This window comes from Sorex fumeus, unplaced genomic scaffold, assembly GCF_029834395.1.
Source record: "Sorex fumeus unplaced genomic scaffold, SorFum_2.1 ptg000125l, whole genome shotgun sequence".
Taxonomy (NCBI): domain Eukaryota; kingdom Metazoa; phylum Chordata; class Mammalia; order Eulipotyphla; family Soricidae; genus Sorex; species Sorex fumeus.
Genome location: NW_026606182.1, coordinates 5291251 through 5535043, shown reverse-complemented (window position 1 = coordinate 5535043; position 243793 = coordinate 5291251). Strand labels below are relative to the sequence as shown.

Sequence of the window (243793 nt, the reverse complement as noted above, 5' to 3'; positions counted from 1 at the left end):
CCGGGCCAGGGAGGGCGCAGGGGCAGGGCCAGCGCTCTGTGTCAGGAGGACCCGTGATGCCCACTACGACTGACCAGGGGGCCACACCCATATTCCCCTCAAGCCTCTGAGCACGGTCTGGGATGGACCCCAAACTAAAAAAAGAAAAAAGACACTGCCCCGTGTGAGTCTGTGTGTATGTGCCTGTCTGTGTCTGTGTGTGTGTCTGTGTTGTCTGGTGTGTCTGTATCTGTGTGTGTCTGTGTTGTGTCTGGTCTATCTGTATCTGTGTGTGTTTGTGTGTATCTTTGTATATCTGTGTCTGTGTGTGTGTGTGTCTGGTGTGTCCATATCTGTGTGTGTCTGTGTGTATCTGTGTGTCTGTATTATAACCCTGTGTGTCTGTGTGTGTGTTTGTGTGTGTCTGTGTCTCTGTGTGTGTCTGTGTATGTTTCTGTGTGTGTGTATCTGTGTGTGTCTGTGTGTCTATGTTATGTATCTTGTGTCTGTATGTGTGTCTATGTCTCTGTGTGTCTGTATATGTGTGTGTATCTGTGTGAGTGTCTGTATATGTGTGTGTGTCACTGTGTGTGTCTTTGTGTGTCTGTATATGTGTGTGTGTGTCTGTGTGTTTCTCTGTATGTGTGTATCTGTATCTGTGTGTATGTTGTGGAAAGGAGGGATGCAGGAGCTGGGTGGTTGCTCCCTTTCTTGTTTGGGGTGATCCTGGGTGCCCGGACCCTCTCCCTCTGCTCTGCACCCTAGCCCCACTCCTCACAGTCCTTTGCACATGCTGATTGGACATCTGCTCTGACCCATACGGGCACTTCAGTGCCAGCAACACAGACCACAGACCTCTGGCGCCCGGGATTTCCAGACCAGTGCAGGGACAGATGGTGAACACGTCTGCAGGAGACAGGCCTGGGCAGGGGCGCCCTCTCTGACGGGTGACCGTGAACCAAAGGGATCAATACTTTTGATCATCCTTCGGGTCCTAGCTCCAGTGCCCTCTCCTCCAGGAAGCCTCCCCCGACCTCCCCTCAGAAAGACTACCAGACTGGGGTTCACTGCCTCTATGGACATTTCTGTGTCATTACTCGGTTGGTGTTGATCTCCCCTCAGGAGTTGCAGAGAGGGGCTGGAGAGATAGCACAGCGGGTAGGGCGTTTGCCTCGCACGCGGCTGACCCGGGTTCGATTCCCAGCATCCCATATGGTCTCCTGAGCACCGCCAGGAGTAACTTCTGAGTGCAGAGCCAGGAGTAACCCCTGTGCATCGCCAAGTGTGACCCAAAAAGCAAAAAATTAAATAAATAAATAAATAAATAAATAAAAAGAAGTTGCAGAGGCCATCAGGACTGCACTGGAATCTTTTCTGAGTTGTTGGTGAGAAGTGTCTGGCAGAAGGGGAATGGAGGGTAGATCAGACTTCCCCAGGGAGTGGGGTCGAGTGAGCTAACAGAAGGACTAAGGGGTACATGCTTTGCACGTGGCTGACCCCAGGTTTGATCTGTGAGCACAGAGCCGGGAATCTGCCCTGAGCACCCCCAAATAATTATAAAATAGCACTGTAGCACTGTCCTCCCATTGTTCGTTGATTTACTCCAGCGGGCACTGGTAACGTCTCCATTGTGAGACTTGTTGTTACTGTTTTTGGCATATGGAAAAAAGCCACTAGGAGCTTGCCAGGCCCTGCTGTGTGGGCGGAATACTCTCGGTAGCTTGCCGGGCTCTGCGAGAGGGCCAGAGGAATCGAACCCGGGCCGGCTGCATGCAAGGCAAACACTCTACCCACTATGCTATTTCATAGTGTAGTGGTTATCACGTCGGCTTTACATGCAGAAGATCCTGGGTTCAATCCCTAGTGGAACCAGTAGTGGCAGCAATTATAAAGTAAAAAAAAAAAAAAAATTCCCTCCTGGGGGATATAAAAGAACTTAGCCCTGAACTGAGATCCTCATCAGCTGGGGAGTTTCTTTCTCTTCTACTTTTTTTTTCTTTTTGGGTCACACCCGGCGATGCACAGGGGTTCCTCCTGGCTTTGCCCTCAGGAATCACTCCTGGCAGTGCTCGGGGGACCATATGGGATGCTGGGAATCGAACCCGGGTCGGCCGCGTGCAAGGCAAACGCCCTACCTGCTGTGCTATCACTCCAGCCCTCTCTTCTACTTTTTAATAAACTTGTTTCCTAAATCACACACACACACACACACACACACACACACACACACACACACACACCTGGGTCTGTCCTGAATAGTAGTGGCTGTTGTCACCCTTCTTTGGGGTCCAGGACCCTGCACCCCATTTGTTCAAGGGGATAAAGTGAAAGGTCAGCAGGAGGGCGGGGTAGGACCCCTTACTCAGGCCAGCCTGACCCGCGTTCCCAGGCCGGGTGGCAGGGAGGTGGTGGCCAGCAGAGCTTCCGGGGGCCCTTGGCAGTGGTGTCCTGCCCTCTGGTGCCGGTGACACTCTGCCTGCAGTTGGCGGCGGCCCGGGCGGCCTGGGTCCCCTCACCCTCTGGCGGTTTCTGGGTACCACGAGCAAATCCCTCCCCCGCGTTCTGCCAGGGCTGGGTGCCTGGCACCTTTCCTGGGACAGAGGAGGCTCTGAGCTGCCCCCACGCTCCCGGTTCGGGGGTTCGGGGCCTGGAGCTGAGCCTCCCTGGGCCCCGGCGGGGAGGAACCGAAGGCGGCGTCCCTCCTCCCCCCCCCCCCCCGCCCCCCCCGCCTCCCGACTGCAGCGGCGTGGAAAAATTAATTTGCCGTCATCCCCTCCCTTCTGTTCTTTGGGGATCACCAGCCTTCTCGGATATGTATTTAAATCAGATCTGTGGCTCCCCAGGGGCGCGGCGCCCCCTCCCCACCCGCCGGCCCCCCCTTCCTCCCGGCGGGAGGAGCACTGGATGGAGAGTTAGCCATCCGTGGAGGCGGCTGGGCTCTGCTAATGACGGGGCTGTGTGGCCTTGGGCATAGGAGTTAACTTCTCTGGCCTCCCTGGAAGCAGAGGTTAATGATAATCCTCCCCTCAAGGGGGGCTGTGAGCATTACAGCCGGGGAAGGGGGGGCCCCAAGGAGGCCCCCGTCTCTCCATTCCTCGGTTTCTCGCCACTGGCTGTGGCCTCATTAGCCGGTGACCTTGGGCAGCCCACCCAGCCACTCTCCAGTCTGCCTCCTCCTCTGCCAGGCAGGGGGGCGGGGGAGGGCGGGTGTTCCCAGAGCCCAGACCTGCCAAGCAGCCCCCTCTCGTTATCCAGTGCTCGGAAAGCTCGGGTCTAATTGGCAGTGGCCCCCCTGCCCAGCTGTCTCTCCGCTTCCCGGGGAGTCCCGGGGTTTGGGTCCCAGAGCCGGAGCCTTGGCTCTTGGCTGGTTTTCAGGGCCAATTAGCTGTGATGTCAGAGGCCTCCGCGGGCGCGTGGCCAGGTCACCGGGAGGCCAGGACTCTGCTCCTCTGTGGTCTGAGGGGGGGCTCCCCGAGGCCCCCGGGAAGGGGCTCCCCAGGAGAAACCGTTTTCATGTTTGTCCCCCAGGCCTCCTGGAAGCCCCCAGTCTGAGTGTAAATTAGTCCTACCCGGTGCCTTTGTTGGCAACTGTCTGTTCTTGGAAGCCAGGGGCTTTGTCAGGAAGAACAAAGCTGTTTGGTGTTTTTCTGCTTTGGGGAAGCGTGCTGGGGGCGGGCTGTCGGGGAGGGGGGTGTGGGGGGGGGCGTGCGGAGGGGGGGCTGGGGGGGCTGGGGGGCGGGGCGCTGCTCCCCTCTCTGTCAGCCTCCAGCTCTCCAGCTCAGACTTGCTGGTTTTGTTTGGGGTTTTTAAGTCCTGTGGCTTAGGAGTCACACGTGTGTGTGTGTGTGTGTGTATGTGCGTGTGTGTATGTGTGTGTATATGTGTGTGCGTGTGTGTATGTGTGTATATGTGTGTGCATGTGTGTATATGTGTGTGCATGTGTGTATGTGTGTGTGCATGTGTGTATATGTGTGCATGTGTGTGTATGCGTGTGTGTGTATGCGTGTGTGTATGCATGTGTGTGTGTGTGTGTGTGTGTGTGTGTGTGTGTGTGTGTGTGTGTTGGCTGGGGGATTTTTTTTTTCCCTCCTCCTTTTTGGCTCATACAGTGGATGCCGGGGAAGCTAATTCCAGAGATGAACTTTTCCCAGTGTGGCTTCAGCAGCTTTGGGAAATCTAGACCTTTCTGCCCCTGTCACCGTGGTGTAGAGATCGAGGGGGGCCGGGCGAGAGGGGTGGGGGTGGGGCCTGGCGGCGCGCGCCCCTGGGCCGCTGTTCTTCCGCAGGGACATCTGGAGAGTTGGGGCATCTGGCCGGCGGGGCATCTGGGTGCCGCTGACATTTAAGACCGCACAGCGCACCCCAGCCCAGCCCTGCAGCCCCCTCCCTGCCCGAGAACCACCCGCTCTCTCCAGCCCCCCCCCCGCAGCCCCCCACCCCCACCGGAAACCTGACGGGCTCCTGACATCATGGCTGACTGCTGAGATGAAGGAAGGGGCTGTCACAAAGCAATCCGACAGATCTGATGGATTCCCAAATCAGACGCCCTCGGGCGGCACCGAGCCTGGAGTCAGGAGGATGTGAGCGGGAAAACAATAACAAAAATAATTAAAATAAAATAAAATAAAATGCAACCTTGCCCTGGATGAAATGCCTTTCAAAAAGAAAAGAAATTCGAATCCTTTCGGACACCCTCTGGTTTTCACAGAGATTTTGGCTGCCGGGGATCAGGAACAGCTAATGAAATGGGATTCTCTCTTCCTCTCTCCTCCCTCTCTCCCTCTCTCTCCCCCACTCTCTCTCTTTCCCCTACCCCCCCTCTCTCTCTCCCTCTCTCTCTCCCTCTCTCTCTCCCTCTCTCCTCTCTCTCTCCCCCACTCTCTCTCTCTCCCCCACTCTCTTTCTTTCCCCTACCCCCTCTCTCTCTCTCTCTCCCTCTCTCTCCCTCTCTCTCTCCCCCCACTCTCTCTCTCTTTCCCCTACTCTCTCTCTCTCTCTCTCTCTCTCCCTCCCTCCCCCTTTCTCTTTCAGACAATTTCTGCCATTTTTTCCGCAGGAATCGCTTTTTAGATGTGACCTTGACCTCACTGACTGACAGGCAGTGTCCACTGGCCTTGAGCTCATTCAGGACACACAGGGGCAGCTGAGGCTCTGACCTCTCCTCACCAGGGGTCCAGGAGGTCACTCAGCTGCCGGGGAGGATGGTTCTGGGGCAGAAAGTCTCTCTGATGTGTTTGCTTTTGGTCTTTCAGCCACACCTGCGGTGCTCAGGACTTAACTCCTGGCTCCTTAACTCAGAATCACTCCTGGTGGGCTTGAGGGACCCTCTGGGGTGCCGGGGATCGAACCCAGTCAGCAAGGCAAGTGCCCTCCCCTCGGTACTGTTGCTCTAGCCCCTGAAAGTCTCCTTGAAAGGACAAAGTCTTGAGAGGAGCCCAGGGCCCGGGGCATCCGTGGAACCTGGGGAGTGGGGGGTGAGGGGGTCCTCCATCCTCACATCACCCCAGCACCCGCCAGTGAGCCCCAGGAAGAGCTGCAAGCTGAGGGGTTCTCTGCTGCCACTCCCGCCCCAGTGAGAGGCAGCGCAGAGGTCCACACAGTGGGCCTGCCCACCCCCCTTGTGGACAAGCTGTGGGACCCACCATCTGTGCCTCAGAGACTGAATCATGTCCGTGTGTGGGCCCCCTGTCCCCCCCCCCGCCACGTGCTGGCCGGTCTCACAGCCGGGAGGGTCCTGTGTGCGCCTGAGGGTTCTTATCACGGTTCTGCCCCCCACGATCTATGTGACCACAGTGACCTGTGGGCCTGGCTCTCCCCGCCGCCACCCTGCAGGCCCCGTGGGACCAGCCTGGGCTCAGAAGGAAGGGAGTGAGCCAGTGTCCCCCATGTCACTCTGAGATGTGACTGAGCTTGGCAGGGGCCGGTGGGGGGACCAAGGGGAAGCATCTGGCTGCTGATGGGGTGGGGGTGATAGCCCAGGGCTGCGGGGCCCCCTGCCCCCCACTCTCCAGATGCAATGCCCCGTTGTCCAATAAAGTCCCACCTCAGCAGGCTCCCGGCAAGTCAGGCTGGTGTTGTCCCCCGCCTCAGGCCCCAGAGTACCACCTGCCTGTTCTCTGGGGGGATGGCCGGGATGTTTCCTGAGCACCCGCGGTCGCTTTATTCTGGGGCGTTTTATTTTATGATCATTCGTTTGCTTTCGATTGGGGAGTCACACCCGGCCCGGCCTGCTCCTGGCTCTGTGCTCTGGGATCACTCCTGGCAGGCTCCCGGGGTGCGGTGGGGTGGGAAGGGGGGCCCACACGAGTGCCCGGGACGGAATCCGGTTGGCCGTGTGCCAGGCGAGCGCCCGTCATCGCTCCCCGCCAAAGCTGGAGCCCTCGACTGCCCCGGCTCGCCCCTTCTGCGTCTGCCAAGACTCTTTAATCATCCGACTCGAGGGAGATGAGCTGCCGCCGAGTGTCAGGGAGGCCTGGTCGCCCTGAAGCGGGGCCAGCCCTCCAGTGAGACTTCTCCCTGGCGGTGGGCCCGAGCTTCTCCAAAGAGATGTTTCTGGATGTTTCTGGAAGCTTCTGTTGACACCTTAAAAAGTTGTCGCGTCCACTGCACGGGCCAGGGGCTGGTGCCGAGCTAGTGGGGATGGCGGGGGTTGCCCCAGCGGGTTGCTGAGCGCGAGGTGGGCAATCTAGAGGGTCGGTTTCTCCCTTCAGTGGGCACTGCCCGATGGTGGGTGGGTGTCTTGGTGGAAGTGAGCTCCGCAGTTTCCGGGTGGGCGGAGGAGGCTCATGGCCCGAGGGGGCAGTTGGTTTCCCTGCCTCTCCCAGGCTCGCCCCCCATCTGAACTCCTGTTGTCAAAGGCAGCGGGGCCGAGAGCCCTGCAGGACACCCAGGCCTTCTCAGGCCCCAGCCGTGTCCCGTGCCCCTCCCGGGCACCCAAGCTTCCCTTGAGCGGCGGGGAGAGGCGCCCCTCCACCTGCCTGCAGACGCTCCCCAGATGTCAGCCTCCCGTCGGGGCTGTCCGGGGCAGGGCCGACTGTGTCCCTCGGGTACTCACCGCGGCTTCTTCTTGGGCTCTGCTCGGCTCATGCCTGCTGAGCAGCTGGGACCGATGCCTACCCCTCTCTGTTTTTGCCCCTCTAGGGTGATTATAGCAGCACCCTGCCACACACATGCACATATGCGTGTGTGCGTGTGCACACACACAGGCACGCACACACATATGCATGGACACCATGCAGGCATGCACACACACACATATAGGCGTGCACACCATGCACACACACGCACAAACACCATGCACACCATGCACACATGCACACACGCACATATAGGCATGCACACCGTGCACACACACATACACACGCATGCACAGACACCATGCACACATGCACACACATGCACATATAGGCATGCACATATGCACGGACACCATGCACGCATGCACACACACATAGGCATGCACACCATGCACATACCCATGTGCACACACATATGCATCGGCACCATGCACACATGTACACAGGTGCACACACAGAGACACACATGCACACAAACATGCACACACACATGCACACACATATGCACGGACACCATGCATGCACGCACACACACACACATAGGCATGCACACCATGCACACACGCATATGCACGGACATATGCATCGGCACCATGCACACACGTACACACGTGCACACACACAGACACGCATGCACACAAACATGCACACACACATGCACAGTCACACCCCAGTTCTCTGGCGCACGCAGAGAGGGTGTCCGCAGGAAGTCACAAAGACCGGTGCCCCCAAACCAGCACAGACGCCCCCCACCCTAGAGCTGCAAACACCTTCATCGCTATTTGCGAGTCCCTTTGAGGGCCGGGAGGGCACTCTCTGGAACCTTCTGGAAGGAGTGGACTGAAGTCCTGGAGGAAGGAGCGGTGAGCTGGAGCGTGTGGTCTCGGTCGGGCCCGGTGCCTGCGGTGGGGACGGAGTCTGCCCAGGCCGAGCTGGGGGCTCTGCAGGGAATCGGGGGGGGGGGGTGCGAGAGGTCCGCCCAGGGCCACCTTGAGTGGGACTCGGTCCAGACCCCCCTCTGGCCGCTCTTTTCTTTCTCGCCCCAGCCCCAGCCCGGAACTCTGTGGGATGAGATGTGGGTCTCGTTCCGGGGTTCCCGTGTCCTCTCACATGTGTGTATGTACATGTGTGTCCCACGGCCAGCCGGCCCCTCCTCCCCAAGGGCCCCGGTGAAGCTCCGCCCTGGGACTGGCGGTCTCCCTGTCCCTCAGCTCAGCGCCCTGTGTCCCGGGCCAGGCACCTCTCTGCGCTCCATGAAAGCCTGGGGCTCGGTCGGTCGCCCGCCTCTTGGGGGACCCCAGTGTCCCTGTGTGTCCTGTGACTCACCCCTGTCGCTCTGCCCACTCTGGAGCCTGCCAGGCTGGAGGATCTGAGGGCAATGAGCGTGGAGGGTTAAAGGGGGGGCCGGAAGTGGGGAGGGTCTGACCAGCCCTGACGGCTCCCCCTGAACTCAGCTCAGAGGGGGCAGGCCTGGGGGGCTGAAGTGGCAGCTGGTGGTGAGAGCTGCCACGGGCAGGTAGGACCACCTGGGCGCCAGGCTGGAGGCAGTGGGCTGGGCCCTGAGAAGCTCATTATTTATTCATTCATTCGTTCATTCATTCATTCGTCAGCAGACCTAGTGCCTGCGCTGGGGACCCCACGGGCTGTCCTCACTGTAATGGGGGGGGGGCTTGCCACGGGATTTACTACGGGAGTAAGGGGTGCCAGGCCCCCAGTGAGGAGTGCAGGGAGAGGGAAGGGCGGTCCCCGAGGGGACGGTGGTGCCCTTGAGAAAGTGACCTTTGAGCAAAGTTGGCCAGGCGGGGAGCAACCAGAGAACGAAGGAATAGACTAGGAAGGAGGGACAGGCAGGGAGGAAGAGCAGGAGGGAGGCTGGGGTGGCCCCGGGGAAGGAGGGAGGAGGTGTGTGTGCAGATGAGCTGGGGAAGAAAGGGGGGGCCAGGTGGTGAGGCCTCAGAGGCGCACCCCCAGAATCCCTCGGCTGTGAGTTGAGAATAGACAGGGGGAGGGGCGAGGGCCCAGCCAGGGAGGCAGATCAGAAGCTGCCGTGGAAAATCATCTAACAGGATCTGATGAGGGATTGGCTGCAGAGAGAGAGGGAGAGAGAGGGAGAGGGAGAGAGAGAGAGGAGAGGGGGAGGGAGGGAGGGAGGAGGGGGAGGGGAGGAGGAGCCGGAGAAGGAAGAAGGAAGGAAGGAAGGAGGGGGAGCAGGAGAGAGGGAGAGGAGGGGAGAGGGGGAGTGGGAGGGAGGGAGGGAGGGAGGGGGCAAGAGCGGAGAGAGGGGGTGGGGGAGGGGAGGGAGGGAGGGAGGACGGGAGAGAGGGAGAGGGAAGGATGGAGACAGAGGCGGGAGGGAGGAGCAGAGAGGGAGAGACAGATTGGGAGGAAGGGGAGAGGGAGGAGGGGGCTGGAGGGGAGAGGGGAGGGGAGCCGGGGAGCAGGGCTGAGTCTCTGCCCCCTCTCGGGGGTCTCTAGGGAGCTCTGGCCAGTGTGCAGGAAGGGCCAGTTAGATTCAGGGGGGTTCTGAGCAGGGGTGCCGGTGCCCCAAACAGTCAGACCTCTGGACTGGGCACTGGGCTTAGGGGGCCTGGGGGTGCTGACCGCGCCTCCCACCCCCTCTGCCCCGCCCACCTCCTAAGGGGCCCCACCGTTGGCACCCCACACCCCCCAGCACTCAGGACAGGCCCCTTCCCCAGACCCAATACCAGCAGATCCCCCCAAATCAGGCCACTGAGACCAGGTTGTCCAACCTTTCGAAGCCGGGGTCCCCCGTGATGGATGGTCCAGCCAGTCAGGCACTGCCTTGCAGGGGCCTGGCCCCGGCACCCCAGAGGGTTCCCAAGTCCAGCCAGCAGTGATCCCTGAGGGCAGAGCCAGGAGTACGCCCTGAGCACAGCCGGGCATGGCCCCAGACCCAAAACATTCTCAAGGAGGCTGGAGTGATAGCACAGCGGGTAGCCTTGCACGCGGCCGACCCAGGTTCGATCCCCGGCATCCCATATGGTTCTCCCAAGCACTGCCAGGAGTGATTCCTGAGTGCGGAGCCAGGAGTAAGCCTTGAGCATCACTGAGTGTGACGCAAAAAAAAAAAAATTCTTAAGGGGTTTTATAAAACCATTGTTCTAAAACCATTGTCACATAAGGCTGGGCCCACTCCCCGCTAGGGTTCCGGAAGAGGTCAGCTCTTCCGCAGGTAGACTGAGGCACAGGAACCTGTCCTTCCCCGGCCCCCGAACCCAGCTTTCATGAGACGATTTCCCCAGGCTTGTGAAGTGCTGAGGTATAAATCTTATTGCATTTACAGAGCTGTGCTCCCATTGTGAGGAACTCATTCCAGAACATTCTTACACCTCTCCCAAGAAACCCCGAATCCACGTGTGATCTCTCTCTTCCTCTCCTCTTCCTCCCGGCCCTCCACAACAACCCTTCAATCTACGTTCTGTGATTCTGGAGCTGGCGGCCAGCCCTGGACAGTGCATATAAACGGAATCGGGTGTTTGTGACCTTTCGTGTTGCTTAAAGATCCTTTCACGTTGTTGTAGGAATGAGCACTTTTCTCCGTTTTTATAGCTGAATAGTACTCCACTGTGAGAGCTGACCGGTGGGGCTCCCAGCCCCCCAGTTCTGTGTAGCCATGTTGGTGGGCATCTGGGCACTCTTCAGTCTGAGGCTGTTCTGAAGAAATGCTGCAGCCTGCGCCCAGGCTCCCTGGGGTCTGTCTGGGGGTCTCTCTGCGACTTGCATTTAACCCTTTGATGGCCACAGCGGCCACCCTGTGCCCTTCCCTCCAGCAGGGTTGGGGAGCCCCGAGTCCTCCAGCCTCTTCTCCCCCTTCCTTGTGGGTGTGGGCGTGCAGCCCTTCTGGCTTTGACAATTCCCTGTGACTGTGCACTTTTTCTCCTGAGCGTATTAGGTGTTTGGGAGTCACCTTTGGCAAGGTGACAGAGTCCTCACATTTCCTTCCGTGTCTTCGTTTTGGGATCACCCCCTTAGGGGTAACAACTAGTTCTGTGCTCAGGGAACCCTACGTGCGTGTGCTGGGGATCGAACCCGAGCTCTTGGTCAAGTGGCCACAGCAAGGCAAGTGCCGTTCCCGCTGGATCATCTCTCTGGCCCTTTCACTGCATTTTAAAATCAGGTCAGTGGGCTGGCGTGTGTGTGTGTGTGTGTGTGTGTGTGTGTGTGTGTGTGTGTGTGTGTGTGGAGGGGTAGATTCAAAGGGCTGAGCACATGCTTTGCGGGTGGGAGCACCCAGTTTGAGTCCCCAGCACCCCACGGTCCCTGGACCTCACTGGGAGTGATTCCCCAAGCACTGAGCCAGAAGCCCTGAACACCTGAACACAGCCGCGTGTGGCCCAAACAGCGCTCAAACAGCAGAGCTAAAGGAAACTCAGCTGCTCGTGGCTCAGTGCTCGGGGGCCCTCTGGCAGTGCTCAGGGCTCCCTGTGCAAAGCCTGTCCGTGCACGAGCCTTTCACCTACCCCTGCCGAGGGGATTTTGCTCCCCAGTTCTGGGGTTTTGCTGGTGCTTTGGGTGGTGCTGGGTGGTGCTGTCCTGCCCGGTGGACTGGGGAGAGGCCACGGGCCCGGCACTTCCCTGAGCTCCGTCGCTGGGTCCTGGGGCTCCTGTGCCCCCGGGGCTGGGGGTGTCCATCTTCCACTGGCACCACCTCCTGCCCCCAAGTGCTCCCGCAACCTCTGCTCGGCCCAATGTGTGGCAAATTCTGAACTGGCAGGAGGGTGGGGTCTTCGTGGGGTCCTCACTGCCCCACGCAGGGCCCTGGCCCCAGGCGACTTCAGAGGCACCTGTCCGTGCCTCAGAGCCCCAGAACCACCTGGCTGGGAGGAAACTGGGGTCTGCGGCTCCCACCCCACCCCATGCCCGCTGGGGCCAGCTCCCCTGAGCTCTCACTGACTTAAACGTTCCTGAACTTTCCAGACTTTGTAAGTCGAGCAACTCGAACTCGGGAAATCAAGGAAAATGATTATAAAATAGACAAGATCCCAGTGTGTACAGCAGCGGATGGCTGGGCTGGCGCAGACATCGGCCTGGAAATACCGGCGACTGCTGCCCCCCCTGAAAAGTGGGCCCAGATACAGCTAAGGGGCCCCCCAGGGGTGGGCTCTGGGGAACTGTGATGTCCAAGGATGGAGTTTCACTGTCCTGGGACCAGAAGACCCTGAAGAGGGGGAGATGGGGACTGGGGACAGTGAGGGCTGCTGGGCTGACCGTCCCTGGCCCCAGCCCCCTCCCCATGGCACTCTGCCCCTCCCAGACAGTGCTCTGCCCTCTCCCAGGTCCTTCGGTCTGTCCAGCTGGTCTCCCAGAGGCCCTCCTGGAAGCAGCCTCGTTCTCCCCTGTAGGCTTGCTCCCCGGCGCCCCAGCTGGGCCTGCCACCTGCCCCCCACCCCCCGCAGGGCCCCCGCTGGCATCACGTTGGCAGGCGCCGTGCCCTGAGCCCCTCCGCTCCCTCCCAGAGCACTCAGCAGCCGGTGGGCTCGGGAGCCAGAGCGCGAGATTTATTGTGGTTTTTAGGGGGCGTTTAGGAGCCGATGTGATAATGTCTGTGAAGGCACTTTGTAAACTGTGGCGGGGGAGTGCCGAGGGCACGCGAGGGGCTGGGGCTGGGGGGTGGCAGCTCAGCTCCCCGCAGGACATCCTCCGTTGGGGGGGCAGAGAGACCCTGCCCAGGGAGGTCGGCCCAGCCCGGCCTGAGCATCATCATCAGAGGCTCTGCCGGCAGCTCCGGAGTGAAGGGAGAGCAGGTGAGTGGCGGGTCCCTCGGTGGCGCCCTCCAGGGGCTGTTCTGCTGACACCAGGCGGGTGGGGTGAGACTTCCTGGCTCAGCCTGGGGTGGGGCGGGGTCCTGCCTCAGCACCCAGCTCCCGCCGGAGATAAGGAGACAGCAGCTGGACTGGGCTGTCCGCCAGAGAGGAAGCTGCCCACGTGGGCCCCAGACAGATGTCCCCATCGAGGGGGCTTCTTCGACGCCACGTGCTTATGGGCTTGTAAAGCTCCTACTAAGCGTTGGTCCTGCTCGAGCCGCTGATGGAGGAAGAGGAGACCCCGTCCCCCAGAATCCTCCTGAGGCGGGGACAGATGGGCCACAGGGGGGGAATCAAAGAGGGTTTTTCTTTTTTTTTTTTTTTTGCTTTTTGGGTCACACCCGGTAATGCTCAGGAATCAACTCCAGGCGGCGCTCGGGGGACCCTATGGGATGCTGGGAATCGAACTCGGGTTGGCCGCATGCAAGGCAAAGGCCCTACCCGCTGTGCTATTGCTCCAGTCCCCAAGGCGGGCTTTTCAAGGGGATGATCAGAACTGCCGGTTCTGGGGGTCAGGGAACGGCTCAGCCCATGACCTCAGAGACGCTCTTGGGCCCTGGGGGGACTCAGCTGGTTCCCTCACCGCGTCACCTGCCATTACACCATCCAGGACTGCAGATAAGGCGGCCTTGGGGCTCTGGGCTAGACAACAGCTGGCCCCGATGAGGTCCCTGCACCAGGCTTGTCCCCCACTGAGGCGCCCACACCGGATGGACACTGGCAACTGCTCTCTGCCCCCAAGTTCCGGCTGGGCAAACAAACGGAGGCCTGCCCAGAACCACCAGCACCCGCACCTCAGGGTGCACGAGGAGGTCGGCACTGGCAGCCCGTCTGCCGAATGGAAAACCACAGCCGTAGTCTCGTGAGAACAAGGACCCTCAGGGAGGCCAGGGGGCAGCTCCTCCTTCCCTGCGCGAAGCCCATGGATGGATGGACGTGGCGTCACAGTCTGAGCTCCGATTCCGTCTCCAGCACAAGCCCTCCAGGCCGTGAGCACCGACCCGGACAGGCCTGTTTTGTGGGCAGAGAGATCCCAAGGCCACACAGCCGGCACCCGGGGCCTAGGAGGGCACCCTCGGGCCCCAAGCTTTGAGTGCGGCCCTCTGTCTCCTTCCAAAGGGTCCCCAAGCCTCAAGGCCACGGTGAGGAGGCTGAGCAACCCTGGGTCCAGTTGAGGAAACCGAGGCCTGAGCTGGTCCATCCCAGCAGGGATGTGGAGAAATCCAAGCTCAGGCCCGCTCACCCCAGGACCCTGACACTGGATCTCCTGGCTGGCTCCCCCCACCCTCCTTGCCGGCTTTCCTCCCGGACATCACAGACGGGGTTACTGACCCAGCCCAGCTCTGCACGTCTGCGGGGCCCTGTGATGGGCCGAGCCTGGGACGCCTGTCTGGGCCCGGGGTCCCCATCACTCCGGTTCCCACCACACTCAGGATCAGCTCTGTACCTGGCACCCCAAGAGGTGGGTGTCACTCTCCTGGAGTTGTTTCAGACTCCTGGGTCAGTGCTCCGACAGGATTGCCCTCTCCAACTGGATCCAAAGAACGGGATCCCGGGAGCTGACAACACAGAGCTTTAGTGTCACAGAGATATGTGTGTGTGTGTGTGTGTGTGTGTGTGTATGTATGTGTGTGTTTGTGGGGGGGGGTCCTGATCTGTCCCTCCCCTCCCCTGCTGAGGAAGGCCGACGAGATGGCTGTGCCAGCCGGGGACAGCTCTCAGCAGAGCGCTGTCCTCCGCCAGAGCGAGCCCTGGCCATCTGCAGCCCTCGGACCCCGCGCTTTCCAGGCTCCAGAGCGGCCGGCCAAGCCCTCCCTGTGCCCGCCGGCCACTCCCCCAGGTGCATGGCACCTTCTGGGCAGGATCTGTGCCAGCTGAGGGCAGCGGCAGCAGCCCCGGAGCCTTGGCAGTGGGATTATCGCAGAGAAAAATGAAGCGTGGAGATCATTAGCTGCCTTGGCTGGCAGGAGCTTTCCCGAACAAACATTTGGAGCTTTTAAAATGAACATCAGCTATGGGGACTGGTGCCCTGTGCCCACCATGCTCAGGCGGCCTGGTGGTATCCGGATCCCAGCCACTGCGGGCGCCACCCCGCCAACGCTTGCTGAGCCAGCCAGAAGGCAGAGGGCCCGGGTGCCAGCCAGGAGCCGGGCGGGTGGGTGGAGCCGCCACCTCCGGGGGGCACTGGGAGCGGGAAGGGGCCGAGTGGGCATGAGGGCTCGTGCTGGGGGCGTCACAGAAGTTGAGGCCCCCACTGTGCCGGAGCACAGAATAGCCTTGCACGTGGTGGGCCTTGGTTCAGTCCCTGGCTCCACACAGGGTCCCCTGAGGCGCACCAGAGTGATCCCTGAGCACAGAGCCAGGAGTCAGCCCTGAGCTTCCCCAGGTCTGGCCCCGAACCCAAAAATCGGGGAGAAGGGAGAAGCGCGGCCCAGCCCGGGGGGCCAGGTGGGGGCCGGGGCTGCAGCCGAGCCCACCGCGGGTTCTGCGGGGCCCCGCGACCACCACCCTCTCCCAAACTCAGCCGGCCGCGCCGCGCGCCTTGGCGAGACCAGGCCGGATTCTTCCAAATGATGGGAATTAATTTTAATTAACCAGCCCCCCCCCACCCGCCAAACCCTCCCGGTTCCAACCGGGCCCCCCACCCGGCCCGGGAGCCGCCCCGGGCGCGCGTGCGGCGGGGCGGGGGGCGCGGGGCGGGGCGGGGCTCGCCCCCCGGGGCGCGCAGGGGGGCGCGCGGTGGGCGGGGGCTGGCGCGGCCCCCGCACCCCCAGCCCTGCACGCCGCGGCCGCCCGCCGCCTCCATCCGGGCCTCTCCCCACCGCCCGCGCCCCTCCCCCGCCGGCGCGCACGGCGCCCGCGCCCCTCCTCCGCCCGCCGCCCTCCGCCCGTCCTCCCGCTCCCTCCCGGTCGCTCTTAAGTGCCATCGAGGGGCGCCGGGAATTGCAGCCAGTAAATCGCGCCCGGCGCTCGGCAGCGGGGCCACCGCCGCGGCGCCGCCCGCCGGGAGCCCGCCCGCCCGGCGCCTCTCCGGGGCCCGCCAGGCCCGCCCCCCGCGCCGCGCAGGGCCTGCCCCGGGCCGGCCGGGGCGCGCGGGGCCCGCGCTGGAGGCGAGGACGCGGCGGCCGCGGGGCGCCCGGCCCGGAGCGCGCGGCCCGCGCCCCCGCGCGCCCTGCCCGCGCCCGCGCCCCGCGCTCCGGAGCCCGGCCCCGCTGCCCGGGCTCTCCTGCGGGACCGATGCCGGCCCTCCGGCCGCCAGGGTAAGGGGGCAGCTCGGGCGCGGCGGGCCGCGGCGGGGCGGGGGCGCGCGCGGGTGGGGGCGCCGCCGCACCCGGGCCCGGCTGGCACGTGGGGGCGTCGCAAGTTCCCTCCGGAGGCCGGACAGGTGGCGAGGACGCGGGGGCGCGCCGCGCGAGGCGAGCCTGCCGGGGCCCCATTGTACAGATGAGCAAACAGAGGCCCGGCCCCGGGCAGGGCTGCCCTCCCCGGCCCCCGGCCTCGCCGGCTGGCCAGCGCGTGGCCGAGCCAGCCCGCACCGCCGCCGCGCCCCCCGGGCGCTGGACGCCCAGGCCCGGGAGCACCCCGGTGGGGCGCACACAGCCCCCCCGCCCTCCAGCGGGGCTGTGCCTGTTTCATTGTAGCAAAGGAGGGGCAGAAACCAGCCCAGCTATTGTCCCACACCGCGTTGCAGCCCCTGGAGCTGCTTTTGTCGGCGCGCCTGGGGCGGGCCCGCGCCCCCAGCACCCCCGCCGGCCCGCCTGACTCCCGACCTCGAGGCCCAGACGCTCGGCCCGGGGTCTCCAGCCTGGCCAGCCGCCCGGCTCCCGGCTCCCCCGGGGGATTCTGGGAGCGCCCCGTTGCGGGGCCCTGCAGGACCCGCTGGACGCGGGGAAGGCCAGCACCTGGGGTCAAGATTCGGCCCTCCGCTGGGAGTGGAGCCCTGGGCTGGACCCCCTGTGCTGCCCGGGGAAGGCCCTGCCCAGCGTGGTGGGGGCTCCTCGCACCCCCTCCATCTCTGCCCAAACCTGGCTCCCCCTGAGAGCCTGGAGGGGGGCAGCCCTCAGCTTCCCCTGCTGGCCCCGAGCACCCCAGCGCCTCTCAGGACAGTGCTCCGGTGGCCAGCGTGTGGGTCCTGGCTTTTGCCAAGTGCAGCCCCAGGTGTGGGGCCCGCCTTGAAGGTCCCTTCTCCACTGGTCCAGCTCCTTAGCCGACCACTGGCCATGGCGTCACTTCCCCCAGCGCCCAAACCCCAGGCCCTGTTGCCTGCCCGTCCATCCCATCTGCCCCTGGGCTGCGCTGACCCGCGGGGACACAGTGGCCAGGGGCCCTCCGACCGCCACGCCAGCTTCTCCACTCCCGTCCCAGGCCCAACTGAGGCCCAACTCCTGAGCGGCCACGAGGCTGGCCCTCTGTGTCCCCTGCTGTCCACGCCGGCGGGCACCAGCCTGCACCCCTCCCCACCCGCCAGGGTCCCAGGCCTCCCGTCCCCTTGTGGTTGGCCCTCTGCTCCCTGTCTTCCACGCCCCCAGCCCCTCTGCCCTGCAGCCAACGCTGCTCTTGCCAGGGGCATCCCCAGCTCTCTGCAGATCTGCCCCTTGCAGCCCTGGGCACCACGCCCGCCACATGCCCCCCTCCAACACTGGGCACTCCAGCAGAGTCAGGCCAGCGATGGGGAGCCCAGAGTGGCCAGCCGGGTGACCCTTGCGGAATGCACTCTGCAGGGGTTGGCAGAAGCCGGTGACCCGGTGCTCTGAGAGCCCCCAGGAGAGGCACCGCTTCTTGCCCCCGGGCCTCCTGCTGCTAGACCCGGGTCCCCCCTTGGGCTGGGGATCAGCTGTCCTGAGCATCCTCCCCGAGGAGCTCCGGGTCCCAGGCCCCGCGCGGAGGGGCTGGGGCGGTGCTGGCGGGGCCCCGGGCCCCTCCCTGCCCGGTCCCCCGAGGCCCCCGGTCCCGCGACCCCTCGGTGCTCACCCCTGACGTGCTCCTGGGGAGCAGGGAGAGTTATGTCAGGCCCTCTGGCCGCACGCCAGGGCTCCCCATGGAACTATAAATTGACCTGTCGGAGAGGGAAGAGATTAATGTCGGCCATCTTCATTAGCGCGTCCCCTGGGGTGACAGCGGCTGCCCTGAGCTGGCGGATCCAGGGGTGGGGGGAGGCCGGGAGGGGGTGCGGAGGGAGGGGGGGGTCCGCGCTCCCCCCCCCCCCCGCCAGAGGGGAGGGCCAGGGGCCAGGGCCTGCCGAGAGCCGCGCGTCCTCCTGCTGGCCTGGGCAGCAGGCCTGCGCTTTGATGGAGGACCCATGTGCTAATTGGGAGCAGGGCTGCGGCCCCGGGGCTCTGCGGGGGGCTCCCGGCCGGCCGCCCGGCTCTGTGGGTCTGTGGGGCCTTCATTAGAGGCCTCTCCCCTGACCGGCGAGGAGCAAGCGCCGCTGCAGATGGGGGGGTGGGGGACCGAGCTCTCCCCCCCTCGCCGCCCCTCCCCCCTCCGACTGCGTTGATGGAAGGAAGGAGGGGCAGAGTCTGTGCAGGGAGGCGGGGAGGGCTGGGAGCTTGGCGGGTGGGGGGCTTGCAGACCCGCTGCGTGACTCCCGCGGCTACCCCCCCCGCCGTGACCTTGGGCTAGCCCCCCCCCCCGTGTGCCCTGCACCTCGACACCACCCGCGCCTCTGGAGGGGGTTGGGCTGGGTGGGGGGAGATGTGGGTAGCGTGTTTGGCGGCGTCTCCAGAAAAACGAGGACAAGGTGGCATCCGGGGCCCGGCTGCAGATGGGGTTCATCTGCCTGCGTCCAGATCTAGGGGTTGTCCCCCCCCCACCCCAAGGAGCCTCCCCCCCGCCCCGGACCCTCCGAGCCTCAGTTTCCCTGTCCGTGATGGTCTTGGGGGCTGCAGGAAGCAGGCTTGGTGGCGCTCCCTGGGACCCTTCGTTCGTTCGTTGTCCCCCAGGCCGGGCCCTGCCCTAGTGACCCGCCCCAGGGCTTGGGCATGACCTTGTGCCCGCTGGGCTCCCTGGGGAAGTAGCCCGGGGACAGGTGGGCACTGCAGAAGCTTCTGGGACCTCACAGAAGGCGCCTCCCCCCAAGCCTCAGCGTTCTGGAATGCTCCGGGGGGCCACCGGGGAGCAGAAGCCCTTGCAGATGGCGCCACGCCAGACTCTGCAGTGGGGACCCCCAAGCACAAGTGTCTTCTTCCTGGGGTCCCCCTGACCCATCTCTTGGGAATGGGGGATGCTGAGACCCCCCCTCCGTATCCTTCCCCATGTCTCCACCTTTCCCGGGGTGGGCATGAGGGTCCGGCTGAGCCCCTCAGATTGGGTCCCGTGACCATCTGCTGGGGTGGGCAGCAGCTGAGTTGGGGCCTTCATGGGATGTCTGGGGGTCTGGGGGCGCCGCTGGCTGAGCCCCTTGCCTGGGGCCCTCGGAGAACAGCAGGGTGGCTCCTTGCCAGGGCCTGGCGCACGCCTGGTGCTGAGTAGCTGTGCTGAGTTCCTGCACCCGGGTCATCCCTGCACGTCCCCCCAACTCCTGCTTGCATGGCCCTGAGGCCCCCGGTTAGGGGGGGTGCGGCTTCTCCCCCAGTCCCGACTCTCGCCCCCCGGGCACCCGCTCTGCGCCGGGCATCTCTGAACGGGCGCCTGTGGTTCTGGGGTCAGAGAGGAACAAGTTTGAGTCTCCGCCAAGCCGCTGTGTGGCCCCGGGTCCGATGATGCTCAGAACCTCTGTCTCTGTGTGTGGTGCAGTGAGCCCATCTGCAGTCACACCCGGGGCGTGGGGGTGGGGGGCACGAGCGCCCCCTCACGGGCGGGTGAGCTCCTGCCCCCTGGTGTTGCCAGGAGAATCTGGGTACGTTTATTGAGGGGGGGCTGGGGTGCCTGCCGGCTTCACTGAGCCATCTCTGAGAATAAAGGGCTGTGGGGAGCGGGTGTGTGTGTGTGTGTGGGGGGGGTGCTGCTGGGAGGGGGGCTGTCCTAGGGGCTGGAGGCTTTTCTGGAACCGTCCGTGTGGCCTGGCCAGGTGGCCGATGTCCCGTCCCGTCCGGAAAATGGGATGAGATTCCCCGCTGGCTGGGCCCCGCGCTCAGACCCTGGCAAAGCTGACAGCATCTCCCGGTGGGGGGGGGATCCCGGTGTGTGTGGGGGGTCCCGGTGCGACCCCGGCTGGCTTCCCCACCCCGAGCCCCTCAGGACTCACGTGTGGCGGCGGCTGATGAGGAGGTGCTTTTTGTGCCAGCCCCGTCCCGCCTGGCAGCCTGTCGGGACCTGGCAACATGGCTGTCTGCCTCCGCCCCCAGCAGGCAGGAATCACTAGCGCGTTAGCAGTTTCATTAAGCCTCTCGGCAACCTCCGCCTCCCGCCCCGGCTTCCCCACTAATTATTTTCCCAGCCCTTCCACTCGCAGCCCCTGAGCCGTGCTCGGGGATTGGCCGAGTGGCCCTGCAGGCAGGCGGGCAGCTGGGGCCAGACTCTGCCTGGTGGGGCCACCCCCCCCCCCCCACCCGGGGACACCCCCTGCCTCTGGCTTTCTGCATTTCCTGGATGCTTTGTGTCCCCCTGGGGCCTCCGTGGAGATGCAGACCCGTGGCCCGCCGGGGTGATGGTTAACCTGTTGGTACGTACACGCAGGGTCTGCGCAGCTTCCCGGGCACGCCGCCCCGTGCAGATGGCATGACTGGTCCTGGGCTGGCGCTGGGTGGGCACCTGGCTGGGAGGGCACTAGATTCTGGGTGCTGCAAAGTTGCCACCAACTCTCTCTGGGGTGTGGATAGGAGACCCGCTGGGCACGGAGCTCTGATGGGGTGGAGGGTTGACTTCCTGGGGGTCCCAGGCCCCTGCTTTCCAGGGGGAACCTGAGTTGGGTCTGTGGGCCTGGTACAGGGTTGGGGGGCTCTGATAAGCTCATCCTGTGAAGGGAGGCAGAGCCGGGGGTGGGAGTGAGGCCCAGCCGCGACTGGACCCAACCCTAGGATTTTTAGTTACCTACGTAAAAACGTTCCCATTTGGGTCTCAGGTTCCCCTGAAGGGGGTTTCTTTCTCTGGTGGCCAGCAGAGGGTGGGCCGAGGGGGAGACTGAGGCGGGACCTTCCGAAAGGGGTGACGTGTTTCCGTTGGGTTTTGAAGGATGAGTTGGAGTCCCTGTGTTAGGGGAGCAGACTGAACGGCAGGGGTTAGCTGTCGGGGCAGGACACTGAGGACCAGCTGTGGTGCCTGGTCTTGTCTGTCTAAATGACCGGAGCGGGGGGCAGGTGGCGATGTTGGGGTGAAGAGCGGGGTTGACTGAGGACCCCGGGGAGCCCTCAAGGCGGGGGGCTGGACCCCCTGGGAGTGGGTCTTGGGCTTCTCAAATGTCTGTCTCTGGCTTGGAGGCCGCCCGCGGCAGTGCTCAGAGCTTACTCCTGGCTCTGTGCTCAGGGCTCGCGCTGGGCGGGGCTGGGGGCCCGTGTGGGGTGCCGGGGATGCTCTTCTAGCCCCTGCCTGGCGTTTCTTAGCCCTTCCCCCCACGGTGGCCCCTTCTGGCCTTATTTCCTTCTGTGTCCCCCCCACCCCCCGTCCTACCGGCTGTCCTCGAGTGTCCTGCCCTGGGCTCCTCAGTTACTCCGTTTTCACCTGTGGCCCCCTCGGGTTACGCTGGGGCCCATGTGGCTTCCGTGAGGAAGCGCCTGCCCGGAAGGACCCTGAACCCCCATGGTCAGGCAGGTGCGGTGGCCCCGTGGAGACCAGCGGGGATCACAGAAAGCAACTGCCCCTGGACAGGCCACCGGTGCCAGTGAGTCACAAGGCACCCGAGAACCGGCTCTGTTCCCTGGCGGGGGTGCGGGTCCCCGAAGCCTAAGGGAGGCCTCTCTGGGGGCGACAAGCCCAACCTGAGGGATGCTGGGCCGGGGGCGGGGGCGTCCTGGGTGGAGGGGACACGGGGATGCCTGGAGACGGGGGTGCCATGGGGCTGGAAATCCCCATTTCTGGACCGAGCCCCTGGCCTGAGCTGGGAGGTGGAGATTCGGTTCAGCTCGTGGTGGTTGGAGCGAGGGTATCCACTTGGGGGGCAGCGGGGGGTGCCCACTTGTGTTTCAAGTTCAGGGCCTTCCGACCTGATATCCCTGCGGGTCCTACTGGAGCGTGTCTGTGGCACCCACGTGCCAGCCAGCTGCGGAGGAGGCCACGTGTCCTCTCTGGGCAGGCAGCTGGGCTGGGCTCGTGGCTTCCGGCTGCTGCCCTGGAGGGGGCCGTGGGCAGTGGTCGCTGGTGCAGCCGGTGCAGCCGGGACCGTGTGCGGGGCCCCAGGGCTGACGAGGGTCTGGAAGTGAGGGGCTCGGCCCCACTCACTCACTGCCCCCCAGGGAGGGGGGAGTGAGGCCCCCTGGGGTCTCCTGCGTCCCTGCTGCAGTGCTGAGTGCCAGGTGACCTCCAGCCGCCCCCCCCACACTGCCAGGCGTGTCCCTGTTTTGCAGGTGCAGAGACGGAGACCGGGAAAGCCAGGCTGATGGAGCAGGAGGTCTGGGTGCCTGGGGACACATTTCCAGGGACACGTGTGACCGTGTGGCACCTCCGTGCGGGTCAAACCTATGACAGGCTTGGGCACCGTGGGGGGCTCCCGCACGCCCCTCTTGGCCCCTGCCCACCCAGACCCTGGCCGTGACGGTCGGCGGCTGCCTTTTCCGGCCCGTGCGTGCTCCCTCTTGCAACCTGCGCCCGTCTGTGCTCATTCCAGCCGGAGACCCAGGACTCGAGCCCTCCTGCTGACGGTCCCCGCGTTTCCCAGGGCTGGGTCCTGCTTTCTGCCCTGCAGGACTCCCGAGGCGGGGCTGGTGTCACTGGTCCTCTTGGTCCCCCCTGGGCACTGCTGTGGCCGCCTCACCGAGTGAGTGAGCGAGTGAGCGAGTGTTCGTTGACCCTCCTGCTGGGGTGTCGGGACCTTCAAAGATTTTTGCCTTTCGGTGCTGGGGATTGAAAAGCGAGAACCTCTTTCCACGACACGCCCCGCTCTGTGTGATTCGGACAGACGGGACATCCCTGCGCCTCAGTTTCCCTGCCCAACAGACCCCCTCCATCGGCCTTGTGCTGATTCTTTGCACGTGGGCTGTCTGGAGGAGTCTCAGGGCTGCAGGCCAGACAGCACCGCCTCAGGGCTCGTGTCCCCGAGCCCCCGATGACCCCGCTGGGCCTGGAGGGTTGTGGGCAGGTGGGAGCCAAGGCTGGGGACCCGCGTGTCCCCGAGCGGCTCTGTGGCCCCGGCCGCATCCCTTCTCCCCAGGGAGCTCGCTCTTCCCGGGGCTGGGCTGTTTCGGGGACGGACCGTCCTGTCCAGGCGGTGTTGGGGGCTCTCTCGGGAGGGCCCAGCGGACGGCAGCGGGAGCCGCGCACGCGGCGGCTGGGCGGCTGTGCGGCTCGTCAGCCAGGCGGGCGGGCGTCCCGGGGCTGCGTTTGATTAGTTCAGGTTGACAGTCCTGCTCCGTGGCGCTGCCGGGAGGGAGCCCGTGATTACCCTAATGAAGCTTGAACGCAGTTTGTCATCCAAACAGCTGGTTCGGAGCCGCACCGCCGCCAGCTGCCCGGCTCAGCCGTGCAAATGCTCGCCCGGCGGAGCAGCCGTGCCACCGGGGCCGTCGGGCTGGGGGCCAGCCCGGGGGCACTGCGGGGGGGGGGTGGGTGGGGGCGTCTCACAGGGCCGTGGAGCAGCCCGGCTGGGCAGGGCGGACCTCCCCGCAGACGAGACTGAGACAGTGGAGCAGGGCAGCTTCTGAGGACTGGCCGGGCACCTCCTGGGCCCCGGGACTCAGTTTCCCCCTCTTTGAAGTGGGTGCTGAGGGGGCGCGCTGCTAGTGTCTGGGTTCAGAGGGGCTGTCGGCCTTCTCGGGGAGGGCTCCCCTGGACTCTGGGTCAGGGGCCCTCGCAGGACTTCACAGCTCTTGGCAGTGCTCCTGTCTCCTCTCCCGTGGTCCTGGGCTGTCCCCGAGGGCCAGGAGGGCTGCCGTTGTGTTCCGTGGATCCAGTCAGTGAGTACTTGTGTGCACACCGCACAGGGCATGACTGTCTCGTGTGTTTGTGGGGTTTGCCTCAGGCGTTGGCAACTCCCGGCCTGCGGCCTGCCCCCTTATCTGGGGAGCCAGCCGTAGCACCCACCAGGATGAAGGGAGAGAGTGTGTCTAGGAAGAAAGACTCAGGTGGGGAAGCGCAGCACGTGCAAAGGTCCTGAGGTCTGAGTGCTATGCTGGGGGAGGAAATGAGTCTGCTGGTCATGCCTTGGGTGGGGGTGGGGTGAGGTTGCTGCAGATGGGGAAACTGAGGCCTACAGCACAGGCCGGCGGAGGGGAGGTGCCCTGTGATCCTCTTCAGCCTCCAGTCTACCTGGCAGCCCTGGGTAAGCCTGGAGCAGGTTTCTGGGCCCAAATCCCTGGGGCCCTCTGGAGTGTGCTGAGCTGTGGTCAGTCCAGGGAAGTGGCCTCTTCTGTGCACCCTGGTGGAGGAAGAGAGGGGGCCAGCGCCCCCCTGGGTCTCCCAGACAGAGAGGGACTCTGGTCACTCAGGGTCAGGACCTGCTTTTTCTGTAGCACCCATGGAGACTTCTCTAGGCCTGGCTTGGACAGGAAGGGGCTGGGCAGGGGGACGGGGGGCTCCGGGGGGCTCCGGGGGGGCACTGGCCTGCCACCCCGGGCCTCTTGTCTTCCCTCGCATGCAGCCCCTTGCCTCTCAGCCTCTCAGCTGTTGGGGGGCTCCTCCTGCATCGGCCTGCTGTGCCCACCTGTCCGCCCCTCTGTCGGGGACCACCGAGCCCCCAGGACCCGACTCCCCTCCTCCCCCCCTGCTCTCCTCACTCCAGTCAGTCTCTTCCTTCTGGAGCAGAGCGGGCAGGCTCGGCCTCAGGTGCCCCCCCTCTGCCTGGGCCATCTGCCTGGTCCCCTCCGCCGCCAGGTGTGGGCAGGTGGGCAGGCCAGACGCGCGGGCGGGCGCCCCCCCTCCCCCCACCGCGGAGCTGAGCATCATCCTGTGAGCACGGGAAGAGGTTTATGGCCTCGCGGCGGGAGGGCACTTCCCACCGCTGCCTTATCGCTGCTGCTGCTGCCGCGGCCGCTGCCAGCTCGCGGCCTGGGGTGACCGCCAGCGCCCGCCGCTCTGTGCCGCGTGCTGGGAGGGGGCTGGCTTATCAGCCACCCGCCCGCCTGCCTGGGGACCCCTCGCGCCTCTGCCCTGCTCAGGGGGGCGGGGGTGGGGTTGAGACGCCTCCGGGCCTGTACGCCTGGCCGTGCCCCTTCCCTGGCTGGGGTTGGAGTGGGAGTGAGGGGCTCCCCCCCCCCGCGGCTGGGCTGGGTTAAACGGGTCAGGTGTTGGGGCTGGAGCAATAGCACAGCAGGTTGGCCTTTTGGGGGCCAACCCGGGTTCGATTCCCAGCATCCCATAGGGTCCCCTGAGCACCGCCAGGGGTGATTCCTGAGTGCAGAGCCAGGAGGAACCCCTGAGCATTGCCGGGTGTCACCCAAAAAGCAAAATAAATAAATAATAAACAGTTCAGGTGACTGGACCCCGGGCTCCACAGGGGGCCAGCCGGGTTCAGGGGACGGGGTGCGGACTCCAGTTCTGAGCAGGCGGAAACTCCAAGACCCTCAATGGGGGCACAGAGATGGGGCTGAGCTGCAGGGGGTGGATGTGGGGGAAGGGCGTGGAGAAGGAGCTGAGCCCTGGGCCCGACTGTCTCCTTGTACCTCAGTGGGACCACCAGGTGCCTCCCAGCCTGAAGACCCCTCTGCCTCCAAGAAGCCCGCCAGGATACTCCTCAATGAGCTTACAGCTCCAGGACCCTGGGCGTTTGCTGGAGGAATCGTTTGCAGACTTGGGTACACTGGGGCATCTGGCCCGACCAGAGGGGAGTTGAGGGTAGCTGGTACAGCAGTCCTCTGGTCAAGGGGGGTGCTCCCAGCCCTCCCTTGACCTGGACCTGGGAGTTGAGGGGAGCGTGTCCTCCTCAGAGAACATGGGGCCTGGCTGGCAATGACCGTGGCTGGTTGGATGCTCAAGGAGGGGAAAAGAAGAATATGGCTTAAAGCATGTGCTGTGGAGATTCGGAAATCAGGAAGGCTTCCTGGAGGAGGGGGCCTGATGCTATGATAGAGGGATATGCCAGAGTGAAGGAAGCATGGTGTGCCAGGTGGAGGAGAAGCCTGTGCAAAGGCCCCGGGGTGTGCAGTGGCTCCCATTAGAGGAGCCCATGGCAGCATGAGTGGTTGGACCAAGATTGTGAGCTAAGTGTGAGGTCCCCATGAAGCAGAACTTTGGCGGGGGTGGGGGGTTGCTTTAAGCTGGGCGGTGATCAGATTGGTGACAAGCATGGACCTGGGTGCCCTCCTGCCTCTCCCTCCATGTGCCTTCTTGGGCAGGGCAGCGTGTCCCTGGGCCTCAGTTTCCCTGTCTGTGATCTGGGCTCCCTCTCCCTGGGTGGGAGGCGGTGTGGGGTGTGGGGCTGGAGTGGGACTGTTGAGGAGACCATGTCAGCCCCCCAGGCCCCACGGGAAGCCCCCACTTGGGAAGTGAGTGACCTGTCTCCCTCCTGGGCTCCGTCTTCCCCTGAGACTCTCAGCCCAGTGCTCCTTCATCTACCCCGCCTGGCAGTGCCCGCCCTGATCCGAGTGTGGCTGCAGAGGGAGCGTTGCTGGGAGTGACCACGTGGTGTGCCTCACACAGATGGGCGGGCGGGGGTCTGTGATGCGTCCACATAGGAGCCTCTCGGCCGGTCCCGGGCTGGGGAGGAGACACTTTCCCCTCGGGGGGACCCAGCTGTGAGCCCTCAGCAGCCCCCCTTAGCTGGGGGAACCATACGGGACCCCCCAAAGGGAGCCTGAGGGTGGGTCCCCCATAGGTGTCCTGTAGCAGGCAGAGCCGGATGGGCTCTGGGGACCATCCCAGGACCATCATGTCCTGGTCCCCTGCCCCCGGGACAGGCCTCACCCTACGCTTTCACCCAGGACAGGCCCAGGCCTGGCTGGGAGGGGGCAGAGTTGGACCCGCCACCACCCACCACCCCAGACCTAGGCTAGCCCCGCCCCCCCACAGACCCAGGCTGGCCCCGCCCCCATCTCCGGCCCAGACTGGCCCCGCCCCCAACAGACCCAGCTGGCCCCGCCCTCGTCCCGCCCCCCGCAGACCCAGGCTGGCCCCACCCCCACTGCAGACCCGGCTGGCCCCGCCCCCACCAAACTGACCCCGCCTCCAGCCCCGCCCCCACCAAGACCCAGGCTGGCCCCACCCCCACTGCAGACCCAGGCTGGCCCCGCCCCCACCACAGACCCAGGCTGGCCCCGCCCCCACCGAGACTGGCCCCGCCCCCAGCCCCGCCCCCACCACAGACCCAGGCTGGCCCCACCCCCACTGCGGACCCAGGCTGGCCCCGCCCCACCGAGACTGGCCCCGCCCCCAGCCCCGCCCCCACCACAGACCCAGGCTGGCCCCGCCCCCACCGAGACTGGCCCCGCCTCCACCCCGCCCTCCCACAGACCCAGGCTGGCCCCGCCCCGCCCCCACAGAGGATGGCCCCGCCTTCAGCCCCGCCCCCACCGCAGACCCAGGCTGGCCCCGCGGTGGCCTGCACCCCTGCACCCGCCGGACCTCTGCACTCTTCCAGGGGCCACGTGCTCCGTCCTGCGGCCCGGGCCCCCGCCTGGCGCTTGCGGGAAGGCGTCCGCGGTCCCTCCTGGGTGCCACCCACCTGGGTCCTGGCAGGGTGCCCAGGCTCTGGCGCCCGCAGACGCTGGTGGGATTGGATTAAACCCGCAGGCCCGCCCGCGACGCGCTGGGGAGCAAGCGGGCAGCTTGGACCTGTGCCAGCCCCCCGCCCGGGGCGCAGGCAGCAAACGGGGATGGGGGGGACACGGGGGGCCTGGCCGCCCTGCCCGGGAGTGGGGGCAGGGCTGACGGGTCGGGGCACTCCTGGATGCCTCTCCCAGGGCTGGTCAGTGGCCTCTGCTCCTGGGTCCTGCAGCGACTCTGCCCCCAGCCGAGCCGGGCCACAGCGAGTGACCTCTGGGTGGGAGACCCGTGGACGGACAGCCGCTCGCGTTTGCCTCGTGTTCACGCACGCGCTTGCGCATTCTTGATCCGCATTCATTCATTCACACTCATTCATTCCTGTATTCACCGAGCCACTCATTCATTCACACTCATTCATTCCTGTATTCAAGTCATTCATTCACACTCATTCCTCTATTCACCGAGTCATTCATTCATTCATTCACATTCATTCCTGTATCTAGCGAGTCATTCATTCATTCACACGCTTTCATTCCTATATTCACCGAGCTGCTCATTCATTCATTCATTCATTCAATTCATTCCTTCTTTCATGTATCTGTTCATCTGCGCATTCACCTCCTCCTGTGTTCCCCGCGTCACTCCTTTCTTCATTTACGCCTTCATTCCTTCACGCCCCTGCCTCTCCCTGCAGTTACCAGTCACTCGTTTCTTCCCTTATCCCTGCATCACTGAGTCACTCACTGAGGCTCACTCCTTCTCGCCCCCCTCCGCAGTCACCTCGTCTCTCTCTCTCTCTCTCTCTCTCTCTCTCTCTCTCTCTCGTCACCTCTTCGTGCGGTCACTGCCCTATTCCTTCCTTCCCTCACCGGTCCGCCAGTCACCAGGTGCACTCACTGATTCATCAATTCCTTCACCAGGTCACCCACGCTGTCAGTCACTCGCTCCTCCACCCCTCGCTTCCTCAGGTCACAGCCACTCACATCCCCTCACCCCCGCCCTCCTCCCCTCCCCGAGGAAGCAGTGAGTCTTCAGGGTAGGGCTGGGTGTCGCCTGGCCTTTGCCCCCGATTCAGCCCCGCCACCTCCTCCTTCCACAGTGTGAGGTGTTCTTTCATTGATTGATGAATGAATGAATGAATGAATGACCGTGTGCCCCCGCCAGGCCTTCCCGGGCAGTCACCCGGGACAGACAGACCTTGCTTCACGTGTTGGGGCTCTGCCCTGAAGCGCTCCTGCACCCCTGTGGGTTCCGACTAGCCCTGCAGGGCGCAGAGAGGGGCCTGACGGTTTCTTTCCTGGGCCCCCACGACACCACGTCCTCGCTGTCCCGACCACATCGTGCGCTTGTCCCCGAGCTCACGGGTCGTGACGCAGGAACCTCGGCTGGTGCCTCCTGGTCCGTCCTGGTGCTGGGGCGGCCGCGGCTCTTTACGGGACTTCGGGGGACCATGAATCTGCACCGCCCAACTCCTGGGTACTGGAACTCTCAGCCTTAACATCATAGTCACTTTTTTTTTTTTGCAGCGTCCCAGGAGGCATGTGTCCATTCCTGGGGGTGGGGGGCTGGCTGGCCAGGCATGTGGACAAATGCAGCCATGAGGGCACCCAGTCCACGGGACTAAGTGGGGCCCCCTCTTTCAGCCCCCCTGTGTTTCTTTCTCCTCTCTGCTTCTTTCCCAGACCCTCGTGTTCCCCCGGGGTCTGAGCTGCAGCGTGGCTGCCTGGGGGGCCAAGGGCCCCATGTCATCTTGGTTTTTTTTTTTCTTTTTGGGTCACACCTGGCAATGCTCAAGGGGTTACTCTGGCTCTTACACTCAGGAATTACTCCTGGCGGTGCTCAGGGGACCATATGGGATGCTGGGAATCGAACCTGGGTCAGCAGCCCTCCCTGCTGGACTATATCCAGCCCCTGCCCCCGCGGGTCATCTTGTCTCTGCACCTGGGTGTCCTCTGGGCACCCACTGGGCACCCCGTCTGCAGTCCTGGGGATTCACAGCCAAATGCCTGCGTTTCCCACCCACATCAGCATGATGGACAAGGCAGAGGGCAGTGATGACCTGAGCTCTCAGACGATGTCCAGGCGGGGCCTGGAGGCAGGACACGCTGGACAGAGACCCTCAGGAGTAGGGCGCAGCTCGAGGCTCGGAGTGCTCAAGGGAGCACGGCTGGCTGGGCTCTCCTATGCAGTCCTGCGCCATGCGCCCAGGCACAGACGCTGGCGGGCAGGGTGGGGCCCTGGGGACCGCAGTGGACTCTGGTGCCTGGCTCATGGGTGATGGTGATGAGATGAGGACTTGGGGTTCCCTGCGGCACAGAGGGGGCCATGTCCATGCAGTGGGGCAGGTCCTCGGGGTGCCAAGGGAGTGGGATGAGATTAGCAGGGCCCGACTGGTCCCTGGCCCGACCCGGGTGGCAGCAGGCGGCTCTGCGGGTGACGGGGCTCCCAGTGTGGTCCTGGCACTCTGGTCCCCTGTGCCCTCGGACTCCAGTGCTCATGACCACCAGGGGCCAGGGGGAGGGTCCAGTTTCCTTTTTGATCTCTCACTCTCCTTGGATTCTCGGGGCTCGCGAGTGTCCCCACTTTATGGAGGCAGCTCAGGATCAGCGCCTGGAACTGCTCAGAGTCTCTGGGCCATCTCGTCCATAGGGCTCTCCTGGGCTCCCCCAGCTGCCTGGGCAGGAGCAGGTCCTAGAACCCCTGCCTGGGGGACAGCTGGGCAAGACCAGACATGCACCAGCCTCCCTCCAGGCTGCACCTGCTGCCCGGGACCCCGCCACATCCCCACTCAGAGCAGCACCTCCTTCAGGAAGGCCTCTCAGATTTTCCCTCCCACTGTCACAACCCACATCCCAACGTGGTCTGAGTGAGGAGCTGGGTGCCCCTGATGGGGTCTTCTCTCTCCTGGTGGGGGCACCCCATCTGCAGTGCTGTGTCTGGAGCCTTCTCAAGGGGTGACACAGCGCTGGGAAGCCAGTGACTGCAGGCTCTGACCTCCCTGAGCAGGTGCCGCCCTCTGGCCCTGCTGGTGTGACCCACAGTGGACCCTGTGCTCCCAGGGCCCGAGTGGCCACTGTTGCCTGCTGCACAGCAGACCCTGGTGACATCTAGTGACAGGGCAGGGCCCCCCATGACAGCCCCTGGGCTACCGCAGAAAGAGGCCAGTGACTTAGCCCAGAGCCAGCCCTCAGCGGGGTCATGGGCAGGGGTGTGTGTGTGTGTGGGGCATCCCCGTGGAGCCTGTTTCTCCCCGTCTCCCCCATCCCTGCCCGGCTGTGGCTGCTGTTCCCCGCCTTCCAGGTTCCGCCTTGCCGGGCCCCACCCCACCCAGCCCCCACCTCCAGGGACCCGGGGAAGTGGAGGGTGTTATTGTGTATTTTAGCCGATTGTTCCCCATAAGCCCCAGCCTCTCTCCTCTCTGGGGTGGGGCCGGGGGGGGGGATGGGGGAGTAAATTATATATTGAGCTCCTAACTGGGGCTGAGGCCTTGTGGTTGCCATGGCAACCGGGCTGGAAATAGCTCTACGTGACATCAGCCGGCACAGGTATAGCCGGATCCAGCCCAGCCCCAGCCGAGCCGGGGAGGGAGGGGAGCCGGGGAGGAGAGACTGATTAGCATATGCAAATGAGGCGGTGAGCTGGGCGGGGCCCCGGGGATGCCCCAGGGGGCACCTGTGGCCTTAGCCCTAGGGCTCTGGCAGGTGCGTGGCCCAGCCGCCCTGGCCCCTGCCCCTGAACGGGTGCCTTGGCTGCCCAGGCCTGCCCGCCCCGTGGGCTCTGGGATTGGGGCCAGGGGGCCACCAGGCAGGGCGCCGAGTGGACGGGACTCTCCTGGGGGCTGGCTGGCGGGTGCCGTGGGCGCCAGCACCTAATGCAGCCGACTGGCCCCGTGATGGGTTCCCTTGACCCCCGCACTCCTCCTGCCCCTCCAAACCGCGGGAGAGCCCAGCCCCGCCAAGCCCCCACCCCCTGCTGTGCCTCACACCCCCATTCTGGCCTCCAGCCCCGGCAGGATGGACCTAGAAGAGCCCCTTGGGGCTTGGCGTGCCCCCCTCATCGGCCTCCTGGGTCTCGGGATGGGGGGCCGGGGATGTCGGGGAGGAGGTTTGTGTTCATAGCGCTTGTCGACATGTTACTGCCCCCTCATTGTACGGGTGTGCGTGTGCGCGCCCGCACGCGCGCGCACACACACACACACACACTTACGTACCCACAGAGCTCCGAGACTCGGCTCACACCCACATACAAACACACACACACACACACACACACACACTCTTACATACTTACCCCCCCCACACACACATACACATTTATACCCACAGGACTCCAAGAATCAGCTCACACACACACACACACACACAACTCACTCCACAACTCAGCTCACACTCCCACACACAAGTAACCACACCCACGCGCACATCTGTACACACTCTCGCTCTCCCACCCACACACACACATTCACACCAGAGCCGAGTCCCCACCTGAGGGTTCCCACCAGCCCCCTGGCCGCTTCCTGGCCAGATGAGCGCGTTTATTTGTGGGCGTTGGGGTGGAGGCGGGCAGTGGTGGGAGCCCTGGAGGGTGCTCCAGACCCCCCCCCTTTTTTTTTTTGTTTTCAGAAAGAAAGGGGATCTTGGTGGCTGGGAACATGGTGCCAAGGACGGGACCACATGCTTTGCACGCAGTGGCCCCAAGTTTGACCCCTGGCACCACATGGGCCCTGGGCACCATTGGAACTAATCTCCGAGCACTGCTGGGTGTGACCCCTCCATAAAAGAAAGAAAGGGGGGCTGAGAGGGCCGGGCATGAGCCGGTGCACGGAGACGGGATTGAGTGGGGTTCTGGACAGGAAGGTCCGGGGTCCCTGGCCACCCGTGCCCTGGACTGTTTCCAGGGCACGGGTGGCCAGGTTGATGACCCTGGGGAGTCAGGGGGTGTTGGGGGGGGCGGCAGGAGCCGCGGTTCTCCTGGGCCCCAGGGTTGGTGAAGAATGTGGGGGGGAGGGAGGAGACCCTCCAAATGATCTGGGAGGGGCACGGCCGATGGTGGGTGCTGGTTTCCTGCACGGATGGGTGCTCCTTTGCTTGCTCTGTGCGGGCCCTTGGGGGAAGCTCCCCTCGCTGCCCCTGAGGGCACCCAGCTCCCCTCTCCCCACAGACCTTTCCTTGGGCCTCATGACTGGCCCCAGGACAGCTGGGTGGTCAGGGTGGCGCTGCCCTTGAGGGGGTGGATCTGCTCATGGGAAGTGACTCCACCCCGAGGGTCACTGCTGCAGGTGCGGTAGCCCTGTGGACTGCGGAAGCCTGGAGCAGACCCACAGCTACCCTGGCATCCAGGAAGTCTTCCTGGAGGAAGGGGCGTTTGGGCTGAGTCTTGAAGGGAGCTGGCCTTACAGGCAGAGGGCACAGCACGGTGTGACAGGGACCTTCTGGTGCCTTCTCTGATCCTCTGACTGTGGGCAGGGGGTGGCGTGGAGATCCCGAGACCCCTCTCATGCCCGCCATCCTGGGAAGCCCTCCCTGACCAGCCTTTTCCTAGGGGGCCCTTGTGGCAGCTCCAGCCTTGAGAGAGGCCAGGGCATGGTGTGGAGGGGGCTTGCCTTGGCATGTGGCTGGTTGGGATACCCGGCACCCCATATCATCCCTGAGCACTGCAGAGTGTGGCCCCCCAAATAAAAAAAAAGGATGGGGTCTTCCTTGTGTCAGCCTGGCAGCCAGCTCAGAGGCAGCGTCCGTGGATGTTGAGTCACTAAGCGAGCAGGTGTGTGTGGTTCCTCCTGCCTGTCCCCTGGGCCTTCCATCCACTTCCCCAGGCCCCTCCTCTCCGGGATTCCCCGTGTTGCGTGCCTGCTCTGTGCCGGGCTCAGGGCTCGGGGACGGGTGACTCAAAGGCGGGTCCCCACTCTCACCAGCCCCCGGAGCCTGCCTGGGAAGCAGCTGGGTCCAGCGGGCTCTCCCTCCCCCTCCCCCACCCAAGGCAGCTCCGTGTGGGATTTGGGCCCCCCCCCCGGGGGATGTCGCCGCCTGACAGCAGCCATCAATCCCCGAGAGCAGCTGCGCCGTGTCAGGCCCTCCGCGTCCCTCCGCGTCCCGGTGACAGCAGCGACTTGCATTCAGGGGCGGCCCTGAGCACAGGGCTGGAGAGAAGGTTCCGGCCCTCCGGACCCGCCTGCGTCTCCCTGTCGGTCTCCAGGGCCTGGGATTAGAGGCCCTGTCTCGTCTAGTCCCTGCGTCCGCCAGGTGGCCCAGGGTGGGTGTCCCCGCCGCCCCTTCCACCCGGGCAGGCAACTGAGTGATTGATGCCATGGGGACACCGCAGCCCGCAGAGACCTGCCCTGCCCGGGGCCGTGACCTTCAGCGAAGCCACGGACGGGAGGAGGGGGGTGGCGTGCCCAGGACAAACCCGAATCTGCAGACCTGCTGCCCCGGGGCCCAGGAGAGAGGGAGAAAGGGAGAGGGAGGGAGGGAGAGGGAGAGGGAGAGAGAGAGAGACTCAGAAGAGATAGAGACAGATACACACAGAAAGATAGAGATGGGGAGAGATAGGAAGTCAGAGACAGGAGAGAGACAGAGACAGACACAGTAAGACAGAGAGAGACACAAAGAAAGAGAGACAGACATAGGAGAGAGAGGAAGAGAGACAGGAGAGAGAGAGGGAGAGAAAAGAGAGACAGAGGTGGAGGAGAGAGAGGAGAGAGACAGAGAGGAAGGCAGAGGAGAGACAGAGACAGACAGGAGAGACAGGGCCGCAGCACAGCGGGTCGGGGGCTTGTCCCTCATGCTTGGTCCCCGCGATCCCTGGTGGCTCCGAGTCCCGGCCAGAGTGATCCCCGAGCGATCTCAGCAGTGAGCCCTGATCGCTGCCAGGTGCACCCCCCGACCCCCAAAAAAGGGAGCGGAAGCGGCCACACATCATCTGGGGAAGAACATTCCAGGCCGAGCACGGCTGCTTGTGCTCACAGCAGGATCCGCTGAGTCCAGGGTGCCTCTCGTGTCCAGGGCTGACCGGGTCAGAGTCAGGTTCCTGCCGGCCGGGGTGCCCCTGGTAGGGGGGATTCTGGCTGACGACTGCAGATGCCTGGGGAGGGGGGCGTCTTTCCCAAGCGGGACGGGGGCGCCGTGGAGCGAGGGGCTCGGCAGTGGGCGACGCCGCCCTTGGTCCAGACAGTTGATGCCCAGAGTAGCCGTGTGGTGCTATTCTCTGGTGGGGAAACTGAGGCACAAAGCCGTCAAGAGCCCCACGCATGGCTGTCCGGGAGGGGTTGAGAGCTAGGGGTCCCCGCTGCTTCTCCCTGCTGCCTGCAGAGGGGCCCGCGGTGCACCCCACTCTGACCCCAGCCACCCTGGGCCACCCAGCTGCGCCCGCCGGTCCCCCTCAGGCTGCATTTTCTTGGGTATTGATGAGGGCGACCCCCCAGGATGCGGCCGGAAGTGGTGTTGAGCCCCTGACAGACGGGGCGTCCACCTGTGAGTCAGCCGAGCCCTGCTCTCCATCCCCATGTCCCCCAGGAACTGGCAGGGAGGCCGCGACCTGCCCCTCCCCATCTGCCCCGGAAGCAAAACCCAAACCCTCACCTGGGCCCCTGGGCCTTGCCCTGAGGCCTGTCAAATTGCTGGTTAGTGTCCCATGTCCCGAGCCAGTTAGTGTCCACCCCCGACTCTCCACCCTTGCCACCACACACACGTCTGCTCCGTGCCCCCACGCACCCACGGAGCTGTGTTGGGTCCTCAGCGCACGTGGATAAGTGACTGTCATCTGTCATCTGTTGCCCTGGTTTTTTAAAATTCAGTCCTCCAGGCCCCTAGGGTGACGTCCAACCCGTCTTCATGGCATTGGAGGTCTGCCAGGGTCCAGCGGAAGCAGGGCCTTCTGCCGGTGTGTCTCCTTTTCTGGGCCCTTGGCAAACTCCTATGTATCCTTCAAAGCCTCAGTCGATGTCACCTTTTCTATGAAGCCTTCCTGAGTGCTCCAGGCGGAGTTGGTGGCTCTGCCTTCTGACTCGGTAGCTGCCGGGCCACAGGGAAATGTGCAGGCTGCTGGGGAGACGGGCCCCTGGGGAGATGGGCCCCTGGGGAGACGGCTGGGAGGCCTGAGGCCTGGGGCCAGTGTGGAGTTGTGCAGAAGCAGCGTCAGTGCATTCTGCCATGCCGATGGCGAGAAAGCCTGCACGCTTGCATGGGATTTTCTTGATTTGGGGCTTTTTGGGTCACACCCGGCGATGCTCAGGGGTTCCTCCTGGCTCTGCACTAAGGAATGACTCCTGGTGGTGCTGGGGGACCCATTGGGATGCCGGCGATCAAACCCGGGTCGGCCACACATGCAAGGCAAAAACAAACGCCTTTTCCGCTGGTGTATCGCTCCGGCCCTGGTTTTCTTGTTCATCTCCCAGGCTCCGGGACCCCCCATACTCACAGATGGCTCCCGAGAAGCTGGAATTTGAACTCCGGGCTGTGTTCCTTGTGCTGCGCTGTGGTCTCCCTACGAATGTGGACTGGCCCCTGACTCCGTGTCTGGGAGGGGGCTGGGAGGGACACAGGGACACAGGAGTGACGCGTTTCTCCAGGCAGACCAGCCTGGAGGGGGTCAGCTGCACGCAGCAAAGGGGTGAGTGAGGCAGCGGGGTGGGTGTGCAGGAAGTGAGGGGCTGGGCCCCCCCAGCAGGGAATCTCAGGGGCCCCGGGGGCTGCCAGGGAGGTGGGGAAGTAGGTGACCGTGCCTGGCGGGAGCGGGGCTTTGGTCATGTGGCCTGTGACTCTCTTGGCACGTGGCTGCCGTGGACTCTGGGTTCTAGCAATTTCCACACTCTCGTCTCGGCCTCTCCGTTCATCTCTGCCCTCTCCCTGGAGCAGGGACAACCCCGGACCCTGCAGGAGCTTGAGAACCCAGCTTGGCTGTGACATCCTGGTGTCTCCCAGACCAGCCTCCACACCCCCTGGCAAAGGAGCTCTCTGACTCTGTTTCCCTGTCTGTAAAGTGGACGTGGGAGGGTGCCGTTCCTGGGTGTGAAATGCTGAGTTCCTGGCACACGGCAGGCCACAGAGTACCAGCTCCCAGGTCCAGTGCTCACGGCCCCTCCTCCAGGAAGCACCCCCAGATTCTCCAGCCTGTTGAACATTTCCCTATCTTAAGCACCCACAGGCTGGCTTCCTGTCCCCATGGCAGGTCCCATGGGTGCCTCGGGGGCTGAGCCTGCCCCCCTCACACCCCACCCCTGGGCCCCTCTCCCCCCCTCAGCTTCCAGAGTAGGGCCGTACACATAATAGACACTTAATACATGTTTATGGAATTGAATTAACGATAAAACGAGATAATGGCCTGGAAGGAGCCGGAGTTGTTAGGCGGGAAGGCACGGCGCGAAAAACCAGGCATATTTTTTTAAGCAGATTAATCTGGTCTTAACTCATTCTAATAGCCGGGGCCCCTATTGGCCAAGGCCATTATAATAATATATGGCGAGCCCCGCGCAGCCGGGAGAGCGTAGCGCCTCCGAGCCGGCCCGCCACCTCTCGGCTCTCCCGGCTAAGGCCGGGTCACACCGCAGCCACCGGGGCGGCGAGGCTGGAGGAGGCTCGGGGAGGCCTGGGGAGCACCGCAGAGGGAGGGGCCGGCCCCACCTCCCCTCTCGGATGCTTGCAGGTGGGAGGCTTGGGGCTAGACCTCACCGTCCCCCTCCCAGAGGGCTCCCCGCTCTGCTCCCCCTGAGGTGTTTCCAGCGTCTGTACCCCGGGCGGTGATGTTCTGCCTGTTTTGTAGAGGTGCCGCCTGAGCCATGCCGGGGACCCCTCCTGTGGTGGGGTCATTGGTCTCGTGCTGGGGGCGTCTCTTGGGCTACGTCTGATGATGCTCTGGGGGCTTGTGGTGCTGGGGCTACATCCAGTGATGCTCTCAGGTACCTACATTGTTCTGAAGCTACATCCGGTGATGCTCTGGGGTACCCATGTGGTCCTGAGGCTACATCCGGTGTTGCTCTGGGAGGCCCACGTGGTCCTGAAGCTACATCCGGTGATGTTCTGGGGTACCCATGTGGTCCTGAGGCTACATCCGGTGATGCTCTGGGAGGCCCACGTGGTCCTGAAGCTACATCCGGTGATGTTCTGGGGGCATGTGGTTCTGGGACTACATCCAGTGATACTCTGGGGGGCCCACGTGGAGCTGGGGCCTGCTTGGGCCTGGATCCCTGCTCCCACCGGGCGGCTTTTTGATCTTTTCCAGGATCCTCAGTGGCACCCGTCGGAGGGCTGGTGGTGGGGGCCAGCTGGCCTAGAGGAACTGCTAGGAAGCGAGTCTGGATTCCCCGGGGGACCCTAGTGTGGGGCTGGTGGATGGGAGATGCGAGCTGACGGCTGTGGGTGGGGATTGTGGGACCTGGAACGGGGATCCCCTCCCCCAACCGGCAAGGTGGGGAGCAGGCTAGGGAATTGGGGGGACTGGGCTTGAATATGGGAGTGGAGGTCGGGGGTGGCCCCTCAGGGTTCTGACCTCAGCGCGCAGGAGCAAGGGTGGACAGTGCTGTTTGATGGGACGGACGGCTCAGGCAGGCAGGCGGGGATGTGGCAGACCCCCTAGCGATCTCCTTTCCGGTTCTGGAAAGTTCTGCACTACCCTAGCATAGCCCAGGGACATTCCCTGGGGCCTCCCCCAGCCTCTGAGAACTCCACCCTGGGGAGGGGATGTCTTATGCTCTCTCTCTCTCTCTCTTTTTTTGCCTTTTTTTTTTTTTTGCTTTTTTGGGTCAAACCCCGGCGATGCTCAGGGGTTCCTCCTGACTCTGCACTCAGGAATGACTCCTGGCGATGCCCGGGGGACCCTATGGGATGCTGGGAATCGAACCCGGGTCGGCCGCCTGCAAGGCCAACGTCCTCCCCGCTGTGTTATGGCTTCAGCCCCGTGTCTCATGCTCTTAATCCGTGGTGCCCTGTTGTGCCAGAGGCCTCCGTGCGCAAGACAGACCTAAGGCGAGGCCCAGGAGGATCAGGATTCCCCCGTTCCAGGGCCCCTAGGGGCCCCCCGGAGCCCCCCTCCCCATGACTTCCCACCTGTCTCTTTGCAGGCGGACGAAGTCCTCAGCTGCCGGCCCAGCCTGGCGGGGCGGCTGTGCTTTAATCAGCCGTCGCCCCACTTTCCCTGGAAGGAGAGATTGCAGGTGGCAACTCGTAATTTCCCAGGCTTCTCCCTTTCATTAATTTCTCCCTGCAAAATGGAGGCTTTCTGCTGAGCTGGGGGATTGGCAGCGCCGCCGCCGTGGCTCCGGGCCGCCGCGCTGGGCTCGGGGTGGGGGTGGGGGTGGGGGGGCGGCAGGCGGGGGACTCGCTCCGTCGGCCGTGCACCCTCGCGGGGGGGCCAGAGGTCCAGCCCGTGTCCAGATCGGCTCTCTGAGCCCAGTAGGTCTGGAAAACCGCTGCCCAGGGCCGTGACATCTCCTGTGCACTGGGGAGGGTCAGCGGTGGCAGCCCTGGGGTACCCCGGCGGGTGTTTGATGGCACAAGGGTCTGTCCCCGGGGGTGCTCTGCCTCCCCTCACTGCCCCAGAACAGACTTTCGCCTTCACCCCACTTGGCCCAGTGGGGCAGTGCTGACCACCTCTTGGACCTCGGGGTCGGGGGGCGCACCCGGAAATCCTTGGGGAAAACCCTGGTCTCCAACCCTGGGGTCTGGGAGATCTCAGTCAGGTGGGCAGTTGGGGGCACTCTGGGGGCGGTCATGAGGGGACGGGGGGTGCCCCAGGGAAAGGACAAAGCCATTTACCTTTTTCCTACTTTTTGGGGGGCTTTGGGGGGGTCACGCCGGGGAATGCTCAGGGGCTGCGCCCCACTCTGAGCTTGGGGATCGCTCCTGGAGAGGCTGGGCAGCGGGGCTCAGACCTGGCCACCTGTGCCCAGTGTGCCCTCAGCCTTGGGGCAGGCGGCCCGTTGGGGTCCAGGGCGGGGCAGGGCCCAGGGCCTCACTCGCGTGTAATGGGGGGGATGCACCCCTAGGCCGTGCATCTGCCGAAATGCTCAGGACCTCTCTGAACCCGTTTTCTGCCAACAGAGCATGAGTCCCTGGAAACAAGCAGAGCTGCCCGGGGGAGCCCAGGTGGGCCTGCCCCCCAACCCCAAAGTCGAGGTCAAGGGCTTCAGTCTGGAGGAGTGGCCCCTGGCTGCCCCGAGTCCGTGCTCACCATCCTGGGACAAATCATGTAGCTCCCTTGCCTCAGTTTCTCCAGATCTAAATTGAGACAAATCTGCAGCAGCATTAGGGTGAGACTTTGATGCTGATGAGCTGACAGGCTGCGGGGGGTTTTGGGGGGACACTGAGGGATGGACACTGACAGCCAGAGATTTTCCTCCTAGGGCTCTGTTGACGAGAGGGACCCTCAACGCCCCACGACAGACTTGGGGCTTGGGGAGCCTGGCAGCCGGTGGGGACTGAGGGGCAGATGGGTGCCCAGGTCGCAGGATGAAGCCCCCCACCACAGCTCAGGCTTCTCTGCCCTTCTGACCCTGCCCTGCCGGCGCCCAGCTGGGAGCCTGACCCCACACCCACCTGTGGTCACTGCCATGGGCTCCCTACCTGCCTCTGCACCCGTCTGCCCAGGTCCTGGGGTTTCGGGGCTGGAGTGATAGCACAGCAGGTAGGGTGTTTGCCTTGCAAGTGGCCAACCCGGGTTCGATTCCCAGCATCCCATAGGGTCCCCCGAGCACCGCCAGGAGTGATTCCTGAGTGCATGAGCCAGGAGTAACCCCTGTGCAATGCTAGGTGTGACCCAAAAAGCAAAAAAACAAAAACAAAACAAAACAAAACAACCCAAACCAGGTCCTGGGGTTTCTAGACTGGCCTCCAGCGCGGCCTTTCTCTGCCGGGGAGGCCTGGGCAGCTGGGGCCAGCGGGCGCTGCCTGGATATATTTCCTCCCTTAATGGGGTATTAAGTAGCTGGTCCAGATGGGGCTGGCGGGTGGGGGGGGGGGGTGCGGCCTGCTTTGTATCAGCCTGAAATATGGCCCCGGCGCTACCTTGGGAGCCAGCTTTGATGTCCCCCCTGCAGCTGGGGCCCCCCTTGGCCTGGCTGCACCCCAGTGGGGTCTTCCACCCGGGGGGGGGCGGGGCTCACTCCCCCCGGCTCAGCTCTTTGCCCAAACCCCTCTTTTTTTCCTTTCCTTCCCCTCCCTTTCCCCTTCTCTGTTCCCCCCTCCTCCCCGTGCTCCCCCTTCCCTCCTCCTCCCTTTTTCCTCTTCTCCCTTGGCTTGCTGTGTCCCCTCCCTGCTTACAGACGAGCCCCCCATGCGCCCTGTAAGTGCCCCCCGGGAAGGGCTGCAGAGACTCTGAGGGATGTGAACCCCGCTCTCGCCCACCAGGAACTGCCGGTGGGAATGGGGAGACTCAACCCTGGTTCTGTGCCCCTCAGACACACACAACTGGGATTCCGTGTCCCCAGGGCCTGATCCGGCCTGGGAAGTGGGGGTGCAGGAAGGGCGGCACCTCCCCCAGCTGCCAGTCGCCGCCGCGTGCCCCCGTGGGTGCTTGGCTCGAGTGTTGGGTGGCGTGGCCCCGGAGGAGAGCCCTGGTGTCCTCCCTACATGGAAGGTGGGTGAGGGTCGATTCATGTGCTGGGGCCTGGGGGTTCCCGGGGGAGGGTGGTGCATGCTTGGCTGGTCTCCACGTGACACGGGCCTTGGAGCATCACAGGAGTGACCCCCGAGCACACGGGATCTCCCCCAGGCCCTGCCATCAGCGACGACCCCAGCTCCTGGCCACGGGTCACAGCGCTGAGCACTTAGCACTGAGCACTTGTCCCTTCCCTGAGGGGTTGGCGAGTGTATGCTGAGCCCTGGTGAGGTGAGAAGGGGCGAGATGTCCAGGATAGAGGCACCAGGGGGCCGCATCTCCCGAGGGATGAGTGTGGAGTGGGGGAGGGTCCCGATTCGGGAGACCCTATGGGATGCTGGGAATCGAACCCAGCTCAGCCGCGAGCAAGGCAAATGCCCTTCCCACTGTGCTGTCGCTCCAGCCCCAGTGGGGCCCTTTAAGGAGAGAGATGAGGCCCCCCCCCCAGACTGGTGCACAGGTGAGGTGAAGGGAAGGACACCTGGGTGGTCCCCCTCTGTCCCCCCTGTCTGCAGCTGCTCTGCTGGGCCCATCTGTCCAGTGTTCCTGATGGTGGTCTCTACCTTCTGCGAGCTCTAGTTCCTGACTGCTGTGGGAAGTCCCTCCAGCCTCAGTTTCCCCTTTTAGACAATGAGGCACTTAGCACCTTACAGTGCTATCCCTGGTGGTGTCCAGGCTTCTGCAGGGGGAGGGGGATGCCCCCAGCCCCCCGGGGCCACCTGCCTGACGCTCCAAGGCTCGGGGTCTGCTGCAGATGCAGGTGAGGTGGGACTGGCTCCCTTTGAGACCCCCGACAGCCCACCGTGAGGCGTCTCCTCCTGGGGCCGAGCTCAGGGAAGCTGCCTGTGGGCCCCCGGTGAGAGTGGGTGCCCGGACCCTGTTTTCTGCCCCCCGCGGACATGCTCAGCAGAATGTTCTCCTGCGACCGTCCACGCGTCCAGGTTCTGTAGCTGGAAAGGGCCCCCCATGCCCCCACCAGCATCCCCAGAGCGGAGGTGGGCTGCCCCCCACCCCATGCTCACACTGAACCCCCACCCCTGTCCTGGGGGTCCCAAACTCCGGCCCCCACTCCAGCTGCTTCCTCTCCATGGAGAGACCCCACTTCCTCCCATCTCTGGGCCTGCACCCCCGGGGTCCCCTGTGGAGGGACCGTCAGCCCTGGACACCGGTTTCTGGTGTCCCCCTGGCGCCCCCCATCCACCCCCGCCGTCGGACTCGGGTTCAAGCCTTGCGCGTCCTTGAGCTGGCAGAGAGTGAGTGAATGGAGCTGTCTCCTCCCTGGCCTGAGACCCCCCCGGTCCCCGCTCTGCAGGGACCCCCTGACCCTCCTCTCTCCTCCAGACACCTCCAGGGGTGCCCCGGTGCCCTGGGAAAGCTGTCCCTGGCTTTGCATGGCCTCAATCTTCCCTCTAGCTACTAGGGGCCACACACCCCCGTCTAGCCTCCCCGCAGCATGAGGCTGAAGTGAGCACAGCAGGAAGAGCACTGGCCTTGCACGTGGCTAACCCGGGCTCAATTCCCGGCACCCCATGCAATCCCTGCCAGGCGGGACCCCTGAGCACTGAGCTGGGAGCAAGCCCTGCGACCTGCTCAATAATAAGCTAACCCCGCTGCACAGGGGCCAGGCAGGGACTCAGAAGGCCGAGCACAGGCTCTACCCACGGGAGGCCAGGGTTCGATCCTTGGCATTACAGGGTCCCCTGAGCACTGCTGGGAGCGAGCCCCGAGTTGCAGACCAGGAGTAGCCTGAGAACAGCTGGGTGTGACCCCAAAAGCCAAAGGAAAGAAATGAAGGGGAGGGGCTGGAGCAATAGCACAGCGGGGAGGGCGTTTGCTTGGCACGTGTCCGACCCGGGTTCGATTCCCAGCATCCCATAGGGTCCCCTGAGCACCGCCAGGAGTAATTCCTGAGTGCAGAGCCAGGAGGAACCCCTGAGCATCACCAGGTGGGACCCAAAAAGCAAAAAAAAAAAAAAGAAAAAAAAGAAAAGAAAGGGGAGGGCAGGGGAGGGGGGAGAGAGAGACAGAGACAGAGGGAGAGAGAAAGAGAGGGAGAGACAGGGAGAGAGACAGAGAGAGGGAGAGAGAGACGAGACTGAGAGGAGAGAGAGAGGGAGAGGGGGGAGAGAGAGAGAGAGAGAGAGAGAGAGAGAGAGAGAGAGAGAGAGCGAGACAGACTGCAGAGTGAACACTGCTCTGTTCTCTGAGGCCTCTTCCGCGTCCCAATCCCGGCAGGCATCCCGGAGGGCACATCCAGGGCTGATTCCCGGTGACCCCTGTGTGCAGACCCCAGCCTGGGGGGGCCCCAGCATGACTGCCCGGGAAGGGCCCACCTGGCTTTCCTTTTTCCCTTAAACTTGGTCCAGACTTTCAGAGAAGCATCTTGAGCCTGAGTGTCACCCCGTGGGCGGGAGCGCGTGCCGGGCTGCTGGGATGATCTCGGGCACGGCAGAGTCCCCTGAGCACCGCCGCGAGGGACCCCACCGCCAGGGACCCCACAGCCCTTCACGCCCAGATTCCTTCCCTGCGGCTCCCACCAGCTCTGGGGAGGCCCCGGCGCGCCCTGGCCGGACCCTCTCCTGGGAAGAGGAGGTGAAACCTGCCCGGCCCGCCCATCCCAGCGGTCGGCCTGGCTTCCAGATTCTTCCAGCAGCCCTGGGCCCCCGCGCCTTCTCCCCACTAAGGAGCCGCGCTTGGGCACGTGACCGGCTGCGGCGGCTGCGGGAAGCAGGCTTTGATGTTGCGGGATTTCAGGGGCCCCTCCCCCACCTCCCCGCTCCCCCTCCTCCCTTCTTCCCTCCCTCCTCCACTCCTTCTCTCCCGATTCTCCCTGCTTTATCCCCCTCCTCCTCTCTCCCGGCAGCTCTTCCTCTCTTCCTCCCGCTCAGGGTTCCTGCTAATGGGGGGGGAGGTCCCTGCTTGGGGACCCGGTCACAGGCTGTGCCCTGAGGATGGGCCGAGTGCCTAGGGGAGCTTTCCTGGGGGACCCGCCACCTCCACTTGGGACTAATGAGGGCCCCCGGGGGTCGAGGTCGGCAGCTCCCAGCTTCATCCTTGTGTGTCCTGGGGGAAAATTGAGGCCAGGAGCGTTTGCGACCCCCTGCTACGGGGAGGGAGGGGCGGCTAAGACAGGGTTGGTGGGGGTGGATGGAGAACAGAGGGGGGCTCGGGGAGGGGGAAGCGGAGGGGAGGGGAGAGAGGGAGAGACAGAGAGAGAGAGAGAGGAGAGAGAGAAATAGAGGGAGAGGAAGAGACAAGGAGATAGAATGATGGAGAGAGAGTGACAGGGATAGAGAAAGGAAGAGAAACAGAGGGAGAGAGGGAGAGGGAGAGCGTGCAGGATCCTGCCCTAGGGGTGTTCTCTGGGGGTCTCTGCAGGGGTGAGGCCCTGGCCACCTGCCACCCTCAATCCCTGCCTCCTTACCCCACCCGTTCCGTTCCTGCGTCTCTGTCTCCGGGAACCTATGTGGGGACCCAGGAGGCGGTGCCTGGTGGTACCCAGGGAGCTGCCGAGGGTCTGCAGGGGCCCAGGTGCCACTGGTGGGGCTCAGGTGTCAGGGGGCAGGCCTAGTCTCCTAGTCCGGGGAACACCCCCCTGCCTGTGACCCTGCTCCACTTTCCGCAGTTAAATTTGTCCTGACGGCTGGTGCCTGAAAGGCAAGTGGGGAGACGAAGCAATTAGGGCAAGACGTTAACTGTCCCGCGGGCCGCCGGGCTCCTGTGTGCCCGGCACTGCCCGGGCACTGCAGGGACTGGTGGGGGCTGAGGTGCAGGAAGGGACCCAGCAGGGTCAAGCCTGCATCCTCCACACTGCCCGCCTGCAGCCTGGTGCCTGGGCAGGGGGCCCTTCCTCCTGCCCCGGTCCAGTCCCTGAGGCCTCGGTGGGCCTGGCTGCTCCTGTCTCCATTCAGGCAGCCGGTTCTCTCCAGAAGGGTCCAGCCACAGTGCGGCAGCTCCCGGCCTGTCCCTGGCCTCGGGTTTGGCCGCTCTGGTAGCCTGGCCGGGTCCTCCCGGGGAGCCTGTTTGCACCCTGGTTGGCTGTGTGGCCTCAGGTGAGCCACTGGCCCTCTCTGTGCTGTGGGAACAGGGAGCATGGAGTATTCTCTCACAGGGGCTTGCACCCAGCCGTGCTTTCGGCCACCACCTAGCTCTGTGCTCAGGGCCCCCTCCTGGAGGTGCTCAAGAGCAAGTATGGGGCAGGGGATAAAACTGGGTTCATGGGGGGGCTGGAGTGATAGCACAGCAGGGAGGGCGTTTGCCTTGCACGCGGCCGACCCGGGTTCGATCCCCGGCATCCCATATGGTCCCCGAGCACCGGGGAGGGCGTTTGCCTTGCACATGGCCGATCTGGGTTCGATCCCCGGCATCCCATAGGGTCCCCCGAGCACTGCCAGGAATAATTCCTGAGTGCAGAGCGAGGAGGAACCCCTGAGAATCACCGGGTGTGACCCCCCCAAAAAACTGGGTTCACCCACGTGCAAGGCAGGTGGTCCCCACGGTGTGACCCCCCAAAAAACTGGGTTTGCCTACGTGCAAGGCAGGTGGTCCCCACGCCTCCTCCCCCCTCCCCCCCCCCCGCCCTCGTGTCCCTCTCTGGCCCCGGGTGCTTGTTGCTTCGCAAGAGGAGGAGGAGGATGGTTGGGGGAGGCAGTCGAGTCCTGCCACCTTGCGCCGCTGTGAAGGGCCGGGTGTGTGGTTGTCTTGGCAGTTCCTCCACCCCCACCCACCGTGCCCAGCATGAGCCCCAGCACGTACCCCGAGTCTGCTCTGAACCCCATCCCTGCAGAGGGCCCGGAGATGCCCCTGGAGGTCCAGCTTCTCTGGCCAGTTTGTCCTGAGCTCACCTTGTCTCGGCTGGGGGCGGGGACCTGTGGGGACAGGACCCTGCTCTCCCGGGGACTGTCTTCCCCTTTGCCCAGAGGCGGAGGGACCTTGGCAGAGCCTTTGGTGCTGGGGCCGGAGCCATAATCCAGCGGGTTGGGTGTTTGCCTTGCACACGGCTGACCCGGGTTCGATTCCCAGCATCCCATAGGGTCCCCCAAGCACCACCAGGAGAGATTCCTCAGTGCAGAGCCAGGAGGAACCCCTGAGCATCACCAGGTGTGACCCAAAAAGCCAAAATGAAAAATATAAATGAACAACCAAGAAAAAAAAAAAACAGCCAGAGCCTCTGGCCCAGGGCCCACTGCTCCCTGCCCTGCAGGGAGGGTGTCTGACCCACTGTTGCTGTCGTGGTGGTCCTCGACCCTGCCCGCTTTCCTCCCTGTGGCGAGCCGGCAGAGGGGGGCAGGTCCTGAAGCTGGACTTTGGAGTCTGCCTCTGGACCCCTCTTGCTGTGTGGCTCCGGGTGAGTGGGCGCCCTGTCTGGGCTCAGTGGCTCTGTCTGGGGCGGGGGGATGGGAGGTGGGAGACAGGCAGAAAGGCAGAGACCTCCCACTCTTCTGCCGGAGCCCCTGCAGTGAGCTCTCGCCCCTTGCCGACTGTAGTCGCTGCTGTTTTTATTATGATTTGACTTGGAAATTGCCCCGAGCACGTGCTGCTCCTTGCCGGCTGCGAGAAACGCCGGGCGCCGGCCCGCGGGCCTGCAGGATTCCAGCCCCGAGCCTGGCCCGGAGCTGGCGTCCCCTCGGAGCGGAGGCCTGGCCAGGGGCCCGGTCGGGGCCGGGGGCTTGGCCCTGCCTGGCCTGCCTCCTGCTTGACAGCTCGGGCCCCGGGAGCTGGCTGCCAGCCAAGCTGCCTCCTCTCCGGCTGGCTGGCGTCCCGGGCCCGATGCCAGGGGGCCGGCTGGTGGGCGGCAGCTCGAACGCTGCAGGGCTGTGATCCCTGCCAGGAGGCTCCAGGCAGGGCTGTGTGCTGGGGCCTCCAGCCACCCGACATGGCCCTTGGGAGCTGGGCACAGCTGCATGGGCTCCCGGTGTCACGCCCCTCCCCCCCGACACACACACACACACACACACACACACACACACACACACACCTATCAGAAGGGGCAGAAAGAGGGCACAGCCATGGCAGGGGGTCCCCAAGCCTCCATCCTTGCCCGGAGCACGGGCTAGTCCTGCCCACCTGGCCGCTCTCACGGTAGCATCCACCTGTCCAGGGAGGAGGACCGGCTACTGGTCCTAATGGTGGCGGTGATGATGGTGGGGATGATGGCGTGGATGATGGCAGAGGTCATGGTGATGGTGGTGATGGTTGAGGTGATGGTGATGATGGTGGGGATGATGGCAGAAGTAATGGTGATGGTGGTGATGTTGGGGGTGATGGTGATGATCGCGGGGATGGTGGGGATGATGGCAGAGGTAATGGTGATGGTGGTGATGATAGTGGTGAGGTTAGTGATGATCTCAGGGATGGCGGGATGATGGTGGAGATGATGGCAGAGGTAATGGTGATGGTGGTGATGTTGGTGATGATGGCGGGGATGATGGTGGGATGATGGTGGGGATGATGGCGTGGATGATGGCAGAGGTCATGGTGATGGTGGTGATGGTTGAGGTGATGGTGATGATGGTGGGATGATGGTGGGGATGATGGTGGGGATGATGGCAGAGGTAATGGTGATGGTGGTGATGTTGGTGATGATAGTGGTGAGGTTAGTGATGATCTCAGGGATGGCGGGATGATGGTGGAGATGATGGCAGAGGTAATGGTGATGGTGGTGATGTTGGTGATGATGGCGGGGATGATGGTGGGATGATGGTGGGATGATGGTGGGGATGATGGCGTGGATGATGGCAGAGGTCATGGTGATGGTGGTGATGGTTGAGGTGATGGTGATGATGGTGGGGATGATGGCAGAAGTAATGGTGATGGTGGTGATGTTGGGGGTGATGGTGATGATCGCGGGGATGGTGGGGATGATGGCAGAGGTAATGGTGATGGTGGTGATGATGGTGGGGATGATGGTGGGATGATGGTGGGGATGATGGCAGAGGTAATGGTGATGTTGGTGATGATAGTGGTGAGGTTAATGATGATCTCAGGGATGGCGGGATGGTGGTGGAGATGATGGCAGAGGTAATAGTGATGGTGGTGAGGGTGGGGATGAGGGTGGTGGAGATGATGGTGAAGTTAATGCCACCCACTGCTCTGGCACTCTTCTCCCTCCCCTACAAACAGCGCTGTCACTGTTCCCTTCTGGAAGTGAGTGCGCCAAGGCTCCCAGACAGAGTACGCTGGCCAAAGCCCCGCCCCTGAGTGCAACTGAGCCGGGGTGGGGGGGTGCGTGCTGTGTGGGGAGGCTTCGTCACCCTGTCTGCAGGGGGTGCTGGATGTGGGGGTGCTGCAGACCCCACTGCGTTGCTGCCGGTGTGGGCCAGAGCAGTAGGCGGGAGTGTCCAGGACGGGCTTCTCGGAGGAGGTGCCCTTCGTCTGGGACCAGTGGTGCCAAGCTGGAGGGACAAGCACCCTGGGGAGAGACAGGGACGGGGCTCAGCCGTGGGAAGGAGCGGAGTGAAGCTGCTGTCTGTGGCCACCCGAGTCTGCGGGGACGGGGCAGGAGTTGGGGGTGTCTGGGACAGAGGCGACACCCAGCCCTGTTGTGCGGGGAGGGGGGCCCCGGGGAGAGCTCGGGGCTGGGGTCCAGCTTGTGTCTCTCCTCCACGGCCGTCGTGGGTTATCTGAACTCCCCCCGACTCTGTGATTTGGGGTGTTCCAGGTTGGCAGCAGCCGGCCTGCTCCGTCCCTCCGGCCAGCCCACCCCGACCCCCACACAGACAGCAGGACTGTCCAGGCCCGCGTGGATGCCCTCAGCATGGCCCTGCACCCCTCGGGCCTCACCTCACCGGTGGGGAACACCGTCTCCGTTCTCTGTCCACTGCCCTGGTGCAGGCCCAGACCCCCTGGGCCTGTGTGGGCCGGCCCAGCACCCTGGACAGCAGCGGCCTGGCCCTGCCCTCTCCCCCCCCACCCCCCCTACCCCCACGGCCTCTCCTGGACTCCCCCTGCTCCTGGAGTCTTTACTCTCCGGCACAGCCTGGTAATTAAAAACCTTCAAGGGAGACGTTATTGAGTTAGCATTAGTTATTTTGTCAGGCTGGGAGAGCGAGAGAATTATCAGTCCTCGGGGAGAGGGGGCGGGGGCGGGGGCCGCGCAGAGATTGGCAGGTGCCTGAGCCCGTGCACGGGGCGGGGCGACGCCGCTTGCACTGGGCGAATGCACCGCAGTGCAGTGCGGGCTGGCTGCTGCCGGGACCCTGGGGATCCCCCAGCCGGGGGGCTCTTCCTGCCGGGAGGTTCCCACGGTCCAGCCCCTCCCTGCCCTCTGCCCTCTGCCCTGGGACTGGGGCTCCTGCCTTTCAGCACCAGCCCGGGCCAGAGCTGGGATATGGGGGTCCGGATGCGGGTTGGGCTGGAGGGGGCCCTTGGCACTGGGCCCTGCTGTGACCTTGGGCAAGCCCCCCCGCCGCGCCCTCACCCCCCACCCCCACCCCGTGCGATCGGGAGTCCATCAGCGGCTGACCTGAGCTCTTGGCATTCATTTGCGTCGGGGGGAGGGTGGCATCACCTGCTGGGACCTCCCCCCCCCCAGGCCCTGTAAGTGCGGGACCCGGAAAGGGGGCGTGGGGGAAGCCCTCCTTCTGTGCTACCCCCCAGTGCTCATGCATCGGGCGCCCCACATGGGCAGCCGTGTTTGTGTGAGCACCCCGGGGCCCGCAGCTGGGCTCCATTATGGCCAGGAGTGGAGACTCTGGGCCAGACCCGCCTTTCCCGGGTCCGAGGTGCCAACAGGTCAGACTTTCCGTCTTCCAAGGGGGCTGCCCACAAGGACGCTTGTCTGGCTCTGCCTGGCCTCCTGCAGGCTGGCTGGGCCCCTGCCCCGGACACCCAGGCCCCGTGCTCTGCCCTGTCTGCTCAAAGATGGTTGAGGCAGGAGCTTGATTCCCTGACCAGCCTCGGGGCCCAGAAGGTCTCCTCTGACAGGTGAGGCCCGGTGAGAAGAGGGTATTGGGGTGGCCCCGGGGCCTGGCCACAGGAAAGGGCACCCCTGTAGAGTGAGCAATTGGCAGGGCTGATGCCATCTTCCTTCTGGTCATGGCAGCAGGCACAGGCCCCTTGTCCTCCAGGTTGCCGCCAAATGCCTCCTTCTCCAGGAAGCCTCTGGGCTTTTCCCAGGCGGGCCTGCTACGATACGGTTACAGTGACCCTCTCAGCCCACCTGGACCCACAAGGGGCTGGGGGTTGCCCCATCCCACCTTGCTCAGCCCACACAACCCTACTGATATCTGCATCCGTCCCCATCTCCACTCTGATGGATTCTAGGTAGGGACCCCTCTCCCCCACTCCTAGTGACTGCCTCCTCCAGGAAGCTCTTCCTAACTGCCCAGGCCCAGGGGCACTGGCTCCTTCCTGGAGGCTCAGCAGGACTGTGATCATGGCTTTCCTGGAGTTTCCACCCCCACTCCCTTCCCCGTCGAGCAACTTGTTACTGCGAAGGCATTTCTGCACACAGTAGGTGCTCAGACAGTGCCTTTGCTTATGGGAGGGGTGAGGGAACTGGCCAAACTCAAAGGGCTGTTTCCGAGAGGAGGAGGTGAGGTCCCCAAGGCGGGCCAGCGTGGAGGAGGGAGCCTGTGTGCAGACCCCTTGGGTTCAGAAGATCCTCATGCCCTGGCTAATGCACTTCCCAATGTCCCTCAGTTTCTTTGTTTATTAAAATTTCTGCGGTGCTGGGCCAGAGCCCACGTCCTCGGCATATGCCTGCCAGCTCCCGTGTTATCGCGGAGGCCCCTGCCCGGGTCTTGCGTCTCGTCACCCAGCCCGGTCTCCGCTCTCTGCTTGTGTCAGTCTGTGTCAGCGTCGTCTCCTGTGGTTCTGTGGACTCAGCCAAAGCCAGGTGTGTGCGCCGGGCTGTTGGGTAAAGGCCTTGTGGGTGTGACTTGGCCTGGACAGGGTCTCGGGGGTGCAGAAGACTTGGTCCCCGATTTCCAGATACAAGGGATGTCCTGGAATCACCGGCCTGCTGGTAGCTCCCCATGGCCAGGCCCCTCGGACCCCTCTCACCCAGCACACACACTCCCAAAGGGCAGCTCCAGAGGTGGCCTCCGGACTCAGTGCTGGCCATTCCTGGGAGTCCCGGGGCCCATCCGTGCTGGCCTTCCTTGGCACCTTCTGTTACTCCCACTCTATTGGGGGGTGGTCTGCCTACTTGTGCCAAGTGAGGCTCAGGGGCTGCCAGCTGCAGAGGGGTGCCCTGCTGGGTCTCCCCTGGCCCCCACCTCCCTTGCCAAGCGTCCACAGTGCCCCTCGCGGTTGTGTGTTTGGCGCAGAAGATGTTTTCGGTGCTTTTTGTCCATTTCCTTTTCTGTGTGTGTGCCTGTGTGTGTCTGTGTGTGTGCCTGTGTGTGTGCCTGTGTGTGTGTGCCTGTGTGTGTGTGCCTGTGTGTTTCTGTGTGTGTCTGTGTGTGCCTGTGTATGTCTGTGTCTGTGTATGTGCCTGTGTGTGTGCCCGTGTGTGTCTGTGTGTGTCTGTGTGTGTGCCTGTGTGTGTCCGTGTGTGTGTGTGTGTGTGGGTGTGGGTGTGGATCTGGGACTGGCTGTTCGATTGCCCTGTGGTGTGGAGACGGACGAGAAGACCCACACTGTGTCTTTGGCAGGATGTTGGGCCTCCGGCGGCTCCGGGCCAGGACGTCTGCGGGGGCAGAGATGGTGAAGGATGAGCGGGGAGACCCTCAGTGGGCCCCCCCGGGACTTCTCAGGCTGCTGCTTCCTGCCGGGGCCCCTGCCAGGGCCCCGGGGAGGGTTTGGGGTTGGGCTCTCGGCCTCCTGCTGGCCCCCCGTCCTCCTGCTGGGCCCCGGGAGCCCCCCGAGCAGCGGCCGGCGGTGCAGGGGGCGCATGCGTGCGGCGGGAGTGAGCCGGCGGTGGAGAATTAATATTCCTGGAACATCGCCCCGGCCGCCTGCACACGCCGGAGAATATTACGGCGATTAGCGGTGGGAGTTCGGCCTGCGCGCAATATCTGGATGGAGAATTCGGTGTGATTAATCTGGCGCTAAGTAGCAGCCTCCGGGGTCCGCGGGGCGCTGCCATGTTTGGAATGGCAAAAGAGGCTCAGGAGCGCAGCCGCTCTTCGGGGGTCCGCCGGGGCAGCAGCTGTGCCCGGGGCAGGCCGCAGGCCCCCCGCCCCTCCCCCCACCGGCGGCCCCCGGGAGGGCAGATTGCCCCGCCGTGGCGCCCGCTGGCAGAATGCCAGCAGGGCACCGAGGGGGGTGGGGAGAATGGCAGCCCCCCCCCATGCCCAGCCTGGCTCTGTCTCCCCCGAACCTCCTGCCCGAAGCCCCGGGCCCGGCCCAGTTCTCTCCCCTGACTCTCCTATCCTCAGCTGCACAGGCTCGGTGCTGGGGTATCTCTGCACAGTGAACCCCATCTCTGGCAAGCTCTCTTTCCTCCTCTGTGGAAGGGGGCGCGGGATTCTGTTTCACCATCCCGGAGAAGAGTGCCCATTTTATGGAGCAGGAAGCAAGTCCCCAGATGCTCGCAGCGGCCCCAGGCTCTGCACATGGGGGTCATGCTTCAGAATTCTGTGGCGGCGGCGGGGCCGGAGCGATAGCACAGCGGGGAGGGCGTTTGCCTGGCACGCGGCCGACCCGGGTTTGATCCCCGGCATCCCATAGAGTCCCCCGAGCACCGCCAGGAGTCATTCCTGAGTTCAGAGCCAGGGGTAACCCCTGTGCATCGCCAGGTGTGACCCAAAAAGAAAAAAAAAAAAAGAATTTTGTGGCTGTGGCAACCGCCCGCTTCTCCGGCTCAGTCTCTGTTCTGCCAGGCAAGTTTCCAAGTTTCCCCCTCTGTGGACTGAACCCTCCCAGATCTGATTTTCAGGGTCACTTTTTGCCCCTCCCTCTGTCTGATGGAGAGGGCCCCGCGTGTCTGAGATGACTCGGTCTACACCCGGCTGGAAAAGGGAACTTCGCGTCCTGTTGGAGGCTTGAGGGGCACCGGGAATGTCCACTGGCCCCGTTCGTGAACTCTCCTGGCTTTCAGCATCAGAGTCAGGCCTGGGAGGGAGCTTCTGGCTCTATCTCGCTGACATCTTCACTTTTAGAGGCGAGAGAGGCTTGGGAGGAGGAACCGGGCCTGGTCAGCAAAGTGGCAATGTTGAGGGAGGATCAATCTTGGGAATCAGCCAGACCTTGTCTGTGTCCTTCCGTCCTGGAATCTCCGTTTTCTCATCTGGAGAATGGGATCATCATGCCAGCCCTTTGCGGGGAGCGGGTCATGGTGGGCCTGGAACGCTCAGGTGGCCAGGAGATGCTGGAATGATAGCACAGCGCAGAAGGAGTTTGCTTTGCATGTGGCCAATCCGAGTTCGATCCCTGGAATCCTGTATGGTTCCCCGAGCACCACCAGGAGTGATTCCTGATTGCAGAGCCGGGAGTAACCCCTGAGCATCGCCAGTGTGACCCAAAAAGAAAAATGTCATGTGCTCTGCAATGGGTGCTTTGCAAGGGGAAATAACTGTTTTTCTTGGGAGTCCCAGGGGTCTTTTTTTTTTTTTTGCTTTTTTTGGGTCACACCTGGCGATGCACAGGGGTTACTCCTGGCTCTGCACTCAGGAGTTACTCCTGGCAGTGCTCAGGGGACCCTATGGGATGCTGGGAATCGAACCCGGGTTGGCCGTGTGCAAGGCAAACGCCCTACCCACTGTGCTATCTCTCCAGCCCCCCAGGGGTCTTTGGAAAGGGTGTCTTGTCCCTCCACCTAGCCTTCTCTCTGCCCAGAGACCAGGACTAGCCAACGCTCTGACCGTGGCAGAACACCAAAGTGTCTCAACCTCTGTGGACTGAACATTTCCAAATCTGATTTGCAGGATCACTTTTTGCCAGTGAGGCCTTGAACCTCCATGCAAGAAATTGATACCAGATCGATTGCTTCCCTCCCCCCGCCCCCATCCTTTCTGAAGTGAGCCAGGGAATGGCGTGTGAAAGGGGGTGGGGCTGTGGTTTCCCGGCCCTGAGCTGCTATGTCTGAAGCCAGGCTTCCCAGGAGGACCGTTTTTAGTTAGCGCTGACATGACGGGCCACAGAGCAAGGCGACAGGGCTCCTGGGGAGGTGGGCAGGCTCCGCAGGGCCGCAGCGAGCTCACGCTAACTCCTCAGTGCCTGGAACTTGAGAGCTCAGATTAGCTCTGCTTGAATGACACATGCGTGAAGGGATGGCTGTGCTGTCATGCCTGGCGGGATGGAAGACTGCATGCACGGTGGGACGGATAGCTGCATGTGTGGTGGGGTGGTGGCTGCATGCATGGTGGGTTAGATGGCTGCATGCATGGGACAGATCACTGCATGCATGGTGGGATGGTTGCATACATGATGGGATGGTGGCTGCATGTATGGTGGGTTGGATGGCTGCATGCATGGGACAGATTACTGCATGCATGGTGGGATGGCTGTATACATGATGGGATGGTGGCTGCATGCATGGTGGGGTGGTGGCTGCATGCACGGTGGGATGGTGACTGCATGCATGATGGGATGGTGACTGCATGCATGGGACAGATTACTGCATGCATGGTGGTATGGCTGCATACATGATGGGATGGTGGCTGCATGCATGGTGGGATGGATGACTGCATGCATGATGGAAGGGTGGGCTGCATGCATGGTGGGTTGGATGGCTGCATGCATGGGACAGATTACTACATGCATGGTGGGATGGCTGCATGCATGATGGGATGGTGACTGCATGCATGGTAGGATGGTGACTGCATGCATGATGGGATTGATGACTGCATGCAAGATGGAATGGTGGGCTGCATGCATGGTGGGATGGATGACTGCATGCATGATGGAATGGTGGGCAGCATGTATGGTGGGTTGTATGGCTGCATGCATGGGACCGGTTACTGCATGCATGGTGGGATGGCTGCATGCATGATGGGATGGTGACTGCATGCATGGTGGAATGGTGACTGCATGCATGATGGGATGGTGACTGCATGCATGGTGGAATGGTGGCTGCATGCATGGTGGGATTGATGACTGCATGCATGATGGAATGATGGGCTGCATGCATGGTGGGATGGTGGCTGCATGCATGATGGGATGGCGGCTGGTGGGACAGGTCAGAGGGGTGGACGCCTGGTGGTCTCAATGGTGGCTGTGTGCTTTGATAAGAAGCAGTTGGCAGGGGCTGGAGCAATAGTACAGCAAGTAGAGCCCTTGCCCTGCATGCGGCCAACCTGTGTTTGATCCCTGTCATCCCAGAGGGTCCCCTGAGCCCCGCTAGGAGTGACTGCTGATGGCAGAACCAGGAGTAAGTCCTGAACATCGCTGGGTGTGGCCCCCAAATAAAAACCAACAAGAAAGGAGCTGTAGGCAGATTGATGGGCAGCTCAGACCTGGAGCTCAGCATCCTGGGGACGAGCCCTTAGTCATGGCGACGCCTCACTGATCTCTGAGTGCTCATGTGTGCAGTGGGGGTCCTAGTCGCCCCTCACCTGAGACCACTTGGGGGCCTTCACCGAGTTCTTCCTTAAAAATGAAGGTGGAGGGACTGGAGCAATAGTACAGCAGGTAGGGTGTTTGCCTAGCATGCCGCCGACCTGGGTTCGATTCCCAGCATCCCATATGGTCCCCTGAGCACCGCCAGGAGTGATTCCTGAGTGCAGAGCCAGGAGTAAACCCTGAGCATCGGTTGGGTGTGACCCAAAAAACAAAACAAAACAAAAAAAATGAAGGTGGGTAGCACGCAGCTGACTGACTTTTACTACTACATTATTAGTGAAAATCTGGCCGAGGGGTGACAGGGCTACATGTTGACCTCAGCACTGCCACGACCCGGCCATATGGCCTGGGACAAAGTCCCTCCTGTCTCTGAGCCTCAGTTTCCACATCTGCAGCACGGCGGAGCCCGACAGTTCCAGCGTCTGCTCCCTGCCTGTCTCTTTCTGGTCTCCGTGCGACTGGTTTTTCTCCCTGGTCACATGCTCGGAGCTGAGCGGGGGTGCTCCCTGAGCACTCCAGCTCCCAGAGGCCCTGCTCTCAGGCGGGGGAACCCCACTGCCCACACAGGCCGGTGGCTGCTGCCTCAGAAATGTGCTTTGCCTTTGGGTGGGGGGTGGGGGGGCAGCCTGGATTCTTCTGTCTGCGCGTGCGTCTGCCTTTTCTCTCTTCCCTCCCTCAGTCTGCTTGACTGAACACACGCACCTCCTCCTCCAGGAAGCCTTTCCTGGTGCCCCCTCCCAGACACACTCCCTTTCAAGTCTCTTCTTTGCATCTGTTGCTCCTGGCTGGTCTCCCACTGCAGCTGTGAGGGGGAGGTTGGCGGCGGCATGTTTGTTGCTGAGTAACGGCAGGCATGCGCGCCCCCTGGTTCAAGGAGACCGAGGGAATCCCCTTCATTGGCCGCTAAGCGCCTGGCCTGGGTGCTTGGCACAACCTCATCCCTGGTACCTGCTCGCTCCAAAACTCAGTTAAGTTGAAGGTACTGCTGTGCTTCAAGAGTGGGGGCTCACGTGGCCGGAGCAATAGCACAGTGGGGAGGGCGTTTGCCTTGCACGCGGCCGACCCGGGTTCGATTCCCAGCATCCCATAGGGTCCCCCGAGCACTGCCAGGGGTGATTCCTGAGTGCAGAGCCAGGAGGAACCCCTGAGAAGCGCCAGGTGTGACCCCGCCCCCCCAAAAAGCGTGGGGACTCGGGCTGGAGAGAGGGTGCAGTGGGAGGGCACTGGCTTTGCACACAGCCAACGTGGGTTCAATTCCCAGCACCTCAGGAGTGATCCCTGAGCACAGAGCCAGGAGTAAGCCCTGAGCATCGTCAGGTGTTCCCCCAAACAAACAAGAAAAAGTGGGGCATTTGGGCTGGAGAGGTAGTACAGGGGTTAAGGCACCTGATGCCCTGGGCTGACCTGGGTTCAATCCCCAGCACTGCATATGATCCCCTGAGCACCACCGGGAGTGATCCCTGAGCACAGAGCTAGGAGTAAGCCCTGAGTTCAGTCAGGCATGGCCCAAAACACTTCCCGAATAAAATTAAAATAGTAAGTGGGGAACTCAGGCTCATGGAGCCTGGTCTGTTCGGTGAAAGTCCCTTTCCTGCCACTGGCCCATCCTATCACTCAGATTTCTCTCTCCCGACGGTGGCGTCTTGCAGACCCTGTCAGTCAGTGAAGACTGGGTCAACCCCCAGCGGCCCCCGGCTGAGTGTCTGCACTGCTCCAAGCGTTTCCCTTCCCTCCCACTGTCTCCAGCTTCTCTACCCACAGGTGGGGTGGGTGAGACTCAGAGCAGTAACTTGTTCAAGACTGCAGAGAATGGCGGTGTTGCAGCCAAGATTGAAAACCATAGTCTAATGGTGGTAGCCATGGGATGTCCCACACAGTCTGATGGCAGTGGCCATGAGATGTCCCACAATCTGATGGCAGTGGCCATGGGATGTCTTACACAGTCTGACGGCGGTGGCCATGGGATGTCCCACACAGTCTGATGGCGGTGGCCATGGGATGTCCCACACAGTCTGATGGCGGTGGCCGTGGGATGTCCCACACAGTCTGATGGTGGTGGCCATGGGTGTCCCACACAGTCTGATGGCAGTGGCCATGGGATGTCCCACACAGTCTGATGGCAGTGGCCATGAGATGTCCCACAATCTGATGGCAGTGGCCATGGGATGTCCCACACAGTCTGACGGCAGTGGCCATGGGTGTCCCACACAGTCTGATGGCGGTGGCCATGGGATGTCCCACACAGTCTGATGGCGGTGGCCGTGGGATGTCCCACACAGTCTGATGGTGGTGGCCATGGGTGTCCCACACAGTCTGATGGCAGTGGCCATGGGATGTCCCACACAGTCTGATGGCAGTGGCCATGAGATGTCCCACAATCTGATGGCAGTGGCCATGGGATGTCCCACACAGTCTGACGGCGGTGGCCATGAGATGTCCCACACAGTCTGATGGCAGTGGCCATGGGATGTCCCACACAGTCTGATGGCAGTGGCCATGAGATGTCCCACAATCTGATGGCAGTGGCCATGGGATGTCCCACACAGTCTGACGGCAGTGGCCATGGGTGTCCCACACAGTCTGATGGCAGTGGCCATGGGATGTCCCACACAGTCTGACGGCAGTGGCCATGGGATGTCCCACACAGTCTGATGGCAGTGGCCATGGGTGTCCCACACAGTCTGATGGTGGTGGCCATGGGTGTCCCACACAGTCTGATGGCGGTGGCCGTGGGATGTCCCACACAGTCTGATGGCAGTGGCCATGGGATGTCCCACACAGTCTGACGGCAGTGGCCATGGGATGTCCCACACAGTCTGATGGCGGTGGCCGTGGGATGTCCCACACAGTCTGATGGTGGTGGCCATGGGTGTCCCACACAGTCTGATGGCGGTGGCCATGGGATGTCCCACACAGTCTGATGGCAGTGGCCGTGGGATGTCCCACACAGTCTGATGGTGGTGGCCATGGGATGTCCCACACAGTCTGATGGCGGTGGCCGTGGGATGTCCCACACAGTCTGATGGTGGTGGCCATGGGTGTCCCACACAGTCTGACGGCGGTGGCCGTGGGATGTCATTAAAATTTTCCAGTCCGGGGGCTGGAGTGAGGGGTGAGACTTATCTCCTGTGCAGCAGACCTGGGTTCATCCCTGGCATCCCGTACTTCCCCCAAGCACCGCCAGGAGTGATCCCTGAGGGCAGAGCCAGGAGTAAGCCCAGATCATGGTCGGTATGGTCTAAAAAAAAAAAACAAAAAAAACCCAAATTGAAAAATAAATAAAACTCTGATCTGGGACCAGAGGGCTGGAGTAGTCTCCCGCAATGTGTGGGCGCCTCCGGGTTGGTCCTCAGGTTCCCTCCCTGCCCCCCACCCCGCCCAGACATCTTTGGAAAAAAAAACCCGGACCCCGAACTGGGACTAGGCGGCGCTGGCATGTGTGGGTAGGCTCCTCAGATTCTCAAACCCACTGTGTGCCACCCAGTTTCCATAGCACATAGATGCGTGTATGTGTGTCCAGCCCGAGGACAGATGGACAGTGCCCTGAGCTGGCAGACGGGCTGGAGAGGCAGGCGGGTGCGCAGACCAAATCTGCAGACGCACAGACCGCTCTGGCTCTGCCGGGGTCTCCCGAGGGCCTGCTCCTGCCCCCCCTGGCTGAGGAGGAACTGTGAGGGTCAGTGACCCGCCCACGCGTCGCAGTGATGAGAAGCAGAGCCAGCTGCGTCCCAGGGCCCAGGCCCAGGGTCCGTCCGCAGGAAATGTGCAGTCACACCCGGCCGGGGCCTCAGGCCTGAAACGCTTCTCAGCTGAGACGCTCAGTGGCCGGGAGAGGGGTGTGTTCTGCTTACTGGGAACCCCCGTTGGCACTTGCCCTGGTCTCTGCTGGCGTTTGTGACGCTGTGCCCGTTTCTCTAGGGGTCACTTGGTGCTAAGGTTCACCGAGCACCCGGAGGGGAGCTGGTGCCGGCTCGGGCTGGATGGGGGGAAGGACCCGTGCAAAGCCGAGTGGGGGTCTGGGGTCGGAGGTGGTAACCTTAGCTGTGGGTTTGGGGGAGTTCTTCCTGACATGGAGGGTGCTGTACGGTCTTGCTGACACCCTGGATGGCGGGGGGCAGGGAGACACGGCAGGACATCCTGGTGCCTGTGAACCTCATCCCATGCGGACTGGGCACTGCGGGGGCAGCTGTGTGCCAGGGAGCGGCTGCACCCCACGCCTGGAGGGGCCTTGCAGTTGGGGGAGCTGAGAGCTTGGGCCTGGGTGAGCATGGGTAAGCGGGCTGTGCTCCCCCTCCTGAGGGCAGTGCTCCCGGCCTCTCTTTTGTCTGTCCCAGTGCTCTCTGGGCTCCAGGGCCTCCGTCTGGCCATGGGGCACTGACCCTCCCTCTTAGACACACCCACGGGGTAAGTGAGTAAGCGGGGGATGCCAGGGGGCATGAACTATAGGAGGGGCCCCCTAAGACAGGACTTGGGGTGATGAGGACTGTTCTCCTCCCCCTCCGCACCCCACCTCTGCTTGGGGGGGTGACCTGGGCAGCTTGAGCTCATGGCCGGCCTCGTTTCAGCGGCTGCCAAATCCCTGGAGGTGCTGACCCCCAATTGCAGGCTTGGGGTGCCTTTCTTCCTTCCTGTGACCCCCCCCAGAGGGTTTTCCTACCTCTCTGAGGCCAGACCCCCTCCCCCCAACCGAGGCGGGGAGTGAGACCCCCGGTGTGCCCCAGCTGCTGCCCTTGACCCCGTGGGGCCCAGAGCTGTCATTCGTGGGGGGAGGAGGGGACAGCACAGGGTGGAGCCAATTAGAAATGGTCCCCTAAAGGCCCCTGGTAAGGAAGGGGCCCCTGTCCAGAGCTCAAGCACCGGAGGGCTGCGCCCCTCCCCGCCCCTGCCCCCTCCGCCCGCCCTGCCGCGCCTCCAACCTCCACCCTGCAGAGGTGAGAGCCGGCAGGGGCCGTGATGTCACGGGCTCTGCTGATGTCACCGCCCCGGCCCTGTGACTTCACTTCTCGCCGGGCAGGAGGAGCCACAAGGAGGAGGAGGAGGAGGAGGAGGAGGAGGAGGAGGCTGAGAGCCGGGAAACTGCCCCCCTCCCTCCCTCCTCTCCCTCCCCCTTTTTCTCCCACCCCCCTCCTTCCTTCTCTCCTTCCTTCTCTCCTTCCTTCCCTTCTCCTTCCGTTCCCCGCCTGCTCCCGGGCCTCCCGGGGGCTGTCCCCGGGCGCGGGCGGGTCGGGGGTCCGGGCCAGGTGGCCGGCGGGATGCGGCCGCCCAGGTAAGGTGCGCGCGGCGGGCGCCGCTCCCTGCGGCCGGGAAAGTTTGCCGGGCGCGCGGGGCGGGCCCGCGGGGCGCTGCCTGCACGCGGCGGCGGCGGCCGGCGCGGGGGGCGCGTGGGGGGCGGCTGGCGGCGGCCGCGGGGGCCCCCATCAAAGGCCGCAGCTGCTCGAGTGGCGGCTGCAGCTTTGAAACTGCCATAAAGAGCGGAGGAGGGAGGGGCGCGGGGGACGGCGCGAGCGGTGCCCAGGAGGGTGGCCGGGGCGCGCGAGGGGCGCGCGGGGGGTGGGTGGGGGCGCGGCGCGGCCCGGGAGGGGCGGGGCGGGGAGGGCAGCACCCTCTGGGCTCAGGGTCCCAGAGGCCCGGTGCCCCCCCAGCCCCGGCCCCGCCGGCGCCTGCCCTCTGTCCCTTCGGGGCCACTTCGCATCCTGAGCCGGGCCCCCAGCAAATGTGGGTGCAAGAAGGGGCTGGAGGCAGGGCAGGGGAGAAAAGGGGGGAGCTGGCTGGCATTTCCTTCTCCAACCCCCCCCCCCCCATTATTTCCAGGCATTTTCTTCCACCTCCAACAGGCCATTTGTCAGCGGCGATGAGCTGGGACAAAGGCCGGGGGCAGCGGGTGGTCGCTGCAAGTTGGACCCTGGGCACGGCCACCGCCGCGGCTGCAGAGAAAGGCCAACAATTAGGCAGCCGGGCGCGGGCTGGGCTCATGCCGGCTGTCGAGGGAGCCGTCATTTTGTGTTAGCGTGTGTGTCTGAGCCGGGAGGAGGGAGAGCAGGAGAACGACAGGAGGAGGATTATGACATTGTGTTGTCTCTGTTTGTGGGAAATGCAAATTTGGCACCAGCCGCTTTCCCCGGGAGAAGCCCGGAGAGTAACGGGGGGCCAAGGCCAAGGCCCCAGCCGGGCGCCCGCGTGGGAGGGTCGGGCTTCCCCCCCTCCCTGTGTGTGTGTTCCTCCCCCCTTTCTCTCTGCCTGTGCTTCTTCCATTTATTTTTTACAGTGAAGTGCAGGAAGACAGACAGGCCGGCATGGCGGGAGGAGCTGGTTCTCCTCCTTCTCCCCGCGCTAACGGGAGACCCCCCCCCCCCCAGCAAACCCCTCCTCCCAGCCTTCACCCCGCGCTCCTTGGCAGCCCTCCTGCCTGGTCCCCGAGGACCTGCCCCACCTGCCCCACCAGGGCCACACGCTGTCCTGCCCTTAGCCTGGGTGGCCCGAGGTCACAGAAGGCGACATCCTCCTCCGGCTACTTCCCAAAGGGGTCTAGAGAGGAGTGGCCGGGGAAGGAAGCCCCCACGGGGGGCACTTGAGACATCTGTAAGGTCCCCACAAGGATGGCAAAGGCGTCTGCAACCTTGTACGCCAGCACCTTGCAGGAAGGGCCCCCGGGTGGGAGCGGGCGCCTGACCTGGGTCAGGGAAAGCCTGAGCGGCCCCCAGGCCAGCTCACACAGGTGGAGGTTGGTGTGGGTTTAGCTGCAGCACAGACAGACGCCCGTAGGAATAGATAGAGTTCAGAGTGGAGAGGGGCAGGGAGACCTGCCCTAGGGTGGAGGGTCTGGACTGGCGTGGGCGGGAGGCGTGGCCTGCTGCCCCCACCTCCTGACCGGCAGACCCTCTGAACTGTGACAGTCCTAACCCCCCCTTCCCAGACCTCCCTGCCTCTGCTTTTGCTGGAACAAGTCTTTCTGGACTTGATCTGCCTCCTCCAGGAAGCCTCCCTGACCCTCTGCCTAGATGCCTGTGACCTGCCTACCTCTTACCGCCTTCCCATGGTGCAGCCCGCCCTCTGATGCCCATCAGACCCTCCTTCAGGCACAAGGTGGGCATCTGTAGGTACCAGCCATCCAGCCATTGGCCGAGTACAGAGGAAATTGGTGCCTGGAGACCAGAGGGTAGGGCGCCAGATGGAAGCTAGAGAGAAGGGGTGAGGGCTCGCTCCCTTTGGACACCTGCTCCCCAAAGAGGTACCCCCCCAGAGACACACAACCTGCTGTGAGGGAACAATCCACAGTTTGCTGATGGGGTGAAATGTCTGCCCTGAGCTGGAGGAACCTCCCAGGGCTCAATGACCCCCAGTTCTGGCGCACAGCCCTGCGTGGGGACCCCTGGGTTCGACCCCCTCAGGACCGCTGGGAACCCCCCTTCCCCTGCCCCGTTTTCCCCCCCTCCCATGCATTGTCTTCCGGTCCTGAGCCCCTAAGCTAAACTGCAGTGGATGGGGGGATAAAAAGAGGTGCCTGCTTGGCTGCCTTTCGTCTGCAGCCCTGATGCCCACGGTGCCCGCTGCTAGTGGGCAGGGGAGGGCAGGTGACTCTTCTGTGCCTCCGTGGGTGGTCGCAGGCCCACTTTTGGGCTGGAGAAGCCGGGAGGACACACGGAAGCCACGTAGGTGCCTGTAAAGGGCCCCGCGCCTGGCCTGCTGGTCTGCAGTGCCCGCTCTTGCCACCCTCCCGATCCGACGGCCCCTGAGTGTTGGTGGCAAGTCAGGCCCCTGGGCATGTTTCCCACCCCCCCTCACCCCGTCATGTGACTTCCAGCCAGTTATCTGGTCTCTCAGAGCTGCGTGTTCAAAGGACGCAGTCCAGGAAGTGGTAACCTCTCCCCATAAGCGAGATGAAATCGGGGTGCCTGCACACAGCAGGGGCTCAGTGGCAGCAGGAGGCGGGGGGGGGGGGCGAGGAGGGTATGAGGGTGCTGGTTGTAACTTAGAAGGAAGTTCTTCTTGGGGTAGGCCCCCGTGTGTGCTCCCAGGGGCACTCATGAGGGACTTTCGGGAGGAGGTGGCGTTTGAAGGCTTTGAAGAGTAAATAGGAGTTTCGTTTGCCAGGCTGAGGGTTCATCTTCAGATGGGAAAGCAGCGACAGAGTGGCTGGAGCGATAGCACAGTGGGTAGGGCGTTTGCCTTGCACGCGCCGACCCGGGTTCGATTCCCAGCATCCCATATGGTCCCCCGAGCACTGCCAGGAGTAACTCCTGAGTGCAGAGTCAGGAGTAACCCCTGTGCAATGCCGGGTATGACCCACAGAGCAACAGCAGAGGTTCCCAGTGACTGAAGTGAGGGAAAGGGGGTGAGGACGGAGAGGAGCTGACGCGGTGACAGGCTGAGCGGTTCCCTGCCTTTTGGCTGGTGCAAACTTGCCTTCGGGGACCTTGCTGGCTCTTTGCTGGCTCTCCGGGACCCCACAGTTCTGTTCTTGCAGGCAGGGTTGGGGACAAGGGGAGCAGGCAGTTCTGAGACCAAACCCAGGTCTTGGCCGTGCTGGACATGTGCTCTGCCACTTGAGTCGCGGTCACCTGGGCCTGGGACGGTATCACCGGGTGGCAGAAACTGCCCAATGCCAGCCGAGTGTGGGTTCAGGGGGCAGCAATCCATCCTGGCACCCCAGGTGATCGGAAGCTGCTGCCAGCGGCCAGGGAGGCTACGCTCAGCCTCACTGTCCCCTGCTGAGACAGCAGTGGGCACCCCCCTGGCCCTGCCGTTTGCGAGCTGTGGGACGCCAGGCAAGAGGCCTGGCCTCTCTGAGGTGATAACTGAAATTGCAGGGCGGAGGGAACGGTGCCAGGAGGTGGTTCTCACTGCGTAATCGCCCACTAGCTGCTGGGGGCATATGACGCATGTCAGCACTTGTCAGCTTGTCGTGAAGCGAGGCGCATGTCCAAGAACAGAGGCTCAAACTCCTGGCGGTTGGCTCGGAACCTCAGTTTCCCTTGCTGTGAAATGGGGAGAGTGACCCTGCTTGGTGTCCCAGCTCACACTGCCAAGCCCTCCCTTGAAGTTAGGCTCTGCTTGGGGGGGGGGTGAGGGATAGGGGGTGGGGGGCAAGGAGCCAGCTCCCCCCCTACCCTGCATACCACGGAGGGGGAGGGAGGGCCGTGTCCTAGAAGCCGACTGGGCAGAGCCCTGGAGATCCGATGTTTTCCAGCGACGTTAAACTTGGTAGAGTGACCCAGGCCAGATGGAACTGCAGCCGGGGAGAGAGGAAAGGCCAGAGAGGTCATGGTCAGGGGACACCCCTCAGAGATGTTACACTAGATCTCTTGGTAGGACAGAACTCCCCGCAGCCCGCCTAAAATAGGCCACGCCCACTTCCGAAGCGGCCACGCCCCCACGGGAACCTGGTGTGTTGGGGGGAGGTACTAGCTGGTAGGGGAAGAAGACCCCCACAGCATGGGCGATGAAGAGGAAGAGGCTCAGGGCTGCTGTTATCCTAGCGTCCTAGAGGACGCCTGGGGCGCTTGCACGGAGAAAGCCAAGTCCCGGGTTCGAAAACTGGCGGGTTAAAAAAAAAAAAAGAAAACTGGCGGGTTAACGGACCTGGGACACCCCTCACAAGGGCCAAGTCCCCTTCCTGCCGCCGGGCCTGGTGCTGTCACCTGTTCCCCCGGCCCCCAGCATCCCTGTCTGCTGCAGGGGGACTGATGCCCCCCTCCCCACCTGGCGGCCTCTTCCCCTGGACAGCTGCCACGGAGGTGTGAGTGGGCAGGAGCTCATTGATTTTTCCAGAAAGGACGCTTACTTTCCTGAGCCATCAGCTTTGAAGAGCGAGCTGCTGACTGGCCTTCCTGCCGCCCTCCTGCACCTCGGCTGTGCCGGGGAGGCGTCCCCCCAACACCCAGCACCTCCTTGTTCTCGGGGAGCGTCCAGGCGCCTAGGGATATGCCTGGCTGTGAGGCAGTGGCGCGGGGCGTGGGGGGGGGGGGGCGGCGGCAGGTGGTGGCTTTACTGCTTTTTTTTTTCTTTTTCGGCGATGCACAGGGGTTCCTCCTGGCTCATGCACTCAGGAATCACTCCTGGCGGTGCTTGGGGGGACCCTATGGGATGCTGGGAATCGAACCCAGGTCGGCCACGTGCCAGGCCAATGCCCTCCCTGCTGGACTCTCACTTCAGCCCCTTACTGCCTTTTTATCCCCCAGCACACACATTAGGTCACACGCTGGCTGTGTCATGTTGGGGTGTGTCACAGGCGCCTCGCTGCTTGTTCCTGGGACAGTGGACTCCCAAGGTGGGCAGGGCAGGGACCAGTGTGTGTGCAGGACACTGGCGCAAGGGTCCGCGGCTTCTGGGTGATGTCAGTGCCTGGTGTCCGTGTTCCAGACTGCAAAGCCAAGGGCTCGTGTCACCTTGGGGTCCCCTTCCAGGTTTACAGCCTGTCAAAACTGGGAGCTTAGACATGAGGCAGGGCAGGTAGAAAGGACCCTGGGGTGGGCACTGAAGCTGGGTTACAGGATGAGGTGTCAGGGGCTGGTGCGTCTGTGCGGCCGAGAAGACACCCCGAGAGGGGTAGTCCCGGCGGGTGGGCGGAGGGGCGTTCCTCAGCCAGCACCCACTTGGCTGGGACATTCCTGCACCCTTTCCGCAGCCAGGATGTGGGAGACGAGGGTTCTGCGTGGGACGGACTCCCCCAGCTCTGCCGCGTTCTGGGCTTTGGGTTCCGCACCTGTGATTGGGAGCACGGGGCTCACCCCAATGAATGCGGGGTGCTGCCGGAATGTTCTCCATTGTTAGCCTCTCTGTCAGCTGCTCCACCCCCCCCCCCGCACTCAGAGTTGTTGAAATGCCCTTGAGGTGATGGCCACAGCCCCCCAACCAAGGGGCTTGTTCCTGGGGCTCCCCCTTCCCTCCGGCCCCCCGGGTGGGGTGTGCGTACAGGAGTGGAAATGGGGTGCAGTCTGCCAGAGAGAGAACCGTGTGTTGGCTCCCACTGCTGGCCTGACAGACAACTGATGAAATATGTCACTTTCAAACCTTTGCAGAAAGAAAATTCTGGAAAGCGTTTCTTAACCCCATGGGGGCTGTAAGTCCTCTGAGCTGTTAGCGGGTTCCAATCTCGGCTTGGCCACAACTAGGCCAGGGATGCTCCGTGCCCGGGCCTCAGTTTCCTCGTCTGTAAGGCAGGGCAGCGGCGGCTGAGCCCGCAGTGCTCTTGGGCTTCTGTTGCGGGGGGGAGGGGGAGGTTTCCGCCGCTGGTCCCTGGCAGACTTGGGGTGTGCAGAACTGCTTTGGAGGGGACCCCCCCACCCCCAGCCAGAGTCTCACTAAAACCCTTGACTTTTGTGATTTCCAGAGAACGTGGAAGACCCCTCAGGCAGCCTGGCCCCTCCCGGGGGAGATGCTGGTAAGTGCTCTGTCTGTGACGTTCATCCCATAGATTTTGGGGGGGCACTCCATCTGTTGTTGGGATGTTGTGTGTGGGGGTCTGCCCTGCCTGGAGAGTTGGTGCGGGAGGGGTTCCTGGCCTCTGCACCTCCAAAGGGCCCGGGCTGACTGGCTGGTCTAATTGAAGCGAATCCTGTGGCTTCTGCTTTCTCAGCAGTTTCCTGCCCCTCCCTGCTCCCTCCTGCCCCAGGGCCTTTGCTCCTGCCGCACCCCCTCCAATTTCCTCACCTGGTTCCTTCTCCCTTCAGCTCTCGGCTCCTGGGTCTCAGGCCCCTTTCTGTCCTGTGTGCACCTGTCACAGGCTCCTCCTCCTAGCACATGTCATTGTTGCGATCGCTGGTTACTTAGGCTTCCTCCTCCTGGCTCTGCACTCAGGGATCACTTCTGGCCAGCTCAGGGGTGCCAGGGATCAAACCAGTCAGCCCGCGTGCAAGGCCAGCACCCTCCCCCCTCTACTATCGCTCAGGCCTCTTGTTCCCTCTGAAACCCCGTGGGACCCTAAGCTCCGTGACCACGGGCCCCCCACCCCCACCGCGGGGGGGAGTGGCCGGCCCGTGACTGGGGCCAGCGTTTGTGAGTGGACTTATGATGAGCATGAAGGTAAGGCTTCGTGAAGGCGGGGAGTTTGGGTGACACTCCAAAGAAGCTGTGACCTCTGGGCGCAGGAAGAGGGAAGCGCTTCCAGTCCGGAGCAAGGGACAGGCGAGGTCTGGTCACCAGGCAGGGGGGCATGGGGGCAGCTGGAAAGGAGAGGAGGACCTGGGGACCTTGAGGGAGGGGTCCAGGGAGGAGTGCCATCACAGCTGGCCTTTTTTTTTTTTTGCTTTTTGGGTCACACCTGGCGATGCACAGGGGTTCCTCCTGGCCCTGCACTCAGGAATGACTCCTGGCGGTGCTCGGGGGACCCTATGGGATGCTGGGAATCGAACCTGGGTTGGCCGCGTGCAAGGCAAACGCCCTCCCCGCTGTGCTATCGCTCCTGCCCTCCACAGCTGGCTTTAAAGGAGGCAGCGGTTCGGAGGTGGAGGAGCAGAGTCAGCCTGGTAGGGGCCCCAAGGGGAAGTGACTACCCCCCCCCCCGCCACACACACACACACACACACACACACACACACACACACAACTGGTGTGGCCGCTTCCAGAACATGCTGGTGCTTTCCAGGCGCCCGAGAATCCTGGCTGGGGGTCCAGCCTGGGGCCAAGGAGCAGAAACTTGGCCCCAAGCCCAGAGCCATGCCCCTACCAGGGTGGCTGCCGCAGATGCTAGAGGAGCCTGGACTCCCGGGCGGAGGGGGGCAGGTGAGCCCCTGGCCTGGCACCAGCTGCGCCTGCGTGGGCAGGGCCGCCAGGACAGGGATGGTTCTGAGCGGGGCGCAGGCCACTCCCGAGGCAGCAGCCGCGTTCGGCTCTGCGGTTTACATTCTTCGCAGGGAGCTTGGGTTTCAGGCTGAGAATGAAGAGCGTGTCAACAGCACAGGATGGAACAAAGTCTTTTCCCAGCATGCCTCAGCGTGCGGCGCGGCCTTCCCGCCGAGCCCGGCACTGGCAGGGCGAAAGTCCTGAGCTTTCAAGCAGGAATAATCCCCCACGGAACGGACCCTCCCCGTTGTTCCTCCCGAGGAGACGGCCCGCTCGCAGCCCTTCTGGCCCCCGTTCACATCCCAGCTCGGCCCTCTTCTCAGCCGCCCTGTGCCTCAGTTTCCTCATCTGCACAATAAGCGCCCGTGGGAGTCCCCACCTCAGATTGCTGCTGTGAGGATTAAGCCAGCCACCGTGGTGGAGGGTGTGTGTGTATGTGTGTGTGTGTGTGTGTGTGTGTGTGTGTGTATGTGCGCACGCGTGCTCTTGGATCATGTCTTTGTCACTGCCTGGTCACTACCAAATGTCCTGTCATCTCGTCTTCACCTTCGCACTTCCTTGTGCCATGAACTGAGTGACCGGTGGAATCCGGAGACCGAGTTCAAATTCCTGCCGACTGCTAGCTGTGTGACCTCAAGCGAGCGTCTTACCCTCTCCGCGCGCCCATTTTCCTGGTGCTGTCCCCTGAAGAGGAGAAATCCCGGAGGGGTTGTTCGGAGGAGTGAGTGGGGCTGCCCAGGTAAGGGGCTTGACTTCCTGGGGACAGACCACTAGCTCCTCCTCTCGTCCACGCCAGTTTCCAGACCCAGATGTGGGGCCCCCGGACAGTTTCTGAAGGACGTGCCTCAGTGTGACCAGGCTGGACTCCGGCTCTGGGGCCTGTGCTAGGCCGGCATGCCACGGGCTGCCCAGAGGTTGCCCCACGAGGTGCCGAGGGGGCAGAGGGTGAGCGCCCGGAGGCGTGGGGCTCCCAGTCTCCAGACACCCCGCTGCGGCCCCCCGCGCCCCCACCTAGGACCGGCGGGCTGCACAGTGGCGTGGGGTGCAGTGACCATGAGGTGCCCGATCTCCTGCGCCTGTCGCGGAGAGGCTGGTGCTGGCCTTGTGTGTGCACCCTGCGCCCGCTGGCCATCAGCAGCTCGTACCCCGTGTTTGTGGGCTACCAGGGAGCACAGCAGTCGAGAATCCAGCCGCTACGGAACACTGGGTTCAACAAGCCCCCACCTGGCCTCTTCCCAGCTGCGTGACTCGGGACAAGTTACTTACATGCTCTGTGCCTCAGTGGCCCCATCTGGAAGGTGGGCGTGATGACCGGAGCCGCCCCTGTGCCCACCTGTTCGCCTTGACGTGGATTCCTCTGGGCTGGCTCATCATTGACGGACATTTGCGCTGAAAGGGCCCTGGGGTGGGAGAGTGGGGAGGGGGTACATGTGGCCCAGAGTGACCTCGGGCGCCACAGCTGGTGTCCCGGAGGCAGTTCCCCGAGCAGAGAGCCCGTGACACGAATCCACGGCCGGTGTGCAGTGGGGACAGGATCCTGCCCTCCTGTCTGTCTCCTGCCCTCCCCGCACCTTGGGCACCCAGGGCTCTGCCTCGACCCCCTTGTACCCCCTTGGCCTTTGAGGTGGTCCTGAGCTTGTCCAGGAACGAAGGAAGGATCCGGTCACCCTGCTGGCCATGCTCTTGGATCAGACTTTTATTTATTTATTTATTTATTTTTTGCTTTTTGGGTCACACCTCTCTGTCTGTAGTGGAGAGGCTGGTGCTAGCCTTGAGTGTACACCCTGTGTCCGGTGGCCGTCAGCAGCACGTACCCTGTGTTTGTGGGGTGCCAGGGAGCCCAGCAGTTGAGAATCCAGCCACTGCGGAACACTGGAATTACTCCTGGCGGAGCATGGGGGACTTTATGGGATGCTGGGATCAGACTTTTTTTTTTTTTTTTGCTTTTTTGGGTCATACCCAGCGATGCACAGGGGTTACTCCAGGCTCATGAACTCAGGAATGACTCCTGGCAGAGCTCGGGGGACCCTATGGGATGCTGGGAATTGAACCCTGGTTGGCCGCGTGCAAGGCAAACGCCCTCCCTGCTGTGCTGTGCTCCTGGTACCCCTCCACTTGGGAAAGTGGCAGTGCCTCGCCAGGATGCTGCAGGGTGGGTCCCTGCTCTGAGCTCTGAGCTGAGGCGCGGCGGCCATACTGGGGAGAGTCAGCAAGAGTCACCCCCTGCAGAGAGCAGAGCCGGGCTGGATGCCTGCTCCATCCATCAGGGGGAGGGGGACACGGCGGCTTCCCCCCCCCCCCCCACCTGGCTCCGTCCACAGTCTCTGGTCTGCCTCCTGGGACCCGGGTGCCTCCATCCATCCGGTGCTGACAGATGGTGGCAGGGCCAGTGACCTAGAGGCAGAAGACGCCGTTTGTAAATGCCCGAGTGGCCAGGGCGCCTGGAGGAGGCAGCTGAGGAGCCTGAAAGGAAGGGAGTGACACGGGGTTTCCAGAAGCCGCCCCGAGCTGGGGACAGGGAAGGTGTCCAGTGAGCTTCTGGAACTGAGAGCCAGTGGACGGGGTTAGGAGAGGGAGAACAGGACGCCCCCTGGGTCTCCTGCCCGCTCCTCAGGGCAGGAGGGGAAACCGGGTTCTTGGGGCAGACGCAGAGGGAACAAGAGGTCGGAGGTGGCCGAGAATGTGAGAATGGACAGGGGACTCCACCCCCTGAGCCTTGGGGCCTGCGCTCATGTCACGGCTCCCCAGAACCGTGCCTGGTACTGTGCTCACATCATTAGCTGTTTCAATTCTCAAAACCTCATTAGATTTCCACAACATAGAGAAAAATTTTTTTTTTTTTTGCTTTTTTTGCTTTTTGGATCACACCCGGAGATGCTCGGGGGTTACTCCTGACTCATGCACTCAGGAATCACTCCTGGTGATGCTCGGGGGGCCCTATGGGATGCTGGGAATTGAACTCGGGTCGTCCACGTGCGAGGCAAACGCCCTACCTGCTGTAGGCTGTGCTATTGCTTCAGCCTTGAGAAATCTTTTTGGGCCCCCCCCCCCTTTTTTTTTTGCTTTTTGGGTCGACGAATAACAGGATGGTTGTGATTGATTGTGATTGTGGTTTTTGGGTCACGCCCGGCGATGCACAGGGGTTACTCCTGGCTCTGCACTCAGGAATTACCCCTGGCAGTGCTCAGGGAACCATATGAGATTCTGGGAATCGAACCCGGGTTGGCCGCGTGCAAGGCAAAACACCCTACCCACTGTGCTATTGCTCCAGCCCTTTTTGTTCCCTTTTTTAGGAAACTTTTTTTGTTTGTTTGGTTGGTTGGTTTGGTGTGGTTTGGAGTCACACCCCACAGTACTGGGGGCTACTTTTCGTGGTGTTCGGGAGGGGGGAGTGCTTTGCCATGGTATGAACGGGGTCCCGCATACACTCCAGCCCTTCAGTCATCTCCCTGGTCCCTGCCCCCATTTTCCAGTGGGGAAACCCAGGTTCAGAGAGGTGAATTGACTCGCCCGAGGCTGCACAGCACAAGAGTAACCCAGATCCATCTCTTGGCCATGACGTCTGCGTCAGGTCTCTGAGTGCACTCAGAGAATGAATGTAGCAGCCACGGGATGAAGAGGCCCAGGCCGGCCTGGCCCTAGGGCCTGGGGCTGTTTCCAAGTTCCACTGGGCAGTGTTCCACCGGGCCCCAAAGGGATGGGGACAGGACAGGAGAGGAACAGCCAGAGGCCAGGCCCCACTGGCACCCTGTCCCTTCTGAAGGGACCCTGCATAGCTCGTGTCCTAGTTTGACACCCAAGGGAGCTGAGGAATCTGGGAGAGGAAAGGAGGGGCGAGGGGGGCTGGGAGGCTTTTAGGAACAGGCTTCTCCCCTGCCCACCATTTTTTTCTTGGTGTTTGGGCCACTGCTGGTGATGCTCAGGGGTTCCTCCTGGCTCAGGAATGACTCCTGGCGGGGCTGGGGGGACCCTATGGGATGGCGGGGATTGAACCCGAGTTGGCTGCGTGCAAGGCAAGTGCCCCACCTGCTGTACTGTCTCTCCAGCCCCTCTTTTCCCCTACGAGTGCTCTACACAGAAAAAAAACTGAGGGTACCTCAGCACCCTGACTTCAGGAAGCTCCCCCAGCATCCTTCCTCATCTGTCCAGACAACCTGGGACTGTGTCTAGGGGATCCCCCGCCCCCCCGTCCCTGTGTGACCCAGAGCACATGGCATTTGTTTGTGTGCTTGTTTTGGGGTGGGGCTCAGGGGTCACTCCAGGTTCTGCACTCAGGGATCACCTTTGGTGGACGCTCCAGGGGAGTCCAAATAGGGTCCTGGGGATCCAACCGGGCTGACACCAGCTCCTTCCGGCCTTAGTGCTCACGTCTCACTCCTGCACTCTCTCTCTCTGGCCCCCATCTTTTTTTTTCTTTTTGGGTCACACCCAGCAATGCACAGGGGTTGACTCATGCACTCAGGAATTACTCTTGGCCGTGCTCGGGGGAGACCCTATGGGATGCTGGGAATCGAACCCAGGTCGGCCACCTGCAAGGCAAATGCCCTATCCACTGTGCTATCACTCCAACCCCTCGGCCCCCATCTTTTAAAGGTCTCGGTGCCAAAGAATTTGAAAAGGAAACTCTCAGAACAATGGGAACGGCCAGCGGGTAGGGCCTGGCAGCCCGCTCCCTCTGCCCCGGAAGAGCCCAGCCCTGCCTGGCATGCAGAAGGTGTTGGGGAGTTCAGGAATATAACGTCCAAGAATAGCCCTGACCCACTTTGGTGCCAGCCCCTACTTTGGGAGGTGGGACAGAAGCCAGGAGGTATGCAGCCTCTTGGGGTGCCAGAGCTCAGTACCCCCCAGCCCCCCACACCACACACACACTCCAGACCCTGCCTTCTGTGGGTCCCTTTCCTGGGGCTCAGGTTGCTCCAGCCTGCACGCCTTGGGTGGCCCCAGGCAAGGTGAGTGAAGTCTCTGGCTTGTGGGTGAGAGGCAAAGGGGTAGGGGCTGGCCCAGGGGAGTAGCACTGTGTGCCTCAAACTTACCCAGAGCATTGCCCTGGGCCACACCTGGTTCCTATCAGCCGCCACCTGCTGTGCAGAGCAAACCTCCAATGGCAGCTGGCTTTCCAGTAGAGCCACTGCAAGGGAAGGGAGCCACACGCTGTCCCAATATTTAGAATAGACAGCAGCCTACGGGACTGGTCCAAACACGCCTTGCCATTTTACGAGGGGGAAACCGAGGCCCTGAGTGGGGAGGGAATTTGGCGAACGGGCGTATCAGGGGCCAGATCACAGGCACTCTCGACTCAGCCCTGCCTTCGCCGGGACCTCGCTTTTGTCAGGGGGTGGCGGGGTGCCACAGGGCACATCTCCTTGGGGCTTCTACAGCTGAGATTCTAAAAGGGGGGAAACAAATCAAGCCATATCTTTGCTGCATAAAACATGCATGAGGTTTGCAAAGTCAGTCTGGGAATAGCCAGAGACTTGGCATTGCAAATCCACCTTCGCTCCCTATTAACCCAGAGCCAGGGTGGGGCTTCTGCAGCATTTAGTGCCCCTGCAGGTGAAGACCTTGGCACTGGAGCGGCTGGTGTGTGTGTGTGTGTGTGTGTGTGTGTGTGGAGGGGGGGCTATTCAATGCTCTAGAACATTTACCGCTTGGACCTCCCTCCCCCTCCACGACGATGAGCAGCACTGTGCACGCGATTTTGTGGGTCTCCTCCCCGCCCCCACCCTTGCTTTCACTGCGGAGGAAACTGAGGCTCCAGAGGGCAGCCAGGAACGCCGGTGCAGAGGGCGGAGGCAGCAAGGGAACTGGGCGCTGAGCCCGGGCCAAGCCGTCCCCCACGCCAAGACCCGCGGAGCAGGTTACCCCGGAGGGAGCCGTGCCCACACCCGCAGGTGCCCCGGGCGGCTCCGGGCAACTCCGGGGAGAGAGCCGGGGGGCCAGCAAGTGCCCCCGAAGTTGGCTCGCGGCCACTCCCGGGGCGGCCCGGAGCTGCGGGCCGGGGAGGCCCCGGGCGGGGCGGGGCGGGGCGGGGCGGGGCGCGCAGGCCCGGACCCCCGCGCCGCCGCCGCCGCCGCCGCCGCCGCCGCACGCGGGTGGGCACGCGCGCGCCCGCCCGCCCGCCCGCGCGCCCGCGCGCCCGCCGGCCCCGCCCCCGAGGCCCCGCCCCCGCCGCGCGCCCCGCCCCGCGCGCCCGCCCGCCCGCCCGCGCGCGCCGGCCCCGGCGCCTCCCCATTGGCCGCGCGCCGTCACCTGACGCTCTGTTATTTCCTGTGTGTGGGGAGAATGGAGAGAAAAAACCCCGAGCCCAGCCGCCGTCGGCCCCTGCCAGGCGGCCGCGGCCTCCGCCGGGGGAGCCCGGCCTGAGGCGCGCCGAGCGGGGAGCGAGCGCGCGGCCGGAGCGAGCCTCGAGGGGCCGCGGCCCCGGCCCGCCCCGCCCCGCCGCCGGCCCGAGCTGGAGGCGGCGGACGCTCCCCCGCCCCCACCCCGCGCCGCCGCCGCCGCCGCCGCCTCCCCGCCCGCCCCCCGGCCCAGGCCGCGGGACCGGGCGGGGGGCTCCCGCAGGTAACCGCCGCCGGGCCGCGCGGGGGTCGCGGGGGTCGCGGGCGGGCGGGAGGGGCGCCGCCGCCGCCGCTGAGGGGAGCCGCTCGGCCCGGGCGTGCGCGCCTCGCGGGCGGCCGGGCCTGGGCGGGCGCCGCTGAGGGGGCCCGGGGGTGGGGGGCGCCGCGGGGGGGGGCGTCCGGGCGCTCGCGCGGGGCTGGGGGCTCGGCCGGGGGGCAGCGCCGCGGCCGCCGGCGCCGCCAACACCTGATGCCATGTGGACGCGGCGGCCGGGGGGCGCGGGGACGGCGCGCGCACACGCGGCCCCGGCGTGGGGGTGGGGGGGCGCGCGCTCCGGGGCGGCCCGCGGGCGCGGGTGGGCGCCCGGGGGGCACGGGGGGTGGCGCCGGCCCGCGAGTGGCCCAAGCCGGCCCCGGCCCGCTCCGGCCGCGGCGGGCGCGGGGACGGGAGTGGGATTTAGGGAGTGGGGGGGTGTGGGGGCGCCTGCCTGGGCCTGTGGGTGGGGATTTTTGTCTTTTCTTGATTTTTTAATTTTTTAAATTTTTTTTTTTTTTTTTTTTTTGGCGTGTGCGTGTGTGCGGTTTCGCCTGCCTCCAAGGCAGCCCTTTGGCTGGTCCCGAGGGGACGGGTCCGAATCGGGATCTTCTTCCCCACCACCTCTCGGTTCCCCCTGCTTGGGTTATTTATTTATTTTTTTTTACATTTTTTAAAAATTTTTTTACACCCCCCCCCCCCCCTTTTCCCTTCTTCCTCCAAGACGAGATGACTCTGGCAACTGCTGTAAAATGGATGGAATTTTCGAGCCATTATCTAGCAGGCAGATCTTTGGATGATAATTGGACCCTTATGTTAACAGCCTCAGTGAAGAGTTTTCTGAAACATCCTACGTGGGGTGGCGGCGCTCTCTGCCTCCTCGATGATGGGGTGCTCCAGCCTCACAGGGGGACCTGGAACCCGCTGGCAGCTCGGTATCCCCCCCACCCAATAAATGACCCAGGGGACTGACCGGCCCTGGCCCCCAGTGCCACCCGCGTGGGTCACTGCAGGGCCGGGTGCGTCGCTGCTTCTGCCGCCGCCTCTCCCTCCTGCTCAGTACTTTTGTTTCCGCCGTGGGCATCTTTCCAGGGAAAGGCAGCCCTACCTGCCCCGGCTTCTCCGAGCCTGTCTCCCCTGGGACTTGCCAGCCCCTGCCTGCAGGAGCGCATCCGCTGGGTCAGGGGCTGGCTGTCTGGGCTTTCCTCAGCCCCCCTCCTCTCCTCCCGGTGCTGCTGGGTGCCTCTTTGGAGTGGACCCACTCCAGGCGGTGCAGAATGTCCCTTGAACTTTTTTTTTTTTGCTTGCTTTTTGGGTCACACCCGGTGATGCACAGGGGTTACTCCCGGCTCATGCACTCAGGAGTTACTCCTGGCGGTGCTCAGGGGACCATATGGGATGCTGGGAATCGAACCCTGGTCGGCCACGTGCATGGCAAACGCCCTGCCCGCTGTGCTATCACTCCAGCCACCCCCCGCCCCCCAACTTTCTTTTGTCTTTTCAAGAGAAGTTATCAGAGGCAAACGTTTCAGCGGGTTATGCCCCGCTGGGCGCTGTGCAAAGGGCTGTGTGGTGTTGACTTCAAGGGCTTCGGAGGTGCCACCATGCTGGGCGTCATGGAGGGTTCTTACTTACAGTTCTTTCGAGGGGAGATTTGGCAGCGGTTGGCTAGCTTGAAAGTCACAGCTCCGGTACTCAGGGTAGGGGTAAGGTAAATTCTAGAGTCTCTCCTGCGGAAGGCAGTGCTAGTGGAATTAACTGTCACCTCAGGGTGCACTAATTATTTGCATCCCCAATTTATTCCTTAATGGCAGTGGAATGCATCCTCTCAGATGCTGAAGCACCCCAATTAGTTGCACTGAATTTATGGAGTGTGAGGGCCTTAGGCCATGCTTTGACTCAGAGATCCTCCCTACCAGCCCCTGGAGTGGGTTTGTTTATCCTGAGTGCTTGGGGGACATGGGACCCGTTGTGGTGTAAGCTGTCTTTTTAGACCAGTTTTAAAGTTCACCCTCTATAAACACAATTTCAGAAAGGCTTTCAGCACTGGGAGGGCTGCTTAGAATGTTGGCTTGGAAGAGGGACTGGTAGAAATTTTCTTGGATTCTTACCAGGGCTTACACATCCGTAGACACTGTTATACAAATGTACAGGTAAATTTTTTTTTTTTTTGAGTTTCCCAAATCTTAGCGGTTTATGTTGGTATCTGAATTATCTATTTGGTATGAGATACAATTTTTTAAAATTTACAAAGGTTGATATTTTATGATTTGGAGGGCAGGTTTGGTCTACACCATGCAGTGCTCAAGGCTTACTCCTGGCTCTGTGCTCAGGGATCACTCCTGGCGGTACTCAGGGGACCATATGTGGTGCCAGGGATAGGAACCAGGGTAGCAGCTACCACAGCCAATTGCGAAGCAAGTGTCCTACCTTGGCATCCCTTGGGATGAAATTCTAAAAAAAAACCCTGGGTACTTGGATTGTAAACAGTATGACATTCGTGTGTTTTTGTCTTTATAAGGGAAAAATGTAGAAACTTTCTGTTCTACAGAGGTAATTTGTGAGTGTCTACGTGAGAGAATGTCAGGGTGAAAAGATGGGAATTTTGTGAGAGGCTTCTAATGGATTTGTGGAGTATAATTGGACTCACACCTCTTGGATAAAGACATTAGAGTTGGGGAGTTCAACCTTCTTAGGATAGATAGGAAACAATGTGGACCCTTAAATCCTGTAGGGTAAGTTCTAGTCGAGGTATTTTAACCAGCCTTATAAAATCTACCCTGGAGATCTGAGAGCTGTATGACTGGCTCCCTTTTTCCTGAGAGGACCTAGAGGTGGTGAGGGTCAGGGCTTGGGCATGACCCTCTTTCCCTGAACTCCAAAAGCTTTACTAGGCCCCTTATAACCCGCTGCCTGCTCATGGCACAGATCATTGGTATGGCCTTGGAGCCCATATTCCCTGCTGTGCTGCTCCCACTAGCCCTCTCTTTCTTTCCCCTTTCTAAGTGTTAGTGCACTTGAGCTCTGGATTCAGTAAAGCACTGGAAAGCATTTTTTGGGAAAGCTCTACCACGTGATTTAGTGGCCCCAGGAGTTTTCTTCACTTTCCCCATACTTGACAGCTTTGCTGGTGCACTTAAGATTCAATCTAAAAGTTTCTCCTTCAGACCAGTGCTGCCATATCAGCTCATAGAGTGCTGGCATATGTAAGGCCCCATCTGTGTCCGGCTGGACAGTGCTTGGATCATTATCTAATGGCCGTTCTCAGTTTGACCAGATGCACACGATAGAGAGGGAAGATAAACTAGAAAGTGAGTTATTGGTAGGCCTGCGACTTTTGTTGTTTGATGCTTCATTGAAGGGAAGTTAAGAAAGAGAAACTTTTCTGGACACTGGGGAGATACTTCTGTTACTAACGTGTACCTGTAAATTCTGTAGGGAAGAGGGGAAGTTCCTTGGCATACTTGAGTGTGCCAAGTGTACATACATGAGATCGGAAGAGGACTTTGGCTTTTGAGCCCGACATCCCAGAATGTGGATGAAGGTCCTATGTGTGATTTGATTCCCACAGGCGTTGGAAGGGGTTGGGAAGGACAGGGGGAGAAGGAGCCTGCTTTGTAGACATCCTGCATCTGTCGGCGGGCCGAGCACTGGGAGGGGGATGAGAAGGTCGCGTGGAATGACTCCGATTGCTCCTTCACAGTGGTCATGGGGATGTCCCTGCGTCTGAAACTTTTTCTGCCAGCTGGGCAGTCAGACTTTATCTGTGGGGTGGATGAACCGGCATTAAACAAAGTAAACAATTTGCTTTGGCCCTGAGCATTTTGAGACGTTAATCCAAAGACGAGAAGTGGGTTGATTGAAGTCTTCCCTCTGTTTATATATTTGTATGTTGTGAATGAGGACCTGGCTGAAAAGCGCTTCAAAGGGATCCCTAGTGCCACGTCAACGGGGAGAAAGAGGAACGTTGTCTGTTGTTTTTCATGTAAAAACAGGTAGAGATGTGCTATCATGCAGTCTTCCGCCAGCGTCATGATGAGGACCCTGCCATGTCACTGCCAGCTGTCCTAGTGTTCTCTGCCGGGGATTGAGGAGTGGACAGAGGGGGCGGCTAACGTACTAACATAGTTTGGGAAAAAAGCTTGTGTAGTTCCAACCTCAAGAAATGAAGGGGAAGGCTTTCTGCTTCTTGAAAGCAGAGTATGAACAGCGGAGATTCCACCACTGTAACTTCACGAAGTCGTGTGGTGCTGGTTTCCAGACACCACTGGCTTCTCTCCTCCTGACTGTGTCTTGGTCCAGATTGGAGGGTACCGTGGAACCAGGTGATGCATTTAGCACTCACTGTGAGTTTTTTTTTTTCCCTTTTTGGGTCATACTCGGCAATGCTCAGGGGTTACTCCTGGCTCTGCACTCAGGAATTACTCCTGATGGTGCTTGGGGGACCCTCTGGGATGCTGGGGATCGAACCCAGGTTGGCCGTGTGCAAGGCAAACTCCCTACCTGCTGTGCTGTCGCTCCGGCCCCGCTGTGAGGTTTAGATCTTTAAATGTAGGAGAAATTCCTGATATGCCGTCAAAATAGAGTTCTAGATTTCGAGAAAGCGGAGGTTCCAGCAGTCTTTAGTTGTTTTACCCCCAGATCTCCATGTCAGGGAAGCCCACTTTCACTTCTGCTCTGCCAGTGTGGGACGGGGGCGTGAAGGTGTACTTCAGGAACCCAGCGCTCGGGGACAGGGCTGTTTGCCTGCTTTGTGCTCTGGGGGACCAGTTCCCTGGGGACACAGAGCTAGCATCCTTTTTGTCGGCAGTGCGAGAGGGTAGAAAGTTCTGAGGGGCACGTTGTGGCAGCGAGGAGGAGGAAGTGGGCCTTGGTCTTCTGGCTCCATCTCTTGTTGTCAGTGACCTTGGGCACTTTGCCCGCATCACAGTTTCCTCAGCTCTAAAATGGAGATTGGCCCGAGAAAAGGAACTGAACCTGGGGAGTTTGTGATGAGGTGCCCTGCCTGCTGACGACGCCCAGTGGCGGCTGTCCTTTGGACAAACACCACTTTGTGCTTGGAGCTGCAGAAGAGCATGGCTGGCTCGTGCCCATTCTCTTGATTTTATGCCCTTGAATATTTGCCCATCAGAGTAGGGCAGTTAAGCAGAGGTATCGGCACTACTCCACGAGGGGGAGTAGAGGACAAGGTGACGTCCCGAGTTGTGTCGAGGGAGGTCTCGGGAGACTTTCCCCTTGGGTGCTCATCCACCTGCTGGTCTTAGAAAAGTCTGTGGCATGTTGCTCTGTTCCTGGTGTTCTCTGGACCCTCAGGTTTCAGTGCTGTCTCCAAGTCCCTTGGTTTCTTGGTCATGTTGAAGCCGACAGACCCTCTCTGCTCCTCCCGCACCTGGTTGGAGCTGCAGCTGGATGGCGCCCCAGTAACTGCAGCTTCATGAGTTGGACTGTGAGGACTTGCTCCTTGCCTGTACTTCCTCTCCATTCATCGCCTTTCCAGTTTCTCAATCAGATTTCTCCTTTTCTCTCACTGCCTTCTCCATCTTAGTCCATCATCAAGTGGCCATCAGGGTTTTTTCCCTTTGGGGGCAGAGTGGGGGTGGGGTGGGGATTACATCCATCCATGCTCAGGGATTACTCCTGGCTCTGCACTCAGGCATTGCTCCTGGCGGTGCTCAGGGGACTATATGGGAAGCTGGGAATCAAACCCAGGTTGGCCGCATGCAAGGCAAGTGCCCTACCCGCTGTACGATTGCTCCGGCTCTTAGTTCTTTTCATAGTGTGACTCAGATCTCTCTGCTTCCTTCACCTGTACCTTCTCTGTGCTCTGATGCTCTTGTCTGCCTGGATTTCTGGAATCGTCAGTTCACGTGTAGCCCCCCGCCACCCTCCCACCACCACCATTTTTGCTTCTCTCTGTCTCCGTCTTGCTTTGCCCAGGGCAGTCAAGAGTCACCTGCCTTCCCCTCCTTAAAATCTTTGATGGTTTCCCAGAGAACTGGGAATTCCAGACTCCTCTTCCCCTTCCCCCCATTTCTCGCAAGACCCAGGACACCCAGCCGTCTTCGGTTATTGACCTCCAGCCGCGACGCCTTTCTCGTCCCAGGGGTTTCTTGATACGCCGTTTCTCTGCTCGGCTCATCTGGCCAGTTCAGCTTTTCTCACACTCCAGGGTATTTGTTGAATGACTGAATATTATGAGATAGGTAGCAGAGGGGTCGGGTGAAAGACGAAAAGTTTGTGTCTACAAAGGTCTTTCAGAATAGAAGATCTAGAAGAAACTGTGATTGAAGGACTGGTAGTGTGTGTGTGGTTTGGCAGAGGTAGTGTTATTCCCAGGAGAAACACCTCGGAGTCACGGAGCTGGAACTCAGAGGCTCGGTGCTGAGAGTGACTGTAAGCACTTGGGGCGGCTGTTGGGAGCTCCTGAAAAAGCTCTCCTGTAGTCTGCCTTGCAGTCTGCACATGGGCCCAGGTATTTATCCGAGAGAAGTGGAAATACATGTCCACATTGCACAAGAGGTTCATAGCACTTTTATTTATCGTTGTCCCAGTTGGAAACTGTCCAGACATCCCTCAGCAGAAAGCCAGTAAGCGAGCTGGTATATTGCTACAGTAGCAGACCACTGAGCAACAGAAAAGAACTACCGACAATATAAGGAACAAACTGCCCAAATATGCCACGTGAAAAGCCAGGCACATAAAAATGGCGACATTTACATACAAGTGGCACTACATGGAAAGTATCATGTTAAGCGAAATGAGTCAGAAAGAGAGAGATAGACATAGAAAGATTATATTCAGCTGGGGGACATAAAGTAACAAAAAAGGAGACTTAACACCCAAGAGTGGCTGAGATTAGTACCAGGAGGTTTGCTCCATGGCCTGGAGGCCAGCCACGCATGCTAGGGGAAAAGGGAGCTCAGCTAGAGAAGGGAGCACCAAGTAAAGGGTGTTGGGAGGATCCTCCCAGGATGGGAGAAGCATGCTGAAAGTAGACTATAGACCAAGCATTATTGCCACTCAATGCCTCTTTTGCAAACCACAGCACCCAAAAGGAGAGAGAGGGAAATGCCCTGCCACAGAGGCAGGGTGGGATGGGGGGATGGGGGGTGGGAGGGATACTGGGACCCGTGGTGGTGGAAAATGGGCACTGGTGGAGGGATGGGTATTTGATCATTGTAGAATTGAAACCCAAGCACAAAAATTTGTAAGTCTACAACTGTACCTCATGGTGTTTTACTAATAAAAATTAAAAAAAAAATGGCCGATCGCACTTAAAGACATTCGAGAAAAGGCAAAACTAGTCTTTCATACCAGAAATTAGGTCAGTGGCTGCTTTTTAGGTGGAAGATGAGTGACTGAGAAAGAACAGAGTGATAGGAATGCGCTCTCTCTCTCTCTCTCTCTCTCTCTCTCTCTCTCTCTCTCTCTCTCTCGATTCTGATATCTCTCTGATGATAGGCATTCACCAAATCTGTGATATTACTATATGTAAATAAAAGCTAAAAGCAACCTAGGATTTGTCCTAGATTTCTTTGTCCCTCTTTTTTTTTTTTAAGTAATATTTATCTGTGTCAGGGATTGAAACCAGGGCTGTGCATATCAAAGTATGCACCCTACACGGAGCCTTATTCCCGATCCAGTTTTTTGTACTTATCAGTTAAAGTGATCTCTAAAAATTCAAGTTGACTTATGACAGTTGCTTTCCTCAGAACCCTCCAGAAGCTTTCTTTGCTCCCCTGTGAGCCCCCCTTCCCCTCCCATTGGGCCTCCTTGCTCCCCTCTCTTGAACACCACGAGCCCATTACGTTTTGTTACTCCTGCCTGCAGCATTCCAGCCCGGGGTTCTGCTGGGGCTTATTTCTGGTGAGATTTGTTTCAGATTGTCACGGAAGTGCTATTAAAATGTAAACTTCTCTCAGAGCTTTACTCTGATCCTCCCTCTCACACCACCCTGCTCTATTTTTTGACTCTTATCATTCTCTTACCTTTCTTTTGTTTGGCTGGGCTCTAGGATTGAGTTGGGCTGGGTCATTGTTGTACACTAAATAAATGAAACTGGCATGCGGTGGGCCATCTGCGCAAAGGAGGGTGGGGGAGGGGAAGGAAGGACGGGCTGAGAAGAGTCAGGATTTCTGGCAGAAGGAATCAAGGTTAGCCTTTCTCCCATTCTCTTTCTCTCCCTCGCTTCCGTTGAGTACTTAGATAGGATTTCTTTTTGTTTTGTGGCCTTTTCGTTTTGGTGGTGCTCAGGGCTTGCTTACTTCGGGCTCCGGGCTCCGTATTCAGGGATCACTCCTGGCTGGCCATACGGGATGCTGGGGATTGAATCCACATCAGCCATGTGCAAGGCAAGGGCCCTACCGGCCGCACCATCACTCCGGGAACTGCAGATTTTCAGACACCTCTGTGTTAGGCTCTACTAATCTTGCAGGCAGGATTGTGTTTTATTTTATTGCCCAGAATCTGTCATGTTACCTGTGTGTGTCGACAGAGTGAAGGGACCTTTTTGCAGCTGAGCCTGTGCTTTGGAATGCATCTTCCAGCATCTTCTATAGTTACAAAAGTCGCCTATTTCCCTAATGTAAAATGGCTCAATTTCTTCATGGATTGCATACATGGCCACCATGTGTCCGTGGTCTCTATGTTCCCCTTACATATTAAAGTAACATGAAAATTGGATTCCTATATAAAACTTGCAGGCATTTTTAGGAACAACTGAAAGAGTTAAAAAAAAAGGGAAGAAATAGAAAATATTAGCAGAAGCACTGAGTTGATTTGGCAATGAGTTAACGAGGGCCATATGAGGGAGCATGTTAAAGAGTGAAGGGGAGCCGGCAGACGCGGCTGGAAGGGGTGCCTGTCGGGTAGGTGAGCAAAACCAACGCTTTTGGCCTTCCGAAGATCGCTGGGAGTTTTCCATGAGTGTTTTAGAATAGAGAAATAGACCCATTTGTGTTCAGTTATTGCTGTTTGATGGCAGAGAGTGGAGAGTATGCCCTTGGATGACTGCAGGGTACACGGTGTTAGTACATCTGAGATTACTAAAGCCTGTACATGAGTGGGCAGACATAGGTAAAAAGTACTTGTTGCATTGAATTTGGTGTTGCTATTCTGTTATTTTCCCAGTGGATATGTGAGAGTAGAATTTTCATCCGCTTTCAGTTGAAGTTTTTTTTCCTTAATTTTGGGCCACATCTAAGTGGCATTCAGGGCTTACTCCTGGCTCTGCGTCAGAAATTACTCCTGGCAGTGCTTGGGAGGCCATCATAGGGTGCTGGGGATTGAACCCGGTTGGCTGTGTCACTCTGGTCCCAGGTTGTAGAAGTTTTTGTGGACCTGGATTTAGGTTCTAACATAATGAGTAGGAAATATTTGATATACAGTGAATTCTGCTCATTGAGTAAATATTTTTTATTTATTTATTGGTTTTTGGGACACACTTGGTGGTACACAGGGGTTGGTTACTCCTGGCTCTGCACTCAGGAATCACTCCTGCTGGGCTTGGAGGAACCCTATGAGATGCCGGGGATTGAACCTGGGTTCGCCGGGTTTGCAAGGCAAGTTTCATCCCCATTATGCTATTGCTCCAGCCCCAAATGTGTGTTTGTTTTTTAACAAAAACTTGAGCATTTTGCTACGTTGGCTAGCAAAGTGCTAAAAGTCGCCTACCCCTAAAGATAAGGGACTTGGGACAAATGAAGCTGTGGGAATGAAACACTGGGGAAAACACAAGGCAAAGACAATTTCTGTTTAATTTCAGCCAAGATTTTAAGTGGATACTATACCAGACACAGGGAATGCAGAAGTATAAACCTCCTCTCTGTCCCTGGAGGTCAGTAACTGTGGGAATATGACATGGAAAATGAACATTTGTTCACTTTAATAGGATCCGTGGGGCTTTAAAACTGGAGAAGCCAGAATTCTCAGAGGCGAAAGGTGGTCGCAGAAGGCCAGGGCAGCGGAGGCCATTGGGCAGGAGCTGGCGAACGGAGTGGACAGTGGGACAGCAGCATTCCAAGAGCAAGTCTGGGAAGGGCCAGTGTTAGTGCGCTTTGTGGAGATTCCGTTAAGTGGAGTATCTTGGTGATGGGCCTTATTTGGGGCCAGGACACTTGGTTCTCAAAAATGGAATAAGGTTTTTATAAAGAAGGTTGTAGTGTGTGTTTAAAATAGTTCTGATTGGAGGGGCTGGAGAATAGCACAGTGGGTTGGGCATTTGCCTTGCACGCGGCCCACCCGGGTTCGATTCCCAGCATCCCATATGGTCACCCGAGCACTGCCAGGAGTAATTCCTGAGTGCATGAGCTAGGAGTAACCCCTGTGTATCACTGGGTGTGACCCAAAAAGCAGAAAAAAAAAAAGAAAGAAAAAAGTTCTGATTTTAGAAAAGGCAGATGGGAAGGAAATGCAGAGTAGGAACAAAATGCTAGAGATGGTCTTTGCCTCTTCCTTTTCTGGTTTTCTAGTAGTCAAAATCCTGGTAGAGGTTACCAAAAGTATTTGACCTACCGCCCCCTTTTCAGGGAAAATAAAATAAAAAAGCGCCTCTTCTGGAAACTACTTTCTTCAAGTGAATAAGCAGAAGGTGCTCCCCAGTTGCAACTAAGGCTACCAGCACTTCACCTAGATTGTTCTAGATTCCCTGCCAGGGCTACTGTCATTCATTCCCTTTGGGAAACACTGTGCCAGCGTATACCGCTAAATTCTAGCCCTGCTGATCTGTCAGACTTAGTTGCTGGTCTTCATAGAAGGGGCTTATGGGGAAATCTGATATCGCTTACTTTGATCCCCAAACAGATAAAGATATTTTATTTACCGAAACCCTGAATAAATAATAACTACTAAACGATACTACATCTTATATAAAAAATTCTAGATGCCAGATATTGCCACATAAACTTGCTTAATTCTCCTAACAGTCCCATGAGGAGAGCAGTATTATTGCTTCCATTTTTCACAGGAGGAGTTGGAATAACAGCAGAGAGCCTGAAGGACCTGCCCCAAACTCCACCCAGAGTAGCAGAGCCAGCCTGCGGGTGGGGGGGGGGGAGTATCCTGGCTCCTGCTTCTGCTCCCCTAAACACATTATATAGACTCTGTGTAAGTGTGTGCAACTGAAACAGCTCTTGCGGAGAAAGTTTCTGAGAGAGGAGAGTGGGTTTGACCTGTAGGAAGAGGGAGCAGAGCCCGGGAACTGCCTTTGTGGGACTTGCCTGGTGGGACCTAGGCAAGGCAGGGACTTTGGTCCTGCCAACCCTCTTGCGGCCTGCATGGCCTGCAGTCAGCGCTCAGCATGTGTCTTTTGGAGTGAATTAATAATGAAATCAGCGTTCGCTGCCAGTTCTCAAAGGAATATGCCATAGAAGCTTCAGTTGCTTTTCCCTTGGCGTCACCGTTCACGGTGCCCTTTTCTGAATTAATGAATTCTCTAGGTTTCTTAACCTGTTCGGTCTTACTGAGCCTGTTCCAGTTCGCTTTCAAAAGATGCGAGCTCAGTCTACTGTTTTCTGGATTTTAGAAGTCAGTGGTTTATTTTCTGAACCAAAACATTAGGTTTTAGAATTTCTTCTGTTAGTGCTTTTGTTTTTTTCATGTGCTTTTTAAAAGATGTACGCCTTAGGCATTGGTGAAAGTTTGGATTCGTTCCTAATTCGAGTCGTTCAGATGATACATTTATGGGATCTTCAGCAGACCAACCCAGCATTATCTTTCTCTTCTCCCCCGGCCAGCGTTTTCTGTTGTCACTGGGCAGGGGAGGACTTGGCCAGCAGTGTTCTGGCTCTGGGGCTGCTACCTGGTCTTGGAGACTAGCCCCCCTCTTTCTCCTGAAGAGCTTTCTCAGTGAGGGATTTTATTAGGAAATCCAGGAACCCAGTGATAGTACAAGACATACTTGTATACTCAAGAAGTGTCTGCTGACGCAAAGTCACACCGTGGCCCATGCAGGAGTCACAGATGGATCTAACTGGTGCTGGGCGAGGGTCATTCTTGGTGTTGCTAGGGGGTACCTGGCTGGGTGCTCAGGGGTTCCTCCCTGCAGGTCCACCCAGCTCCAGCCATTTGAGTTTTATCCTTTGGCTCCTGTATCTGATGTTATTAATAAATTAGTATTTTGCTTTTTGTTTTGTATTTTTGGGCCACAACCAGTGATGCCTAGGGGTTCCTCCTGGCTGTGCCCTCAGGAATCACTCCTGATAGTACTCGGGGACCATATGGGTTGCTGGGGGATTGAACCCAGGTCAGCCACATGCAAGGCAAGCGTTCTACCTGCTCTGGTCCTATTAATTATTAAGTAATATAGGTTCCTAAGAACTCAGTTTCGGTGCGTGTGAGGGCAGTTACCCCAGGAGGTACTCAGAAGATCCGGGGCCCATCCCTGCAATTCCTAGCCTCACAGTTTACTATAAGGAACCAAAACCACTCAGAATTTCCCTAACTTCCTAAGTGCTATCTCCTGGATTTAAAAGTTAGACCCTCCTAGCCTGTTAGCCTGGGTTCTAAAAGACAGGCTACTCTGGCATGCCGCCAGGGCTGCAGTACCCCGCGAAGCTTGGAGGACCATTTGGTCCTGGGGATCCAACTAGGCCAGCTGCTCGCAAAGCACGCACCGTTGGAGTAGTTTTCTGGCCCTAGGTGGAATAGACTTTTCCCTGCTTTCGTTCATTCTAAGATCATTTGGGCTTAGAAAAATGGGAAAAATGTTCTAAATTTCCATTTATAAATGAGTGATTGTTTCTATTCAGTTTATTAATATTTTATTAAAACAAATATAACATTTTAGAACCGATTTTTCGTTCCAGAGCTAAATGGTCATATGAAAGTAGTTACTCTTGTTGAAATAGTCAAATATGGAAATAATTATATATGTAAAAGAAACAATGTCAAGAATGTTAGCGTAGTGTCTTAGTTTGAATAACTTTAAAAGTTTTTTTTTTGAAATGTATCCTTTATTATAAAATTAATACATGCTCCTGGTACAAAAGTCAAATAACAGATGTTTATATACTTTCTTGTTTTGTATTTGGGCCACATATGGTGGTGTTCGGTGATCACTCCTGGTGGCTTGGGGGACCGTATGGGATGCCAGGGATCCAACACGGTTGACTTCATGCAAGGCAAGTGCCCTACTCATTGTACTATCACTGGCTCCTTGGATGTTTCTAATTTTACTTTCCAGAGGTAACCATGCTTATAGTTCAGTGAGTTTCAGCAGCCAAAATGGTTCACAGCAAAGCCGAGGCAGGGACAGAATGTGTGTCCCTCTGTGATAGCCCCTACAGACCCTTCATGATCAGAGGCCCCCTTTCCTGCCTCCCCTCTGCCCCCCAGCATTTGTTACAGCAGAGGAGTTGATATCCTCCATTACCCGGAGTCCTTACTTTCTCTTCTAGTGTACTTAGTGTTGTATATCCAGTGGTTCTAGACAGACTAAGAGTGACGTGTGTCCACTATTAGAGCATCATACAGAGTCGCTTCACTCTCCAAGAACTCTCAACTCTTGTTGCCGGTTCGTCTTTCTTCCTGCTTCTCTCATCCCAGGCAACCACTGATCATTTTACTGTCTCCATTGTTTTTACTTTTCTAGAAACAGTGTAGTTAGAATCATACAATGTATACCTTTCCAGATGTAGCTTCTTTTACTTAGTAATAAGCATTTATGTTTTTCTTTCTTTTTTTTGGGGGGGGAGGGGGGAATACACCCAGTATGTTCAGGACTTATTCCTGGCTCTGCATTCAGAGGGGTGGGTCTCAGGTGACCCTATATGGTACTTGGGATTGAACCTGGGTTGGCTGTACCAAGTGCCTTCCCTGCTATACTATTCCTCCCTTCCTCTTGATAGTCCACTTACTAGCAACAAGTAACAACTGTTTTTTGTGTGAAGATGAAGGTAATTCTTTTTTTCTTCTTTTTTTCCCGAGGGTCAAGGGGGGGGGCATATCTGGTAGATCTCAGGGCTTACTTCCGGTTTAGTGCTTAAGTATCACTCCTGGAAGTACTCAGGAGACATGTGGTGCCAAGGATTGAACTTGGGTCGGCTTGGTGCAAGGCAAATGCTTGCCTGCTGTACTATCTCTCTGACCTCTAAAGGTGATCCTTTTTATTTATTTATTTTTATTTTTTTGGCTACACCCAGGTGTGCTCAGGATTTACTCCTGTGTCTGCACTCAGGGATCACTCCTGACCGAACTCGGGGTCATAGGTGGTGCTGAGGATTGACCCCGTGTTGATTGCATGCAAGGCAAGAGCTCTACCCACTATACTGTTTCTTGGCCCTGTTTCAAACAACTCATGCTAACTTGTTAACAAGGGTTTTTAATACAGTAGCAAAATAATTTGTATATATTACACCGCTGATCTAATGGCTAACATTTATGGATTCCATAATAAATATCAGATAGCTATACTCGTATTTAATTCTCACAAAGCAGCCTTTTGTGGTTAGTACTTTCTCTGTAAAGTGGGCAAAAAGGAACAAATTCACTGCGGCTGGAGAGAAAGTACAGGGGTAAGGCACTTGCCTTGCATGCAGCTGGTTCAGTCCCCAGAATCTCCTATGATCAGGGTTCAGTCCCCCGTACCCGAGGAGTGATCCCTGAGCCAGAGCCAGGAATAAGCCCTGAGCATTGCCAGTATGGCCCAAAAACAAAAAGAAGAAATTTCAAGAACAATTAAATAATTTTAGAAGTTCACTCAGCCACTAAATTATCAAACCAGGGATGGAAACAGTGGAACCAGCTGTGTGACTCGGATCCAGTATCTCCCTTCAGTGTAAAAAATATGTGTCTTGTGCCAGTACACCCTGAATGGCGACTTCCTTCCTTACTGCTCTAGCTCACAGCACTTCCCTGTCCCCCGCCCCCAACACACACACACAACACACACACGCGCGCACACACACACACACACACACACACACACTCTGTTCCATTCTTCTTTCACACTTTCAGCTGAAAGTTTCTTTCACTGACTCTAGAAACTGGAGGACAGAACCTGCCTTCTTGGTGCTCCCCTGACGCTGACACCCCCCCACCCCCGCCCATCCCTGATGCCTGGCACACAGTAGGGGATTGCCTTTATTGTAAAGGGTTTGCCAGTTATCTCAGCCACTAAGATTTGCTTTGAATAGGGCAGACTATTAAGTCCTGTGGTCTTAGGGGTTTGGGGGATAGGATGAAGGAGAAGCCCCTTGAAGATGCTGAGGGATCAGGTGAGGGCACCAGACACTGCTTGCCTGCGCTGTCTCCAGTTCCAATCTCTGATACCACATACAGTCGTCCCCTGAACACTGGCAGGAGTGACCCTGAGCAGTGCTGGGTTTGGTCAGACCCTCTCCCCACCAAAATGAAGCACTATGTGTGTAATGAAACCAGGCCCTTGAACAAGGTCACTTTGATTAACATAGGCTTGGGTGCTTTCTTCCTCATCAGTGTTAAAAGGAAACAGCATTGAACCAAACAACGTTATTCTCAAATGGAAGACTAGAAGTGCAGTGGGTCTAGCATTGTGGAATGGAAGTCAGGAAGCTGGGGGGGTGGGGGGGGTGAATCTCAGGAGCCTGTGTTCTAATGAGTCCCAGTGCTTGCCCCGGGGCCTTTGAGAGTGCCATGAGGGCAGCAAATGAATTGGCCATCCACTTGCTTGAATACGTAGTGAAAATGGATGGCAAGGAAGGGCGGGTAGTTGAAAATCATCAGCAGACCTAGAGAAGTGTTAGGAGTGAAAACCAGGGTCCGTGGCAGGGTTGAGTCCAGAGGCGCGGCAGGACTGCCTTGGGGTCAGGACATCCGTTGCTCCCCAAAATGAATGCTGCAGAATGGAACACGGAGTTTTTTAGGAAGATGATCGAGAAAGGGTAGGGTTAGTATTTGAGCTGGCTTATGGGAGCAGGCGGAGGTCAGTGTTGAGAGCAAGAATGTGATTGTGATTGACTGTGGTTTTCTGCTCTTCCTGTGTTTGGGGATCGGAGGGATGGAGCAAGTGGGAATTCAGGAGCGAAGGGTCTAACTAGCCAAGTAGTGAAGTTATTCACGCTTGGGTGTCGTTGGTCCTTTTAGACCGAAGACGGCCTTTGCTTTGTTTATGTCAATAGATCATGTTAAATGTTTACCTCAGATAGCCATACTGTACATGAAATCTCTCAACTTACTGATTTCCAGTTGAAAGTTTTTTTTTCTCTTTGCTCAAAATGAATTATTTTAGAGCGAATTTCATTAGTTCAGTGGCATTTAATATACTTGCAGCACTGTGTACTGGCGAATTCTGACTAGCTCTAATTCTAATTTCCTTCCCCCAAGAAAACCCAGGCCTCTTCAGCCATGCCCTTGGCCCTGGTTTGGCTACTTACTATCAATGAAGTCATATAGTATGTAACCTTTTGTGCCTAACCTATTCCACTTGTCATGTGTCTGAGGTTCGTCTTTTTTCAGTGTTTTCCAAAGTGGACAGTACTTGGCGCTGCCCACCCAGAGGTGGTTGGAATACCTCCCTGGAAGTGGGCAGGGAGTTCTTGCTTCCTAGTTGCTGAAAGAGGGTCGATTTCCAGGACCCACTGAGTGTTGCTGTTTTTTTGTTGGCCACAAAAAATTTGGAAACATATGATCTACATTGCAGTGGTAACTATGTATATCAGTGTTTCCTTTTTCTTTTTCTTTGGGGGTATGGGGTGACAGCCAGCTGTCTTCCTCCTGCTCTGTGCTCAGGAATCACTCCTGGCAGTGCTTGAGGGACCATATGCAGAATGGGGGAATTGAACCGGGTTCTGTCACGTGCAAGGCAAATGCCTTTACAGCCCTGTGCTTTCTCTCCAGCCCGCAGTACTTGATTTTTTTTTTGGGGGGGGGGGGGATCTGAGGAGTATTTTATGGATGTACTACAATCTCTTTGCTTTTTTTTTTTTGTTGTTGCTGTTATTTGGTTTGGTTTGTTTATCTTATTTTGGGGCCACAGCTGGTGGTGCTTAGGGGTTACTCTGGCTCTTCTCTCAAGGACTACTCCTGGCAGGGCTGGGGGCTGGCATTATATGAGCTGTCCAGGGTCAAACCTGGGTTGTCTGCGTGCAAGGCAAGTGCCCTCCCGACTCGCCCCTGTTTATCCACTTTTATGTTGCCAGCCATTGGGTAGTTGCCACTTCGGAACTCTTTTGAATAGTGCTGCACTGAACCTTGGCTTAGGAGTTGTCTTTGGGTATGTGTAAATGTGCAGCCGGTGTGTAATTGCTGGGTCAAACAGCAGTTTTTGTTTTATCTTTTGAGGAACTGCTAAACTTTATTTCCGTGGGTTCTTGCACCATTTGAAATTCCCACAGGCAGTGACCCTCTGAAGTCCCAGTTTCGCCACATCCTGGCCAATACTTGCAGTTTTGTTCTTTTATTATGTCCATCCAAGTGTGAGGTAGTAACTCAATGTGTTTGATTCTTATTTCCCTAACAATTTGTAACAAATTTCCCTGTTACTTTTGGACCTTGTTTATTTGATTTGGAAAAATGACTATTCAGGTTCTTATTTCTTGGTTTGTGATTTTTTTTCTTGTTGATGTGTAAGGACTACTCTTTAATTTTAGACCTTTGTCAGATATGTGATATGCATGGGAAAATTAGCATTTTTTCTTTGTTGTCATTTAAGTGAGTTAAGGATACATCGGAACTATAGGTTTAGAAAATAGTGGGATCCTGGGGCTGGAGCGATAGCACAGCGGGTAGTGCGTTTGCCTTGCGTTTGTCTTGCACAAGTCTGACCCGGGTTCGATTCCCAGCATCCCATATTGTCCCCCGAGCACCGCCAGGAGTAATTCCTGAGTGCATGAGCCAGGAGTAACCCCTGTGCAACGCCGGGTGTGACCCAAAAAGCAAAAAAAAATTATAATAGTGGGATCTTGAAACTAGAAGTAACTTTGAATACTTCTGAAATTTGATGACCATGTTTTAGTTGTATGTTTTTCCTGATTTCTTTGAAACCTATGTGGTACCGGGGCTCAACCCATGTTGGCCACATGGAAGGGAGGCACCTTACCCATTGTACTCTCTCTCCAGCCCTCTCTAACCATTTGAGCTTAATAGAAGGAAGAGTACTTAGACATTTTCCCGCTGTTTTGTGGGGAAGGGGTAACACACACACACACACACACACACACACACACACACACACACACACACACCCCGAGCTGTGCTTGGGGTCTGAGCCTCCTGCGTGCAAGGCATGTGCTTGGCCTGTGGAGTTGTTGCTCCAGCCCAGGCTTCTTTCTTTTCGTCGTTGTTGGTTTTGGTTCTTTTTCCCTTTGGGCTACACCTGGTGGTGCTCGGGGCTTACTCCTGACTGCGCTTAAGGGGTCTCTCCTGGCACCCCGGGAGACCATATGGGGTGTCGGGAATCGAACCCAGGTTGGCCATGTGAAGACAAATACCCTCGTGCTGTACTGTTGCTCCGCCCCCTTTAAGTTTGTTTTAAAATAATTCTCTTACGAATTTAAAAAGCTGTAAGGGCTTGATTTATACACCTATTTGATATCCCTATATTTGGGGGTCACGGAAATTTCTTGAGTGAAAATGGATTGCAAGCGGTTTCCAAGTTTAGAAACCCAGTTTTCCAGGTTCGATCCCCGGCACCCCACATTCCCTGAACCTTCCAGGAGTGATTCCTGAGTGGAAAGCCTGGAGTTAGTGTGCGCATTGCCGGATGTGGCCCAAAAACAAACAAGAGAGGAACCTTGCACTGAGGCGTTCTCTGCTCCCCAGTGCTGCCCATTGTCAGCTAGCGCCGGCTGGAAATCTTCCTTTTTGGCTTAATCTTTTCAGAGCTGGCTTCGCCGTGTCAGTTCAAGTATCGGAGGAAAAGGTGCTCATTAGAATGAATTATTTATGTCACCATGAATAGAACTAAGAAAGACTTGTCTGTTTAAATTTAAAACATTAAAAAATTCTTTAGGTAGATGATGGGAGAATATGAAGACAAGACTTTGACTATCTCTTGCCAACAACCTGGAACTTAGTTTGGGAGACGCGTGTGTGTTGAGCCCTCGAGAGGGATTTTTTTTTTTTTTCTTTTTGGGTCATACCCGGCGATACACAGGGGTTCCTCCTGGCTCTGCACTCAGGAATTACACCTGGTGGTGCTCAGGGGACCATATGGGATGCTGGGAATGGAACCCGGGTCAGCCGCGTGCAGGGCCAACACCCTCCCCACTGTGCTGTCGCTCCAGCCCCTCGAAAGAGATGGCAATAGCTTCTTGGGCCGCACCATTGGGCACGTTGGCCTGGTTGTTGCCCCTCCAAGTGGTTCCGTGCAACGGCCCGAGGATGTAGTGCTGTTTGTCTCTGTAGTGACTTCACTGTTGCTTGGGGGACAGTGTGGTGGGTGTCAGGGACCAGCCCCGCCGCCGTCTTTCCAGCATCAGCCCATTGTTTTTCGTTTGTTTGTTTTGGTGTTATGCCCGGGGCTCACAGGGCTCACTCCTGTCTCTGCATTCAGGGCTCACCGCTGGCAGGCCTGGGGGTCTCTTTGAGGGGCTGACGACTCAACATGGGCCTGCTGTCTGCAGAGCAAGCACTTTTCTTGCTGTCCTATATCTCGCCGAGCCCCCACTTTCTTTTTAATAACTGTTGCTGGTGTTTTGTTCCTGCTGTTTTATTAGTTCTTTGATAACACGTAGGCAAAAAGTTTAGTATGATTTAACATTATTTTTTCCTATGCGCTTGCTTTCAAATGCCTCAGATATTTGGCGTCCTTTTCTTCCTCCTCTTCTTCGACGTTGTCTTCATCTTCTTCCTCCTCTTCCTCCCCTTCCCCTCCCTCTCCTCCTCCTCCTCCTCTTCCTCTCACACCTGGCCGTGCTCAGACTCTTTGCTCAGGGCTCTCTCCTGGAGGGGTTCAGGGGACCATACGAGGTGCTGGGCATTGAACCTGGGTTGGCTGCATGCGAGGCCGGTGCTTTCCCTGCTACACTCTCTCTCCAGCCTCTCTCGTCTTTATTTTCTCTCTGGCCCCTAGTTGGATCACAGTAGGTACTTAGTTAACTGTAGCACTATATTTGCAGGGTAAGCGTGTCATTTTGTTGTACTTCTGGGGACACTTCTGTGGGACTTAGGGGCCTTGAGGGATCAAACTTAGGGCCTTTTAAGAAGACATGCCGGGGTAATAGATGGCACCCTGAGTCTGACTTGATCTGGCCCGTATGTTGTAGAAAACTCACAGCATTTATTCTTTACCTGTCGCTTGGCACCCCGACCCACCCCCTGCCTCTCTTAAGTTCGTGGGTACATGCGACCTTCTCACTATTCTTCCTGTCAGTCACTTATCCTCACCTGTATTTTTAATCCCTTTGTCCTCACCTGTATTACTGTCATATGTTACCTCACTGACATTTATCCTCACCTGTATTTTTAATCCTTTTCTGTTTATTCCATTCTGCATAGTTTTTTTTTTAACCTGTCTTTCATTTAACCAAGTCTCTGATTAATCCACATTTAATTAAACTCAAGGACTCTGGGTATTTATTGTGTTTAGTTTGGGCTCATTCTATTCAAACTTGTTGCTTTCAATCCTTCCTATCCTCCGCTGTTTTCCACTTTTTTTTTTTTATTCCTAAAACAGTAAATATAATTGCTTTATAAACTCTTCACGTAGTTCTAGCACCCGCGAGCCCCTTTGGGTTTATGACCGTTTGTGGCGGTTCTTACCCGTGGTGTTCTGTTTATTCCTGTTTCTGTGTAGTACACAGGGTATTTGAAACATTATTTATAGAAATAATTGAGGTGTTTTCCAAGAAGCCTTTTAATTGCCTTTTCACCGTGCCTGAGGGTACAAGCAAACCAGAGTGACTGTTTAGCGCCTGGGATTGAACCCCGGTCTCAGGCGTGCGAGGTGTGCACTTTGCCACCGAGTCACATCGCGACTCAGAAACCAGAACCGATTGATCCAAGTTGAGCGTCTGGAGTATCTGGAGAGGCCATTTGAATCTGAGTTGATCGGAAGGTTGGTTTACTTCCAGTCCACTCTTCCTCCTGGGACGCCACCGCTCAGGGCCCCACTTCCCTGGCTTGGGGGAGTGTAGTTACTGAGTCCTTTGTGTTTGTTTGCTTGTGCGGGACACGTAGCCCTGTGTGCCTTGGCCTTCCCCCTGGCAGATCTGCCATCGATGGCCCACCCCAGTTTCCAGTTTTTCCAGGATTTTAACATGGCAAGTCCTTGCGACATTGTTTGCTTCTCATTACCTTAAAGAAGCGTGAGTGCCCGTTGCTTCCCTTTCGGCTGGGAGGCCTGAGGCAGTGAGCGGATGCCTGGAACTGTCCTGAGGACAGTCTGGGCGAGGTGGCTCTATTGTTGGGGACCCTGGTGCATGGACTGGGATCTTTGGGACCCCACAGCAAGGTGTGCTTCGTGGCTGAGTCAGTGGGTCCTGCAGCCAGGTCTACGGCTCGGGAAGCCCCACAGCCCCAGTGTACAGCGGTATAACCGAGCATCTGGGGCACTGCAGTAACAGCACCCAAGGGAGGGGAAGGGAAGAGGAAAGAAAAGATTTTTAAAGTACAAATATCTTACCCTATTTTTTTTTTTTTTTTTGCGCCTAAAAAATTCCTTTTCCTTGATTTTATTTGGTGGGGGAGGGGGGCACACCTGGCAGTGTTCTGGGCTTATGGGCTTACTCCTCCCTCTGCTGTCAGGGATGACTGGCAGGCCTTGAGGCCATTTGGAGCACCAGGAATCCAACCCAACTCGGCCATGTGCAAAACAAACCATCCTACCTGCTGTACTAGCTTTCCCGCCCCTTGTGTCGTCGTTTGGGTGAGGGAGATTACTGAGCAATGCTCAGGGGGCCCAGCAACATTGGCAACGAGCTGGACACATAACTGCTGGGTCCAGGGATGCAGTGCCCTGTGGTGCCAGGCATTTACCTGTGGTGCTCTAGGAGCCTTGTGGCGCTGAGATGATGATGATGATGATTTTTATTATTATTTTGCTTTTTGGGTCCCACCCGGCGATGCTCAGGGTTCCTCCCAGCTCTGCACTCAGGAATGACTCCTGGCGGTGCTCAGGGGACCCTATGGGATGCTGGGAATTGAACCCGGGTCAGCAGCGTGCAAGGCGAACGCCCTCCCCGCTGTGCTATCGCTCTAGCCCCGTGCTGAGATTATTAAACTGAGTCTTTGCCGCCCCCCCCACCCCCCGAATCTGTCTTCCTTCCCTTTCAGTTGTTGGAATGAAAGAGTGGGACCGAGACCAGAGGGGTCTGCACACTTGGTTGTGGAGTTGGACTTGACCATGCTCTTAGAATTGCACTCTGCCCGTGAAGGGAGGTGCTGGGCATTGCTCTCTGGGCCTCAGAGGCCAGCTAGACTCTGCCACTGAGCCATCCCCTGATCTCTGTCGAGTTTGTGCTTCGTCACTGTTAGAAAAGACCTTACTTGTGTGAAGTCACTCTGAAATTTGCCTTGCAGCCGTTCTGTGGGTGAAACCCCACCCCAGAGCCCGGCTTCTGCCTCCATGTGCTGCCGAGTATGAGGCCACCAACTGGTCAGGTGGACCTAGCGCAGGGCTGAGGGTTCTCTCAGGATTCTCCAGCTGGAGCAGAGGTGGGGAGCCTGTGAGGTGTTTACAACACCGTTTGCTTCACAGTATAGGCAGACAGGCCAGGGGCAGCCAGTGAGAAGCATCTGTGTCTGTCCCGTCATGTGCCAGGCCAGACCACGTGATTGCATAAGCCTTGATGTAGGTCTGCAGGTGGATGCCCCCTGCCCCCGGTTTGGAGTATGGGCTCTCGGACCATCTGCCAGGTTTCTGTTTGTTGGTTTTTGGATCCTACCTGCCAGTGCTTAGTGCCTCTTCCCAGCGGGTGACTTGACGGTTGTTCCCTGCTATGCCGGGGGCCCAGACCTGGGTGTCTGGCGTGTACAGGGTGTGTGCTGGCCCTCAGTTTTTCTTTCATCCCAGTCTGCTACTTACGCTCGATGGTTCTAAGTACATAAGTACTTTGTGCCTGTGATTTCTTGCTAACAAATGGAAATAACTGTGACTGTGTTGCTGAAATTAGTTAATAACTAAAGTTTTTCTGAATGTTTCCTGACATAAATGACTAGATCCATTTTAGCGATTAAAGCCATGTGGGAAATTTAGAAGTCGCTGATTTTTCAGAAAACATTTGTGTCCTTTGACTTTCCTTTTCAAATTTCGGATTGCAGGTGGTGGTGCTTTCTCATAACGCTGCAGAGGCAGGTTTCAGTACTGCAGAGGTCATGTTGGCTAATCTCGTCTGTCAGTGGTTGGGGAGGGGAAGACAGTCTCCTTGCTCTCAAGGCCAGCTCCTCCCAGCTCTTCTCCCACAGTCAGGGCACCTTCCTCGCAGGGAGGGTAGTGTTGGGCTTGGGGCTTTTTTTTTTTTTAGGGGTTACTCCTGGTTCTGCACTCAGGAATTACCCCTGGCGGTGTTCAGGGGACCATATGGGATGCTGGGACTCGAACCCGGCTATGACCGTGTGCAAGACAAACGCCCTACCCACTGTACTGCTGCTCCAGCCCCCTGGGCTTGGGACTCTTACCTTTGGAGTATGAAGAAGGAATTTATTGGGCTTGGGTTGACTGTTGGGTCTGATGAGGTTTTAACCCTGGTGGCTTGTCAAAGGCCTACAGATCCTAGAGCCTGGAGTTTCCAAGACAGTGACTTAATCATAGAAGTTTTTTTGTTTTGTTCTCCCAGGTTTATTTTGTTAGAGTTCATTTGATTGATAACTAATCCTTCAAGTTTCGTCCGATTGCTAGTCTTTGGACTCTCTTGTCATTGCTTTAGACATTCACTGAGGGATTACAGAGAGGAGAGTAATAGAGTAATTATTTTAATTTCTGTGATGCTTAATACTTTGCAGATTTAGTGTGGATATTCCTGTGAGACAGCAAGGTGGATTACCTATATTTTTGCAAATGCTTAAAGTTGGAATTGTCACTTCAGGTCACAGAGCAAGTGGCAAAACTGGTAAGCATTTCAGCATAGGTTCCCTGATTCTAAATACAGTATGTTTTCCAATGCATCACCCAGGAGAATCCGTGAAAACAAGTTTAATAGGGGAACAAGGCACTTTACTAAAATAAAATTGTGTATTTGCTCGTTTTGCTTGCCAAAATAAAACTACCTTTCCAGATGATTTTTTCCGACTGTGTTTTCTGTGGTCTCTTCTCATTACTCTGAGATTCTAGGTGAGAACAGTGGCTCTTGCTGCCGCCTCCTTAAGGCGGCTGCTGACGGGCCCCTGATCTGTTCTCCCTAACGCGAGGCATCCTGAGGCTTTCATGGTGGTTTTTCAGATTTCTCACAGTAGTACTTTCAGTCATTTCTCTGTGCCTGTTCATATGTATCTTGCATCCGTCTCATTACCGTGATGACTTGCTTTTTTCAAAAATGAAATTAGAACCCTAGATATCATCTAGAACTAGAGGCATTCGTAAAGATAGTATGCTGTTAAGATGCTGTGCTTGTTTGTTTTTCTTTAAAAGAGCCTCCAAATTAATTTACTAAATTCTTTTTTTTGGAGGGGTGTTGATATATTTTTTTTTGGGGGGGTTGATGGTCTGCACCCAGTGGTGCTCTGAATTTAATCCTGACTGTGCTTGGGGGACCATGGGGGGTGCTGGGGATTGAACCGGGATCAGCCAGGTGTAAGACAAGCGCCTTACCTGTTGCACTGCCTCATAGGTCCGCTGTCTTTTGTTAGGTGGGGAGCTCAGTAACAGAACACTCTTTGTGTACAGACGCCTCTAACAAAAATTGATGTGGTTCTGGGATAGGGTGAAGTGTGACTGCAGTGCAGATGATCTCACCTCATCAGCTCTTCCGCTCCTTTCCCAGGGACTAATCATCTGGTCCCTGTTCCTCCCAGGCTTGCCTCCCCGGCCATATGAAGAGGACCCCATAAACTGTTAAAAGGTCCATTGACTTTTATCTGATGTGTCTGTGCGTGGACTTCAGTTCTGCCTTTTGCTTCATTTGACAGGTTGACCTATGGTATTGGTACCGCCGATAAAAGCTAGTCTCGGGGCTTTGGTTGACTGCATTTCTCATTCCTTTGCCCCAGCAGGCCAAGGGCATGTTAAATATCAGTCTGTCCCATCTTGTATTTCTTCTGTAAGGTTGGGTGGTGGGCGTGGGGAAGTGCTCTTGTTTTACAGTGTGTTATTTGTTCGTACACGAACTTGAGTTCATCTATTCCTGTTGGTCACTTGGTGTTACAAGAGCTTCTTTCACTTTAAACGCGTCTGATTTACTGGCTGGTGTCTTCGCTTATTTATATAAGTATCTTTAAACACTTTTTAAAGTATCTTTTAATAGTTCACATTTCTTTGCACTAAATTTTATTTGCTTTGGGTTTTGGGCAATACCTGACAATGCTCAGGAGCTACTCCTGGCTTAGTGCTCTGAGATCATCCCTGGCGGTACATGGGAATCTATGTGGTGTCAAGGATCCGAACCCAGGCCTTTCGCCTGCAAAGCATATGTTCAATCCCTTGAGCTGAGTGTGGTGTTTTTTGTTTGTTTTAACGCCCTCTCAAAGCTCAGTGCCTTTAGGAAGTAGCTAATATAATTTTTTAAAAAAAATTTTTTAAGGTTGTTTTAGCTATAACTAGAAGTGCTCAGGGCTTACTCCTGGCTCTGCGCTCAGGGATCATTCCTGGCAGGAGTTGAGGGACCCTCGTTGGCGCCAGAGCTTGAACCTGAACGTTTGTATGCAAGGCAAGTGCCTTACCTGCTGTACTACCACTCCCGTCCCTAGAAACTTCTTTTAGTTACTTTTTATTTTTTAGCGATTACCCCAGGCAGTGCTGGGGGTAGGCACCTTGGCCGTACTCAGTCTATCAGCCTAGACTTGGCAGCTTAGTGCTTGGGCTCCGTGGTGCAGTGTTTGGAGACCACCAGAGCTGCGCCTCGGGGCACCAAAGGGCCTGGTGATCCTGGGGGTTAAACCCAGGGCCAGTTAAGCTGTTTCCTTGGCCTTATGGACGAAAACTTTCAGGTCTCCGTTGGTTATTTTTGTTTTGTCAACGCAGTTCACCAGCATTTGAATGTTTGCTCCCGTGTTTTTGAGTGCATCACCCTGGGTGCTCACCGGATTGTGCCCTAGGAAGGGAGAGCAGGCTTGAGGGAGGGTAACTGTCGGCAGCATTCAGCTCTCCAGGCGGGAAGGACACTTGGGATGAAGGGACGACCGGCCACCGGGTGTACACAGGCAATACCAAGAGCAGGAGACATTAAGGCCATGTTCTTTCAGCATCCTGGGATCCTACTCTGTGTTGTAACCTGGTGGAAGTTAAATTTCCTGACCTCCATGTCCTCACCTGCAGAGTGCAAATACTCACACCCAAGACTTTAGCTGTTGCCTGGTTGGGAGTGTAAGCATTCATTTCAAAAGGGGAGAGGGGCTGTAGCTAATAAACAACTTTTAAATTTTCTTGCTTAGCTTATTTATTTTGATTTGGGGGGCATACCTGCCTTTCCTCAGGGCTTAGTCCTGGCTCTGTGCTTGCGGAGCCAGGTGGGTGCCTGGGATAGATCCGGGTTGACCACGTGTACGGCATGTACCATAGTCTCCCTCCGCCCCTCTTTTTGGCTTTAAAGTCAGCAGCTATGTTAAGCCAGCTTTTCAGTGGCTGTCTCCCCCAGACCCACCCCAGTGAGCCCCGTTTGTCTGGTGAAGTTCCGCTTTTCTTTCCTCTCTCTGCTTCCTTGGGATTTGTATTTTCCAGCTTTCAGGCCTTTGGGTGCGGGGGAAGGGGCCTGCCTCCCCCCTCCACCCCCCCCCCCCCCGCACCCAAAGGTGCTGCACTGATCCAGTAGGCAGTAAAACAGGGTGGGTAACTTGGTGGGGCCTGTTGCACTTAACACAGGATGGGTTAGTTGGAGCCGAGGGATTTCCCGGGGAGCAGTGGCCCCTGAAGAAGAAGATGAGGATTCGCTAGTTAGGGCACCACGCCGGGGTCAGCGCGTTTACTACGAGCCTGGAGCAGAGTGGCCCAGTGAGGGACGGGCGCGCAGGAAGCAGGGAAGTGCGGACGAGGCCGGGTCCGGGCACCGGACAGCCATGACAGTAGCTGCTGTCAGGGGAGCAAAGTTCACCCCGTGGAGTGTTTCCCAGAGCTTCGGTGAAGCCTCACTGGGCTGGGCCTCGAAGAGTGTCTCCCACTTGGGAGATGTCTCTGAGCGGCACAGCGCAGGTCAAGAGCTCAGAATCTTGGGCGCGGAGAGACAGCTCAGCGGGCCGAACCCCGCGCTTCGCCGGCGGGAGGCTCAGATCTGATCGCCAGCCCCGGTGCCGCATGGTCCCCTGGGCCCTGCCATGAGTGACCTCCAAGCACGGTGCTGGAAGTAACCTCTGAGCCCTGCTGGATGTGGAACCCCGTCTGCCCCCAGAGAGAGGAGGAGCCGGAGAAAGAAAGCAGCGGTTAAGGCGCTCCCTGCGGTTCCAGAGGGCGCACCTTTGCGGGCACAGCCGTATCGCCAGGTCTGGTAAGAGGCCTGGCTCATTCCGTTAATATTCGCTGCTTGTGGAAATTAGTCTCGATGTCCTGCTGTCTCCCCAAACTTGGGGTCTCATAAAATCCTGATCTCATCTCTTCCCTCAGAAGCACTTTTCCACCGAGAAGTCAGTCCTGGGCTGGGCTGGCAGCTTGTTAGCAGGTGGGTCCTGGTTCTGCCGGGCCCAGGATCACATCTTGACCATGTGCCCAGGCGCCAGGAACGCTCAGGCCCCCTTCTCGGGCTGCGCCCCGTCCTCTTCTTACACTTGGCTCTGGACACATCGGCTTGTTGTCTTGTTTGGGGTGGGGGCTGAAGCGGTGAGATGGGGAGGGGAGGGTGTTCAGGTGCCACTTCGACCACAGGAGACCAGGTGCTGTGGGCCACATGTCCAAATGGCCACGTGGCATTTGGGTGCTGGGGAGATCTTTCGTGCCGGGGGTTGGACTTGGGGTCCCGGGCCCTGCAGCGCCTGGCCTTCTCTGCTTGACCCAGCCATGTTGTTCCCCCGAGGCTTAGCCAGTCCTCACCCCGCTGAGTCGGCTCCGAGGTCACTGCCTCACCTGTGACAGTCGAGGCTGACCGTAACTGTGCTGTATAAGCCCCACTTTCCTCTAGACCCTCTCTGTCCCTTCAGATCCCCTTATTTTTCTCTGAGTTCTTAATGTAGTTTGTCTGAGTGTTTGTTTGAACGCTCTTTTCGCAGACTTTGGGAGGCTTGCTCATAGCGGGTCCCAGACCTAGAACCAATGCCCTGAGTGCAGTGCTCTCTCGATGATGAATATACATATGTGGTAGATGTTCCCCTGCGACCTTTGGACTTCTGGAGGGTGGAGATTTCTCCCCTCCTGTTTGCTGCGTCGCCTGAGTGTGCCCTCCACTGCCCCCTCACTCCTTGGACTTTCAGCCTTGCCCTCACTGGTTGTTGGCTGTTCACTGCATTGTTCTGTAAGGGCTTTCTTAATTTCTAAAGAGTTTTAAAAATAAGTAGCATGGCTCTAGTCTTTAAAATATATATATATACATCACTGTCACTGTCCTCCCGTTATTCATCAGTTTGCTTGTGCGGGCCCAGTAACATCTCCATCGTGAGACTTGTTACTGTGTTTGGCATATCGAATACGTCACGGGGGGCTTGCCAGGCTTTGCCGTGTGGGCAAGATACTCTCTGTAGCTTGCCGGGCTCTCCGAGAGGGGCGGAAGAATCGAACTCGGGTCAGCCTTATTGGCTGCTTGCAAGGCAAACGCCTTACCCACTGTGCTATCGCTCCAGCCCATGTGTGTGTGTGTGTGTGTGTGTGTGTGTGTGTGTATTTTGCCTTTTGGGTCATGCCTGGCGATGCTCAGGGGTTCCTCCTGGCTCTGCACTCAGGAATTACTCCTGGCAGTGCTTGGAGGACCATATGGGATGCTGGGAATCGAACCTGGGTTGCAAACGCCCTACCCTCTGTGCTATCACTCCAGCCCCCATATATATCACAGATCACGGTCCTCCCGTGATCGGTTCATCGATTTGCTCAAGCAGGCCCAGTAATGTCTCCATCGTGAGACTTGTTACTGTATATATATATTTAAAATGGTCACTTTCATCTTAACTTTTTGCATTCTTCCCAGCCATTTTCTGGATATCGGTTTGAAGTTTATCAGTAACAAAAGAAAGTTGGAAGTTGCTTCCCAACTTAGGAGGAATCTTCGCAAGATAGTGCCGTGTATCATTCGCCTTATCCTGGGTGTAGCGAGTCTTGTTCTGTGGAGCAGTAGAGGAAAAATCAAGGCTTGAGGAAGTAGTTGGCTCTGCATCTCGCTGGGAGGAAGAATTTGACCACGTGTGGGCACCGAGGCTGCCAGCGAAGGGCGTGTGTGGATGGAGCGCGTCTCCCCAGAAGAGACCAGGGGAGTGAGCTGGTGGGCACTGACAGATGCTGGCACTCCAGACCGGGGCAGAAACTCAGGCAAAGTTCCACCTGGGGAGTGGGGGACATCGCGTGTCCCTGGAGTAGGTGACATGATGTCATGAGAGGTGAGACTGGAAATTCTTCTCATGGTGTCAGAAGCATAAGCCCAGTGGTTCTTAAACTAGATAAGTAGGAAACTGGGCTTTTGTCTGTTTGTAAAATGGGTCAGGTAAACTGAGAAGACCAGTGGCACCTCTGTACCCATCACCCAAATTCATCAGATGTCGCGGTTGGCGCCTTCTGAGTCCCCTCCTCCACGTAGACCCAAGACACCAAACACCGTGCCTTTTCCATGTATGTTGTTTCTAAAATTATCTACAGTCATACAGAGCTGCCTAGCTAGTTCGTCAAAAATCCATGTTATTTAATATAATATAGTACAACTCCTTAGAAGCTCGGTCCTACTACAAGCTCACAAGTAGCCTCTCGGGCCGGGGAGGTATGCCTCCGTCAGGCAGAAGCGTCTCCTGGCTAGTGGGCACAGTGAAGTGTTCTCCGCTGTACCTTGTCCTTGACTGCCTCTTGGAAAACCGGCCTCTCCTCCCCTCTCTCCCTCCCTCCCCTCCCACCTTCGTTCTTTCCTTTTTTCTTTCTGGGTGCCACACCTGGTAGTGCTCAGGGGATGCCTGTGGCTCTGTGCTCAGGTGTGAACCCCAGCAGTGCTCAGGGCACCATATGGCTGTCCCCTTTCTTGTCCCCTTGCCTCACCACATTTCCTTCAGACTGTCAGCATGGTTCCTCAGGAACATTAATATTTTCTTCTTAAATGAGAAGTGGGGATCAGGGTAGGCGACCCGGAGAGGTAGCACGGCAGGTAAGGCTCTTGCCTTGTATGTGGCTGCCTTGGGTTTGATCCCTGACACCCCTTGTCGTCGCCTGAGTCCCACCAGGAGTGATCCATGCGCAAAGCCCAGGAGTAAGCGCTGAGCACTGTCAGGTGTGGTCCCAAAACAAAAAATATAAATAAATGAGAAACAGGGCTTTTAAAAAATATTTTTATGGATCTTGGGTGTTGAAATCTCAAAATTATTTTTCTTGCGGAAAGGTATCGCCCTTTAATTTATTGATACTTTGAAGAGGTTGGTAGCCTGTGAGCCCATATTCCCCCAGGCTCTTCCTGGTTTTCCAAATTTCACTGAAGAAAGTTAATATCTTTCCTTTTTCTTTCCTTTTTTTTTTTTTGGGTGAAGCAAGGTAGTTTTCATTGAAACTTATTTCGAAAGGTGTAAGGGGAGAGAGGGGAGACGTACTTGTCTGAGAGAGAACACAGGCTTCTGCAGAGTGGAAATAAGCAGGGAAACAAGAGACCAGCAGGCGAGCTCCATGTTGGGCGAACACGGCCTTGAAGCGCGAGCCGCAGGTTCCCTTTAGGGGAACTCGGGGATTCATTTTTCAAACCCGATGGGAGGGGCTCGCAGCGGTGGTGCGGCGAGTCTCTAGGCTGAGATTTCAAGCCAGGGGGGTGTGAATGATGAGGTGAAGAGCGTGGGGGTTGGTTACCTTTAGCCAAACGCATAAATAAGGTGAAGCAGTGGCGTATATAGACATTCAGGGAAATAGAGCCAGATTGCCTACCGCTTGTCATATGTCATGATGAACGGGGCCCTGGGGATGACTCAGTGGCAAAAGCCATGAGACCACAAGTCTGATCTCCGGCGCTGCTCACTGCCGAACAGGGACCCCCGTGGCCTCGACAGCGTGTGGGATCTCTGCACTGCACACAGCCTGACTCAGGACCTGGCTAGCAGGCGTGTGACCCTAGCTTTGCCGCAAGCAAGAGGGAAGGGAAGGAGACAGAATCCATTTCAGAAGTGGGTTTCAACGACGGGAGGTTAGGAAGGACCCTGGAAGAGAGGGCTGGGCTGGGAGGCAGCGAGCCGTGCTCACAGGCCCTAGCGCCGCAGAGAGGAGTCCCGGAGCAGGCACGCGTGTATTATGCATGTTGTCATTTCGGTCTAGAAGCAGCAAAGTCCCAGGAGCAATGACCAGTCGTTTAGGGCCAGATCTTGGCTTGTAAATGCTCTTCTCCTCTACACCTCTGGGTGTCTGGAGAAACGGCTGCTTCTGGCAGGCGGGGCAGGGGAGTACAAGATAGCCCACAGAGAGGAAACGTTCAAAGAGGGCACGTGTCAGAGGACACGGGAGTCTGTTTGAAGAGGTTTCCACGGGCTTAACTGAGGGCATTCTGAGCCGCAGATCAATGACTGCATGAATGAATCAATGTATGGACAAAGAGGGGAAGTTCTGCCTGCTCAGGCTGGCTCAGGGACCACCTTTGGCAACTGGCAAGGAGATGGGTTCACAGGGGAGCCGTAGGAGCACGGATGTGGGCCAGAGAACGAGGTGCCGGTACAGACTCATGGCCCCTCCGATGACGTCACTGCCAGTTTCAAAGCGACTGAAACTGCTAGACCACCCCAGCACGGTACTGATGGGGTCGCTGAGTGGAGAAAGCTGCATTTTCATTTCAAGTCAAGACAGACTTGAGCAGGTGGCCGTGCTGTTCTCAGCAGGGATGCGCTCCACGCCACCTCTCTTGTGAGGCTGCAGGAAAGTGGGACCTGCTTGTGTACATTCAGGAGAACCGTGTTGGGCCAGGGCCATGGCAGGCAGGAGCAGACGGGAACAGGCCCCTGGCGACGGAGGTATCGCCCGAGACTGTTCCTGGGTTGGATCTCGAACCAGGAGGGACCGTGGCGTTGGGATCACTCACAGCATTTGAATTCCAGATTCAGATGAACCTCGATGGCGTTAGGGATGGAGCAAGAAGGTTGGTCTCCTAATGTGGAGGACGGTGTGCTGGTTACAAACCCCGTTCATTCAGAATACATAGGTAATGACTATGTGTGGGAAACAGGGCAAGTGATTTGAAGCGTTAATTATCAGGGGCCAAGGCTCACGTGGTAGATCACGTGCCTTACATATGTGCAAGGCTCTGCCTGGTTCCGTAGATACCATCGGTGGGGCCCTCCCACAGCAATTAAAGAAAAATCAGTTGGGCGACCTGGTCGAAGAGGAGGGGTTATTGGAGCGCTGCGCTGTTTTCCTTCTTGCGGTGGAGGCTGTGCGACTGACAGAGCTCCGGGGACCCCGAGCCCACTCGCCCTGATACTTAGTCCAGCTGTTGGGGGTTGGTGCTTCAGAGCTGGGCCCAGCAATGTGTCTGTTGGGCTCAGTGGTGCTGGGGGGTGGGAGTGGGGACACGGCAAAATAGTATTCTTACATTTTCCCGTACTTTTGGGGGAAAAAGGTTGGAGATCCTGAAAAGCTTTGAGCACTCTTCGGTTTGCAAACCTGTGAGATTTGATCTCTTGGTGATACTGGTTTGGGTCTTTGCACCTAGATGCTTTGTGTATTTTAGCCTCTTTGTTATTTTTGTTTTGAGCTTTTTTGGGGAAATTTGTAATTTTCATCATCAAGCTTTTACCACTCTTACCTTGGATTAGTTCTTTGGTACACTTCTTAGTCCTTCCCCTTTTCACTGAGACACTGTGATTTACAGTACGGGGAATGTGAATGATGGTTTCATGCATACATGGTTCCAGCACTCTGGTATACTTTTAATTTTATTGCTGTGCCAAGGGAAACATTTTTGCCTATGCACTGCAACACTGATTGCTTCCTGTGACCCTTTTGTCTGTGGAGATTTACAAATGATGCACTGTTACAACCTTTAAATGAGAGTCCGGTCATGTCCTGAACCCTTGGCCTCAACTGTTTTCTTCTTTTTTTTTTTTTCTTTTTGGGTCACACCTGGCGATGCACAGGGGTTACTCCTGGCTCTGAGCTCAGGAATTACTCCTGGCGGTGCTCAGGGGGCCATATATGAGACGCTGGTAATTGAACCCGGGTTGGTGGCTTGCAAGGCAAAGGCCCTACCCACTGTGCTATCACTCCAGCCAGCCCCCTGGACTCAACTCTTAATGGATATTTGTAGGGAGCCCCAGGTAGCCTGAGAGACAACAGGGCCCTTCTTTTGCCCCTTTCCCAAGAATTCGTGGCCATCCTTCGCATGGACTGGGGCGAGGTACCCTGTGATATTAGGAGACCTCCGAGTGTCCAGGGCAGGTGGCTGGGCTGCTCGGGCTGCCAGGAGTAGGTTTATGGCATTTTCCTCACAGTTACAGAGCACACGCTTGATGGATGCTGCAGCCGCTGGGTGGTTTGATGGGATTCTAAAAATAGGCCTGCCCACTGTGGAGTGGGATTCAGCTGTTTTTAAGCCTGGTTCTGAAAAAAAAAAAAAAGAAAAAAAAATGGCTCCAAGCCGGCGCTTTCTGTGAGCGCGCTCCCTGGGCTCCATGGTGTCTGGGATGTGTGGAGTTGGCATCAGGGTTTCTGGAGCAGAAATTCTAGAAGCCTGGCAGTGCCTCCTCTTCCCCAGCTGCCCTGGGACTGGTGGGGCTTCCTGGGCCTCCTCTTGTGCCCGTTTGCGCAGGGAACTGCATTGCTGTTGTCTGTCAGGAGAGCAAAGATACGTGTGGGCTAGTGTGAGGGACTTGTTTCTGCAGTGGGATGAATGAGATTTTAAGGCAGTTATTTTCTTCATAAGCATTAATATAAGTAGAAATGTAAAAGAATAAAGTCCTTTGACAATCCTTCCCTCCTGCATTAGTTAAGGGTTTTTCTCTGTGGCCCTCTACCAAAAATGAAAGTCCAGTATTCAAGTAGTTGTAATCATAAAATGGGTATGACTTTATCTGTTACTTCTCTTCATCAGACGGTCCATGATAAGCTGCTCCTATGGGGCCTAGAGTCTTCACCATTTTATTTTTGTTGTTGTTGTTGGGTTGTTGGGCCTTATTTGGCTGTGCTCAGGACTTGCTCCTGTTTCTGCTCTCAGAGATCCCTCTTGGTAGAGCTCCCGGGACCATATGGAGACCCAGGGAATCGAACCTGGGTTTGCTGCATCCATGGCAAGTGCCCTGCCTGCTCTCCGATCATTTCCACCTGATGCTGTTCTCTACTGCTTTCTGGCCTGTCGAGAGACGTGCTGTGGTTTGGGGAAGGCTTCCAACAGAAGGGGGTCGGGACTGGGTATCACCATCTCATGCTCTGATGCTTGCTCAACTTCTCCGCACCTGCGCCTGGAAGGACCCAGTCCTTGGAGCGAGTGAGGGTGAACTACTTTTTTTTTTTGCTTTTTGAGTCACACCCAGCGATGCTCAGGGGTTATTCCTGGCTCTGCACTCAGGAATCACTCCTGGCGGTGCTTGCGGGGACTATATATGATGCCAGGGATCGAGCCCAGGTCGGCTGCTTGCAAGGCAAATGCCCTACCCACTATGCTATCGCTCCGGCCCCCGAGGGTGAACTACTTTGACTTTTATGTAAAGCGCCTGATACAGGGAGTGGTAGGTGTTCGATGTGCAGTAAATAGGCGAGAGCTGCAGTGGTGATAGATCTGACTGAAGTGATCAGAGTTTTAAACCTGGGTTTGGGTGCTCCTTGCTGAGTTTGTGGTGCAGTGAAGGAGAGACCACGAGCTTCACAGTCAAAAGAACTTGAATGCTGGGCTGGTGGGTACCTTTTATGCTGGACGAGAGTCTTAACCGCAAAGTCTGTTACTACTTGGCTCATCTTGGGTTTTTTTTCTCTCTTTTCAAAGTTGAAATATGTGTAAATCTGTATAGTGCCTAGCACATTCATCAAGAGGTGGTGTTATATTAATGCCCACACCCTAGCTACTCGTTAAAGGAACGTGCACTTTACCAAATTTATTACTACGCAGAGAAAGAGCCACAAATCCTCCGTTTTCCTGTGTCGAGAGGATCACATTTCTAGGGCCCTTAATTTTGAGAATCTGCCCAGGACACTAGGAAGGAGTTTGTAGACCCGGGGATGCTTCGAGAGACATTGTGGTGATAGAGGGTCCACAACACAGAGGGAGTGGAGTGGGCTTGCTCACCCAGCTGAGACTGCACTGGGAAGATGCTGAGGGGCTTCAAGGCACGGGGGTGGGGACGGAGGGGGTCATGGCTGCCCGACATTGGGTGCAGAAATGCCCTTCCCCTGAGCGGCTCGGGGACGAGAGCGAGATGGAAACGATGGGGCAGGGCAGGAGGGACACAAGGCCAACACCAGAAAATACAGAGCGGGATTCAGAAATGCAGCATGTCAGAGGAAGAGAGAAGCAGCATTTCGGTTTTTGTCACTGAAGATTAGTTTGGTGACTGCTTTGGTGTGAGAGAGAATAGTAATAGAGATTATGTGTATATGATTCGATATTTTTCCATTTGGGCTTTTGGGCTCCCTGGGGCTCCTGCATGCGAAGCGCGCACTCCAGTCCTTTGAGCTGCCTCCCTGACCCCCTGTTCTATATTTCAAATTCTTCTCCAGTTCTTAGAGCAATCATTGCCGCCTAGAGAGGACTTGGAGGCTCAAGCCATTGCCAGATGGTTGTGAATTCCTGCAGCCTCCTCCCACCCCGTGGTCAGAGCCCAGGACCCGGCGCTGGGGCTTAGTTTTGGCATACCGTTCAGTTTTGAGCCCTGGGCATTTATTACTTCCCTGCAGCTTGGCTGTGCGTTTTGTCTGACATTTCTAGGTGTTTTGTTGAGGGAGGATTTTGAGTCCCTCTGGTATGCCATATTGCATGAAATAGAAGTCTCTCACTCCCCAAGTGATGATATTCTGCTCTGAAATCCTGGGAATGAGAGGGAGAACTCTATTAGTCAGGGTCCTGGTAGGAAACAGATGGCACATTCACACTGTGTAATTGGAGGAGCATTTAATTGTATCGTTCAGGGTTCATTCAGGAAAAGGAAAGCTTTCTCTTCCAGCTCTGCAAGGTTTTGCTGGAAGACTTAAGGATTTACCCAGCCATCGGAAGGAGTGGGGCTGGGAAGTGTGTGTGTGGGGGTGCTCCCGATGGCCTCAGGGTCCAGAGCCCCACAGAGTGGTGCCCCCTCCGCGCCATGAAGGTCAGCCGCCGGGAAGCTGTGCCCAGTGCAGCTACCGCCAGGGTCAGCTGCTCCTTTTCTTCCGTCTTCCAAATCTCTCTCGTGCTTTTCTGCCCAGTATTAACCCTATTCCCAGTGTGCGATCTGCAGAGGAGGACTAAGAGAGTGATGGCAAGAGAGCTGATGGCCGAACAGGGCTGGGACTGTTTGCAAAGCCGAAGCAGACGGGAGAAACGGGAGAAGCAGCGCCTTGGAGCTGGCTGTAGCAGCTGTTAGGGAGGGAGGAGGCCCTTGCAGTTCCTGGAGCAGAAGCTGTTGGTGTCTTGTCTCAGCTGGCCTCAGGGACTGCAGGGTGGAGAGAAAATTCCTCCTCGCTTCCCTCCCTTTCCCAGCCAGCCAGTCTTTGAAGCTAGAAGGTCTTTTGGAGCCATTTTTTGTTTGTTTTTGTTTTAGGTCACACCTGGCAGTGCTGGGGGTGGGGGGGTGGGGGTTTACTCCTGGCCCTGCACTCAGGAATCACTCCTGGTGGTGCTTAGGGAACCATATGGGGTGCTGGGGATTGAACCCGGGTCAGATACATGCAAGGCAAGTGCCCTACCTGCTCTACTGTGTCTTGGCTAGCTTTGGGGCCTTTTGACTGTCCCTAGAATATCCACCCTCCCCCCAGGGCACAGGTGGGACAGGGATGCTTGAGAACAGGCTGGAGGCAGCTGGCCACTGCAGAGGGCTGGAACTCATGAGCGGGTGTTTTTCAAGGCAAGGAAGAATGAGCAGAACACTGTGATGAAACTTGGAAAAGGAGAGAGAGAGAGAGAGAGAGAGAGAGAGAGAGAGAGAGAGAGAGAGAGAGAGAGAGAGATACACTTGTAAAGAAGGACAGAAACTGTGTTGGAAACAGTTTGGAGAACTTTGTGACTTGGTGAAGAACAGATTGCCGAGTGGGGGTGTTGGACAAGGAGGGAGGAGAGGGGGAATGTTGGTCTCCTTTGTAGTGCAGGTGGGCAGTGGAGGTTGCGCTCTGGTGACCTCTGCCTTGGACTCCGGGACGTGGAAGCCCAGGGCTCTGGTTCTTGCGAGGTACCGCCTTAGCACTCTGGGAAAGCCAGGAGAGCCGCGGAGAGCAGGGTGCGGGAAAGAAGTTGGAATGGGAGGTATGCGGGACAAGAAAATTCGGGCACTTCTCATTATTAATGACATGCTTCGTACTGATTACGAGGAACTCTGAGTTGTCTTAAATGGCAATATTGGAGTGATCTTTTTGTGTGCTGATGCCAGTGTCCCATATGCTCTGTGTGTTCTTTGGATTCCTGGGGTGCTTGGTTTTCCTGATTGCTTTCCTTAGAACTCCTAAAAAAGATGAACTTGCACCCACTTGCTGGTAATCATTTACTTCGAATATTGAATTTGGTTCCATTTAGGATGATGTGTTTGTATATGGGGTGGGGGAGGGGAGGCTTCTGTTCTTCTGGCCAGTAAATCAGAACCCATGAATTGTTGGGAGGAAGGTGTCAGCGGACTCCCGAGAGGCTGGGAGCAGGCCTGAAGAGAATCTGGTCCGAACCATTTCTCCTTCTGTGTCAAGTGACACACCCAGCAGTGCTTGGGGCTTACTCCTGGCCCCGCGCAAGGTGTCTCCTGGCCGTGCTCTGGGGACCACATGCAGTGCTGGGTGTTGAATCCGGTGGGTCTCATTCAAGACAAGCGCCTTAGCCCTGTACTATCTGATAGGTCAAGTTCAGGCCCCAAGGCTCACAGTGGTCTTCAGCTCTCAGAAGCTCCTGTTTGGGAAAATTTGGGAGCAAGTAGCAACATTGTTTATACCAGATTTTTCAGAAACCTCCTTTTATTTACAGAGGGCTAATTAAGCAACACTGTAAACTGTTTCTTATGGAGAGATGATCTTTTGGGGGAAGCTTTTAATTAAACTGCTGCCTTTAGTCTGTGTTCAGCCTAGCCTGTTAGCCACCTGATTCCTCGCGTAGGATAGGGCTGCTGGGGTGCTGGAAGCGCCCCGTTAGCAGAAACAGAGCTCGTGGGCAGAGTCCCCTTCGGCCCGAGTGAAACGGGGGTGGGGGCAGCCGAGGTGGAGGTTGAGAAAGGACACACGCGACGTCATGTTGGTGGCCGCACACTTGGACGGTTGAACTGTGACCGGACAAGCCGCTCCAGTGCCTGGTCCTTGATCCTCCTGGCTGTGTGGGAGGCTGTGAGGCAGACGGCCAGGCCCCAGGGCTCTGTGAATTGTTTGGGCTCCGCTGGCTGTAAAGTGAGGCTGGGGTGTGATGGGGTCCCAGCGGGTCCTGGCGGGTCACGGAGACACGGGGCAGTGTGCTGCAGAGGCCGTCGGAAGAGGAGGCTTTGGGTTCGTTTAAAGATGGCCTTTGTCAAAAGTCAGAGACCCTAGTTAAGCTCTTGCCAGAAGTGAGCCGGAGTCCTGAAAGTCACTGACCCCTGAGCCGTGATCCGTTTCAGGCGAACGTGATCAGGCGAACGGTTTGAAGTCTCCGGTTCTCTTGTGACTAGGCTGGGAGCGTTTCCCTTGAGCTGGACCCGGAAGATTGTAGGGCAGCACCCACCGCATTACACCCCCATCTCTGCGTGTACAAGGGTTTGTTTCTGGATATACCTGCCAGTACTTGGGAACAAGCGGTACCAGGGATGGGTTCCGGGCGTCCTGCAGCCTGGCATGTACCTAGTCTGTTGATATTGAGCTCTCTGGCCCACGGGTTTTTGTCTAATTCTCTGAGGGCTAGTTCCCACGCCATTTACTGGTTCCTGTCGAAGGCCGCCGGCTGTTCCTAACCTCAGGGAACACGGTTTGTGCCCGCTGAAGGTTATAGCTAGTGGGGGAGGGACAGTATCTAAGTGGCCTGTCTGTCTGGTGGGAGTGATTGGGGGAGGCAGCTTGGTAGGGCACGGGGGTTCTAGGGAGACCCTGGGTGAGGATGCAGAGTTAGCAGTTTTCCATTATTAATGGGATGGCCAAGGGGAGCCCCCCCCCCCCCCAATCTAGTGGCCTCTCTCTTAGGGACCAGCAGGACGTGAGAGGGACCAGCCTTATTGCTGTGGAGAAGGAGCAGCCCAGGTGTGTGGGTTCCTCTAGAAATGCCACTGGCCATTCCCGGCTCGGAGATTAGAGGGTAGGGCTGGTTGTCAGCAAGGAAGTGGGCCTCCTGGGGGTGGTGTAAGACTTGGAGACAGAGAATGCCAACTTACCTTTTAGGGCTAGAGTGATAGTGCATCAGGTAGGGTGCTTGCCTTGCATCTGGTGGACCCAGGTTCAATCCCTGGCATCCTGTGTGTTCCCTCTCGCCCGCCAGGAGTGATCCCTGAGCACAGAGCCAGGAGTCAACCCTGAGTACTGCCAAGTGTGTCGTTCCCCCGCCCCCACCCAGAAAAAAAAAAACTAAAAGCAAATTTACCTTTAAAAGTATTGACTTGACTGTCAGCAATTCCCTTTTCAACCCCCCCCTCCCCCGCGTAGTCGAGAACCAAGAAAGTAGCTGTATAATACGTCCCAGTTGGAAATGTTCCTCTTTCAGCAGCTCACCCTCGCCGGTGTTTGTTTTGCAATCACTCTAAAATACCTGATGTTCGGCCTGGGGGCCCGGCTCAGCAGTCAGGCTACACACTTCATGTACCAGGGCCAAGTTAGACCATAGCTCCACATGCCTCCCGGCTCCCACCGCGTTTGTGCCCCCGGTGGGGTCCCCCAGGGCCTGGGGAAGAGCTCTGGCATTGAACCACTGGCGGGTCGGCTGACTCTCAGGCCCCAGGCCTCTTGAATACTGCCTGGGAGATCCAAACCCCACCTCAGGCCCCAGTATTTGATACTAAAATTATCTGGCTTTGTCTTAATTCCTGTGGCTCAGAAAAAGACAAGAAAAAATAAAATTCCTCTTAATTAGTTTGAGAGAAGCATTTACATTCTGTTCATTACTCTTGGCAGACTATCTGGTGACTTTGGGGGGAAGCCGGGTGCTTGGATTTTACTTACTTTTGGGTTTTGGGCCACAACCTGGCCGTGCTCAGGCGTTTATACCTGGCTCTGTACTCAGAAATTACCCCTGGCAGTGCTAAGCGGACCATGTGGGATACCGGGGTCAAACCCAGGTCAGTCTTGTACAAGGCAAAGTTCCCTACCTGCTGTATTGTTGCTCTAATCCCCTGGTGTTTGGGTTAGTAAATTCTTATTTTTCTCATATCCTTTGCAGTCCTCCAAAGTGGTCTATTAGATTGCAGTTTTTTCATAATAATGGCCAGTGATAACTTTGTTGAATACTGGATCAGTTCAAAACACCGAAAAACAAAACCAAAATAATCTAGTTGGGGCTTGGAGGTCCAAGTTCTTATAAACCTTCAGAGGTAATCTTTGACTGGTCAGTGGTGCTCTGCCTTATACTGCCCAGGAGTGAGTGGCCGAGGCGGCGGCCTTGGACACGATCATGTTAGCACACGGGGTTGACCCCCAGGAGCTAGTGGGTGTCTGCAGGAATTTACACACTGATTGGCGTTGGGCGTCCCAGGGGCCAGGGCCGGGACTCACTGGAGGCTCGCAGTGACACGCTTCAGTCAGGCTAAGGGGCTCCCTTCTGTCCTCAGACAGTTCTGCTTCTCAGCCGGGCTGGAGGGAAAGTGCTTTGAGGGGAAAGTGCTTCATCGTTCCAGGCTCAGCTCCGCGATCAGTCTCCTGCATGACTTGTACTTGCGCACTCCTCCTGCACCGGAACTTGAAGACTTTTTGGGGAGGGGTCCTTTATTTGGGAGGGGTGGCCGTGCTTAGGGCTTACTTCTGGGTCTGTGCTCATGGTCACTTCTGGCAGGCGCTGGGGACCATGTCGGGTACTGGGAACTGAACCCCTGTCTGCCATGTGCAAGGCAAATGCCTTATCTGCTGTACTATTTTCTCCTGAAAATGTTCAGTTTTGTGGTCTTTGGGGCCCATATCGGACAATACTCTGGGCGTACTCCCTTACTCCCTTGACTCAGAAATTACCTTTCGTGGACTCGGGGAACCATATGGGATGTCAGGGATCAAATGTGGGTTGGCCGTGTGCAAGGCGAACACCCTACCTATCATCCTTGCCTCTTTTCCACCCCTTCCCCCACCAAAACCAAAACCTTATTTTTGTTATTTATTTTAATTTTTATTAGTGAAACACCATGAGGTACAGTTGTAGACTTACAAATGTTTGTGCTTGGGTTTCAGTTACACAATGATCAAAGACCCATACCTCCGCCAGTGCCCATTCTCCGCCACCACTGATCCCCAAACCTTATTTTTAAATGGCTGCTTTTTATTGGCAGCAACAGCCATCCCGTTTTAAAATCTAGTCGACGGGGGCAGGGGTGGTGGCTAAGTTGGGGGTCGCTCACTTACCCGGTAATGAGGTTTTCGCTATCTTGGATTTGTACTTAATTAGCCCGAGTATTTCTCCTCTCGCTGCCGTGAACTCGTGCCGCACTCACCAATCCATTTCTCTCGCTTGTTTGCGTTCTTCGAAACGGATCGGATAAGAATTAGCAGGCGAGAAGCCGCAGAGCGGCCCTCTCCACCCGGACAGCGGAATCCCCGCGCCCTCCGTGTCACGCCGGGCCCGTTTGCACTCCGGAGCCGCGCGGCTCATCATTCTCTCTCTTTTCTTCCGTTTCCAGGAGGGCTGTTGGCCTGCCGCCGTGCTGCTGAACAGCATGCAGTCCTTCCGGGAGCAGAGCAGCTACCACGGGAACCAGCAGAGCTACCCGCAGGAGGCGCACGGCTCATCCCGGGTGGAGGAGTTCAGCCCTCGGCAGGCCCAGATGTTCCAGAATTTTGGGGGCGCCGGCGGCGGCGGCAGCGGCGGCAGCGGCAGCAGCGGCGGTGGCGGTGGCCGGCGAGGAACGGCAGCCGCGGCGGCCGCGATGGCGAGTGAGACATCCGGCCACCAGGGCTACCAAGGCTTCCGGAAGGAGCCGGGGGACTTCTACTACATGGCAGGCAACAAGGACCCCGTGGCCTCTGGGACCCCGCAGCCTCCGCAGCGAAGGCCCTCGGGGCCTGTGCAGAGCTACGGGCCGCCCCAGGGAAGCAGTTTTGGCAATCAGTATGGGAGCGAAGGTCACGTGGGCCAGTTTCCAGCCCAGCACTCGGCCCTGGGTGGCGTGTCTCATTATCAGCAGGATTACCCGGGGCCTTTCTCTCCGGGGAGCGCGCAGTACCAGCAGCAGGCGTCCGGCCAGCAGCAGCAAGTGCAGCAGCTGCGACAGCAGCTGTACCAGTCCCACCAGCCTCTGCCGCAGGCCCCCGGCCAGCCCGCGTCCAGCTCCTCGCATCTGCAGCCCATGCAGCGGCCGTCCACGCTGCCCTCCTCGGCCGCTGGCTACCAGCTCCGGGTGGGGCAGTTTGGCCAGCACTACCAGTCTTCGGCCGCGGCCTCCTCCTCCTCCTCCTCCTTCCCTTCCCCGCAGCGCTTCAGCCAGTCCGGACAGAGCTACGACGGCAGTTACAGCGTCAACGCCGGCTCCCAGTACGAAGGCCACAACGTGGGCTCCAATGCCCAGGCGTACGGGACCCAGTCCAATTACAGCTATCAGCCCCCGTCGATGAAAAACTTCGAGCAGGCGAAGATTCCACAAGGGACCCAGCAGGGGCAGCAGCAACAACAGCAGCAGCAGCAACAGCAGCAACAACAGCAACAACAGCAACAGCAACAGCAGCAGCAGCAGCAGCAGCAGCACGCCCCGCAGCACGTGATGCAGTACTCCAATGCCGCCACCAAGCTCCCCCTGCAGAGCCAGGTGGGCCAGTACAACCAGCCCGAGGTGCCCGTGCGGTCGCCCATGCAGTTCCACCAGAACTTCAGCCCCATCTCCAACCCTTCCCCGGCTGCCTCGGTGGTCCAGTCGCCCAGCTGCAGCTCCACCCCGTCCCCCCTGATGCAGAGCGGGGAGAGCCTCCCGTGCGGGCAGGGCAGCGTGCCCATGGGCTCCCGGAACCGAATCCTCCAGCTGATGCCGCAGCTCAGCCCCACCCCGTCGGTGATGCCCAGCCCGAACTCCCACGCTGCCGGCTTCAAGGGGTTCGGGCTGGAAGGGGTGTCGGAGAAGCGACTGACCGACCCCGGCTTGAGCAGCCTGAGCGCTCTGAGCACCCAGGTGGCCAATCTCCCTAACACCGTCCAGCACATGCTGCTCTCCGACGCCCTGACCCCGCAGAAGAAGGCCTCCAAGAGGCCCTCCTCCTCCTCCAAGAAGGACAGCTGCGCCAACTCGGAGGGCTCCTCGCAGCCCGAGGAGCAGCTCAAGTCCCCGCTGGCGGAGTCCCTGGACGGCGGCTGCTCCAGCAGCTCGGAGGAGCACGGCGAGCGGGTGCGGCAGCTGAGCGGCCAGAGCACCAGCTCCGACACCACCTACAAGGGCGGCGCCTCCGAGAAGGCGGGCTCTTCGCCGGCGCAGGGGGCTCCGAGCGAGGCCCCCCGGCTCAGCGGCAGCCCTGCCGCCCGGGACGAGGCCGCCTCGCCAGGTGCTAAGGACGCGCCGTCGTCCTCCGAGGGCAACCCGAAAGGCAGCGAGAAGTCGGTCGGCGTCATTGTCTCCCGGGAAGCGATGGCGGGGCGGTCGGAGAAGCCCGGCGGCCCGGACAAAGGCTCGCAAGACGACGACCCCGTGGTCGCCCAGAGGCCCCCCAGCGCCGGCGGGGCCAAAGAAGCCAGCCACGCCGCAGCCGCACAGCCCGAGCCGGCGGCAGCGGGGAGCAAAGGGAGCAAGAACGGCGACAGTAGCTCCAACCACAACGGGGAGGGCAACGGCCAGGGCGGGCACCCGGCCGTGGGCCCTGGCTTCGTAGGGAGAACCGAGCCCAGCAAGTCTCCCGGAAGCCTGCGTTACAGTTACAAGGACACTTTCGGGTCTGGCATGCCCAGAAATGTCAGTGGCTTTCCTCAGTATCCCACGGGGCAAGACAAGGGGGACTTCGCCGGGCACGGGGAGCGGAAAAGCCGCAACGAGAAGTTCCCCAGCCTCCTGCAGGAAGTGCTCCAGGGGTACCACCACCACCCTGACCGGAGATACTCCAGGAGCACTCAGGAGCACCAGGGCATGGCCGGGGGCCTCGACGGAGCCTCGAGGCCTAATGTCCTGGTTAGTCAGACCAATGAGTTAGCGAGCAGGGGCCTTTTGAACAAGAGCATCGGGTCCCTGTTAGAAAACCCCCACTGGGGCCCCTGGGAAAGAAAGTCGAGCAGCTCAGCTCCCGACATGAAGCAGATCAACCTGGCCGACTACCCAATCCCCAGGAAGTTTGAGCTAGAGCCCCAGTCTTCCGCCCACGAGCCCGGGGGTTCCCTCTCAGAGAGGAGGTCCGTGATCTGTGACATTTCTCCCCTGAGACAGATTGTCAGGGACCCCGGGGCCCACTCCCTGGGACACATGGGTGCCGACGCCAGAATGGGGAGGAATGAGCGTCTCAATCCAAGCTTAAGCCAGTCAGTCATTCTTCCAGGTGGGTTGGTATCCATGGAAACAAAGCTGAAAGCTCAGAGCGGGCAGATAAAAGAGGAAGACTTTGAGCAGTCCAAATCCCAAGCGAGTTTCAACAACAAGAAATCCGGAGACCACTGCCACCCTGCCAGCATCAAGCACGAGTCCTACCGGGGCAGTGCCGGCCCGGGAGCGGCCACCCACGATGCCCTTTCCGACTACAGCCCCCAAGACAGCAGACCCATGCCCATGCGGCGGGTCCCCGGGCGAGTGGGTCGCGAGGGCATGAGGGGCCGGTCCCCTTCTCAGTACCACGACTTCTCCGAAAAACTGAAACTGTCCCCTGGCAGGAGCAGAGGCCCCGGCGGCGACCCGCACCACATGAACCCACACATGACCTTCTCCGAGCGGGCCAACCGGAGCTCCTTACACGCTCCCTTTGCGCCCAACTCGGAGAGCTTGGCCTCCGCTTACCACGCCAACGCCCGGGCTCACGCCTACGGGGACCCCGGCGCGGGGTTGAACTCGCAGCTGCATTACAAGAGGCAGATGTACCAGCCGCAGCAGGAGGAGTATAAGGACTGGAGCGGCAGCTCCGCCCAGGGCGTCATCGCCGCCCAGCACAGGCAGGAGGCGCCGCGCAAGAGCCCGAGGCAGCAGCAGTTCCTCGACAGAGTCCGGAGCCCTCTGAAGAACGATAAAGACGGGATGATGTACGGCCCGCCCATGGGCACGTACCACGACCCCAGCGGGCAGGACGGGGGCCGCTGCCTCCTGTCCAGCGACGGTCTGTCTAACAAGGGCCTTGAACTGAAGCACGGCGCCCAGAAGCTGCAGCAAGAGTCCTGCTGGGACCTTTCTCGGCAGACCGCCCCGGCCAAGAGCGGCGGCCCGCCCGGGATGAGCAACCAGAAAAGGTACGGGCCCCCCCACGAGAGCGACGGGCACGGGCTGGCGGAGTCCGCCCAGGCGTCCAAGGCCGGCAACGTCATGCTGAGACTGCCGGGCCAGGAGGACCACTCTTCCCAGAACCCCTTAATCATGAGGAGGCGCGTCCGTTCCTTCATCTCCCCCATTCCCAGTAAGAGACAGTCCCAGGACGTGAAGAACACCAACCCCGAAGACCGAGGGCGCCTCCTCCACCCCTCCAAAGAAGGCGCCGAGAAGGCGTTCAATTCCTACGCCCACCTTTCCCACAGCCAGGACCTCCGGTCTGTGGCGAAGAGGGAATCCGCCAAGGACCTCCCGAGCCCGGACAGTAGGAACTGCCCTGCCGTCACCCTCACCAGCCCTGCCAAGACCAAAATCTTGCCCCCGCGGAAAGGCCGAGGACTGAAACTGGAAGCCATCGTGCAGAAGATCACGTCTCCCAACATCCGGAGAAGCGCCTCCTCGAACAGCGCCGAGGCCGGGGCGGACGCCGTCACTCTCGACGACATACTGTCTCTGAAGAGCGGCCCGCCCGAAGGTGGCGGCGTTGCCGCCCCGGAGGCCGAGCTGGAGAAAAGGAAGGGAGAGGTGCCGTCGGACCTGGGCTGTCCAGCGAGTCAGGAGCTGAGCGTGGAGAAACCTCTGGCGCGGTCTTCAGAGGAGTGGCGCGGCGGCGGCGGGGACAACCAAGTGAAAACCGAGACCCTCCCGGAAACGGTGACCGTGGGGAAGGAGCCCCCCGGCGCCGTGGCAACTGCAACCTCACAGAAGCCTGGGAGTAGCCAGGGGAGACCAGACGGCTCCCTGGCCGGCGCGGCACCTTTAATCTTCCCCGACTCAAAGAATGTACCTGCGGCGGGCGTTCTGGCCACCGAGGCGAGCGCCAAGGCCGAGGAGAAGGAGAGCGACACGGTGACGATTTCCCCCAAGCAGGAGGGTTTCCCCCCGAAGGGCTACTTCCCCTCGGGAAAGAAGAAGGGGCGGCCCATCGGGAGCGTGAACAAGCAGAAGAAGCAGCAGCAGCAGCAGCCGCCGCCTCCCCCCCCTCAGCCCCCTCAGCCGCCAGAAGGTTCTGCAGATGGGGAGCCAAAGCCGAAGAAGCAGCGGCAGAGGAGGGAGCGAAGGAAGCCTGGGGCGCAGCCCAGGAAGCGGAGAACCAAACAGGCAGTTCCCATCGTCGAGCCCCAGGAACCCGAGATCAAGCTGAAGTACGCCACGCAGCCGCTGGATAAAACCGATGCCAAGAACAAGTCTTTTTTCCCTTACATCCACGTGGTGAATAAGTGTGAACTGGGAGCCGTGTGTACAATCATCAACGCCGAAGAAGAGGAACAGACCAAATTGGTGCGGGGCCGGAAGGGGCAGAGGTCGCTCACGCCGCCTCCCAGCAGCGCCGAGAGCAAGGCGCTCCCGGCCTCCTCCTTTGTGCTGCAGGGACCTGTCGTGACGGAGTCTTCCGTCATGGGACACCTGGTGTGCTGTCTGTGTGGCAAGTGGGCCAGCTACCGGAACATGGGGGACCTCTTTGGGCCCTTCTATCCCCAAGACTACGCGGCCACGCTCCCGAAGAACCCGCCTCCCAAGAGGGCCGCGGAAACGCAGAGCAAAGTCAAAGTGCGGCACAAAAGCGCCTCGAATGGCTCCAAGACGGACACTGAGGAGGAGGAAGAGCAGAAGGAGCAGAAGGAGCAGAGGAGCCTGGCCGCCCACCCCCGGTTTAAGCGGCGGCATCGCTCCGAAGACTGTTCCGGAGGCCCTCGGTCCCTGTCCCGGGGCCTGCCTTGTAAGAAAGCATCCGCCGAGGGCAGCGGCGACAAGACTGTTTCGGACTCAAAGCCCCCCATGCCCTCGACTTCAGAAGGCGGCCCCGAGCTGGAGTTACAAATTCCTGAACTACCTCTTGACAGCAATGAATTTTGGGTCCACGAGGGTTGTATTCTCTGGGCCAACGGAATCTACCTGGTCTGTGGCAGGCTGTACGGCCTGCAGGAAGCGCTGGAAATAGCCAGAGAGATGGTGAGTACCCGCTGCCTGCTCTCGGTTACCGGCTACCTTTGCATTCTGGCTCCGGTCACCGTTTTGGTCGCGCGTGTCCCGAATGTGTGGTCATGCCTCGGAATCCCAGCCCCTAGCTAGGCCCCAGTGAGGAATGGAAAATGAATTTGGGCCATCGGACTTCCTTTTATCTCCACTGCGTGTCTACAGGTTGTAGCGCTCTGCCGGTGTTACGCAGAGCATCAAGGCCAAGTTCCCAGCCCATCCTCCTCAATCCCGGTTCTTCTGCTCTCCCTAGATAATAAGATTTTGTGCACTTTGTTATTTAGTGATTAAAAAAAAGAAAAACATTCCCACATCTAATAACGCGGGAAGTTGATGAGGTATGGTTTTATGTTTCTGTTTGGTTTTTGCTTTGTTTGGGGGCCACACTCGGCAGTACTTAGGGTTTATTGCTGGCTCTGTGCCCAGGGCTCACTCCTGGCGGGGGCTCGGGGGACCACATGAGATGCCAGGGATCAAACATGGGTCGACCACATGCACCGCAAGTGCCTTACCTGTTCTCTCTCCAGCCCTCGCTTAAGGCTGTATTTTCTTTCTCCTCAAGCTTTTTCTCTCTGGAATTATTAGTCTGTTTTCTTGGACGGTATCTTTTGTATCCATACTTCCCGGTCAGGGTATTTATTCTTTTGGTCGGTTTGTTTCAAACTGGAGCAGTGTTCACGTGATGGTTTCTCCTCCCTCTGCTCTGAATGCCGTCTACTGCAGCCTGGGGGTAGTGTGTAGCCCCTCATTCAGGACTGGGCCATCCTGCACTAGTTCCCCAGGAAGGTGGGTGGGAGTTGGGGAGGCAAAGATCCTTTTTATCTCGACTTGTCCGTTGCTCTCAACTTTCACTGGCCATTGTTTGTGTGTAACATTCTTTTCTTACTTTCAAGTAATTTTCTCTGTCTTGGAGTCACTGTTTCTGACTCATCCTCTAGCGTCCCGGGGTTAAGTTGGAGAGAACTCAGGCTGTTTTGGTTTTGCTCTCGGTGTATTTTCTCCCCGTGCGTGTTTGAGGATTTGGCTTCTAGGGTTCTGACATCTTAAAACGTGTGTCCGGAGGCGTCTCTGCTGTTGTGCCTGCTGCACGGAGACCTTCCACGGCCTCTCCCCTCAGGCCCTCCCCGTGGGTTGCGTTGTGCCTTCCACGCGTTCCCTCCATCCCCGCTGGAGCGCCGGGCCTGTGTCTCCTGGAGTGAGTGATCCTTTGCACTTAGCCCTCTCTCCTGTCCTAATCCTTTCACACCCTTTATCATCAAGCTTCTGTTTATCTATTTCTGCTCTGTTTTTCCAAGAGCATTTTCTTCTGGACGCACAGTGGGATGGTGGGGGTGGGGGTGGGGGTTACCCGATCACGCTGGGTCGAGTTGGCACTGCCGCTCTGGTTTCCGGTTCCGTCTTGTACACCCTCCACCCTGTTGCAGATGCTTGATGCGCTGCCTTCCCGGGCTCTGCGCAGGTGGCCGGCACTCCGCTGGCTCCCGACTGCTTTCATTCTTTTCTTCCCCCTTCCGGCCACTTACTCTGTTCTTCCAGCTTCTAGAATGTGGCTATCTCTTGTATGTTATCTCCTCTCCTGAGAACCGCTTCATGGATTTGTCTTACAAATTCATACCTTTTGTGGAAAGGGAACAAATGTGTAAATACATGTTCAGTTGGCCATACTTGAATCAGATGAGCAATTTTGGTATGAATTAATATTTAAACTCATATTTGATGACTGGGTTAGAGTTAATATAGATTGTATTTATCTGAATAGCACTCTTGGAACCTTTTTTATTGTCCTTTTTTCCCCCCTTCCAAAACACTCATTTTATTGTTGCATTTGTGATGGGATTTGAAACTACTCGCAAACTGTAGTCAGAATGATAAGGTGAAATTTAGGTGTTCTGAACGTTAGAACACTGGAACTCGGTCACAGGAGTCTGCTCTGCCCTGCTCCCTGCCTCTCCCTGTCATGCATACATTCCTCTTTCTTATAGAGGCCACAGCCAGCAGTGTTGGGGGTGCAGGGAGGCATCAGCCCACCTCACGGGGGAGGGGGGGCGCTGTGGTGCCGGGAAAAACTCAAGGCCTCATTCATGCAGGGCGCATGCGCTACAAGCTGTTCTCTCTCTCTCTCTCTCTCTCTCTCTCTCTCTCTCTCTCTCTCTCTCTCGTCCTGCTCTAAGACGGGTTTTTTTTTAAACCTCTTTTCTTTCCTTTTCTCCACCCTCATTGTCATTCTCAAACTCCAAATTTAAAGTAAATTTACTTCTTAGATAAAAGTAAAGTAAACTTCTTAGATATGGTGACATTTTAAAATGCAAGATGCAAGAATGTTAAAGACCCTTAAAGCAAAGAATTCTTTAGACGGGGCTGGAGTGATAGCTCAGCGGGTAGGGCATTTGCCTTGCACACAGCTGACCTGGGTTCGATCCCCAGCATCCCATATGATCCCCTGAGCACCGCCAGGAGTAATTACTGCGTGCAGAGCCAGGAGTAACCCTTGTGCATTGCCGGGTGTGACCCCCTCCCCCCAAAAAAAGAATTCTTTGGACTGTTTCAAGCCCCCGGCTGTCTCTTCATTGTCCTCCAGCCCCTGTGGATGGCCTGCTTAGGCTGTCTTCAGAAAGTTAGAACTTGCTGCGTTTGTTTTGTTTGTTACTTTTTGGTGTGTATCCCTGCCACTCTGCTGCTGTTTCAACATAGAATATTTTCACACTGGTAGAGTAATTTTAATGTGTAAATTTTTAAGCACTGCGTAGCAATGATTGGTAACAGGTAATCAGGCTCAATTCTGCTCAGAGGATAGATGCCGAGATTTTTTCCTCAGGCCAAGCCTTCTTTACGGAAAGTAGAAGCCCTCCCCCACCTGATCTCCCTTAAATCCTAGCCCCCTCCCCCATCCCTGAAAGGCTGGGGAACAGCAGGCCTGATTCTCAAACTCATCAGGAGTGCCTGTCTTCAGAAAGTGACACTGTAGTCTACTGCTTGTCAGCTTTGATCCCAAAATAAAATGTGGGATGTTATTATTGGAACAAATGCACTGAATATGATAAATCAGTCTCCAACTCCCCCCCCCACCCCCACTTCTACTGACTAAATGGTTTAAATAACATGTTGTCTTTTTAGACTGGGGATTTTTTAAGTCATTTTAAAAAATCAGGACCGTATCTCAGTGGGCTCAGCGTGGGAGCCCAGATTTGATCCCCAGCACCTCAGGGTCACCCAAGCGCCACCAAGAGTGACCCCAGAGCACAGGACCAGGAGCAGCCCCTGAGCACCTCCAGGTGTGACCCGAAAAATTCAAATTGGAAGTGCTCCAAACTGCTCAAAGGAGCAGACATTGGGAAGGCTTCATTTCCAGTTGGGGGGTGCTGGGCGGGAGGGCACTTACTTGCCTGCACCCTTCAGACCTGGGTTTGATCCCTGGCACTTACCCTGAGCCCTGCTAGGAGTAAACCCCAAGCTTCCCCCCCCCCCCGCCCCCTGTCAACTAAACAAAACGCTAAAGCATATAAAAATGGGTAGATAACAGGGCAGGAGAGAGCGTGCAGGAAGGGGCTTGCCTTGCGTGTAGCTGACCGTGATTCCAGTCCCTGGCACTGAAGATCATCCGCTGAGCACCCCCAAGATGATAAAAAGTAAATAAAAGTAGGTTGTTTTGTTCCTCTGCCAGTTTCAGGGAGTGGGAACCAACCGTAGATCTAGGACTCCACACTGTGCCATGTCCTTTAATGGCAGACGCGTCTAGATCACAGTTGACCAACTCAAAATGAATCTCGTGGTGTAGCTTTACAGTAATCTCCTTCAGATGGGTGGTCCCGTACTTCATGAGTTTCATTTGAGGACGGTGCTAAAACCCACACATGCTCGGTAGAGGCTGTCTTTCATTTTCACTGGTTTCCGGGCTAGCATCATGCAAGTATGCAGTATATTAGTCTTGTGACGCCGGTAGCGACCCTCGACCCGGAGCCACCCACCAGCTCTGGCAGGAGAGAGGAGTGGGCGGCCTGGTGCAGACTGCGTTCTCCCCGGGGCCAGCAGCTCAGTGTCCGGCACGGCACGCTCAGGCCTGGGGTGCCTTCAGCTGTGCGGCCGCCCTGATTGTCACAGGACAGCGTTCGGCAAAAGCATTCTCCTCCGGGGCTGGAGCGATAGCACAGCAGGTAGGGTGTTTGCCTTGCACGCGGCCGACCCGGGTTCGATTCCCAGCATCCCATAGGGTCCCCTGAGCACCGCCAGGAGTAATTCCTGAATGAAGAGCTAGGAGTAACCCCTGTGCATCACCGGGTGTGACGCGGAAGAAAAAAAAGGCATTCTCCTTCGTAAAATGGGCTTTGTGTGAGATGGCTTTCCTCACCAGGAGGACAGTGGTAGGTAGGCGTGACATGCCCAGAGCACTCATCAGGCAAGGCCAGCGGTGACGTTCTCAGGATTAGCTCGTTGAATGCGTTCTCAGCTGCGTGCAGGGTTGCCATAGTCGAGGAAGACTGGTATGTTGGCTGTCCTCTTCAAAAACTAGAATACTAGCTGCGTGTGTAGGACGCAGTGTCAGTCGACTTGCACCTTTTATTCTCATAAGCTGGGCAGTGTGGTAAGAAGGCAGAAGACACCGTCCCGAGGCCCTCAGAATTAAAGATGACTTAGCGCCTTCAGTGACACACTCAAGACAGTACAGCCCAGTGACGTGCTGACTTCAGATGTGATGTTGCTCTGAAATTAGTTTCTTGGCCAGGGATGTGGCTCAAGTTATTAAACTCATCCCAGCATGCGTGAGGTCCTGAGTTCAACCCCCAGTCCCAAATGGCTTCACCACAGCATTGCTGGGTCTGTCCCTGTTGGCCTCAAGCACCACTCGGAAAGCCCCAGCATCACTGAGTGTGGCATCCGTGTGCCAAAGTAAAGTTGGGGGCTGGGGAGATGGCGCGAAGGAGTTGGAGGTGGAAGCCCAGGTGCAGTCCTATTAACACAGTTTCCCAAGCGCTGTTACACTACGGCTGTAAGGCCCTTTCCTGTTAATTTGCCTGGCTCTGGTTTCCTTGATGTGCTTCAAGAACAAATTAAAATGACAGCAGCTTGCCCTTTATTTAATTTGACAGAGGTGATTCAGTCTTCCAAGGTCGCTTCAAGTCTAGTTTGAGCTAGATTTTGGTCTGCTTCGAAAGCACGCTTCCAGCCCTCGCACATGGAGCCGAGGGTGACCGATTCCTGAGGTCCGGTGTGGCCCGTGGATTTATTACCTGGTGTTTCATTAAATATGCTCTCGTAACAAAATTCTGTGGAGTCTCCAGTGTGCCTGTGTGAGTGCCACCTGACTCTGAAAATTGCCGAAAACCCGGAAAAACTCAGATGGATTTTTACTGTCGTGCCTCCTCCAGGCGTGAGGCGGCTGAGTCGACCCGCTTGATTGTGTCGCATGCTGACGGGCTAGCATCTGCTCCCATGCCCCGGCCTCGCCTCAGAGCTGCCTGCACCTTGGTATGGGCAAAGCCTCGGGGCTGTGGCTGCTGCCAGGGCACTGGTGGCTGGCACCTCCTGTGTTCTGCTAGACCATGCCCCCCTGCGGCGCCCTAAGCGATGGGCTCCTGTCTGCCCACCGCAGCTGACCACACCCCTTCCAGATGGACTCTTGTTTTGAGTGGGGGGGAAGGTTTGGGCTTCACCCAGTGGTACCCAGAGCTTACTCCTGGCTCTGCGCTCAGGGATCGGCCAAGCCTGGAAGCCCGTTGCACCCCCTAAGGGGGGGGGGGACGCAAAAGAAAAAAAAAGGCATTCTCCTCTGTAAAAACTCTTGCGGCCTGGGTGGGTGCCTGGTGAAGTTCCTTTCGGGAGGGGTCACTTACATGTGCAGAAAAGTAGGTTCATGAGGCTGCGCTGGGGCTGACGGGCCCGTGGCCTGTGTGTGCGATGGCTTTCCTCACCCCTGAGAGAACGTGGATGTGAGCTGTTCATGCTTCAGTCTGCAAATTAGAGAGATGGCCCCCAAAACTCTGCCCTCCGCGGCCAGTTCATGTGCCGCTTCTCTAATTTACAGCTTAAGCGTTGCAAAGCCACTGGCAGTATCTGAGTGTGTAAGAGTTACCCGCTTAGGTGTGAGTTTCTTCAGGAAGCCGGGGACCAGCAGCAGGGCTGGGCGGGCAGCTCCCCGGCATTGGTCAGAAGAGCTGGTGGGGACCAGGCGTGGAGAAGGGACGCGCAGGAACAGACACGTGCCGGGAGGGCATCGGCCTTTCAAGCCGACAGAAGCTAGAAAGGGGTGAGGTGTTGCGGGTGGCGGGAAGGGAAGGACAGAGCTTGAGTTTTCCGCAGGGAGTGGGGACGATGCCGTAAGAGAACGGGAGGGTCGTGAAGGGAAACGAAAGTTACATCCTGCGGTCAGTGTACAGCAGACAGAGAAAACGGGCGGTCCGATCTGCACGTTCCCGCCAGCTGGTAACGCAGGTCTTCAGGACAGTGGTTTTTGGAAGAGCTGGTTCGTTTTCATTTAGCTTTTCCATAGATAAGAAACCGGTCAGCTTCAGTCCCCAGTGACCCGAGAGCGGGATTTTCACTGGAGGGAACTCCTGATTGTACTTCACAGTGAGAGAGCTGGTGTACAGGGTGACATTCTTGGAGCCTCTGTGGGGGGGGAGAGGTGGCAGGAGGGAGGACTCTGGTGCAGGGGACAGCTGTGAGCTCGGTCCGATGGTCCCTCCACGATCTGGCCCTTCCCACGCTGCTCTCAAGGTGGGCTGGAAGCTTCGGAAAGGGCCGTGACCTAGAAGTAGGGTGGCGGCCCACGCGTCTGCTCCTGCGGCCTGGGTGGGTGCCTGGTGAAGTTCCTTTCGGGAGGGGTCACTTACACGTGCAGAAAAGTAGGTTCACGAGGCTGTGCTGGGGCTGACTGGCCCGTGGAAGCCACGGTCCTGGCAGTCCGACTGCGTGGTGTTGGGGGCTTTCCTCGACGATGCCTGCTCCTTGTTTGACTGGAGAGGATCATCTGGAAATGCTGATCGCTCACAGCGCGGAGGAGGGGTGTTTCTCAAGGTGTCTCATCACATTTAAGTCCCCACACAACCCTTAGGAGCCAGGAGACAGACTCGCTGTCACCCTGTCACCGCCATCACACCGCAGACACCAGGCTCTGTGGCATTTTTTTTTCTCTTCCTGTTTCATCTTTTTGATTTTTGTGTTAATGTGGCTTTTTGTGTTTTGTTTCAACGTGACTGTAATGTAATTTATCCGACCATTCCTGCCCTGTTGAACCTTAAAACCTTCAGTTAATTTGCTAAGTTTATGCAGCAGGAAGGCTTTTTATTCACGAAGGATACGGGGATGTTTTTTCAGATACTGGACTGCTAAGTCGAAAAATAAGAACATTTTGTAGGTGTTGACAGACGCTAACTTCTTTGTGGTTGAGCTGGAACGGGCCATACGGAGCTGACTGTCCCCAGAGACCCCGGGACCTGGCTCTCCCAGCCTCCGTCCACTGGCGTTCTTAATTTTTATGACATGTCTCTTGGGGGGGGGGGTTGTTAATTGTTTGTTTTGGAGCCACGTCTGGTGGTGCTCAGGGGTTACTCCTGCCTCTGCACTCAGAAATCACTCCTGGTGGTGCTTGTGGAACCATACGGGATGCCGGAGATTGAACCCGGGTCAGCCATGTGCAAGGCAAATGCCTCAAAGCACTGTGCTCTCTCCAGCCACCGGTGTTCCCTGTCTTTGTCCCATGCTTGTGACATTGTTCCCTATTTCAATGTATTATGCTCATTGGTCACGCACTTGGAAACTTAATGTTTTTGCTTAATTGGCTGTTATTTTTCTGTGCACATTTTTTTTTCTTATCTGGGTGAATAACTTCTGTCGTCTGAAGATTCAGAGGTAGGGAAGTTCTCCGTCAGTCAATGAGGCTTTGATAGCACTCTCAGAACGCTATAAATAGGACCGTGACCCAGGACTGCTTGGCCTAAAAATAACTTCCTTGAAGATCTGGTAGTTTCCTCGGTGGCACCGACCCATTCCAGGCGTGTTGTGGGCTGGCTGGCGACAGTCCTGGGAGGTGTGTGTGTGGCTTCGGTGAAGTTGGGTAACTGTCGTTAAGCTTACTTTTCAGTTCGCAGTCAGCCAGGGGCAGATGATTTGGGTCAGAGGTGCTTAGAATAACTCCTTTTTTTTTTTTAACTTTTTTAATTGAATCACTGTGAAATAGACCCTTACACTTAGGCTGACTCTTTTTTTTTGTTTGTTTGTTTTTTGGGTCACACCCAGAGGCAGTGCACAGAGGTTACTCCTGGCTCTGCACTCAGAAATCACCCCTAGCAGTGCTCAGGGGACCATACGGGATGCTGGGAATTGAACCCGGGTCGGCCGCGCGCAAGGCAAACGCCCTACCTGCTGTGCTATTGCTCCAGCCTCTTAGGCTGACTCTTAGCCTGTTTTTATTTTGTTTTGGGGGGGCCATCCCTGGCAGTGCTGGCAAGGGGCAGGGGGATTGGGCAGGAAACCTGGGAACTATTTCAGGCTCTGTGCCTGGGAGCTGTTCCTGGTGGTGCCCAGGGGATGACCACAACAGTCTCATGCAGGCAGAGCTTGCACTCGAGTCCCCCAGTATTTTAGTTATTTGGGGGGGCGTTTTTTTTGTTTATTCTGGCCACACCCTGGCAGCGCTCGGGGATCTAACCCAGGTCGGCCACAGGCAAGGCGAACGCCCTACCTGCTCTCCCACCGCTGAGGCCACCCCACATTTCATCTCGGAGTGTTGTCAGCCGACATCTCTCTGGCCACGTGTCCTATGAGAGCGGGGTGGGACGTTGCCAAGAGCACACGCCCCAGGTCAGTCGGCAGAGCCGCACGCCTCCCTCTGAGCTGGCACGCTGTTCTGAAGTGGCCTGGTCCCTTCCAGTGGCAGTGGGGCCCAGCTGTGGGGACACTCACTTGGGAGGCATTTCATTTCTTCCATGCGGCAGAGCCACTTGTGGACATTTCTGGTAAAACATGCTCTCCAAAACAGCCCGCAGGCATCTTCCTTGTGACTGGCTCGGTGGAGAGGCCGGAGGTTCCAGGCTCCGGAATCTGTGTCCAGGGAGCTTAACTGTCGGTTCAGGAGAGCGTCGGATGTAGGCCCTGGGGGTGCTTCGAAGTTGTTCTTGCCGTCGCTTTAGGTTTTCTCTGTAGAGAAACCGTGTAAAGGTGGTTTCGTTGGCTGGTCCTCCTTCCGATAAGCCGCCGGAGAATTGCCAGGTGGCTCCCTTGGCTTGTTTCTGCAGAGAGCTCTTGGAAGGAATCGGAATACATGAATGCGTTGGAAGGACAGCCCTTCAGAGGCACCATAATTTGCTGGCACCAGACCCTCATCCCTCCCCCCACCCGGCTGACCGTGTATTTTAGCCGCTTTTTCTCGTCAGTAGCGCGTTGATGTGAACAGCCGCTCACGCGCCCCGTTCTCTGGCAGCAAGCGTGTCCCCGCGCCCCCACTCTGGCTGGCGCGCGCCGTAAGCACCTGCTGCCATGTCTGTTGGCTGCACAGAGCAGTTCCTGGGGGCCGGGTCAGCCCCAGAGGCCCCCCACCCCCACCGCCGCAGAGGGGGAACACAACAAGCAGCTTCCAGAGCTGGCAGGGAACCACAGGACGTGCCGGAGGCCGTTGGACCTCGAAGCCTAAGCTTGAAGTATTTCTCTGAAATCACCTGAGAGGCTGGTATCATTTGTGGAAGAACTGGGTAGATCTTAATTTTTGGAGAGATCACGGTCACGGTCCTCCCGTTGTTCATCGATTTGCTCGAGCGGGCCCAGTAATGTCTCCTTCGTGAGACTTGTTGTTACTGTGTTTGGCATAACGAATATGTCACGGGGAGCTCGCCAGGCTTTGCCATGCAGGCGAGGTACTCTTGGTAGCTTGCCGGGCTCTCCGAGAGGGGCGGAGGAATCGAACCCAGCTCGGCCGGGCTGGCTGCGTGCCAGGCAAATGCCCTACCGCTGTGCTGTGCTAAGTCGGGCTGGAGCCATAGCACAGCAGGTAGGGCATTTGCTTTGCACGCGGCCGACCTGGGTTCGATTCCCAGCAATCCCACATGGTCCGCCAAGCACCACCAGGAGTCATTCCTGAGTGCCGAGCCAGGAGGAACCCCTGAGCATGGCCGGGTGTGGCCCAATTTCTACATGCACCCGTATAGTTAACTCCACTGAGAGATTGGCTGATCTTCGTTTGTTGTTGTCCTGGTGCTGCTCCACGAGGCACTGGCCCCCCGTCCTCGCCATGGCCCTGCGTCCACACAGACCTCGTGCCGCCTTGCCTCCTGAGACAGCATCGTGGACTGCCCTTGAGGGACGAGGAGGGAGTGAGGACACGTGGCCTGAGTGCACCCCAAGCCTGCCCCGTGTGCCCACGCTCCCCACACACGCACCCCATAGTGTTTGTTCCAGGAATAACCTGGCTCTCACGTCTCTTGCCCGTCCCCGCTGTCCCATCATGGGAGCAGCATCTCCCCTGTCCCCGGTTGGTGTTGGGGCTGTCATTGCCGTGACGGGGGGTTCCGGGCACTGAGATACACACCTGCTGTGGCACCGGGGGATCACGGCAGGTGCCCTGCCAGTCAGCACCCCTCCGGTGGGGCCTTGATCAGTCTCCCCGACCCTGTGTTTTCACCGCGCTCTGCCCTCGCTGCTGCAGGGACGTTTGCCAGACCCTGCATGGCGGTGGCAGTGCCAGTTCACACCCTGCTTCCTAGTAGCTCATCAGCATCTGCTGGGTGCCAGGAGTGGGGCTGCCACGTCACTCAGATAAGCATGTGACGGAGCAAGCACCCGGGAGCTTCCTGAGACGGGGCGCCAGGCGGAGCGCCCCGCAGAGCGGCGGCAGCAGAGCTAGATCAGGCATTGCAGAGGTGCGCCCAGGGAGAGGGCGAGTGCGGTGGGCTTCAGGGCAGAGAGAGCCGGTGGGGGAGAGCCGGTGTGCGGGGAGCCAGTGCCCAGGCTGAGGTCTTCCCACTGGAGCGCGGTGCAGGGTTTGAGACGCAGACCCAGAGGAGTGCCCGTTGGCTGGGGAATTATGACGTGTTGTGTGCCACGTTAGTCGCAGACGACTTTGAGACGCGGGCGGGAAGGGAAGTGGGACGGATCCAGAGTGAAGACCTTGCTGATGGATGTTTTTTGCAGCCACGCGGAGCTAGCGTTTAGTCTAGCTCAGCTCTGAGGACGACGGGCCCGTCCAAGCTCCAGGAAGCTGCACGTAGTGGTCAGGGAGCGTGAGGAAGGTCTCCGAGACCTGACCTGCCCGAGCCCCCAGGCCTTGGCGCCTGCCACCCTGCAGCACGGGGTGGTGAGGGATCTGAAGGGAGGTGGGCTGGACCGGAGCCATAGTCCAGCGGGGAGGGCGTTTGCTTTGCACATGGCTGGCCCAGGTTCGATCCCTGGCATCCCATAGGGTCTCCCGAGCACCCCCAGGAGTAATTTCTGAGTCCAGAGTCAGGAGTAACCTCTGAGCATCTCTGGGTGTGGTCCAAAAAGCCCCTCTCCCCCCCAAAAAAATAAGAATGAGGGGCAGTTGAAATGGACCCCTGGCCCAGTCCCACCCCCTGTGGCTTTCCCGAGCTGCTACCCTATCCTGAAAGGCAGCCTGCCAGGGAGCACCGCGCCCTGCTCTCAGCTGGACGCTCTCATGTCCTCCACCGCAGCCCTGAGCATCCTCGTGCGGCTCCTGTCAGCCTCCTGCAGCCGCTCCCCCGGGCCTGTCCAGGCCCCCAGCTTCAGCCGCGCCCCTGCAGGGGAACCTTGGGCAAGCACAGAACCTCTGTCCCAGACAGCGGCCGTTCTCCCAGATCCACCCCCCCACTCGTGAATAGAGAGGGCTTCTTTCACGGCCTCCGATGCGCTCGATGCCATTGAGCTGTCTTCCAGAACTATCTTCCTTTTTAGGTCTAGAACCTCAGAAAGTGACTCTGTTCCCCATGTGCCCCCCGCTTCCATCTGCCAGACAGTACTAGTTACTTTTCTTTTTTCCTTTGGGGAGCCCCATCCAGCGGTAGCACGTAGCACTGTCCTCCCGTTGTTCATCGATTTGCTTGAGCGGGCCCAGTAACGTCTCCATTGTGAGACTTGTTACTGTGTTTGGCTTATTGAATACGTCACGGGCAGCTTGCCGAGCTCTCTGAGGGGGGTTTCCCAGCTCTCTGCTTAGGGATCACTTCTGGAAGGGCTTGGGGGACCATTTGGGGTGCCCGAGATTTAATCCGGGTCCGCTGCCCACAGACAGAGCCAGCACTGTCTTTTGCTCCCTATCTGACCGGAAACGTCTTGACAACTGTTTGTAATCTCATACGAGGAAGAGCCCTGTGATGGCACCGCCTTTTGTCACATAGTCACATATCGGGGAGCCCAGGAGGCTCTGGGATTGATCGCAGACACTGGGTGGGGGGATGTTGGCAGGGACCCAGCACAGCCTTCACCCGGGCACCCCTGAGAGTCGGCTTCCGGGGGACTTGTGAGGTGATAAAACCCACAGAGCTGCTCACAGCGGCAACTTCTTAATCTGTGAACCAGCCCTCTCGGGCAGGAGGGATCCCGGTGGGGGGAGGCAAGAAGATTGAATGTGGCTGCCGGGTCTCAGAGCACGGTGCCTCGAGCCTGGCTCTGTTGGTGCAGAGGCTGCTGTGGTGTGTCCTGTGCTCCGAGATTAATCTTCTGAAACAGAAGATCTCCACACCTGTGAAAGTAGATTGAGCCCACAGCTCAACTTTCTGGGGACAGGAAACTGGGGGTTGGGGGCAGCCCCAACTCCGCCCTGAAGCCCAGAAGCCCAGCGTGTCGCTGGCCAGCTCTGGTGCCAGTCTCTGCCCTAGGTCTGGGGATAAGTGCTTCCTCCTGTGCAGGGTGCCGAGAAGGTGGGGTCTCAGGGGGACGAGAAGGTGGGGTTTCAGGGGACGCAACATTGGGAATAGGGTGGCTTGTGCGGTGTCTCCCAGGCCTGGCCATGAGGGCTGGTGGCACATCCCACGGCCCTCCCTCTGGAACCTGCCCCTTCTGGCGGCCCTCCCCTCCCCTCCAAACACTTGGAATCGGGTGACTTTGCCTAATGACTTTGGGGGGAGGGGGCGCTCTGAGGTGCTGAGAGGCGGGGGCCGCGGGATTGATCCTGCCACAAAGCTCGTGCCGCGGCCCTTTGAGCTCTCTCCCCGGGCCTGCTGGCGGCTTTGAGCTCTGCCTGCCGGGCTGACATGAGAGGGTGACAGGCAGATGGAAGGGCACGGCCGGCGCTTTTCAGCCTTTTCACTCTGCGAACCGGCAGCCCAACTGGCAGTCGGAAGCCACTGATCTAGGCTAGAGAGAACGAAACCCAGACAGCTAGGAAGAAGGGCCCGGAGCTAGGGGGCGCGCCCCGGAGCCACGTGTGGGCCTGGCCCGCAGCCCCTGTGATCTGCATGGGATGGGGGCGGGCGGGGGCGGGGGTGTCCTGTGCTGAGGCCTCTGGCTCCGGGTTTGTCAGTTCGGCTTCTGCAACCAGCAGCTGGAAATGGCACCTCGCGAGTGCCTGGCTCCGACTCCATAATTACTTACCAGCTTTCTGGAGGCCTCAGATCCCCCCACCCCACCCCACCCCAGCCCACCCCCGCTCTTGGGCTCCAGCGAGCCGGGGTTATGTAGAAAGTCACTCTCCTGGCGGGGCCTTTCTCTTACAAGATGGCCTTTTTTAGATTCGGAAAGCCCTAAAGGTAGTCATTCGCTCATAAGCCAATCCGTCGTGTGAGCAAAGGGAAAATAAAAATAAGCTAGTACGGAGCCCTGCGTGACTCAGATCTCAGCGCGGGTTTCATCTCCGAGGAGCGGAGCGGGGCGCCAGCCGCCTTCCCCGCAGACTCCCGCTGGGTCGGCCCTTTCGCAGGTTCTCAGCTGCTCTTCAGAGGAAATGTGCTAATTACTGCCTTCAACCTCCCGGACTCCCGGCCCCGCCTTTCGAACTTCTTAAAGGGCACAGATCCCTTTCTCCCGAAACCCCAGCGACTCCCCTAGCCCGGAGAGGAGAATGTTCTCGGCGCTGCTTTTCTTCTGGGCTGTGAAGCGTGTGGGGAGAGCGGGAACAGAGGGCCGGGGGCCGCTGGGTGCAGAGTCAGCCGTGGGAAGAGGGGGAGTCCTTGAAGAATATCTGGTGACGTGCTGGTGCGCATCCTCTTCAAGGGGAAAAAAAGATAATTCAGCCAAAGCCGTTTTTTAGTGCCCTTCAAATACGCCTACAGGGCTCGGGTGGCCAATGCATTTCATGGGGAAACGCTGTCCGCTGCCTCCATGCGTTGGACGGCGAGGAGAGCTGGGCAGGTAGGGGGAACGCCCAAGCGTCTCAGGCAGGCCCACGCCGGCCGGCCGGGCGCCTTCGGACACATGATTAATGGCCAGACCCTGTGCAGGTTGCGGTGGAGAGAGAGGGCAGGAGTGCCGGACCCTCCCCGCCGGCCTGGGAGGACGCTGCTCCTCGCCGGGTCATGCGGGGCGCCCTGCGTGCTCCTGGCCTTGAGATAAGCCCGGCGCCCGGTGGGCCAGCCGCTGTCCATCTCGCGGACCGGGAGCTGCCGCCGTCGCCGCCGCTTCCTTATGCAGGCTGGCTCCGGAGTATCCCAGGTGTCTTTGTAGAAAGAGTCCCTGCGTGGTTCATGGTTTGCTTGGGGGTTTTGCCGGCAGTGGTTTTCTTCAAGGAAGCGCCGCTCCCTGCTCCCCCGCCGCCGCCACCACCACCACCACCCCCAGCTGGGTATTATTTTAATGTGGGAAAACTGGGGCTTTAATTAATTGAGCTGGAGTGACTCAACGTAGCTGGTGAGGGCAGGGCCCGGGGCTTCTGCTCCCTCCAGCCAGCACAGCCGGGGCACTTGGGCCCAAGCTTGACCCTTCTGTACCCCAGAGCTAGAAGCTGCGCTCATTCCCCACCCCAGCCTCCCTCCCTCCTCTCTCCTTCCCTCCCTCCCTCTCTCTCCCCCCCCCATTCCCTGCCTCCCCCTCCCTCCCTCTCTGGCTCTCTTTCCCCTCCCCTCCCATTCCTTCTCTCTCTCTCCCTCTCTCTCCTCCTCCCCTATTCCCTCTCCCTTTTTCCCTCCCTCTCCCTCCCTCCCTCCCTCCCTCCAGTTTCAGGCCCCTGTATCTCAGGCAGGAACCAAGAGAAGGCTTCCTCCCTGATCCCAGGAAGGCAGACAGACGCAGACGCTGGAACTCGGCCCTCCCTGGGCTCCTTTCTGCTCTGTACTGTAGGATAAACAAGAGAATAAGACAGGGGAAAAGCTGGCCTGCAGAGCTTTATTTTTAAGGCAAGTTCTGCTGCACTCCAAGGGTTCCATCTTGAAGTCATTTTCTTTGATCAAGCCCATTCTCAGCCATATCCCCAAAAAGATTGCTAGTAGAATCCTCACTTTGGGGCATTAGAGAGTTAGCTTAATTCAGAATAGCATTGATTAATGTGTTCTCGCTGTACTTACCTTCATTTGTCAGAAAAACATTTCTTGGAATGAAGCCCTCTGCTGATCCCTCGGGAATTTTGCCTTCAGTCACATTATTATTCTCTTTTTCCTCTTTGGGCTCCCCAGGTCGGGGGAGGAGCGGTTCTGGGTCCTGCTCTCCAGACTGGAAGTGTCTCTGGCCTCTGGAGTAAGTGGCTTTAGGGGGAGAGGCAGTCACGGGGCTCCTAAGCCCTTCGCAGGACTCTGCCCCAAGCCCCTCCTTGCCCACACGCGGCACTGACCACCCATGGCCAGTCTCGGGAACCCATGACACGAAGCTCATCACCAAGTCCTGCCGGTTTCCAAAGTGTCTCAAACCACCGCTCACAGACGCATATCTCCACCTCCCTCCACACACCCACACCCTTTATTGTTTATTTTTAGTTTGGGGGCCACACCCGGCCGTGCTCCAGGCTTACTTCTGACTGGGTGGGGATGGAGGGGGGCAGAAGGCTTGCTGGGATCAAACGCAGGCTTGCGCCTGTGAGGCAAGCACCTGGCATCTGCCCATCCCCGTACTCATCCCTGCACCCGTAACCAAGCACCAGTGAGCAGGTGCTGGGCCCACAGCACCCTCCACGGGCTCCGCACCCCTTCCGAGGGGCACTGCCTCTTGTCAGCCACTCACACCCTGGGTGCTTTGTTTTCTCTGTCTGGCTTCCTTTCTCCACTTTACGCCCAGTTTCCGTGTCAGAGGGGACTTGCTTGGCCTCCTGCCCCCCGAAGACCCTCTTTAATTAAGCAGGGTCCCTCTCAGTCCCTCAGTCCCCCTCAGCCCTGCCCTTTTGCCGCCCAGGTTGCCCCACAGCCCTCTGGGGAAGCCCTTGCTGCGGTTTCCAGCCGGGTCTTCCTCTTCTTCCTCTTTTTTTTTTTTTTTTTTTTTTTTTTTTTTGGCTTCTTGGGTAATACCCGGCTATGCACAGGGGTTCCTCCTGGCTCTGCACTCAAGAATCACCCCTGGCGGTGCTCAGAGGACCATATGGGATGCTGGGAATCAAACCCGGTTCGGCTGTGTGCAAGGCAAACGCCCTACCCGCTGTGCTGTTGCTCCAGCCCCCGGGTCTTCGTCTTCGTCCCCGAGGCAGACACTAGACTGTCATGCCTCCCGCCGCCACTTTGCCTGGTACGCAGGCCGAAAGAGGAAATATTGTTGCATTTCTGAAATCCATGCCACTTAAGAAAATTTGGGTATCAAAGCGGAGACCACAGAGAATCAAAGACACTGGACTGTAAGTTGTCTCCGCCTGCTGAGAAACCCGCACGGCAGAAAGGTAGAGAGCGGCAGGGCCACCGAGATCTGCTTTTCTGCCTTTGGGTTTTTGGTTTGCGGGGGGCCACCCACGGTGCCTGGGACCATGCTCAGAGGACATACAGGGTCTGGAGTCCGGGCTGGGCATTCTGCACGCAGAAGCACGTGTTGGACCCATTGAGTGTTCTCCCTCACCCCAGCCCAATTCTAGACCCCAGTGTCTCTGGTGGAGACTCCGAGTGGATCGGTTACTAAGACAAGCCTTCCGGGGGCCTGGAGCGATAGCACAGCGGGGAGGGCGTTTGCCTTGCATGCGGCCGACCCGGGTTCGATTCCCAGCATCCCATATGGTCCCCTGAGCACCGCCAGGAGTCATTCCTGAGTACAGAGCCAGGAGTAACCCCTGTGCATCGCCGGGTGTGACCCAAAAAGCTTAAAAAAAAACAAGCTTTCCAGGAGGAGCACACGGGGTCCCCGAGTTCCCACTTGGGTCTCCGAGACCAAGTTGTTTGTGCACTTCTCACCCCTGTTGCCTGCCTGCCTGCACTCTCTCGCGTCACACCCTGGCTGTCCTTCTAGCGCACCTGCATCCTGAAAATCCAGATTGGTAACAGCAGCAAACGTGTGTGTGAGTCTTCTGGAGTGGTAGCTGGGGACTGACAAAACAACAGCAGTTGCATTTGATAGAATCTCCTAGAACAGGGGTTTTCAGCAGTCCATGACAGGTCTCTCCGTTTTGCAGACTGGGCGAGGGGTGGGGGGGGAGCTGAAGACAGCGGTGAAGGGTGAAGGGGTACCCGCGCCGTTGCCAGGCAGAGATTTTTCAAAACAAAAGAGAGAAGCTGTCCCCTCCCGCAGACCTCGAAGGTTTTCTCTGCGCGGCGCTCTGCTGCGGGAAGGCTTGCAGGCTCCTCTGCACAGCTCCTGTCGGGCAGATGAAGGCACAGAGGGAAGGAAGGGGGTGTGGGTAGAAGGGCACCCTGTCACCCCGAGTCTTCCCACTGCTACGGCGCTGGTGACAGACGAGGACCCCCCAAGGGCGGGCGTTCCTTGCAGGTCAGGCGGGGGCGTGAGACACAGGCAGGGCGGCCGCTGTTGATTCACAGCTTGGTCCGGCTGCCTCTGCTTGGCTCCGTTTCCAAGGCCAGCAGCCGACTCAGCCCCAGAGACGCTATAGATTTATGGCGTGCTTTGGAAAGGCTTCCCGGGGACGCTGATATTTCTCAGGGTAGGCATCAGAGCCGCTTTGGTGGTCTAATCCTCGTAGTGGCTGTGGTGTGGCCACACTGCTCGAGGGTCACACTGGGCCCAGGATCAGACCAAGGGCCTCCCAGGCACAGCTCAGACCCCTGGCCCTGAGAAGCACCCTGGGAGGGGGTGGCGGGAGAGGAACGGAGGTGGAAACGGGCGCTTCTGTCCCACTAGGCCTCATTCCTGGAAGCTGGCCATCAGGTCACGGACTTTGGGCCAGGTGTGTTTCCTGTTGGGGGCTCAGTGGCAGGTGACCAGCCTCTAGGTGTCGGAGGAGCAAGACCGCCTGCTCAGACCCAGGTGGCAGCTGGGGACCCAGAAGCAAACCAGGGGTAGAGGTGGTTCTAGAGAGTCGCTCTCAGGATGGGACTCAGCTGGTGCCGCCTGGAGACCGGAAACTCCTGCAGTGCAGCCTGGGGCGGGAGGCGTCTCCGCCTGGCCAGCTGTGATGTCAGGTCACAGTTGTGGCCTGGAATGGAAGAAGGATGTTAGGAATTTGCAAAGCGCTCTAGATGATTCTAATAAGAAGGAAAGTTTGCAAATTAGCGTCTCTAGGTCTGACCTCTGAGTGGGGTCACAGGAGGCGGCAAGGAGAGATCTGACTCTCTGCGGGCGGCCTCTGCGCGCGCCGGACATGGCCCACAGCCCAGCCTGGCCACTGTCCCTCAGTCAAGCTGTGCTGCTCAACAGGCCTTTCTGGGGTCATTTTCCGTGTCTTTGACATCCTGCTAGTGCATTTAATTTGCATACAATTTTGTGTAGTCTGCTTTCTATTTAGTGTCTTTCCTTCCAACACAGAAATGGTTCTCACACCATCACCAACAATGCTTGCTAGCGTGGTGGGGGAGACTGTGAGGAGGGTGGAGTGAGCGTGTGACCGACCGGGAGCCAAACAGCCGTGAGGGTGTTTGCCTGGGTCTGACCCCCAGCACCACCAGGAGTGGTCCCTGAGCACTCCCAGCTGGGGCCACAGTTCGACAGATCTGCACGCTAATGGCAGACGGCAGCTGTGCCGCCCAGACACAGGTGCTGTGGGTTCCGGCATTTTTGTTAAGAGAAAATTAGAGCTGCAGGAAAGAATTCATGTGTCCTTCACAGCCTCCCTCGGTGTGTGTCGTGGCTAATTTTAATGTTCACCGGCCAGGGGAGATTCTGTGTCAGTTTATACTAAGCCCTAAGAATGGAGGAACTCCCACTTAGGAAGCCCCGTTGGGGTTTACGTCACACGGCAGCCTCGGAAGGCGACGCCGACTCTGTCCTTCCCATTTTGCAGGGGATAAAACTGATACGGATGTTTTTTTTAACTTTTGTATATAAGAACGGACAACCTGGATGTTCTTCCTGGGTCCTGACAGCACCCAGCACTCACACGAGACCGGAGAGCCCCAGAGCCACAGAAAGGATGGAGAGCCACCCGAGGCTGTGGATGCCCCGGCATTGCTGCCTTCCTTGGTGGGTTGAGAGGCTGCTCGGTGGCTCCTGTTCTGAATGGCGGGAGTAGCCGGGTGGGCTGAGCGCCCCGCTCTCCTCCTGAGTCTGCCAGAGCTGAGCCTCAGAACGAAACTGTATTTCTTTTTTCTTTTTTTTTTTTTTGCTTTTTGGGTCACACCTGGCGATACACGGGGGCCACTCCTGGCTCTGCACTCAGGAGTCACTCCTGGTGGTGCTCAGGAGACCCTATGGGATGCTGGGAATTGAACCCGGGTAGGCCACGTGCAAGGCAAACGCCCTACCCGCTGTACTCTCTCCAGCCCCCAGAACTGCTCCAAAGGTAGCAAAGGCCCGAAACCAACAGGTTGGAAATACCAGCTCGGGTCTGGAGTCACCAGGGAGCTGCTCCCGGGCCCGGCAGAGACAGTGCTCACTGACTGCCCAAACCAGGCACACACCGTGTTCCCCTTCACAGGCTCCACTCACAGTTGGGGCAGTTGCCGGGGCAGTTTTCCCGCAGCTCAGCTTTGGTCAGACGTTGCCCGTCGCTCCTCTCCGTCACCTTGTGCCAGGCCCTGGGCAGCGCGGGCAAACCTCAGTGTAGGAAGGCGGAGGGACGAGTCAGTACCCGAGCGTGTGCAGCGGCTTGGACAGCGCCTCCCTCGCCCACGCGTGCTGATCATGTGACCCGAGGGCCGCGTGCACGGCGGCCGCCTCCAGATGCTTCTCAAGGCTGAGTGACAGGGCAAGTTGCCCTGCATGGCACGGGGAGTGTCTTCCAGGGGGAGAAGGGTGTGGGGACTTAGCTCGGTGCCTGCATGGGGTTAGGGTTAAACTCCGTGGGAGTTGGGAACTGTCTCTGACTTCACGTCCGTGTTGGGCTGGTCTGTTATTTTGGTCTGCTATGCGTCCGTGCCAAAGAACTAAGAATGCCTTTTCTCATTGGGTATCGCCCAAGATTACAGCATCAAAAAACGCAGAACTGCCAGAAGTGGTTTGAATCGCCTGTACTCCCTCCCATAGTTAGTGAACTGTTTAGAAGTTCGCCGCTGGGCTGTTGCGTGTTTTCCAGGTGTGCTGGAGAGCTTCCTGCAGCCCCTACTGCCCTTGCATAGGTGTTTGGGGCCTCGTGCGCTTTTGTTGGGGTCTTCATTTCTTCTTAGGACTTAAGACCTGGAGCTGCTGGCTTGGTGCCCTCTGGGGACAGTGTCCCTGCTCTCTCCTCCTGTCAGGATTCCTCGTGACCGTGTGCTGGTCCCCAAGTCTCCGGCGCTATTCTGCTAGATAACCGGATAGGGGGGGCCCGGACGCGTGATGTCCACGCCTCTGATCTCAGGCTCAGCGTCTCTGTGTGGCTCTCGGCGCTTCTCGGGTGCTTCTGTTCCTTCACGTCTTCCCCGGGCCTGGGCCGTCTTTCTCCCAGCGTGCCTGTGTGGGTCCTTCGCAGTTTGCACCGGCTCCGGTCACGTGTTCCCATCTCTCCCCCTCCCGTCCCTCGCACTTGCTCGTTCCCACTGGCCTGTCTTCACGGTCATGATTCTTCATGCTCGCGCTCACGCCTGCCCTTGCATGCCCCTGGTGAGTTCGTTTAGCAGTTCTCCCTCCCCCTGACTTCCTTCCCTCCCCCTCAAAGAGCGGCCCAAGGCGTAAATTTAGTCTTGTCTGAGTATTTCCCTCGGATCACTTGCTTTTCTCGTTTCCCAGTGTAACTGTTCATCTTTTAATACCCTTATCTTTAATATCTGAAAAAACGGTTTAAAAATATTGGGGGTGCTGGTGGCGGGCAGGTTCCCGCCTGTAGACCCCTCTGGCTCACTTCAGCTGGAGGAGGGGCTCGCAGCAGTGAAGGCACCCCCCAGCCCCCCGCAGTGGCAGTGGGCCTGTCTGCACCTGTTTCCAGTAGCGGAGGCCCGAATAGCGACCCCATATGGGACACAGGCTTCTTTGGGGGCCACCTGGTTCCCCGCAGCTCCTTAGAGGCTGGCGTGTGTCACTGGGGTTGGGAGGAGACTGCAAGGCTGGGAGCCGAAAGGGACACATTAACGGCCACTTACTGGCCACGTCTTCCCGTCTTCCCGGGAACTGCAGCCGCGAGCTAGCCAAGCCAGCCAACCGCAGTTTCTGGCCCTGGGATTGATGCAGGATTGTCTCGCAGAAGTGGGGGTGAGTCTCCCTCTTCCCGCCCCCTTTTTGCTGTTGCTGCGAGGGTTCACACACCGTCATGCCTCCTTGGTGGCTGGTTTGCAAGAGCGCTCCTAGGCCGGTGTCCCAGAGAAGGGAGCCGCCAGGCCGCACACCCAGCCGTGCTCCAGCACCCGCCGGGGCATATGGGTTCCCACTCTGAGGTCGCATCTTTCCAAACCCCTGGGGCTTGCGTTTCCAGCACGTTCCCCAGTGATGCTGCCGCTTTGAGGACCACACTCTGAGGGTCCCTGAACTCACTCTGCACAGCCCTCCCTCCCTGTCATGTCGGTCTCCTCGGGGTAGGCGTTGGCAGTCATTGGGCCTTTCAGCGGACAGAAGCAGGCGCTGCTCTGTGATGTTATTTCTGGCTGAGGAATGGTTTTGCTTTCTCTGGTCAGACTGTAGGGGGAATAAAGGCCCTGGCCGGGTTCCGGGCCCATCATTTCCCTTTGCTGTCTGTCTGAAGTGGGAGGGCGGGGAGTGACAGGGGTTCTGCAGAGACTGTCTAACGGCCTCTGGTGCTCGTGGGTCGCATGTCCTGCGTGCTGCACTTGGGGTCCGCCCTTTGCTCCCAGGCGGGGTCAGTGCACTGGCCCTCACATGCATCACATGAGAGGACAGCCTCGGGCACGTGGTATCAGGGGAGACAAGCATGAGGGGGTCTAGGGCCCCAAGAAGTGGGCACTGGTTTCGCAGGGAGGGGGTTAGGCTTCAGCAGTGCCTCTGGTGCTTGGTTCCTTCCTGTAGTCATTCAATTATTTTGACTACAGTTTTGTTTCATTGTAATTACAATTCTTTAATTGTTGTTTGTTTAATTTTTTTTTGTTTAATTGTAACTACAAGTTACAATTTTGACTGCAAGTTACAAAATGGTTTCTGAGATTTTAATTCAGAAACACTTCTTCCTAACAAGTCTGGAGACAGGGGGATGGTCCTTAGATAGGACGCTTCAGCGCTCGTGCGTTCCTCTGCCTCCGAGGGCATCCTTGGTCCCAACACAGGTGCCAGGGACTGCCTCCTCCCTGTGGCGAGGGTGTCGGGCACACAGCGCCGCTCCTGCCGCCCAGCCCGGAGCACCAGCTTCACAGCTCACTCTGAGGCCTCGCTTCCTCGGCCCCTCCTGCACGTTCCTGAGGGAGCCCCCTCGGTCCTGCTCGGGGGTGCCCCCCTGTGGTGGCTCTTGCGCCCCAGGGCAGCCTGACTGGCCTTCCCTGTACAGGCCTGTGGGGCGTCCTTGCAGCTGTCTGTGTTGGGGGAGGGGAGGATGCCCTTTTCCTGGGAGGGCAGTAACGTGTCTAAGTGCTCGGGGCACTTCCCGCCCTTCTTTCCTGGCTGGCTGATGGCGGGTGGCACCGGGTGGCACGGGCGCTTGCTCACGACAGCCACGCAGGGGGCGTGGGGATGGGAGATGCGCCCTGCCCGGAGAAGGAGGAGCGTGTCGGCCGCAGAATCCTGCCTCGCTTAGCCAGAAATGCGTAGCAGATTTCCTGGTGCATTTAAAATAGGATTTGTGTGTAAAAATACCGTCTGCACACAGGAACTCATATTTTCTGAAAAGGGAGATACACTTACATTGGGCACTTGGGATCAGCAGAATAAAAATAAGAGATTCCAAACATAAGAACTAGAACCCAATTCTGCTTCTGATTCCGCAAGGGTTATATATAACCCTCCTCGCGCCCCTCCCTCCTCCTACCCCAGCCTTCCCCGGCAGAGACAAGCAGGCAGGCTCCGAGGCAGCTCCTGATTGGTGAGAAACCAGGGCAGGACCGGCCGGGCCAGCACATGGGGGGTGGACAGCCGCGTCCCCGGTGGGGCCCCGCCACCACCCGCGTGCCTGGTGAAGTTTTGTGTGTGCGTGACCTAGACCCTCGCAGGGCTGGGGGTCGGCGGGCGGGACGCCGGGCTGTGCCGACACGGCTGACCTCTGCCTTCCTCCTTCCTCCCAGAAATGTTCCCACTGCCAGGAGGCAGGTGCCACGCTGGGCTGTTACAACAAAGGCTGCTCCTTCCGCTACCATTACCCGTGTGCCATCGACGCAGGTAAGACCCGGCCAGCCCCTGAGGGCGGCGCACGGCGACCTCTGTCTCCCGCCCGGATGCTGTGTGTGATTCTGCGTCAACCGCGGTCAGGGAACTCGCATGCGGTTCACCTGTTGAGAATGCTCGCTTCTGTTCATGACGGAAAGGCGTAGATTTTCACCACCCGATTAAAAAAAAAACACCAACTTCCTTCCCAGGGCCAGAGAGACAAACAGGTAAATGATTCCCCGAGCACCACTGGGCATGACCCCCAGACACACAGCTGGGAGCAGCCCCTGAGCACAGAGCCAGATGTGACCTCAGATGACCTAACCAGGGACACACACACACTCACATTCTCCTCTCTCTCTCCCTTCTTCCTCTCCCCCCTTCCTTCCCTCCCTCCCCCCATGCACACACCCCCCCTCACCCCCACCCCCTTCATACCCCCCACCCCCCACCTCACAGCAGCTCCCTCTGACAGTCCTGACCTGCCAGTGCCTTACATATTATGTAGTCTCCAGACTGGCCACCTTTGCCTCACATGATGTTTGTCAGGTTTATCATGTTGTAGCAAGGATCGGGGTTTCGTTGGTTTTTCAGACAGTATTTTTTTTGGTCAGGAATTAGATATCCTAGTTACTTGGCCTTCAGCAGTTGGTGGGTATTTCAGTGACTTCTACCTTTTTTTTTTTTTTTGCCTTTTTGGGTCACACCTGGCGATGCTCAGGGGTTACTCCTGGCACTGCACTCAGAAATTACCCCTGGCGGTGCTCAGGGGACCATATAGGATGCTGGGAATCGAACCCGGGTCGGCCGTGTGCAAGGCAGATGCCCTACCTGCTGTGCTATTGCTCCAGCCCCGTGACTTCTACCTTTTGGAAAAAAATTAACGAGCCGTGGTGCTTGAGTTTCACATGCAAGTCTGTCCTCGCTAGTGCAAACCTGGGGTGAGGAACTGTCTCCTGGGGGACGCCTTCTCTCACCTTTGGAGGAACAGTCGCACTGTTTTTCCAGGGTGGCCGAACCAGCGGGCATCTGTCCAGCAGCGTAGGAGGGGTCCAGCCCTCGGTGCCCTTTCATGTTTATTAGCTGTGACCGTCTCAGCGGGGGTGATGGAGTAACTTGTGATTTTGTCTTCTCCGAACGCAGTGGAAAGCCAGTCGTCTTTTCCTGTATGTTCTGGCCATTTGTGTGTCTTTGGGGAAATGTCTATTTGAATCTCTCACCCGTTGCAAAATTGGGTTATTCATCTTTTTTATTGTCCGAGTTGTAAGATTTCTTTGTCTTATTAAATACATGACATCCAAGTATGTTTCTTCATTTTCCTAATGGTGCTCTTTGAAACACAAAAGTGTTTTAAAGTGTGTGTGTGTCCCCCACAGTGCTTGTTGCGTTTTCTGAATCATTGCCTAATTCAAAGTCAAAGCCTTGAAGATTTATGCCTAGAGTGTCCCCTGGGTTTTTAAATTTTAGCTCTAACATTTGCGTCTCTTTTTTTTTAACTTTTTTAAAAAATTATTTTTTTACGGAATCACAGTGAGATGCAGAGTTGCAAAGTTGTTCGTGATTAGGCTTTAGCCACAGACTATTCCAGCACCATCACTTCCCTCCCGCATGTTTCCCGCCAACGTCCCCATTCCCCTCCTGTCCCCCCCACCTGCCTCTGTGGCAAACACTTTTCTTCTTTGCGTCTTTGATGCATTTTGAGACTGTATTTGTTGGTCATGTCGGTGAAGAGTCCGTCTCTCTTAAGCAGGCGAGTTCCAACGGTCCCAGCACCACATGCAGAAAAGACTGTGTTGTTTTCTCATTGGATGATCCTGGCACCTTTGCCAACAATCAGTTGGCCCGGGGCCGGAGTGAGAGTATAGAGGGGAGGGCGTTTGCCTTGCAATTGGCTGGCCCGGGTTCGATCCCCGGCATCCCATAGGGTCCCCTGAGCACCGCCAGGAGTGATTCCTGAGTGCAGAGCCAGGAGGAACCCCTGAGCATCGCCGGGTGGGACCCAAAAAAGCAAGGGGACAAAAAATGAGTTGACCCTAGGTGTGTGGCGGTTCTCAGTTCCCCGGTTCCACCCTGTCTTGGTCGCGGCAGTCATGGGAGACTGAGGTTGGGAGACGGCCGTGAGGACAGTGAGAGTGCAGTGACTTTGGCCATCAGAGAACCTTTGCTACTTTCTGAGAATTTTTGGATTGGCTTGTGAGCCATGGAAGGGGCTGGAAAGATAGGACCAGGGTAAGACTCTTGCCTTGCACACGGCAGACCTGGGTTCAAGCCCTAGCTTGAGTGGTCCTCTGAGAACTGCCAAGGGTCACTCCTGAGCATAGAACAAGGTGTGCCACCCGACCGTCTCCTTCCCCCCAAAAAAAAAACATTGAAATTCTGGAGGGTGTTGGATTTTATTAGGGTTTTTTTGTGTGTGTGGTGTGGTGTTTGTGGGTTTTCTTTTGGGGCCACACTCAGCAATGCTCAGGACTTCTTCCTGGCTCTGTGCTCAGCATCAGTTCTGGTACACGCAGGAGGCCATATGGAGGGCAGGGATTGAACCCGGGTCGGCCTGTGCAGTGCAAGCGCCCTGCCTGCCATTTAATCCTGCGGGGTGGGGACGGCATGGCAGTATCACCACCTGAGTAGGAGTGTCTTCCAGCCCACGTCATTGGGTGCCTTTCTGTCTGTTTCCGTGTTTTCAGTTTCTTTGAGTCGTATTTCATAACTTACAGGCTCTAAGTCTAAATTTACTCCAAAGTATTTCAGTGTCGGTGACACTGTCACGGGTGGAATATTTTGGTCCATTCCCCTTCCAGCTTGTTCATCCTGACCCCTGGCCCTGCAGTGGAGTCAGTCTCGTGTATGGGGAGTCGTGTCCTGCAGCTTCCTGCCCTGCTCACGGGCACACAGAGCGCCTCTGTGCGCCAGACATGTCCTCCGTGACTGGTTCCGCGGATCCTTCCCAGTCCGGGCCTGCTCGTTTCGTGACGGGAGCCGGCAGCGCGTCTGCTGCACGCGGGGTAGCTCTGGCGCTTGGCGCTTTCTGTGTTGGCTTGCAGTTTGGTCTTTCTGTGCCCGGGGTCAAACCCAGGTGCCTCCCACCGGCGAGGCGTGTCCTGTGTGCACTGTGTGCGCTGCCGCTGAGGAAGGAAGAATCTGTCCACGAGGTGCCACTCGCGTGCCCTCAGGGCTGCAGGCCGGCCCTATCTCTGGGGCACCTGGCTTAGCCCTCAGGGCTCTCCTGGTCCCTCCCGTTTTGTGTGCTGCCACCCGGGGCCAGCCCCCTGGGCCGTTGCCAAGGCCCCTGCGTGGCAGAGAAGGCCCCCTCCCGCTGAGGGCCGTGTGTCACGGCTGGCCGAGTGCGGGATGGAGGCTGCCTGGGTCGGCACAGGCGGGGTGTTGGCCTCTGGCCCTGCCCAGCTGCTGGTCCTCCACGCGAAGAGCTGGGATCAAAGGAGAGTCTCCGGGTAACCCTGTCATGGCACCCGTTGGTCTTCCTGTGCCGAGGGCAGCTGTGCCCTGCTCAGGTGCCAGGGGCCCCGTCTATACCTGGCACCCTCTGCCTTGCCCGTAAACTGTCTGTGACTGAGGGAGAGCGGCGTTGCCGGCCCATCTCCGTGGAAACAGCCTCTGTCCCACGTGTGTCTGTGGCCTCCTGCTCTTGGTCCATGTGGTGCTGACGTGAGCAGGTTTGGGCTCTCGGTGGGCCGCAGACACAGGGTCTGGCTCCGGCCGGGAGGGGAAGGGGCAGGCCGGGCAGAGGAGAGACGGGATGTGAATAACGGTTCTGGCCTGGAGGGGCGGCTGGGAATCGCTGCTTGCGGCCGCTGCCAAGCTGCTCCCACCAGCTTTGATCCCACAGCTGCGGAGCCGCGTTGACAGCCATGGGTCCGCGGGGTCCGGCCTCCCGGAAGGCCTCTGGCCCTCTGCCGTCCACAGAGCCAGGCTCTGCCCTCCGGATGGCCCGCCAGGGAGCGGGCTGGGGCTGGCAGCCCTACGGTCAGTGGGGCTTGGAGACAGATAGCCCCGAGCACCACGGGGTCTCCCCAGCCAGTGCCCGTCCTGCCCGCTGTCCGGCTCTGGCAACAGGAGAGTTCGGGGCTCTTTTTCCTGTGAGGTTCCTGCCTGGGGGCCTCTGCTGCCGGCGCACCTGGCTCAGTGCCCGTGGCCTCCTCCCCCTCCTCCCTCTCCCCCCACCCCTGGGACGTCTGTCCTTGATCCCTCCCAGGGCAGGCCCCGGTCCTCGCCCCCCCCACCCCACCCCACCCCCCGTCCATCACGGCAGACACGAGGCCAAGCCCACGTGGTTTGTGCCCAGACAAGACAGTGTCCGGGTGAGGGGGACACCAGCCCTGCGCTCGGGTCGTGCCACGTTCTTGAGGGTTTTAAACGAACGTCTCGCGGCCGCGTCAAACCACAGGCTTGATTTGTGTCGGGCACAGGAGCGCCAGGAAGGCTCTCGTGCGCGTCCTCGCCCCGGTCCCGGCTTAGCCGAGACCCGCAGGCCCGCGCTCCGCCGCCTCCCGGGCCCCGCTGCGCTCCGAGGACGCGCCATCAATATTTATTAACATCCGCCACCGCCACGTGCCCTGTGACCCGGCTGTCGGGCCCGGGCGCTGCCGAGTGCGCGTGAACTCATTAATTAGATTTCCTCGCCGGCCTCTGCCGCCCGGGGCCCGCGCTCACCTGCAGGCAGGCGCGTCACGCGTCCCGCAGCTGTGAAGCCTTTTCCTCCGGGACGAGCCGCCCCTCGTGGGACTCCGCTTCCCTCCGAGGAGAGGACGAGGCCGCGCGCGTGTTACGGCCGTCCCGGCCCGCAGCGCCTGTGGAACTAGAATCCAGGCGTTTGTTTTCAAAGGCGTTTTTGGGAGACGGTTTCTCTTCCTTTAAGTAATGGATCCTCCCGGAAGTGCAGTGGGGGCAGCTCAATTCAGGTCCTGTGCAGTCCTCCTACAAGAGAGAACTCACATCTATTTTGGTGCATTTCCTTTGCCTTTTTAATGCGTAAAAGCATTTTATAATTAAAAAAATAGGGTGACGCTAATTATGTGCATGTCCTGGATTTCCAGGCAGTTTGGGGTTGCATTGTCCCTTCGGTGGGGGGGAGCCAGAGCGGGGGCTGACCGTGCCCCAGGTGCTGACCGTGCCCCTTGTCTTACAGATTGTTTGCTCCACGAGGAGAACTTCTCGGTGAGGTGCCGCAAGCACAAGGTGAGCCCGGGCGAGCCTGTGCCCCAGTGGGAGGGAAGGGGGGGGCTCAGCTCCAGACGGGGCAGCGCTGGGCCTGTCGGGCACCCAGAGAGATGGAGGGGCCCCAGGACTGTGGGAAATACTGTCTCTTCCAGAGTCTCCCCTAGCAGGAGCGGCTGGCGGGGTTGGGGTGCTGCTGTGTTCTCCTGGGCGCCCCTTTCAGGGTGCAAGGGAAGGGACCCAGTGGTCTCGGGCACCACGCTTGGCAGTGCTCTGAGTGAGCTTGTCCCACGTGTCCGGCGAGAGGAAGGGTGGCACGCGGGGACACAGGACTTGGGACACGCCATCGCCTGCAGGGGCCCTGCACGGCTCTGCTGAGGTCACACTGACACCTGGTGGTCACTGGCCATGCGTGGGCCAGAAATTACTAGAAAGAGGAGGTCCCCACAGCCGTGCCCTGAGACGCTCGTGCGCGCGCGCCTCCGAGCCTCTTCCTCGGCGTCGGGGTCATCGTGTGTCGTTCTCGCTGACGTGCCCGTGAGCGCCGACCTGTGCCCGAGCGCAGCCTGCGTCCCTGCGTCTCTCCTGCCGGTCCCCGTCTGACTCTGCTTTCTCTCTCCTCTTCCATGTGCCGCTCCGCTCCTCCCTCTGCCCTGCTGTCCCTCCCGCCCGCCCCTGGGCGCTGCCGCAGCCTCCCCTCCCGTGCCCTCTGCCCCCCTTGCAGAACAAGACAGCGAAAGGCAGCCTCAGCACAGAGCAGTCGGAGCGGGGGTGAGGGGGGCAGTGTGCGCAGGGCAGTGAAAGCACAGCACGCACAGGTGAGTCGGGGCGGGCCCAGGCCCAGCTTCACCCCTGCTCGACCCCCCTAGCAGCTCCTGGCCCCTGAGTGTGTGGATCGCCAGCACCAGGTGGACCAAGGGTCTCTGCGTGTGTGCCTCGCCCCCGGAGCAGCTGTGGAGAGGGAGGGGTGTGGGCAGGGACGGCAGCCGGGCCCGTCAGCGGAGGGTGTGTGTCCCGGCAAAACGCTCCGTGTCTGTGACGCTGGGAACCCTTTGAGAAGCAAGCAGCTTCCTGTTGAGTTGACGCCTCTCTTCCCAGTCCGGTGACGGATTCCTTTTCTCACAAGAGCGGAGGGGAGGAAGATCCCGTGAAGGGCTCCCGGGCCGAAGCCCTGGCTTCCCTGTTCCACCCCTCAAAACCTCCCCAGAGGGGGCCGGAGCCGTCACGGCAGGAGGGCGTTTGCCTGGCACGCAGCCAACCCAAGTGCGATCCCCGGCCCCCCTTATGGTCCCCTGAGCCCTGCCAGGAGTAATTCCTGAGTCAGCCCTGAGCATCGCCAGGTGTGGCCCCAACAGCCCCCTCCCGAAATGAATCTCCCCCTTGTGCTCGGGAGTGTGTGTGTGTGTGTGTGTGTGTGTGTGTGTGTGTGTGTGTGTGTGTAGGGGGAGGGGGCTGCTGTCATGGAGGCTCAGTTTGAGTTCGGTGCATCGAGCAGAGCTGTGAGGAGTCGGGAGCCGACTGCTGACTTTCTCAGTCCACGGGGGGCCTGTGCAGGCCCCGAGGGTCTCTGGGATGGGCCCCGCTTCCGACTGCGGGAGGGCGAGCTCCCCTTCCCCAGAGCATGTCTCTCGGCCCCTTCCCGAGTGGCCCCTGCTGTCCTGTTCCCTCCGGGCCCCTTCCTCTCAGGAGGTGCAGCCCCCACCCCCAGCAGGATTTCCACCCGGGAATGATTAGTGGGTAAGAAATGCTGCCCTCCGAGCTGTCGGCACCGAAACGTGCTGGGACGTGCTGGTCCCTCCTCTGAGGCGTCATTTGTTCTCGCGGCCCAGACAGCCCCCCTGGCGCTGTGACGCGTGCGCGGGGCCAGCGGGCCGACACGTGAGGACTGTGAGGTCATGCTTCTCTCTCTTCCTCCTCAGGGAGTGGGGCTGGGAGTGGAGGGCCCAGAGCGGGAGCGGTGGTGCGTCTCGCAGCCAGACAGCCGCCTGGAGCCCCGTGGACCATCGGCAGCGGCCACTGGACTTCTAGAACCCTCCGGGGCCCACTGACTCTGCACTGCTTCCCTGCGGATGAGGCCGAGTGTGGGGGTCCGAGCACGCATCTCGCGCTCTGCCCGGCCTGTCCTCCCACCGCCGCGGGGCCTCCGTGGGTGGGCCTGGGAGGCGGCCAGACCAGCCGGCCCTGCCTCAGTGGTCCTAGTTTTCACCAAGAGAGAAAGGGCGTGTGGCCTAGGGCAGCTCTTAGAGTGATGGTCCTTCCCAACTTGCTCAGGCCAGGAGAGGGAGGTGTCAGGGTGGGGGCTGATGGGGACTCACGCCTGGGTGGCACCTCCTGTCCCAGTGCCCACAGCTGGGACTGTTAGAAGGCTCCTGCGAACAGGGGCTGTATCCCAGGGCCGCTCTGCAGAGCGCAAGGTGGGGGGCGGGGGGGAGCACTGTGGCTCTGGTCGGGCCCTCGGCATCTGGGCATCCTTCCTGTAAAGGCAGGGTGGCCGCTGGCCAGGCAGGGTATGTTGGGCTTGGCTGTCTCACAGGTGGCCAGGAAAGGGGAGTGGAAGGCCTTGGGCCGCCCTGAGGGTTGTGCCACCCCCTCCCGCGCCCGCGTGCCGAGGGCAGAGCCCTGACGCCAGCACCCCTACCGCCTCCTCCCTCCTCTCACTGCTGTTTGATCCCCAGCACCCCCTTGTGACACAGGTCCGGACCCCTCGCCGTGCCTAGGCACTCAGGGTTGGACCCCTGCAGTTCCCCGGTGCCCCTCTGACCCAGTTACTGACTGGTCAGGGATTCCTGGAAAAGGGCTCGCTGCCTCCCTGCCTCTCCCCCAGCACAGAGTAGCCTTCTCGGCCCTGGGAAGGATTTGGCCCAAGGCACCTGTTCCCGCCGCAGTGGCAGCTCCCTGTTGGTCAAGCCTTGACTGTCTGGGGCGGGGGAGGGCTGGAGAGTGACCCCCATAGCATGAAGCAAGGTGGGGCACAGGGCCAGCAGATCAGAGCCCTACCGCCCGAGTGGCAGGCTTGGGTGCCCTCACGCCCTTTATTCTGAGGTGGGGGCGCGGCTCTGAGTACTAGGCCCGACGGACCTCCATCCCTCCTCTCCCCCCTCCAGCCATGGCTTGAAGTGACTCAAACTGCTCCGCATCCCCACAGGGACTCCAAGTGGTCCCTGACTTGGGGAGGGGGACAAGCTAAGGGTCCCTGAGCCTCGTGGGTGGACATGCGCGTGTTTCCGGAATGTCCTGAGCGCAGGACAACACCCCCGTGCCTGGTGCCGAGTTGTGCAGTAGCAGAGCTGAGCGCCCGCGTTCTCCTGAGGCCCAGGAGTACGGGAGCTGCGTGCCAGGCGCGCCAGAGTTGTCCTCGGGAGCCGCTTTGTCTGCGTCAGCCCACAGGGGGGTCGGGGTCTGGTCACACGGACGGGCCCAGCCGAGCGGCTCCTGCCAGGTCCGGGCCTTGAGACACCCGGTGGCCCCTGAGGGTCAGCACTGTCCCAGCACCCAGGCTCTGCTCTGTCTTGCAGGTAAGACTGTGGAGATGACCAGGTGGTGGACACCCCGACGGACGGACCGGCTCTGCTGGCAGCCCCACCCCGCCCCCGCGCCAGCTCTTCCTCAGCTCCCATCACACGCACCCGCGACACCCCAGGAAAGAAAGACCCAAGAAGTTGGAGTGGCTGTTTCCATGGACACAATCTCCATAGTGACAATGTGGGGGGAGGGGGGAGGGGAAGGGGGGTGACAGGGAGGGATAAAATATATATATATAAATCTATTTTTAGTCTGGAAAGACTTTGTTTAAATGAAAGGTGCGCTATCCCTTTTGATTCTATTTTAAAATTATCTAGTTAACTCCAAATTTGTTCCAATAACAGTGAAATTTAAATGTGAAATTGAACTGAATAAGCTCATCTCATAAAGGATGAGGGTGTGGCTTTGTTCTGAGTCTGTCTCACACCAGTTCAGAACATTCTAGATCCAAGATCATAAAAGCGGACCAGCCACACCCTAACCACCCTCTGTCATTCATTTGTCTCAAAGTGGGAAGGTGGGTGGCGGGGGGGTGGTCCATGTTTTCAAGAGTGTGGGAGAATGATGTTTCAACACAAAAATAAATTTTTTCATTTCCAGAAACACTATTTATTTATTACTTTGAAGCTTTTTATCTTTTGGAGGGGTGAAGTTGGCAGATGCCTCGGGGTCACAGCCATGGCTGGCGTCACTGAGCATAGGGCCCGAGCGTCCACCCGGTATGCAGGCAGGTCAGGGTGGCCACCTCGGGGTGGGGGGAGCCGGGTAGGGGGTACAGACAGGAAGCTGAGCGTGAGGGGTGCAGGGGGGTGTGCTGACCAGGAGCGCCAGAACCCCTTTTTTCCTTTAGCTTTCATTTTTATAAAAAGGGGGCCTGTCAGTTGAGCAGCCCACGCTACATGATTCTTTTATGTTGTATTGTTTTGTTTTGTAAATTGTATAATTTTTAAATATCTGAGTTTTAAAAAAAAATTAAAAAGTACAAAAAAAATCTTGTTAAGGCCTTAAGAAGGGGTTAGTGCATCTTTCAGGGGTCACTCTGCCGTGGGGATAAAATAGCTGTTTCACAAACAGTTTTATTTAAAAAACAAAAAAATCAAAAAAAAATAATAAACTTCATTTTAACCTTGTCTCTGCGTGATGTGACTGAAATGCATCTTCCTGCAGCCCCCAAAGGCGGCCCTCAGGGACACCTGCATGGGCGTCCCGGGCAGGAGGGAGGGTGTGGGCAGCTGCTTGGTTCATCTCCGGCAACGTTTCCAATGGGCTTCCCCCCATGGAGCTGGAAAACTACACGATGCCTTTCACTCCTGCCTCCCCTGACTTGCAGGTGGCACTTGAGAGGGGCGAAGGAGTAGCTGGGAGCCAGGCTTCACCACAGCCCACTGTCTGCCTCTCGCCCCCTGCCACTCTCAAGTTCACTCACATGTGTCGCGAACGCTTGATTTAAGCTGTTCTAGGTTCATCACAGTGAGCAGAAGGTGCAGGAACCTTCATATTCGCCCTGTTCCCCCAACAGTCTCCACGGATGTGCGTGAGAGATGGTGGTGAACCTCCTCAGCTATAGCTGATGTGACATTTCCGGGGTCGGGAATGAATGACACATAATCCCTACTACAGTTGCCTCTGGCAACTGAGGGTTTCCACAGCTGCTCCTGCGGATCCTGCCCCTCAGAGCTTCAAGACTTGGAGTCCTGGGGCTGGAGCAATAGCACAGCGGGTAGGGCGTTTGCCTTGTACGCAGCCAACCCGGGTTCGATTCCCAGCATCCCATTGGTTCCCTGCGCAACGCCAGGAGTAATTCCTGAGTACAGAACCAGGAGTAACCCCTGCACACTGCTGGGTGTGACCCAAAAAAAGGAAAAGGTAAAAGGTAAAGGTAAAGGCCCTCCCGTTGATCGTCGATTTGCTCGAGCGGGCCCAGTAACGTCTCCATTGGAGACTTTGTTGTTACTGTGTCTGGCATATCGAATACTCTCGGTAGCTTGCCGGGCTCTCCGAAAAAAAAAAAGGAAAAAAAAAATCGAAATCCTTTCTAATTGGCTCCTGGCTTACATGCAGAAGGTGCCTCCTGACTTCAGCCCCCAGAGCCCAGTTGCTGACACTCCACGGTCTGGAGGTATCAAGTTTCAGCAGGGTCTTGCGTAGCCTTGGTCCTCTCCTGTTTTTTGAACCAGGACTTAGATCCATGGCACCGCTAGGGGTCACACGGCAGCCCAGCGCAAACCCCGCCACCACCCCAGATGTGGTTGCTGGACTCCACTAGTGGTGAGGGCACTTTTGGTTTTGGGATCACTGCTGGCAGGGCATAGGTGCCAGGGGTGGAACTGGTCGGCTGCATGCAAAGCAAGTGTCCTACCTACTGTACGATCGCTCTGGCCCCAAAGGGCATGTTTCTTCAGTTGAGCGCGACAGAGGACTGCATCCGGCCATCTGCATCCCGCCAGCTGTTCTCAGTGTTGCCCGATTTGGACCGTTCTAATAGGGGTGTAGTGGTCACGCACTTATTTCTACAGTTCTTCAGATTGTTACTGTAAAAAAAGAAATTCTCTTACCATCTTGCCCTGTAAGTGTTAAGGATTTTCATGTTGTGCAATACGCCCAGAACTTGTCTTGCCAAGTGGGCAGTGAGCAGCCAGCCCCGCCCCATGGAGCTGCACCGCCCCGAGGCCGCCGCAGAGGCAGAGCCGGAATCCCTGCGTGAGCACCCACCGCTGCTAGCTGCTGGGCGTGCATCAGGGTCATCAGGTGAGACCCTTCTGGGCTGGAGCGGGGATCTCGGTTTTTAACGCCGCAGCCAAGTCCCAGCGGGCGGCAGGGAGGGGCTGGGCTGGCGAGGATGGGGCCTCCCGGCTCTCTAGACTTATGGGGGGTCCTGCCTCTAGGGGCGCCCTAGCTGCCTTACTGCTTCAGCCCCAGTGGCAGCGAATCCCGACCATTCTCTGCAGGGGTCTTCGGAGCAGGAGGCGCAGGTGTCTCCTCAATCACAAACCGAAACCACTTAGAAAAGTTCGGGTCCAGTGGGGAACAATGGCTCTGCGCATGCGTTGTTGTTTTTTTTGCTTTGAGGTCACACCCGGCGATGCTCAGGGCTTATTCCTGGTTCTGAGATTAGGAATTACTCATGGGGGTGCTTGGGGACCCTATGGGGTGCTGCATGGAAGACAGATGCCCTCCCTGCTGTACTATGGCTCTGGCCTGGCCCAAGCACATGTTTTTGAGGTGGGACCTAATGCCATCTTGGGGCTCCCGATGAACCCCCAGGAATCCAGCACACACAGCTCTTCACCATGTGAAGAATAAAAGAGCCAACCACAAAGCCAGCGCCCCCGGGTGCACACCCACAACTAGTGAGGTGCTGTGTGTGACCTGGACCCGTCGGTCACCCACTGACCAAGACACCTGAGGCCAGAGACACCATAGGCTGCACAGGAAGGTTCAAGGGGCCTTGGGGCTCACCCACCAGGCCTTTGAGTGGCCTCAAAACTGATCTGCCTCCTGGAGGTGGGGGTCCAAACCCCACAGTCCAGTCCTTGGTCCTGTGACCAACCCCCACTGCCCCTTCCGTCCCTCCCTGCACAGAGCCAGACCGTTCGTTCTACTGCCAGACACCCCCCACCCCCTCAGCTGTCCCCGCACTGCTGGGCTGGCCAGGAACTCCGTTTTCCTGAATGCCATCCGAGGAGACCTGTCCCACATCCTGAACCTGACGTGACCTGCGCTGAGTGTGACTGGAAGGGCACATGTGCATGTGTGTGCTTGCAACTGCTGGGGGTCTGGGGGTGTCTGGGAAAGGAAGGGCAGTTCTCACCACCAGGCAAGGCTGCAGCTCTGGGGAGCCAATCCCCAGGGCTACGTGGCCCCCCAACTGCAGAGTTGGGAATGATTTGGGGATGCCGAGAGGCACCCTGGGAAGAACTTAATTCTCTTCCTGCTGGAGAGTGAGATGCTGTTTATGGGGTGTGGGGACCCCAAAGTGCCTGGATAGACCTGCTGTTTCCAGAAAGGAGCAAGGTTACTCCATTGGGCATGAGGAAGAGCTCAGAGTCCCATCCGCACCCCTCCACCCCTGCCAATCTCCTCAATCTCCACCCTTAGTTCTGAATACAGCCCTTTCACTGGGCAGCTGGCAGTCCGTGCCCCTGCCCTGCATTAGTCACCCCACTGCTGGCAGGGAGGAGACAGTGCCCAGTGGACACTGGTGGCCTCAGCTCCTGCCTATACTCAGGGAGGGGGTCAGGAGAGGGGCTGGGACTGAGACCCAGAGTACGCAGGGATGCTCCATCCCCGTGGCTCTCCATCCCCTTCTCTTCCTCCGTCTGCAGTGTTGACGCCAGGGCAGCTGTGACAAGCGGCAGCAAGCAGCCAGGGGACGTGCCCGCCCCACATGGCTTCATCTGGGAGGTGGACACAGGCCACAGGGAGGTCCAGCCACTCCGGTCTCGGGCTCCCTGCTGCTGGTCAGGGGTGGGGGGAGTGCCGTCACCCCCACCCACCAGGCTGAAACCCAGAAAGCTGGGCCAGCCAGTGGGCAGCCTGCTGTTTTCTTGACACTTGTCACTGCCTGCAGGGCCAGGTAAAGATTTGGGCCTCCCTGGGCAGTCTGGGGGCTGGGGGATTCAGGGCATGGTGGGTTGGGGGCATGCGAGTGGTGCATGTGCTGGTCTGGCTGAGCGTGAATGGCATGAGCAGGAGTGTTCGGCGTTTGCCTGTTGGTGCATGTGCTGAGGTTATTGGTACGAGGTGAGAGTTCAATGACCACATTATCCCACCCAAGTCCCTCTGATCACGGTGGCCTGGCAGGTCGGGCTTCATGGCAGGAAAGTGAGGGTAACTGCAGAGGATGCAGGTGGCATATGACCCCTGTCTGGGATATGTGACCACATGAAACTGAAGCTAGAGACTTGGGAGACCAAGGTAGTCCAAAGTCCCTCAGAGCCAAGCAGAGCCTGGCTTGGGAAGGGGGTCCTTTCCTGCCCCCCCCCCAACGCAAGGATGCCCAGGACGGAGCAGCTGGCCCAGCAAGTATCGGGCCCCACACCCTCTGCTGTGTGCCGCACTCTGAATCTGGCTCAGGGCAGAGGGCAAAGGCCAGATCAACCGCCCCACAAGAGCTGGTGAGTCGGCCCTGACTTACCGTGCACGCGTCCTTCTTGGTCTGGCTCAGGTACTGCCCGTGGCGACTGCTCTTCTGCCCGGCATGGGGCTGCTGACTGCAATACTGGGGCCCCTGGCAGTGGCCGTGGCCGTCTTCCTGCTCCTCGTGGACCTCATGCACCGGCGAGTCCGCTGGGCCCCTCGCTACCCGCCAGGCCCCACGCCCTTGCCTGGGCTGGGCAACCTGCTGCAGGTGGACTTCCAGAACTTGCCCTATTCCATACACAGAGTAAGACGGGGAGGGAGGGGAGAGGGGCCGGAGGAGAGGGCTGAGGGAAGGACAGAGGGAGGGGGCAGAGAACATCCCGGCACCCCTTGAGCACTGACCAGGCAGGGGGTTAAAGACCTGAGTGGGGGGCTGGAGCAATAGCACAGCGGGTAGGGCGATTGCCTTGCACGTGGCCCACCAGGGTTCAATTCCCAGCATCCCATATGGCCCCCCAAGCACCACCAGGAGTGACCCCTGAGCATTGCTGGGTGTGACTCCGCCCCCCAAAAAAGAATGGTTGGGGCTGGAGCATTTGGTTGGGGTAGGGCATTTGCCTTGCATGTGGCTGACCCGGGTTCAATCCCCAGCATCCCATAGGGTCCCCCAAGCACCGCCAGGAGTGAGTCCTGAGTGCAGAGCTAGGAGTAACCCCTGAGCATCGGCTGACCCAAAAAGCAAAAAAAAAAAAAAAAAAAGACCTGGGTGGGACAAGAAGCCGGGCCCAGAAGAGACAGATGGACAGGCTACCTGGGGAAGGTCATCGTGCAGGCCCATGGACAGGCTGGACTTTGCGTGAAAGGTCAGAGAGGCAAAGGCCTGCCCACAGGGGGAGGGGGTGCTTGGCAGCCTGCTGGGTGGTGAAGGGGAGCAGGAAGTGCAGCTCAGAGAAGTGCAGTGACCTGGGTGAGGTCATCTCCTCTGGGGGCCCTTGGCCCTCACTCTCCCCACTGTGACCATAGTCTCCATCTGAACATGGGATACCAACTTACCCACTGGCCATTCTGGGGACACGGCTCAGGCCCCATCCAAAGTGCTGTTGCCTTCGAGATGACAGGACAGACAAAGCCCTTCAACTGGAGGTCGTCGGAAAGACACTACCCGGGGCAGACAGGGCATTTGTTTCGCGTAAGGTTGACCCAGGTTCATCCCTGGCATCACATATGTCCCCTGAACACCATCAGGAATGACTTGAGTGCAAAGGCAGGAGTAAGCTCTGATCACCGTGTGCCCTCCCCCCAAATAAAATGCCCTTCAACTGCATGTTTAGGCAGCGGGGGTCCCCCAAATAAATGGCCCTGACTGGGACAGGCAGCCAGAGGGGCTGGACTTGACAAAAGCCTGTGTCCTTGGCCTACAGCTACGGAGCCGCTTCGGGGACGTTTTCAGCCTGCAAATGGCCTGGACACCTATGGTGGTGCTCAATGGGTTGGCGGCGGTGCGCGAGGCGCTGGTGCAGCAAAGCGAGGCCACCTCAGACAGACCCCCTGCACCCTCCTACGAGCACCTGGGCTTCAACCCACACTCTGAAGGCAAGGGGATGAAGGCGGGCAGAGCGAGGGCGGGGGGGATGGCCTGCACGTACAGCTCAGCAGAGAATGGCTGTGGTCAGTGGGCACAGAGGAGCAGGTGGAAGAGGCCAGTACCCACGAGGCAGGGAGGGCAGCATGTCAGCTGTGGGCCTGGCGGGGGCAGATCCGGGGTCATTGCCAAAAGCCCAAGAGTCAGAAAGGGCTGAAAAGATGTCAGTGAGGGTGGGAAAGGACACTCGCGATATGGAGAAGGGTTCAAGGTGGAGAACTTAAAATAGGAAGAGGAACCCGGCTGGAAGCCAGTCTCATGAGCTGGGGTAGGGAAGAATCACCAAGTCACTGATGGTTGGCAGGGTCGCTCGGGATGGGAGATGTGTGTGAAAGCAGATAAAGGACCAAACGTGATGGCCTCTCAGTATCTGTATTACAAGCCATAATGCCCCAAAGTAGAGAGTAAGAGGGAAATTATCTATCATAGGGGAAGGGTGGGACCAGGGAGGGGGTAGAGGTGGTGGGAGGGATATTGGGGACATTGGTGGTGGAAGACGTACACTGGTGGAGAGATGGGTGTTCATGGCGGAGGGATGGGTATTCAATCACTGTATGACTGAAACTCAAGGATGAAAGCTTTATAACTGTATCTCAGTGATCCAATTAAAAAAAAGAAATCCCCCAGTAGGAGAACATGCTGGGGGGGAGGGGCTTTTGTCCTGTGGTGAGCAGGGCTGATTGTGGGCGGGGAGCTGGTGGGCGGGGATCCCGGTGGGCAATCTGGTGGGCGGGGCCGTGGGCGTGTTGGTAAGTGCTGGTGGGTATGCATGGGACTTGTTCTGGGATTTGTCAGGTGTGTGAGAATGACAACAATGTTGATAGGCAGAGCTAGGGTGGTGGAGGGTTCCCTGAACCCAATTCAAGTACCTTCTCCCGTGCCCAGGCGTGATTCTGGCGCGCTACGGGCAGGCGTGGCGCGAGCAGCGGCGCTTCTCCGTGTCCACCATGCGCAACTTCGGCCTGGGCAAGAAGTCCCTGGAGCAGTGGGTGACCGAGGAGGCCGGCTGCCTCTGCAAGGCCTTCAGCGACCACGCTGGTGAGTGAAGGGCTGAGGGCGCGGGGCAGCGATCTGAGGGAGGCGGCCGCTGACCTGCACTGCCCCTTCAGGACGCCCCTTTAGCCCCGGCCGCCTTCTAAATAAAGCCGTGAGCAACGTGATCTCCTCCCTCATCTACGCGCGCCGCTTTGAGTATGGAGACCCGCGCTTCAGCAAGATGCTGGAAATAATGGACATGGCCCTGAAGGAAGACTCTGATTGGAAGCGTGAGGTGCGGGGGGTCTCCAGAGCTGACCAGGCACTTCCTGCCTCGGATTACGGGACTGGACAGAGGAGCTGTCGGGGTCCTGATCTTCAGGAGTCAGCCGATGCATTTAGATCTTCTGGGGTCAGGGCTGGAGTCTGAGGCTCTCAGGGGAGCATCAGGGGCTGGTGGCTGAGCCTGGCTGTTCTCCGGGACGCCTGAGCAGTCAGGACTCAGGGACTCTCTCTGTCCCCGGACCCAGATTCTGAATTCTATGCCGGTGCTTCTGAAAATACCAGGGCTCTCCACCAAGGCCTTCCCGGCGCAGATTGCCCTCATGGCCATGCTGGATGAGCTGATCGTGGAGAACAGACAGACCCGGGACCCCACCCAGCCACCTCGAGACCTGACTGATGCCTTCCTGGAAGAGGTGGAGAAGGTGAGGGGCAGCGGCTTGGGCTCAGTGAGGGTGGAAGCTGAGTCACCCAGTGAGCAGGCGCCCGGGGAGGGGGGCGGTGCAGAGTGGTCATCGACTCCCACGGTCCCTGAGCCTCCTTCTCTACATGGCCCAGGCCAAGGGGAACCCCGAAAGCAGCTTCAATGACGCCAACCTGCGCATGGTGGTAGCTGACCTGTTCTCTGCCGGGATGGTGACCACCGCAACCACACTGACCTGGGCCCTGCTGCTCATGATCCTGCATCCCGATGTGCAGCGTGAGCCCCGCTGGACTGGGGGGTGGTACCAAACAAAAGAGGGGACACCCGGGACCCTAAACTTCCCTGGACTGAGAGTTCAGAGGGAAGCTCAGCCGCCTCCTGCTCTGAACTCAGCCCCAGTCCAGAATCAGGAGGGGCCAGAGCACAGCCCCAGCCTCTGATCCATGGGGGGACCCTGTCTGTCCAGGCCGTGTCCAGCAGGAGATCGATGAGGTGGTAGGGCAGGCGCGGCCACCACAGATGGGAGACCAGGCCCGCTTGCCCTACACCATGGCCGTGATCCACGAAGTGCAGCGTTTTGGGGACATAGTACCAATGGGTGTGCCCCACATGACATCCCGTGACGTTGAAATCCAGGGCTTCCTCATCCCCAAGGTAGGCGGTGAGTGACCCCCTCAGCCTCACACACCACAGGCCACCATCAGGGAGGATGCAGTCCTGCCTTTCCCCAAGGCCCCTGTGCAGCTTGGAGGGCTGGGGCTGTGCAGAGGGTCGGCCCCGCCCATCAAGTCTCAGCTCAGCGGGAAGATGAATGACCACAGGCCTGGGCCCTGGAGGGGCCTTGTCCACTGGGACGGGTGGCTTGAGGTGCTCGGGGAGGCGGATCCCTGTCCTGCCCAGGGCTCAGGAGGTGCCGGGTTCCCTGAGAGTCCAGGTGTGCTCAGGTGGGTGACAGGGCCTGGTCCCCCAGCTGCTGCCCCACCCAGCCAGGCCTCTGTCCGCAGGGGACGACGCTGCTCACCAACCTGTCATCAGTGCTGAAGGACGAGACTGTGTGGGCAAAGCCCCTTCAATTCCACCCGGAGCACTTCCTGGATGCCCAGGGCCGCTTCGTGAAGCACGAGGCCTTCATGCCCTTCTCTGCAGGTGCCTGCGCGTGCCCGGCTGTTGTGCCTCCTCGGGGTGTCTGGGGGGAGGAGCCCACACTCACTGAGCCCCTTTTCCACACAGGCCGACGCGTGTGCCTGGGGGAGCCCCTGGCCCGGATGGAGCTCTTCCTCTTCTTCACCTGCCTCCTGCAGCACTTCAGTTTCTCGGTGCCCGCAGGCCAGCCCCGGCCCAGCGACCACGGCGTCTTTGCCTTCCTGTCAACCCCAGCCCCTTACGAGCTCTGTGCTGTGTCTCGCTAAGCCCCAACACCCAGTCTCTGCTGTGGATCCAAATGCTCAATAAACCATCCTGGGTCATGGCCTGATCTGACTCCTACATGTTCCTTCATGGATGGGGCCCCCACCCTTCCCCATCCACTGACCCTATCAGTCCATTTCAGAGGTGGGCATACTGAGGCGCAGTAGGCGCCAGCTTGCCTTACCATCTTTTCACTGTGTCAGTCATGAGACGTCTTGGCTGCTGCTGTGTCAAGCAGAGGGAAGAGCGAACTTCTGATGCGACTAGGCCCAAAGCTTGAATGAGGTGAGTGGTTGCCAGAGGTGCCGAGAGCTTCCTGGCATTCAGGGACTCCCCGTCTTCCTCACATCTGAGTTTGCTGCTGTCCTTCTGAGGAGGCTCTCGTGGACGGGCCCAGGAGAGTCAGCTGGGATACAGGGTGCCTGGAAGAGCTGTCCAGCAGAGATCCCGCTGCCTCCCGAGGCCTCTAAGCTGTGGGTGCTATGGGTCTCCCCAGAGATGAGTCTGCACCCAGGCTCCTAGGTGGGGTCCAGCCAGTCAGGCAGGCACACAGCTACCTCCGCACTCAACATGACCCTGCGAGATCAATCGTACACATAGTTAAGGCGCATTCTGGCTGTGCTTGGGGACCATATGGGATACTGGGGATCGAACCCGGGTTGGATGCAAGGCAAACGCCCAACCCACTGTACTATGGCTCCAGTCCCTGTTATAGTTCTTATTTCATTTTCTTAATGACGAGTGATATCAAGCATCTTTTTATGTGCTTAGTGGCCATTCTTAGAGAAAAGTCTAATCAATTTCTTTGACCATTTTAAAATCAGGTTGTTTTTTCATTGCTTAGCTGAGTTGTAGGGGTTCTCTATGTAAGGAATCATTTTTGTGGGTACAGAACTTCCTTTGCACACAGTTAACCCACATTCAATCATTGGGAATTGCATATGGTCCCCTAAACCCTGAACAAGCCCTGAACACTACCAGGTATAGTAAAAAAATCATATAGATACATCCATACAAAACATAAATATACATATCATGTATGACTCATCATTGTCATACATGATTTGTAAATTCATATGCATCTGGGGTTGCCTAATATTTCTTATCATTTTCTTAGATATGAGTCCAGCTTAGTTATTCTGCAGTTAGATATTGAGATTTCCCAACATATGCTGAAAAGACGGCCCTTTCCCCCAATGAGTGTTCTTGGCACTCAGCCCAAAATTCTGACCTTATAATGAGATTTTATTCTTGGTCTCTATGCCTTTATCTGTCTTTATGCTGACATCAGTGTTTCCTACAGAACACTGAAGTGTGGTCTGAAATCAGAAATTCCTCCAGTGTTGTTCTGATTGAAGTTCTTTTACCATGTGAAATCCCTGTAAATTCCATACTTTTGGAGGTGGCAGAGTGCTTAGGGAGCCCAAGGGTCACCCTCAGCAACACGCAGCCTCATGATACAGAACTAGAAGCTGAAAGTCACAGAGCTGCCCGCGGGCATGCACTCCAGGCTTCCACCCATTACCCGGTCGCACCACTATGTTTTTAAGGAGTTTTTCTATTTCTTCCCCAAAGTCACCGGGTACTGGTGAACAGGAAGAGCAGTCCATCTGTAGACCACACGTTTGCTTTACTTCCCAGTCCATGGGTGTCAAGCAGTCTCTCATTTATTGGGTTCTGCATTTCTCAGCAGTGATCTGTTGTTTTCATAGTTCTTTGCCTCTCTCTTTTCTGCAAGTCACTGTTTGCTTCATCCCATTTTCAGACTGTGCTGTTTGTACAGTCATCGACAGCTGACCTTTGTACACAGGCTTCCTACCCTGTCTATTGCCGGCTTTGCACCTGCACTCTGGCAGGTCTACTCTGGAGTGGTTGACATCAACGTATCTGGTCGTTGTACTTCTGAACTCAGGTGACCTGGCTGCTTCCAACTTTTTCTTTCCTCTCCTATTGTTCTAACTAGAACCTTCAGAATTCTGTTGACTACCAAGCTGTAATACTAAACAGCCCACCAGAATGTGGGATCTGGAAAAAGAATTCTCACACCCCTCAGGAATTGCTTTTGGTTTGAGGGCTAGATTGTCCATTTCTAACTCTGCAGAGGGAAAAAGTCCCCACCCCCCGCCGGCCCACTCTAGCCTCTTTCAGCCGGGACATCAAGAATGCCCAGGTATCTGTTTCTGGGAATGAAGCCCTGTGTGAGCCTGCAAACACTAGGAGGCTGAGGGGAGCCAGAGTACTTACTCCTCAGTAACCTTGAGCCCTTGCACACATGAAGTCTAGGAAAAAGTTGTAGATTTTCAATTTGTGTATGTTTGGGGTTTGTTTTTTTTGTTTTTTAAGCTTTTTGGGCCACACCCAGCAATGCTCAGGGGTTAGTGAAATCTAAGAAAAAGTTGTAGATTTTCAATTTGTATATGTCTGTTTGTTTTTTGTTTTTTTTTTTTGTTTGTTTTTTAAGCTTTTTGGGCCACACCCAGCAATGCTCAGGGGTTACTCCTGGGTCTGCCTCTGGAATTTCTCCTGGCAGTGCTCGGGGGACCATACGGGATGCTGGAAATCGAACCTGGGTCGGCTGCATGCAAGGCAAACGCCATACCCTCAGTGCTATCACTCCACCCCCTGTAATGTTTTTAAACAATTTTTGCTTTATTTCCTTTGTGGGCTATATCCACAAAGTGGTGTTCAGGGCTTACTCTGGGCTCTGCGCTCAGAGCTCACTCCCGTAGGGGCTCAGGACTCAGAGAACCACAAGGCAAGTGCCCTACCCACTCCCTGGCCACCAGCTAAGGTATTAAAAGTGTGTCTAGAGTTAGAGTGATAGCATAGTGCGGGTAGGGTGTTTGCCTTGCACGCAGCCAACCTGGGTTCGATTTCCAGCATCCCATATGGTCCCCCAGCAATTCCTTACTGCAGAGCCAGGAGTAACCCCTGTGCATTGTTGGGTATGAACAAAAAAAAAAAAAGTGTGTCTAACACCCACAGAGAATATCTCAGCAAAGACTTGGAGACTCAGTCACTCAGTCGCAGGCATATTTATTTGCAAATCTGTGGTTAACCTGCCAATTATTAACCCACAACTCCCAAGAGAAGAAACTTTGCTGTCACTGGAAACAAATTGTGACCATAGAGTTCATCAGAAAAGTTACTAAGGGGACCGGAGCGAAAATACAGTGGGTAGGCTGTTTGCCCTGCACATGGCTGAGCCAGATTCGATTCCCAGCATCCTATATAGTCCCCCGAGCACTGCCAGGAGTAATTTCTGAGTGAAGAACCAGGAGTAACTGCTGAGCATCACCAGGTTTGACCCAAAAGGGAAAGAAAGAAGTCACTGAAAAAAACAGCAGGCACTAGTAAACAATCATGAGTAAGCCCTGGGGATCAAAGAGAATCTGATTTCCAGAGGACGGGTTATTTCAAATGTCTTGTTTTCAATAAAAAAATGCCAGGATGGGCGAAGGGAGAGGAAAGTATGGCCTATTCAGAGGAAGGAGCCAAATGGAAGCATTCCCTGGTGTGGAAGTGGCTAGTCAAAGCCAGATCTGAGCTGAGTCCACATGTGTGCAGAATGAAGACCATCTCCACAAACAGGTCATTTGGGACATGAAGTGTCACCAGTGGAAGAACTATCCAAGAAAGAGAATTAGCCTGTAGATGTGACTCACAGATGATATACATCCCTGGCCTGCATGTGAGCTGGGCTTGATTCCACAACACTGCAAAAACAATGAATAAAAAGGACATAGATATTTTTTAAAAAAGGGAACCAAACAGAACATCTGGAGTGAAACTGTCCAATAACTGCAGGGGTTCATGGGCCTCTCTGACCAGGTAGAGAAAACAGGTGAGCACGAGGCTGGCTGGGAGTATGAGCCTGAGGATCAGAAACAAGAATGAAGAACAAGCAATGGGACCAGAGCCTGTGAGCCGCCTTTCAGTGCAGAACACACACAAGGAGGTGGAGGTGAAGGAGAAAGGCTCAGAAGGAGTATCTGAAGAAACGGTTGTTGCAATCTCCACAGACAGCATGAAAAGCTCTCCAACAGAGGCCTTTATCCAGGAAATGCTAGGACAAGCACCGGATGCTGCTGTGAGTGTGTGTCTGTGTTCCAGTGTTTGAGGCTGGGTGCTCCGGTGGGTGTGAATATTTGTGTAAGGTCTGGTGACAGAATGCAGTGTGAAAATTTAAAAACAAATTTAAAAACTGAAGGCAGTCAAGGGGCTTGTGGGGATGTCGCTCCCCTCCCAGGTTCCTGTCTCATCAGTAAAATACCCCAAAAGAAGGCAACCAAGAGGGTCATTTGACATATCTAAGGGCAGGATCTCTTCCTGAGATGAGAATGTGACCACATTCAAGCCAAGAGCTTAAGGGCCAGGAGACAGTACAGCCAGTGGTTAGGGCTCAAGCCTAACATGCTCCCAAGCTGGGTGTGATCCCCAGTACCACATGGTCCCTTGAGCATTAAAAGCTGTGGTCCTGGAGGCCCCCAGCACTTCCTGGGTGGCCCAGATAATGCATCGAAATCCTTGGGATCATGTACTGAATGGACAGCCAGACCAAGGATGACTGGCAGGGCCTCCGTCTTCCTGAACTCGACTTGGGACACCCAATAAATCAATAAAAAAAACGCCTGTGGGCCCGGGACCAGAAAGAGAGTACAGCAATTGGGCATCTGCCATGCATGCTGCCGACCTGGGTTTGATTCCTGGTACTCCTCATGGTCCCCTAGCCCTGCCAGGAGTGATCCTGAGCACAGTCGGTAGTGACCCCTGAACACAGCCAAGGACAGCCCAAAATCAAACAAACAAAAAGTAATAAACTGTGGGCCTAGAGAAAGTTGCAGGCAGCAGAATCTAGAGGGAACACCAGCTCCTCTCGCAGGGCCCTGAGAAGTACTGAGCCAGGATGGGGAGGGGTCCAGTTTCTTTCCTGTACGCTCTGCAGTGGGGAAGCCCGGGAGAAGGCAGGAGGACAGGACTCAGTGGATGCCCAGCACCCTCCCTAACCCCGTCCAGCTCCCTCTGTTATGTGGTCACACCCATATCTGAGTGAAAGGGGCAAGGGGCAAAGGGCAAAGGGCAGTATTACTCCCTTTATAGAAAGATTCGCAGTAGGAATTTAGAGACTTCCTGGTGTAAGGAAAGCTGCCAGCAGAACCAACACAGCCATGGGGCTGCTGACTGGAGACACACTGGGGCCCCTGGCAGTGGCCGTGGCCGTCTTCCTGCTTCTCATGGACCTCATGCACCGGCGAGTATGCTGGGCCCCTCGCTACCCACCAGGCCCCTGGCCCTTGCCTGGGCTGGGCAACCTACTGCACATGGACTTTCAGAACTTGCCCTATTCCATAAACCGGGTAAGACAGGAGGGAGGGAGAGAGGGAGGGTGGAGAAGGGGGAAGAGGGAGGGGAGGAGGGAAAGAGGGGAATGGGGGAGAGGGGAGGAGGAAGGGGAGGGAAGAAGAGAAAGGAAGGAAAAGGGAGGGGGGAAGGTGAGGACAGAGGAGGGGGGAAGAGACAGAGCACATCCTGGCACTCCTGACTGGACAAGGGGTTGAAGACCTGGATGGGACAAGAAGCCAGGCCCAGAAAAGGCAGATGGACAGGATTCCTGGGGGAGGGCCTTGGTCAGGCCCCAAGGACAGGCTGGACTTTTTGTGAAAGGTCAGAGAGGCAAAGGCCTGCCCACAGGGGGAGGGGGTGCTTGGCAGCCTGCTGGGTGGTGAAGGGGAGCAGGAAGTGCAGCTCAGAGAAGTACAGTGACCTGGGTGATGTCACTTCCTCTGGGGGTCCTTGGCCCTCACTCTCCCCACTGTGACCATAGTCTCCATCTGTACATGGGACACTGACTAGCCCACTGACCAGTCTGGGGACATGGCTGAGTCCTCATTGGGAGGCCCCATGCAACGTGCTATTGCCTGCATGGGGACAGGACAAATAATTGATTGCTACTGCACCCAGGGGTCCCCCAAGCAAATAGTCAAGAGACTGGGGTGGGCAGCTGGAAGGGCTGGACCTGACAAAAGCCTATGTCCCTTGGCTGCAGCTGCGGAGCCGCTTCGGGGACGTGTTCACCCTGCAGATGGTCTGGACGCCTGTGATAGTGCTCAACGGGCTGGCGGCAGTGCGCGAGGCACTGGTGCAACGGAGTGAGGACACCTCTGACCGCCTTATTATACCCATCAGCACCTGCTTCGGTTGGAGTCCCCGTTCGCAAGGCAAGAGGAGGAGGGGTGGACCCCGTGGCCTGGCCTTGAAGGACTGAGTCATGCAGGAACAGACACCCGACCAGCCTCCTTCTCCTGAGGAGCAGGAGCGGGGCTGGCAGGGGAACAGTGGGAACTGTGGGTGAAGTAGAAGCTGAGCCACATTCAGGGTTGGGAGGGGCCTTTGCAGGAGGGTCGGAAGCAGTGAAATGGGAAGAGGGGCCAGAGCCATCCTACATAGGGTCAGCTAACAGTGGGCAGTGTTCTGGTGCATAAGCCTGGGATAACAAACCCGCCACGTGCCCATCCTGCCCCCAGGCGTGATTCAAGCGCGCTACGGGCAGGCGTGGCGCGAGCAGCGGCGCTTCTCCGTGTCCACCATGCGCAACTTCGGCCTGGGCAAGAAGTCACTGGAGCAGTGGGTGACCGAGGAAGCCGGCTACCTCAGCGAGGCCTTCAGTGACCACGCTGGTGAGTGAAGGGCTGAGGTTGCGGGGCAGGGATCCGGAGGGAGGTGACCACTGACCAACTCCACTCTTCAGGACGCCCCTTTACTCCCAGCCTCCTTCTGAACAAAGCCGTGAGCAACGTGATCTCCTCCCTCATCTACGCGCGCCGCTTTGAGTACGGGGACCCCCGCTTTGTCAAGATGCTGGAGCTAATAGACACGGCCGTGGGAGAGCAATCAGGGTTCCTGGCCCAGGTACGGGGAGACTGAACAGACCCACTGAGGCCGCTGAGGCAGAGGTGGCTTTCCTGGAGAGTGGGTCCCAGGAGCGGGCTGGGTCCTGCACCTCCATCAGGTAGCCATGCGATTTCAGATCTATCCTCTGTGCAGACAAGTTTGGGCCTACCCCTCACTACCTCCCCACCCAGGGAGGAAACAGGGCATCATGGGCAAGCCTGCAGGCAGCAGGACCCACGGGACCCTGACAAAAGGAGACCCAGATCCTTTCTGTCCCTGCCCCCAGATTCTGAATTCCTTCCCAGTGCTTCTGAAAATTCCGGGGCTCCCTGCCAAGGCCTTCCCAGCTCAGACCACCTTCAAACACATGCTGGATGAGCTGATCACAGAGCACAGGGGGACCTGGGACCCCACCCAGCCACCTCGAGACCTGACTGACGCCTTCATGGAAGAGATAGAGAAGGTGAGGGGCTGTGGCTTGGGCTCAGTGCGGGTGGAAGCCGAGTCACCCAGTGAGCAGGCGCCTGGGGAGGGGGTGGGGGAAGCAGCACTCTCATCTCCTCCCACGGCCCCTGAGCCTCCTTCTCTGCATGGCCCAGGCCAAGGGGAACCCTGAAAGCAGCTTCAACGATGCCAACCTGTACATGGTGGTGGCCGACCTGTTTGCTGCTGGGATGGTGACTACTTCGACTACACTGGTCTGGGCCCTGCTGCTCATGATCCTGCACCCCGACGTGCAGCGTGAGCCCCACTGGACTGGGGGGTGGTACCAAACAACCAAGGGCACACCCAGGACCCTAAACTTCCCTGAACCGAGAGCTCAGAGGAAAGCTCAGCCTCCTCCTCCTCTGAACTCAGCCCCAGTCCAGAATCAGGAGGGGCCAGAGCACAGCCCCAGCCTCTGATCCATGGGGTGACCCTGTCTGTCCAGGCCGTGTCCAGCAGGAGATCGATGAGGTGGTAGGGCAGACGCGGCCACCAGAGATGGGAGACCAGGCCCGCATGCCCTACACCATGGCCGTGATCCATGAAGTGCAGCGGTATGGGGACATCGCCCCAATCGGTGTACCCCACATGACATCCCGTGACGTTGAAATCCAGGGCTTCCTCATCCCCAAGGTAGGCGGTGAGTGACCCCCTCAGCCTCACACACCACAGGCCACCATCAGGGAGGATGCAGCCCTGCCTTTCCCCAAGACCCCTGTGCAGCCTGGAGGGCTGGGGCTGTGCAGAGGGTCGGCCCCGCCCATCAAGTCTCAGCTCAGCAGGAAGATGAATGACCATAGGCCTGGGCCCTGGAGGGGCCCTGTCCACTGGGACGGGTGGCTTGAGTTGCTCGGGGAGGCGGATCCCTGTCCTGCCCAGGGCTCAGGAGGTGCCGGGTTCCCTGAGAGTCCAGGTGTGCTCAGGTGGGTGACAGGGCTCGGACCCCTAATCCCTGCCCCACCCAGCCAGGCCTCTGTCCGCAGGGGACGACGCTGCTCACCAACCTGTCATCGGTGCTGAAGGATGAGACTGTGTGGGCAAAGCCTCTCCGCTTCTACCCGGAGCACTTTCTGGATGCCCAGGGCCGCTTCGTGAAGCACGAGGCCTTCATGCCCTTCTCTGCAGGTACCTGTGGGTGTCCACCTGTCTGTGCCTCCTTGGGGTGTCCTGGGGGGAGGAGCCCACACTCACTGAGCCCCTTTTCCACACAGGCCGCCGAGCTTGCCTCGGGGAGCCCCTGGCCCGGATGGAGCTCTTCCTCTTCTTCACCTGCCTCCTGCAGCGTTTCAGCTTCTCGGTGCCCCCCGGCCAGCCCCGGCCCAGTGACCATGGCGTCTTTGCAGGCATGGTATTCCCATCCCCCTATGAGCTCTGTGCTGTGCCTCGATAAGGGAAGACACCGAGCCCCCACCTACTTCTCTGCTCAGATCCAAATGCTCAATAAACCAATCTGGATTGTGGCCTGATCGAAGTCTACCAATGTCCTTCCCTTTACTTACTGGGCCCCCTCCTTACTCAGGTTCCTTGTCAGATCTATGGAACCTGACACTCAGCCCATTTCAGAAGTGAGTATTTTGCGCTGAGTGGTGGCTGCTTAAGCCCTAAGGTCCATGGACACCCCCCCCCCCATATGGGTACTCAGGTTAGAAAGAGCTTGCTACTAGTCTTGCTTTTCCCTAACAGGCTCAGAAATACTCGCCCCATGGTAACAGGAGAAACTACTCAGCTTGAGTCCACAATCGGGGCAAACTCCCACACTGCCTCACAGACCAGTCACTCAGTGTGCACCACTGAACCCGAGCCCTCACTTCATCTATGACACGTCTCAGATGGGAATCAGGGAGCCAAAATACAAGGCTTACTAGCAGGGGCCAGAGTGTGCCCTGGGTTCTGACAGCAGCCAAGAGTGAGCCATGTGCAAAGCCCTGGATCCCCTGAGATAAGATGGGCTGCCTCCCCAAGCCTAGTGATGCAGGTGTCCAGGCGTCTGCCCACTGGGAGTGGCCCTGGCGGCTAGGCTGGAGTGTGAGGGGGGAACATGTTTCGGTTTAACCGAGGGCACTGTCCTCTGAGTGGGGACGCTGGTGGGGCCTCAAGATCTACCCAGAGGCAAGGAACGAACTCCAGAGATCCTACATACCCTAGGGATAGTGGTGACCTTGAACCCTTGTAGCATTGGGGTGGCCCGACGAGAAGGTGGATAGGGGCCCTGGAGGACACATCCCTGAGTCCCTGTACTTCTAGCACCCTTCAGTCAATGAGGTGGCACTGGCCGGCCACCAGCTCCTGTCTCCCTACTCTGTCTTCTGGGCTGTGAAAAGGTGTTAGGCTGGAACCCTGCTGAGGGAGGGGACTGCCCGTTTCCACCTGCCCCAACTCCACAGTGGAAGGTTCTGGACTGAGCACACAGGCAGCACCTAAGGCTAAGTGCTTAACCATGTTTGGGCAGACACTCTGATGGAAGAGTTCAGGATGAGACCAGAGATCCACAGGGCCGAAGCACCCCAGGAGTTTGGCAGTCACCAACTGGACCCCACCCAAAAGCACCACTAGGGGGGTCCAGTGATCCTTTCAAGGCCCAGGCAAGAGTGAGCTCCCAGCCCCCATGCAAGGGGCTTCACTGCCACCCCACCGGGGAAACTGCTGCAGCTGTTCTCGCAGTCTGTGGGCAGCTGCGGGCAGGAGGCAGTGGGGCCTGCAGGGGTGTCCTCTGGCGCATTTATTGAGTGGTTCATTATTCGTAGCTCAGAGTCTTGGGGATACTGGAGGCTGGAAACTAGTCCAGCCAGAACTTCCTCAGCAACAAGGGGACCAAGTCCCCAGGACTCTCCTCTTTGCGCTTCTCCTCAGAGGCCTCTAGAACAGCACAAACAGGCAGGCACTGTGGGTCCCCTGCCGGAGGAACCAACCCCAGGGCCCAGGGACCCCCTGACCTTGAAGGGCAGGTCACTCTGTTCTCCCAGTCAGGAGTAGTGGTCAGGAATTCCCGACACCCCCACTGCCCCCACCAGAAGCAGGAAGCTGTGGAGGCTTACTCCCCACCCTCCAGGCAAAAATCTGAGAGAAGCAGGACTCTCCATGACCTCAGCAAGGTCTCGGGATTGGGGGATGAGGGGAATATGGTCCTGCTTTTCAGGGTGGGGTGTGCTCTCCTACCTGTGGGATACACAGCGATCACCTCTCGGATCTTTCCATTCCCCTGGAAAGGAAACGAAGTGACTAGTTGGGCCTTGGGCCAGTGGAAAGGGGAAGTGGCGCCTGGTTCACTAGAAGTTGGGGAGCTCTGGGAGCCCCTCGGCTGCCTGCTTCACTGGCTGCTGCTTGGTCAGTGGTCTCAGGAGTGCTGCACCAGCCCCTGCCCCTCCCCACTCGCTGTGCTCTCGCTCCAGTAAGATGCCTGCCAGTGAGCAGTCTTCTCTTCCTCTGGCCTGGGGTCCCTCCTAGGGCCTCCTACCCTCAGGGCCTCACCTTCCCCTTGTCCTGAGACTGGTCACTCTCCTTCCCGAGGGCAGCACCCGTCTGCAGGGAGAAACACAAGGGAAGCTTCTGGGCAGGATGGTCCTGAGCACCCGTCTCACCTCCCTGCACCAGCAGTGTGGGTAATCCTGCTTTTCCAGGGTGCTCTTCCCTCCCTCCAGAGCAGTAGGAAATCCAAGTTTCCAAGCAGGGGTAGAGGGACCCCGCCACAACCCCTGGAGCTCCCTGCCATGAGCTAAGCAGGGGCAGCTGGGGCCTCTTTGGGTTGCACGGCACGACGACAGCCCGGTCCCTGTGGGGGCTCACTGACCTCTGAGGCCTGCTGTGTCCCAGGCTTGACTCTGCGTCTCTGCAGAGGGAACCAAAAGAGGAGCTGCCACCTAGGATGCCCAGTGCTTCCCAGGCCCACCATGACTCGCCCAGGAACCAAGCACAAGCCAGCCACTCCCAGGAACGGGGTGCCCAGCCTTCACCCACCTGAGCAGTCCGAGGGTAGCACTTATCCATCAGCCCCCACACTGGCCTTATGGTCTCCCCTTTGGGCTGCAAGAGGAGAGGGAGGAGGAAGGAGGGGCTGAGGGGAGGCTTTAGAGACCCGCTGCTTATGCAGACCCAAAAGCCTGGCAGGAAGAGGAAAACTCCAGGAGCAAATCGAAGTCAAACTACACTTGATATCTTCAGAAATTAAAACTTTGCATGCACAGAAGAACAGAAGGTTCTAACCTAGAAATGGGGCTGGAGTGATAGCACAGCAAATAGGGCGTTTGCCTTGCATATGGCTGACCCGGTTTTGATCCCTCCGTCCCTCTCGGAGAGCCCAGCAAGCTACCAAGAGTATCCCGCCCACACAGCAGAGCCTGGCAAGCTCCCTGTGGTGTATTTGATATGCCAAAAACAATAACAACAAGTCTCACAATGGAGACGTTACTGGTGCTCACTCGAGCAAATCGATGAACAATGGGAGGACAGTGCTACAGTGCTAACCTAGAAATGTTTAGATAGTAACTACCTTTTTTTTTTTCTTTTTGGTTCACACCCAGCGATGCTCACGGGTTATTCCTGGCTCATGCACTCAGGAATTACTCCTGGCGGTGCTCGGGGGACCATATGGGATGCTGGGAATCGAATCCAGGTCGGTCGCATGCAAGGCAAATACCCTACCCGCTGTATCACTCCAGCCCCCTACCTCTTTTTTAAGTTATATGACCAACAGCCAGTGGTGCCAGGTGCCCAGGGCCATACCCAGTGGTGTTCAGAGTCCTGTGGTGCCTGGCACAGGCCTCTGTCACCTGATGTCACTTGAGCTACACCCAGCCCAACCTGTAGCTCTGGTGGGGAGGGGAACAGAAAACCCAATACAAGTTATAATAGGTAAAGCTGAGGGGGGAAAATACAAGAAAGAATAGGGAGAAGAAAACAACTAAATCTTAGATTTTTCTGAAATCTGAGACAGAGATAACAGACTGGGGTGGATACCAAGTAAAAATTTTTTGGGCCACACCTGGTAGTGCTCAGAGCTCGTTCCCGGCTCGGTGCTCAGGAGGGGGGGTCACTCCTGGCAGTGCTCTGGGGATGATATGTGGTGCTGGGGCTTGAACCCAGTCAGCCTCATGCAAGGCAAGTGCCTTACTCATTGTACTAACTCTACACCTCATTCATTTCTTTTTTATCAAAGAGCCCAGCAAGCTACCGAGAGTATCTCGTCTACACGGCAAAGCCTGGCAAGCTACCCGTGACGTATTTGATATGTCAAACACAGTAACAACAAAGTCTCCAATGGAGACGTTACTGGCCCGCTCGAGAAAATCGATGAACGACGGGAAAGATAAAGAACATGCAAAGATAAAGAACATGAGTTTCCAGGAGAGAAGTCAAGTGTCCAGATGAAGAGCACTACCCCAGAGCTTACTACGGACACCTTTCAGAGTACCAAGGACAAGGAACCGGAAAATGTTTATAGAGAAACGAGGAAAAAAAGGAACTCAATTTTCTTGTGTGTGTTTTTGGACCACACCTGGCAGTGCTCACTGTGCTCTGTGCTGGGGGGCTGGGGGGGTACTGCCAGCAGTGCTCAGGAACCATGCAGTGCTGGGCATCAAATCCAGGCTTCTGGCACGTAAAGTGTGCACATGAGCCCTTTGAACTATCAACCCAAGCCCCAGGAATTTGACTGTCTTTTAGGAATTCAACTTTCATCACACTTCTCAACACCAGTCTTTGAAGCTAAAAGACAATGTGGATCTTTAAAATCTGAGAGGAAACAATCTTCAGTCTCAGAATTCTAGAGCTAACCACACTCTAATTTAATTGAAACTTTTTCAGATGTAAAGTATCTTCAGATTATGTCTGAGGAAGGAACTGAAAGTTTTGCTCTACCAAAGTATAAGAGTAATCTAGAAGGAGAATTAGTTTGGGTGCCCAGGATGGACACAGGAGGACGAGAACTCTGTGAGCTTATCTCCAGGAAACTGGTCTTATCCACAAATCACCTGACTTATCTAAATGCACTGCAAGGAGATTTATATTTTTGGCAGAGAACTTAATTAGTTATAAGTATGGAGAATATTACTGTCACTGTTCTCCCGTTGTTCATCGATTTGCTCGAGCAGGCCCAGTAACATCTCTATTGTTAACACTTGTTACTGTGTTAGGCATATCAAATACATCACAGGTAACTTGCCAGGCTTTGCCATGCAGGCGAGATACTCTCGGTAGCTTGCCGGGCTCTCCAAGAGGGGCGGAGGAATCAAACTCAGGTCGGCCATGCCGGCCGCGTGCAAGGCAAATGCCCTACGTGCTGTGCTATTGCTCCAGTTCATGGAGAATATTAAGTGAACATAAAAGGAAAAATTATATATATAAATATAATGAAAATTACATATACTATTATTTAGCTAGATATACTTTACACAGTTTTAAAATGGAACCCTCAAGAGAGGTAATACGATGAGCTGAGTGCAGACTTTGTATGTTTAATCTTTAGTACCACATTCTTTCTTGAACTCCGAAAGAAGCAATCCCTAAGCACAGAGCCAGGAACAGCCCCCAAACACTACCTGTTGCAGCCCCCCTAAACAAAACTGAGCCTTTAATACTAATCTAATAGAAATGAAAATTTTATTATTACTTTTTGGGTAGCGGTAGGGCGTTTGCCCTGCGCGCAGCCAGCCTGGCCGAGGCGGGTTTGATTCCTCCGCCCCTCTCGGAGAGCCCAGCAAGCTACCAAGAGTATCTTGCCCACCCGGCAAAGCCTGGCAAGCTCCCTGTGACGTATTCAATATGCCAAACACAGTAACAACAAGTCTCAAAACGGAGACGTTACTGGGCCCGCTCAAGCAAATCGATGGACAACAGGAAGACAGCGACAGTGTGATATTTTGGGTTTGGGGCCACACCCAACAGTACCCTGGGACTACTCTAGGCTCCAGGACAGATGCTGCTCTCAGTGGTGTTCAGGGACTAGGCTGTGCTGGGGATCCAACCCCGGCCTCCTGCATGCAGAGCCTGTGTTCTGCCTGCCGTGCTCTCTCCTGGGATACAGCATGGTTTTTAAGAAGTAAAGTCCTGGAGAAGAAGGGGTACAACTGCAATCTCATTCATGGCTGGGGAAAATGTGAAAAGGAGATCCGCTACTTTATAAATTTTGATCTTTCCAAAACTAAACACATGTTATGTGAACCATTAATTCCATGGCTGCATTTTTACCTAAATGACAGAAAAACCATTGTTTATACCAAACTTATTACATGAACATTTATAGCAATTTTTATGACTGCAAATAACAAGAAACAATCCAAATGTCTCAACTGGTAAATGAACACCCGATGGCACCTCTGAAAATGGGGATGACCATTCAACAAGAAGAGGGGACCCAAGCTACAGCCAACTCCCAGGCGCACTGTGCTAGGGAAAACGCAAAGCTAAAGACTGGGTGTGTCCATTTACACATGACAAACTTGTAAAGGAAAATCCACAGGAACAGAAAACTGTTCCCCGGGTCGGAGTGATAGTACAGTGAGGAGGGCATTTGCCTTGCATGCGGCCATCCTGGGTTCGATTCCCAGCATCCCATATGGTCCCCCAAGCCCTGCCAGGAGTAACTGAATGTAGAGCAAGGACTTAACCCCTGAGAATTGCCAGGTGTGACCCAAAATGCAAAAACCAAAAACAAACAAATAATAAAACTGTTCCCTAAATGTCCGGGATACAGCTGGGGAAGTGTGGACCACAAGTGAATATAGGGGGTGAGGGGCACTTTGAAATGATGGGACTCTCCTCTATATTGGTTTTGATGACCACCATACAAGTGTATATGTTTGTCAAAACTCACAAAACTCTAGACTAAAAAGACTGAATTTTATTTATGTATTGACAATAACCTAAATTTGAAAAATGAATGAAAAGGGTCCAGAGAGTAGCTCAGGGAGCCAAAGCACATGGCCAGGATCTGACTCAATCTCTAGCAACCCAAAGTTCCCTGACTTCACTTTCCTAATTCTCAGGGTCACCCTGAGAATCAGGCCAAGAGTATCCCCTGAGGGTCAGAGCAATAGTAAAGCGGGTAGGGCATTTGCCTTGCACACAGCCGACCCGGGTTCGATCCCCGACATCCCATATAGTCCCCTGGGCACTGCTGGAGTAATTTCTGAATGCAGATCCCTAAGCACTGTACCACAAGGTATGAACCCCCTCCCCAAAAAAAGAAAAAAACAAAACCCCACTTTAGGGGCAGGAAAAATTAAATGTCAAAATTTGTTTGCTGATATTAAAATCAGCAAAAAAGCAAAATTCATACTTAAAACTTGTTTATTTACTTCTGGGCAACACTCAGCAGTGCTTAGGGCTTACTCCTGACTCTGTGCTCAGAAGTCACTCCTGGAAGTGCGTGGGAGACCATCTGTGGTGTCAAAGACTGAATCATGATGGCCACATGTGCCTTAACCTCTGTACTGTCTCTCCAGTCCTATATGTAAACATTTTTTTTTCACATTTGGAGATATTACTTGGATTTTTAAAACTCCAAATATGGGTAAGTTGCTTGCCTTACTGGGACTGATCCAACACCCCATATGACCCCTGTAGCCCCACCAGAAGTGATCCCTGAATGCAGAGCCAGGAGTAAGCAGAGCCAGGGGTGCCCCAAAACAAAACCAAGAACCACAAAATATCAAATGCAGGGCTCAAGAACTGGTTCGATGGCTAAAGTGCCTGCCTTGCAGAACAAGGCTGTGAGCTTAACCTATGCCATGCACAGTCCTGGCAACTCGGCTGTTTGAGCCTGGCTGCTCTACCAGCCACAGAGTGAGGTCCAGTGCCACAGGCAGCTTCTGGCTGCATCCCAGCTAAGCACATGCATCACAGCTAAAAGGATGCAAACCCACAGCTAAAAGGATGCAAACACCTGGAAGGAAACAGAGGTGACTGCAGCAAGGAGTACGGCCCCTGATGAGCATAGCGACAAGAATGCACGCAAGCACAGGGGAAGAGTGAGAGCCTGGTGGGTATGTGCATGAACGCCCAACTAGAGGAGAGAAGCCCCCAGTAAACACTGTGGCTGAGCGTGCAAGCACCTGACACACGCACCCCGCTGAGCACAACTGAATGTGTGAGTGTCCTAACTAAAGCAAGTGTGCAGGCCCCAGCCGCACAACAACAAAGGGAACGGAAAGGGGATTGGGGCTGGTTTGTTTTTAAAGGATCTCTAACAAGAATCAGGAAGTCCAAAGGGAAATGAGGTGCATGTGGAGGTGGTGGTGGAGAGGTAGAGGTTCCCCCCTCCCCCACTGTAGGAGTTCATGGATAATGTTTACATCTGAAAATCCAAGGCAAAGCAGGCTAAGATCTCTGTTTAGAAGCATCAAAGTTTCAAATTCAAGGCTACAGCTGGGAAGATTTCCATGATGGGTAAGTGAATCATGAAAAGGAGGGTTTGGGCCACCAAGACACCCTTCCAGTGCACAACACGGATCCATTAAACATGCACATATAAATCTACGGTGATAACAAAACTTTTATATGATTTTGATTTGGGGGTCACACCCAGCAGTGTCCAGGGTTAACTGGCTCTGCACTCATGAATCACTCCTGGCAGGCACAGGGACCATGTGCGATGCCAGGGATAGAACCTGGGTCAGCACGTGCAAGGTAAGTGTTTCACCTGCTGTACTATCATTCCATTTTAAAAAGAAAACTTTTTAAAATGGAGATTTGGGGGTCAGAGAGATGGGACACACCGCAGTCCAATCCCTAGCCATGCATCGCCCCCTGAACATCCCCAAGTGTGGGGTCCTGGTGGTCTCCTGCACTATTGCCCAAGCAGCACTGTATCCTCGGGCATAGTACTGAACCATCCAGCCCAGTTGTCCCAGTATTGCTGGGAACAGTCCGGGGCCCCTGATCACTGCTTAGGAGACCCCAAAATAAACCTAAATAATTAGATGGGAAATTAACTTGTATTTTTGTTTTGTTTTTTAAAAGCCAGCCACTAGACTCAGTGGTCTCTATGAACTTACTGGGGGCTTTCCAATGGGCTCCCAAAAGGTGCAGAGCAAACTACTTGATATTTCTGAGTCACAGATAGCCTTGAACCCATGGGGATCCCATCTTACTAAGAGCACTGGATAAAGAGTTGGAGACCTCCTGGGACCAGATGTGGAATTCTGCTCTGTCCCCTTGGACAGTCAAGAGTCCAGTCATCGCCATGTCAATTTTTATCCCATAAGTGGGAGCCACTGGGATTCTGTGACATTTCAGAGACATAACAAGTGGGAAAAAAAAAAGTGGGCAGCACATGATCAGCACATTCCTTGATGGGCACTCAGCATGTTTCCTGTCCAGGCCTAGGAGACAAGGCCTCTGCCATAGGCTCTTGGACTGGGGACATCAAAGTATGCAACTCAAGCAAAAGTTCTGAACCCCTCTATGCACTCACAGGAGTGCTGAACCCCTTTCCATAGATATACCGTGCTGAAGGGTACTGTTCCTTTAGGCCTAAAATGCTGCTATGGCAGACAGAAATGACCATACATCCAGTACAGGATGGGGGCAACTGTGATGTCTCCAGAACAATCCCAGAACACATCTCACACACACAAACACACTCACACACATGCACAGCAGTTACGGCAAGACTGCCCCAGTCTTCACACCTCAGCAGACATCCCTACCTGTGATGATTCCTCAGAAATCTCATGTTTAAGGGATGTTTTCCTCACAGATTCCTGAAAATAGTAGTATACAACTCCTGCAGGTAATGAAGAAAGTCTTCTTGAAGCGTTTGGAAATGATATCATTACTTTAAAATGTTTATATTTATAATACAACAAAAGCATATACTCTTGGGGATCAAATTTAGGACCCTCAACATGAAAGACATGTTCTTCCATTGAGTTACATCCTTGGCCCAAAAATTCGTATAATTTAAAAAGAAACTTGAAGTGAAAGGGACTAGTTATTAGCTATAAAGGTGTTTATAGAGATAATTTTCCAAAAGGTTTGCAAGCAAAAGCTTTCAAAAAATTTTATTTATTTATTTATTTACTGGCTTTTGGGATCACACCTGGTGATGTTCAGGGGTTATTCCTGTCTCTGCACTCAGGAATCACTCCTGGCATTGCTCAAGGACCATATGGAATGCTGAGGATTGAACCCGGGTCAGCTGTGTGCAAGGCAAACACCTTACCCACTGTACTATCGCTTCAACCCCAAGCAAAATCTTTAATACCACTCCTAACAGGACATGATTAGACATTGTTACTTCAGGTGGATTTTTTTGGGGGGGGGGATTTCTTTTTTTTGGCGGGGAGGGAGGGCAGAGGGCATGGGTAGCAGGGACTTTAGAGTTAATGTGGGCTCAAATCCCAGTTTCACTCTGAAGATGCAGAGGGAAGGAGGAGACCAAGAAAGATAGCTTTGAGCAGTCCCTGGGGAAGTGGGAAGCCTTGGAAGGTCTCCAATGTGCAGTGAGCAACTGGTCATTGGAGTGGTCCTGAAGTGAGAATCCCTTTCCTGAGTCTTGCTGTTACCTTTAATTCGCCCCAGCATCTGAGCGCTTACCTGCAAGAACAAGGATCTGTACTATGTAGAGGAACTTGGAGAGCCTAGATGGAAAGTAGAGCTGAGTGTGAGGCTGAAAGTCTTATGCCGTGACCAGTGAAACTGGCTTTCCTTCCTTCTTCAAGCCTCAGGGCCTACTCTACCAGGGCAAGTCCAGACATCTGGGGATCTGGGGATCAATCAATCTATGGCTCTAAGAGGATCAACCTGGGTTTTCTTCTGACTCTGTGTCTCTTCCATTTCAAAATCCAAACTTAGAACACACAAAGACCTCCGCCCTTCCCTTCTTTTTTGTTCCTGTTTACAGGTCCCATCTTGCCTCTCCATTTCCAGCTACTCAGTCTTGGTTGATCATGCACAGCTGTTTGCTCAATGTTGGACCAACTTTACTCCCCACAGCGTTCCAAAGCCCAGTAATGTTCTATTACTTCTTCCTCTTCAGGGACGACCCCCACCCCACTGCCTTGGGAAAAGTAGAATATCTTGGCACTGCCAGAATGTGTCTCCCTGCCTATACATTCACACACACACACACACACACACGCACGCACACACGCACGCACGCACACACACACATGCACGCGCACACACACAAATGCACACACTGGGAGGATGATCCCTTCTGTCAAGATCTGGCCCAATAGAGCACCTCTAAGTCTCAGATACAGAACATCAGTTAAGGAAAGGGGAACCCTGTTTTCCCCCCACTTTGGGTCCTTTCTGGCCACTTGGGGCATGGTAGCAAAGCCCACCTAAACTTTACCTCTCTCTCAGGTGGCAGAGAACAAACACCATTTTCTGTCTAAAAAGAAAAAACGGGCAACAGTTAATGCACCACATAGTCTTTGGATCACATTCCCATTACCTCTGGTGGCAGAGGCAGCAGAAGGTCAGAGGCAGTTGGGTGGTGTTCCTCTACCTCCTTTAATCAAACCAGTGGATGGCCTGTTATTCACAGCTGAAGGTCAAACTGAGGACAAAGTGTGCTTGGAACTTGAAAGATACTCCCAAATTTCTACACAACCTCGGAGTCCCAAACAAAAGCTGGCTTCACTGTCCTCCTTGCTCAAGATGTGGGTCTCAGCAATTCAGAATGGGGAAAAGGCTTGACATAGGATTAGAGAAGCAAGAGGGCTAGAGCAATAGTACAGCAGGTAGAATGCTTGCTTTGCATGCAGCCAACCTGGGTTCAATCCCTGGCACCCCAAATGGTCCCTCAATCTCTGCCAGGAGTGATCCCTGAGTACAGAGGGCAGGAGTAAGCCCTGAACACTGCTGGACGTGGCAACAACAACAACAAAAAGGTACAACTCTACTAAACAACAGATTTGTTGAAATAGTGAATAATAAGTTTGAATAATAAGGTTAAAGATGATCAATATTTTATTTATTGGAGTGAGGGAAGCTTGAGCCAAACCCAGCAGTGCTCAGGGTTATTCCCAGCTCTGTGTTTAGGGGACCGTATGGTGCTAGGGATTGAATCACGGTCAGGGACATGCAAGGCAAGCACCTCAACCCCAATGCTACCTCTTCAGTCTAAAAACTACCAACACTTTACTTTTTGTGTTTGTTTGTTTGGGTTTTGGTTTCTGGGCTGTTCAGGTCTTACTCCTGGCTCTGTGCTCAGGGATCAGGGATCACTCCTGGAAGGCTCAGGGGACTATATGGGGTGTCAGGGATCTAAACCCAGGTTGACAGCATGCAAGATATGCACCCTATCTTCTGCACTATCACTCCACCCTATCCTACCAACACTTTAAAGTATTTTCTATGTCATGCTATGTTTTAAAAATAATTTTAGGCGTACGTGGGGAGGTCCCTGGCCTACTCAAAGATAGCCTGTCTAAAATCCCTCACCAGCATCAAATTCTGTGGAAACTACACATGGAATCAGTTGGATCCATAAACCAGCATCGAAGACTGCACTTTGTTCTTCACCATTGTATTTCTTTCTTTTCCCTTTTTTAGGCTGTAGGGGTGGGATGGAGGTTGGGGCACACTCAGCTATGCTCAGAGCTTCCACCTGGTTCTGCACTCAGAGATCATTTTTGGTGGGCTCGGGAATCACATGAATTGCCAAGGATCGAACCCACATTGGCTGTGTGCAAAGCATGCACTTGACTTGCTGTGCTATCACTCTGGCCCAACAATGCATTTATTTTCTCTTTTTGGGCAACACCTGGCAAGGCTCAGGAGTTATTCTTGGCTCTGCATTCAGGAATTACACCTGGTAGGGCTTGGGGGGACCAGATGGGATGCCGGGGATCGAACCCGGGTAGGTCACATGCAAAGCACCCTAGCTGATGTACTATTGCTCTAGTCCTTACTAATGTCTTTTTTTTTTCTTTTTGGGTCACACCCGGGAATGCACAGGGGTTACTCCTGGCTCTGCACTCAGGAGTTACTCCTGGCGGTGCTCAGGGGACCATATGGGATGCTAGGATTCGAACCCGGGTCGGCCGCGTGCAAGGCAAATGCCCTACCCGCTGTGCTATTTCTCCAGCCCCACTAATGTCTTTTTTTTTAAATCATCTCTCACTCCCCTTTGGCTCTTGTCCTGCCTTCTCATATTAAAAGGTATTCTTAAGCATTGTGTGTTTGAAATTGAATCAGGTCCTCTTATAGATGGAAGGGGGCACAGAAGTAAATGGACCTGCTGAAACACTCCCAAAACTCATCCTGCACCCCAGGATGCCACAGAGAACAGCCAACACGGACACTCTGAAAAGATATCTAAAGCTTAGCAGTACTTCCTCCTGATCACCCACTTCCTCAAATTTTCTCCTAACTTACTTTCCCATGCAGCCCTTAGTAAACTCATAATAGTCTAAGAAAATAAGATGGCTGGGGGTGAGGGACAGAAAGCACAGGGGTTAAGAAACTTGTCATGCGTGTAGTCAATCCCCCGCACTGAATACTGTCCCTCTCAAGCACTGCCAAGAGTGACCCCTGAGCTCAGAGCCAAGAGTGAGCCCTAAGTGAGTCCAGAGTGGCCCAATCCCAACCCCCCCAAAAAATAAGAAGATTGGTTTGGGGGACCAAAGAAATATAACAATATGAGTATGTGCTTTGCATGCAGGAGGTCTGGGTTCAATCCCTAGCCCCATGGTCCTCCAAACACTGCTAGAAATAACCCTTTAAACACTAGACTGGGAGTAGCCCCCGAGCGTGTGACCCAAACACAAACAGACAAAACGAGTCTGCCCTCTTAGGTTACTACCACCTGAATAAACCTGTTTCTCTCGGGGACCAGCTACTGTTTCTTGAATATTTGTTTTCAAGCAGAAAATCCTCAAACTTGAGTTAGGTTTCCACACTAAGTCTCCAATGTGAGCCGGAACTTTCGTGTGTCCTGCTAAACCTCCATTTCCTAGGTCTGCTCCCCATTCTCTAGTGGGACTATTTTAGAATATTTCATTAAAAATCATCTCCAGCTCCAGGTTTTCCTCCCTCTCTTTCTGCAGAGAACCCAGGCCCTGTAAGAAAGGAGCTCTCTCAATGTCCTGCCAACAAGCTCACTTCTTGGCTTCCGAAAAAGCATTTCCTTTCTTCTTCAGGGGAAAAGGCTTCTCTTTATCTCTGAGGATGATCCCCTGCTTCCTGCACTCCACTCTGTCTGGGTTTTTCTCACAACCTGATTGTCTGGAGGTTCCCTCTTTCACTTGGACACTTGGTCTTTCCTTCCGATTTCTTCCCAGCAGCATTTAAACACACGGCCTCTTCCATTAAAACATCTCTGGACATCTCTGAACTCAGAGGTCTTCCTCAGCTTCCATCCTACTCATCCCTCCCTTCACATCAGTCTGTAGGAGAGCACTGTCCTTGGTCCCTTCTCCCTCTCAATCCCGTCCTGGTCCTACGAGCTCTGAAGCATCTTACTATGTCCACTCCAGCTCTTAGTCACCACTATGAGGACCTTTGTCAACCTTGGCTCACTTCCTCTCTCTGCACAGTACAACAGCGCCTCCCTTGAGTCATCTCCTCTGAGAATAATGCTAACCATATTCTCCATGCAAGCCTTTCAAATATTTATAACTTAGAATGAGTGAAATTATCAGGCTTTTCTAAGAGTTTTGGAGATTGGAGGGAGCAGATCTGAGTCCTGAAGGAGAAAAGGAGAAGCAGAAGAAGAAAGTCACGTAGGAGGGGACACAGAAAAGTTAGGGTGGGAATCAAAAAGGCTACTTCCACCCACTTGGTGGTTTACTGCAAGCAGCCTTTAGTGTCTGCTTACCAATTCTGCCACCCCTGACGAATTCAGTGATGAGTAGAGTATTCTTTGACCATATCTGTGTGCTGGCAGCCTGCTCCCCTTATGCTCCAGGACTGAGCCCAAGAAGGGCAGCAGAGCCAAGCAAAGTCTGGGAGTTCAGTGCACAGCCCCTCCCTTTGCAGGGAGAATGGTGTCTGTGTGTGACATCATGTCTCAGGAGGCTTTGTGACAGGGCTACCTCTCCAACTGTGGTCAGCACAGTTTGCCAGCTGCCTCAATGAGGGGGGATGTTTAAACATCCCTGTCAGCCAGAGGCAATCCTCTGTAGGTAACTCTTGGGTTCCAGGCAATGTATCAGTCTGAAAAAGCACCAACCAAGTGCCTACACCTGTTCAAAATTCCAGAGAAGATAAGAGTTGTGTAAGTCCTGTCATGTAACACAATGAGTGTATTTATGAATCAAAAGCAAAACATGGCCGGACCATTCCTAAGCGTGATCCAATTTTTTATTTATTATTTATCCAATTTAATTAATTAAACCAGGGTCTGCTAAGCCTCCATTCTGCACTGGGAAGAATGCTGAAGGAGCAGCAAAGTCAACAAGGATCCAGAATCTGCCCTTGAGGAAACTGAAGAAACTCACGAACATTCTCTCATTCAAGATAATAGGGTCTATCCTCTTCAAATTACTACAGAGTGGTTAAATAATTATCATGAACTATAAACCATTATGAAATGGGACCAGAGAGATAGTATATTATAGGCCTTGCACCTGGACAACCTAGGTTCAAGTCCTATCACCCCATACGGTACCCTGAAGCTGCCAGGAGTGATCCCAAATGCAGAATTGGGAATAAATAATAAGCACAGAAGATGTGGCCCAAAAATCAAAACCAAAATATTTTTAAAAATCACAAAATCAGGGACTGGAACGATATCACTGCGGGTAGGGCATTTGCCTTGCATGCGGCTGACCCAGGTTTGATTCCCAGGATCCCATATGGTCCCTGAGCACAACCAGAAGTAATTCCTGAGTACACGAGCCAGGAGTAACCCCTGTGCATCGCCGGGTGTGACCCCAAGAGCAAAAAATAAAAATCACAAAATCATGGATGGTAGAACTAGAAGAGTATCTTAGTTTTACATAAGCATGAAATATTTACCAAGAAACACTATATTCCCATTCATAAGACATACTTTGGCCAAATGAATTTTTTTTCTTTTTGGGATACACCCAGCGATGCTCAGGGGTTACTACTGGCTCTGCACTCAGGAATCACTCCTGGTGGTGCTCAGGGGACCATATGGGATGCTGGGAATCGAACCCAGGTTGGCCACGTGCAATGTAAATGCCCTACACACTGTGCTATCACTCCAGCCCAACTGAAAAACTTTAATTCGATCCGTGACACCACATACAGTCCACACCAGGTGTAGCCCAAAAACCAAAAAATAACTTTGAAAGATTAAACTCATTTCAAGTATGTTCTTCAACTCACTGTTACTGGACATCAGAAATAGGAACTTCTGTAACTAGTTGGAAACTCAACAATACACCTTAACAAAACACATGGGGGTTCTGAGAGAATGAACAGTGGGCAGAGCTTTTGCTTTTCATGTGGCATACCTGGGTTCGATCCCTGGAACCCCCCTATGACATCACAAGCAATACCAGGAATGATCCCTGAGCGCAGAGCCAGGAGTAAGCCCTGAGCACAAATGGGTGTGCCCCACCAAAAGGCTGAAATGCATGACCCAAAAATCAAATAAATAAATAAGGGTAGAGTTACCACATGATCCAGTAATTACCACTCTGGGTTACTACCCAAAGGATATTTTTAAAAATGCAGACTATGATAGAAAGATATATTCATTCCAATGTTCACTGAATAATTACCTACAAAAAATATGGAGCAATTAAAGTACTCGTTATAGATAATTGGATAAAGGCAACATGCTACATTTGTATGCTGGAATACCATTCAGCTATGAAAAAAGATGAAATTAGACTGGAGAGATAGCAAAATGGAATAAGAACACGTTTTGCATGCAAAAGATTCAAGTTCAATCTTCAGTATTGCATATAGTTCCCCAACCACCACCAGGAGTAACTCCCAGTCACAAGTCTGGAAGTGGCATCTGAATATTACAGATATGACCCATACCTTCCCCCACAGAAAAGAAAGGAAGGAAGGAAGGAGGGAGGGAAGGAGGGAGGGAGGAAGGAAGGAAGGAAAATTGAAATTTTGCCATTCACAAAATGGAAAAAGCTTGAGGAATCTGTGTGAAGTGAAATAAATAAGAAGTTGTAAAAAGAGAAGTACTGGATTATTAACCCATATGTGCAATATAAAAAAATAAAATTAATAAATGACAAAAATAAATTTCAAAATAAACCAGCAGAAACTGATAACAGAACTAAGGTTACTTTAGAGGAAAACTGTGGAAATGAGAGATAAGGTCAGAGAGTATAGAAAGGTAATGGGAGGAGGGAAAATGATCCCTGGAAGGGATTAACCTACTGAACTGCATTCGTTAACTCTTTCAGAAAATGTATTGATTCCCTACTACGTGAGAGGCATCATGCTAGACCCTGTGTAAATTAGAAAATTACCCAGTCATTGTGGCTGGAGAAATAGTACAGTGGAAAGGACATGTTCCTTGCATGTGTCCATCCTGGGTTCAATCCTGGCACACTATATGGTGTTCTGGGCAAGGCCAGGACTGACCCCTGAGCACAAAACCAAGAGTAAACCCTGAGCACAGTTGTATGACCCAAAGGGAAAAAAAGAGAATTGGGGCCAGAGTGATAGTATAGCAAGTAGGTGTTGCCTTGCACGTGGCCAACCTGTGTTCAATCCCCAGCATCCCATATGGCCCCCTGAGAACCGGCAGGAGTAATTCCTGAGTGCAGAGCCAAGGGTAACCCAAGAGCATGAGCAATGCTGGGTGTGACACAAGGTAAAGGTAAAGGCCCTCCCGTTGATCGTCGATTTGCTCGAGCGGGCCCAGTAACGTCTCCATTGGAGACTTTGTTGTTACTGTGTCTGGCATATCGAATACTCTCGGTAGCTTGCCGGGCTCTCCGAGAGGGGCGGAGGAATCGAACTCGGGTCGGCCATGTTGGCCGCTTGTAAGGCGAACGCCCTACCCGCTGTGCTATTGCTGTGCTATTGTGTGACACAAAAAGGAAAAAAAAAAAGAATTAACCAGACACACATTTTGATCAAAGAGCTTATTTCTAATACTATGCTTGCTTCACTTTCTTTTTAATTTTGGGGAAGTAGGGTTCTCCTTCCATACAACATATGACCACGATGGTTGTCTTCCCTATTTTTAATACATTTCCTTGTGCATATTTAGGGATATTCCTAATGCAATGCAAGTGAATGAGACGTTGTTAAAAAGACAGCCTTAGAAATAAATATGTAAATAGACACTAGAAGTACCGAGGCCTAAACAAAAATATATAACCTGAATAACTAAAGACAATTAACTTTTAACTTTCCCACAGAGAAAACTCTATGTTCACCAGCTTCAGTAATGAATATGAAAGTTTTAAGAAAGAAATAAGACCAATTCTACACAACCTCATCCCAGAAAAAGTGGGAACACTTAAAATTCCATTCCAGGAGGATAGCATTATCTAATATTCAAAGCAGGGCCAAAATAATAGTACAGAGAGCAGGGCACTTGCCTTGCGGGCTGATCCAGATTTGGCACCATAACCCAGGTTTAGTCCTCCAAGTCCTTCCAGGAGTCACTCTGATAACAGAGCCAGGAGTAAGCCCTGAATACTGCCAGGTGTGGCCCAAAACAAAAACAAACCAAAAATCCAAAGCAGACAAAGATTATATAAGAAAACTACAGAAAAATATCTCTCACAAACACAAATATTAAAATTTTTTACCATTTTTATTGAGATACAGGATTTAGAATATCGTTAATTATACTTTTCATGGCAGAATCTCCTGCCCCCACTCCAGGTTGTCTCCTCTGGGGCCCCTCACAGCGGGGCAAGTTGAGTCTCCTTCCCTGTCCCCAGCAGCCGAAAACCTCCAGAACCCAGTTACAGTCATGCTCAAGGCCACTCTCCACACACTCGGATGAGCCTCACGCATGAAGTAAGCGGCAGAAGTACCCAGGTATGCAGGACCCATGGCTGAGATCTCCAAGCCTGCTCGGATCGGGACTGGGGCCTCCTCCACCCAGACCCCCAGTTTTCCAGTAGCTTGGCAGTCACACCTCACAAACTGCCCCAGCACCATGTAATCTCATCAATGGCCAAGATCCAGAGACTATAAAACAAAGCTCCTAGAAGAGAGCCACGCATAATCTCCTGCTCCCACACACAGCAGAGCCTTGGCAAGCTACCTGTGGCGCACTCGACATGCCAAAAATAATAACAATAACGAGCCTCATTCCCATGACCCTGAAAGAGCCTCCAATACATTGGGAAGGATAAGTAAGAGACTGACCACGTCACTTCTATAAAACACCATACTGGAATCAAGAAAGAAAAGTAATTTTGTGTGTGTGGCGGGGGGGGGGCTGGAGAAATATCTCAATTAACTGGGTGCATGCTTTACACACAGGAGGCCCGGGTTCAATCCCTGGCACCATATCATCCCCCAAGCACTGCTGGAAGTAAACCTCTCCCAGCAGAGTCAGGTGTAGCCCCTGAACAATGTCAGGTGTGGCCTCCAAACAAACAAAACTTTTGAAAAAGAAGCAATTGTCCTTTACTTCAAAGGACAATTTAGCAAATATCAATGGAAAGGGTTATATCAAACTTCACTTTCTCATATCTAATCTAGTCTAATAGCCACCTAACATTTGAAATCTGGTTTCTTACCGCTTTATCTGCCTCCCCCCCAAAGTCAAACTGCATACTTCGAATTGTCTATGGGCTGAGCATCGTTACTACAATTACTTAGACTTTACATCACTGTCACTGTCACCGTCCTCCCGTTGTTCATCGATTTGCTCGAGCGGGCCCAGTAACGTCTTCATCATGAGACTTGTTGTTACTGTGTCTGGCATATCGAATACGTCACGGGGAGCTTGCCAGGCTCTGCCGTGCGAGCGAGATACTCTCGGTAGCTTGCCGGGCTCTCCGAGAGGGGCAGAGGAATTGAACTCAGGTCAGCCATGTTGGCTGCATGCAAGGCAAACACCCTACCGCTGTGGCTGTGCTATCTCTCCAGCCCTGCTATCTCTCCAACCCGACTTTACATATTAATACATTAATACATGGGCTGGAGTGATAGCACAGCAGTAGGGCATTTGCCTTGCACGCGACTGGCCCAGCTGATCCGGGTTCGATTCGTCTGTCCCTCTCAGAGAGCCCGGCAAGCGGTTACTGAGAGTATCTCGCCCACACAGCAAAGCCTGGTAAGCTACTCATGACATATTCAATATACCAAACACAGTAACAAGGCTCACAATGTTACTGGGCCCGCTCGAGCAAATCAATGAACAACAGGAGGACAGTGACAGTGATATTAATACACATACACACATCTCTTAAAATACTGTTTGTCCATTTCATAAGAGTTGCAACATTTTTTCCATCAATTCTGCTGCAGTTTGCAAACTAGAAAAAAAGATTTTTAATTTGGTAATACTGTCCATAAATTATACTGTTTTTCTTTTTTTGTTGTGTTTTTTTGTTTGGAGGCCATATCCAACAATGCTGAGGGGTTACCCCTGGCTCTGCACTCAGGAATCACTTTTGGTGGTGCTCAAGGGACCATATGGGATGCCAGAGATGGAAACTGGGTTGATGGGTATGCAAGGCAAGTGCCTTACCCGTTGTACTACCACTCAGGCCTCAATAATATTGTTTTCAACATTAGTAATCACCAAGGCCAGAAAGAAAGTTCAGGGCTTAAGGCACTTGCACATGGCAGACTCCGATTTAATACACAGCACCACATGGTCCCCAGAGTAACACCAGAGTGATCTCTGGAGCACAGAGCCAAGAGTAATACCTGAGCACTTCTGGGTGTGGCCAAAAAACAAACATACAAACAACTCTCCCCCAATTTCTTATAATCATCCCACTCTATTATTAACAATATTGTAAACCATGGTGCTTCAAATAAAATTAATATAGGGGTCAGAGAGAGTACAGCAGGTAAAGACTCTGCCTTGTACACGGTCAGACAGGGTTCTACCCCAGCATCCTGTACGGCCCCCCAAGCACTGCCAGGAGTGATCCCTGAGAACAGAGCTAAGAGTAAGGCCTGAACATATCCAGGTATGGCCACCAAACCAAAAAAAAAATGTATGTAAATATAATTCTTTTCAATGAACTACAAAGCTTAAAGTAAAAGAAGAATAAAAGTCAATAATGTTGGAAAGAAAACTGCTGTATTTACTCTGCAAATAACATGATTGGATCAAAATCACCTGGGGGCACTCGGGGGCCCCCAGATGCTCAGTATCAAAGCACCTGCCTCGCAAGCCTGTGGCCATAGTTCAATTCCTGACGCTGCCCACATGTGCAAGCCAGTCCCAGTGGACTTGCTGTCTGAGCCTCCTGATGTTGCAACAGAGCCTGTGATCGCTAAGCACTATGGCCAGGTGTGTGTAGCTGTGCTACTAAAAGTGTTGACCCACAGCAAGCATCACAACCCAAATATGCCAAATACTAAGAGAAGGTGACACCCAACAAGCATGTGTGTAAGCACAACACTGAAAGGCGAACCACAGCCTTTCAGTGCAAACACTGAAACTAAATGTGTGGCTCCCTTTCACTGCAAAAAAACAACAGGAGTGGGGGACAGTACCACAGTTAGGGCAAATGCCCAATCCAGGTTCATTCCCAACATCACACGGTCCCCCTATCATTGGGTGAAGCCCTACTAGCCCTACCATGGCGGGGGGGGGGGGGGCCCAGGTGTTCCCAGTACCCCCGTGTCTGAGCAGCACTGCATCCTCAGGCCCTTGAACTAAATCACTGGCCGAGTGGGCTGAGAATCATCTGTGGAAGCTCCAATGTCCTGAGTACCTTTGAGAGTCTCCCCCCATCAACAAAAAGACATAACAAAGGGAAGAGAAGAGAAAAAGAACCCTCCTAGATCATCTACAAAGCTACCAGATATAGCACAGCGGTAGGGCGTTCGCCTTACAAGCGGCCAACATGGCCGACCCGAGTTCGATTCCTCCGCCCCTCTCGGAGAGCCCGGCAAGCTACCGAGAGTATCTCGCCCGCACGGCAGAGCCTGGCAAGCTCCCCGTGACGTATTCAATATGCCAGACACAGTAACAACAAAGTCTCCAATGGAGATGTTACTGGGCCCGCTCGAGCAAATCGACGATCAATGGGAGGGCCTTTACCTTTATTTTATCATTTATTTTTTTTAAATGTAGGAGCGATAGCACAGCAGGTAGGGCGTTTGCCTTGCACGAGGCCAACCTGGCCGACCCGAGTTCGATTCCTCCGACCCTCTCGGAGAGCCTGGCAAGCTACCGAAAGTATCTAGCCTGAACAGCAAAACCTGGCAAGCTACCTGTGACATATTCGATATGCCAAACACAGTAACAAGTTTCGCAATGTTACTGGGCCCGCTCGAGCAAATCGATGAACAACGGGAGGACAGTGACAGGAGTAATGCTATTTATTCAGCCATTAATTAGACTGATGACTTGGGCATGAATTCCACATTGTTTTTTTAACTGAATCGCCATGAGTTATAGTTCAAAGCAGAAATAAAAGCTACCAGATATTTTAGCAAAGCTGAAGAATACCAGATATATCAGATAAAAATAAATTATACTGCAGAGAACCTAAATTTTCTCTTAAAAATTAAGTGTATTTAAAGTGCATTTATTTAAAAAAATGTATTTAAAGTGTATTCGGTCATTCAATGGGATTTGGGTTATTTTTACTTTGGGGCATTATGAATAATGCTGTTTTAAAGTCTTTGTGTGGAGAAATATTTTAATTTCTTCTGGGCAAGTACCTGAATTGGAACTGCTGGATCATATAAGCCTACGCTTAAGTTTTTTCTTTTTACGAGGGGCCAAGGGGGCACACCCAGCAGTGCTCAAGGATTGGTTCCAATTGTGCTTGGGAGCCATGTGACACTAGAGATTAAACCAGGGTTGGCTGAATGCATGGCAAGCACCTTAACCCATTAACTATTTCCAGTCATATATTTAACCTTTTTTTTTCTTTTGGGGTCAAACCTGGCGATGCACAGGTGTTACTCCTGGTTCTGCACTCAGGAATTACTCCTGGTGGTGCTCGGGGGACCGTATGGGATGCTGGGAATCGAACCCAGTCTGACCGCGTGCAACGCAAATGCCCTACCCGCTGTGCTGGACTCTTTTTCATAGTGGCTACAGCATGTTAAATTCCCATTAAATTATATTCCCATTAATACAGTTCCATTTCAGAGTTATAATTTCTTCATATCCTGAGTATGGATTATGGATTGTCTTTTTTTATTTTTCTAGTTTGTAAGAAATGTTATTTTGTGCTGAATTTGATTTCAACTTTCTTAATGACTAATGTTTTTTAAATATTTATTATTCATCTTTATTACTGGGCCCACTCGAGGAAATCGATGAACAACGAGAGGACAGTGATATCTTCTTCTAAGAAAGAACTATTCAAATCCTTTGCCATTAAAATTAGATATATTTACATAATTTTGTTAATTGGGGTCACACCCAGTGATGCTCAGGGGTTACTCCTGGCTCTGCATTCAGGAATTACTCCTGGCAGTGCTTGGGGTCTATAAGGAATACTGGGGATTGAACCCAGTCAGCTGCATGCAAGGCAAATGCCCTACCCATTGTACTACCACTCCGGCCCAAAATTAGAATTTTTTTTTAAGCCCATTTTAGGTTCACACAAAACTGAATGGAAAGTACAAACTTCCCATATACTCCTTGCCTCTATCCCTCACTGCCCTCCCCACACCCCCACTCTCAACACCTCCCCCCTCCAATTTATAACCATAGAACCTACATTGATACAGCAGTCACCCATTCACAGCTTACCAAAAATAAGCTTAGCATTGTGCATTTACTCAACACACAATGGCAGGTAGCTATCATTTTACAAAATAACTTTACTACCCTAAAAATCCTCTTGCTATACTTAAACATTCTCCCTTCTTGTGATCAGTCCCTGAAAGTAATCTTTTTATTGTTTCCACAGTTTTACCTTCTTCAAGTATGTCAAGAATGTCAAGTATTTCACATATGGAATGGACAGCATGAAGCCTTTCAGACTGGCCCTTTAAAATTATATAAAACTTAGTAATATCCATTTAAGCTTCCTCCATGTGTCTCTTCACAGCATGCACATTCATTTCTTTCTAAATCTGAAGAATATTCGATTATCTGAGGGGTAGAACCAAATTTATTTATCCATTCACATACTGAAGAACTTCTTGGTTGCATCCAAGTTTTGGCAATCAGGGAATAAGGCTGTCATAAACATCTGCATGCAGATTTCTGTGTGCACGTAAGTATTCATTTGGATAATACCAAGGAACGTGTTGCTCAGTCATGTGGTAAAAAGTATATTTAGTTTTATAAGAAACAGTTATCCAAGAGTGGCTGGATGATTTTGTGTTCCTGCCAGTAGTGAATAAATCAATCCTCATTTTTATGTCACCTTTGCTCATTTTTAACTGGGCTATGTCTTATTATTATTGAATTTTTAAGTCTTTTATATATTCTAAATATAAGAAAATGTTTCTTTCAGTTTGTGGGTTTTCACTTGAGGTGGGGATCATACCTAGCTGTGCGCAGGGTTTACTCCTGGCTCTGCACTCAATGATCATGCCTGGAGGAGGCCGGTCTGGGGAGACATCTGGGGTCCCTGGGATCAAACTCCAGTCATTGCATGCAAGGCAAGTTCCTTACCTGGTCCTGTATACACTGTTTTAGAGGCCTTTTTTGAAAATAAAAAGGAGAGGGCCAGAAAAATAGTATACCAGGTAAGGCACTTGCCTTGCACACAGTTGACCTGTATGATCCCCAGCACCCTATATGGTTCCCTAAGCCCTGCCAAGAGTAGTTCCTAAGCACAGAGCCAGGAGTCAGTCCTGAGTACCGCCAGGTGTATCCCTGTCACTGTCACTGTCCTCCCGTTGTTCACTGATTTTCTCGAGCGGGCCCAGTAACATCTCCATTGTGAGACTCGTTGTTACTGTGTTTGGCATATAGAATACGTCACAGGCAGCTTGCCAGGCTTTGCCATGCAGGCGAGATACTCTTAGTAGCTTGAGGGGCAGAGGAATCGAACACGGGTCGGCCATGTTGGCTGCGTGCAAGGCAAACGCCCTACCCGCTGTGCTATTGCTCCAGCCCCTGCATGTGTTCTTTTAACGGCAAACGCAAATGTACAAAAACACAGAAGCACAAAAGAAAAGGGAGAAATCCATTTGGGGGGGCAGTGTTGGGACCCCAAAATACAAATTTTCATAAGTTATCCCAGCTCGTTGCTCCTGGATGGAACCCCGCAAATCCTGTGCTCCAGCACTTCGGGGGTGGGGGTCACCCCGCTGGCCATAAACTCTGATTTCTTTCTTTTTCTTTTTCTTTTTTGCTTTTTGGGTCACACCCAGCCATGCACAGGGGTTATTCCTGACTCACGCACTCAGGAATTACTCCTGGCCGTGCTCCGGGAACCATATGGGATGCTGGGAATCGAACCCGGGTCGGGCTGCGTGCAAGGAAAACGCCCTCCCTGCTGTGCCACCACTTTACCCCCCTAAACTCTGATTTCTGACCCTTTAAGGAGAAGGCAAAAATGCGGTTGCACTGCGGGCTGCGGAACCAGCGCTAAGTCCGGCCCTGCCCGTTCTGTCACATATGTCACCTATCACGCGTCACACGTGTAACCTGTGACCTGTGTCCCCAGTCACACATTACACCTATCACACGTCACGTCTGTGAACCCGTGTCCCTGTCACACCTGCTGTCACCTGCGCTTCCGCGAAAGTCCGAAACGGGAAGTCGGTTGGGGGGAGGGGGGTGCCCCTGAATTACCACAACAGGTGACCCCCAACTCGACCGCACCTCGGCTCCTTTCCCGAAGACTCGGGGCTCACGGGACGAACCTGAAGCAGCAAATTCGGGGTCCGACAAATATTTCGGGGTCTGGGGGGCCTGACGGTGTTTTCCTCCTTCACACTTTTTTTTTCTTTTTTCTTTTTTTTTTTTTTGCTCTCCGGGGTGTTCTGACGAGACCCGAGAAGAGCCCCTCTCCGGCTCCCCCTCAGCGCCAAGGGTCGGGGCTTCCACAGAGACCGCGGGTTGGGACCGGAGAAAGTTCCAGAACCTACCTCCCCAGCACGTGGAGAAGCGTCCAGAAGTTCCTCGACTTCGGAAGAGTTTTTTGGTCTGTGAGGTCGGGAGGGGGTGTTTGGGGGTTCGAAACTGGAGCAGCGCAAAGCGCCACAACACCACATCCTTTCCCGCCCCCGGCGCCATGCTCGGCCTCAGCACGCGTCCTGCGAAGCTGGACTCGGGGCCGCGAGTCCCCCACACGCCACCTGAGGGGCGTGTGAGGTGCCCGGCGGCGGCGGGAGCGACGCGAGCGAAGGCAGAGACTGGTCGGGCGACCCGGCGCTCCCCAGCCTGACGTCCGCGCGCCCCCTGGCGGCGAGTCCTCGCGACCCACGGCCGATCTCGCGGTCTCGCGAAGGGGCGTGCGCGGTTTTCGCCTGCGAGAGCAAGGCCTCCCCGCCAATCAGAGAGCCTCAGCAAACTCTCCTCCCGCCCATCCCCGGCTCTGGGGGCGTGGCTTTCCATTTCAGCCAATAGGAAGGGACGTTCGCCCTTCGCCCGCACTCGCGAGGTTAAAAAAAGGGGCGGGGACTGGGACGAGGTTTCTCGAGCAAGATGGCGGCGAGCGGCCTCCGCCGGGCCGCTGCGGGGACCGGCACCGCGGTGAAGCCCATTTTCAGCCGGGACATGAACGAGGCCAAGCGGAGGGTGCGCGAGCTCTACCGAGCCTGGTATCGGGAGGTGCCGAACACCGGTGAGAGGCAGCGGCGCACTCGGGCCCCCCGCCGGGGGCAGCTTGCCCAAGGTCGCCGCCGTCCCGGCCGCCCGTTTCTCCCGGGTCCAGCCGAGGTCACCAGCTGGGGCAGAGACGCCTCCGGGGCCCGGAGGGGAGGAGGGTCGCCCTAACCGTGGTGGATCCGTCCTAGCAGCAACCCTGGGGGTGGGTCAGACCAGCGGGGTCCCACCTGCGAAATCGCGCGCCTCGGCGCCCACCACGGCGATTTGGAAAATCGCTTGACAACCCCCCCCGCATTTTTTTTTTTTAAATCGAACCCCCTGGTCGGGAGAACAGGGACCGTCTGTGACATGCTCATTGCACAGGTGAGACAGCGGAGGCACTTGCAGGGAAAGTCAAGCGCCCCCGAACCAGCCCCGTGGTGGCTCTGGACCGCTCAGGTCAACTCGCGTGTCCCTGGAGATAACTGACCAGGAGGTCCTGCGAGCCACGTGTAGGATCTGAGCCATCATCTGGTCCCCACAACACCCGCAGAGACAGAAACAAAGGGAGGGGACTTGCCCAAGGTCATCCTGTAAGTCAGCGGGTGCCTTCCCCAGCCCCTCCCGCCCGTCTCCCAACCTTGTCCCCTAGCTGGGTCAGCGCCTGCCCCCTCCTCGTGCAAGGGATGGATGGATGGATGGATGGATGGATGGCTGTTCACCCAAAGGTTTGACCAGAACTTGCCCCATGCCGTTTCCTGTTGTATTTGATGGAAAAATTTTTAGTTAGGGGACACCCCCTCCCCGCCCCCCCCCCCACTCCCCAAATTGTCATGGGCAGTAGAGATGTCAGAGTTGGTGGATATTTGGCTGACTGGGTATTTTCACATTAGCATCCCTGCTTGTCCGAGCACAGAAAGTGTTTCTAAGCAACTGGAGTCCATGGTACCCACTCGGGGCTGTCACTTCCTGCCTTGGATGAGAGGCAGCCTGAGATGCTAGTTGCATGAATTTGATTCCAGGCCTTGCCCCTCACTAACTGTGTGTCCTTGAGCAATTTTTTTTTCTTTTTGGGTCACACCCAGCGATGCACAGGGTTTACTTGGGCTCTGCACTCAGGAATCACCCCTGGCGGTGCCCAGGGGACCCTATGCGATGCTGGGAGTCGAACCCGGGTTGGCCGTGTGCAAGGCAGACGCCCTACCCGCTGTGCTATTGCTCCAGCCCCTTGAGCAATTTATTTAGTGGTGCGTGTGCCTCTGTTTCCTCTTCTGTAAAATGAGGTTGATAACAGGACCTCCTTCAGAGACGTGAGTTATATTTGATTAGTATAACTCAGGCACTTAGGATAGGACCTGACCCTGGGGAACTTATTAAAAGGCGGTCGCTGTTCTTATTGTTCCTGTTATTTGCACGGCTTACTCTCGCAGGGGTCTTTGTCCACGCCTAACCAGTTCTTTGATGAGTGGAACTTAAACCCACAAGAGGGAACAATTGTAAGTGACCTAGTTCAGGGACTGCAAATTCACGGGCCTCAGGGAACTGGTGAATAAGTGTAGGGGTGAAGTATAGTCAGGCGAGGTACCATGGATGTGTTGGTGTGGAGGGGTGTGTAGTGACTACCCATGTGTGCACATTCATATGTTTGAAAACGGGCTGTTTGCTAAGCAGCACGCTCCTTCCTTGCAGGAAGGAGCAGCAGGTGGCGAACAGGGGAACAAATCCAGATGCAAGGGCCAGAGCAATAGAGTACACCGGGTAAAGCATCTGCCTTGCACGTGGCCAACCCCAGCACCACATGTCCCCTGGGGCCCACCAGGAGTGATCCCTGAGCCCGGAGCCAGGATTAAGCCTGAGCCCAAAAACAGAAACGTAAATTAACAGACACCCTAGATTCAGGGCTCACATTGGTAGGATGCTGGTATTAAGACATAAGGCAGGACCCACAGCGCTTCCTCAATCCCGGCAGTGGTGAGATGCTCCACTCTGGGACTCCTGCTCCTTTGCATTGCTTCTCTGTCTGCACCTACTCCTTGGTTTGCTCTTTTCTGAAATTCCTGATAAATAGCGGTGGTGGCCCTGCCAGCTCTCTGGGGAGAAACCTGGCATCGCAGTGCTCAGTATTCCCATGGTGCGAGCAGTCCCACCACCACCCAGGTACAGGTCCCAGAGTGGGAGCCGCTTGCTGGGTGCCTTGTCCTGAGAGAGTGAAGACTCCTGTCTCTGCGAGCAGTTCCCTGCAAGCCAGGAGGTCAGTTCTAGTGGTCTTCTGTTCTGGCTTATGGCCTAGTAAGTGCCGGTAGGTGTGTACTCAAGAGTCCAGCTTTAATTTTTGTCAATTCTGTCACTAGGCCTTCTCAGGGGCCAGAGTGAGCGCACAGCAGGGACGGTGCTTGCCTCGTACATGGTTTACCTGGCTTTGATCCTCAGCACCCCATACGCTTCCCTGAACCTGCCAAGAGTCATTCCTGAGTACCGCCAGGTGGGACCCAAAGCAAAACATAGCCCTTGTGGCTCTCCTAGTTGTGTCAGTTCTGTAGCGATGTCGAGGGAATGACCACAGCTCAGTGGGTCTCCTCCGTCCCAATCCTTGATCCAGCCCCATCCTTGTTTCCACTGCCCCCGCAGCTGAAGGGCCCCCTCTCTTCCTCTCCTGTTCTGCCCTCCCCTCCAGGCCCAGCAGGTCCAGGGAAGGTTACCAGAGGCTGGCACTACCAATGACTGAAAGCTGATTTCCCAGGATGTCTGTGTACCTGCCCCAAAGTCCCAGAATCTAAGGCACTGCTGTGGTTTTATGTTTGTGTTCGTGGATGGTTCTCCCGCCCGAGAGAACAGAGGGTCCATTGAAACGTCTTTCCATCCCCCAAGTCACCTAACAGAGTAGTTAGTAACTGCCGCTGAGACGCTGTCATGCCTGCAGGCGCTCCACCATGTCTGTCAGCTCAAAGCCTGCGTGGAGTACAGATGTTTGTCATGTTTCGACCCTGTCATCTTTTGCAAATTGTCCCACAGACTACTAACAGGGTTAATAATATTGAGTATTTCACACCGGCCACTCTTCACAAGTTCCTGTACTACCTCAGAATCGATACAAACAGCGCTGGTGTTCAGGGTACCGTGATCCTCAATTCTCAGTTATTTCATAGTTAGGCACAGAGAAGTTCGCGTTCTCAAAGCCACAGAGCAGGGAATTAAGCCAAGTGGTTTGTGTTCGTTTGGGCTTTTTGTTTTCTTTTTTGCTTTCTGAGTCACACCCAGGGCTTACTCAGGGCTTACTCCTGGCTCTGCACTCAGGAATTACTCCTGGCAGGGTGCTCCGGGGCCCTGTGGGATGCTGGGGATCAAACCTGGGTTGGCCACATGGAAAGCAAACGCTCTCCCCATTGTACTATCGCTCCAGCCCCAGTTTGTGCTCATGAACTAGACTCTCCTTGTCAAAATGCACTGGCTTCCCCAGACTGGAAGCTCTTTGGGAGCATCTGCGGCGTCCTGTGTCTTCTCAACTTCTCGAGCACCTGGCTTGGGTCCAGCTTATATTCCGTGAATGAAATGAATGACCACCTGTCTGTTCAGTGTCGAGGTACTGCGCCACTTCCTGAACACCTGAGCAGCCATGTAATCTCTGCCCTGCGTCGTGTTTTCTCTCTTAGTGCACCTATTCCAGCTGGACATCACTGTGAAGCAGGGTCGGGATAAAGTCCGAGAAATGTTTAAGAAGAACGCCCACGTCACAGACCCCAGGGTGGTGGACATGCTGGTCATTAAGGTAACTAACTGAACCACAGCCGCGTGCCGTGTCCTCTCTTTCCAGGTGGACATTTAGTCTCCCAGGTTTTAAAAGGCCCACGAGGCCAGCAAGCAGATGCTTAATTTTCAAGGAACAGCTGAATTTGGATATTATCACCTGGTTAAATAGAAAATCAGATTATTCAAGGGGGGAAAAAATTCACGTAGGGCTTGCATTTTAAAAGTAAACCAAGAGAGGGCCAGAAAGTGCAGCAGGTAAGGTGAGTGCCTTGTATGCAGCTGACCCAAGTTCGATCCCCGGCACCCCGTGTGATCCCCCAAGCCCAGCAGGAGTGATCCCTGAGCCCAGAGCCAGGAGTAAACCCCTGAGCACTGCTGGGTATGGCCTAAACAACAAAAACAAAAAAGAACTAAGCCAAGAGAGCAGCAGGAAACTCTGAACTTCTCCCGAACGTCATCCCCCAAGGGCAACAGCTTCTCCCCATTGCCAGCTTAAGAACTGCACCATGCAGGCCAGTAGTGAGTCTTCTGAAATCGGAATCAAATCTTGGGCTCTCATGAGCCACGTGAGCATCCCTAAGAATTTCAGCACGACCCGGTAAGTAACAAGAAAGGACTGTTAAGCAGAAACATAAATGAAGCCAGGCATGCAGGGCTTGCTAGTGGTCTGGAAACCTCTTAAAGCCAGTTAGCCAGAGGAGAGCCATGGGAAGGCCTCCAGATCAACATTTAGTTCAACTCCCTCATTTTCTAGATGCAGAAACTGGTCTAGGTCTGAGTATGTTCCTTTCTCTGGGCCACTCAGCAGGTCCGGGCCAGACCTGAGCAGATCCCAGAGCCCTGACCTTGTGTTGTGTCCCTTCCATTGACCACTTGTCCCCCCCCACATGTGCAGGGAAAGATGGAACTGGAGGAAACGATTAAAGTGTGGAAGCAGCGGACACACGTTATGCGGTTCTTCCATGAAACAGAAACGCCGAGGCCAAAGGATTTCCTGTCCAAGTTCTACATTGGCCACGACCCGTGAAGTCTCCGTGGAGAGATGCATGTTGCTATTTAAGTACTTTAGAGCACAAATAAACCCAGTCTGTGATGGTCACTCTGTGGTAGCGCTACATTGGAGAACCAAATGGATGCGCCCCGCCTGCAGGCTTTCTAGTTTTTTGCCAGAACAAGTGGGGTCTTCATATACACACCACCTGTTCTTCCCTGTAAATTAGATTCCCTCTTCTCGGAGCTTTACATGTGGGTAAACAGGAAGGGTAAGGCCATCTGCTCAGAAACTGTCACGCTGGGTTTAATAAGCTCGGCTGCCTCTGACTTTGCTAACTTCACCGGCTTTCTACAGCCTCCGGGATTGGAGAGCTTGGCACTACAGCACAGTTCGCCCCAATCAGCCAGCTCTCGCTGTCCAGAGGGTCAGAGGCACAGACCCAGAGGTGGGCTGACACGCCGCACGGGCCCTTCCCTGATTGCTGAGAGAATGGCTCCGGAAGGCCTTGCCCTGCAACCTGTAGCAAGTGCCTGTCCTTAAAATGAACTAGTCAGGTGAGAGCTCTATGCTGTACACAACGTTGCTGATGTTTTTACAAACTGAGGTGTAGCATTATGACAAAATACTTTTTTTTTTTGCTTTTTGGGTCACACCCAGCAATGCATAGGAAAGAGAGATAGATTACTCCTGGCTTTGCACTCAGGAATTACTCCTGGTGGTGCTTGGGGGACCCTATGGGATGCTGGTAATTGAACCAAGGTTGGCTGTGTACAAGCGCCCTACCTGCTGTACTATCACTTCAGCCCCAACAGAATAGACCAAAAAAAATTTTTTTGGGGGGTGGTCATAGTTGGTCACACCTGGCAATGCTCAGGGGTTACTCCTGGTGGTGCTTAGGGGACCAGATGGGATGTCGAGGATCAGACCCCAGTCGGTTGCATGCAAGGCAAATGCCCTCCCTGCTATAATCTTGACCAAAGTTAACTTGATCTGTTTCTTTTGGATCAGTTTCGCTTTCTTTCCCTGGATCATGTAAATGCTTAAGAAAGGGACTCATTCCAGAGGTGCCATCATCTGACAAATTCCAAAAGCTTTAGTACAATAACTCATATATTGTTTTTTTTTATTGAAGAGACTCAGATTTATTGGTTCTTTTATAGGCCACAGCTGTCCGTGGGGATGATCCTGGTGGGGTTTGGGGCACCATATTTCAGTACTGAGGCCAGCTACATGAAAAGCCAGTGCTTAACTCCAGTACTACCTCTGTGTCCTGAAGGGACCCAATTTTAAAAATTCAAATAATGACCTTCCTCAGAATTTTTTAGTTATCAAAACTCCTTATGACTGGCATGTAATAACTAACCAGTGTTGCTCAACACGCAAAAAAGTTAGCTTTGGGGCCGGAGCTATAACACAGTAGCTAGGGCACTTGCTTTACTTGCAGCAGACCAGGTTCGATTCCCTGGCACCCATATGGTCCCCTAAGTCCTGCGAGGAGTGATCCCTCCGCAGTCAGGAGAAGAGCCCTGAGCACTGCTGGGTGTGGCAAAAAAAAAAAAAAACAATTTTAAAAAGCGCATGTAGTTTTAGTGAGGGGAAAATGTTAAGAGTAGTTTCCGGGCCCCCATATTTCTCTCTGTGGCTTCGTACAGGGCCCTGGAGATAGAGGTTACAAGTCAAAGTTCTCTGTTCAGATAGTAAAGAACAGGACGAGACCGGTAACCAGAGCCTTGAGCTGAGAAATCAGCCATCACTCAGTCTACACGGCTGATATTTATTATGTTTATTTATAATCTGATGGCGTTCAGAGGACAGCACAGCTCAGGGAACCTCACAGGCCCTATGGATCTGGGGTGTGGTCACAGACCATGCATGAGGCGTCACTGATTTGAAGGAGAGGCTGTGAGCATCAGCATTTCTTCAGGAACTGAGGGCTTCTGTCTTCCTGTACCTCTTCCATGCCCTAAAAGAAGGAAAGCAGCAGTGAATGAACGAAGCAACAGAACAGTCCTGTCCACACCCTAGAGGGCAGCAGGAACAGTCCTGTCCACATCCTAGGGCAACAGAACAGTACTCCGTCCACATGCTAGAGGAATCCCACTGTAGTTTTACCACACAAGGCAGGAAAATGGTTTGGGGCATATTTTCATTCATTTCCTGAATACTCATCAGATTCAATCCCCAGCATCCCACATGGTCCCCCAAACACTGCCAGATGTAGCCCAAAAGAAAAAAAGAAAAGGCTTCCTGGACCAGAGAGTATAGGGCTTATGTCTTACATATAGATGACTCAGGATTGATCCCCTGCTCACATAGTCCACAGACACCACCGGGTGCTGCCCTGGAGGCTTCCCTACCCCCTCTGGCACAGCCAGGGTGACCCCAGCGTAATACCTGGCACCACAGGACCTGAGCTGCACTGCATCCTTGGACCCCCTCACTGCCCGGTTGGCCGAGAACTCCGGAGGGGCCCTCGGGCCTCCTGATCATTGCTTATGAGGCCCAATAAATAAAGTCCTAAAAAGAAAGCCTGATTTAAGAGGGAAAAGAACAACCTTCCAGTTAGGAGGAACAACGAAGCCATGCTTCAAGTTGGGTAACAGCGTAATCTGGAACTGGAGAGAAAGTCTAATAGGGAAGCTGCCTGCACTGTACACGGCGGACCTGGGTTCGCTCCCCAGCCCAGCACAGGGTTCCTCGGAGCCTGAGATAGAGCCAGAGTAAACCTTGGGCACTGCCAAGTGTGGCCCCAAAACAAATAAATGGAGTGTAATTCAAGAAATAGTGAATTCCGGGAGAGGTTTGTGGTTGGGAGTGTAGATGGTAGGTGTGGTCAGCCTTGAGTGCCAGATTAATCATGGGGTTTTATTGACTAGCAATGCGTCAAGCGCTTATCAGAGCACCAGAAGTCAGCACAAGCAAGCTGACACTGGCTCTGGGTGCAGGTGAAAAGTCTTCTGGAGCTAGGCTATGGCGCCTGTGTGCAGACTACTTGTGCAGAGCTTAGAAATCAAAAAGAGGGCTGGAGCGATAGCACAACGGGTACTAACTGACCCAGGTTTGATTGTCGGCATCCCATAGGGTCTCCCAGCACCACCAGGAGTAATTCCTGAGTGCAGAGTCAGGAGCAACCCCTGAGCACCGCTGGGTGTGACCCAAAAAGCAAAAAAAAAAAAAAAAAAAAAATCAAAACCAATGAGTGAAAGCAGCCAGAGGGAGAGGAACAGACTCAGAATGACCTCTCTCATATATGGGACAGGAAAAAACCTCGTAGGGGAATATCACATGCCCAATGGCAATGAAAATAATGAGCAAGAGAACGGGTCTTGGAGTAGGAGTGAAGGGGACAAGTTAGGGAAGGGAACACTGGGGCAATGGGGGAAGGGAAAAGTGCCTGCCACAGAGGCAGCCCGGGGGGTGGAGGGACACGGGACACTGGTGGAGGGCAGTAGACATTGGTGAAAGGATTGGTGCTGGGATGATATACACCTGAAACTCGATCGTTAATATCTTTGTGAATTTGTAATTCAAGGTGATTCAAAGGTAAAGGCCCTCCCGTTGATCGTCGATTTGCTCGAGCGGGCCCAGTAACGTCTCCATTGGAGACTTTGTTGTTACTGTGTCTGGCATATCGAATACTCTCGGTAGCTTGCCGGGCTCTCCGAGAGGGGCGGAGGAATCGAACTCGGGTCGGCCATGTTGGCCGCTTGTAAGGCAAACGCCCTACCCGCTGTGCTATCGCTCCAGCCCTTAAGGTGATTCAATTAAAAAAGAAAAATCAGAGCCAACTGCTGAGGACTGGCAGCTTCCAAATTTTAATGCAGACCTGCTGAAATAAAGTTGTTTGCATTGGGGGTGGGAGGCACAGGGAACCACCAATGGAAATTTGAGGGTTGAGAGAAGGAGGGTTCAGAAAGACAAATGAAGAGGCTGCCAGGCTGGAAGAGATCTCAGTATGTTTGTAAGTTGGTACTTCCCCCTCCTCCAAGACAGTAAAGGCAGACCAAACGGCTGGGGTGGCGGGGATGGCTCAAAGGGCCGGAGCACACATTTTGCATGTGGGAGCCCCAGGTTTGATCCCCACAGGTAAACACATAAAAACACACCCCAAAACAGAGCAAAATATTTTTCAAGCAGGGGAAGCAACCAAACTGCATCGCAGTTGATGGGGCCGGAGTGGGGCTCGGGCTCTTGCCTGACCTGACTTCAACCCCTAGTACCCCAGATAGTCCCCCGAGCCCACAGGAGTGATCCCTGAGCACCACTGGCTGGCCCCCCCCCCCCCAGAAAAAAAACAAACTGCCACAGCTGAGAGCCTGGCACTCCACTCACAGGGGAAAGGCAACGTACCTGTTAATCATCGTCATCGTCATCCTCTGGGACAAAAATGTCATGTTCCTCAAGCAGAGCAGCAAAGTTCTTGCTAATGAGCGTCCCGACATAGAGAAAGGGGATCACGATGGAGAAGACGCGGAGCAGGCCGAAGGACATCTGCGGAGGGCCAGAGAGCAGCTGAGGCCAGCGCCCACTCGGCTAGGGCAGGAAGGCCTGGCGCTCTCGGGGCAAGCCTGCTGTGAAGCCCAGACCCGGCATAAGAAGTGATTTAAAAATCCTTGGAAACCAATTAGAAGAGGGGAAATGGTTTTATATGGTCTTAAGGTGGATACTGGAAATCAAAATAGAAGGCTTTCTAAACCTGATAGTTACTTGCAGGTACAGGAACTGCACTGCAAACGGTGCTAAGAGCTGGAACATGAAGGTGTGTTTTTACAGGTTTTTAATTAACAGTTTCCCTGGTGCCTGAGACATTTTAATTTGTCCCATTAGTTGGACATACATCTGTCTTGAAAAAACAAGTTTTCCTTAACATTTGGCTATTGCAATGGCTTGGGGGAAGTTTCAATAAAATCTCATTACTTCCTTGTATTTTCCTAGTTTCAGAGAACTTTTCCAGCTGTGCCTTTTCTAAGACAGCTTTTCCCCAACATAGACCCCGATTCTTGGGAAACCCTGAACTCCTCAGACTAATTGAGAGTATTAGGGTCTGTCTGCATTTTGCTTGGATGTATCCAAGCAAAGGTTACTGAGGGCACAAAGCATCCTGTAATGGGTCGTGCAGGGAGTCGGATTCCAGGTCCAAAGTCAGCCTCGAGACACGGGCTTCAAGACCCTGCGCACCACGCCCCCATGTATTGGGTAAAAACAGTGATTACGCTGATTCTCTGCAAACCTCTCGAAAGTGCAAAAACATAGATTTAATAGGTCAAAACATTTTTTTTAAATGGAGCTAGAGAGACAGTACAGCGGGTAGGAATCTTGAGCACCTCTAGGTGTGGTCCAAAACCAAATAAGCTCTTAAGGTCCGAGGTCCAGAAAGATAATACAGCGAGTAAGGCGTTGGCTTTGCACGCGGCTGGACCCCCAACACCACATACGGTGCCGGAGCCTGCCAGGAGAGAGCCCTGACATCAGAGCCAGAAGTGAACCCTGAGCACCCCGGGGAGTGGGGGGGGCAAAGAAAATGACATGAAGTGTCCCACGTACTCTATTTACAAACTCCTCCCATCTCATCAACTAGGGGAGACGACGCTGTGGCATGATATCTATAGCGGACGCATAAAGCCGAGTCTTGTGGCTCCGGACAAAAACATGTTCCTCAAGGGGACACTACTGCAAAATGCCACCTTGCTCGGCTCTTTCCCCTTGTTCTGTCTCCAAGCGCCCAAGCAGCGCAACGCCGGGCTCGGAACGCGACTTTTCTTTTTTTTTTCTTTCCCACCTGTCAAAGTTAGCAGCGCATTAGCGCAAAACTTTGTTTGTCCTTGATCCGGCTTCCGGTCTAAAGCAGGCGAACGATTGGCCTCTGCTCCTATCAATCAGCGCCGACCCGCGCACACGCCCCATGCGATTGGCTTCAGCCCCTTCGCCCCGCCTCCAGGCAGACACTCACTTTCACCGGTTTGGGCAAAATGGCGCCGCTGCGAGTAACGATGACTGACCTCGACGGTACCAGGCTCCGACCCGAGCCGCCCGCTCCGGCGGAGACATCTCCGACGTTCTGCAGCTTCTGCCCGCGCCGGAAAAGCCCGGACCGGACAGGTGCCAATGCCAGCCAGCGAGCCGCTCCGGACGCCATCGCGCAGCTCCGCCCCTGGCCCGGCACGGGGACGCCCACGCCCTGCCTCGGCGACGCCCTCCGGAAGAACGCCGCCCCAAGCCTCGCGAGACTTCAGGGCGGGGACGCGAGGCCCAGCCCTCGCGCTTGCGCAGTGCACACGTCGCCGGGGCGCCGGGGCAAGAGGCGGGGAATCGGAGAGCCGGCGTGGTGACGTCACACGCGGCCGCCGCAACCGCGGGCCCCGCCCCCCCGGCCGTGGTGGCTGCTGCGGAGCCCGGGTACTTGCCCTTATACTGCCCGCAATACGGTAGATGGTGGTTGCAATTTTTAGAAATCACGTTCATTGCGCCCGACAACTGTATTTTTTGTTTTTGATCCTTTTCAGATAGCGGCCAAGTTTATTCTGAACTTCTCCAACCCCCAATACTTAAATGGTTTGAAATTTCATATCCGTGACAAGGTGTGTGTTATCCATCAAGATGTGTCTGGGGGCTGCAGCGATAGCACAGCGGGGAGGGCGTATGCCCTGCACGCGGCCGACCCGGGTTCGAATCCCAGCATCGCATATGATCCCCTGAGCACTGCCAGGAGTAACCCCAGTGCATTGCTGGGTGTGATCCAAAAAGATGTGTCTGAAAGGGTGGGGATGGGGTCTTTTGTTTGTTTGTGACTCACACCCAGCGGTGCTCGTGGCTTATTCCTGGCTCTGCATTCAAGGATCATTCCTGGCGAGCTCGGGGGACCATACGGGATATCGGAGATTTAACCCCGGTCAACAGGTGCAAGGCATTGTGGCTTGCTTTCAAACCCACTGTCCCGGTGATTGCTGATACAGACTGCAACTAAAAATGAATAATAAAATCAGTTTTTATTCGTATAAAAAATACAAGATCAAAGAGCCTGTAGTGTCTGCGTATATGACAGGTGCTGTGGAGCTAAGACAACCTTCTTCATGGGGAGCAGGAAGGAGCTCTGGGCCCTGGGCAGCATCTCAGCTTCCTGGACTTGAGGTTCCCAGCTGAAGCCACTGGAACTCGTTGGGCCTTGGTCTCACCACCCAAGGAGCCCCGTAAGGGAGAGAGGGGCTAAGACAGGGCAGATTGTGGGCATGGGGGCAGGAGTTGGTCTGTACCAGGCTCTGCATCTTCATCCAGCCACTTCCTGGCCCTCTCAGCCCAGCGACTTTGCCTCCCAGAACATTCAGGAAAGAACCATAGTTGTCCTCCTGCTGCTGAACAGCTGAGAGTCTTGGCAGATACACAGAGGAGTGGCAGCAGGGCTGGGAATTCCGCCAGCGGTGGACAGGACCAGAAATGCCTCCTTGGGGGGCCTGGTGAGAAGTTTATTACCAGGGTTCTAGGGATTCTGCCCAGGACTGGGAAGAAACCAAGTAATAAACTTCATCTTTGGCTGTCTCCTGGGCTGCCAAGGGCAGAGGGCAGAGTACAGGGAGATTTCTGCCATCACCGTAGCAACTGGCACCCCTGGGGGGATGTCGAGCCCTGTTGATGGACAGCCAGGGGCCCCAGCACTTTGGGAACAGAACAGAACTCTCTTTGTTGTCTGAAGGCCCCTCTTCCTCCAAAGGGCCCCACCCAAGTTGTACAAGAGGGGGTTCCCCACCCCCACCTTCTCACCATTCGGTGGGAGCAAGGTCTCAGGAAATCTGGTCTCTTAAGCCTCGGCTGCAGACAACTGCTGGTACTTGAATGCACACACAATCTTGCACCTGGCTCGTCGGGTAAGGGCAGGGCGTGACAGGCACTGCTTGCCCCTAAGTCACGGGTGGGCCAGCACCATCGAGATGGATTTCCTGCACTGACAACTGAGCTATGGCACCTCCTCTCTCCAGGCCTCAGGGGAGAAGGGCTGGGAAGTGCAGATGCTTTGGGCCTCTCCAGGAGCAGGGGAAGGCTGAAAAGCAGCGGGGAAACGCCCCCGTAAGAAACAGCAACTTGGGGAACGAGTAAACATTAAAGTGTAAAAACGCGAGGGCGCGGGCGTGGGCCTGGGTGTCCTGGCCAGCAGGACAAACCCGAAGGGCCTGGCTCAGGGCCTCTCCTGCTTGTCGCCTGACTGCCTGCCCTGGACTCTCTGCAGCCACCCGCGCCTCAGTGCCAAGATCTCCTGGCCGTACCAGTCGTGCAGGGTGGAGAAGCAGGAAGTCTCGGGGGACACAGGGCTCTGTCCCCTGCCAAGGAGGAGACCGGCAGGGCCCTGCAGCTCCCACTCGGCCAGGCCCCGTCCCACTGACCTGCTGCCCCCCTCCCCGACCAAGCCCAGAGGGCTGCAATCCCTGGAGAGGGAGTGGCCGTTCTCCAAGGCCTCTGAGCAGCCGTCAGGAGTCTGGGGTCTGTGGCGGGAGCTGACAGCTTTCCAGGAGGCGCGCCGGTGGCAGGCCAGGCTGTGGCGGGCATCACGCAGCTGGTTCTCCAGCTCTCGAACCACCAGGCGCATGTACCCAAAACTGGCCCTGGACAGCACCTTCAGCCAGGCCTCCTGGGCCGCGGGCCCGTCCGCTGCCAGCACGTGTGGGCGCACCCCAGGCGCGTCGAAGCGGATGGCAAAGGCGAACTCCTCGGGCACCGGCGCCTCGGCCAGCTCCACCGTGCAGCCCTCCAGCACCACCAGGCCCAGCGGGGTGCGGCTCTCTGGGCTCTCGAAGGAGAAGAGCAGGTTGCCCTTGAGGACAAACCAGCACCTTCGGCCGCTGCCACTGGGGGTGGAGGGAGTCCCTGGTCCCCCCCAGGTGCGCAAGAAGCCCCTGTGGTCGGCGGGGGAGTCGCTCAGTGCATAGTGGGTCACACTTCTCTCGTTCAGCTTCATGGCTCTCCTAGAACTGGGAGAGGGGAGAGGCGGTCAGCGGGGAGGACTGCTGGGAGGAGGGAGAGGCGTTCAGGGGGAGGACTGGTGGGAGGAGGGAGAGGCGGTCAGGGGGAGGACTGGTGGGAGGAGGGAGAGGAGGTCAGGGGGAGGACTCGTGGGAGGAGGGAGAGGAGGTCAGGGGGAGGACTGGTGGGAGGAGGGAGGGACGGTCAGGGGGAGGACTCGTGGGAGGAGGGAGAGGCGGTCAGGGGGAGGACTGGTGGGAGGAGGGAGAGGCGGTCAGGGGGAGGACTGGTGGGAGGAGGGAGAGGCGGTCAGGGGGAGGACTGGTGGGAGGAGGGAGAGGCGGTCAGGGGGAGGACTGGTGGGAGGAGGGAGAGGCAGTCGAGGTGGACTCGTGGGAGGAGGGAGAGGTGGTGAGGGAGGATTAGTGGGAGGTGGGAGAAGTGGTCGGGGGAGGACAGCTGGGAGCAGGGAGAGGCAGTTGGGGGGAGGACTTCTGGGATGAGGGAGAGGGGATGGGGAGGAACTGCTAGGAGGAGGGAGAGGGGGACGGGGGAGGACTGCTGGGAGGAGGGAGAGGCAGAGGCGGTTGCGGGAGAGGCCTTCTGGATCTGAGGGCAGCCTGCACCCCTGCCTAGTGGCCTCAGGTCTTTATCTCCCTGTGGGAAAGGGCTGGAAGAACCGGCCTCAGGGATGCAGATAAAGCTATGACTGTCACATTGAGGAGGGGTGGCAGGGTATTGAAGCACTTTTCGTCCAGGATGAGGGGTTGTTTTGGGACACACTCCGTGGTGCTCAGGGGTTACTCCGGGCTTTGTGCTCAGGGGGTCACTCCTGGGAGTGCTTGGAGAACCATATTTAGGGCAGGGATTCAAACCAGGGTTGTGGGTGCAGCTGTCTAACCCCGAGGACTAGGATCTCCAATCCAGCAACCCAAAGTCCCATCGTTTTCTGTTTTTGTTTTGGGGTCACATCCAGCAGTGCTCAGGCCTTACTCCTGGCTCTGTGCTCAATGAGCCAGTCCTGACAGTGCCTGGGGGGAAGCCACACACAGTGCTGGGGATTCACCCTGAGCAAGCATGCACCGCAAGCATCTTGATCCCTGTACTATACCTCAGGCGCTCAACTGCTTTTTTATTTTTTTTATTTATTTTTTGCTTTTTGGGGTCACACCCGGCGATGCACAGGGGTTACTCCTGGCTCTGCACTCAATAATCACTCCTGGCAGTGCTCAGGGGACCATATGGGATGCTGGGAATCGAACCCGGGTCGACCGCGTGCAAGGCAAACGCCCTACCCACTGTGCTATCTTTCCAGCCCCTCAACTGCTTTTTTAAAAATCCAATAAAAAGGCCAAGGCCATGCTGGGACCACTCTCCACACACTTGGATGAGCCTCACGCATAAAAGAACTGGCAGAGGAACCCAGGTGTGTGGGACCCGGGGCTGAGATCTCCAAGCCTACACGGTTTGGGACTGGACCTGCCAGTAACTAGACAATTACACCCACCAACTGCCGTGTAACTCCAACAACGGCCAGGATCCAGAGATTATCACACTCAGCTCCCGGAAGCTTATCATCTTATCATCTCATTCCTACTTTGGACAAGCTGGCAGGCTACCAAATGTAACCTGCCCACACGGCAGAGTCTGGCAAACTCCCCGTGGTATACCCAATATGCCAAATACCAGTAACAATGATGGGTCTCATTCTCCTAACCCTGAAAAAGCCTTGAATATGGCACTTTAAAAAAAAAAATCTGGGGCTGGAGCGATAGCACAGCGGGTAGGGCGTTTGCCTTGCACGCGGCTGACCCGGGTTCAATTCCCAGCATCCCATATGGTCCCCTGAGCACCGCCAGGAGCAATTCCTGAGTGCATGAGCCAGGAGTAACCCCTGAGCATTGCCGGGTGTGACCCAAAAGGCAAAAAAAAAATCTCAGGGCTAGGACGAAGAAGACGTTACTGGCACCTGCTCGAGGCAATCGACGAACAACAGGGTGGTCCTGATTGTGATGAATAAAAAGGGGTCAGAAGAACTAAAATAGACCCCACTTCTCCCCCCCCCCCAATAAAAAAGCTATGTGAATTTAGCTCATTCCCTAATCAGAGGCCCCCTCAGTTCCTGCCCTGAGGCCCTCCGGGGCCATAGCTGTCACCTGCAGCTACCCTGCCATCTGTCAGTGGCACAGTTATGCTTTAGTGAGAGCCTGTAGCCTTCAGGAGAGACTGGGGGTGATGGCTGTAATTGTCACCTTCCTCCTCATGAAGCTCCAAGGATCAAAAGTGGCACCTGATCCGAGGGTCCTGACTCAGGAACCCCCAAGGCCCAGGTCACCCAGCCAGGGAGGGAGAAGAGCCTGGCTTCCTGATTCCCCCACACCGCCCGGGACAAAACCGAGCAGTGACCCACTTACCAGCAGACCTCACTGGTGTTGGGCCTCTCTGGTCCGGATGCTCAGCTCAGCCCTGGGAGTGCAGTGCCCGAGCACCTGCAAAACAGTTGCCAAGGCCCCTCAGTGATGAGGACCCCCCTCAGCCAGTGAAACCACCTCCTTCTGCCTTCTGAGCACTGAGGGCCCCCACCAAGGCCCACCCAGGAGAGCTGTGCATGAGCAATTGCACAATCGGGACACACACACACACACACACACACACACACACACACACACACTGGCTTGCATCTCCTTATAATTTATAGCTTCTGATATGATCCCGAATATCACACACACACACACACACACACACACACACACACGCTGGCGGCAGCTCCTTACAGTTTTATGGCTTCTGGTATGACCCCGAATATCCTGCCTCCTGCAAGGCTCAGGAAGCATTTGCTTGGTTTGAGACCACACCCAGTGATGCTCAGGGGTGATGCTCAGGGGTTACTCCTGGTTCAGGAATGACCCCACAGCTGCTGGGGGACCATACAGGGTGCCCAGGGATGGAGGGGGGTTGATAAGTGTACTATCTCTCAGCTCAGCAAGCGTCTGTTGTATCACCTGGAGCTTCCAGATGGGCAAAACTGTGACCCCGCAGCTCGACTGAGCCAATGTTCTGGAAAGGAGACACCCCGGGAACAAACTTTTTAAATTTTTTTGTTTTTGGTCACACCCGGCATTGCACAGGGGTTCCTCCTGGCTCATGCACTCAGGAATGACTCCTGGCGGTGCTTGGGGGACCCTATGAGATATGCTGGGAATCGAACCCGGGTCTGCCGCGTGCAAGGCAAATGCCTTCCCCGCTGTGCTATCGCTCCAGCCCACGGGAACAAATTTCATAATAAATTTAGGGGTCGTTCTAGGCCGGGGCGGGTGTCCAGAAGGAGGTGGGCGGCAGCTGAGAGGAAGGGGGGAATCATTAAACGTTTGCACCAGGGTCTCCGCCAGCCCCGGGGTGCGAAGCTGCTGCTCCAGGGGTTCCCGGATTCTCTGGCTGCAGGGGCGAAGGAGCGGGGCTGGCCCGAGCTGGAAGCCCCCGCGGCTCCGGACCCCTGCTCGCTGCAGCCCCGAAGCAGGGGGCGCCTCGGTTTCCCGGAGCTGGCACCGCAGCTGCCACGTCCCCGCCAGCCACGCCCTCCGGGGGCCGCCTCCTCCCGGAGCCCGCCGGGCGGCCCTCACCTCCCCGCGGGCGCGCGCGGGGCCCGCGGGGCCAATCCCGGCTCGGGACCCCCGAGCTCGGCCGCTGCCCGGGACCCCGCCGCGAGCGCCCCCGCCGCTCCCCGCCCGGGACTCACCAGGCCTCGGGTCCATGCATGAAACCTCCCCCTGGATCCTCGCGGGCGGGAAACTGAGGCCCGAGAAGTAGCCGGCACGCTCCTGGCCCCAGAGCTGGGCAGGCGCGGGCAGCCTCGAACCCGGGGCCGGCGGCCCGAGGACTCCGCGGCCTCCCGATCGCCCCTCCGGCGCCCCGCTCCCCCGCCCGGCCGGCCCACTTCTCCCGCACAGCCAAACCCAAACCCGGGGCGGCTCCGGCGCCTCCTCTGGGCGGGCCCCCGGCCTGCTGCGAGGCCACCCGCGCTGCCCAGCCGCGCGATAAGACCCCCCAGCCCCGCTCTGCGGTGACCCGTTTCCGCCTCTGCCCGCCAGGGGCCTGCAAGTCCTCCTTGGACCCCCAATTTGACCTGGTTCCGCTGCAGCTGGTCGCTGGGGCGCAGGGGCAAACAGCCTGGAACCCCCCGCCCCCAGCTCAGAACCAAACTGGTGTCCCCCTCAAAGCTCGCCGAGGCTGCAACCGGGAAACCCCTTCCAGCTTACCTGGACCGCTGGGTGGCCAGGCCTCCGGCCGCCTTCCCATCCTCACACCCTGGAGAGTCTCCGTCTCAGCCTGGACACTTATTTTCTCCATGGCACTAACCGTCCCCAAATTCCTGTTTCCTGCCTAGGGACCGGGTCTCAAGTTTATTCCATTCCTTCTGGAAGCCCCTCCAGGTGTCGAAGGCAGGCACTGGAAACACCAGGTCAGGGGTTAGGGGCGGGGTGGGGAATTGTCTGCAGGTAAAGGGTCAGGAGGCTTCCCTGAGGAGGGACACATGCAAAAAAAAAAAAAGAGGAAGAAACTGGGTCAGAAAGAGAGAATTCAGAGGGGAGGATGCTTGCCTTGCATCCAGGGGACCCAGGTTCAACCCCAGCACCACATATGGTCTCCCTCTGAACCTCACCAGGAGTGATCCTTGAACTCAGAGCCAGGAGTAAACAACTGGGTGTGGCCCCCAAACCAACCCATCAACCAAATCAAAACTGGAAGGCACGGAGTCCTGCCAAAACCTGAAGGATGAGCATTCCAGCAGGGAGGACAGGCCGCAAGTGCAAAGGCCCAGAGGCACAAAGCTGAAAAGGGGTGCAGGGGAGTGAAGGGAAGGGAGCAGGAAGGGATTGGGTCAGACAGTTGAGGGGTGGAGTTGGAACTGGTAACCCCACGAAGAATTCTGACTGCAGGGAGGATGAACAGCCACCCCAGGGGGGGTCCATGGAGGGGTGGCCCCGGGCTAGGGTTTCCCCATTTGCTTGGCACATTGGTTGGTGGTGGGGGATGCTGGGGGCACCCGCGAGAAATTTGAAAGCTCTATGAATGAACGATACAAACGGAAGCCCCCACTCGCTTCTCCCCAACAGGCTGGGGGGCGGGGGGGGGGAGGGAGAGTGCAGGGCGGGTTCAGAAGCCCCCAGCTGACCCCCTCCGCCAAAAAGGGGGCAGGGGCTGGGTCCGGGCCCAGCAGGGAGGGATGCTAAGGTGCGAGCACTGAAGTTCCCAGTGACTCCATCAGCGCTCGACGAAGGAAAGAGGGGCGGGAGGGAGACAGAGAGGCGGCGGGGGTACCCGGCTGGGGGGCGTCTGTTCCCCGCTGTCCCCTGCGCGGCGCCCCTTCCTCTTCCGTTCCTCCCCAGCAGCTTACTACTTCGGGGCCTCGGCTCATTTCTTCCTAACCAAGGGCCCCCGCCGCAATTCACGCCACCGTGAGAGGCCGAACCCCGCGGAAGGGGCCAGGATGAAGCCCCTTGGGGGGGGTCCCCAGGAGCCGGTTCCGCGCGCGCACGCGCACCCCCGCCTCGGGCAGCGCGCGGGGTGGGCGGGGCCCGGCGCCGGCGCGGGGGCGGGGCTTTGTTGGGGACGTTCTGATAGGCTCGCGGGCAGGGGCGGGGCGTCTCCGGGCCACGCCCCCAGAACACCAGGTCGAGCCCCACGATTGCCGCGCGCGCACTGTGGCCCCCCGACGCTGGCACGGGCGGCGGTTCGGAGCGGTGAGAGTCGCAGGCGGAGGCGGGGGGCTCCCGGGAACGGAGGGGAGGGTCCCCGCGCCGACAGAGCCAGGCGCGGTGGGAGTCGGGAACCCGGCCCCGGCCCACTCCTTTCCAGCTGGTCGCTGCCTGCTCCCCACCCCCGACCCCCCGGCGGGGTGCAGGGCCACCCATGGGTGCTGGGGCTCCCGGCCCTGCAGAGATGTGCGGGACAACGGCTCCTGGCTGAATATTCCTTAAGCCAGAAAGGATTCGAAAACGGGAAGTGGCGACTGGGGGAGGCGGGTGGCCACGGTGGGGCGGCCTCGTGCGCTCCACGCCCAGGGAAGGGCAGCGGGGCCCCTAGTGACACCCCACCCCGTACTTTTCTAACTGTTTTAGCTTCCAAAGTCCAGCACATTCAAGTGCCCAAAGCGGAGCAGGTCAGGTGCTGAGCCGCGGGGTCCAGAGCAATGCTGCTGAAGAAAGGTACCTGCCCGGTGCTGGGGACAGGACACTCGGGGATGGGACAGCACTCGGGGATGGGACACCACCTGGGGATGGTGCTCCGGGGCGTCCCTGGGGGCTGGTTCCTCTCGCTCTTTTCTTGGAATTGGAAAGGGGAAGGAAAAGGAAGGAGATCCCGCCCACCTCGGAATCAGTTTCCCCCAAAGAAACCTCCCCCTACCCCTCCAGACCCCAAAGGACAGAGACCGCATCTTCTGTGACAGCCACATAAAGTCCCCCGCAGGAATTCCATCAATTCCATCTCACGGGGAAAGAAGCGGAGGCTGGCAGGGAAAGCGCTCTGGCAGGAAAGGCAGGGTTCCAGCCTGCTGATGGCTTAAACCCTTCCGAGGCCTCTTGGAGGTTGGGAGGGGTGCCGGTCTGAGCCCCAGCAGAGAGAGCCCAGGGTGAAGACCCCAAGGGGTCCTGTTCCCCCACAGTGCCAGGTTCTAAATGAGCAGGATGGAGCGCTGAGCAGGGGTATGGGAAGGATTTCATCTCAGATGTTCTTTTTTTGTGAGTTCCCACACTGCTGCGGCCACACCAAGTGGGGGCCCCCGGGCCCCAAGCCCATTGCCCTGCCCCTAGACATCCCCAGGCCCCATCCCCTTTTTCCACAGAAACCAGAAGTTGAAATGCCAGATTCAGTCTCTAGCCCAGGGATCTGGTTCCCCGCATGATGCTTGGGGGTGGGGGTGGGGGAGCCATGAAGGCCCTCACGATTCCCCCCCCCCCCCCGCCCTCTTTGCAGTGCTCCTGCTGACCCTGGTGGCCCAGGTGCAGATGCTGGAGAATGGGCTCCTGAGGCAGCCACCCATGGGCTGGCTGGCCTGGGAGCGTTTCCGCTGCAACACAGACTGTGATAAGGACCCCAAGAACTGCATCAGGTGAGGACAGCACGCACCAGGCCTGCGATGGGAGCGGGAGGAGGAGGATCAGAGAAGAGAAGAAGGCGGCAGGCCAGGGTACCGGGACTGTGGGGACGGCGTCTGCCCTGCAGGCAGCCAACCAGGGTTCTATCACAGGCATCTCCTATGGTCCCCTGAGCTCTGCCAGGAGTGATCCCTGAGGGCAGGGCCAGGAGTAATAAGCCCTGAGCAGTCCCCCCCTTAACTCACCCCTGCTCTCCAAGGACAGCCAGCAGCCAGAGGGGACTTTGAGATAACCTGGTGCTGCCTCAGGCCCTGGTTGCTTAGAGTGAGTTCATCTAACCCTGAGGCGATGTGTGTTCAACCCCGCCCCTGAGGTCATCTAAAGGAGATCACTGCAAGGTGGTCCCCTGACCAGGGTAACCCCACCCCCTCCCCACTTCTTTGTCCTGCTTCTGGCCCCGTGACATAGCCTTGGTGTCTTCACCTTGGTTGATAATAAACTCAGATTCACCTTTTGAACATCGGAGGTATCTGCAGAGCTTGTGGACAGGGAGGTCAGGGTGGGGGAGGGGGAGGGCCTTGTCCACTGAGCTGCTCCTCCTTCCCCGTGGCCAGCGAGCGGCTCTTCATGGAGATGGCTGACCGGCTGGCACAAGATGGATGGCGGGACCTGGGCTACGTGTACCTCAACATTGATGACTGCTGGATTGGCGGGCGCGACTCCACGGGTCGCCTCATACCCGATCAGAAGCGTTTCCCCAATGGCATTGCCTTCCTGGCTGACTATGTGAGCCCCGGGGCCCACTCCAGCCCGGGGCCTGGCCCCTCCTTCCACCCTGTGAAGCTCAGCCTGATGGGAGGAAAAGTGGATGAATTTATTAGTTTGGGTTCATGAAGGGGCTGGGGGTTCTCTGCCTGAAAGGAAGTGGTTTTTTGGGTTTGTTTTGTTTTGTTTTGTTTTGTTTGCTTTTTGCTTTTTTTGGGTCACACCCAGCAATGTTCAGGGGTTACTCCTGGCCTTGCACTCAAGAATTACTCCTGGCGGTCCTTGGGGGACCCTATGGGATGCTGGCAATCGAACCCGGGTCGGCTGTGTGCAAGGCAAACGCCCTCCCTGCTGTACTATTGCTCCGGCCCCCAAGAGGCAGTTCTTTTGTTTGCTTGTTTTTCTGGCTCCCAAGTAGTGCTCAGAGGGCCCCTGGGCCACTCCCTGCAGTACTTAGCTCTGACTAGGCCCAGCAGTGGTGGCGACCACCCGCGCCATCCAAGTGGTGGCAGACATAGAACTGAGAACAACTGCATGCCAGGCATGAGCCCGGCCAGGAGGCAGTTCTCGAGGTGACAGCAGAGCGAGTGCTGACCTTTCATGTCCCAGGGATGGCAGGGGAAAGCCCTGGAGGCCAACCTGTGGGGTGAGGTTTGTGTTGGAGGAGGGGTAGGACCTTAGGTGGACAGGGCAGCTCAGGGCCATATCCGAGGACCCCTGCGTGTAGGACCCACTAGGGAGGGGGGGTTGGAGGGTTTAAAGGGGCCCGGTCACGTGCCCCTCCGGACTCCCCACGGGTCCTGCCTGAGTGTCCTCTGCCCTCCCCTACACAGGCTCACTCCCTGGGCCTGAAGCTGGGCATCTATGAGGATTTGGGCAACTTCACCTGCATGGGCTACCCGGGCACCACTCTCGACAAGGTGGTCCAGGACGCCCAGACGTTCGCCGAGTGGAAGGTGGACATGCTGAAACTGGACGGCTGCTTCTCAACTGCCGAGGAGCGGGCCCAGGGTGCGTCTGGGGAGGGGGCAGAGGGCAGCAGGGCGGACGGGTGCCGGCTGGCAGGGCTCTGTTTGACTCCGGGAGGGTCGGTTTCCACCTCCCCTAACCGGTGACTGAGTGACTCCTAGATCCCCTATCAGTATGGGTTGGGATTCAGGAAGTGTTTGTGGCAACAATTTTTGGCGGGGGGGTGGGGCACACCTGGCAAGGCTCAGGGGTTCCTCCTGGCTCTGCATTCAGGGATCACTCCTAGCAGTGCTCGAGGGACCATGTGGGATGCCGGGTATCGAACCCGGGTCAGCTGCGAGCAAAGCAAACGCCCACCCCGCTGTGCGATCGCTCCAGCCCCTGCAACCCTCTTTGGAACCTCCGTTTCCTCACATTTGAGGGAGGTTTTGGCTGAGACCCCAGATTTCCTCCAGGATCTCCTTGATCCTGAAGTGTGAGGAGGGATTGTACTTCTCTAGGGTACCCCAAGATGTCGGCTGCCCTGAATGCCACCGGCCGCCCCATCGCCTTCTCCTGCAGTTGGCCCGCCTATGAAGGGGGCCTCCCCCCGAAGGTGAGCGCGTGGCTCCCCGACGCCCCCTCTCTTCCTGTGCAGCCAGAGAACGCGGGCGGAGAGTGGGGCTCTGGCTGAGAGAACGGGGGGTGGGTATGTAGTGGGGAGCGCCGTGGAAACCCCAGCTTGCCGGAACTGAGCCTCTCTCAAGGCCTGGATCCTCTCGAGCCCCCCTTCCCCTTCCCCCACTCCCCCGGCTGCGTCCTGTGCAGGCCCCAGGGCCCAGTGTGACAGGCGGACTCTGGCCTGCAGGTGGACTACAAACAGCTGGCAAGCATCTGTAACCTCTGGCGCAACTACATAGACATTCAAGACTCGTGGAGCAGCATGCTGTCTATCCTGGACTGGTTCATGGCCCACCAGGACATCCTACAGCCCGTGGCAGGCCCAGGGCACTGGAACGACCCAGACATGGTAGGAATAAGGGGTGCCAGGTGTCACGGGCCTGTCCCCCAGCACCCTGTGCTCCGGGACACTCAGCACGGGGGGCCCACATTGGGTGCAGCTTGGACCTATTTCTTCCGTTCGGTTCCCAGAGCCCCCGCCCTGCCCGTCGGAGTTCTTGGGGGCCCCTTATTGTTGGCCGTCTGCTCCTTAGCCGTGCTGTTGGGCACCACGGGATTGAACTTGGGGTCTTCTCCCATTGAGCTCCATCCTGCACCTCTGTTGGTCCTTGCGACCCAAGAACTATCTGCTGTGACTTTCCTATGGGAAGGGCCACACCCAGGGGTTCCCAGAGCATGGGGGACCACACAGGGCGCTGGAGACTGAACCTGGGTTGGCTGTGGCTCCGGGCCACTGCTGTGACTTTTTTTTTTTTTTTTTTTTTTGCTTTTTGGGTCACACCCAGCGATGCACAGGGGTTACTCCTGGCTCTGCACTCAGGAATTACTCCTGGTAATGCTTGGGGTACCCTATGAGATGCTGGAATTGAACCCGGGTTGGCCTTGTGCAAGGTAAATGCCCTACCCATGGTCCTGCGGCTGTGGTCAGTGGTTGGCGTCGGGAGCACAGACTGTCCAGCTCTGGTTTGCTGCATTCCTGTCCCCGTCATTGTCACCCCGGCGGTGGTCAGGCCTTACTCCTAGGGATCATCCCTGGTGGTGCTCAGGTTTTGAACCCACATCAGCCACATGCAAGGCAAGCCCCCGCTATACTGCAAGAAATATAAAAAACTAAGCATGAAATATAAGAAATATAAAAGGTAAGTAAGGGACTGGAGCAGTAGCACAGCAGGTAGGGCCTTGCACGCAGCTGACCCGGGTTCAATTCTCAGCGTCCTATATGGTTCCCCAAGCACCACCAGGAGTAATTCCTGAGTGCATGAGCCAGGTGTGAACCCAAAAAGGAAAAAAAAAAAGTTATTTCTCACTTATTTCTTTTGGTGGGGAGGGCAGTTTGTGCCGTACCCAGACATGCTCAGGAGTGACCCCTGGCAGTGCTCGAAGGACCAGGCCAAAAGTGAGTGCCTATGGATCGAGCCAAACCATTGTCGGCAGCCTAGCATTGCAAGGCCCTTAGCCCGGCGCTACCTGCCCGTCATTCTCCTGTGGAGGCCTTTGGCCGCAGGTCCCATTGGATCTTCCAAACAGGGGACAGGGTTGGAGCCAGTGATCAGCCACCCCCGCTTCTCGATGAAAGCAGTGCCCGGGGGACCGGAGCTCAGTGGTTGAGCTTGTCCCTCTGTGAGCTCCTGCCTTCTTCTGTTACTCCTGAAACGTGACTGAAACGGGCTCTGGCGGAAAGTGACTCGGTTCACTCGGTGGGCCCCCGGGCGTGGTGCTGACAGAGCATCCCCCTGCGCCTTTCCCCTCTCCTCTCACCTCTGCTGCCAGCTGGTCCGCCCACCCTGCGGGGGTGACGAGAGAGTCGCAGCGGCCTCTCCTCTGCCCGCAGCTGCTCATCGGTAACTTCGGCCTGAGCTTCGAGCAGGCGCGCGCCCAGATGGCCTTGTGGACCATCCTGGCGGCCCCGCTCTTCATGTCCACGGACCTGCGCACCATCAGCCCCCAGAACGTGGACATTCTGCAGAACGCGCTCATGATCAAGATCAACCAGGACCCCCGAGGCATCCAGGGGCGCAGAATTATCCAGGTAACAAGGGAGACACTGATGCATCAGGCCCCCTGGGAACAGCACGGCGGGTGCCGGGGTGCTGAGCTGTGGGTTCCGCCCAGCTGTCCACTTCCCCCTTGGTGGGAAGAGCAGGGCCAGAGCAGGCCAGCGCCTGGGGTTTGGGGACTGGGGCTACGCAGAGGCCAAGAAGCCAGTCCCTTTTGTGCGCTGGGTACCCCGGACGATACCCCTCAGGAGGGAGGGGCTCCTCCTGCACCCCCAGGGAGCAAACCGAGACGGGAATTTTTTTTTTTTTTTGGCTTTTTGGGTCATGCGTATGATGCTCAGGGGTTACTCCTGGCTCTGCACCCAGGAATCACTCCTGACGGTGCTTGGGGGACCGTATGGGATGCTGGGGGTCGAACCTAGGTCGGCCGCCTGCAAGGCAAACGCCCTCCCTGCTGGACTATGGCTTAGGCCCCATCCCACTCCAGGTTCTGTGTGATGTGAAGGGAAGGGGCATTCCCAGCACTCCAGGGAGAGCTGGGGAGGGGGCGGGGAGGAGCCCAGCGAGTTGCCACCTTCTGTGCCCAGGACCCGGACCACATAGAGGTGTTCCTGCGGCCCCTGGTGAACCGGACCTTCGCCGTAGTGTTCTTCAGCCGCCGAACGGACATGCCATACCGCTACCACATCTCCCTGGACCGGCTGATCTCCAACAACTCCACGGTGTATGAGGTGAGTGTGAGCGGAGGATGTGCGGCTGGGGTGGTCCTCACACCCCCACAGCTGCCCCGAGCCCCCCAGGGCAGGGGCTGGCACTGTCCACTGCCCTGGGCCTTGCAGGCTACGCACCCTGAGCTCTGGGTGTGGTGTAAGCCAGGCACTGCCCCTCGCTGCGGGTTCACCCTCGCCACCCTCTTTCTCTGGACCCCCGGCCCGCATCTGTGGGGCAGCGGTGGGGAGTCGGGGCCAGGCCTCCCTCATCACCCCGCCGCCTCTACAGGCCCAGGATGTCTACACGGGTGCGATCATCAGCAACCTTAAGCACACCACCAACGTCACCGTCACCATCAACCCTTCAGGGGTGGTCATGTGGTACCTGTACCCCACCCGGAAGCTGGGGCGGACCCATCACTGAGGAGCTGGACGTGTGACAGGCTGCCGCAGCACGGACTGGGCCTGGACTGGGCTGCCACCTCGAGCGCCGAGGACCTAGCCGGCCAGCTGGGCATCCCACCACCCAGCGACCCCATCAGACCCCCACATGCAACCGCCAACCTCGAGGCCAGGGGCCACCCGGCCCCTGCCCAAGCGTGTGTCCTCATGGAAATGCAAGGTGCCCCATGGCCTCTGCTCGGTCTTGGCGACACCTGGACCAGCCTGCAGGACCCCTGAGGCACAGTGACAGAGCCCTCGGAACTTCCGCTGCCAACCCGGTGCTCACTGTGAAGTCAGGATTCGGAACCGGTCTTGCCAGGAGGGGAGATGGAAGCGGGTCGGGGTTAGGAAGTGGGTTTTCCTGAAGGGAGAGGCCCTGCAGCAGGCTGACCCTGCGGGGACGGGGAGGTGTCCAGGGTTCCCTCAGGTCACCAATAAAGCCATATTCAGTCAAGTCTTTGTCCTGGGGATAGAAGCTCCCCTGCTCCCCTCGGATGCCGGTTTCCCCCCCAGTTCCCCACCAAGAGATGGGGACCATCTCCCCACACCGAAAATGCTCACGGCCTCCCGCTGGGGTGCCCGCCCCGCTCTGCCAGCAGCAGCCGGGAGGGGTGAGGGGGCTAGGCCTTGTCTGCAGGCCTTGCATCCGCTCCAGGCGTGTCTTTGTCCCCAGGCCCCGAGGCTAGTACCTTCACTTCCCTTCACCTGGTGACCCTAGGCCCTCTGTCCAGCCTGGCCTCCTCCTCCCAGGGGTGTCCGGGAATAGCAGCAGCTTGAGTGCCTGTGGGAAGCCCCACACGTCAGAGGATAGAGCCAGCACTGCCGCAGCGAGGAAGGGCAGGGGAAGATGGGAGCAAGCTTCGTGGGATTTTTTTTGCTTTTTGGGTCACACCCGGCGATGCACAGGGCTTATTCCTGGTTCTGCACTCAGAAATTACTCCTGGTGGTGCTCGGGGGACCATATGGGATGCTGGGAATAGAACTGGGGTCGGCCATGTACAAGGCAAATGCCCTCCCCACTCTACTATCACTCTAGCCCCTTCACGTTGTTTTAACCACCTGCTGCCAACCTTTTATGAACTTGTTTTTTTTTTTTGGATCCTATCCAGTGATACTCAGGGGTTCCTCCTGGCTCTACATTCAGGAATTAAGTCCTGGCAGTGCTCAGGGGACCTATATGGGATGCTGGGGATCGAACCTAGGTTGGCCACATGCAAGGCAAATGCCCTCCCCGCTGTACTATCACTCTGGCCCAAATTATTTTATTTTAAAATGTATTTGAGAGGTGTTACAGATAGTACTGTGAGGAAGGCTCGCTCCTATGTGCAGCCGACCCAGGCTTGATCCCCAGCACCCCATCACGGTCTCCCAGGCCCCTCTAGGAGTGATCCCCGAGTTCAGAGCCAGGAGTAAGCCCTGAGAACTGCCAGGTGCGGTTCCCCAAAAAGTAAACTTACGGGAGTGTTCAGGAAGGCCTCTGCGCCCCACATGTGCACTGCCCTTGCTCTCTACCACCAAGCTGCAGGCTCCCCAAATGATGGGCAACTTGATCTGTTAGAGGTGGCACTCCCGGTGGTGCTCAGCGGTCCTGGGTCACTCCTGACAGTGCCTGTGGGGACCAGTGTCGTGCCAGAGATTGAACCCAGGGTTGAGCAATGCCTTGCACGTGCTCTGCCACCTAAGCCCTATCCCGAGTCTTGATCAGCTATTTTAAATATGTTCAGAGCTAAAGAAAAAAAAAAGTAACGTCAAAAATACCAAAGAAGGGCCTGAGAGATCGTTCAAATGGCAGAGGACACGCCAAGCATGCGTAAGGCCCTGAGTTTGATCCCTAACACTGCATGGTCCCCTGAGCCCCTCCAGGTGTGTCCCTGGTCAACCCCAAATATCACAGGGCCAAGGACACCTAAGAAAATCAAAATGGGGCTGGAGGGGCTGGAGCGATAGCACAGCAGGGAGGGCGTTTGCCTTGCATGCGGCCGACCTGGGTTTGATTCCCAGCATCCCATATGGTCCCCTGAGCACCGCCAGGAGTAACCCCTGTGCATCGCCAGGTGTGACCCAAAAAAGCAAAAAAAAAATCCAAAAAAAATGGGGCTGGAGTGATAGCATAGCAGGTACGGTGTTTGCCTTGAACGTGGCCAACCCAGGTTCGATTCCCAGCATCCCGTATGGTCCCCTGAGCACCTCCAGGGGTAATTCCTGAGTGCAGAGCCAGGAGTAACCCCTGTAACCCCCCCCCAAAAAAAAATCAAAATGGGGCCAAAGAGCAAGTACAGCAGGTAGGGTGTTTGCTCGCATGTGGCTGACCCGGGTTTGATCCCTGGCATGGCATAACGTCCCCTGAGCACTGTCAGGAGTAAACCCCTGAGTATACTGGATGTGGCCCCCCTAAAAAGAAAACCAAAAACAAGAAAATAAAAGAAGCCATAAGAATGACATCAAGTAGATCAGTCAAGGGACAGGGATTATCGAAGAGGAAAAGGGGCGTCTGGGAGCTGAACCGTATAGTTACAGAACAGCGTTTTCCTGAGGGCTCAGCGGCTATTCTAAGGGATGAACCTGGAGCTGGACCAGAGGGAAGCAGAAGGGGTGAGCGTGAGTGAGCCCTCGTGGTGTCAGGATGTGAGGAGAGATTTTTGGGTGCACCGGTGAGGGGACCCCATATCCTCCAGCAATCAACAGCTTGACACCCCCGCGTGGAGCTGAACCCTCAGAAGTGCCCGTCAGCAAATCCTGCAGATCAGGTGCCGTGTGGCCATGGCAGCACCCAGGTGGGACGGCACATCCTCACAGTGCCAGCTTGCCCTTGCTACACAGTGACTGGGTTCTGCAGTGCAGGATGGCACGTCCTGTGTGCCAAGCCCCAGGGGCTTCCACTGTGAGGCGGAAGCCCACATGGTCGTGACTGAATGCGGAGGTTGCGAACATGGTCACAGACAAAAGGTTCTGAAGGAGCGACACTGAAAATCTGTGAGCTGCACCAGGAACTCCCGAGGTGTTTACGGGAGTTCATCTGGGTTCAATTTCTCAGATGAAAAGGGACCAAAGAGGGAAAGTTTGGGAAGGTGTGTTCTAAAGTATGCCCAGACCTACTGCCACAGGAAGGGGGGAGGGAGGGAGGAAGGGAGAGAGAAAAGGAGAAGGGAGGAAGGGAGGAGGTGATGGGAGGGAGAGGGGAGAAGGGAGGAAGAGTAGGAAAGAAGGGAGGGAGGGTGGGAGGAAGGAGGGAGGTGAGGCTGGAGCAATAGAACAGTGGGAAGGGCATTTGATTCCCAGCATCCCATAGGGTCTCCCGAGCACCGCCAGGAGTAATTCCTGAGTGCAGAGCCAGGAGTAACCCCTGTGCATCACCGGGTATGACCCAAAAAGCAAAAAAAATTTAAAAATAATAAGTGAGGGCAGGGCAGGGTTGATGACAGTATCAAGTTCACATTTCACCCGCTGATACGCCAGACCCAGTCACTAAACGTGTCCCCTTCCACACCAGTCCCCCTCTTGCTGACCTGTCACGCCAGAGGGAGCGTGTGAGATGGGGAAAGCTGACCACAAGGGGCAGCTGCTGGGCGAGGCGATTGGCCGTGACTGGGACTCACCTGAGTGGCCCTTTGCCCCCACTCACCTCTTAGAATGTGCATGTCACCAGCCTTCCCCCTGCACCCCAGAAGTTGCCCAAGGACATTATCTCTGAGATAAAACATATTGTTCAGACAATCTGTACCAGGCGCATGACCCGGGAAGGGCCTCGACCGAAGCTTTTATGGTTTGGAGGGCCACGCAGACCCGTGAAAGCTAGTGAGTCCCCTGGGAAGGTCAGCCCTTTGCCTTCGTGTCCCCTGGCTCCTGATGCAGTCCGGTCAGCATGACACCTAGAAGGCTCCTGCGGTGAATATTCAGCCTTTAATGCTCTCCCTTGCACGCAGCACGCCCAGGTTTTAATTCTAGGCACCGAGTATGGTCCCCAGCTCTACCAGGAGTGAGCCCAGAGCACACGACCAGGAACAGACCCCAGGCACTGTGGGTATAGACCCCCAACCTCCCTCAATGAAAGACAAGCGAGTCCTTCCATGACCTGGGTGAAGCTACTACATTAATGTGATCACAAAAAAGACAAGACTGTTGATTCTGGGTATCTAAAAACAGTCAATTCCAGAGAAAGAGCGAGAGCTGTGGTTGCCAGGAGTTCGGGCACAGGGAAATGGGGAGCTGCTTAGTGGCTATGGTCTGAGCTTTGCAAAATAAATTATTTCTAGAGGTTCACTGCATAAGAATGAATAGAGTTAACGCTACTGAAGGCGATGCCCGGAAATGCTCCATCAGGCTGGAGAAACAGACAGCACCGGTGTCAAGCACCTGCCTTGCATCCCCAGCAACTCACATGGTCCTGAGCACTGCCACGAGTGATCCCTGAGCACAGAGCCAGGAGTAAGCCCTGAGCACATCCCGGTGTGGCCTCCAAATGATAACAAAAATGCTAAGATAAAGTTTGTGTTTTTCACATTTAAAACTACACACCCCCCTGGGGCTGGAGAGATAGCACAGCGGGTAGGGCGTTTGCCTTGCACGTGGGCGACCCAGATTCGATTCCCAGCATCCCATATGGTCCCCGAGCACCACCAGGAGTAATTCCTGAGTGCAGAGCCAGGAGTAACCCCTGTGCATCACCGGGTGTGACCTTCCACAAAAAAAGCAGAAAAATAAAAATAAAAACATACCCCCGAGCCTAAACCAGATAGTATCCCATCATTTTATTTGGGGGGCCCAGTCAGTTTCCCACCTGGCCTGAAAGGAGTCCTCGCAGGCAGAAACATTCGCACAAGCGAGCAAATTGCCCACAGGACCACCAAAACCCTGGGTAGACATGACCTTCGTCGGGAGCGAGGATTCTCTTTTTCTTCTCTCCCTTTTGCTCTCTCTCCCCTTCTCCTCTCTCTCCACCCCTCAGGATTGGGTCCAAAAAAGCTCAAGCCAAAAGTTTCCATACTCACTGGTGGCCAGGCCCAGGGAGACGGACCCTCAGAGCGGGCCAGTGGGGAGAAGGCAGCCCAGGACTGGCTCCATCCCAGAGGTGGATGGGGGTCAACGTGGACAGCTGCAAAGTGTCCATCTCTGGGACAGTCTGGCCACTCATGCACAGGGCTGGCACAGTGCAGCCCCGTGAATCCCTGGACGGAAACTGAAGCCTGGGGCACTCAGACACCTCAACATTCAGGGTGGGCTCAGGCGGAGGCTTGGTCCTAAGGCAGCCAATGTTCCCCTGGGCTCTGCTGCAGAAGGAAGATGAGGACGGCACCCACCGCCGTGGGGATGGTGCAGAGTGCATGAGGACGTGCTAGCTGGTGTACGGGCTTTTCAGGTCACATTTAAGGCCTGTCAGCACCAGCTGAGCTCTGTGACAGTGACACTGACAGATAGTAAATACAATCCATGGCTCTGGATTGGAAGATGTGAAACAGAGTTTTGCCTTCATGATTGTTCAGTTCAACCAGAAGGTGACAGCATTCTCTGAGACAACATTTTTTGCAGGGTGGGGACACACTCAGCCATGCTCAGGGGTTACTCCCAGCTCTGAGCTCAGGAATTACTCCTGGAGGTGCTCAGAGGACCATATGGGATGCCGGGTATCAAACCTTGGTCAGCAGCATGCGAGGCAAATGCTGTCCCCACTATACTATGCTCCGGCCCCTGAAACTTGACATTTTAATGTCTAATCCTCCCAGGCAAAACTCAATCTGTAGCTGATCACCAAAACTTAGTGGTATATGTGTGTTCACCATGTCAGAAAACACATTTTTCTGTCTCTGTTCACACAACAGAACTTTACCAGGCATCCGCTTGTATCCGTGAGGCATCCGTGAGGAGAGGCAGCCTCACTCTCTCACAGGGCCTCAAGGGGCAGGAGGAGGAGCAAACAGTCCTGACAGAACTGGAGCCGAGCTTCACAGGGAGCACAACACAAGGTCAGCATGAGGGAAGAAATGCTTATAGGGGGCTTGGGAAAAAGCTTCTCAGAACTTCTGGCTGTCTTGAAAGATAAGTAGAGTTGGGCAGGGTTGAGACTCCATGGTGGAGTACCAGTCTCGCATATGTGAGACCCTGGGTTCTATCCCTGTACCACACACACACACACACACACACACACACACACACACAGAGTCAACCAAATAATCCTACTTCTCCTTTAGTCCACTGGATCAGAAGCTGACTCTAAAAGCTAAGCCTGGAAGGAAAGCTGCACCTGTCCCCCGAAGACCACCCCTTGAAGAATAGAACCACCCCCTGCACAAGCTTTCTCCAGTACCTGAGTCCTCATCAAGGAGCCACTTTTTGCTTTATGAATCTTCACAGTTTACTGAGAACAAGCCTGAGGTAATGGTGGAGGGAAGAACAGCCCGACAGGCTGGGGGTGCGGGTTACTGATTCCTGGTGCCATTGCGGGAAGGCGGGTCATTTCCTGCAGGCGGCGCTTCAGACCTGGGGGCTGACGCGCCACTTCTCTCCATTGGGGGTGCATATGGCAGAGGTGGGGGTACACACGGCAGAGGTGGGGGTCCACATGGCAGAGGCGGGGGCCCATATGGCGGAGGTGGGGGCCCATGTGGTGGAGGTGGGGGCCCATGTGGCGGAGGCGGGGGCCCATATGGTGGAGATGGGGGCCCATATGGTGGAGGTGGGGGCCCATATGGCGGAGGTGGGGGTCCATATGGTGGAGGTGGGGGTCCATAGCTCTGGGGCGCAGGTCCGTATCCTGCTTGTGGGCCTCCATATCCTGGTGGTGGGTATCCGTAGGAATAAGCCGGGTTTACTAAGAAGAAAAAACATTTTTGGTTTTTATTTTTTGTTTTTGAGCCACTTATGGTTTGTTTTTGTTGGGTTTTTTTTTTTTTTTGGCTCAAGTGAAGCAAATCAGGAAGTGAAAGGCAGTGGATAGCTTCATTCCATATGTGGAATACAAATAGCAAAGTAAGCCACTGGCAAAACACAACAAAAATAAACCCCAGGGGCTAGAGCGATAGCACAGTGGGTAGGGCGTTTGCCTTGCATGCGGCCAACCCGGGTTCAATTCCCAGCATCCCATATGGTCCCTCGAGCACCGCCAGGGGTAATTCCTGAGTACAGAGCCAGGAGTAACCGCTGAGCATCGCCGGGTGTGACCCAAAAAGAAAAAAAAATTAAAAAATAAATAAACCCCAGACTCTAAAAAAAAAATTACTTAGACTTGCTATTGTATTACAGGATTCTAGGGTATACCTTTACATCACAGAAATTCCACTACCAATGTTCTTTTAGCATCCCACTATCAAAAAGAGCCCTCTCTGGGGCTGGAGAGACAGCTCACAGGGCTGAGAACATGTGTCGCATGCAGGTTGCCTGGCCTCAATCCCCGGTACTGCACAGTCCCGGAGCACCACCATGGATAACCCCCAAGCACAGAGCTGGGGGTAGCCCCTGAGCACTGCAGATATGACCCAAATTGCCTCCCCCAAATAAAACAAATCACAAAAAAAAACCCAAATGACCCTTCTACCTTTTCTTTCCACCACATCTCTTCCCTATAATTTGGGGGTGAGGGGGAGGACCACACCCTGAGGTGCTCATACTCCTGCCTCTGCACTCAGAGGGTACTCCTGGACGTGCTCAGGGGACCATACATGGTGCTAGGGGTTGAATGGGGTCTGCTGGGGGCAGGGAAAACACCTTAATCCCCTTTGTTATGTCCTGGGTTTTGGGTTTTTGGGTAACAGCCTGCAGTGCTCAGAGGCTATTTCTGGCTTGGTGCTCAGGGGACCATATGTGGTGCCAAGGATTTGACCAAAGTTGGTAAAATGCAAGGGAAGTACCTTACTGTCTCTTTAACCTCGCCTTCCATTATTTCGTCTTCTTTTTGTTTTGTTTGTTTGTTTTCGGGCCACACTGGGTGTTACTCAGGGCTTACTCCTGGCTCTGCACTCAGGAATCACTCCTGATGGTGCTAGGGGACCATATGAGATACTGGGGATCAAACCCGGGTCGGCTGCATGCAAGGCAAATGCGATACCCACTGTACTCTCTAGCCCTGCCTTCTCCAATTCTTACCTGGATCATTTTACTTGGCATCATAAAATTTATTTATTGTTAATTTTATTTCAGAAATTAAAAGCTATTCCATATTTTCTGAGTCATGCTACTAATTTCTACTTAATTTCCCTGCTGGAGAAGCTACCATTTCCAATTAATATTGCTAATATATACTAATAAAAATTTAAAAATACATATTGCTAATACTATTATTATATTATATATTATTTTTAATATATTATATTATATAAATTACCTATTAACTCAGGTCGGCCGGATTGGCCGCGTGCAAGGCAAACGCCCTACCCACTGTGCTATCTCTCCAGCCTGGGTCCAAGAATCAGACAAGCTACCTAGAGTATCTCGCCCGCACGGCAAAGCCTGGCAAACTCCCCGTGCCATATTTGATATGCCAAACACAGTAACAATAAGTCTCACAATGGAGACGTTACTGGGCCCGCTCGAGCAAATTGATGAACAACGGGCAGTGCTACATTGCTACCTATTAACAATTTAATAAACAATGAATTTTAACTATTTCCTTAACTATATCCTCAATGTACGCTTTGTTTGTTTTTGAGCCATAGCCAGTGGTGCTCAGGGTTTACTCCTGGCTCTAAACTCAGAGATCACTCCTAGCAGTGCTACAGGAACATACAGGATGCCAAGGATGGACCCTGGGTCAACCACATGCAAGGCAAGCACCTTCGCCACTGTACTATCTCTCCAGCCTCCCAACATAAAGTTTTACACTGTGAATAAATAACCGAGTCCAGGTAGACAGGGAAGTATAAAGTTGTTCTGTGAGCTAGGCAGACAGTTCTCAAGCTGGACTAGGTGCGCTGTATGCAGAAATCCATGCCTGATCCCTGGTACTGCATGCCCTGCCAACTACCTCAAGCACTGAGCTGGGAGTGGTCCCTAAGCACCATTAGGTGTGGCCTAAAAACTAATCAAACAAAAAGCAAAAGGAAACTGAGACAATAATTCCATTTCCAGTAACCTAAAAAAGTACCTCGGGAAATAAAATGTGCTGAAGTATTTCACCTGTGTAGTCAGAAAGCAACTACAAGGTGAAAGGTTTCAGCACTGTAAACTGTAAAATATAAATCATTTAAAGACCTGAGGAAATAGAATTCCCAAGTTTATAGATTAGAAGACAACAGTGAGTTAAAACAGTAATACCAGGAGATGAAAAAATGTGCAGTGGGGAGAGCACTTGCTTGCACGTGGCCAACATGGGTTTGATCCCCAATATCCCACATGGTTCCCTGAGCACCTCACGGAGTAATTCCTGAGTGTAGAGTCAGGAGTAACCCCTGAATATCGCTGGCTGTGGCCCCCAAACAAAACCCTAGCAATTCTCCTTGTTGAAAATTAATTGGGGAGACATATATTTAAGGGTTTTTTTTCTGCTTCTCCCCCAAAAGAGTTGCAAGTAAAGTTTCAGACGTGTAAATCAAGAACCCTTGGCTGATTTTCCCACTATCCGCCAGAAGTTACCTGCAGAGGACGGGTATGTCTGTTGAACAATCACGTACATTCCTGGACGGCCGATCCAATAATGGGCAGTCCTCAGTGGGGTTCCTCTGGCAGCTGAAAAGACAAAGTCGATACCAGTGTGACTCCTGAATCCCACTCCGTTAGATTATGGTTGCTGTCAACCAACTTGTTATTAGAGAAGTCACCATCACCAAACACGCGTCCACCAGGACTGCAGCTAATACAGCGGCACAGCCCTGTCCACAGTTGTGTGTTACTTGAGACCCGCGGCAGTTTATTTACTGGGCTTCTTCAGGACCGAGCAGAGCTTAAATCTACAATAGGTATCAGAAAAGAACTCCAGGGACAATTCCCTCAAGTTGGCCGGACGCACAAACTGTGTGAAACAGGAAAGCACCTGCTGGTCTTTCTCCCTCTCCACCCCTCTTTAGAGGGAACCTGTGACAACATTAGGTGGGTAATGATCCAGGGTAATCGCCTCATCTCAAAATCCTTGCAAAGAATAATTAGTAATTACAGGCCAAGTTAAGTTTAAAAGGGTCTGCAAGGACGTTCACCGATTGGCTGGCTTTTATAGGAACACTAATATCTTCTCTCTTAAAAATTGGATAAACTGGAGGATATTTGTTTCATTATTTTTTACATAATTCCCTATGAATCTTTTTTTTAGGGGGGGTTCACACCTGGCAATGCTCAGGGGTTACTTCTGGCTCTGCACTCAGGAATCACCCCTGGCAGTGCTTGAGGGACCATATGGGATGCTGGGGATTGAACCTGGGTCAGCTGCATGCAAGGCAAAGGCCCTCCCACTATACTATCACTCTGATCCCTTGTTTTCTGTGAATCCTTTTTTTTTTTATTTTGCTTTTGGGATCACACCTGGCGATGCACAGGGGTTCCTTCTGGCTCTGCACTCAGGAGTTACTCCTGGCGGTGCTCAGGGGACCCTATGGGATGCTGGGAATCGAACCTGGGTTGGCCGCGTACAAGGCAAACGCCCTACCCGCTGTGCTATTGCTCCAGCCCCTTCTCTGTGAATCTTACGTCCTCCTTACTCCTTACTCCCTTCTAATATCTGATTGGTGGCCTTCAGAATACTCCCCTAGAGTAATGCTTGTGTTCACTCTTATGTTTGCTTGTTTCTTCTATGGCCCTCACTGGAGTGTGAGTTTGACAAAGGCAGCAACCCGATTATGCACACAGTGTCCACCACCATGTTCCCCAATCATCTGCCCCCCTGTCCGGCACGTGACAGAAAGTAGCAATAGTATATCAGTCAAAAACAGGGGAGCCTGAATCAAAGAGCCTTGGCAGCTCAACTCTGCAGAGGGGAAGGGACTGTCCTGGTCCTAATAGCATCAGGCCACAAAGTGAGACGATGAGTTAATTCTAAAGACCTCAGTGATGTCTATTTCACGAGTTCTAATGCTCCCTGGGGAGACCCCAAAGCTGGGATATAATCAGGCTCCGAGAACTTCTGCCCACTGGACCACGTTCCTCTAAGTGCCCTAAATCCTTTCCTAGAGATTGTCCAACTCCTGGGACTCTCACCCTAGCTTGGCAGGCCAAAAAATCAGATGGTGATGATATTATTATTTCAGATTCAGCAGTGCTCGGAGGACCCCAAGGTGCCAAGTATCCAGTCTGAGGCGCCTATACACAAATCACCCATTCCAGCCCCGTGAGCCGTCTCCCAGGTCCAAAAAGCAGATCTCACTAAGGAGAGCAAACAGAGGATTCTTAGTGCTGTCTGACGCTCACCCCATGATCTGAAGGGTAAGGCATGTGCCCCTGACGGCGGTGAGGCCCAAGTATGAGGGAGGCAGACCCAAGTTTCCCAGCCTGGGTGCCCAAAGCTCTACTCCCTCTGAATGCCAGGAACCCGTGCCACCCCCAGCAGGCTTCAACTCTTCACGGCCTCTGCTTGGGCCACAAAGACCTGGACTTCCAGCTTTGCACACGACTACCAGAGTGGTAGAGACATTTCTCATGCCTCTACTTCCTCTCCTGGGCCCTTCCACCATCTGTCTTCGCCAGCATTTCACTGCAGCCTTGCTCACTGCCTAGCACAGACTTCCAGCCGCCACACACGGTTTCAGTCCACATTCCCCTGTGGGTGTCTGTAGCAGCCGACTCAGATGACTGCCTGGTAATGGGTCGAGTCTCCTCCTCTGACTTCGAGGACCAGAAACCCATTTGGCTCCCCTCCTGCCCCAGAGCCAGCTCCTCCTCCGTCTGCATTGCTGGGTCACTACTCCAAATCCCTTAGGTGGAGAGGCCCTCGGAAACGCCATCTGTAATTCACTGCACGAACCCACCCCTCCCGTGCTCCGGAGAGGAGCTGCGTGATGGAGATGATAAATCAGTCTCCAGAACAGAACACTTCAGCTTAGGAGCTCCAAGCCGCCCTGGCCTCTCCCATCCCTCTGGTGCCAGGGCTAAAAGTATGGGCTCAAGAGAATCTACATCGCTTATATACTACTTCTGCCAAAAGCATGGCCTGAATAGAATAGACTCATGAGTAAATAAACTCAGATTAAGGGAAATTCTACAAAACAATACACTCATAAGTTGTTTTTGTTTGGGGGGCCACATCCAGCTGTGCTCAGAGTTTACTCTTGGGTCTGTGCTCAGAGATCACTCCTGGATAGTGTCCAGGGGACCTAAGTGTGGCGAGGATTTGAATCAGGGTCAGCCACATGCAAAGCAAGTGTCTTAACATCTGTACTCTCTGGCTTTCAAAAATAATTTTTTAAGGGCTGAGTCCAGATAAAAGGAGGTTAAAGAAATAAGTAAGCCCTGGGCATTGTTGGGTATAGCCCTCACCCCCAGCCCCAGAAAAGAAGAGGCAGAGTGCGAGGGAGGAGTGTTTAAGCTTCAACATTCCAGCTTTATCACTTGCTAACAGAATAGTCCCAAGAAATTAAATTATAGAACTGTCATGGATTCAGTTTCCCCAGTCATAAATTACAGATGCTAGTTCCACATCATAAGGTTTTCGTGAAGATTAAACTGACACAGGTAAAGAGGGCTTGGACGCTTCGAAGAACAGTCTACATTTGGTAACTGTTAGGTAGAATGAGGATGGCTAGGGGGGCTCACGTGGCCTCTGACCCTGGCTTACAGCATCACGAGGCAGTTTTCTAAGCTAGACACTTCACTATGTTGTCAGCCCTTGGCCCACGCCTATGACACAGGCCGTAACATACAGCAACAGACCCGCAAACTCCTCTATTAGTGTTCATCTCCACAAGATCGGCACTGGAGGAGGAAGGCCAGAGGGAGAGAGAACCGAGTCCGAGTGTAGCCGGAAGGCTCAGAGAGAGGGAAAGCAGGCGCAAGTCCAGTTAGACCACGGCACAAAAGGGGAGTGGGGCTGGCGCCTCTCTGGGCCCCTGTGGAAGACTAACGCTAAGAGAAGCAGAAGCACGGTGCGAGAGAAGAGGAAAGGGTGTGCACCGGGAAGCGGGCAGGCAGCTGGGCCAGGGGACTACAGGGCTCCTCCTGGGTCTGGGAGACCACCCAATCAGCGTCCCCTCCAGTGGGCACTGACATGATGGAGGTGGGCAGGAGCAGCTTCCTGCCACTGGGGGGCGCTAGGAGAGCACTGAGTCATTTTGTTTCTGAAAAGGGGGTGGTAAGCCACAAAAGGTGGGTTTGGGAACCCCAGCTGCAAATGGACGAAGGGTGGAATCAGTCGCTCGAGTTTCTGGAAATTCCCACAACACTGCATGCTCCTTCCCGTGGGGGAGGTGCCAAGTAGTCTTCCCATGGCCTGCTGTGGGGGGTGTGCAGTAGGCAGACGCAGAAAATACCTCTGAGACAGGTACCAGTATCAACTGGCTGACCACGGAGGGCAGAAAATCTGGACGGGCTCCCAGTCCTATTTCTATGCCACAGATCTCAAACGGCCAGAATACTTGCTATCTTTGTTTGGTGGGGGTCACCCCCAAACCAGTAGGCTCTGGGCTTACTCCTGGCTCTGTGCTTAGGGATCAGTCCTGGGGATGCTCAGGGAACTGTATGTGGTGTCAGAGATTGAACCAGAGTCAGCAGCATGTAAGGCAAGAGCCCAAACCGTTGCTGTATCTGTTCAGCAACCCCCCTTGTTGCCCCCCCATCCCCCAACAGTATCGCTCACCAGCAGAGTTAGCCTTCATCAGCCACTGGGCAAATTCAACGGCACCTCCGTCGGGGAAGGATAACTTGAATGTAGCGTTGCCTTCCCAGCCACCTGGAGGAAAAAGAGGCACACACTCGCTGAGAAGCTTGCGGCGGGCCCCGGGGGACACTCCTCAGAGAGGCAGCGCAGCTTCTGTGGGAGTAGAAACAGGAGCCAAGTGTGAATGGCAAAGCGGGTATATACCTTGGAAATAGGCACTTACCATCCAGAGCTGCCTGGATGTCTCCTTGAATGTAGTTAGGGGAAAAGATCGGCTGTTCCAAGGTGCAGTTACTTATCAGATGAAATGGCATCATAAACGAATGCAGCGGGTCCGTGATCGAGTGGGAAGTCACGAAAATTACCTACGACAGGAAAGAAACTCTGGAGCAGTGGTGCGGTCTGTTCTAAGATGTGATTCCAGGGGTGATTCCAAGGCCCAGGCCATGGGGACTCTTGAGCTAACCCAGAAACCCATTCCCACATTCTTCCATTGCTCAACATGGAAAAATCTCCACTTCAAAATTCCACATTTAAATCCCACCCCACCCCCATTGAGGGTCCAAGTACAGCAGGCTGGACTCTTGCCTTGTATGCAGCCAACCTGGGTTCCATCCCCAGCACCCCGGATGGTTCCTGGAGTCCAGCCAGGAGTGATCCCTGAGTACAGAGCCAGCAGCACCAGCCCTGAGCACCGCCGGGGATAGCCTCCAAACAAACTGATTCTCCCCCCATTTCCAGGAAAGCAAATGTAGAGTTCATCAGCTTGAAGCAGGAGTTACCCGGTGTGAAGTGAGATACAACGTGCCCTTCTTTGTACCATTAAAGAGTGGGGCTGTCTCCGGATGTCTCGGGAAGGACAGGTCCACATTGTCGGTCTGCTTCAGGAGACTGCAGAGAAGGAAGGCAGAGAGTGGGCAAGTGAGATGCCACGGAGGACACACAGCCTGGAAGGGCTCGCCAAGCCACTGGCCGCTACTGCTGTTCCCCACGACTGCTACCTAGTTTGCTGCTGCCAACGCCACTGAGTCTTACTAAAATAGAGAGCAGAATCGCCTTCCTCTCCCACAACTCACTCACTCTCCTCCCTCTTTTTCACTGAACTCTTTCCTTTTTTTCCATTAGAAAATTATTGCTTTTTACATATCTATTCATTTTATTATTATTTCTGCTTTTAGGTTCACACCCAGCGAGGCTCAGGGGTTATTCCTGGCTCTGCACTCAGGAATGACACCTGGCGGTGCTCAGGGGACCGTATGGGATGCTGGGAATCGAACCCGGGTTGGCTGCAAGGCAAACGCCCTCCCCACTATACTATTGCTCCGGCCCTGCATATCTATTTTTATTGTTGCAATGTGCTTCTCTCTCTCTCTCTCTCTCTCTCTCTCTTTCTCTCCTCTTCCTCCCTCCTTTTTCTTTGTCAAAACCCCAGATTCTCACTCCAGAAAGTGGTCTACCACTGATCCAGGCCACGCTTAGTCATTCTTATCCTTTTTGTGTGGTAAGTATAAAGCATGAGAGGAATGAATTGTGAGGGAAGAAGTGAGGGGATAAACATAAGGGACACAGAGCACCCTGGAATCCTCTGATACGGGCTCGTGTCTGATCCTTTCCTCTCACACTTCACCTGAGGAACTTGAATCCATTATACACTATTACCATTTTTTTTGGCTTTTTGGGTAACCCGGTGATGCTCAGGGGTTACTCCTGGCTCTGCACTCTTGAATTACTCCTGGTGGTGCTCAGGGACCATATGGGACACTGGGGATTGAACCTAAGTCTATTGTGTGCAAGGCAAATGCCCTTCCCGCTATACTATTTCTCTATTATTATATTATTACATCTTACATAATTATTCCTACTAGTTACCTGATTATTATTCCACCTCTAAACTGCAAAGTGGAAGAACTCATCCCATCTTTGGCTGCACTTTCAGCAAAGACTTCCAGACTTCTTTGCCCTGAACCGATTGTGCATCGCAGACCCTTGCTCAAGCCCCAACACATGATGTCCTGAGCATCTCCAGGAGGGACCCCCGTACCCCCACTGGGTCAGGCATGCTCTGAGCCCAACACTGGAAGTCAGGTGTCTGCTCCAGCCTCCTTTCAGCCAGTGACATGTATGGGGGGCTGCCCTTCCTAGAACAATTTCTACCTTGCCAGGAGAAGCTATGGACACAGAACCCCCTTTCTAAAGACTTTTCTTACCATTTTCCACAGTTTCCACCCAAGTTCGAGCTCTTTTTCTCTCCTCCCCTTCACCAATGTTTGTTATTTCTAGTCCTGTCTGTATGGTCTGTTCTCTCCGGTGTGAACTGGTACCCCACTGTGGTTCTTATCCGCACATCCCGAATGACAGGTGATGCTGACCACGTTTTCACTTGCCCGTGGACCATCCATATGTTTTCTCTGGAGAAACATCTATTCCAGCATGCATTCCCACTTCTTTGGGAGGTCGACCACCTCCTCCCTGCCCCATTCCATGATTAATTTTTTGCGGGTAGGGAGAATGGAGGGCACACCTAAAAGTTCTCAGGGCTCACTACTGGCTCTGTGCTCAGGAGATATGTCATGCTTAATCATTCTTATCCTTTTTTCTGTGGTAAATATAAAGCATGAGAGGAATGAACATGTGAGGGAAGTGAGGGAAAGACCTGAGGGGATAAACACAGAGCATCCCGCATCCTTGTGTCTGATCTGGATGGAACTGGGGGTCTGCTACACGCAAAGTCAACACCTTAGCTGTTTCTCTGGCCACCCTTGATTAATTTCCAGGCAATTTTTCTTATTTTGTACGGAATGTAACTTTTTAACAATTTGCTTTTTTTCCCAGTAGGAGGCACTGTGACTCTAGCTTAGGAAATTTGCTTTCCAGAATCAGGGCTTGCGGGGAGGAGGGTGGCACGAGATTGCTGGGCCAAGGGTCCATTCAGTTACCAATCTGGGTGCGGGGAGATCCTGGATATAAAGTCTTCTAGTGATTGTGTCCGTTCACTCTGCTATTCCTCGCCGGGGCCCCTTGGAGAGAGCGGGTTGAGCTTTCCTCCCCGCCCCGACCAGGGCTCCGGCAGCCGAAGACCTCCAGGACATCTTATTATGACATCTCATTCCTACTTTGGACAAACTGGCAGGCTCCCGAATGTAACCTGCCCACACGGCAGAGTCTGGCAAACTCCCTGTGTCGTACCCAATATGCCAAATACCAGTAACAATGATGGGTCTCATTCTCCTAAAGAGCCTTGAATATAATCTCAGGGCTAGGATGAAGGAGACGTTACTGGGGCCTGCTCGAGGCAATCGATGAATAACAGGATGATCTGTGATCTGTGACTCTGCTCAACTCCTATGAGTGGCCCCACAGACTTAATTGGGTTTCGAAAGAGAGAAGGCCCTGGGCCTGACACCGTCTCTGGGCTTCAACGTCTGACTGAAGGTTCATGCGGAACCTTCCCCTGCTCTGTGACTGGAAGGTTCCACCGACCACAGCCTGCAGAAATCACCAGAACATTAAAACAGCATCCAGCCTTGGGGGCAATCTGGATACTTCTCTCTACAAAGTTCCCCAGAGCCTGGACTGCTGCCTGCCCCAGACCTTCCACAGTTTGCTCTGCCAAGGGCAGGGCCGTGGATACTCACTGCCGGGCCTCAGCCCTGAAGGCTGGTTTCTGCCACCTGGGACTGTCACACCTGATGCTGAAGGTGAAGCACTACAATTACTTGGGAGCAAGAGGAAGAGGAAGGGATTTGCTTGGCCATGCTCT

General features: G+C 56.5%; 7 protein-coding genes across 11 annotated transcripts; 5 read left to right on the top strand and 2 right to left on the bottom strand.

Moving 5' to 3' along the window:
* The first annotated feature begins 16043 nt into the window (after positions 1 to 16043).
* On the top strand, positions 16044 to 156201 carry TCF20 (transcription factor 20). 2 transcript variants are annotated; one of them, XM_056137485.1, is made up of 7 exons: positions 16045 to 16140; positions 66972 to 67022; positions 117020 to 122767; positions 146296 to 146389; positions 151521 to 151570; positions 152241 to 152367; positions 155065 to 156201. In XM_056137485.1, the coding sequence occupies exons 2-6, from the start codon at positions 67017 to 67019 to the stop codon at positions 152322 to 152324; spliced, it is 5982 nt and encodes a 1993-aa protein (XP_055993460.1). In that variant the 5' UTR covers positions 16045 to 16140; positions 66972 to 67016; the 3' UTR covers positions 152325 to 152367; positions 155065 to 156201. The 2 variants fall into 2 exon arrangements, with proteins under 2 accessions (XP_055993461.1, XP_055993460.1); XM_056137486.1 differs by lacking the exon at positions 152241 to 152367 and having other exon boundaries at positions 16044 to 16140.
* Positions 156202 to 157710: 1509 nt separating this feature from the next.
* LOC130044856 (cytochrome P450 2D14-like) lies at positions 157711 to 164922 on the top strand. Its single transcript, XM_056137512.1, has 10 exons — positions 157711 to 157819; positions 160239 to 160457; positions 161575 to 161746; positions 162681 to 162833; positions 162905 to 163065; positions 163301 to 163477; positions 163611 to 163752; positions 163943 to 164130; positions 164481 to 164622; positions 164707 to 164922. The coding sequence occupies exons 2-10, from the start codon at positions 160272 to 160274 to the stop codon at positions 164883 to 164885; spliced, it is 1500 nt and encodes a 499-aa protein (XP_055993487.1). The 5' UTR covers positions 157711 to 157819; positions 160239 to 160271; the 3' UTR covers positions 164886 to 164922.
* Positions 164923 to 169988: 5066 nt separating this feature from the next.
* Positions 169989 to 173704, top strand: LOC130044854 (cytochrome P450 2D17). Of its 3 annotated transcripts, none has more exons than XR_008795500.1 (9): positions 169989 to 170240; positions 170930 to 171101; positions 171408 to 171560; positions 171632 to 171792; positions 172061 to 172237; positions 172374 to 172515; positions 172706 to 172900; positions 173244 to 173385; positions 173472 to 173599. XR_008795500.1 is itself a non-coding variant. In XM_056137510.1 (9 exons), exons 1-9 carry the CDS (start codon positions 170052 to 170054, stop codon positions 173648 to 173650), a joined length of 1503 nt encoding a protein of 500 aa, XP_055993485.1. In that variant the 5' UTR covers positions 169989 to 170051; the 3' UTR covers positions 173651 to 173704. The 3 variants fall into 3 exon arrangements, 2 of the variants coding, with proteins under 2 accessions (XP_055993485.1, XP_055993486.1); XM_056137510.1 differs by having other exon boundaries at positions 172706 to 172893; positions 173472 to 173704; XM_056137511.1 differs by lacking the exon at positions 169989 to 170240 and adding an exon at positions 170500 to 170547 and having other exon boundaries at positions 172706 to 172893; positions 173472 to 173704.
* A 26137-nt stretch (positions 173705 to 199841) lies between these two features.
* On the top strand, positions 199842 to 204824 carry NDUFA6 (NADH:ubiquinone oxidoreductase subunit A6). Its single transcript, XM_056137534.1, has 3 exons — positions 199842 to 200015; positions 203629 to 203744; positions 204621 to 204824. Exons 1-3 carry the CDS (start codon positions 199877 to 199879, stop codon positions 204750 to 204752), a joined length of 387 nt encoding a protein of 128 aa, XP_055993509.1. The 5' UTR covers positions 199842 to 199876; the 3' UTR covers positions 204753 to 204824.
* Positions 204825 to 206487: 1663 nt separating this feature from the next.
* SMDT1 (single-pass membrane protein with aspartate rich tail 1) lies at positions 206488 to 210930 on the bottom strand. Its single transcript, XM_056137525.1, has 3 exons — positions 210670 to 210930; positions 209070 to 209210; positions 206488 to 206682 (listed from the first exon to the last, which is right to left on the bottom strand). Exons 1-2 carry the CDS (start codon positions 210853 to 210855, stop codon positions 209073 to 209075), a joined length of 324 nt encoding a protein of 107 aa, XP_055993500.1. The 5' UTR covers positions 210856 to 210930; the 3' UTR covers positions 206488 to 206682; positions 209070 to 209072.
* A 1923-nt stretch (positions 210931 to 212853) lies between these two features.
* On the bottom strand, positions 212854 to 219150 carry PHETA2 (PH domain containing endocytic trafficking adaptor 2). Of its 2 annotated transcripts, none has more exons than XM_056137538.1 (3): positions 219064 to 219150; positions 216083 to 216157; positions 212854 to 213676 (listed from the first exon to the last, which is right to left on the bottom strand). In XM_056137538.1, exon 3 carries the CDS (start codon positions 213661 to 213663, stop codon positions 212887 to 212889), a length of 777 nt encoding a protein of 258 aa, XP_055993513.1. In that variant the 5' UTR covers positions 213664 to 213676; positions 216083 to 216157; positions 219064 to 219150; the 3' UTR covers positions 212854 to 212886. The 2 variants fall into 2 exon arrangements, with proteins under 2 accessions (XP_055993513.1, XP_055993514.1); XM_056137539.1 differs by lacking the exon at positions 219064 to 219150 and adding an exon at positions 217405 to 217572.
* A 194-nt stretch (positions 219151 to 219344) lies between these two features.
* Positions 219345 to 226647, top strand: NAGA (alpha-N-acetylgalactosaminidase). The gene is made up of 10 exons (XM_056137519.1): positions 219345 to 219409; positions 219788 to 219874; positions 220644 to 220779; positions 221380 to 221551; positions 222364 to 222541; positions 223000 to 223094; positions 223347 to 223508; positions 224991 to 225188; positions 225744 to 225887; positions 226156 to 226647. Exons 2-10 carry the CDS (start codon positions 219859 to 219861, stop codon positions 226288 to 226290), a joined length of 1236 nt encoding a protein of 411 aa, XP_055993494.1. The 5' UTR covers positions 219345 to 219409; positions 219788 to 219858; the 3' UTR covers positions 226291 to 226647.
* The last annotated feature ends 17146 nt before the right edge of the window (positions 226648 to 243793 follow it).

Coding starts and splice junctions, on each gene's coding strand:
- LOC130044854 (XM_056137510.1), top strand. CDS start 170,052: ATGGGGCTGCTGACTGGAGACACACTGGGGCCCCTGGCAGTGGCCGTG. Junction 171,561..171,631: donor GGCCTTCAGTGACCACGCTG/GTGAGTGAAGGG, acceptor TCCACTCTTCAG/GACGCCCCTTTACTCCCAGC. Junction 173,386..173,471: donor CTTCATGCCCTTCTCTGCAG/GTACCTGTGGGT, acceptor TTTTCCACACAG/GCCGCCGAGCTTGCCTCGGG.
- LOC130044856 (XM_056137512.1), top strand. CDS start 160,272: ATGGGGCTGCTGACTGCAATACTGGGGCCCCTGGCAGTGGCCGTGGCC. Junction 163,066..163,300: donor ACTCTGATTGGAAGCGTGAG/GTGCGGGGGGTC, acceptor CCCCGGACCCAG/ATTCTGAATTCTATGCCGGT. Junction 163,753..163,942: donor CCTGCATCCCGATGTGCAGC/GTGAGCCCCGCT, acceptor CTGTCTGTCCAG/GCCGTGTCCAGCAGGAGATC.
- NAGA (XM_056137519.1), top strand. Junction 223,095..223,346: donor AAGGGGGCCTCCCCCCGAAG/GTGAGCGCGTGG, acceptor TCTGGCCTGCAG/GTGGACTACAAACAGCTGGC. Junction 225,888..226,155: donor ACAACTCCACGGTGTATGAG/GTGAGTGTGAGC, acceptor CCGCCTCTACAG/GCCCAGGATGTCTACACGGG.
- TCF20 (XM_056137485.1), top strand. Junction 122,768..146,295: donor TGGAAATAGCCAGAGAGATG/GTGAGTACCCGC, acceptor CCTTCCTCCCAG/AAATGTTCCCACTGCCAGGA. Junction 151,571..152,240: donor TGAGGTGCCGCAAGCACAAG/GTGAGCCCGGGC, acceptor GCGCTGCCGCAG/CCTCCCCTCCCGTGCCCTCT.
- SMDT1 (XM_056137525.1), bottom strand. CDS start 210,855: ATGGCGTCCGGAGCGGCTCGCTGGCTGGCATTGGCACCTGTCCGGTCC. Junction 209,211..210,669: donor TTTTGCCCAAACCGGTGAAA/GTGAGTGTCTGC, acceptor GGCCCTCCGCAG/ATGTCCTTCGGCCTGCTCCG.
- PHETA2 (XM_056137538.1), bottom strand. CDS start 213,663: ATGAAGCTGAACGAGAGAAGTGTGACCCACTATGCACTGAGCGACTCC.
- NDUFA6 (XM_056137534.1), top strand. CDS start 199,877: ATGGCGGCGAGCGGCCTCCGCCGGGCCGCTGCGGGGACCGGCACCGCG. Junction 200,016..203,628: donor TCGGGAGGTGCCGAACACCG/GTGAGAGGCAGC, acceptor TTTCTCTCTTAG/TGCACCTATTCCAGCTGGAC. Junction 203,745..204,620: donor TGGACATGCTGGTCATTAAG/GTAACTAACTGA, acceptor CCACATGTGCAG/GGAAAGATGGAACTGGAGGA.